The sequence below is a fragment of the Oncorhynchus masou genome, chromosome 20, assembly GCF_036934945.1.
Source record: "Oncorhynchus masou masou isolate Uvic2021 chromosome 20, UVic_Omas_1.1, whole genome shotgun sequence".
NCBI lineage: Eukaryota > Metazoa > Chordata > Actinopteri > Salmoniformes > Salmonidae > Oncorhynchus > Oncorhynchus masou.
The window spans coordinates 10862159-11150516 of NC_088231.1; the positions used below are offsets into that span (position 1 = coordinate 10862159).

General features: G+C 43.8%; 11 protein-coding genes, 2 non-coding genes and 1 pseudogene across 15 annotated transcripts in view; 10 read left to right on the plus strand and 4 right to left on the minus strand.

Annotated features, from left to right (window-relative positions):
* Positions 1 to 9120: 9120 nt before the first annotated feature.
* LOC135506965 (zinc finger protein 329-like) lies at positions 9121 to 15799 on the plus strand. The gene is made up of 3 exons (XM_064926406.1): positions 9121 to 9618; positions 10054 to 10184; positions 10381 to 15799. The coding sequence occupies exons 1-3, from the start codon at positions 9336 to 9338 to the stop codon at positions 11422 to 11424; spliced, it is 1458 nt and encodes a 485-aa protein (XP_064782478.1). The 5' UTR covers positions 9121 to 9335; the 3' UTR covers positions 11425 to 15799.
* A 10161-nt stretch (positions 15800 to 25960) lies between these two features.
* LOC135506964 (zinc finger protein 184-like) lies at positions 25961 to 29911 on the plus strand. The gene is made up of 3 exons (XM_064926404.1): positions 25961 to 26664; positions 27108 to 27223; positions 27420 to 29911. The coding sequence occupies exons 1-3, from the start codon at positions 26397 to 26399 to the stop codon at positions 28668 to 28670; spliced, it is 1635 nt and encodes a 544-aa protein (XP_064782476.1). The 5' UTR covers positions 25961 to 26396; the 3' UTR covers positions 28671 to 29911.
* Positions 29912 to 45022: 15111 nt separating this feature from the next.
* Positions 45023 to 59012, plus strand: LOC135506967 (homeotic protein spalt-major-like). The gene is made up of 6 exons (XM_064926408.1): positions 45023 to 45509; positions 46043 to 46173; positions 46375 to 46545; positions 51780 to 51944; positions 52348 to 52459; positions 57319 to 59012. The coding sequence occupies exons 1-6, from the start codon at positions 45227 to 45229 to the stop codon at positions 58209 to 58211; spliced, it is 1755 nt and encodes a 584-aa protein (XP_064782480.1). The 5' UTR covers positions 45023 to 45226; the 3' UTR covers positions 58212 to 59012.
* LOC135506968 (protein krueppel-like) lies at positions 46982 to 48407 on the plus strand. The gene has a single exon (XM_064926409.1). The coding sequence runs from the start codon at positions 47271 to 47273 to the stop codon at positions 47613 to 47615; it is 345 nt and encodes a 114-aa protein (XP_064782481.1). The 5' UTR covers positions 46982 to 47270; the 3' UTR covers positions 47616 to 48407.
* Positions 59013 to 61782: 2770 nt separating the features above from the next.
* Positions 61783 to 77129, plus strand: LOC135506966 (uncharacterized). The gene is made up of 6 exons (XM_064926407.1): positions 61783 to 62274; positions 62645 to 62787; positions 64413 to 64580; positions 71063 to 71224; positions 72690 to 72801; positions 75716 to 77129. Exons 1-6 carry the CDS (start codon positions 61992 to 61994, stop codon positions 76669 to 76671), a joined length of 1824 nt encoding a protein of 607 aa, XP_064782479.1. The 5' UTR covers positions 61783 to 61991; the 3' UTR covers positions 76672 to 77129.
* A 9367-nt stretch (positions 77130 to 86496) lies between these two features.
* LOC135506969 (zinc finger protein 28-like) lies at positions 86497 to 102752 on the plus strand. 2 transcript variants are annotated; one of them, XM_064926410.1, is made up of 7 exons: positions 86497 to 86972; positions 87363 to 87481; positions 94134 to 94316; positions 96879 to 97031; positions 97316 to 97427; positions 97651 to 97769; positions 99269 to 102752. In XM_064926410.1, exons 1-7 carry the CDS (start codon positions 86690 to 86692, stop codon positions 100193 to 100195), a joined length of 1896 nt encoding a protein of 631 aa, XP_064782482.1. In that variant the 5' UTR covers positions 86497 to 86689; the 3' UTR covers positions 100196 to 102752. The 2 variants fall into 2 exon arrangements, with proteins under 2 accessions (XP_064782482.1, XP_064782483.1); XM_064926411.1 differs by lacking the exon at positions 99269 to 102752 and adding an exon at positions 97883 to 98980.
* On the plus strand, positions 94330 to 96466 carry LOC135506970 (gastrula zinc finger protein XlCGF8.2DB-like). Its single transcript, XM_064926412.1, has one exon. It carries the CDS (start codon positions 94548 to 94550, stop codon positions 95379 to 95381), a length of 834 nt encoding a protein of 277 aa, XP_064782484.1. The 5' UTR covers positions 94330 to 94547; the 3' UTR covers positions 95382 to 96466.
* Positions 102753 to 109814: 7062 nt separating the features above from the next.
* LOC135506971 (Krueppel-like factor luna) lies at positions 109815 to 125308 on the plus strand. Its single transcript, XM_064926413.1, has 8 exons — positions 109815 to 110314; positions 112636 to 112745; positions 112979 to 113090; positions 113257 to 113414; positions 116052 to 116142; positions 116427 to 116545; positions 123042 to 123135; positions 123610 to 125308. Exons 1-8 carry the CDS (start codon positions 110017 to 110019, stop codon positions 124617 to 124619), a joined length of 1992 nt encoding a protein of 663 aa, XP_064782485.1. The 5' UTR covers positions 109815 to 110016; the 3' UTR covers positions 124620 to 125308.
* Positions 125309 to 125366: 58 nt separating this feature from the next.
* trnak-cuu (transfer RNA lysine (anticodon CUU)) lies at positions 125367 to 125439 on the plus strand. Its single transcript has one exon. It is a non-coding gene; the product is annotated as a tRNA-Lys (tRNA).
* A 943-nt stretch (positions 125440 to 126382) lies between these two features.
* Positions 126383 to 126454, minus strand: trnae-cuc (transfer RNA glutamic acid (anticodon CUC)). Its single transcript has one exon. It is a non-coding gene; the product is annotated as a tRNA-Glu (tRNA).
* A 6661-nt stretch (positions 126455 to 133115) lies between these two features.
* Positions 133116 to 139093, minus strand: LOC135506528 (store-operated calcium entry-associated regulatory factor-like; annotated as a pseudogene).
* A 4184-nt stretch (positions 139094 to 143277) lies between these two features.
* On the minus strand, positions 143278 to 197429 carry LOC135506973 (protein WWC2-like). The gene is given in 25 exon segments (XM_064926414.1): positions 143278 to 143566; positions 144013 to 144140; positions 144721 to 144972; positions 145556 to 145648; positions 147815 to 147982; positions 148174 to 148420; positions 148946 to 149061; positions 149710 to 149871; positions 150157 to 150355; positions 160628 to 160714; positions 160818 to 160901; positions 163644 to 163755; positions 164674 to 164880; positions 164883 to 165352; positions 165823 to 165912; positions 167276 to 167518; positions 169267 to 169340; positions 170082 to 170210; positions 170478 to 170607; positions 171630 to 171709; positions 172432 to 172508; positions 172612 to 172699; positions 172889 to 173004; positions 183769 to 183878; positions 197129 to 197429. Coding segments are annotated over 25 exon segments (3663 nt in total). The 5' UTR covers positions 197263 to 197429; the 3' UTR covers positions 143278 to 143499.
* Positions 197430 to 205835: 8406 nt separating this feature from the next.
* LOC135506974 (deoxycytidylate deaminase-like) lies at positions 205836 to 241921 on the plus strand. The gene is made up of 6 exons (XM_064926415.1): positions 205836 to 205982; positions 210158 to 210275; positions 216124 to 216259; positions 223196 to 223312; positions 232314 to 232410; positions 241407 to 241921. The coding sequence occupies exons 1-6, from the start codon at positions 205915 to 205917 to the stop codon at positions 241483 to 241485; spliced, it is 615 nt and encodes a 204-aa protein (XP_064782487.1). The 5' UTR covers positions 205836 to 205914; the 3' UTR covers positions 241486 to 241921.
* A 34458-nt stretch (positions 241922 to 276379) lies between these two features.
* The window catches only part of LOC135506975 (teneurin-3-like), a 425857-nt gene continuing 413878 nt past the window's right edge, over positions 276380 to 288358 (minus strand). For both annotated transcript variants that reach the window (XM_064926416.1, XM_064926417.1), the window contains 7 exons: positions 286124 to 286349; positions 285579 to 285907; positions 284351 to 284859; positions 283812 to 284091; positions 283379 to 283646; positions 281455 to 281585; positions 276380 to 280081 (listed from right to left, as the gene is read on the minus strand). In XM_064926416.1, coding sequence (XP_064782488.1) covers positions 279326 to 280081; positions 281455 to 281585; positions 283379 to 283646; positions 283812 to 284091; positions 284351 to 284859; positions 285579 to 285907; positions 286124 to 286349 — 2499 coding nt within the window. In that variant the 3' untranslated portion in view covers positions 276380 to 279325. The remainder of the gene's footprint in view (positions 280082 to 281454; positions 281586 to 283378; positions 283647 to 283811; positions 284092 to 284350; positions 284860 to 285578; positions 285908 to 286123; positions 286350 to 288358) is intronic.

The following is a 288358-nucleotide window of genomic DNA, read 5'->3' on the forward strand; positions in this document are numbered from 1 at the left end:
GGAAAGCGGCAACACACAGCTTGGGACCATGTTTACAAATCTGATTGATCTTTAGCCGTGTCTTCAAGCATTTTGTGAAAGTGTGATATGTGGTGCAGTTATGTGTGTCTGATGGCAGTGTATTCCAGACAGGGGAAGCTCTCACAGAGAAAACTGATTTACTAAAGGTGCTTTTCCTTAAGGGAACTATACAGTCACCTCTCATGGCAGACCTTGTGGATCTGCTGCCATATGTTTAGGTTTTCTGTTTAACAAAAATACTGAGTGGAGGGGGAGCCAGGCCATTTAGGATCTTGAATACAAGACGTGTCGGTGTATTGCACAAGATTTTCACAACTCAGGAGCTCATGCTTTCTGAGGATGTAACAGTGATGATGGCTATTGTGCTTCCTATCAAGCACTTTGAGAGCCTGTTTGTAGACAGACTGAATAGGTCTTAATGTTGTACACCAAGCTTGGGCCCAACTAGTCAAGCAGTTGCATGTCCACCAGAGCTGTTGCAAGAGAAATTAATGTTTGTTTCTCTACCATGGGCTCCTGAGTGACGCAGCGGTCTAAGACACTGCATCTCAGTGCGTATTTCACTACAGATGCCCTGGTTCGAATCCAGGCTGTATCTCAATTGGCAGTGATTGGGAGTCCCATAGGGCAGCCACAATTATTCCAGGTGGTGGTTTAGGCTGTCATTGTAAATAATAATTTGTTCTTAACTGACTTGCCTAGTTAAATAAAATTAAAATATAAAACCTCGAAACTTGTTTTAAATAATTTGGCAGTACATTCAACTGGCCTCACAAGCGCAGACCACGTGTAACCACGGCAGCCCAGGACCTCCACATCCGGCTTCTTCACCTGCGGGATCGTCTAAGACCAGACAGCTGATGAAACTGGGTTTGCACAAGCAAAGAACTTCTGAACAAACTGACAGAAACCGTCTCAGGGAAACTCATGTGAGTGTTTGTCGTCCTCACCAGGGTCGTAACCGACTTCAGTGGGCAAATGCTCACCTTAGATGGCCACTTGCAGGCATGCTGGAGAAGTGTGCTCTTCACAGATGAATCCCAGTTTCAACTGTACTGGGCAGATGGTAGACGGCGTGTGTGGTGTCGCCTCATGGTGGCGTTGTGGTATGGGCAGGCATAAACTATGAACACAATTGCATTTTATCGATGGCAATTTGAATGCACAGAATAAGAGACTAATGAACAGTGTACACAGTCTAGGCAAGAAACAAAGCCCATGCATTTTTTGCGACTTTCAAATCATCAGACAATAGTCGTATCATGCAGCCAATATGTTTTTATTTGTAAGTCATTCTAAAGTTGATATCACAACTAAAGTAGCCAAATAAATGAATATAGAACAGGTTACAAATTATCACTTTTTACATTCAACACAGAATAGCCGCCCCATGGTGCACTCGCTTGGCAATCATTAGATAAAAATATTCTTTCTATTTTATTCAGCTATGTTCTCTTATTCTTCTTAATATAAAGTTATAATAAAAGAATGGCACAGGAATTATAAGCATATCTTGTCTGCTGTAAATGAACTAGCCTACAGCCTAGGCTGCAGTTGGCATGGCATAGCCAGATCAGTAACATACAGTGGGCCTCAGAATATGTAGTTATGTTCTGAAATACCCATTTAGCCATGGGGCATAGTGACAATGTTGCAGTTTTAAAGGATGTTTGCTGCTTTTCTACACATTTTGCCATGGGATAGAGAGATTTAGAAATGCTATACAATTCCTGCAATTCTACAAATTTTGCCATAGGGTAGAGAGAAATATTTGCAGTTTTGAATATATCTGAGTGAATACTACAAGTTTAGACAGCAAGACTAACTTACCAATCTAAAAAAAATTGCTGACATGGGCTAATTGAGGAAAACAGTTGATCCAACCAAAATGTGAACTTTAACCTTTGTACCAACATTATGTTGAGGGGGGGGGGGTTGTTGTTGTTAACTGCAGGCCCACAAAAGGGGGTCTGCCAATTGCCCATCCCTGGCCTACTAAATATACTTACACATACCCACACAAATGATAAACACTCCATGTTTAAAATGGGTTTGTTATCTGTGTTATGCATGTGTACAGTCGTGGCCAAAAGTTGAGAATGACACAAATATTGATTTCCACAAAGTTTGCTGCTTCAGTGTCTTTAGATATTTTTGTCAGATGTTACTATGGAATACTGAAGTATAATTACAAGCATTTTATAAGTGTCAATGGCTTTTATTGACAATTACATGAAGTTGATGTGTCACGAGTCAGACTGAGGGTGGTTTCCCTTCCCGGTCGGGTGGCGCTCGGCGGTCGTCGTCACCGGCCTATTAGCTGCCACTGATTGTCTTTTCTCCCCCTCCTTGTATGTTTATTGGTAGCACCTGTGTGTATGATTAGTTTGTCTTTATTAGACAGCCGGCCCGCCTGGTTGTTGTGCGGGATTATTCTTTGTTGCCTTCTGCTCTGTATCAGAGGAACGTGTTAGTTCCTAGTCGTGCCTTTTGAATTGTCATTTTGACATTCCCTGTGTTTTGGGGCCGTGATCATTGTTAGCACCCTGAGGTGCCTTTGACTCCACACCCAGCGGAGCGTAACTATGATGTGGGGGGACCGGGAGTTGCTAGCGGTGGTTAGAGCTCTGAAGGTGTGGAGACACTGGCTTGAGGGGGCTAAGCACCCCTTTCTCATCTGGACTGACCACCAGAATCTGGAGTATATTCGGGCAGCTAGGAGACTTAACCCACGTCAGGCAAGGTGGGCCATGTTCTTCACCCGGTTCCGGTTTACTTTGTCTTATAGACTGGGCTCCCAGAACGTGAAGGCTGACTGTTACGAATCCCTTTTGGCCCGACAGTCTAGGGGGGATGGTAATGAGACCCGTAACATAACTCATGCAAATTATTATTGTGACAAAGTAAAAATGTGAACGAAATAACCACGACAACAGAAATCTACCGTCAAACTCTAGGTTTATTTATAAACACACGGTAATGGGGGGAGCAGGAAAAGGGGCTGAGCTGGACCCAAGGAAAGAAACAATAAGTATTCAAAAACACCCCTAAGCTAGACTAGCCTACTTTAACAACAGCTAACTAACTAACCAAAATACAGTGGGTGGTCCGCCCAGTTCTAACTAGTGTATTTAACAAAGTTCACCTACGGGTAGTGTATGCCCATGGGCGACTTGTCTTGGTTTCCCCCTTTTCCCACCAGCAATCAAACACAAACACCATAACCAAAAACAATACTCACAGGTGATGACAAAGTGCTATGAGGTGCTTAAACAAAAGAGAGGTTAAGACACAAAGCGAGAGTGAAACACAGAGACCTACAGACATGACATTTACAGAGAGATTGAGCTGAGCTCTAGAACAAACAAATGATGGGGTTTTTAAACCATGGGGAAGGAACTGTGATAGGTCAGGAAATAGGAGGAGGTGTGTCTTCTGATTGATGATTGATTGTTGACTGATTGGGGAGTGATGATTTTCACCTGTGAGGGGAGAAGGAGAGAAAAGAAACACACACACAGGATACACACACAACACACAGGATAACTGTATCCGTAACACTGACGCACTGTCCCGCCTTTACGACACGGAGGATGGGTCCACCGAACCTACTCCCATCCTTCCTGCCTCAAAGCTGGTAGCACCAGTGGTATGGGAGGTGGACTCGGACATCAAGCGGGTGTTACGGGCGGAACCTGCGCCGCCTCAGTGTCCGGCGGGGCGAAGGTACGTGTTGCTTGGTGTTCGGGACAAGCTGATTCGGTAGGCTCGCGTCCTACCCTCCTCGGGTCACCCTGAGGTGACGAGGACAGTGTGGAGCTTTCAGGGGAGGTATTGGTGGCCTACTTTGGCTAAGGACGTTAAGGATTATGCCTCCTCCTGTTCGGTGTGCGCCCAGAGTAAGGCTCCTAGGCACCTTCCTAGAGGGAAGTTACAACCCCTCCCCATTCCACAGCGGCCATGGTCACATCTATCAGTAGATTTCCTGACCGATCTTCCGCCGTCTCAGGGGAACACCACGGTTCTAGTGATTGTGGATCGGTTCTCTAAGTCCTGCCGTCTCCTCCCGTTGCCCGGTATCCCTACAGCCCTACAGACTGCGGAGGCATTATTCACCCATGTCTTTTGGCACTACGGGGTGCCGGAGGACATCGTTTCTGATTGGGGACCCCAATTCACGTCTCGGGTATGGGGGGCTTTCATGGAGCGATTGGGGGTGTCTGTCAGCCTGACCTCCGGTTATCACCCCGAGAGTAATGGGCAGGTGGAGAGACTGAACCAGGAGGTGGGTAGGTTTCTGCGGTCGTATTGCCAGGACATTCCCTGGGCTGAAATGGCCCAGAACTCACTACGCCACTCCTCTACTAACGTGTCCCCTTTTCAGTGTGTGTTGGGGTACCAGCCGGTCCTGGCACCATGGCATCTGAGCCAGACCGAGGCTCCTGCAGTGGAGGAATGGGTACAGCGCTCCAAGGAGACCTGGAGGGCCGTCCAGGAATCTCTACGACAAGCGAGTGGACAGCAGAAGAGGAGTGCTGACCGCCACCGCAGTGAGGCCCCCGTGTTTGTACCGGGGGACAGGGTCTGGCTCTCGACCCGAAACCTACCTCTCCACTTGCCCTGCCGAAAGCTGGGTCCGCAGTGTGTAGGGCCCTTTAAAGTCCTGAGGAGAATAAACGAGGTGTGTTATCGATTACAACTCCCTTCCTATTATCGCATTAAACCCTCATTTCATGTGTCTCTCCTCAGGCCGGTGGTAGCTGGTCCCCTGCAGGACAGTGAGGTGCCGGAGGTCCCTCCCCCACCTCTGGACATCGAGGGGTCCCCGGCGTATACGATCCGGGCATTCTGGACTCAAGACGCCGGGTGAGGGGCCTGCAGTACCTCGTGGACTGGGAGGGGTACGGTCCGGAGGAGAGGTGCTGGGTACCAGTGGGGGACATCTTGGATCCATCCATGTTGAGGGATTTCCATCGCCTCCATCCGGATCGCCCTGCACCTCGTCCTCCGGGGCGACCTCGAGGCCGGTGTCGGCGCGCTGCGGGAGCCGCGCGTCGGGGAGGGGGTACTGTCACGAGTCAGACTGAGGGTGGTTTCCCTTCCCGGTCGGGTGGCGCTCGGCGGTCGTCGTCACCGGCCTATTAGCTGCCACTGATTGTCTTTTCTCCCCCTCCTTGAATGTTTATTGGTAGCACCTGTGTGTATGATTAGTTTGTCTTTATTAGACAGCCGGCCCGCCTGGTTGTTGTGCGGGATTATTCTTTGTTGCCTTCTGCTCTGTATCAGAGGAACGTGTTAGTTCCTAGTCGTGCCTTTTTTGAATTGTCATTTTGACATTCCCTGTGTTTTGGGGCCGTGATCATTGTTAGCACCCTGAGGTGCCTTTGACTCCACACTACATGATGCAAAGAGTCAATATTTGCAGTGTTGACCCTTCTTTTTCAAGACCTCTGCAATCTGCCCTGGCATGCTCTCAATTAACTTCTGGGCCACGTCTTGACTGATGGCAGCCCATTTTTGCATGATCAATGCTTGGAGTTTGTCAGAATTTGTGTGTTTTTGTTTGTCCACCCACCTCTTGAGGATCGACCATAAGTTCTCAATGGGATTAAGGTCTGGGGAGTTTCCTGGCCATGGGGACCCAAAATATCGACGTTTTGTTCCCCAAGCCACGTAGTTATCACTTTTGCCTTATGGCAAGGTGCTCCATCATGCTGGAAAAGGCATTGTTCGTCACTGTTCCTGGATGGTTGGGAGAAGTTGCTCTAGGAGGATGTGTTGGTACCATTCTATATTCATGGCTGTGTTCTTAGGCCAAATTGTGAGTGAGCCCACTCTCTTGGCTGAGAAGCAACCCCACACATGAATGGTCTCAGGATGCTTTACTGTTGGCAAGACACAGGACTGATGGTAGCGCTCACCTTGTCTTCCCTGGACAAGCTTTTTTCCAGATGCCCCAAACAATCAGAAAGGGGATTCATCAGAGAAAATGACTTTACCCCAGTCCACAGCAGTCCAATCCCTGTACCTTTTGCAGAATATCAGTCTGTCCCAGATGTCTTTCCTGGAGAGAAGTGGCTTCTTTACTGCCCTTTTCGACACCAGGCCATCCTCCAAAAGTCTTCGCCTCACTGTGCGTGCAGATGCACTCACACCTGCCTGCTGCCATTCCTGAGCCAGCTCTGTACTGGTGGTGCACCGATCCTGCAGCTGAATCAACTTTAAGAGAAGGTCCTGGCGCTTGCTGGATTTTCTTGGGCACCCTGAAGCCTTCTTCACAACAATTGAACCGCTCTCCTTGAAATTCTTGATGATCCGATAAATGGTTGATTTAGGTGCAATCTTACTGGCAGCAATATCCTTGCCTGTGAAGCCCTTTTTGTGCAAAGCAATGATGATAGCATGTGTTTCCTTGCAGGTAACCATGGTTGACAGAGGAAGAACAATGATTCCAAGCACCACCCTCCTTTTGAAGCTTCCAGTCTGTTATTCAAACTCAATCAGCATGACAGACTTATCTCCAGCCTTGTCCTCGTCAACACTCACACCTGTGTTAACGAGAGAATCACTGACATAATGTCAGCTGGTCCTTTTGTGGCAGGGCTGAAATGCAGTGGAAATGTTTTTGGGGGAATTCAGTTCATTTGTATGGCAGAGGGACTTTGCAATGAATCTGATCACTCTTCATAACATTCTGGAGTATATGCAAATTGCCATAAAAATACAGTTCAAGGGGGCCGAATACTTTCACAAGGCACTGTATATTTGTGTCATTCTCAAAACTTTTGGCCACGACTGTACATGCCTGGGGAGTGTAAGTCTGCGCAATCTATATCACTCTTCCAGGAGGGAGAGGAGGTGCTGCTGGTGAAGGAGGAGGGGTGAAATGCTTACTTACAGGTCATTGTTCAACAATGTAGAGTTAAAGATTTAATGAAACATTGAAATAGTGGCACGAGGTATATTACACAGTGAATAACAATAACGATTAAAAAAAGCATAAGTATATACAGGGAGTACCTAGTCGATGTGCCTATGTACAAATAGGTAGGGTTAAATTGACTAGGCAACAGCCTAAATAATAAACAGTAGCAGCAGCGGGTAACGTTAGCCATTCGATTCGCTATTTATTCTTGTGGCACGAGGTATGGCACTATTGTGGCACTCTTCCCTGCCTTTCAGTCTTATGGTTTGCGGGTAGAAGCTGTTCAAGATACTATTTAGAGCTGAGCGATATATCGACTTAATTCTACGTTTTTTTTATGTATGCTTGTTCTCATGTTGCATGTTTGGTCTCGTCGCCTTCGCTCCTCTGTGCTGTGTGCACCTTCCCATTTAGCCTACACCAGAGATTTGTATATAATGACGAGATGCACGTCTCCGTCCAAATAATGGGAGTCATTGTCACAAAGGGCGCAAGGCAGTCGACAAACCCCAAAATAAGCCCATAGAAACACATTGGCCGTATTTTGGCCTGTTCCTCGTTGGTTTACACGCACACCAAACCTCTTCCCTGCCTTTCACGTTAACAAAGTTGAAAGATCACATCTTTCTCTCTGACAAGCGAGTTCAACTCTCCAATTGCCTAAATACACTGGAGTTGCTTACCAAGACGACATGAAATGTTCCTGAGTGGCCAAGTTACAGTTTTGACTTAAATCAGCTTGAAAATACTTGAAAATGGCTATATAGCAATGATTAACAACCAACTTGACAGAGCTTGAAGAATTTAGAAAACAATAATGAGCAAATATTGTACAATCCAGGTGTGCAAAGTTCTTAGACTTACACAGAAAGACTCACAGCTGTAAACGCTGCCAAAGGTGATTCTACAATGTATTGACTCAGGGGGTTGAATACTTATCTAATCAAGATATATTATTGTTTATCTTCTATTTATTAAAAAAGTTAGCATTTTTATTCCACTTTGACCGAGTATTTTGTGAGATCGTTGACAAATAATGATAATTATCCATTTGAATCCCACTTTGTAACACATAATGTGTAAAAAGTCAAGGAGTGTGAATACTTTCTGAAGGCTCTGTAGCTCAATATTTGAATGATTAATGAATGATTTTGTTCATCTTCATCAAGGGTGATGATAATTATGGAGGTGACTGTACATATACAGAACATAATATAGGCCCTTCAAACTCAAGTCTGGACCTCGAAGCCAGTTCCAATGTGCTTTGTCATTGTTACCCTCTAAATCAGGGACTAATTTAGACCTGGGACACCAAGTGTGTGCAATTAATTATCTGGTAAACAGAAAACCAGCAGGCTCCGGGTCCTCATAGAGTAAGAGTTCAAGAGCGACAGCCTTTAAAAAGCAATGAATCCCTTTGAAAACGAGTCAGAAACTACAAAGTGTAAATAGGATGATTTTGGTCATAGAGTCAGTCTCTTCTAAAAACGGAGTTTGGAACATCCGTGCATCACAAAGGGTAAATGAAGGTTGGGTTTTGATTTGACAATGTCCATTTGCTCACTAACATGGGGTGAACATCTGCAGTGGCTGCGCTCTATCCAATAGCATAGACAGTGAGACAGACCTGTCCATCAGCTCCTTAGATGTAAAATTGTGCAACTAAAACCACCAACGGCAAAAACATCAAAATGAATTAAAGATTTTAGTTATCTTAGTTAGATTCATTATGGGGATTTTGAGGAAGTGAAATAGGATCCTGCGTCTACAGTGTTTCATGGGGGCTAATCATTAACCAAATGCGGAATCGGTGAGGAAACACACCCCTAAGACTGGAATCTCGTTTTTTTAATGAACAACAGATAAACACACGTGTCAATCAGCTTGTTCAGTGGCTCTATAAATACCGCTGATGTTGGGTGTTAATATTAATATTTACCTTACTGAGGTGATGTAGATGGAATAGAGTAATTATATTATTTTCTACTCTATTCCTGTTAACACACTGTACTTTCTAAACAAGTCTGCTCTCAGCTTGAAAGATACTGACCATGAATATGAGATTTGATGTGTCATGTAATAAGCAGTAACGTAATTCAAAGAACAGCGCGCATACGTTTTTCATTTAAAGACGCCATTTTGAGCCATGACGCCGACCAATTAGATCCGTTCTCTTCCGCGTAAACGGAAATGAACATTGACCAACAACAATTTCGTACCTTAGTGTTTTTATTGTTGTTATTTAGACGTTTATTAACACCCTGGAACTCAGAATATGACTAATTTAACTGCATAAACCTCACATACGTACACCCAGGTAGTATATAATTCGCGTTGGAGACAGAACTTGGTTGGTAGATAGTAATGCTAGGTAACGTAGCTGCTAACAATGGCTAAATGTATGGTTTTTCACACTCAAATAGCCTCCATTATGGAGGTGCTAGCGAATGCAGCCGTGGCAGAGATCTGTAAACTCGTCGACGACGACTATGCAGTGTTTCGTTTGGAAATAACTCAAAGCCAGAAAGAAAACAGGACATTGCAGAGGAAACTACAGCTACTTGAACTGAAGGTGGCACGGGAGCGCGCAGAGAGGACAACTCGAGAGCGCGCCCTAGCTAGTCGTCCCAGTAGTGTCAAAATCCTCGACCGATACAGAGGAATGGCAAGAGGTACATTTTGATTTTGCAGAAGGCCGAGGCTCTGGGGCCTGTCGCCCCGTTCCCCTCTGTTCTTGTGTTCAGATGTGTTACCCAGAATTGGTTCTTGGTCAGTTTTTGGATTGTATGCTATACTTCACCATCTTGCATAATTATTTTATTTTACTGAGCAGGTCAATTAAAAACAAATTCTTCTTGCACAAAGATGCAATACTATATTCTAATCAGATTCTTGATTTACTGAATTTACTATTGTTATAATAAATTAAAATAATGCATGCATGGAACATAATCAATCCATCAATAAATAGTATATCTAGATGTTATGATAAGTGTTACCTTCGATCCTCCTTGCCAATTGTAGATATTGTCAATAGTGTACAATATAGCGTTAAGCTTGGACAGTACCTAATTTAACTACCTCTTTTCCCCCAATCACTGTCTTAGGTGATGGACATCTCACTGGAGGCCACAGGAGCTTTGTGAAGCCAGTAGGACACAACGTGTGGAGAGATGACCAACCAATAGCTATAGATGAGGGCAGTGGAACCTCCACCCAGCATGTTATCGTGAAAGCGGTTAGTGTAATAGTGTAACATAAAAAATTACAATAAATCAAATGTGGCCCGTTTGTTTCAAAGGCTCCCCTCAGCTATTCACTTGCTTACATGTACATCCTGATTTATCTGCCATAAGGGAGCTTGTGGGACTTCCCTATGACATTGTTATCTAATTCTACTCATGTACCGGTAATAATCTCTCTTCTTGTGTCAGTCTGCAGATGCAGAGGCTGCAGGTCCTGGGTTCAAGCTGGAAATGTATGAAGGAAAGGAGGCCCCACCGCACAGCAGAGACATCCAGGCTGGAGTGCTTGCTGTAGCCACAGAGGACCCCACCCTCGCCCCAGCACTGGAGGTCAGTGGAACGCTGAACACCGTCCTCAAGTCAGAGACAGACACCGAGACTTTAACGGTGCTGGAGCGACTGGGCTGTCCTCCTGCTCCCCGCACAGAGTATATAGTTTATGGGAGCCCGAGGACGGCTCTGTTCCATCAGGACTCAGGTGATGCGTTACAGACTGGCAATGATCCATCCTGTTCATACGCTACAGAGATGATACCTGGTGACATGCCTGTGGGCTTAGATACACAGACTAATTCAATGAGAGGGGACTGGAACCGGTACAGTAGTAGTGTCTACTCTGAAATGTGTCTAGATAAGAAAGGGGAGGGTCTGGTCATAGATGAGGTGACTGTGAAAGTGGAGGGTGACACCCCTCTGACATGGAATGCAGATGAGACTCACTTAGGAGAAGGACACTCTCAGGAAAACAAGAGTGACTTCTTAGACTACAGGGAAAGCTTAGAGCCAAATCCAAATATTGCAACCCACTCCCCTTTACACACGCTCAAGGAACGCGACCCAGTGTCCACGTCTATGGCACCTTCCGATTCACACAACCATGCCCTTATCAATCAGGTATTGAACTCGAACGACAGGTCTAGAGCCCAGGGAGGGGGAGCAACATCAGGTGTTAATAAGGAGAAACGGTTCTTCTGCATGTTCTGTAACAAAGGCTTCAACTGCCCTCAGAAGGTGGAGATCCACCAGAGGGTCCACATAGGGGTGAAACCCTTCAGCTGTACCCAGTGTCACATGCGCTTCTCCCTGGCTTGGAACCTGAAGATCCACCAGAGGGTCCACACAGGGGAGAAACCTTACAGCTGTACCCAGTGTCACATGCTCTTCTCCCACTCGTCCAGCCTGAAGAGGCACCAGAGGATCCACACAGGGAAGAAACAATTCAGCTGCCCCTAGTGTGGGAAGACATTCTCCCACCAGAACCAGCTGATGATGGACTTGAAGTTTCACACTGGAGAAAGGTTGTTTGCCTGTATGCACTGCGGGAAGAGGTTCTCAGAGAGGAGCTACCTCAGGATACATAAGCTGAAAAAACATTTGACTGTATAATATAGAAAGTAACCATTCCACTCGATAGCTTCTGACATTTAGATCAAACCCTGCATTAAAGACATACATTTTCATTTGGAATAACAAGAGTAACAGATTTCAGTATATTATATTCCTGTGTAGAATATTGCATTGAGACAGTGGCCATGTCCAAATACCCATACTAGCGTACGACATACTTAAACTGCATACTAATTTTGGCATTGGATCTAGCAGAATTCACTCACCTTTTCCCACTCACGTGTTTGACAACAGCTGATCATCAGATAAATGAATGCTCTGTACCAAAATGAACGAATGGCGTGAGTCTACGTAATCACACAATAGATGATGCATTCAGTGTACTATTTTCAACATTTCATATACTATAGAATTTTATTTTTCAGCATACTATTTAGTAGGCTACTATGGGTATTTGGACACGGGCATTGTGTGATTTAAGGCATATAAGCCTAAATAGTCTGTTACATATTGTGTTTGTACTGTGTAGGATATATGATGTTCACAAATGCCTATTTCATTACTTACATTCAACTACTTGATTTTTTTCCCCCCAAGACACTTTTCAATGAGAAAAATAATGCAGTTTGTCAAGTTCATGCAGATTTTTTGTTGAGACTTTTTGGGGTCATGCGCTTATCCAGAGCGACTTACAATTTTTGCATTCATCTTAAGAAAGCTGGGTGAGACAACCACAACACAGTCGTAGCAAGTACATTTCTCCTCACTAAAGTACTTATCAGCAACGTTCGGGCAGACACTCTTCTGTCTTAGCTTCAGGGGGAAGCTGGTTCCACCATTGGGGTGCCAGGACAGAGAAGAGCTTTGACTGGTCTGAGTGGGGGCTGATCCCTCATAGGGGTGGGAGGACCAAGAGACAAGAGGAGGCAGAACAGAATGCTCGGGTTGGGGTGTTGGGTTTGAGCATAGCCTGAAGGTAGGAAAGGGCAGTTCCCCTTGCTGCTCTGTAGTCAAGCACCATGGTCTTGTAGTGGATGCAAGCTTTGCCTGGAAGCCAGTGGAGTATGCTGAGGAGTGGGGTGACATGGAAGAGTTTAGGAAGGTTGAACACCAGGTGTGCTGCGGCATTTTGTAACAGTATTTTTATTGGAATTTCACAATTCTCACCCATATTAAGAGATACAACAACATAGACAAAGCACACAAAAAACAAAAACGGCACTCACTTACACATACCTACGCATATATATATATATACATATATATACATACACACACATACATATACATACACGTACACACATGCATATACACATACACAAATACATACATACCACACACACCCATACATACGTACACCATTTTCCTCTTCCCGCTCGGTGCTTCTCTCACCCCATCCCCATCATTGCGTCTCTCAATACATACATTTTAAACAAACTTAAAAACAGAAATTAAACAAAAAAGCTCAGTTTAAATCAAGAAGTTAGGTTCCACACATGGAACGTACAGTGTAGTTCTGAAATACATAGATCCCCGCCATTCTGAGAGAATCCTTGCAGCATAATAGCTGATACCTCAGGTTCTAGGTAATTTAGATAAGGTTCCCATAATTTGTAGAACTGGTCTGTTTTAGAATGCAATGTACATGGCAGATATTCCAGAGGCACCCATTCAAATAGTATCTTATGCCAATCTTTAATAGAAGGAACCTTATCACTAATCCACTGTAAAATTATGTTTTTCCTCGCTGCGAAGGTAAGGATGTTGTAAAGCCTTCTTTTACCCACAGAAGTAACATGCCTACTAGGGAGACCTAACGGTAAAGAAACTGGGTCCAATTCTAGATCAACCTGTAGGATCTTTTCAATTTCTTGTAGAACACCAGACCAGTATCTTTGTATTTTGGTACATGACCATAAACAATGTGTTAGGGTTACTGTATCAGTTTTGCATTTAAGACACTGAGGGGAAGAGGAAGTGGGGCTAAAAGCATGTCTGCGATTTGGGGATATGTGCAATCTGTGTATTATTCTTAATTGGATTGCTCTAGTACGATTACATATAGATATTGTTTTTGCATATCTCTAAATGTCCTCCCACATCTCTTCGTCAATAGTAACAGACAATTCTTTCTCCCACACTTGTTTCAATGACTTTAAAGTATGGGTTGTTAAGGATTGGGGTAAGAGCAGAGGTTAGTTTGGACCTTCCCAGGAAACGTTGAACTGACCTCCATACTTTGAGTGTGTTCAGTGTAACGGGATTATTGCAGTGATCTTCTACAGACTTGAAACCTATGATAAATAAAATATCCTGTAAGGGGTATTTTGAAAGAGAAGTCTCAATGTCTAACCAAATAGAGGAGTCATCATTTGTGATCCAGTCAGAAATATAACAAAGGTGGGCACACCATTGATAGAACCTGATATTGGGCAGGTCCAAGCAGCCCATAGAACTTGGCAGCTGCAATATTGCCATCTTAAGTCTTGGCTTGCGTTTACTCCATATAAAGGAACTTAGCCATCCATTTACATCCTTTATTACCTTATTGGAGAGTAATACTGGGATCATTTGGATTGGGTAAAGTAGTCTAGGTAAAATGTTCATTTTCAAGAGGGATATTCTACCCAACCAAGAAATAGGGAGAGAGTTCCAGCACTCCAGATCCTGTCTTATTGTATCAAACAAGGGAACAAAATTGGCTTTGTACATTTGCTGGAATTTAGGAGTTACAAATATACCCAGATACATGAAACCTGAGAGAGACCATTTAAAAGGGAAGGGGGGAGAAGTATTAGGTACAGAGTGTAGCCTACCAAGTGGCATAGCCTCTGACTTAGTTAGGTTAATCTTGTGGCCTGAGAATTCGCAGAATAATTCAATAATATTAATAAGAGATGTAATTGAAGTCTCAACTAGAGGTGAATATCAGGACATCATCAGCATACAAGCTTATTTTATGGTGAACATCACCAATGAGCAGCCCCTGTATAGCAGGCGTTACCCTGATGGCCCCGGCCAGTGATTCCATAACGAGTGCAAAGAGGAGAGGGGATAAAGGACAGCCCTGTCTGGTACCTCTGTGTATAGAGAAGCTATTTGACCTTAGCCCATTAGTAAGGACAGCAGCCCGAGGATCATCATATAAAACTTTCACCCATTTTATAAAGTTGTCCCCGAGACCAAATTTATTTAGAGCAAATAATAGGTAAGACCTCTCCACACGATCAAATGCTTTCTCAGCATCTAGGGAGAGCACAAGACCATCCATAGCACTTCTTTGGTAGGCTTGAATTACATTAAGAAGCCACCTGACATTGTTGCATGACTTACGGCCCTTAATGAAGCCAGTTTGGTCTCCTTTCACAATTAGTGGCAGTGAGTCCTCTAATCTTGTGGCTAGAATTTTAGAAAGCAATTTTCTATCCACATTCAGAAGGGAAATTGGTCTGTACGAGGAACAAGACTCTGGACATTTTCCCTTTTTGAGAATAAGTGAAATGTTTGCTTCTCTCAGCGTTTGAGGGAGCTGATCATTTGAAAATGAGTGGTTAAACATATCACGCAATGGCTCAAGGATCAGGCCATGGAACTCTTTATAGAACTCACTACAAAACCCGTCTGGTCCTGGGGCCTTACCATTTTGCAGATTCTTAATTGCGAACATTATCTCTTCCTTGGTAATAGGGGCATTAAGGAGAGACCTCTGTTCTTCGGAGATAGTAGGGAGATCAATCTTACAAAATAAGTTCTCCATTAATTTGGGTGCATCCTTTGGCAGTTCTGGGGCATAAAGGTTTGTATAAAATTTCTTAAATTAGTCACTTATCAATTTATTTTCATATAAATGATTACCATCAGAATCAGTAATAGTAGCGATTGACTGAGAGTCAGCTCTCTTTTTAGCTAGGTATGCCAAGTACTTTCCTGGCTTATCGCCATGTTCATATAGCTTTTGCCTGACAAATCTCATTTTCTTTTCAGCGTCCTGTGTTAGGAGAGTCGAACGTTGATCTAATGACTGATATTTCCTTTAATAGGACAGGAGTGGGAGTTAATGTAGTCCTTCTCTTTAGTTCCTAATTCACCCTCTAACATGTTTTGCTTTTCATGCTTTTTCCGTCTCTTAGTAGCTGTGTATGACATAATCAGACCCCTGGCATACGCTTTACAGGTCTCCCAAAGGAGCGAGGGGTTATCTGTTAATTGAGAGTTAGAGAAAAATGCTTTAAACTCTGTAATAAAATGTGTTGTGAATGTATGGTCTTTAAGAATGGTTGTATTCAACCTCCAATGTCTTGACTGATTGAATGCCCCGTTGAGTTTTATGTCCAGGATCACCTCAGCATGATCAGATATGACTATGCTTCCTATCCCAGCGGATAAAACAGACTGCAAAGACGTCCTGGGCATAAAAAAGTAATCTATTCTAGTCTGACATCCATAAGGTGCAGAGAAAAAAGTGAACTCTCTGTTGGAGGGATGAAAAGCTCTCCAGACATCCGCATACCCCAGATCATCACAAATAGCTTTAAGTGACTTTGCTAGAGGAGAGAGTGAAGCTATACCGCTGGGAAACTTATCAATAAGGGGGTTCAACAAGCAGTTAAAATCTCCTCCAACCACTGTAGTGTCCGAGTTTAATTCTGAAAGGTCTAGAAATACCTTAGTGAGGAAATCAGGGGGGTGAGCAGGGGGGAAGTAAATATTCATTATGGAAATGTTCTGCCCTTGTAAAGTACCATTTAATTATAACAAAGCGACCAAATGTATCTTTCACACAATTCAAGACCTTAAGTGGTAAGTTCTTTTTCACCAGAATTGCTACACCTCTACTTCTGGATGTAAATAATGAGAAAAACACTTGACCAAACCCCTTGTTGTAATTTCAGGTGCTCCTTATCATCCAAATGAGTTTCTTGCAACAGGGCAATATCAATATTTTCTTTTTTCAAAAAAGACAGTACCTTCTTTTTAATGGGGTTATGGCTCCCTCTAATGTTCCATGTACATACACGCAGTCTGTTACCTGCCATTGTGTCTTGACCATTCAATATCCAGAATGGATCCTACTGTAAAAGTGGGGTGGTACCTTTTTTCATGTGTTGAACTCTCCTCTATCTCACCGAGCATAAAGAAACGATATGAACCCTTAACTCAAACTATACTAAACCCAAAAATTAAACATGTAAAGATCCAAAAGGGGGTTTTCCCACTAGCTAACATGCAGGGGATTTCAACTCTCCAATGTAGACTCTTAAGTCCGCATTGCCGCTCAATAGCCTCATCCTTTATATGTATGGGAAAAAATCAATAGAAGAAGATTGAGGCTCTTCCACCTAAAACCAAGCCTGGGCACCAATATGGATTCACACATATCTCAGCCTGAGCTATAGTGGCTATTACTTCAGCAAGAAAAATAATAAAGATACGAATATTACTGTTTTTTAGGCGATCCGTTGACCATAATCTTCAATGTGGCCGGGTACAACAGTGCGTAGTCCATCTTCATTCTCCTGAGTCGAGCCTTCGCCTCATCAAACGCTTTGCGTCTTTGTACAACCGCAGTGGAATAATCATTGAAGAATGAAACCTTTGGACTTTTACGTTGACTACCATCAGAGCCGATGTTTCTAGCCGCGTCCATGACGCGCTGCTTGTCGGTGAAGTTGTGGAACTTTATAACCACCGGCCTTGGGCGCTCGTTGGGACCGGGTATCGGTGCTTGAGAATGATGGGCTCTGTCCAGCTTCACACGACCAGCCTTAGTGTCCATTTGTAGGTAGCCAGGGATCCATTCCTCAAAGAATTTTACTGAACGTGTCCCTTCAGAATTTTCCGGGAGTCCCACAACACGAATATTGCATCTGCGTCCTCGATTATCCAAGTTGTCAATGTGCTCCGCCATTTCGCGCACCTGTTTCTCAAGTGCTTTTATCTTAGCGTCCATAGATTTAGTTGAAGTTTCCACTGCAGCAATTATTCCTTCCGCCTCAACAACACGTTCCACAACCCTCTGTATTTCAGCTGAATGTCCTGCTATTGCTTCCAAGACCGTTCTTATCTTAGCATCGATCACTTTAGTAATGTTATCAGTCATCTTTTGAATCACCAGGTCCATTGTGCCTGGATCCGCAATGGTGTTAGCTTCGCTAATGTTAGCTAGCTCCTCATGCACATCTACAGGGGTGGTGGTTTTGGTTGAGTTCTTAGTAGTTCTGTTGGGCATGTTGTTGGAGATTTTTGCGAAATAGCCATCAAGACTCATTGTAGGATAACTTATTTAGCCAATTCTACCACTTTTTCAAGCTAGGAGATTAATGTAAAAATATAAATTTACGAATGCCACGGGAGCTCGCTGAAACACAGTGTTCTCTCTACGGCGCCATTTTGTCCCCTCTGCTGCGGCATTTTGAATAAGTTGCAGGGGTTTGACGGCACCAACAGGGAGCCTAGCCAACAGAGAGTTGCCCCCCTCCCGGTGGTCTAGAATGGAGATGACAAGCGCCTGGATTAGGACCTGCGCCGCTCCCTGTCTGAGGAAGGGTCGTACTCTACCGGCTGGAGTGAGTCACTGCTTTGATTTTTGCCGAAAATTACAGGGTGTTTTCCATGGTCTCTCCAAGGTTCTTTGCACTCTGGGAGGGGGACACAGTGGAGATGTCAACCATGATGGAGAGGTCTTGGAGCGGGCAGGCTTTCCACGGCAGGAAGAGCATCAACATCTTGTTGAGCTTGAGGTGGTGGGCCGACATCCAAGTTGAGATTTCTGCCAGACACACAGAGATGCGTGTGTATGTGTGGTTTTCATATATGTTGTATTTAACTCTCATTTATGTTTAATAAACGTAAAATGGGACTTTTCATTCTAAGACTTTCATTGAGACTCTTTAGTATACATCACATCTTATCTCACCCTATTCTGCATACACCCAACAGTGCTTTATACCTATATACTGTACACTTACTGTACACACGAAATACAGTGCATTTGGAATGTATTCAGACCTCTTGACTTTTCCCATATTTTGTTGTTACAGCCTTATTCTAAAATAGATAATTGTTTTCCCCCCCTTCAATCTACACACAAAACTCCATGATGACAAAGCAAAATACATTTTTGCAAAAGTATTAAAAAAATACAATAAAACAGGAAATGACACATTTACGTAAGTATTCAGACACTTTTCTCAGTAGTTTGTTGAAGCACTTTTGGCAGGATGCACCTAAGCTCAATTTCAAGTCTCATTGCAAACGGTCTGAATACTTATGTAACTAAGTATTTTTTATTTTTTTATGTAATACATTAGCAAAAATTTCTAAAACAGTTTTTGCTTGGCCATTATGGTGTATTGTGTGTAGATTGATGAGGGAAAAAAGTATTTAATACATTTCAGAATAAAGCTGTAACATAATATGGAAAAAGTCAAGGGGTCTGAATATTTTCCGAATGCACTGTATACCTACACATACCCACACACTAACAAACAACAACCGTACACGTCAAAATAGTTTGGCCAAGTTTGTGTGATGATGACTTTTGACTTATATCTGTTATTTTTACACACAACATATTTATGTCCACCATGATGGGTTTAACCACCATTATGTAATTTGGTAACTACAGTGGACTCAAATGTAGTGAGGATGGGTTAATAATACTCCATGTTGAATGTGTGTGTATGTACCTGAGGGAGTGTATGTCTGTGTAATCTGTATCACCTGGAGGAGGAGGAGGGTCCCGAGGTGCTGCTGGTGAAGGAGGAGGGCTGTGAGGAGGGTCTGGGGAACCCTGAGGTAGTGATGGAATGATTGATACTAAGCTCTGATACAGTTTTCAAAGCACTACTGATTCGAAACAACGTATCGATGCTTGTATCAAAGTGGCAATACCACGTGATGATGACAATCGAAGCTTCGGACGTCACACTACTATCTGACAGGGGTCGGAACTGGTGCCGCGTTGAGGTGCTAGTCAGAACTAGGAAACTCTGACATTTCTGACATGCCAACTGGCTGTAGTTATATGCGTGCCGTGTCAATTTCTGAGTTTCTAAGTTCCGACAAGCATGTGAACGCAGCATGAGAGCGCAGACCTCTGTTGGCAGCCTTAAAAAAATCTTAGTGTAGATATTTCACATTCTTAGTAGCTGGAAAGATAGCTCAGGGTGTAGAGCTATATGGCAGATGAATGTATCCTGAAACTGTAGCACACCCTTAAGAAACCTAGTCATGAGCCAGTGGCTGCCAAGAGGCCATCCTGCTTTTCATTATGACATATACCTTAAATGTAGATGCAGCCCTGCCAGCATCTAACAAACACCTCAAGAATACAGTTCTTATGCCGCAAGATTCTGGAGCAACCCCCGGCTCCCCACACCACTGGCAGAACACGCGCCACCTTGTGTCATAGGTTGACGTGGTGGAGGGGGCTCTGGCACTCTGTAAGATGTTAACAACAGAGGGCTCAAGATCTAAACCAGACCGTATTCGGTGTTCAGTGGCCAGGCCCACAGCTGCAGGCGGGAAGAATTCGGACACCACAATGTTCAGCTTCACTGAGTGGTGTACTGCTCTGAGTGAGGCCAAATTCTTCTGTGAACACAGCAGAAGAGTATGTACCATCTGGTGGAGGCAGATGGAACCCAGAACCCCTTGGTGGTTTATGTACACTACCGCTGTGGTGCTGTCTGTCTGTACCAGCACGTATGTCCCTCAGTTGTGGGAGTAAGTTGAGCAGAGCTAGTTGGACTGCTCTCAACTCCAGCATGTTGATGTGGAGTTTGGACAAGCTGGGGCTCCAAGTCCCGCTGTCTGTCCTTCCCCTCAGTTCCCTCCAATGGACTCTGCACAAGCATATCCCGCCCGAAAGGAATTTCAGGGATCGGCATCTTGCCAGTGCTCGCGTGCATTCCTGGGACACAGTCAGGTGACAATACCTGTGTTCCTTGGGACGTAAACCTTGAGCATTGCACCACCTCTGCAGGGTTCTCAAGTGTAGAAGGCCCAGTGGGGTAGAAAGAGAGGTTGCGGAAAAGAGATCCATCAGTCTCTGACACTGACGAAGTCACCTTCTGGTCTTGGACAAAAGGATTGAGCTGATCTACTATTTTCTGGACTCACACTTCAGTGAGGTGAGCCCTCATTAGAGACGAGTCGATCCTCATGCCCACGATGGTCACAGTGTGTATGGGGACCAGGTGGTTTTTTTGTGTGTTCAACCTGAGGACTAGCTCTGAGATGTGCTTCAGGAGAGATGTCGTGACTGCTGCTGCCTGTTCTTGTGACTGAGCACAGATTAGCCAATCGTCTAGGTAATTTAGTACAATCATCCCTTGTGATGTTAGCGATGCTAGAGCGGCATCCATGCATTTTGTGAATGTTCTTGGTGACGGGGAGAGGCTGAAAGGTAACACTTGGTACTTGTACACTATGCCGTTGAATGCAAAGTGCAGGAACGTCCTGTGAGCCGGGTGGATCGGTACGTGGAAGGAAACATATTTTAGGTTGACAGTGGTGAACCACTGGCCTGGGCTGATAACATCTTGAAGGGCAGGGTTTTCAAGCACCGGTTGAGAGACATCAAGTCCAGGATGGGGCGAAAGCCGGCATCTCTCTTGGTGACAAGGAAATATACTCCATAGAACCCACTGTGGTGTTCTGATGCTTTGATTTGTCTGATTGCATTCTTTACCAGCAGGGAGGTAATCTACAGTTGGAGAGCTTCTCTTTTCAGTGGGTTGGCTGTTGTAGTTGACCAAACTTCTCTGAAAGGTGGTGGCCAGCAACGGAACTGCAGTTTGTACCCGTTTAGTACTGTATCCAGCACCAAGGAGGACTCCACAAGCTCCCACTTTGCCCGATGGGCATGGGAGAAGCGGCTGATGCCGGGGCCACACCCATCAGGATGACTGAGGGGGCACGTCCTTCTTCGGAGCAGAGGGATGGTGCTTGTTATGCCGCTGCCTGTGCTGCCTGTGCTGGTGGTGGCGCCACTGCTGACCCAGAGCCTGTTGACGTGGCTGATCAGGGTGTGGCTTGGGGGAGGGCCCAAGCGGCCTCACAAGGTAGGGGAGAGCTGAGGTCTAGACTTCAATGGTCTCTGGGTAGGGTAACGCAGGGCAGGGGGGACCCATGAAAGACTGCAGGGTCTCTTTGTCTTTCCGCAGCTTCGCCATTTGGTCCAAAATGGGCTCCACACCAGAACCCCCCCCCCCCCAAAAAAAAAAAACTTGGCCTGGTGAGATGGGGAGCTCCATAAAGGGTTTCTTCATGGAGGCCAACATCTTTGTCTGTAAGAGCCAAAGCTGTCTGCATGACGAGATGACCGTAGACAGGGCGTTGCCATTAGCACGTGACTCACTCATAAAAACAGCAGGTCTTTGCTGTATTCGTTGACAGTCTCTCTCTAGTCACGGTTTTAAACGTTTTGAAATCTCACAGCATCAATTTTGCCGTAGCTTTCTTTTATGCCTCCTAAGTTACTGCAGACTCGGTCATCTGATCAATCTGATTGACAAGCGGAGGCATAGCACTGTCCAATGCCAATTCCTCCTTTGGCCGCCTTTCCTTCCAGTTCTCTGCTGCCAATGACTGGAACGAACTGCAAAAATCACTGAAGCTGGAGACTCATGTCTCCCTCACTAACTTTAAGCACCAGCTGTCAGAGCAGCTCACAGATCACTGCACCTGTACATAGCCCATCTGTAAATAGACCAACTACCTCATCCCCATACTGTTATTAATTTTGCTCCTTTGCACCCCAGTATCTCTACTTGCACACTCATCTTCTGCACATCTATCACTCCAGTGTTTAATTGCTTTATTGTAATTATTTTGCCACTATGGCCTATTTATTGTTTTACTTCCCTTATCCTACCTCATTTGCACACACTGTATGTATATAGACTTTTTCTATTGTATTATTGACTATGTTTGTTTATTCCATGTGTAACTCTGTGTTCTTTGTGTTGCACTGCTTTGCTTTATCTTGGCCAGGTCGCAGTTGTAAACGAGAACTTGTTCTCAACTAGCCTATCTGGTTAAATAAATTAAAAATATATATAAAAAAATAGTGCACTTGAATTCCTCTCCAGGCCCACGGGGAAGGCAGAGTTTGTACCTTCAGACACATGAAATGGCAACAGTTTGTCTACCCAGTGCGCAGGGCAGCTGAATTGTCTGCACCTACCAACAACAGCCCGAGACTAATAAAAAAAAATGTTTTTAAAGGAACTTTATCACCTTTATCGTTGTTGTTTTTTCAGAAATGTTTGGCGATTGACTGGTTGGTGACCACTGAATTAGACGGATATGAATAACTTAGCCTTACTAATGTTACAATACTAATGATTTGAGTCGCACCTGTGTGTATGTGGGCTTTATTAAAGAGGAGGAAGACACTGACTAGCTGCGGTCATTACCTGGAAAGTAACTACTAGTGATGTATTATTGTTGTGTACTATTAGGCATACATACTGTCTATACAATATGTGTGAAAACCATTGTTGGAAACTGTTCTTTTTACTCACCAATAATGTGTTAAGTTATTTCATAGGCCAAATCAGATCTCAAAACCAACTGACCACTTCAACCATATGTCCAGCAAGAAGCATAGCCATCATTTCTACCATTGAACTTGCTTACTCTAGTCACTTTCACAAAATAATGGAAACAGATTTAACAGACGATCTAAACTCAATCATTGTTGTTTTCTAAGAAATGCACTTGTGGAAACAAGAAAAACCAAATGTGGATAAAAGACTGGTCATTAAACATATATTATGTTTCCAATGTTTTAGGCTAAACCTAGCTATTTATTCAATTCATCCAGTGTTGATCATTGATTTGAAATGGGACATTTGCGAAATGTCATGAGAAATATTTACTTTAAATCATCAACACAGAAGATAATCATACAATCAGAGGGAGATATGAGCTTTGTAAATGTAAACAAAAACATGCATGATGTAGATTTCTAAATGAAAACATGTACATTGTCAATGTATAGGCTACAATTTTGGATTGTTATATAACAGAACATTTGACATTTGATTGAATGGCCAGGGAATGCTGAAATACCTCCAGAGATCCTGAACCAAGTTTCTGCAACATGAGGCTCTCTCTTTGGACAACTTCTACAACCAGCTGTGGTATTTGGTATTTTATTAGGATCCCCATTAGCTGTTGCAAAATCAGCAGTTACTCTTCCTGGGGTCCCCACAGAACATTAATAGACAAGTGTTTGGCTGCCACCTGTTCCCGGCCAGTTTCTCACACTTGTTCAACCTAAAGAGGCGCCATAGGATTTCTTACACAGGGGAGAAACCCTACAGCTGCCCCAGTGTGAGAAGAGGTTATCTCACCAGCACCAGCTGAAGAGGCACCTGAAGATCCAAACAGGAGAGAGGCCATTCGGCCCATGTATAGCGTATAGTTCCAATCAGTATTAGAATGCCTGCCTGTAGGGAAAACAACCTGTGGTTACCCAGGTGCAAATGCAAATATTGTCTGCTTGTTTTAGTGAATTGCAAAACTACATTTCAGAAAAGTACATCTAAAAATTACTTTTCAACATTGTCTGCTCCAGAGTGTTCTCACTACTTAGAAAAACATCATATTGTAGGGATTCCCTCATGCCCCTTTTCATGACGGTGATACCAGCCATGTGAGTGGGTGAATCCTACCTACCGACTGGACCATTAAACTAGCAAAGACCAACAACACAAAACTAACAGATACAAGTAGTGAGTGAGTGGAGTAACAAATGGACTATACTAACGTTAAACGTCTTAACACTCGTGCTCTAGGTGGCACTGTAAAATAAACTTGACAGTGGGGACTGAAGTACTATTACTTTTAGCTTTATATCTGTAGAATAGTAACGATTAACGATTGTTGTTCTGTGTGCCACTGCCGTGCCATGTCCTCCCTGAGAAGCATTCTGAGTGGTGCAGTGAGTGTGGCTTCATCTTGGATGTACTGGGTTAGGAAACGTGTCATACCCAGTAAACTCTGTCTTCTGGTGGGGGCATCTGTGCGACTGCTGTCACCTTGGAGTTGTCTGCGCTGATGTGTCCCATGCACTTCACTCACCATGTATTACATCTCGTCAGCATAGAACTTCATATTCAGAGGGATAGCTCTGCCTATCACCTGCTGTAGAATGTGGTCATGCTCTTCTTTGGTGGCTGCTGCAATTACATGGACTGAAGCATGGTAACTATTAACACTATTAATAACACTATTAACACACATATCCCCTTGACCTTAAACCTCAAGAGTGATACTGATTGGTTGTTAAACACAATGGAGTTATGGACTAGCATTAAAGGTGTATAGCTCCATATAATACATTACCTGTGATTAAATGTTTTCCACACACATACTGTAGCTGGCTACGTGTAGCCTGCTTGGCCCCCACATTTCCCACACTCTGTGCTGAATGACTTGGTTATTTTTGTATCATTGCAGGGACTGAGTTTCCCTTCTCACAGTCGAGCAAAACATTATACTTCATTCACTTAAGGACATTTTTTAAATAATTAACTCCAATGGCTCCATATTGTTAGGTACTCGAATCATGGTGTTAGAGGTGGGCTTAACTGTGGTTAACATTTTATAATATCATGTTTCTGTTTGTAGAGCAAAGAATTTCTTATATAGACCTTTATATGCTCTTCTGTACAATTTGTGTTTACACAGTCTGCAGTCCATGAGGATCCAGTGTTGCTGGTAGGAGAGACTGGACCTCTGAAGCGGCTGGTCACAACCAGATCAGGACCTTGGATCAGGAGCAGTCGCTGTTTATTCCAGAGTAGAAACCGGGAACGAACCACGAGGGACAGAGACTCCACCACTACACAGAACACAACCAGTGGACAGGTGGACTGAACAACCTCAGTCCTGGTGGTCATCAGAGAGACAGAGGCTCCAGTCAGGGATCCAGTCTGCAGTCCAGACCCTTCTCTTCACAGTCTCAGTGCAGGGATGGAGCAGGGCCTGGGGCTGATAGATAGACCCTCCTGTTCCTATGATACAAACACCACAGTATCCATGGTGAACAGAGCAGGTCACCCTGGGCTTCAGCCTTCACATAGTGGTGCGAGATCCCCCTGGTGGTAGTCTATCAGCAAGTCTGTCTTCTCCTTCAGTGTCTTGTTTAATGCCTGGGGACTGGGTTGGTAGAAGGCCTGGACCTGGGTCTAGCCTTCCTTAGCTACCTCATGGTTACCCCATGAATGCAGACAGGGTCAGGATGGGCGTTCACCACAAAAGGTACCCATCTAACACTAGGGCTAAGAGGGTAATTAACCACATATCCCTCATTAACTTGTCATTTGAAACAGGCTTGTGTAAATACCTGTTTTTAGAGAGACAGTAAACCTTGGCTAGAACAAGGACAGTTGAATATTTACCTTACTGGGGTGATGTAGATGGAATAAAGTATTTCTAATATGTTCTACTGTATTCTTGCAAACACACTTCTTTCTAAACAAGTCGGCTCTAAGCTTGAAAGATATATACTGATCATGAATAGGAGATTTGATAAGTAAGTACCGTAATTCAAAGAACAGCGAGCATTCTTTTTTTCATTTAACCACACCATTTGAGCTATGACGCCGACCAATTAGATCATTTTTCGTCAGTGTTAACGGAAGTGAACATTAAATCAGAACAATTTTGTACGTTGTGTTTTTGATTGTTGTTATTTAGACGTTTATTAACACCCTGGAACTCAACATATGACTAATTGATCTGCAAAGAATCACATACCCCAGCTAGTATTTAATTCGCGTTGGAGACTGGATTTGGTTGATAGATGTTATTTAAGTAAAGCTAGCTAGTAGCTGCTAACAATGGCTAAACGTATGGTTTTTCACACTCAAATAGCCTCCATTATGGAGGTGCTAGCGAATGCAGCCGTGGCAGAGATCTGTAAACTCGTCGACGACGACTATGCAGTGTTTTGTTTGGAAATAACTAAAAGCCAGAAAGAAAACAGGACATTGCGGACAGAACTGAAAGTGGCACGGGAGCGCGCAGAGAAGACAGCGCGAGAGCGCGCCCTAGCTACTCGTCCCAGTAGTGTCAAGATCCTCGACCAATACAGAGGAATGGCAAGAGGTACATTTTTATTTTGCCGAAGGCCGAGGCTGTGGGGCATTTCGCCCTGACCCCTCTGCACATGTGTTCAGATGTATTACCCATAATTGGGTCTTGGTCACTGTTTGGATAATATGCAATAGTTCACCTGATTACTTAACTATCTTGTACATTTTTATGTATTTTACCAGGCAGGTCAATTAAGAACAAATTCTTCTTGCACAAAGACACAATACCATATTCTAAGCAGATTCTTGATTTGCTGAATTTCCTATTGTCATGCTCAATTAAACTAATGTGATGCAAGGAGCATAATCAATCCACCAATAAATAGTATATCAATAAGAAGTGTTACCTTACATCCTCTTTGCCAAATGTAGACAGTGTCAGTAGTGTACAATATAGAGTTGCACATTGACAGTACCTAATTTCACTATCCCTTTTCCCCCCAATCACTCTTTTAGGTGAAGGCCACAGGAGCTTTATGAAGCCAGTGGGACACAACGCGTGGAGAGATGACCAACCCATAGCTATAGATGAGGGGAGTGGAACCTCACCCCAGCATGTTATCGTGAAAGAGGTTAGTGTCATAGTGTAACAAACTACAGTACATCAAATGTGGACAGTTTATTTCAGAAAGGCTCCCCTCAGCTATTCACTTGCTTACATGTACATCCTTATTTATCTGCCATAGGGAAGCTTGTGAGACTTCCCTATGACATTGTTATCCAATTCAACTTATGTACCGGTAATGACCTCCCCTCTTCTTGTCTCAGTCTGCAGAGGCTGCAGGTCCTGGGGTCAAGCTGGAGAGGTCTGAAGGAGAGGACCCACGGCACAGCAGAGACATCCAGGATGGTGCAGCGTCTGGAGTGGCACCTCCTGTAGCCATGGAGGACCCCACCCCCACACCAGCGCTGCCCAGGACCCGACACAGCATCACGGACCTCAGTGGAACGCTGAATGCTGTCCTAAAGTCAGAGACGGACACTACGACTTTAACAGTGCTGGAGCGACTGGGCAGTCCTCCTGGTCGCCACTCTGAGTATTTACTTTACGGGAGCCCGAGGAAGGTTCTGTCCCATCAGGACTCAAGTGACACGTTACAGAATAGCAATGATCCGTCCTATTCATACACTACAGAGACAGAGAAGATACCTGATGACATGCCTGTGGGCTTAGATACACAGACTAATCCAATGAGAGGGGACTGGAACCAGTACAGCAGTAGTATATACTCTGAAGGGTCCCTAGATAAGAAAGGGGAGGGTCTGGTTGTAGATGAGGTGACTGTGAAGGAGGAGGGCGACCCTCCTCTGACATGGAATGCAGACGATACTCACTTAGGAGAAGGACAGTCACAGGGCAACACTAGTGACTTCTTAGACTACCGGGAAAGCTTAGAGCCAAATCCAAATATCGCAACCCACTCCCCTTTACACGCGTTCAGGGATTCAGACCCAGAGTCCACATCAATGGCACCTTCCAATTCACACGGCTGTGTCCTTTTTGATCAGGTATTGAATTCAAAGGATGTAAGGTCCAAGACTCGAGGAGGGGGAGCAACATCAGGCAACAGTAAAGAGAAACGGTTCCTCTGCATGTTCTGTAAGAAAGGCTTCAGCTGCCCCCAGAAGGTGGAGATCCACCAGAGGGTCCATACAGGGGAGAAATTATTCAGTTGTACCCAGTGTCACATGCGCTTCACCCAGGCTGGCACCTTGAAGAGACACCAGAGGGTCCACACAGGGGAGAAACCCTTTAGCTGTACCCAGTGTCACATGCGCTTCACACAGTCTGGCAACCTGAAGATCCACCAGAGGGTCCACATAGGGGTGAAACCCTTCAGCTGTACCGAGTGTCACATGTGCTTCTCCCAGGCTTGGAACCTGAAGAGCCACCAGAGGGTCCACTCAGGTGAGAAACCCTTCAGCTGTCCCCAGTGTCACATGAGCTTCTCCCACTCGTCCAGCCTGAAGAGGCACCAGAGGGTCCACACGGGGAAGAAAATGTACAGCTGCCACTAGTTTGGAAATACTTTTCCCCCACCAGAACCAGCTGAAGATGCACCTGAAGCTTCACATGGGAGAAAGGCAGTTTGCCTGTGAGCACTGCAGGAAGAGGTTCTCATAGGAGCTACCTCAGGATACACCAGCAGAAAAAACATTTCACTATATAACGTAGAAAGTAACCATTCCACTTGATAGCTTCTGACGTTTAGATCAAACCTTGCATTGAACACAAAGATACATTCCGATTTAGAATTAGAAGAGTAACAGACTTCAGTGTTGAATATTCCTGTGTAGAATATTGCAGCCAGGCAGTGGCCGTGTCCGAATACCCATACTAGCGTACTTCATACTTAAACTGCATATTCATTTTGGCATTTGATCTAGTAGAATTCACTAATGTTTTCCAACTCATGTGTTTGATAACAGTTGATAATCCAAGAAATTGATGCGCTGTATAAAAATGAAAGCATGGTGGGAGTCAAGCTGGTTCCACCATTTGGGTGCCAGGACAGAGAAGCGCTTTGACTGGGCTGAGTGGGGGCTGTACCCTGTAGGGGTGGGACGGCCAAGAGACCTGAGGAGGCAGAACATAGTGCTTGGGTTGGGGTGTTGGGTTTGAGCATAGCCTGAAGGTAGGGAGGGGCAATTCCCCTTGCTGCTCTGTAGGCAAGCACCATGGTCTTGTCGTGGATGTGAGCTTCGACTGGAAGCCAGTAGTGTGCCAAAGAGCAGTTGGACACTTTGGGAAGGTTGAACACCAGGCGGGGTGCGGCATTCTGGATAAGTTGCAGGGGTTTGTTGGCACAAGCAGGGAGCCCAGCCAACAGAGAGTTGCAGTAGTCTAGACTGGAGATGACAACAATAGCCTGGATTAGGACCGGCACCACTTCCTGTGTGAGGAAGGATCGTACTCTACTGTTGTAGAGCATGAACCTGCAGGAAAGTCACTGCTTTGATGTTTGCAGAGAATGACAGGGTGTTGTCCAGGGTCTCGCCAAGGGTCTTTGCACTCTGGTAGGGGGACACAGTGGAGATGTCAACCGTGGAGATGTCAACCATGATGGAGAAGTCTTGGAGTGGGCAGACCTTCCCCGGGAGAAAGAGCAGTTATGTCATGTCGAGGTTGAGCTTGAGGTGGTGGGCTGACATCCAAGCTGAGATGTCTGCTAAGCACACAGAGATGCGTGTATGTGTGGTTTTCATATGGTGTATTTAACACTTGTTTATGTTTAATAAACACAAAATGGGACTTTTCATTCTAAGACTTTCCTTGAGACTCTTTAGTATATATCACTTCAGATCTCACCCTATTCTGCATACACCCAACAGCACTTTATAACCATTAGACTTACTAAATATACCTACACATACCCACACACTAACAAACACCTACTGTACATGTCAAAATAGTTTAGACAGATTTGTCTGATGACTTGATTTATAAGTTATTTTTTACCCACAACATTTTTCCACCATGATGGGTTTAACAACAATGAAGTCATTCTGTGACTAGAGTATAGGACTCAAATGTAGTGAGGATGGGTTAATACTCCATGTTGAAAGTCTGTTTTATCAAATCAAATTTAATTATATAGCCCTTCATATATCAGCTGATATCTCAAAGTGCTGTACAGAAACCCAGCCTAAAACCCCAAACAGCAAGCAATGCAGGTGTAGAAGCACGGTGGCTAGGAAAAACTCCCTAGAAAGGCCAGAACCTAAGAAGAAACCTAGAGAGGAACCAGGCTATGAGGGGTGGCCAGTCCTCTTCTGGCTGTGCCGGGTGGAGATTATAACAGAACATGGCCAAGATGTTCAAATGTTCATAAATAACCAGCATGGTCAAATAATAATAATCACAGGCAGAACAGTTGAAACTGGAGCAGCAGCACAGCCAGGTGGACTGGGGACAGCAAGGAGTCATCATGCCAGGTAGTCCTGAGGCATGGTCCTAGGGCTCAGGTCCTCCGAGAGAAAGAGAGAATTAGAGAGAGCATACTTAAATTCACACAGGACACCGAATAAGACAGGAGAAGTACTCCAGATATAACAAACTGACCCTAGCCCCCCGAGACAAACTACTGCAGCATAAATACTGGAGGCTGAGACAGGAGGGGTCAGGAGACACTGTGGCCCCATCCGATGACACCCCCGGACAGGGCCAAACAGGAAGGATATAACCCCACCCACTTTGCCAAAGCACAGCTCCCACACCACTAGAGGGATATCTTCAACCACCAACTTACCATCCTGAGACAAGGCCGAGTATAGCCCACAAAGATCTCTACCATGGCACAACCCAAGGGGGGGGGGGGGTTCAAACCCACAACCCAGACAGGAAGATCACATCAGTGACTCAACCGACTCAAGTGACGCACCCCTCCTAGGGACGGCATGAAAGAGCACCAGTAAGCCAGTGACTCAGCCCCTGTAATACGGTTAGAGGCAGAGAATCCCAGTGGAAACCGGCCAGGCAGAGACAGCAAGGGCGGTTCGTTGCTCCAGAGCCTTTCCGTTCACCTTCACACCCCTGGGCCAGACTACACTCAATCATATGACCCACTGAAGAGATGAGTCTTCAGTAAAGACTTAAAGGTTGAGACCGAGTTTGTGTCTCACACATGGGTAGGCAGACCATTCCATAAAAATTGAGTTCTATAGGAGAAAGCCCTGCCTCCAGGTGTTTGCTTAGAAATTCTAGGGAAAATTAGGAGGCCTGTGTCTTGTGACTGTAGCGTACGTGTAGTTATGTACGGCAGGACCAAATCAGAGAGATAGGTAGGAGCAAGCCCATGTAAGGCTTTGTAGGTTAGCAGTAAAACCTTGAAATCAGCTCTTGCCTTGACAGGAAGCCAGTGTAGAGAGGCTAGCACTGGAGTAATATGATCAAATTTTTTAGTTCTAGTCAGGATTCTAGCAGCCGTATTTAGCACTAACTGAAGTTTATTTAGTGCTTTATCCAGGTAGCCGGAAAGTAGAGCATTGCAGTAGTCTAACCTAGAAGTAACAAAAGCATGAATTAATTTTTCTGCGTCATTTTTGGACAGAAAGTTTCAAATTTTTGCAATGTCCGTGTATTATCCATGTATGTACCTTAGGGTAGTGTATGTCTGTGTGATTTGTATCACCTGTCTCTTCCAGGAGGGTCTAGAGGTGCTGCTGGTGAAGGAAGAGGGGTGTGAGGAGGGTCTGGAGATCTCAGAAGGTGGTGAGGGGATGATTAATACAGAAGCTCCGATGCAGTTTTCAAAGCACTACTGATTCGACAACGTTTCAATGCTTGCGTCAAAGTAACAATACCACGTGAGGATGACGTTCGAAGCTTCGGACGTCACAGTACCATCTGACAGGTGTCGGAAATCGGAACTGATGGTGCTTTCAAGACCACTGGCAACTCAGAGAAAGAAAGAAAAAAATGCAGTCTAATCAGGACGCCAGTGATCTTCAGGTCGGAACTGTAGAAAGAGGCCCAAGTTCTCGACTTGGATTTCCAGTCGGAGCTCATATTTTCCCCCAGAGTTCCCAGTTATTTTGAACGCATTGAAGTCGGAGATTTTCGAGTTTCCAGTTGCTCTGAAGAAGGCATGAGAGTGCCGATCTCATTCCAGCTCTGCTGGGAGCTTTCACAAGAATCTTTGAATTTTGTCTAGATAATTCAGTTTTAGCAGGTGAAAGATAGTTCAGGGCGTACAGCCAAATGGCGAATTAATCTATCCTAAAACCAAAACACAGTATCGAATCTCGAGACTTTTTCTATTTCAGAACAGTGATTGTAAATTAAACAACTATAGTAGTTTTTATTGATCATTATCAAATGATGTATCCAAATTTTGTTAATATTGTAGCGACCCGCACAGACAGCTGTGTGTTATGTGTTAGGCTAGGAGGTGGTTGTGTTGTACTGACCAGTACCCAGTGTTCGCGGGGTCCGACATGTCAATCAACCTGCTATCTGCCAATCACGGGAATGCCTGGAATGTTCTGATGCCGGGCATTCGGGTGGTTGGCGGAGTGGCGTGGAGGGGGGGTGGAGCATTGGAAGTTAAGACCAGGTTCAGCTTTTTGTTCTTTTTCTCGTACGTCTGGGCTTCCCAAGAGAAGGTCACGATTGGCTTGTGGGTTATCTGTTATCTTTTTGGCGTGTGCTACGGCCCAAACAGTAGCCTGTGTAAAGTTGGTTTAATAAACCGTCAATTCGCAAACTCAAGCCTCTGTCTGGACAATTGCTCATTTATGATCTAGTCAGGTCATTACATTGGTGTCAGAAGTAAAAACGTAATACAAGTTAGCCAGCTAGCTAGCTGACTTATGTGGCTAGCTACCATAGGTGAGAACGGGGATTGAAAATGCGTCGAGGGAATCCGAAAGTGAAGGTGGAGGTAGGGGACGATTATGGCCAAGGAGGTGCGTGTGAATGGACGTCGGGGGTTCTGTCTGAGGAGATCGCCAGGGCGTCGGAGCGCAGAGGCCGCTTGAGGGAGGACGTTAGAGCGATGGCGGCTGAAGCGGGCATGAGTGCTTCGTCGTCGTCTGTATTTCGCGCGGATTCTGGTGGGCGGACCGAAGTGGCGACGTCGACGCGGCGTGACGAGGAATCTGGGGCTCAGGATGTAAACAAACATGGCGGCGCCCAGTTCCCGGCTGCGTCCGTATCTGTTAAGACCCCGAAGTATTCCGGTAAGGCGGATTGGGAAGCTTTTCATGCTCAGTTTGAACTGTTAGCTCATTTTAGGGGTGGTCGGATGAAGAAAGGGCACTGCAGTTGGCTTTATGCCTCACGGATGAAGCTCTGGCCTGTTTGATATTGATTAGCCCCGAGGACAGGCATGATTATGGTGCTTTAGTGGGAGCACTGAGGAGGCGCTATGGACAGTGTGTACAGCCCGGGCTACTGCGCTCCGAACTGAGTAATAGACGCAGACAGCCTGGAGAGCCTCTACGGGTGCTAGCTAATGACATTGAGAGCCTCTCTCGGCGGGCATATGCTCACATGCCCCCTCCGTGCAGAGCGAGCTAGCACGGGACCAGTTCATACAGGCGCTCTCTCCTACGGAGCTGCGCATACAGACCCAGCTGGCTCATCCTGAGTCATTGCAGACAGCCTTGGAGATGGCTTTGGAGAGGGAGCTGGTGTGGGCTGGGGCTTCAGCTGGGGCTTTGGTGGGGGTGCAGGGAGACACACCCTCTGTGCGAGCTGGGGGGCAGAGCAGCCCGGAGCCGGAAAAGCCTGCTTGGGTGGCCGAAATGACAAAACTCATTCGGGCTGTGTCGCTACAGGCGGCACGAAGCACAAGCCCTGGTCCCAGGGTCTGCTGGGGTTGTGGCCAGCCAGGCCATCTGCGCCGAGATTGCCCCATGTCCCCCAGAGCTCAGGGAAACGGCTCGGGGTCCGCATAGACCGGGTAGTGCGGACCCCTGGCTTTCTATCCCAACCACCATCATCTTCAGGAGGAGCCCACCGGCACAGACGGGAAGCAAGGCTCCACTTCCCCCAGAAGCAGACGAGGGCAAGCGGATGGAGCCTGTTGTTGTGGTGGGCCGGACCTGTGTTGGGGACTTTTGTCATGTCCCTGTCACTGTGGAGGGGGTGCCCTGCTCCGCCCTGGTGGACACTGGGTCCACAGTAACCCTGGTGAGGCCAGATATTGTGCCAGGTTGGACTCAGTGTGAGCCTACAACTGTGCAGCTCCGCACAGTCACAGGTGAGCTGACACCCATGAAAGGGAAGGGAATAATGACTCTGACAGTAGGGGGCAGGACTGTGCGTCATCCTGTGTGGGTGGCGGCTGTGCAGGACCCTTGTATCCTGGGGTTGGACTTTCTTAGGAGCACAGGCTGCCAGTTAGACCTAAATAGGGGCACACTGAGCTTCCAGGGAGGGACGGAAGTCACCATGGCTCCCCCTAATGTCACATTCACTCAACCCAACAAACCCTTTACTCCAACAGTTAAAGCAGCAGAGACTCATGGCTGCGCCCCTCCCCCACAGCTGTGTGTGACTTTTCCCCAGTCCCCCTGTCACCTACGGCGGTGTGTTACATTCCCCCAGCTACCTCCATGACACAGCCCTCTGTGAGCCCGGGCCGCAACCCCCAGCCCAGCTACCCCAGATGGGAGAGGAGAGGACACTGTCTGCAGTGAGGGAGATATGGGGGAGGAACTGTGTTGGTCTTGACCCCGAGCAGCAGGAACGGTTGTGGCAGTTGCTGTTTGAATTCAGAGACAGCTTTGCGTTGAGTGAGGAAGAGGTGGGTCAGACTCATCTGGTGCAGCATGAGATCGACACAGGTGATGCTCGACCCATCAAGATGCGTCCCCGCCGTATCCCGCTGGCACGCCAGGAGGCGGCAGACAAGGCTGTGTTGGAGATGCAGCGGGCAGACTTCATTGAGCCCTCAGACAGCCCCTGGGCGGCGCCAGTCGTCATGGTTCCGAAGAAGGGGGCAAGCTGAGGTTCTGTGCGGCGGACTACAGGCGGCTGAATGAGGTAACCAGGAAGGACTCGTACCCCATACCACGTATCGATGAGTCGCTGGACCTGGTTAGGGGTCCTCCTGGTTCTCCTCACTAGACCTCCGCAGTGGCTACTGGCAGGTGCCCCTCTCCCCAGAGGCCAGAGCCAAAACTGCGTTCTCCACTAACAGAGGACACTGGCAGTTCAAGGTCCTGTGCTTTGGCCTGTGCAACGCTCCAGCTACTTTTGAGCGTTTGATGGACAGGGTGCTGGATGGCATCCCCGACAGCAGTGTCTGGTATACCTCGATGACATCCTGGCCCATGGCAGCTCCTTCCAGTCAGCCCTGGGGGCGCTACGGCGTGTGCTGGAGAGGGTGGCTGCCGCAGGTCTGAAGCTCCACCCCGAGAAGTGCCACTTCATGAGGAGAGGTGTCCTTCTTGGGCCACCGAGTGGGGAAGGAGGGGATCAGCACCATGGAGGACAAGGTAGGGGCTGTCAGAGACTGGCCCACCCCCACCGACCAGCGTCAGCTGAAGAGCTTCCTGGGCCTGGCCTCGTACTACAGGAGGTTTGTACGGGGCTTCTCAAGCGTTGCTGCTCCACTGAACCGCCTGCTGCCGAAGGACAAGGCTTTCACTTGGACAGTGGAGTGTGAGGAGGCGTTCAACACCCTCAAACGTGCACTGATCGAGGCCCCCGTGCTCGCCCCCTGACCTCACCTTGCCCTTTATCCTGGACACAGACGCGAGCAATGTGGGCATGGGTGGGGTGCTGGCCCAGGTGGGGCCAGAGGGGGAGAGAGTGGTGGCGTACTTCAGCAAAACATTTGACAAACATGAGCGCCGCTACTGTGTCACCCGGCGGGAGCTCTTGGCTGTTGTGGCTTCCGTCAAACACTTCAAGTACTACCTGGGTGGTCTGCCCTTTACTGTAAGGACTGACCACTCTGCTCTCCAGTGGCTCATGTCTTTCAGAGAGCCAGAGGGGCAGGTGGCACGCTGGTTGGAGGAGCTTCAGCCGTATGACTTCATGGTGGTGCACAGGGCAGGGGCACGCCACTCCAACGCCGACGCCATGTCCCGTCGGCCCTGTACTGCAGACGGCTGCCGCCACTGTGAACGGAGAGAGGGACGGGAGAGAGAGCTGCGGGCAGAGGAGGGTGTCTGTGCCACAGTGTGTCGGGCGAGCGGGCCAGTCTGCTGCGAGCTGCAGACTGTCGACGTGGCTGAATGGCGGCAGCAGCAGGGACGGGACACAGACCTACAGCCAGTGCTACAGTGGGTAGAGGCGCAGGTGAGGCCACCATGGGAAGAGGTGACAGCGCTCTCACTCGCGACCAAAGGGTTGTGGTCGAAGTTTGAGAGACTGCGGCTGGCTGATGGCGTGCTACAGCGGGCATGGAAGGAGTCAGCTACGGGAGAGGAGAGGTGGCAGGTGGTGGTCCCAAAAGCATTGCGGGAGGCTGTGCTCCAGAGTACTCATGGGGGTGGGGACTGGACACTTTGGGGTCACAAAAACACTGCGCCGTCTCCGTCAGGGCTTCTACTGGGGGCAGCACAAGAGGGATGTGGAGGACTTTTGTCGCCGCTGTGACAACTGCACAGCGAGAAAGGGCCCCCAGGCCGCTCTCATGCTCAGCTCCAACAGTTCCCAGTGGGGGCTCCCATGGAGAGGGTGGGAGTGGATGTAGTTGGGCCGTTCCCCACCACAGACAGTGGAAACCGCTGGGTGCTCACGGCCATGGACTATTTCACAAAATGGCCCGAGGCCTATGCTCTGCCTGACCAGGAGGCAGAGACCATCGTCGACGCCCTGACAGCGGGGATGTTCAGCAGGTTTGGAGCTGCAGAGTCCATCCACAGCGACCAAGGCAGAAACTTTGAGTCCCGTGTGTTCGCCACCATGTGTGAGAGGCTGGGTATGCACAAGACCCGCACTACTCCTCTCCATCCTCAAAGTGATGGCCTTGTGGAGCGCTTCAACAAAACGCTTGGACAGCAGCTGGCCATCGTCTCTTCCAAACACCAGCGGGACTGGGACAAGCACCTGCCTATGGTCCTCATGGCATGCCGCTCCGCTGTCCAAGACTCCACCTCCTGCACGCCTGCCCTCCTCATGCTGGGGAGAGATCCGCACCCCTGCGGAGATGGCGTTTGGTCGGCCCCTGGATAGCCCTCATGTTCCTCCGGGGCCGGAGTATGCCCGGAGACTCCAGGACCGCCTGGAGACAGCCCACACCTTCGCCAGAGAGCAGCTGGTGAATGCAGGTGTGAGGCAGAAAAGGAACTATGACGTGCACACCCGGGGAAGGCACTTTGTGGCTGGGGAGCTGGTCTGGGTCTACAGCCCCCTAAGGAAAAAAGGCAGATGCCCCAAGTTGGACAGTCACTGGGTGGGACCCTGCAGTGTCCTGGAGAGGGTAGGGGAGGTTGTGTACCGGGTGCAGCTTCCTCCCAGGGGGAGAAAGGTGGCACTGCACCGGGACAGGTTAGCCCCATACAGAGGGGCCTCTTTTCCCCAAACCCCAGGAACCCCCACAATTCCCCTCTCTGGCAATGACATTCTCCAGGCACCCACCCTCAGGTGCCGCAGACAAGGCTCCAGACAGCCCACTCCCCCTGTCTCCCCCCCTGTGTCACCGCGTGGTTCCCCAGAGCCACGGACTGTATTACCCGTTCCCGCTTCCTTGTCCCCCATGCCTTCATCCCCTGATTCCCAGAGGGGCACTCTGCGACCATCACGGACACGCAGGCAAAGGAGACCTCCGGGTCGCTTCAGAGACTTTGTTTGTTCCCTCGGGGACGAGGGACTTTGTGGTGGGGGGGCTGTGTAGCGACCCGCACAGACAGCTGTGTGTTATGTGTTAGGCTAGGAGGTGGTTGTGTTGTACTGACCAGTACCCGGTGTTCGCGGGGTCCGACATGTCAATCAACCTGCTATCTGCCAATCACGGGAATGCCTGGAATGTTCTGATGCCGGGCATTCGGGTGGTTGGCGGAGTGGCGTGGAGGGGGGGTGGAGCATTGGAAGTTAAGACCAGGTTCAGCTTTTTGTTCTTTTTCTCTTACGTCTGGGCTTCCCAAGAGAAGGTCACGATTGGCTTGTGGGTTATCTGTTATCTTTTTGGCGTGTGCTACGGCCCAAACAGTAGCCTGTGTAAAGTTGGTTTAATAAACCGTCAATTCGCAAACTCAAGCCTCTGTCTGGACAAGTGCTCATTTATGATCTAGTCAGGTCATTACAATATGTAAAAGTGAGTGGAACAAGTTTAATTAAAACCCAAGGCAAAGTTGACAAGCAGTTACCTCGTGATAAATGAGGTAAAAAGCTTCGTTTGATCCAAGTCAGTAGCTTCCAAAACAACGACCTATGCTCGACAGTATTTAGACTTATTCTAGATATTCTTCTGCTTTTCTCGACTGACAGGTGGCTCAGCCTGTAAAGCAGCGCAAGTCAGTCGACTTCTAATAGCACAAGATTAAACTAACTACATTGTATTTCTAACTTTTACATTCTGAGTTTAGATAAGCATAGGCTGCTCAGTTTTTTTTAAATGTAACATCCTAAATCATGCCATGTAACCACCATCTTTTGTAAAGTTGTTCGTTTCAAGCACTTAGCTAGTGTGCTTTTTCGAACCATGATTTGCAAAATTATTGATCCCACGGAATTTCTTCAATGCAACGTTGGACACCTTATTTACCAAATTACTTAGATTTTTAAATCACTAGCATAGGCACAATATATAATCCTGGCTATGGTTGAAAATGTAGTTTCTTCCTATAGTTCAAATAACTTTTTGTGTAACCTATGATAATCTTTTGTCTTCGGGATCCTAAATATAATACTCGTTTTTAATAAACTGGCGGAAAAAAGGATAAATAGGATGTGAACCCCACATTCTAATTGAATGTATTAAATCAACGCTCACATCTACTGCACCACGATGTTTTGATGGATGCATCGGAAAACAAGTATACTGCATATAAACATCAAGCATATGTCACTGATGGGCACTGTGTTAAAAGCTCAGAGTAATTAACCTTTTTCCGGTACAATTTGTTGAAAGCCCCAAGTTTCAGAAAACATCGATTTCCCCTCACCAGAAATTGACCGTGGTGATATAAATCAACTAGTTTTAGGCAATGTTATCATGCAGCTTGGGGTATACACTCAGCTGTTGTTGTCGAAAGAATAAATGCGGTGGTTTTCTAACATGACCGGCAGGTGGCGTCGTACGTCAACTGGCATCCCTTTATACTAGGTGATCAACAATCAAAACATCGAAATGCATTGCTAATCAAATAAATACATGTGCCTCTCATAAACAGTTTAATAAACTGTCTAGTTATTCATACGGCCTAACCTTAGCTTAGGAGACGGAGGAAGGACAATAGTCACACACCAATAACATTATTGTTTTGTCTTCAGTTATGGCCGCGAGCATTTCTTAATGAACATTGATGAAAAACGAACACATATGGAATCTAATTATAATACACCCCAATGGATCCATATTTGTAGGTTCTTGAGTCATTGTGTTAGAGATGGACTTGTCTGTGGTTAATATTTTATAATATCATGTCCCCCAGACACGATCAGGACACGCATGTTGAAATACCAAAACAAACTCTGAACCAACTATATTAATTTGGGGATAGGTCGAAAAACATTACATATTTATGGGCATTTAGCTAGCTAGCTTGCTGTTGCTACCTAATTTGTCCTGGGATATAAACATTGGGTTGTTATGCAACTTTAAGGTGCATTACCACAACCAACTGGACTGGAGTCTGGACCTCAGTTCATCTTTCAATCACCCACGTGGATATCGGCTCCTAAAAACCAATGAGAAGATGGCTTGTGGGTATATGTTCCTGCTCCCAAGCGTTCCCAAAACTAGAAAAAAATAATATTGTAGGACTTCCCTCATGCCCCTTTTCATGACAGCACTAACGTTAGCCATGTGAGTGAGGGCTAGCTAGCTACCTGAGTAGGTATTTCAAAATCGTAATTTAACAATTCCAAATGTTGTGTATATTTTGTGGTAACTTGTAGAGATAGACGCGTCAACTAAACAAACATTTTTACACAATGATATTAGGACGGATCTAGGCGAGAACTCGGACAGTTGAATATCAAATCAAATGTATTTATATAGCCCTTCTTACATCAGCTGATATCTCAAAGTGCTGTACAGAAACCCAGCCTATTTACCCAGAATATTTAACTTACCATGGTGACTCTATTATTTACTACTATATTTTTGTTAACACACTTTCTAAACAATTCTGCTCTCAGCTTGAAAGATACTGATCATATGAGATTTGATATGTAACGTAATAAACAGTACCGTTATTGAAACAGGGCGCTGTGAGCTGTGACGACAACCAATAAGATAATTTCTCTTCAGTTTAAACGAAGATGGCTTGTGGGTATATGCTCCTAAAAACCAATAAGGAGATGGGAGAGGCAGGACTTGCAGCGCATCGATTGTCACAAATAGAACAAAGTTCTATTTTAGCACCTGGCTACGCAGACACAAGCAGTGTGGGTGCAATGATTGAATAACATGTACAGTGGGGAGAACAAGCATTTGATACACTGCCGATTTTGCAGGGTTTCCTACTTACAAAGCATGTAGAGGTCTGTAATTTTTATCATAGGTACACTTCAACTGTGAGAGACGGAATCTAAAACAAAAACTGCACCTGATTGAACTCGTTACCTGTATAAAAGACACCTGTCCACACACTCAATCAAACAGACTCCAACCTCTCCACAATGGCCAAGACCAGAGAGCTGTGTAAGGACATCAGGGGTAAAATTGTAGACCTGCACAAGGCTGGGATGGGCTACAGGACAATAGGCAAGCAGCTTGGTGAGAAGACAACAGCTGTTGGCACAATTATTAGAAAAGGGTAGAAGTTCAAGATGATGGTCAATCACCCTCGGTCTGGGGCTCCATGCAAGATCTCACCTCGTGGGGCATCAATGATCATGAGGAAGGTGAGGGATCAGCCCAGAACTACACGGCAGTACCTGGTCAATGACCTGAAGAGAGCTGGGACCACAGTCTCAAAGGAAACCATGAGTAACACACTACCCTGTCATGGTCCCCCTGCTCAAGCCAGCGCATGTCCAGGCCCATCTGAAGTTTGCCAATGACCATCTGGATGATCCAGAGGAGGAATGGGAAAAGGTCATATGGTCTGATGAGACAAAAATAGAGCTTTTTGGTCTAAACTCCACTCGCCGTGTTTGGAGGAAGAAGAAGGATGACTACAACCCCAAGAACAACCGCGAAGCATGGAGGTGGAAACATCATTCTTTGGGGATGCTTTTCTGCAAAGGGGACAGGATGACTGCACCGTATTGAGGGGAGGATGGATGGGCCATGTATCGCAAGATCTTGGCCAACAACCTCCTTCCCTCAGTAAGAGCATTGAAGATGGGTTGTGGCTGGGTCTTCCAGCATGACAACGACCCGAAACACACAGCTAGGGCAACTAAGGAGTGGCTCCGTAAGAAGCATCTCAAGATCCTGGAGTGGCCTTGCCAGTCTCCAGACCTGAAACCAATAGACAATATTTGGAGGGAGCTGAAAGTCCATATTGCCCAGCGACAGCCCCAAAACCTGAAGGATATGGAGAAGGTCTGTATGGAGGAGGGGGCCAAAATCCCTGCTGCAGTGTGTGCAAACCTGGTCAAGAACTACAGGAAACGTATGATCTCTGTAATTGCAAATAAAGGTTTCTGTACCAAATATTAAGTTCTGCTTTTCTGATGTATCAAATAATTATATCATGCAATAAAATGCAAATTAATTACTGAAATCATACCATGTGATTTTCTGGATTTTTGTTTTAGATTCCGTCTCAGTTGAAGTGTACCTATGATAGAAATTACAGAACTCTACATGCTTTGTAAGTAGGAAAACCTGCAAAATCGGCAGTGTATCAAATACTTATGTGTAAATTTCCTTTGCAGTGCTTGTGCACATGACACGAGCGGTGTGGTCAGCATCTGAGACTGCCATCAATTAATTTGCTTGTGGTGATGAGGGAAGTTTTACAAAACAAAAAAAGTCCTTAGCGAGTGGATATAATCAGAGTATCAATGCCAATGATACATTTTCAAACCATGGCTTTACTCAAGTGTGTTCTGGCTCTGGCCCAACCCATCGGTTTCTGAACAAATCAGATGATCCCAAATCTGTTTGCATTGGTCAAGGGTTGGGGAGGTACTCAGAACCAAACTCATTGCTGAGAGGAAACTAAAGTCCTTGGGCATGGCGTAGTGTTTGGCTGGAGCAAGGAGTCTGGGTAGCCAGACAAAACCTTTATATGCTTCTCTGTACTATGTGTGTTTACAGTCTGCAGTCCATGAGGACCTGCTTGATATCCAAGAGTTGCTGACAGGAGAGACCAGCTTCTTAAGCGGCTGGTCCGTTCCGTATCGGAACCGGGACCGAACCGTGATGGACAGAGACTCCACCACTGCACAGAACACAACCAGTGGACAGTTGGACTGAACAACCTCAGTCAAAGGTTGAGGTGGAGAGTCAAAAGCTTTAAATGTCATAAATGGTCAAAATCATTGTTTTTCATGCAATTGGATGATATTTGGATGAAACCAGATGATGATGATGACCAAAGTGTAAAAAATGACTGTTGGTTCTACATATTCTATTACCTATTTTTCTCCCCAATTGACAGTTAGTCTTGTCTCATCGCTGCAACTTCCATACAGACTCAGGAGAGGCAAAAGGTCGAGAGCTGTGCGTCCTCCGAAACACATCCCAACCAAGCCGCAATGCCTACTTAACCCAGAAGCCAGCTGCACCAATGTGTCAGAGGAAACACCGTACACTAGGCGACCGAGTCAGCGTACACTGCACCCGACCCACCATAGGAGTCACAATGCCCAATGCCCACTTAACCCAGAAGCCAGCTGCACCAATGTGTCAGAGGAAACACCGGGCGACCGAGTCAGCTTACACTGCACCCGACCCACCATAGGAGTCACAATGCCCAATGCCCACTTAACCCAGAAGCCAGCCGCACCAATGTGTCGGAGGAAACACCGGGCGACCGAGTCAGCGTACACTGCGCCCGGCCTGCCACAGGAGTCGCTAGTGCGTGATGGGACAAGGACATCCCTGCTGGCCAAGCCCTCCTCCAAGCCCCATGGGTCTCCCGGTTGCGGCCGGCTGTGATAGACCCAGAATCTCTAGTGGCACAGCTAGCACCGCAATGGTCTAATGCCTTAGACCATTGCACCACTAGGGAAGCCCTGTATTCTATTCTCCTGTATTTTAGTCAATGCCACTCCGATATTGCTCAATCTAATATTTCTTAATTCCATTCTTTTACTTTTAGATTTGTGTATTGTTGTGAATTGTAAGATACTACTGCACGGCTGGGGCTAGGAACACAAGCATTTCACTACACCCGCAATAACATCTGCTAAATATGTGTATGTGACCAATAGCATTTGATATGATTTGTAGAAGGCGTCTTTGCAGAGGGGCAAGGTTTATATACCTAGATAGCACAGGAGGTTGGTGGCACCTTAATTGGGGAGAATGGGCTCGTGGTAATGACTGAGACATGAGAATCACAAGAGACATGCCAAACGGAATATGTGTGAAAAGCATGGACATCATTGATGTAATTTCAATGTTGTTTGAGTTGCTTTGTGTGTCACTAAATCTGCTTGAGGTGATTTTACTGCAACACTGCATCCAAGTTGCATAGGCATTCAAAGAACTGTCAGTCAAGGCGAGCTCATGAATATAAGCTCCCCACTCACTCAGCCTTGTCTTTTCAAACCTTCTGGTAGTTAGCCATGAGAGAGAAATTACTTTTTCTCAAATTTGGAGCAATTCCAACGCCCCAAAATATTATGGTCAATACATACAATTCTGAACACATTGTCAATGATCGGGAGTCCCTTAGGGCGGTGCACAATTGGCCAAGCGTTGCCCGGGTTTGGCCGGTGTAGGCCATCATTGTAAATAAGAATTTGCTCTTAACTGACTTTCCTGGTTAAATATACATTTTTAAATTTAAAATGTTAAAATGTACAATGCTACTGCAGGGGAACCAATAAATTGTCCAGTACACTTATTGTATGATATTTTCATGTACATGCTCTTATGTCTAAGCTTCTAAGGTGACTCAGGCTTTACTAATTCTTGTGAAGTGTATCAGTGATTTGTATTCTGTAATAAGTTACAAAACAATAGATATGCTGCAGTTTGTCTGATATCTGATATCCAATAGTCCATGATCAGCTCTGTTGACCATGAGAGCATTTTGCGGAGAATACATATCTAAAGTTGACTTTTCAACATTGCTTGCTCCCAAGCGTTCTTAAACACTAGAAAAAAGTAATATTGTAGGGCTTCATGTCCCTTTTCATGAAAGAACTAAAGTTAGCCATGTGTGAGTGCTAGCTAGCTACCTGGGTAGGTATTTCAAAACCATAATTTAACAATTCCAAATGTTGTGTATATTTTCTGGTAACTTGTAGAGACAGACGCGGTCAACTAAACAAACATTTTTACACAATGATATTAGGACCGATCTAGGCTAGAACTCGGGACACTTGAATATTAAATCAAATGTATTTATATAGCCCTTCTTACATCAGCTGATATCTCAAAGTGCTTGTACACAAATCCAGCCTATTTACCCAGAATATTTACCTTACTGGGATGATTCTATTATTTTCTAATATATTTTTGCTAACACACTACTTTCTAAACAATTCTGCTCTCAGCTTGAAAGATACTTATCATGAGACTTGATATGTAACGTCAAAACACTTAATGAAACAGGGCGCCAAAATGTTTTATTTAACCACACCCTTTGAGCTATGACGACAACCAATAAGATAATTTCTCTTCAGTTTAAACGGAAGTGAACAGTGACTAAGAGCAATTTCCACGTTAGCGTTTGTTTTAGGACGTTTACTAACACCATGGAACTCAAAATATGACATTTAAATGCATAGCGTCACATAATTATCCCAGGTAGTGTTTAATTTTCGTTGGAGGCAGGACTTGGTTGATAGATGTTATCTTGGTAACGCTAGCTAGCTGCTAACAATGGCTAACTGTATGGTTTTTCACGCTCAAATAGCCTCCATTATGGAGGTGCTAGCGAATGCAGCCGTGGCAGAGATCTGTAAACTCGTAGACGACGACTATGCAGTGTTTCGTTTGGAAATAACTCAAAGCCGGAAAGAAAACGGTTCATTGCGGAGGAAACTACAGCTTCAAGAACTGAAGGTGGCACGGGAGCGCGCAGAAAGGACAATGCGAGAGCGCGTCCTCGCCAGCCGTCCCAATAGTGTCAAGATCCTCGACCGAAACAGAGGAATGGCAAGAGGTACATTTTGCAGAAGACCGAGGCTGCGGGGCCTGTCGCCCCGTTCTCCTATGCGCATGTGTGACATTAGATGTTTTGACTCAGCATTTCCCAAACTCGTTTTGATTTTTTTGACCGAGCACTACACATTTGATTCAAAAAGTCAACTAATCATCAAGCTTTGTAGTGTTAGGGCAACAAAACAAAAAGTGCACACCTTAGGGTCCCGGGGACCGAGTCATGGAAACTGTCTTAACCATAATTGGGTCTTGGTCAGTTTTTGAATTCTATGCAATAATCCCCCTGATTTAAAATAATTATATTTATTTAACCTATATAAGACCCTGTCGTATTCTAACCAGATTCTTCTATTTACTCAATTAAAACAATGTGATGCATTAAACATAATACATCAATCAACAAATAGTACATCAAGAAGTTATGAGATTACCTTACATCCTTGCCAATTCTAGACAGTAACAATAGTGTACAATATACCATTGAGCATTGACAGTAGCTAACCTAATCACCTCTTTCCCCCCAATCACTCTCAGGTGAAGGACATCTCACTGGAGGCCACAGGAGTTTTGTGAAGCCAGCGAGAGACAATACATGGCGAGATGACCAACCAATCACTGTTGATGAGGGGAGTGGAACCTCAACCCAGCACGTTATTGTTATAGAGGTTAGTGTAATAGTATTACATAAAAAATTACAGTACGTCAAATGTGTCAAGTTTACTTCAGAAAGGCTCCCCTCAGCTATTCACTTACTTACATGTACATTATCATTTAGCTGCCATAGGGGAGCTTGTGAGACTTCCCTACAACACTGTTATCCAATTAGACTCATGTGCCGGTAATAACCTCCTCTCTTCTTGTGTCAGTCTGCAGATGCAGAGGTTGCAGGTCCTGGGGTGAAGCTGGAGGGGTCTGAAGGAGAGGAACCACGGCACAGTAGTGACATCCAGACTGGAGTGGCTGGAGTGCCCCATGAAGCCACTGAGGACTCCACCACATCCCCAGTGCCGCCCAGGACCCAACGCAGCATCACGGAGGTCAGTGGAACGCCGAATACCGTCCTCAAGTCAGAGACAGATACAGAGACTTTAACTGTAACACACAGGCTCTTCCATACAGGATCTGACCACAGTTTAGACCCGGAGAGGCTGGGGCTACTGGGCTGTCCTCCTGCTTCTGGCTCAGAGTACTTTCCGGTATGTCACCAAAGCCAAAGAACGGATCATTACCGTGGAGATGGTGACACGTTACACACTGGTGGTGATCCGTCTTGTTCTTACGCAACAGACATGGACCGTGGCAACATGCCCTTGGGTTCAGAGACCCAGACTGATCTGTCTAGAGGGGACTGGAACCGGTACAGTAGAAGTGTATACTCTGAAGGGTGCCTAGATAAGAAAGGGGAGGGTCTGATTCTAGATGAGGTGAAAGTGGAGGCCGACGCTTCTCCCACATGGAATGCAGATAGTCACCTAAGAGATGGACACTTACAAGCCGGAGATTTCTTAGATTACAGGGAAAGCGTAGAGACAAATCCAAATGTCGCGACCAACTCCCCTTTACGCACGCCCAGGGATCGCGACCCAGTGTCCACATTGATGGGGCCTCCCGATTCACACATCCTTTTCAATTTTACATTTACATTTATATTTACATTTTTACATTTACATTCAATCAGGTATTGAACTCAAAGGACCAAAAGGCCAAGGCTCTGGGAGGGGGAGAAACATCAGGCAATAGTAAAGAGAAACAGTTCCTCTGCATGTTCTGTAAGAAAAGCTTCAGCTGCCTCCAGAAGATGGAGATCCACCAGAGGGTCCATACAGGGGAGAAACCCTTCAGTTGTACCCAGTGTCACATGCGCTTTGCCCAGGCTGGCAACCTGAAGATCCACCAGAGGGTCCACACAGGAGTGAAACCCTTCAGCTGTACCCAGTGTCACATGCGTTTCGCCCAAGCTGGCAACCTGAAGATCCACCAGAGGGTCCACACAGGAGTGAAACCCTTCAGCTGTAGCCAGTGTCACATGCGCTTCTCCCACTCATCCAGCCTGAATAGGCACCAGAGGGTCCACACGGGAGAAATCCTACAGTTGCCCCCAGTGTGAGAAGAGATTCTCCCACCAGAACCATCTAAAGATGCACCTGAAGGTCCACACAGGAGAGAGGCCGTTCGCGGGAAGAGGTTCTCCGAGAGGAGCTCCCTCAGGATGCACCAACTGAAAAAACATTCCACTCCATAACATAGATAGTAACCAATCCACTCAGGAATGGTTTAGAGCAAGCCCTGCATTAAAGTCAAAGATTAATTTTCATTATTCTCAGCAAAAATATCCGCAGATTTCAGTGTTGAATGTTCCTGAATAGAATATTGAATCCAGATATTGTGTGAATCAGTATATAAGGCATATACATGTGCGTGTGTGTATATATACAACAATACCAGTCAAAAGTTTGGACACACCTACTCATTCAAGGGTTTTTCTTTCTTTTTACTATTTAAAAAATATATATATATCGACACTACCTTTTCAAAAGTTTGGGGTCACTTAGAAATGTCCTTGTTTTTGAAAGAAGAGCACTGTATTTCTGATCATTTTGATGTTATTTTAATGGACAAAATGGGCTTTTATTTCAAAAAAAGGACATTTCTAAGTGACCCCAAATGTTTGTGTGTGTGTGTGTGTGTGTGTGTGTGTGTGTGTGTGTGATGTTCACAAATGCCTATTTCATTACCTCCATTCAACTACTTAATTGTTTCCCCCAATACAATTTTCATAAGAAAATTAATGCAGTTTATCAAGTTCATGCTGATTTCTGGTTGAGACATGTATGTGTGGTTTTCATATGGTGTATTTAACACTTGTTTCTGTTTAATAAAAACAAAATGTGACTTCTCATTCTAAGACTTTTATTGACTGTATACACTCGAGTGCTTTATAATCAATACACACACTAAATATACCTACACACTAAGTTGGAGGTTTACATACACTTAGGTTGGAATTATTAACTCATTTTTCAACCACTCCACAAATTTCTTGTTAACAAACTATAGCTTTGGCAAGTTGGTTAGGACATCTTTGTGCATGATACAAGTAATTGTTTACAGACATATTATTTCACTTATCATTTACTGTATCACAATTCCGGTGGGTCAGAAGTTTACATACACTAAGTTGACTGTGCCTTTAAACAGCTTGGAAAATTCCAGAAAATGTCATGGCTTTAGGAGCTTCTGATTGACATCATTTGACATAATAATAATTGACATCATTTGAGTCAATTGTTGGTGTACCTGTGGCTGTATTTCAAGGCCTACCTTCAAACTCAGTGCCTCTTTGCTTGACATCATGGGAAAAAATCAAAAGAAATCAGCCAAGACCTCAAAGAAAAAAAATTGTAGATCTCCAAAAGTCTGGTTAATCCTTGGGAGCAATTTCCAAATGCCTAAAAGGTACCACGTTCATCTGTACAAACTAAAGTATGCAAGTAGAAACACCATGGGACCACGCAGCCATCATACTGCTCAGGAAGGAGACGTGTTCTCTCTCCTAGAGATGAATGTACTTTGGTGTGAAAAGTGCAAAATAATCCCAGAACAACAGCAATGGACCTTGTGAAGATGCTGGAGGAAACAGGTACAAAAGTATCTATATCCACAGTAAAAAAAATCTGCTCAGCAAGGAAGAAGCAACTGCTCCAAAACCGCCATAAAAAAAAGCCAGAGTATAGTTTGCAACTGCACATGGGGACAAAGATCTTACTTTTTGGAGAAATGTCCTCTGGTCTGATGAAACAAAAATAGAACTGTTTGGCGATAATGACCATCGTTATGTTTGGAGGAAAATGGGGGATGCTTGCAAGCCGAAGACCACCATTCCAACCGTGAAGCACAGGGGTGGCAGCATCATGTTGTGGGGGTGCTTTGCTGCAGGAGGGCCCTTTTATTCACAAAATAGATGGCATCATGCGGAATGGAAATTATGTTGAGATATTGAAGCAACATCTCAAGACATCAGTCAGGAAGTTAAAGCTTGGTCGCAAATTGGTCTTCCAAATGGACAATGACCCCCCCAAGCATACTTCCAAAGTTGTGGCAAAATGGCTTAAGGACAACGAAGTCAAGGTATTGGAGTGGCCATCACTAAGCCCTGACCTCAATCCTATAGAAAATTTGTGGGCAAAACTGAAAAAGTGTGCGCGAGCAAGGAGGCCTACAAACCTGAGTCAGTTACATCAGCTCTGTCAGGAGGAATGGGACAGAATTCACCCAACTCATTGTGAGAAGCTTGTGGAAGGCTACCTGAATGAAACGTTTGACCCATGTTAAACAATTTAAAGGCAATGCTACCGAATACTAATTGAGTGTATGTAAACTTCTGACTCACTGGGAATGTGTTGAAAGAAATAAAAGCTTGAATTAATAATTCTCTCCACTATAATTCTGACATTTCACATTCTTAAAATAAAGTGGTGATCCTAACTGACCTAAAACAGGCAATTTTTACTAGGATTAAATGTCAGGAGTTGTGAAAAACTGAGTTAAAATATATTTGGTGTATGTATACTTCCAACTTCAACTGTACCTGGGGCGGCAGGGTAGCCTAGTGGTTAGAGCATTGGACTTGTAAGGTTGCAAGTTCAAATCCCAGAGCTGACAAGGTACAAATCTGTCGTTCTGCCCCTGAACAGGCAGTTAACCCACTGTTCCTAGGCCGTCATTGAAAATAAGAATTTGTTCTTAACTGATTTGCCTAGTTAAATGAAGGTAAAATACCTACTGTAAACTTCAAAATAGTTTAAGGTTTGTCTGATGACTTTTCATAGCTGACATATTTTTACTCACATCATATTGATGTCCTCCATAATGAGTTTAACCACAATGAAGTAATTGTGTAACTACAGTATAGCACTCAACTGTATTGGGGATGGGTAAATACTCCATGTTGAAAGTCTATTTATTATCTGTGTGTTATACGTACCTGAGGGAGTATATACAGTGTGGCAAAAAAGTATTTAGTGAGCCACCAATTGTGCAAGTTCTCCCACTTAAAAAGATGAGAGGATTTTTAGGATTTTTAATGAATTTATTTGCAAATTATGGTGGAAATAAGTATTTGGTCACCTACAAACAAGCAAGATTTCTGGCTCTCACAGACCTGTAAATTCTTCTTTAAGAGGCTCCATGGAAGATCTCACCCCGTGGGGTCAAAATTGATCACAAGAACGGTGAGCAAAAATCTCAGAACCACACGGGGTGACCTAGTGAATGACCTGTAGAGAGCTGGGACCAAAGTAACAAAGCCTACCATCAGTAACACACTACGCCGCCAGGGACTCAAATCCTGCAGTGCCAGACGTGTGGCCCTGTTTAAGCCAGTACATGTCCAGGCCCGTCTGAAGTTTGCTAGAGAGCATTTGGATGATCCAGAAGAAGTTTGGGAGAATGTCATATGGTCAGATGAAACCAAAATATAACTTTTTGGTAAAAACTCAACTCGTCGTGTTTGGAGGACAAAGAATGCTGAGTTGCATCCAAAGAACATCATACCTACTGTGAAGCATGGGGGTGGAAACATCATGCTTTGGGGCTGTTTTACTGCAAAGGGACCAGGACGACTGATCCGTGTAAAGGAAAGAATGAATGGTGCCATGTGTCATGAGATTTTGAGTGAAAACCTCCTTCCATCAGCAAGGGCATTGAAGATGAAACGTGGCTGGGTCTTTCAGCATGACAATGATCCCAAACACACCGCCCGGGCAACGAAGGAGTGGCTTCTTAAGAAGCATTTCAAGGTCCTGGAGTGGCCTAGCCAGTCTCCAGATCTCAATCCCATAGAAAATCTTCGGAGGGAGTTGAAAGTCCATGTTGCCCAGCAACAGCCCCAAAACATCACTGCTTTAGAGGAGATCTGCATGGAGGAATGGGCCAAAATACCAGCAACAGTGTGTGAAAACCTTGTGAAGACTTACAGAAAACGTTTGACCTCTGTCATTGCCAACAAAGGGTATATAACAAAGTATTGAGATTGAGACTTTTGTTATTACCAAATACTTATTTTCCACCATAATTTGCAAATAAATTCATAAAAAAATCCTACAATGTGATTTTCTGGATTTTTCTCTCATTTTGTCTGTCATAGTTGAAGTGTACCTATGATGAAAATTACAGGCCTCTCTCATCTTTTTAAGTGGGAGAACTTGCACAATTGGTGGCTGACTAAATACTTTTTCTGCCCCACTATATCTGTATCACCTGTCTCTTCTAGGAGGAGGAGGGTCCAGAGGTGCTGTTTGTGAAGGAGGAGGGCTGTGAGGAGGGTATGGCGAACCCTGAGGGGAACATGGTCATAGAGGACAACCAGACTACACCTCCTTCTGAACCCACAGAGGAACCAGCTGAGCAGCACAGGACCACATACAGTCTCACTGAGGTGAGCCCACTGTGAACTACTGTCTGAATGGTTATGTTAGGTCCCGTATCCACAAAGAGTCTCAGAGTAGGAGTGCTGATCTACGATCAGTTTAGCCTTTTAAATCATAATGAAGAGGACTATGTAGACAGAGGACCCGATCATTGATCAGCACTTCTACTCAGATTCTTTGTGGATACGGGCTCAGGTCTTGATTCATTTTTTCAGAAGGGTGGGACCATGTCTTTGAATTATCAAACCATTTCAAAGAGTGTCAAGTAATCAAATCAACTAACATGTTTGCATAGTATCAAATCACCTAACATGTTTGCATTGTACTCTTCGCAATCCTTCATTGCCCAATCAGAATATGCTCATATGAGATTTCTTGATCCAACATCCTCTCACTCTGTATCTCTTACAGTCAGTAGACATGGAGGATGGGAAGCCTGATCTGCTGCTGGTCAAAGAGGAGACAATAGAAGACGGACCAGAGAACATTGATCTGCTGAGTGGACTAAAGATGGGAGAGCAAGGTGAGGGAGAAATACATATAACCCATAGATCCTCAACAGGGTTCTACAGTGCGCCCATTTTACTCACATATGCATCTAAATATTTTGTTGTGCAATGTGGAATTTTAATTTAGGAGCGTCAGTGTGCCTAGAAAAATGTAAGATTCTAGCTTTAATACCTGAAATATTTTTAATTGTGCTCCTAAATGTATTTGTGTGCCTACATTTTATTTATACTTACTCCTTGTAAAAAAAAAAAGTCAGCATAGAGCCCTCTTCAATGGGAATAGTGATGTGTTTGGATATTATTTTCTTCATTCGTTGGGGCGGCAGGGTAGCCTAGTGGTTAGAGTGTTGGACTAGTAACCGAAACGCAAGTTCAAATCCCCGAGCTGACAAGGCTGTTCCTAGGCCGTCATTGAAAATAAGAATTTGTTCTTAACTGACTTGCCTAGTTAAATAAAGTTTTTAAAAAATCATAAAATTAAATGAATACAACTTATGTTGACATATACAAAAACACAATGTATGAACTTCACCAGGTAATTGACATAAAAATGTATACGAGTTCCCCCTCAGTCACTCAACTTCGGTACAACATACCGAAGTCGCACTCTCGTGACCGGTTGAAGGATCCACAATCACACCTGACAAGGCCAATGAAATCTGCACCTCGCTGGAAGCCCCGCCTTCCACAGGTGATAATCATGAGGCTCAGATTCATTCCTTCAACTATTCCACTCTTCACCTGGATGTGAACAGGAACAATTCACGCTACTGAAACAAGCAATTAGAAAACGTGACTGTCTTACGTTGTGCCAACTAAACTGTCTCATAGTGGTAGAGCGTGCTCACCCCCTGGACATTGTGTGCTGAAGTTTGTATTTGGTATTGTTAATTATTCTTCGGTTTGCTGGATCAATGGTTAAGATGGCTAAGAAAGCGACCGAGATGACGATGGCTAAGCCGGGTTCGAGGTCACGATCATGCCCCCAGTCATGTGGGTTATACTATGTCGAACCGTGTGGGCACTGCCATACACTGTGTGAAAACTTCCTGGAAAGACGTGTAGCATTCTTTGCGACTTTCCTTTCCAAGAATCTGGCAACTTGGCTGGGACCAAGGTAAAGGAAGTGGAGAGGGACTTGAGGCTGTTGTCGGAAAAGGTGGAACTAGCTTCCCAGCAGGGAGATGGTGAGCCGGTGGGTTTGGTGACATACAGGGCCCATGTTCGGATGACGACATGGTGTCCCTGGACAGCTCAGGGGGTTTCCTCGGGTGATGACGAGGACTTTATTTGGGGACAGCCGCCTCCTCACGCAACGAGAGTAGCATCATTTTTTGGTACTCCAAGAGGGGCCAGGGGCTGAGGGTGTTGGCCTATCTGGACGATTGGCTGATAGCATTCAAAGGAACAAGCAGTGTTACCCACATCGAGGCTAGTGCTCCATGTTCCTTCTCTAGGTTTTATTGTAAACCAGAAAAAGGAGCTGTCTAACCCTATTCCAGCACATTCCATTCCTGGGTCTCGAGTTAGACTCATCCTTAAATTGCACTTTTCTATCCCCGCAGAGGTTGTCAGGTTTCCAGCTCTGCTTGACCCAATTTTCGTCTGGGGCACACAGTACGTTTTCACCAGTTCCTGCGCCTACTGGGGATGATGCTTCTATGATGGTGGTCATTACCCTGGGGCTGTTCCATTGCTGGGTGCTAGCAACACGCTTGGATGCATTTCGTTACCTAAACCAGTCAATTCAGGTGTCCCCAACATGCCTTCGGGCACTGTCCCAGTTGAGGGTTCTCATGGGCCAGGGTTACTGAATTTGGGGAGTATGGATGGTGTCACAGAGTGCCCGGCTTATCAATTACCTGGAACTTCTGATGGTGTACTGGCGCTCAGGCCCTCCTGTGTTTGTTGGGCCGGCATGTGCTGTCAGTGGTGTAAAAAGTACTCAATTGTCATACTTGAGTAAAATTAAAGATACAGTGCCTTGCAAAATTATTCTTCCCCATTGGCGTTTTTCCTATTTTGTTGCTTTACAATCTGTAATTTAAATAGATTTTTATTTGGATTTCATGTAATGGACATACACAAAATAGTCCAAATTGGTGAATTGAAACTTGTTTATTTATTTATTTTTTAACGTAAAAGTGGTGCGTGCATATGTATTAACCCCCTTTGCTATGAAGCGCCTAAATAAGATCTGATGCAACCAATTACCTTCAGAAGTCACATAATTAGTTAACTAAAGTCCACCTGTGTGCAATCTAAGTGTCACATGATCTGTCACATGATTTCAGTATATGTACACTTGTTCTGAAAGGCCACTGAGTCTGCAACACAAAGCAAGGGGCACCACCAAGCAAGCGGCACCATGAAGACCAAGGAGCTCCCCAAACAGGTCAGGGACAAAGTTGTGGAGAAGTACAGATCAGGGTTGAGTTATAAAAAAATATCAGAAACTTTGAACATCCCACGGAGCACCATTAAATTCATTATTAAAAATGGAAAGAATATGGCACCACAACAAACCTGACAAGAGAGGGCCGCCCACCAAAACTCACAGACCAGACATGGAGGGCATTAATCAGAGCTAAAAGAGACCAAAGATAACCCTGAAGGAGCTGCAAAGCTCCACAGCGGAGATTGGAGTATCTGTCCATAGGACCACTTTAAGCCGTACACTCCATAGAGCTGGGCTTTATGGAAGAGTGGCCAGAAAAAATGCCATTGCTTAAAGAAACAAATAAGCAAACACGTTTGGTGTTCGCCAAAAGGCATGTGGGAGACTCCCCAAACATATGGAAGAAGGTACTCTGGTCAGATGAGACTAAAATTGAGCTTTTTGGCCATCAAGGAAAACACTGGTGCAAACCCAACACCTCTCATCACCTCGAGAACACCATCCCCGCAGTGAAGCATGGTGGCGGCAGCACCGGCAGGGACTGAGAAACTGGTCAGAATTGAAGGAATGATGGATGGCGCGAAATACAGGGAAATTCTTGAAGGAAACCGGTTTCAGTCTTCGAGAGATTTGAGACTGGGACGGAGGTTCACCTTCCAGCAGGACAATGACCCTAAGCATACTGCTAATGCAACACGCAAGTGGTTTAAGGGGAAACATTTACTTTCTTGGAATGGCCTACTCAAAGCCCAGACCTCAATCCAATTGAGAATCTCTGGTATGACTTAAAGATTGCTGTACACCAGTGGAACCCATTCAAATTGAAGGAGCTGGAACAGTTTTGCCTTGAAGAATGGGGAAAAAATCCCAGTGGCTAGATGTGCCAAGCTTATAGAGACATACTCCAAGAGACTTGCAACTGTAATTGCTGCAAAAGGTGGCTCTACAAAGTATTGACTGAGGGGTGAATAGTTATGCACGCTCAAGTTTTGTTTTTTGTCTTATTTGTTACACAACATGCAAAATATTTTTGATTGTGAAAATCCAATGATACAAATTTAATTCCAGGATGTAAGGCAACAAAATAGGAAACATTTCAAGGGGTGAATACTTTCGCAAGCCACTGTACCTTAATACAAATTATTCAAGTAAAACTCTCCCAGTAAAATACTACTGGAGTAAAAGTCAAAGTATGTACTTTTAAATTTACTTTTGATACTTAAGTATAAGTATAAACATAAACCATTTCAAATGTCTTATATTAGTTAAACGGCACAATTTTATTTTTATTGACGGATAGCCAAGGGCACACTCCTACACTCAGACATAAATTACAAACTAAGTATGTGTTTAGTGACTCAGTAGGGATGACCAGGGATGTTCTCTTGATAAGTGTGTGAATGACAATTGTCCTTTTCTTTTGTGTGTCAAGGAAAATGTATGGAGTAAAAAGAACATTATTCTCTTTAGGAATGTAGTAAAGTAAAAGTAGGCCAAAATATAAATAGTAAAGTACAGATACCCCCAAAAACTACTTAAGCAGTACTTTAAAGTATTTTTACTTAGGTACTTTACACCACTGTGTGCTGGTCATATCTAAGGACGGTGCCTCAGTTGGTAGAGTATGGTACTTGCAATGCCAGGGTTGTTGGTTTGATTCCCACTGGGGACCAATACGAAAACAGTACACAAATGTGTGCTTTCACTCTTGTAAGTCACTCTGGATAAGAGCGTGTTCTAAATGACAAAAATGTAAATATAATACATCAACAGGCATAGGCGGACCCTCCTCACCTCGGCTCACTCCCTGTTGTGGTGGAGCAGTGCACATTTGCTCTCACTTCAGATGTAGCATGTTCCTGGTTACCTCAACTCAGGTGGATCTGCTATACCCCTGGGTGGTTTCCCAGATATGGGAGCGGTTCGGCAATGCCAACATAGATCTTTGCGAATTGTCTTTTTTTCCTGCATGAGGGACCCAAGTGCCCCGTTGGGAACGGACTCTGGCAGACCAGTGGCCTTTGACCTTCCTTTATGCATTTTCACCAGTGGTTCTGATTCAGCCCACGTTGGCGAGGGTGCGCCGGGAGGGTTTAGCATTGATTCTTGGGGCTCTCCGTTGGCCCAAGCTGCCTTGGTTTGGGGAGATCATTTGCCCTTTAGGGCAGGGACCCTGGCAACTCCTGTTACTTGAGCTTTCAGACAAGTAAATAATCTGTCCTACTTGTGGCTAAAAAGAGTTAATGCCCTGAAAGCGGTATTAAATTGAAGGAATTAATCCTGTGGAAGACAGTGTGTCCAGCGAGGCGTGGATTTCATTGACCTTGCCAGGCATGATTGTAGATCAACCGAAGTTGCAAGGGTGCGACTCCCCATAGTATGTTGTACCTTGTTTCCCTCCTTCAGGGAACATTAGTTATAATGTTACGTTTTCTCTGCAATGTTTGGAAAGTATTTTGTAACCACTTCTTGCAGGTTGGCTGGAGGCTAATAGAGGAGACTGGGTGAACATCTTGGATTCCCAGACCCAGACCGGTGCCACCAAGGGCCCAGGGGACAACATCACTGAGCAGGCCAGGACCAGAGGCGACATAGTGGAGGTCTGTGGATGGGACAGTGTCCTCAACTCTGGGCTGGGGAACAACACTGTTAATCACAACCAGAAACAGACAATGGAACACAAAACAACAACTGAACTGAGACCAGGACTAGCTGAGACCAGGGCAAGACGTAGAATTGGTCTGCGGGGACTGGGAGGTGTCCGTATGCGGCTGAAGAGAACAGACACAGACTCGGCTAGTGATGCTCCGTCCTGCTCCTATAGTTGTGATTCAGAGAGACTAATGGCGCCTCAGGTTAACCCTCCAACAGGTGCTTCCTTCAGCCTGCCTTCTATAGGATCTATCAACTGGAATATGGACCCTGCGACAACACAGACACTTCCTGGCCTTCATCCTCCTCACACTCTCCTAATGTTAAACCAGACCTCAGACAATGTCAGTGCCTCAACACTAAATGGCTACACAAGTTCATTGACAAATGAAAATAGTAGAGATGGAATCAGTAAAGGTGGCAGCGCCAAAGAGAAGCGCTTCCCGTGTTCGTTCTGTGGGATATCCTTCAGTTTCCCCAAACAGGTGGAGATCCACCAGAGGATGCACACGGGGGAGAAAGCGTTCAGCTGCCACCTGTGCCCAGCTAGTTTCTCCCGATCGTCCAACCTGAAGAGGCACCAGAGGGTCCACACAGGGGAGAAACCCTACAGCTGCCCCCAGTGTGCAAAGAGGTTCTCCCACCACCACAATATGAAGGTGCACCTGAAGGTCCACACAGGAGAAGCAGTTTCCCTGTATGCACAGCAGGAGTAGCCTTATCTGACAAAGTTGCCAATTGGGAGAAATCATATCACTTGAGATACTTAGGGGATGTCTGGAAACTGTTATTTAGATTAAATATAGTTATCATGTGACGTGTCTTGAGGTAAGAGAGTAATTAACCACATACCCCTCATTAATCCTTTGTTAACTTGTCATTTGAAACAGGCTTGTGTAAATGCCTGTTTTTAGAGAGACAGTAAACCTAGATGGGGGGAATGCATCAATAAGTGTTAGAGCAAATACATGCTAGCTGTTCCCGTAAACTTCCAGTCATTGAGCCAACAACTATCAATTTAAAAGCTTGTCTCTGCAAAAATATAAAAACAAATGTACATATCTTTTGCGGAGATGGCTAAATGAATATAGAGGAAACACTGAATTCCCCTTTTAAAAAACAGCCCCTTCCCACAATGGCACCACGTTCAGGAAGTGTCATCATTTGTTGTTGGGGGAAAAAATGGTGTAACGGTTCCACCCAAAGTTCCATCCTGTTAGGATTATGCACCTAATGGTTGTTAAATGTTGTTAGAAAAGTTGGCAAATAAGACTGTCAATATTTATTTATCTTTGAATATATTTTATGTATATTTAGATACATTTGTTACTAATTACAGTTACATAGCATCATGTAAGTAATTGTCATGAAATGAAATGTGAATAAATAATTGTAATTAGTAATGTAATTGGCTAGCAACGATATATAATCTATTTTCATCTTTTACAAACTCCGGTTGACAATGTTTAAAAAAAAAAAGTTTTTTTATATGATCAAATAAATAGAAAGTAAACTAATGCACAATATTCATTCTTATTATAGGTGTTATGTTTTTCAATATATAATGCAACATTTAGTGTTTGTCCCATGTTTCATCAGCTGAAATAAAAGATCCCAGAAATGTTACATTCACCCAAAAAGCTTATTTTGCACAAATGTTGTGCACAAATGTTTACATCCCAGTTATTGACCATTTCTCCTTTTCCAAGATAATCAGCATGATCATTACACAGTTGCACCTTGTGCTGGGGACAATAAAAGGCCACTCTGAAATGTACAGTTTTGTCACTCAACACAATGTCACAGATGTCACAATTTTTGATGGAATGTCCACCAGAGCTGTTGCCATAGAATTGAATGTTCATTTCTCTACCATAAGCCGCGTCCAACGTTGTTTCCGAGAATTTGGAAGTCCGTCCAACCGGCCTCACAACCGCCGACCACGTTTATGGCATCGTGTGGGTGAGTGGTTTGCTGATGTCAACGTTGTGAACAGAGTACCCCATGGTGGCGGTAGGCATAAGCTACGGACAACGAACACAATTGAATTTTATCTGTGGCAATTTGAATGCACAGAGATACCGTGATGAGATCCTGAGGCCCATTGTGGTGCCATTCATCTGTCGCCTTTACGTCATGTTTCAGCATAATAATGCACGGCCCCATGTCGTAAGGATCTGTACACAATTCTTGGAACCTGGAAATGTCCCAGTTCTTCCATGGCCTGTATACTCACCAGACACATCACCCATTGAGCATGTTTGGGATGCTTAGGATCAACATGTACGACAGCGTGTTCCAGTTTCTACCAATATCTAGCAACTTCGCACAGCCATTAAAGAGGAGCAGGACAACATTCCACAGGCCACAATCAACAGCTTGAACAACTCTATGCAAAGGAGATGTGTTGCGCTGCATGAGGCAAATGGTGGTCACAACAGATACTGACTGGTTTTCTGATCCATGATTTCCTTATATCAACTACAACTCAGTAAAATCTTTGAAACTGTTGCATGTTGCGTTTATTTTTGTTCAGTAAAGATGTAAAAAGTTATTTAATTTCATATCATGTATTCATTATTGGTGTTAGTTCTACCCTGTTATGCTTCCTTCTACCCTGTTGTGTTGGTATTTTAATATCAGAATTATACAATACCATCAAATGTTCTGCATATTTTTGTGGTAACTTGTAGCGATGTAAGGGGTCAACTAAACATTCACCCCCCTTTAGGCTTTTCCTAATTTTGTTTCGAACAAATTTAAATGGATTTAATAATAATTTTTCATCAACAATCTAATCAAAAAATCAATAAATAAATCTAATCCCTCAGTCAAGTATTGCATTTCAAGCACAGATTCAATTATGAAGACCAGGGAGCTTTTCGAAAAGACTCAAAGAAGGGCAGAGATTGGTAGATGGGTAACAATAACACATCCGATATGGAATGTCTCTTTATGCATGGTCAAGTTAATAATTATGGTGTGGTTTATGTATTAAACCACCCAGACACATCAAAGATAGTCATCCTTCTGAACTGAGCTGCAGGACAGGAATGAAACTGCTCAGGGATGTTACCATGAGGCCATCGGTGAGTTTAATGGCTGAGATGGGAGAATTGAGGATGGATCAACACTGTACTGACTCCACCTAAATGACAGAATGAAAAGAATACAAATATTCCAAAACATGAATCTTGTATGCAACAACGCACTAAAAGTAATAATGCAAAAAAACACAGCAAAGGAATACACTTTTTTTGCCTAAATGCAAAGCCTTATGTTTGGGGAAAATACAACAGAACACATGACTGAGGAACTGCCTCCTTATTTTCAAGCATGGTGGTGGCTGCATCATGGTATGGGTATGATTGACATCGGAAAACGCTGGGATTTTTCAGGATGAAAAGAAAAAGGATGGAGCTAGCACAGACAAAATCCTAGAGGAAAACCTGCTTCAGTCTGCTTTACACCAGACACTCAGAGGAATTCATCTTTCAGCAGGATAATGACATACGACACAAAGCCAAATCTAAGTTGCTTACCAAGAAGACGAACGTTCCTGAGTGGCCAAGTTACATTTTTTACCTAAATCAGCTTGAAAATCGAGGGCAAGATCTGTAAATTGCTATCAAGCCACGATCCCCAACACTTTGACAGAGGTTGAAGAATTTAAAAGAATATTGGGCAAATATTGCACAATAGCCTACAGGTGTGCAAAGCTCTCTAGAGACTTACCCAAGAAGACTCAACACGGTAATCACTACCAAAGGTGTTTCTAACAAGTATTTACTCAGGGGGGTGAATACTTATGTAATCAAGGTATATTAGTGTTTTAGTTCATAGTTCTAGTTCATGTTTTAGTTCATTCATTCATCTTCAAACTATTTTAGAATTTTTGTTCCACTTTGACAGAGTATTTTCAATAAACTGTTGACAAATTACAATTAAATCCATTTCAATTCCAGGTTGTAACACAAAATGTAGAAGTTTAAGGGGGGTTGAATGCTTATGCAAGGCACTGCATTGTAATAATTACCATAAGGATCTCGGCAAGAACAAGTATAGTTGAATATTTACCTTACATAGTGTTGTAAATAAATAATGACCTTATTCTTCTACTCTATTATTGCTAACACACTGTTCTTTCTATACAAGTCTGCGCCATCTTGAAAGATATTGATCATAGGAGATTTATGTAATATAAGTTGTACCGTAATTCAAACAGTACACAAATGTTTCATTTAACCACACCCTATGAGCTATGACGACAACAAATAAGATCCTTTCTCTTCAGTTTATACGGAAATGAACATTGACTTATAATAATTTCCACGTTAGCGTTTTATTGTCGTTATTTAGACGTTTATTAACATAATGTAACTCAAAATATGATTAATTTTACTGCACAGCATCACATTATTTCCCCAGGCAGTGTTTAGTTCGCGTTGGAGACGGGACTTGTTTGATATATGTTATCTACTGTTAGCTAGCTAACGATGGCTAACTGTATGGTTTTTCACACGCAAATAGCCTCCATCATGGAGGTGCTAGCGAATGCAGCCGTAGCAGAAATCTGTAAACTCGTAGACGACGACTATGCAGTGTTTCGTTTGGAAATAACTCAAAGCCAGAAAGAAAACAGGGCATTGCGGAGGAAACTACAGCTACAAGAACTGAAGGTGGCAAGGGAGCGCGCAGAGAGGACAACGCAAGAGCGCGTCCTCGCCAGTCGTCCCAGTAGTGTCAAGATCCTCGACCAATACAGAGGAATGGCAAGAGGTACATTTTGCAGAAGACGCAGCCTGTCGCCCCGTTCCCATCTGCCATGTGTGACTTTAGATGTGTTAACCAAAATTGGGTCTTGGTCAGTTTTTGCATAGGATGCAATAATTCCCCTGATTTCTTAACTATCTATCATACAGATAAAATATCATATTCTAACCAGATTCTTAATTTACAGCATTTCCTATGATGTACTAATTGAAAACAATATGATGCATGGAACATAATCAATCGATCTATAAATAGTATATTAAGAAGTTATGTAAAGTGTTACCGTACATCCTTGTCAATTCTAGACAGTGTCAATAGTGTACAATATACCATTGAGCATTGACAGTAGCTAACCTAACCACCTCTTTTCCCCCAGTGACTCTCTCAAGTGAAGGACATCTCACTGAAGGCCACAGGAGCTTTGTGAAGCCAGTGGGACACAATACATGGAGAGATGACCAACCAATCACTGTTGATGAGGGGAGTGTAACCTCAACCAAGAACATTATTGTGATAGAGGTTAGTGTAATAGTGTTACATAAAAATGACAGTCCAACAAATGTAGCCAGTTTATTTCAGAAAGACTACTCACATGTACATCTTAATTTATCTGTCATAGCGGAGGGAGATTGTGACACTTGAAAAAGAAAAGGACTGCCGCACACACTAGGAGCTCAGATGCAATAATTTTGTAACGTTTCAACAGCCAAGCTGTCTTCATAATGACAGTGCAGGTCACTAGTTTAGAGTTTGAAAGGACACACGCAAGTGTCTGTAATCATAGCCAGCTGTGGTTTGATTTCATTGGTTAATTTACAGATATAAATAAAATATGATTTTTATAAAGCATGAATGGATTACATATGATCATAGATATAAACTACAAAAGTGTGTGGACACCTGCTTGTTGAACATTTCATTCCAAAATCATGGGCATTAATATGGAGTTGGTCCCCCCTTTGCTGCTATAACAGCCTCCACTCTTCCGGGAAGACTTTCCACTAGATGTTGGAACATTGCTGCAGGGACTTACTTCTATTCAGCCACGAGCATTAGTGATGTTGGGTGATTAGGCCTGGCTCACAGTCGGCGTTCCAGTTAATTTCAAAGGTGTAAAATGGTATTGAGGTCAGGGCTCTGTGCAGGCCAGTCGAGTTCTTCCACACCAATCTCGACAAACCATTTCCGCATGGACTACGCTTTGTGCACAGGGGCATTGTCATGCTGAATCAGGAAAGGGCCTTCCCCAAACTGTTGCCACAAAAGTTGGAAGCAAAGAATAATGTAGAATGTCATTGTATACTGTAGCGTTAAGATTTCCCTTCACCAGAACTAAGGGGCCCAGCCCAAACCATGAAAAAACAGCCCCAGACCATTATTACTCATCCACCAAACTTTACAGTTGGCACTATGCACTCGGGCAGGTAGCATTCTGCTGGCATCCGCCAAACCCAGATTCTTCCGTTTGACTGCCAGATGGTGGAGCGTGATTCATCACTCCAAAGAACGCTTTTCTACTGCTCCAGAGTCCAATGGTGGTGAGCCTTACACCACTCCAGCTGACGCTTGACATTCAGAATTGTGATCTTAGGCTTGTGTGGAAACCCATTTCATGGAGCTCCCGACAAACAGTTCTTGTGCCGACGTTGCTTCCAGATGCAGTTTGAAACTTGGTATTGAGTGTTACAGCCGAGAACAGACGATTATTACGCGCAACGAGCTTGAGCACTCGGCGGTCCAGTTCTGTGAGCTTGTGTGGCCTGAGCTCAGTACGGGCCATTCTACTGCCAATGTTTGCCTATAGAGATTGTATGGCCTTGTGCTTGATTGTATACACCTATCAGCAACGGGTTTGCCTGAAATAGCCAAATCACAAATTTGAAGGGGGTGTTCACATACTTTTGACCATGTAGTGTAATTTGGCGACATAGGCTTACAAACTTTATTTACAATGGATAGCAAAAACGATCCAGACGGCCTCTCATTTTAATAATAAGTTGTCAGGGTCACCCCCTCTCCTAGGGAGGGTGACATGTTCAATGCCGATATAGGGAAGGGACGAAAGTAGAGCTTGTGAGACTTCCCTATGACATTGTTATCCAATTCAACTCATGCACAGGTAATAACCTCTCTTCTTGTGTCAGTCTGTAGATGCAGAGGCTGCTGGTCCTGGGGTCAAGCAGGAGAGATCTGAAAGAGAGGAGGACCCACGACACAGCAGAGAGATCCAGACTGGAGCGCCCTATGTAGCCACTGAGGTCCCTACCACCAACGCCCCAGCGCCGCCCAATACCCAACGTAGCATCATGGAGGTCAGTGGAACGCCGAACGCATTCCTCAAGTCAGAGACAGACACCAAGACTATAACTGTAACACACAGGCTCTTACACACAGGATCTGACCACAGATCAGACCCAGAGAGACTAGGGCGGGGGAGACTGGGCTGTCCTCCTGCTATTGACTCCGAGTATTTACCGGTATTTCACCAGAGCCAGAGGACGGTTAATTCCCGTGAAGATGGTGATACGTTAGACACTGGTGTTGATGATCTGTCTTGTTTTTACACCCCAGAGATGGAACCTGTCAACATGCCCTTGGGTTTAGAGAGACAGACTGATCTGTCTAAAGGGGACTGGAACCAGTACAGTAGTAGTGTATACTCTGAAGGGTGCCTCGATAAGAAAGGGGTAGTTATGGTCGTAGACGAAGTGACTGTGAAAATGGAGGACGATGTTCCTCTGACACTGAATGCAGACAAGACTCAATTAGGAGAAGGACACTCACAAGGTAGAGATGTCTTAGATTACAGGGAAAGCTTAGAGACTAATCCAAATGTTGCGACCCAGTCCCCTTTACACATTCTCAGGGATCGCGACAGAGTGTCCACGTCGATGGGGCCTTCCGATTCACACAGCCGCTTTGTTTTCGATCAAGTATTGAACTCAAAGGACCAAAGAGCCAAGGCTCAGGGAGGGGGAGCAACATCAGGCAACGGTAAAGAGAAACGGTTCCTCTGCATGTCCTGTAACAAAGGTTTCAGCTGCCTCCAGAATGTAGAGACCCATCAGAGGGTCCATACAGGGGAGAAACCCTTCAGCTGTACCCAGTGTCACATGCGCTTCGCCCAGGCTGGCAACCTTAAGATCCACCAGAGGGTCCACACAGGGGTGAAACCCTTCAGCTGTACCCAGTGTCATATGCGCTTCTCCCACTCGTACAGCCTGAAGAGGCACCAGAGGGTCCACACAGGGGAGAACTCTACAGCTGCCGTAGTGTGAGAAGAGGTTCTCCCACCAGAACCCGCTGAAGATACACCTGAAGGTCCACATGAGAGAAAGGTTGTTCACATGTACGCACGGCAGCAAGAGGTTCTCAGAGAGGAGCTACCTCAGGATACACCAGTTGAAAAACCATTCCACTCTATAACATAGAAAGTAACCATTCCACAAGATAGCTTCTGACCTTTAGATCAAACCCTGCATTAAACACAAAGATTACTTTTCAGTGTTGTCAGCAGAAAAGATCCACAGGTGCATTTGTAATAACAAGGGTAACATATTTCAGTGTTGAATATTCCTGGATAGAATATTGCATCCAAACGTTGTGTGAGATATATATATATATAAAAGCCTAAAGTCTGTTACATAGTGTTTGTACTATGTAGGCTATATGATGGTCACAAATGCCTATTTCATTACTTCCATTCAACTACTTAATTTTTTCCCAAGACACTTTATGAGAAAATGAATGCAGTTTATCAAGTTCATGCAGAGTTTTTGTTGAGACAGGTACAATGCCTTCAGCAAGTATTCTCACCCCTTCACTTTTTCCTAATTTTGTTGTGTTAGACTGAATTTAAAATTGTTTAAATTGAGATTGTGTCACTGGCCTACACACAATACTCCATAATGTCAAAGTGGAATTATGTTGACATTTTTACAAATGAATTAAAAATGAAAAGCTGAAATGTCTTGATTCAATAAGTATTCAAACCCTTTCTTATGGCAAGCCTAAATACATTCAGGAGTAAACCTTAACAAGACATGGAAGTTGCATGCTCACTCTATGCTCAATAATAGATTTTAACATGTTTTTTGAATGACTACCTCTTCTCTGTACCCAGTACAATTATCTGTAAGGTCACTCAGTCGAGCAGTAAACTTCAAACACAGATTCAACCACAAAAACCTGGGAGGTTTTCCATGCCTCGCAAAGAAGAGCACCTATTGGTAGAAGGGTAAAAACATTGAATATCCCTTTGAGCGTGGTGAAGTTTGGATGATGTATCAATACACCCAGTCACTGCAAAGATACATGTGTCCTTCCTAACTCAGTTGCCGGAGAGGAAGGAAACCTCGAGGCCAATGGTGACTTTAATACAGTTACAGTTTAATGGCTGGGATAGGAGAACTGAGGATGGATTAACAACGTAGTTATTCCGCAATACTAACCTAAATGACAGAGTAAAAAAAAAAAAATCCTGGTCAGAATACAAAATATTCCAAAACATGCATCCTGTTTCCAATAAGGGACTAAATTAAAACTGCAAAAAATGTGGCTTAACTTTATGCCCTCAATTATGTTATGTTTGTGGCAAATCCAATACCACATCACCTACCACTCTTCATATTTTCAACGTTATCATCTCTTGCTTGCTAGCTAGCCAACTACGGCTAACTTAGTCACATCAAACAATGCAGCCAGCGTAACAACAAAGTCGCTTCATTTGCATAAGCTGTCTTTTAGTGACATTTATTTGGAATCATCCATAACAATGAGCTCATGATGCGCGATTTCACCTGGCATAGAAAATGTGCTCACTTGTTCAGAGGAGCTAGCCAACAACACAATCACTTCAAACTGAAGCTGGAAAGATTGCAAACTTGCTGCACCTTGTTTAGTTTGACCTGTTTTCTATTGGCATTTCTTTGTACACTATATATATCCATAAGAAATAGTCTGATTCATGATTTCGACTGGCTGAGTAAAGCTCCCTGCCTGTCTCATCTTGACTCCCGAACCCTACTTGTTCATTACTATGGGACGGCTGGAGATCGAATTTCAATACTGAAACAATGTTGCAAATGTCAGAGACAGACAGCAAGGTTTATTAAAATCTCCGCTATTGAAAACCAATTGCTAGTCTAAAAGAAATGGAAGGTAATGTCTAGATGCTTTTTACAGTAGAGATCAAGTTCCTAAATTGTCTGGCTGAGTTGATGAGACAGTGGATTGTGCAGTGAGCTGGAACAGCGTAAATAGGCATTTTAAACGTCATAGTTTTAGCCGGTGGTAATTTGTGAAATAGACACAGCCTGGAATGCGGTTTTAAACAATCAGCCTCCAGGATTAGACCCACCTGTTGATTAATGATCAACAACCAACTTGACAGAGCTTGAAGACATTTTAAAATAAATGTGGAAGTATTGTACAGTCCAGGTGTGAGACTCAGTACATTATTTTAACATGTATTGACTCAGAGATGTGCATACTTATTTAAATTAGATATCTGTATTTTATTTTCAATAAATGTGCCAAAATTTCTAAAAACAAGTGTTCACTTTGTCATTATGGGGTTGAGTGTTGTCACGATACCTGAATTTTGATTTTGATATTGATACCAGGTTTAGTATCACGATACTTGACACCAAAACGATACCACAAAAAAAAGGTGTATTTGCCAAAGACACAGAATGGCACATGATCCAGTCAGATAAATTTAGATACTGCTCTGTTCAATCGTTGGGCATCTTTTGAGTTCAATATCATTACATTATATTCAAATTGTATAATATTCACACAAAAAATACCAATCTAACTAGAAAACAACATAATGGTAATAATTTATTTGAATGGAAAATCTGTGTTGATACACTGGGTTAATCAAGATGTAGCCTAAGTCTATTCACAATGTAGGTGAATGCCTATATTTTCCTTTCCATTTAAGACTTATTTTATTGTACTGATTAACAACATTTGCATAGAAGAAGCACTCTTCTTTTATAAAAGTGTGCACTGTCTAAGGAATTAATGTCATTCGCGAGGCAGAATGTGGCTGAAATCTGAGTTTGTTGCTATGAAATCGAGTGAAAACCAGATGGGAGGCAAAGGATGGAAGACAAGTTAATTTGTTTTTGTTGGCGAGGGAGACAAAGTGAATTTAATAACGTTTTTGGTGACAATCGTCTTTGAAATCAGCATATTTTGCATCATGGTTTGCATATCACAAACTAAGAACTAGGGTAGTGAACTCAGCTGTAAGCTAGCAAGGAAATGTAGCTTAATTAAAGCTGGACTCTACCTTGTCTAAACATCAGGTTGTTGCCATGGTTACTCCATGGCTTATCAGTCTGACTGAAGTCGCCCTACAAAAGATGCAGTAGTCTCTACAAGCCAGAATATTGAATAAAATGAATTGTATTTTCAATCTCTTACCACATTGCACCTGATGAACAATATGTCAACAATAGCTGAATGTAACCGAACATAGTCTCCTCGCAATCAGCTGTGGTTCGGTTATGCTCGGCCATATTGTGCAAGTGTTTGTCATGTGCAAATTTACATCTGTATTGAAATGAAAAACCGGTAATACCAACCATAAACCAGCATACTGAAAGTTGGGCTAATAACTCTTCCCTGTGGATATTTTGTCTCAGATTACCTCCTACATAAGGACAAAATCAGAGGACAACAGGTAAAGTAAGTTAAATATACATTTATTCTGACTTTTGTGATGGTACTGTTCAGGAATGCTGAACTTCCATGTTAGAAACGAGTGTAAGTATCGTCTTGCATTGTAAACGTGTTTAGACATTGTTTTGTGAACTGTAATGAACAGTTTAAACATTTCTACATGCCATGGTGCATTATTCAAGTGTGTTAACTTCTGTGCAGCATAAGTTAATGCACTTTAGCAATGAATACGTGGACGAGGCTCTTTGCGCTATAATGAGGCTGTGCTGACTTGATCCTCTCAATCACGTGAGACACATTTGACAGAAGTACCGGACGTAACAAATTGTAGTGCCGGACTGTTTATTATTTTTTTGTGTGTGTCAGAAAAGTTCTGAGATTTCGGTGTACCGTGCAGTACTAATGGGGTATTGTGTGTAGATGGTTGAGGGAAAAAATATTTAATCCATTTTGAATTCAGGCTGTAACACAACAAAATGTTGTCAAATCAAATCAAAGTTTGTCACGTGTGCCGAATACAACAGGTGTAGACCTAACAGTGAAATGCTTACTTACAGGCTCTAAACAATATTGCAAAAAAGGTATTAGGTGAACAATAGGTAAAGATTTAAAACAACAGTAAAAAGACAGGCTATATACAGTAGCAAGGCTACATACAGACACCGGTTAGTCAGGCTGATGGAGGTAGTATGTACATGTAGATATGGTTAAAGTGACTATGCATATATGATGAACAGAGAGTAGCAGTAGCGTAAAAGAGGGGTTGGCGGGTGGGATACAATGCAGATAGCCCGGGTAGCCATTTGATTACCTGTTCAGGAGTCTTATGACTTGGGGGTAAAAACTGTTGAGAAGCCTTTTTGTCCTAGGCTTGGCACTCCGATACCGCTTGTCATGCGGTACTATAGAGAACAGTCATGACTGGGGTGGCTGGGGTCTTTGACAATTTTTAGGGCCTTCCTCTGACACCGCCTGGTGTAGAGGTCCTGGATAGCAGGCAGCTTAGCCCCAGTGATGTACTGGGCAGTACGCACTACCCTCTGTAAGTGCCTTGCGGTCAGAGGCCGAGCAATTTCCGTACCAGGCAGTGATGCAACCAGTCAGGATGCTCTCGATGTTGCAGCTGTAGAACCTTTTGAGGATCTCAGGACCCATGCCAAATCTTTTTAGTTTCCTGAGGGGGAAAATAGGCTTTGTTGTCGTGCCCTCTTCACAACTGTCTTGGTGTGTTTGGACCATTCTAGTTTGTTGTTGATGTGGAGACCAAGGAACTTGAAGCTCTCAACCTGCTGCACTACAGCCCCGTCGATGAGAATGGGGGCGTGCTCGGTCCTCCTTTTCCTGTAGTCCACAATCATCTCCTTAGTCTTGGTTATGTTGAGTGATAGGTTGTTATTATGGCATCACCTGGCCAGGTCTCTGACCTCCCTCCCTAGGCGGTCTCGTCGTTGTCTTTAATCAGGCCTACCACTGTTGTGTCGTCTGCATACTTAATGATGGACTTCAGTCAGACTGATCAGCGTGGCAGATGTGTTGCTACCTACCGTCACTACCTGGGGGTGGCCCGTCAGTAAGTCCAGGATCCAGTTGCAGAGGGAGGTGTTTAGTCCCAGGTTCCTTAGCTTAGTGATGAGCTTTGAGGGTACTATAGTGTTGAACGCTGAGCTGTAGTCAATGAATAGCATTCTCACATAGGTGTTCCTTTTGTCCAGGTGGGAAAGGACAGTGTGGAGTGCAATAGAGATTGCATCATCTGTGGATCTGTTTGGGCGGTATGCAAATTATTTTGGGTCTAGGGTTTCTGGGATAATGGTGTTGATGTGAGCCATTACCAACCTTTCAATGCACTTCATGGCTACGGACGTGAGTGCTTCGGGTCTGTAGTCATTTAGGCATGTTACCTTTGTGTTCTTGGGCATTCTAGGAGTTTCATTGATTCTTTTAGCATACATCACATCTGATCTCACCCTATTCTGCATACACCGACAGCAATTTATAAGCATAAGGATGGGTAAACACTCTGCTTAAAGTGTTTATTATCTGTGTGCGCACGTACCTGAAGGAGTGTGTTTATGTAATCTGTATCACCTCTCACTTCCAGGAGGAGGAGGGTCCAGATGAGCTGCTGGTGAAGGAGGAGGGGTCTGGGGAGAGTCTGGGGAACCCTGAGGGAAACATGGTCATGGACAACCAGACTACACCTCCTCCTGCACCTAAAGAGGCACCAGCTGAGCAGCACAGGAACACACACAGTCTCACTGAGGTGAGTCCACTGTAAACTACTGTCTGAATGGTATTAGGTCAGGGCCCGTATCCACAAAGCCTCTCAGAGTAGGAGTGCTGATCTAGGATCAGTTTTCGATCATAACGAATAGGACTATGTAGACAGGTGACCTGGGCCCGTATTCACAAAGCGTCTCAGAGGAGAAAATTGGTCGTAAATGCTGAGAATAGAAACATTCTACTCTTATGGGTAAAAAGAAAATCTATGCATGAAGCCTCTTTAGTCACACCTAGTAGACAGATATTTAGAACACCTCATGAGCTGTCCTAGCCCGTTAAGAGTTACCAGCAATTGTCTTGATAATAGAAAAATGCAGCGAGTTGGTGGTTCCTGCGTCACATGCAATTGCTTTGTTCAAATGTTTTGATAATTCTATATATTCGATCCATAAATAATCTAAATCTACATGCAGCAGTATCTCTTGTGCCTTTGACAATGATTTCACATGAGTTCCTATTTCACATGATATGCCTAAATACTTATGACAAATAGGCAAATAAATAAACATGTTTTTCTATCGATTTTTTTTCTTAATGACCTACATTATGCTATTTCAAGTTATCCCTTTGGAGCGCAATATCACGTTGTTCAAAAAGATGCCAAAATTGGCCTGCCTATGAATGTGTTTGATGAAAATGATAGACCTTTCAAACAATTTCAAGTTGTTAAACGGGAGTGAAGAGTGTGTTGATAACGGTAATATTGTCAAAATTCTGCCTTTAACAACCATCAGAATTGGTTTAAAAAAAAGAAAAAAAAGTGTATGCATGCCGATAATTAAGAGAATTGATCGTGTCAGGCGAAATTATACAGTATCAAACGTTTTACCATGGCAACATTAAGATGCACAGTCACATTCAACATGGTTGTCTGAGGCGTGCTATAGAGTTCACAGCTGGCGATGCCTCATTGTGATTGTTGCAAATGATGGGGAATAACCAATGTCAATGGGCCTCATCACCATCTTTCCTTTGCAGTGCCTCGAACTGTCGTGATTACCAGCTGAGAAACGTTTCATAGTTGATTTTACTCCTGGCTCAGTGTTTGTTTGGGCAGTGGCTAAACATCATCCTAAAACCTACTCTGAGCTGGGAGTTATTTTTTGTCTTAAACTGGTTTTAGCAGAATTCCTAGGACCTGTTCTGAGATGCTTTGTGGATACGGGACCTGATCCTAGATCAACACTTCTACTCTTTGTGGATACATGCCCAGGTCTTAGTTAATTTTGTCTGAGGTTTGGGACCATGCCTTTTCAATTATCAAACCATTTTAAAGAGTGTCAAGTAGTCAAATCAATTAACACATTTGCTTAGTATAAAATCAACTAACATGTTTGCATAGTACTCATAGCAATCCCTCATTACCCAATCAGAAGATGCTCCATAGCAGGGTGCTCATATCAGATTTCTTGATCCAACATCCTCTCACTCTGTATCTCTTACAGTCAGTAGACATGGAGGATGGGAAGCCTGATCTGCTGCTAGTCAAAGAGGAGACAATAGAAGACGGACCAGAGAACATTGATCTGCTGAGTGGACTAAAGATGGGGGAGCAAGGTAAGGGAGAAATACATATAGCCTACATACAGTAATAGATCTTCAATGGGAATAGTGATAAGCCTGGTTATTATTCTTTCTTCTAGACGGTGTCTATTCCACAAGTTACTACCGGCTAATTCTATGACGTTAAAATGCCTATTTAGTCTGTTCCATCTGACTGCGCAATCCACTGTCTCATCAGCCCAGGCAGGGAAGTTATAAACTTGATCTCCACTATAAAAAGCATCTAGACATTATCTCACGTTTCTTGTAGACTAACATTTAGTTTTCAACAGCGGAGATTTGAATATTGTTTCAATATTCAAATTCTATCACTAACTGTCCCATAGTAATGAACGAGTCGGGACAAGAGACAGGCAGGCAGCGTTTCTCAGCTAGTCGAAATCATTAATACTTTTTTTAACTAGAGTGAGCACATTTTCTATGCCAGGCGAAATCGTGCCTCATTAGCTCATTGTTATGGATGTATCCAAATAAATGTCACTAAAAGACAGCATAAACAAATGCAAATACAACTACTGTTGTTATCCTGCCTGCACTGTTTGATTTGACTGTAAATTAGCCATAGTTGGCTAGCTAGCAAGCAAGGGATAACAACGTTGCCAGCCAGTATGGCAATGGAACATTTAGAACAAACGACTGGGTCACGTCTCTAGCAACTGAACCAATAGAACAAACGACCAGCCCGCTTGGATAGCAACCCCAGATGTGTCTGGACTATGTCTTGTGGAAGGATGAAATGTTTGAATAAATTGATCCAAATAAAAAAAGTTATGAAAATATGTTAATTGTTATTTGAATATGTTGGTAACCCGTTGTATAAATGTGATAATGTCCTCGACTTATGTTTGCATACAAAAACACAATGTATAACCTTGACCAGGTAATTGACTCAAAACATTTAATGAGTCCCCTTAGTCAGTCAACTTCGGTTCAACACACTATGGTGGAGTCGCTCTCTTGCGAATTCAGTTGAAGGATCTACAATCAGCCCTGACAAGGCATTCCTTCAACTATCCCGCTCTTCATCTTGTGAACAGGAATGATTCAAGCTACTAAAACAAATAATTGGAAAACGAGACTCTTACGTTGCGCCAACTAAACTGTCCCATAGTGGCAGAGCGTGCTCACCCCCTGGACGTTGTGTACGGAAGTTATTTGTTATCATAAGTTTCCTTATCAAACAGTTCCTTATTCTTCAGTTTGCTGGAGTAATGAGTAAGAAATCGATCAAGATGACGATGTCTTAGCCGGGGTCGTGATCATGCGGTTATAGTATAGTTTGTCTCGGGGCGGCCAGTTCCAAGCCGCATTGCCACATACTGCATGCAAACTCCCTGGAAAGACGTGTAGCATTCTTGAGGAAGCTTGGTGTTTCTGATGGCAACTTTCTGTTGGAAACGAGGTGCAGGAAGCGGAGAGGCACTTTAGGCTGTTGTCGGAAACAGGTGAAACTAGCCTCCCAGCAGGGAGATGGTGAGCCAGCTGGTTCAGTTTACTACGGTGACATACAGTGCCCAGGTTCGGATGATGACTTGGTGTCTCTGGACAGCTCCGGGGGTTTCCCGGGTGACGAAAAGGACTTAGTTCTCGGACAGCCACCTCACGCTCACGTAGCGGGGGAAACCCTGGTATCCAACGCATTGTTCATAGAACTGTGCCGCAAGGTGGCTATGCGTTTGGAGGTGAAGTGGCCGTGTTCACCCCGCGTCAGAAGACATCAAGGTTTGGTGGGAAGTACCAGGCACGTTTGGCCGGAGATTTGGGTCCTATGGGCCTGGCCCCTGAGAGGGCCAATCTGATGGCGTTTACAAGGGCGCCTTCCACGAGAGGGCTGTATGCGTATACGTGGCAAGTGTTTGAGCTCTGTTACCAAGATAAAGGACTTGTTCCTTTTCAGTGCTCTGTGAGGGACATCCTTATGTTAATACAGGAGATTTTTGAGAAGGGGCGAGTATTCTCCACGTTAAAAGTGTACATGGCCGTTATCTCAGTGTTGTGGGAATTGACGGAGCGTCAATGGGGGCCCACCTCCTGGTTGTGCATTTCCTGAAAGATGTACATCGTCTCAGACCGGTCTCTAAACCTATTTTCCCACATGGGACTTGAAGCTAGTTTTAGAGGCACTATGTGCGGCCCCCTTTCAGCCTTTGGAGTTGATGGATCAGAAGATCCTCTCCTAAAACACCTCCCTGCTCATGGTTTCGGCTGAATGTGTTGGGGACTTCCACGTGTTATCTGTACACCCTCCCTGTACTCAGTTCGCCTTGGGGAACTCATTTGGGTGTTGTTTAAAGGGTTAACTATAGGAGATATTTGTGCTGTGGCGAGTTGGGCATCACCACACACGTGATATTTTATTGCGTAGATGTCACAGCTCCCAGTGTAGCCCACAGTGTGCTTACTGCTGTGACGGGAAGTAACCAGGCAGGACGCCCTGTGTACATCATCTGGACTGCCCCATCTAGCGTGGTCAGGTCTAGGTGGTCTGTCATGGGCCGTTTTATTTAGTATCCGTTGGGTTCGGCTTGGGCGTGATTATATTTCCCCATAGTATGTTGTACCGAAGTTGACTGACTGAAAAGAAACGTAATGTCAAGACTATAACGGTTGTTCCCTGAAGGAGCGAAATGAGGTAGAACACCTGTTTGGCCCCGTGCCGCCCGTTCCAGAGCTTGGTGAAAAGCGTTAATAAAGTAATGAATCTGAGTCTCACGCTTATCTGTTGAAGGCGGGGCTTCCAGCTAGGCACAGATTTTATTGACCTTCTCAGGCATGATTGTAGATCCTTCAACCGACTCCCCGTAGTATGATGTACCTCATTTCCCTCCTTCAGGGAACCTTAGCTATAGTCATAACGTTACATTTTCTCTGCCATGTTTGAAAAGTCTTTTGTAAACTCTTCCTGCAGGTGGTTGGCAGGAGGCTAACAGAGGAGACTGGGTGGCCATCTTGGATTCCCAGACCGGTGCAGCCAAGGACCTGGGGAATAACATCACTGAGCAGGCCAGGACCAGAGGCGACATAGTGGAGGTCAGTGGATGGGACAGCATCCTCAACTCTGGGCTGGGGATCAACACTGTTAACCAGAAACAAACAGTCGGACACAAAACAGCAACTGAACTTAGTCTCCATGACAACAGACTGGCTGAGATCAGGGCGATGCGTAGAGTTGGTCTGCATGGACGGGGAGGTGTCGGTATGCGGCTAGAGAGAACAGACATTGACTTGGCTAGCAATGATCCGTCCTGCTCCTATAGTTGTGATTCAGAGAGACTGATGGCGCCTCAGGTTACCCCACTAACAGGTGCTGCCTTCAGCCTGTCTTCTATAGGATCTATCAACTGGAATATGGACCCTGTGACAACACAGACACTCCCTGGCCTACATCCTCCTCACACTCTCCTAATGTTAAACCAGACCTCAGACAATGCAAGTTCCTCAACATTAAATGGCTACACAAACTCATTGACAAATGACCGAATCAAAGACAGAATCAGTAAAGGTGGCAGCGCCAAAGAGAAGCGCTTCCGGTGTTCGTTCTGTGGGAAAGCCTTTAGTTTCCCCCAACAGGTGGAGATCCACCAGAGGATGCACACGGGAGAGAAACCGTTCGGCTGCCAACTGTGCCGGGCCTGTTTTTCCCGATCGTCCCACCTGAAGAGGCACCAGAGAGTCCACACAGGGGAGAAACCCTACAGCTGCCCCCAGTGTGAGAAGAGGTTCTCCCACCAGCACCAGCTAAAGATGCACCTGAAGATCCACACGGGAGAGAGGCCATTCGCCTGTATACACTGCGAGAAGAGGTTCTCAGAGAGGAGCTACCTCAGGATACACCAGCAGAAAATGCACAGGGACCATGTATAGTAATATGTAATGTAGAACTATATAGTTTGTTTATAGTTCATTCTGTTAGTTTTGGATATAGAGGGAACTGGGCGAGGTGAACTGAGGATAGAATGAGTGTGATGAGGCAGAGGAGATGATATGGTGATGGTTGATGTGATGGTGTCTGTAAAAATGCTTCACTGATGAAGTGACAACCTTGCCCTGTTTGATGGTGTTTTATAATGAGGAAATGATCATGCCTTAATTCATGTTTACTTGACATAAACGAGTGAAGGTGTGTGTAATGTAATGTTGAACCTTTTACAAAGTATTCTAAACTTAATTTTTATCAAAGTGAGGGTACCAGATTTACAGAAAAGGTCAAGTGTGTGAGAAGTTATTTTACTTATGTATTGTTTTGTGAAATAAAAGTACTGTACTTCACGCTATGTGAGTGTATGACCATTTTGTTGAAATTAAATACAAAATTGACTTCATGCTGACTGACTTGTTTATTCTTCTATCATTGCATGACTGGGTTTTCCTAATGAGTATAACCAAAACTTTATACTTAATTCTTCAATCAACACATGGATTGTTTAAAAAATAAAGAAAGAAACTCAGATGGCTCCATATTGTTAGGTACCTGAATCACAGTGTTAGAGATGGGCTTGACAGTGGTTAACATTTTATAATATCATGTTTGTGTCTACAGTCAAGTTTATTATATAAACCTTTATGTTCTTCTGTACAATTTGTGTTTACAGTCTGCAGTCCATGAGAACCTGCTGATATCCAGTGTTGCTGGTAGGAGAGACTGGACCTCTGAAGCAGCTGGTCACAAAACCTGTCCCCAGATCAGGAGCCGTTCCTTCCCGGGTCGTAACTGGGACTGAACCACGATGGACAGAGACTGTGTAGTGGGCAGTAATATTTGACGTGTATATAGAGTATTTATGATAAATACCTCACATGCGACTCGTAATAAGACTAATAAGTTAGCCTATTAAAATGTTCACCATGTGCAATCAGGTATTATGCCTTTAGCTGACTAAGCTCAAGGAAAGGTCATGAGAATGGAGTTCTAAATTCAAGTATTACTTCACTTGAATGGATTCACCTACAAGGCATAAAGCTTAAGTAACAAAGCATCAACAAACATTACAAGTCATTATTCTAAGCATGGTCAGAGAGAACGCACTAGTATAGGTATCTCACCACAGCAATTCAGGAACATAAGAGAAAGATTCATTGTTCTGAGACCCTTTTATAAGCTTCTGAGTTGTTTGGATTCAAAAATGACGTTGTTGACCAATAGTATTACTGTAAATTGAACCTCCAATCAGATATCAGACCTACAGGATGTAACCTCTGCTTCTCAGAGGTGAGACAATGGGGGTTGGTGAGATCAACACAGGAAATTCTTGCATGCAGTTGATAAGAATTGTCACTTCGTGGCTGAGCTTCCCTACAATTCCACCACCACACGGAACACAACCAGTGGACATAGGCTCCAGTCTCAGTGCAGGGATGGAGCAGGGCTTGGGGCTGATGGAGATAGACCCTTCTGTTCCTATGATGAGCAGAGCAGGTCGCCCTGGGCTTCAAACTTCACAGAGAGTGGTGTGAGACCCCCCCCATGGTGGTAGTCAGCAAATATGTATTTTCCTTCAGAGTATTGTCTAATGCCTGTTGACTGGGTTCATAGAAAGCTTGGACCTGGTTCTAGCCTTCCTCAGTTACCTCACCAATACAGAGGGTCAGTATGGGCATTCCTATCATACAATCCCAACAACACCCAAACAATGGCTAGAGGGAGCTCAAAGACTAACCACCTTAGGGGGGTGGCTCCTGCTTCTACCTCCTCTGGTGTCATTGGGTTACAACGTGGGAGGCCGAGCATTAGGACGGAGGCCGACAAGCTGTACGCCTGCCCCACGTATGGAAAGCTCTTTACTGAAGCAGACTGTGAAGAAGCACCAGACCGTTCACACCAATGAGAGGCCCTTCAAGTGCAAACTATGTTACAAGAGCTTCTCCTTCCTGACTAACCTGATCAGACATAGGAGTGTCCACAAAGGGGAGAAATCGTAGCAGTGTAGCTTGAGATGTGCGCAGTGGAGATCTGGGGACCATTCTTTAGCTGACATAGTATAGTTATCATGTGAAGTGTCTTGTAGTAAGAGTTTAAGAGGGTAATTAACCACGTACCCCTCATTGTCATTTGAAACAGTCGTGTAAATTCCTGTTTTTATAGAGACAGCAAACCTATGCTAGAACAAAGACAATTGAATATTACCTTACCGAATTGATATAAATGGAATAAAGTAATTCATTATTTTATACTTTATTCTTGCCAACAATGTTCTTTCAGGGGAAAAGAAGTCTGTTCTCAGCATGAAATATACTGATACTGAGATGCAGGGCTTCATTTTTTTACAGACCTAATACAATGGTGAATCTTAGCGCTGGCAGTAAGATTGTGTATCAGAAATAGAGCTATTTTTACAACCCGAATTATGGGCGCAGTAGCCGGTGGTGGCGCAAAGGGGATGGGTTTTGATGAATAAAGTTGTAGGTGTGTCGAAGCTATGACCCCGTTTGTCAATAGTTACCACAGCCACAAAGTTAAAATGGCCATGTCGTAAACATTCATTAATTTTTCTTGTTTTGCTTTTTCGTCTTAATTTTAAGGTTAGGTTAGCAGTGGTTAATGTTAGATTTTAATAAGATAAATTGTAGAAGTGTGCAACTGCAGCACGCAATTCAGGTCATTTCTACATGTGCAGTTTTTGATTGGCCAGGACCTGAAAATAATTCTAATCAAATTTTTACAAGACAAAACAGGAACTTGTTTTAAATAGTTACAGGCACCATAATTGCTCCCCTTGGGCATATAATATTATAAAAACGAAGGGGGGTTTTACGCGCATCCAAACTTTTCACAGGAGCTGGGAAAATATCCAGTATAAATGAGAAAGGGGGAATGTCAACTCACCTTTACACTGCTCCCAAATATATACACTACCTTTCAAAAGTTTGGGGTCACTTAGAAATGTCCCTGTATTTGAAAGAAAGGCTCATTTTTTGGTCCATTAAAATAACATCAAATTGATCAGAAATACAGCTGATTTTTTTAAATGGAATGTCTACAAAGGCCCATTATCAGCAACCATCAGTGCTGTGTTCCAATGGCACATTGTGTTAGCTAATCCAAGTTTCTACATTTTAAAAGGCTAATTGATCATTAGAAAACCCTTTTGCAATTACAGTTGAAGTCGGAAGTTTACATACAGTGCCTTGCAAAAGTATTCGGCCCCCTTGAACTTTGCGACCTTTTGCCACATTTCAGGCTTCAAACATAAAGATATAAAACTGTATGTTTTTGTGAAGAATCAACAACAAGTGGGACACAAGCATGAAGTGGAACGACATTTATTGGATATTTCAAACTTTTTTAACAAATCAAAAACTGAAACATTGGGCGTGCAAAATTAGGTCAATTAGGTCATCATGATTGTGTCCCACTTAGGTTGGAGTCATTAAAACTTGTTTTTAAACCACTCCACAAATTTCTTGTTATTTATCAAACTATAGTTTTGGCAAGTAGGCTAGGACATCTATTTTGTGCATGACACAAGTAAGTTTTCCAACAATTGTTTACAGAGAGATTATTTCACTGTATCACAATTCCAGTGGGTCAGAAATGTACATACAGTAAGTTGACTGTGCCTTTAAACCGCTTGGAAAATTACAGAAAATGATTTCATGGCTTTAGAAGCTTCTGATAGGCTAATTGACATTATTTGAGTCAATTGGAGGTGTACCTGTGGATGTATTTCAAGGCCTACCTTCAAACTCAGTGCCTCTTTGCTTGACATCATGGGGAAATCAAACGAAATCAGCCAAGACCTCAGAAAAAATATTGTGGACCTCCACAAGTCTGGTTCATCCTTGGGAGCAATTTCCAAATGCCTGAAGGTACCACGTTCATCTGTACAAACACCATGGGACCACGCAGCCGTCGTACCTCTCAGGAAGGAGACACGCTCTGTCTCCTAGAGATGAACGTACTTTGGTGCAAAAAGTGCAAATCAATCCCAGAACAGCAGCAAAGAACCTTGTGAAGATGCTGGAGGAAACAGGTACAAAAGTATCTATATCCACAGTAAAACGAGTCCTATATCGACAAAACCTGAAAGGCCGCTCAGCAAGGCAGAAGCCACTGCTTCAAAACCACCATAAAAAAGCCAGACTATGGTTTGCAACTGCACATGGGGACAAAGATCATACTTTTTGGAGAAATGTCCTCTGGTCTGATGAAACAAAATAGAACTGTTTGACCATAATGACCATTGCTATGTCTGGAAGAAAAAGGGGGATGCTTGCAAGCCGAAGAACACCATCCCAACCGTGAAACACGGGGTGGCAGCATCATGTTGTGGGGGTGCTTTGCTGCAGGAGGGACTGGTGCACTTCACAAAATAGATGGCATCATGGGGTAGGAAAATTATGTGGATATATTGAAGCAACATCTCAAGACATCAGTCAGGAAGTTAAAGCTTGGTCGCAAATGGGTCTTCCAATTGGACAATGACCCCAAGCATACTTCCAACTTTGTGGCAAAATGGCTTAAGGACAACAAAGTCAAAGTATTGGAGTGGCCATCACAAAGCCCTGACCTCAATCCTATAAAACATTTGTGGGCAGAACTGAAAAAGAGTGTGTGAGCAAAGAGGCCTACAAACCTGACTCAGTTACACCAGCTCTGTCAGGAGGAAGGGCCAAAATTCACCCAACTTATGTGGGAAGCTTGTGGAAGGCTACCTGAAACCTTTGACTCCAAGTTAAACAATTTAAAGGCAATGCTACCAAATACTAATTGAGTGTATGTAAACTTCTGACCCACTGGGAATGTGATGAAAGAAATAAAAGCTTTAATAAATAATTCTCTACTATTATTCTGACATTTCACATTCTTAAAATAAAGTGGTGATCCGAACTGACCTAAGACAGTGTCATGACGTTGCCTCTTTGGGTGTGGCGAGCCCCATCCCCCTCTACCTGCCTCCCCTTCAACTAGGCTGCTGTGGCCAGAGAGACATTGTAAATTCCTGAGGATCTCCTCATGGACACACAGTATAGAGAGTAAATTTTCATAGAGAACAAAGGAATTCCTTCCACCTCACAGAACTTGAGGTACGAACAAATTTCATGTTCCAGAGAAAGTATAAAATATCGGTGAAGATTCCAGCTACGAACTGGTCCGTTTGTTACAACTTGGGGAAGCTCATGGGTGTGGCCACATTACCATAACGCTGTTTATATAATAGCCTCAGATATGAGGTTTACATCTAATTGTTGTATAAGATGAATGAGTGAGTATGATACTGTTTACACAATTTTACATTGTGATTTTGGACTGTTTAATGAAGGAAAACTCAAAAAGGGAATTGGAGTTAACTAAATCAGAGGACCGCCCCTGAGCCTAGTTAGGGTCAGTCGTCCTGGGACAGCCCCTTTTCTGCAATTCCGAATAAAACCCAACAGAGAAATTATTACCAGACCGTGTTCTTCTCCATTAGGAGGGGACAAAGGTTGTAGACCATTGCTGAATCTTTTAACCATACCACGTGGTTAAACTCTTAGACTATCGATACCGACAGAATAAGAACAAGTCTTTGATATTAATAACTTGTCTGAAGCTAGGAATTCGGTATCATTGAACGCGAAGAACGACAATCGCCGAAACATCCATCCTGTAACAACTGAATGAATGTCACTAAACTATCCCCTCTAACCGAGACAGAGAGAGAGAGAGAGAGACGAAACTCTCCAACAGAAAAACTTTTCACCAGCGATCAAGACGACACACTGAGCGTAAATATTTATATATTGATTGCAATTGTTCCTGAATGATTGAGCGTTCATGTGCAAAGGATTAGCATTTCAATTGTTATAATTATCAACTTTGTAGTGTCTTCTAGGTCGACCCCCACTTCCCTTTTGTCTAACAAGCCGCCATGCCGGTCACATTCTCCTATCATTTCTTGTAACCATATTTACTGTTTGTTTATGCATTTCTGTGAATTACATAGTTAGTAATAAATAAATGATTTAAGACAATTGATGGTTGGATGACTCATAGTGAAGACTGGGTTCGTGCAGATAACCAACAATGTACAATGTTTGGAACGAGACTAACGTGAAGTAAATAATTCATTAGTCTTCGAATTAATTGATCAGATAAAATGTCTGAAAAGTTATTTTAGGAAATGATAACTTTGTAATGTGAATATTTTTCCTTGGTGCCCCTACTTCCAAGTTAATTACATTTACATGATTATTCAGTTGATTGCGTAATACTAATTACAGAGAATCTTTGATAAAAACTAAGTCTTCAATTTAATGATAGTAAAGACACGACAACAGGGAATTTTCACTAGGATTAAATGTCAGGAATTGTAAAAAAAAAAAAAAAAAATGAATTTATATGTTTTTGGCTAAGGTGTATGTAAACTTCAGCTGAAAACTGTTGTTCGGTTTAATGAAGCAATGTAACTGGCCTTTAGACTAGTTGAGTATCTGGAGCATCAGCATTTGTGGGTTTGATTACAGGCTCAAAATGGCCAGAAACGAAGTTTCTTCTGAAACTCGTCAGTATATTCTTGTTCTGAGAAATTAAGGCCATTCCATGCCAGAAAATTAAAAGAAACTGAAGATCTCGTACAACGCTGTGTACTACTCCCTTCACAGAACAGCGCAAACAGGCTCTAACCAGAATAGAAAGAGTGGGAGGCCCCAGTGCATAACTGAGCAAGAGGACAAGTACATTAGTGTCTAGTGGCAGCTTTATTAAATAGCACACTCAAAACGCCTGTCTCAACATCAACAGTGAAGAGGCTGACCCCGGGATGCTGGCATTCTAGGCAGGTTTGCAAAGGAAAATTCATATATATATATATATATATATTGCTCAAAAAAATAAAGGGAACACTTAAACAACACAATGTAACTCCAAGTCAATCCCACTTCTGTGAAATCAAACTGTCCACTTAGGAAGCAACACTGATTGACAATAAATTTCACATGCTGTTGTGCAAATGGAATAGACAACAGGTGGAAATTATAGGCAATTAGCAAGACACCCCGAATAAAGGAGTGGTTCTGCAGGTGGGGACCACAGACCACTTCTCAGTTCCTATGCTTCCTGGCTGATGTTTGGTCACTTTTGAATGCTGGCGGTGCTTTCACTCTAGTGGTAGCATGAGACGGAGTCTACAACCCACACAAGTGGCTCAGGTAGGGCAGCTCATCCAGGATGGCACATCAATGCGAGCTGTGGCAAGAAGGTTTGCTGTGTCTGTCAGCGTAGTGTCCAGAGCATGGAGGAGCTACCAGGAGACAGGCCAGTACATCAGGAGACGTGGAGGAGGCCAACAACCCAGCAGCAGGACCGCTACCTCCACCTTTGTGCAAGGAGGAGCAGGAGGAGCACTGCCAGAGCCCTGCAAAATGACCACCATCAGGCCACAAATGTGCATGTGTCTGCGCAAACAGTCAGAAACAGACTCCATGAGGGTGGTATGAGGGCCCGATGTCCACAGGTGGGGGTTGTGCTAACAGCCCACACCGTGCAGGACGTTTGGCATTTGCCAGAGAACACCAAGATTGGGAAATTCGCCACTGGCGCCCTGTGCTCTTCACAGATGAAAGCAGGTTCACACTGAGCATGTGACAGACGTGACAGAGTCTGGAGACGCCGTGGAGAACGTTCTGCTGCCTGCAACATCCTCCAGCATGACCGGTTTGGCGGTGGGTCAGTCATGGTGTGGGGTGGCATTTCTTTGGGGGGGGCGCACAGCCCTCCATGTGCTCGCCAGAGGTAGCCTGACTGCTATTAGGTACCGAGATGAGATCCTCAGACCCCTTGTGAGACCATATGCTGGTGCGGTTGGCCCTGGGTTCCTCCTAATGCAAGACAATGCTAGACCTCATGTGGCTGGAGTGTGTCAGCAGTTCCTGCAAGAGGAAGGCATTGATGCTATGGACTGGCCCACCTGTTCCCCAGACCTGAATCCAATTGAGCACATCTGGGATATCATGTCTCGCTCCATCCACCAACGCCACGTTGCAACCCAGACTGTCCAGGAGTTGGCAGATGTTTTAGTCCAGGTCTGGGAGGAGATCCCTCAGGAGACCATCCGCCACCTCATCAGGAGCATGCCCAGGCGTTGTAGGGAGGTCATACAGGCACGTGGAGGCCACACACACTACTGAACCTCATTTTGACTTTTTTTAAGGACATTACATCAAAGTTGGATCAGCATGTAGTGTGGTTTTCCACTTTAATTTTGAATGTGACTCCAAATCCAGACCTCCGTGGGTTGATAAATTTGATTTCCATTGATAATTTGTGTAATTTTGTTGTCAGCACATTCAACTATGTAAAGAAAAACGTATTTAATAAGAATATTTCATTCATTCAGATCTAGGATGTGTTATTTTAGTGTTCCCTTTATTTTTTTGAGCAGTATATATACATATATATAAATAAGAGAGAGCGATAGAATTACCGGTCAAATGTTTTAGAACACCTACTCATTCAAGAGTTTTATTTTTACTATTTTCTACAATAATAGTTAAGACAAAACTATTAAATAACACATATGGAATCATGTAACCAAAATACATTTTATATTTGAGATGCTTCAAAGTAGCCACCCTTTGCCTTGATGACAGAGTTGCACTCTTCCTAACCTCCTGCCAAATGTATGACCATAGAGACACATATTTCCCTCAGATTACACAGACCCACAAAGAATTTGAAAAAACAACAACAATTTTGATAAACTCCCATATCTACTGGGTGAAATACCACAGTGTGCCATCACATGAGCAAGATTTGTGACCTGTTGGCACAAGAAAAGGGCAACCAGTGAACAACAAACACCATTGTAAATACAACCCATATTTATGTTAAAAAAACATTTTTTACTTGAACTATTTGCACATTGTTACAACACTGTATATAGACAATGACATTTGAATTGTCTTTAATATTTTGGAACTTCTGTGAGTGTAATGTTCACTTTTTTTATTGTTTATTTCACTCTTGTATATGATCCACTTCACTTGCTTTTGCAATGTTAACATATGTTTCCCATACCAATAAAGCCCTTAAATTTAATTGAGAGAGATGCAGTAACAATAGCCAAGACATCCTGGCTGCAGCCAAAACTAGCTAACTTGTTACAGCCACAATGGTATGTATCATCCCACATAACAGTGCCTGTCTTCACTTCAACCCCATTCTGTAAACAATTGCCTACCTGTTGGTTGCTGATTGCAGCCCACTCCAACATAAAGCTACACATGTGAAGGCTACTAGTCTTTGCGTGGCGCAGGTCATAACTACATTAAAAAGTGTGTTTTATTAAATTAATCGTTTCAAATGATTGTCAGATGTTTTAATTAATGTATTTTTTCTTGCCCCAAAAAAATTGTACTCGCACAACTATTCGCATACTATGGATATTCGAATAACCGTGCACATCCAGAATAGTTGTATGTGGCTAAAGCATAAATTGGAGAAACACTTCAAAACCCCACCTTAAACCTTTATCTCAAAGGTTTAAAAAAATGCTTGCTATTTCCTTATAGAGGATGAGCTACTTGTGTACATATGTTTAACGACCGGTATATGCCCACACCATTCCAACACACCAAATATGGTGGTTAAAATACTTAATTACCATTTTAAGCAGTAGCGTATTTCAAATTACAACACGTATATTTTTATTTATTTAACCACACCCTTTGAGCCATGACGCCAACCAATAATATCCTTTCTCTTCAGTGTAAACGGAAGCGACCTGTGACCAAGAACAGTTTCCACGTTAGCGTTTTTATTTAGACGTTTATTAACCCCCCTGGAACTCATCATATGACTAATGTAACTGCACAGCATCACATACTTACCCCAGATAGTGTTTAATTCGCTTTCGAGTTGGTTGATAGATGTTATTTAAGTAAAGCTAGCTAGTAGCTGCTAACAATGGCTAACTGTATGGTTTTTCACACTCAAATTGCCTCCATCATGGAGGTGCTAGCGAATTCAGCCGTTGCAGAGATCTGTAAACTCGTAGACGACGACTATGCAGTGTTTCGTTTGGAAATAACTCAAAGCCAGAAAGAAAACAGGGGATTGAGGAGGAAACTACAGTTACTGGAACTCAAGGTGGCACGGGAGCGCGCAGAGAGGACAATGCGAGAGCGCGTCCTCGCCAGTCGTCCCAGTAGTGTCAAGATCCTCGACCGATACAGAGGAATGGCAAGAGGTACATTTAGATTTTGTAGAGTGCGGGGGCTGTTGCCGTGTTACCCAGAATCGGGTCATGGTCAGTTTTTGGTCACTTCCGCTGATTACGTGTCTATCTTACACGATTTTTTTATTTGACCTTCATTTTACCAGGCAGGTCAATTGAGAACGAATTATTCTTGCACAAAGACACAATGTAATCTAACAAGATTCTTGATTTACTGAATTTCCTATTGTTATACTCAAGATAATGTGATGCATGGAACATAGTAAATCAATCAATGAATAGTGTATCAAAAAGTTATGAGGTGTTTCCTTACATTCTTCCCAATTATAGCTAGTGTGCAATATAACGTTGAGCATTGACAGTACCTAACTTAACCACCCCTTTTTCCTCAATCACTCTCAGGTGAAGGACATCTCACTGGAGGCCACAGGAGCTTTGCGAAGCCAGCGTGGAGAGATAACCAACCCTTAGCTATAGATGAGGGGAGTGGAACCTTAATCCAGCAGGTTATCGTGATAGAGGTTAGTGTCATAGTGTGACAAAAAATTACAGATCATCAAATGTGGCCAGTTTATTTCAGAAAGGCTCCTGTCAGCCATGGGCGCCTGACTTTTTCTGAAAGAGGGGGTGCAAAAGCTTTCGGGTCTGGGGGACCTCTCCCAAAAACAATTTTCCTGCAATTCTACTCTGTTTAACAGGGGGAATCCATATTTATGAACAGAACAAAACGATTTGTCTTAGGTTTTCCCACTATAAATTAAATTGAAAACGTGTTTTAATTACTAGAGTACTAATCTTCTCCCTTCCCTGAAAATCCCACCCCTAATAATTAATTGACAGGTCTGAAACCCTAACAAGCCTGTGACTCTCACATGTTCTGCTCCTCCCCTGACAATCCCAGCCACTGTGATCGATTGACAGGCCAAACTGACAATGAAATCGAAAATGGGAGGAATAATAATGTTTTACTCAAAGATTTACGGGTTAATAAAAAACATTGTTCAAATGCACATTAAGTTGTCATCTTTTTTTGTCACAAATAATGCGATCACAATAATGTAGTACAATTACATATGTTAACTGTGATCTTTTAACAATGTTCTTTCTCAATATGGCAGTGTTATCTGGTAGGGCATTGAACAAGAACTGTCAACTTGAAAATGCAAACTAGAGTTTTGCGTTTACATTTGGTTATGAATTATTTTCACATAAAAAATGATATTCCAAACGTATTATTAATTTGTCATGAAATGTTTTTGTTTTTTTTGGTCAGCTAATATGTCCATAAATTGCAGCCCTGAATCTGCAATAGAAAGAAAAATTTAGCTCCGGTAATATGGGTCATATTTCAACAGTTTGACCCAGAGCAAGGGTCTCCAACCTTTTCTTTCATAAATGCTACTTCATACAAAAAGAAATGTACTCATATACAGCCTGCATATTTTGTCATTATGTAGGCCTAGATAAAGCAAACAGTGCTACACAAACAACACAGAGTTACACATGGAATAAGCAAGTGTACAGTCAATAACACAATAGAAGAAAAAGAAAGTCTATATACAGTGTGTGCAAATGGCGTGAGGTAAGGCAATAAATAGGCCATAGTAGCGAAGTAATTACAGTTTAGCAAATTAACACTGGAGTGATAAATGAGCAGATGATGATGTGCAAGTAGAAATACTGGTGTGCAAAAGAGCAGAAAAGTAAATAAAAACAATATGGGGATGAGGTAGGGAGATTGGGTGGGCTATTTATAGATGGGTTACGTACAGCTGCAGCGATCGGTTAGCTGCTCAGATAGCTGATGTTTAAAGTTAGTGAGGGAAATATAAGTCTCCAGCTTCAGCGATTGTTTTCAATTTGTTCCAGTCATTGGCAACTAAGAACAGGACTGCATACATAATGTTATTGCGTTTTGGTTCTTAATAAAACCACATTTTGAACAAAAATCTTTGTACTCTAACAACACAACAAAATAGATAAAACATTTTATATTGCAGGTACCTTTTCATGTTAAACACCAGTGGTGCAACTAGTTCTTTCTAACTGCACTGAACCAAAACCGTGTCACGCCGGAGAGAAGCAAAACTTTAGTGGTCAAAACAATTCATCTTGAGGCGACGGGAGGAGGGGGTGCAAAATTCAATCTGTTAGCTATTATATCATATTTAACATGGACATTAACTACATGACCAAAGGTATGTGGACACCTGCTTGTCGAACATCTCATTCCGAAATCATGGGCATTAGTATGGAGTTGGTCCCCCCCCTTTGCTTCTATAACAGCCTCCATTCTTCTGGGAAGGCTTTCCACTAGATGTTGGAACATTGCTACGGTGACTTGCTTCCATTCAGCCATGATTATTAGTAAAATCAGACACTGATGTTTGGCGAATAGGCCTGGCTCGCAGTTGGCGTTGTAGTAATTCATCCTAAATGTGTTAGATGGGGTTGAGGTTAGGGCTCTCTGCAGGCCAGTCAAGTTCTTCCACACAGATCTCAACAAACCATTTCTGTATGGACCTCACTTTGTGCACGGGGATATTGTCCTGCTGAAACAGGAAAGGGCATTTCCCAAATTGTTGCCACAAAGCTGGAGGCACAGAATAATCTAGAATGTCATTGTATGCTGTAGGGTTAAGATTCCCTTCACTGGAACTAAGGGGCCTAGCCCGAACCATGAAAAACAGCCCCACCCCTATATTCCTCCTCCACCGTTCTCCTAGCATCTGCCAAACAGATTCATCCACCAGATGGTGAAGCATGATTCATCACTCCAGAGAACGAGTTTCCACTGCTCCAGAGTCCAATGGCCGCGAGCTTTACACCACTCCAGCCGACGCTTGGCATTGTGCTTGGGGATCTTAGGCTTGTGTGCAGCTGCTCGGCCATGGAAACCCATTTCATTAAGCTCCTGACAAACAGTTATTGTGCTCACGTTGCTTCCAGAGGCAGTTTGGAACTCAGTAGTGAGTGTTGGAACTGAATACAGAGGATTTTTATGCGCTACGAGCTTCAGCGGTCCTGTTCTGTGAGCTTGTGTGGCCTACCACTTCGCGGCTGAGCAGTTGTGACATGGAAACGTCTAGGAGCAACAATATCAGGATTTACAGTTGACTGGGGCAGCAGGGCAGAAATTTGACAAACTGACTTGTGGGAAAGGTGGCATCCTATGACGGTGTCACGTTGAAGGTCACTGAGCTCTTCAGTAAGGTCATTCCACTGCCAATGTTTGTCTATTGAGATTGCATGGCTGTGTGCTAAATTTTATACACTTGTCAGCAACGGGTGTGGCTGAACTATCCGAATCTACTAATTTGAAGGGGTGTCCACGTACTTTTGTATATATAGTGTATCTATTTTAATACAGACTAGCTCAAAACATTACTTATCATTGAAAATGACAAATTACCTAATGGGTCATGATCATTTTCTGGTAAAAAAGTGAGTGTGCAAAAACCTCCGTTTAATAGCTGCTCCATGTCGACAGCTATTAATTTTGCTTACAAGTACATCCTTATTTATCTGCATTATTCATCTGCATGCTTGTGAGTAGGGCTGTGGAGAAATTTTGCCAGCGGGTGATTGTCAAGCAAATAACTGTCACCCTCACGGCGATTGACGTTAATGAACACATTTAGCATCTCCTGGCTTCCACACGTACACAGGCCTACAAGCCACTGATGCAGACATTTGGAACATCTACATTTAAAACAAATAATCAAATAAATACATGTAATATAGCCAACACCTTCACAATAAATCCATTATTTATTTTGGACATGTCTAAAGAAACATGATATGAAGGAAATGTAGTCTATTTCAGAAGAACAGAATAGCATACTCTGAGTTGTCCTCATGTTAGGTCCTGATCTGGCATTATTTTATAGTATGAAGAATTGAATACAATTGAACAAAGCTGAATAAAATAGAAAGGATATTTTCTCCAAACGATTTGAGGGAGTGCGCACATGCGGCTATTCTGTGTTGAGCGGTTAAGAAATAAATAGGTACTCCTATATGCTTAATTTAGAGTTATTAATGTAACTTTAGTTGTTCTACAAACATTGGGCTCTATGTTTTGATTTTTAATACATTGTAAGGCTTCATGATGTGACTATTGATTTTTTTTTAAGTCACTTGAAAGGCTTGAGCTCTTCTTAGTTTTTTGTGCATTACACACTTTATCAGTCTCTCATTCACAATTTGACAAGCACTTGATAATGCCTCGAATTTCCCGGCGGCATCCCCTTTGTGTGCCCGTAATGCACCCTAAAAAAATCCATATATTTTGAGGCCAGTGGCCGTTGTCCCCTTGGCCCGAAGTGCTGCGTTGTGCCCTTCGCCTTGAGTGCTCCGCACTCTGCAGCACCTCTCACTCACATGGCTCTCCATCACGTGATCGTATCTTTGTCACAGACTACAAATGAAGACCCACACATCGGGGACGCAACTGTGTGCGTTCTTATCCAATTCCGAGGTGCATATTAAAGATTTTGGAAGAACTTTCCACATTTACTTTTCGTCAGCCAACAAGATAAATAGGCCAAACGAACAGCAAAAGCACTAGCCTATGTCAATCTACTATCACCAATAGTACAAAAGTTGACCTATTCTATTCTGTGCGAGAAATAAATATTCCAAACATAGTCTGGGACAGTTGTGGGATACGATAGATCACAAATTAATACAACCACTAGCATAAAAAAAAACTTTTACATTATGTGGCTGATGCAACAGATCAGAACATTTAGCTTAAAATGTTGAATAACTGTTAGGCTATTTCTTCACATGATATGCGCACATGGCAGTAGGCTATAAGCACGAATGTTCCATTAGCGGAAAACACCCGTGACCCCAAATGCGATAATGCTTGTAATGCTTTTATTGTAAAGGTGTATTTTTATGGTGAAAATTCTCTTCTCCAAACTTGAAACTCACGCACTACTTATGTATGCTAGTTAGGCTCTACACCCCTTGTAAAGCAGATTAATGTGCTTCATTTTAAAACGTTATTTGGCCACTACTTCTGATACAATCCTTATCAAAACACAGGCCTATGGGCTAGGCTACATGAGGTGTGCGACTATGATTAGAAAAAGTAGCGCAAAAAAAAGCATTGTTTCTTGCCTTATGCTGGACATCATTCACAAGTGATAGGCTAATATAGTCACCCATCACACTATTCTTGATTTAATCTTGTCTTTACATATACTAGTTAATATACAGTGCGTTCGGAAAGTATTCAGACCACTTGAATTTTAATTATTCTAACTGGATTAAATAAATACGAAATCCTCAGCAATCTACACACAATACCCCATGGTGACAAAGTAAAAACAGGTTTTTAGCAAAAAAAAATCTAAATCAAATACAGATACCTAATTGACATAACTATTCAGACCCTTTGCTATGAAACTCGAAATTGAGCTCATGTGCATCCTGTATCCACTGATCATCCTTGAGATTTCTACAACTTGATTGGAGTCCACCTGTTGTAAATTCATGATTTGGAGAAGCACACAGCTGTCTATATAAGGTCCTACAGCTGACAGTGCATGTCAGAGCAAAATCCAAGCAATGAGATCGAAGGAATTATCCGTAGAGCTCCGAGACAGGATTGTGTCGAAGCACAGATCTGGGGAAGGGTACCAAAAAGATTCTGCAGCATTGAAAGTCCCCAAGAACACAGTGGCCTCCATCATTCTTAAAAATGGAAGAAGTTTGGAACCACCAAGACTCTTCCTGAACTGGCCAATTGGGGAAGGCACATGACAGCCCGCTTGGAGTTTGCCAAAAGGCATCTAAAGACTCGCAGACCATGAGAAACAAGATTTTCTGATCAGATGAATCCAAGATTGAACTCTTTGGCCTGAATGCCAAGCGTCACATCTGGAAGAAAGCTGGCACCATCCCTATGGTGAAGAATGGGGAGTGTTTCAGCGCCAAGGACTGAGAGACTAGTCAGGATCAAGGCAAAGATGAACGGAGCAAAGTACAGAGAGATCCTTAATGAAAACCTGCTACAGAGCGCTCAGGACCTCAGACTGGGGCGAAGTTTCACCTTCCAACAGGACAACAACCTTAAGCACACAACCAAGACAACACAGGAGTGACTTCGGGACAAGTCTCGGAATATCCTTGAGTGGCCCAGCCAGAGCCCGGACTTGAACCCGATCAAACATCTCTGGAGAGACCTGAAAATAGCTGTCCAGCAACGCTCCCCTTCCAACCTGACAGAGCTTGAGAGGATCTGCAGAGAAGAATGGGAGAGACTTCTCAAATACAGGTGTGCCAAGCTTGTAGCTTCATACCCAAGAAGACTTGAGGCAGTAATCGATGCTAAAGGTGCTTCAACAAAGTACAGAGTAAAGGGTCTGAATGCATATGTAAATGTGATATTTCAACAAAAAAAAAACAAGAAAAATATCAAATTCTAAACCTGTTTTTGATTTGTCATTATGGGTCTGTTGTGTATAGATTGATGAGGGGGGAAACTATTTCATCAATATTAGAATAAGTCTTGTAACCTAACAAAATGTGGAAAATGTCAAGGGGTCTGAATACTTTCTGAAGGCACTGTATGTGTGAAATTTTTTTTTTCATTTAGCATGGACCATTATCATGCACCTGTCTCGAAACAGGGGCAGCTGAAAAAATACATGTCATCTATGCACTTAAATAGTGCTTTTCCCTTGGTTAATTTCCATGCTAGCAAGGTAGGCTGTTGTAAAGATAGGCAATGTGCCTAATATTAGGAAAGTTGAGAAATAAATATTGTAGGCCTAGCCTATAGAAAGCTGATGGGATCCTCCTCTTTTTAATAGAGGCCACCACTCTGTTTTATTTCGCACAATTTCATAGCTTATGGAAATGTTGCACAACATGAGCTCATGGGTTCTCATGAAGTATTTGATTAGATTTTTGATTACATTTGCATTGATGTCAGAGTGATTAGAGGAACAAAAGAGTGCTGAGTACCAGGCAGTTAGCAAGTTTAGTAGGCTACTAATGACTATCAGCAGCATCAGAGCTTGGAGAAGCCTATTTGACTGCCTTTGTGACTTGTGACCGCCGGTGTGGCAGTAATACGGTCACCGCAACAACTCAACTTGTGAGACTTCCCTACGACATTGTTATTGAATTCAGTAACCTCCTCTCTTTTTGTGTCAGTCAGCAGATGCAGAGGCTCCAGGTCCTGGGGTCAAGCATGAGAGGACAGAAGGAGAGGAGGACCCACAGCACAGTAGAGACATCCAAACTGAAGCAACGGCTGGAGTGGCGCCCCCTGTAGCCAAGGAGGACATCGCAACTGCCGCCACGCCCCAGGCCAAGACTCAACCCAGCATCACGGAGGTCAGTGGAACTCCAAACGCCATCAAGTCAGAGACTTTAACTGTAACACAGAGGCTCTTACACACAGGATCTGACCACAGATCAGACCCAGAGAGACTGGTCTGTCCTCCTGCCTCGGAATACTTACCGGTATTTCACCAAAGGCAGAGGGTGGTTCATTCCCATGGAGATGGTGATGGTGACTCGTTAGAAACTGGCGGTGATGATCCGTCTTGTTCTTACGCTACAGAGATGGACCCTGGCAACATGCCCTTTGGTTTAGAGACCCAGACTGATCTGTCTAGAGGGGACTGGAACCGGTACAGTTGTAGTGTATACTCTGAAGGGTGCCTAGATAAGAAAGGGGAGGTTATAGTGGTGGATGAGGTGACTGTGAAAGTGGAGGGTGACACTCCTCCCACATTGAATGCAGATTGTCACCTAGGAGATGGACACTCCCAGGGCAGAGATTTCTTAGATTACAGGGGATGCTTAGAGACAAATACAAATTTTGTGACCCACTCCCCTTTACACAGGTTCTGGGATCGCGACTCCGTGTCAACGTCGATGGCATCTTCTGATGTTCTTTTAGATCAGGTATTGAAGTCAAATGACGAGGCTAGAGCCCAGACTCAGGCAGGGGGAGCAACATCAGGCAATAGTAAAGAGAAACGGTTCCTCTGCATGTTCTGTAACAAAAACTTCAACTGCCCCCAGAATTTGGAGATCCACCAGAGGGTCCACACAGGGAAGAAACCCTTCAGCTGTACCCAGTGTCACATGCACTTTGCCCAGGCTGGCAACCTAAAGATCCACCAGAGGGTTCACACAGGAGAGAAGCCCTTCAGCTGTACCCAGTGTCACATGCACTTCACTGAGGCTGGCAGCCTGAAGAGGCACCAGAGGGTCCACACAGGGGAGAAATTATTCAGCTGTACCCACTGTCATATGCGCTTCGCCCAGGCTGGCAACCTAAAGAGGCACCAGAGGGTCCACACAGGGGAGAAATCATACAGCTGCCCCCAGTGTGAGAAGAGGTTCTCCCGCCAACACCAGCTGAAGATGCACCTAAAGGTCCACACGTGAGAGAGGCTGTTTGCCTGTACTCATTGCGGAAAGAGGTTCTCAGAGAGGAGCTTCCTCAGGATGCACCAGCAGAAAAACCTTTCCACTCATAAAATGGAAAGCAACCATCCCACTCAATAGCTTTTGACATTTAGTTCAAACCCTGCAGTAAAGACAGAGATGAATTGTCATTGTTGTCAGCAGAAAATATCCACAGATGCATTTGGAATAATGAGAGTAACAGATTTCAGTGTTGAATATTCCAGGGTAAAATATTACATCCAGACATTGTGTGATACAAGGCATATATACTGAACAAAAATATAAACGCAACATACAAAGTGTTGTTTTATGTTTTACGAGCTGAAATTTTGTGCACACATTTGTTTACATCCCTGTTAGTGGGCATTTCTTCTTTGCCAAGATAATCCATCCACTTGGCAGGTGTGGCATATCAAGAAGCTGATTAAACAGCACAATCATTACACATGTGCACCTTGTGCTGGGGACAATAAAATGCCACTAATCTGTGCAGTTTTGTCACACAACACAATGCCACAGATGTCCCACGTTGAGGGAGCATGCAATTGGCATGCTGATTGCAAGAATGTCCACCCGAGCTGTTGCCAGAGAATTGAATGTTCATTTCTCTACCATAAACTGTCTCAAACGTCATTTTAGAGAATTTGGCAGTACAACTGGCCTCACAACCTGCAGACCATGTGTAACCATGCCAGCCCTGGACCTCCACATACGTCTAATTCACCTGCGGGATCGTCTGAGACAGGCCATTCATTTGAAATCCATAGATTATGGCCTAATAAATGTATTTCAATTGACTGATTTCCTTAAATGAACTGTAACTCAGTGAAATCGTTGAAATAGTTAGGTGCGTTTTATATTTTTGTCTCTTACATATTGTGTTTGTATTGTACTGCCTATATGATGTTCACAAATGCCTGTTTCATTACTTCCGTTCAGCTACTTTCCTTTTTTTCCCAAGACACTTTTAATGAGAAAATGTATGCAGTTTATCAAGTTCATGCAGATTGTTGTTGAGACATACATGTATGTGGGATTTTCATATGGATGTTTAATAAACACAAAATGGGACTTTTCATTCTAAGACTTTCATTGAGACTCTCTTTAGTATACATCACATCTCATCTCACCCTGTTCTGCATGCACCAAACAGCACTTTATAACCAATATACACTTAGTAAATATACCTACACATACCCACACACTAACAAACACCTACTGTATATGTCAAAATAGTTTAGTCGGGTTTGACTGATGATGACTTTTGACTTTTCTTAACGGACAAATTTGAACTACAACATATTTATTCCCATTATGATGGGTTTAACAACGTTGAAGTCATTCTGTAACTACATTATAGGACTCAAACATAGTGGGGATGGGTAAACACTCCATGTTGAAAGTGTGTTTATTATCTGTGTGTACTTACCTGAGGGAGTGTATGTCTGTGTAATCTGTATCACCTGTCTCTTCCAGGAGGAGGAGGGTCCAGAGGTGCTGATGATGAAGGAGGAGAGTCTGGGGAACACTGTGGAGACCATGGTCATTGAGGACAACCAGACTACACCTCCTCCTGAACCCACAGAGGAACCAGCTGAGCAGCACAGGACCACATACAGTCTCACTGAGGTGAGCCCACTGAACTACGGTCTGAATGGTTTTAGTTCAGGGCCGTATCCACAAAGCTTCTCAGAGTTGGAGTGCTGATCTAGGATCAGGATTGCTTTTTAAATCATAATGAATAAGATTATATGGAAAGGTATTCGATCAGCACGTTTGCATAGTATAAAATCAACTGACATGTTTGCATAGTACTCATAGAAATCCCTCATTGCCCAACCAGAAGATGCTCCATAACAGGGTGCTCATATCAGATTTCTTGATCAAACATCCTCTCACTTTGTATCTCTTAGTCAGTAGACATGGAGGATGGGAAGCCTGATCTGCTGATAGTCAAAGAGGAGACAATTGAGGATGAACCAGAGAGCATTGATCTGCTGAGTGGACTAAAGATGGGGGAGCAAGGTAAAGGAGAAATACATACAGCCTACATACAGTAATAGATCTTTAATGGGAATAGTGATGCACCTGGTTATCATCATTTCTTCATTCACAAAATTAAATCAATACAACTTATATTTACATACAAAAACACATTATAATGTATGAACTTCACCAGGTAATTGACAAAAATTCATAGGTAGTGTTTTGATGTTTGTAAAGTCTATTTTGTAACCTCTTCCTGCAGGTGGTTGGCTGGAGGCTAACAGAGGAGACTGGGTGGCCATTTTGGATTCCCAGACCCAGACCAGTGCAGCCAAGGGCAATATCACTGAGCAGGCCAGGACCAGAGGTGACATAGTGGAGGTCAGTGGATGGGACATCTTCCTCAACTATGGGCTGGGGAACAACATTGTTAACCACAAACAGAAACAAACAGTCGAACACAAAACAACTGAACTTAGTCTCCATGACAACAGGCTGGCTGTGACCAGGGAAAGGTGTAGATTCGGTCCACGGGGAAACGGAGGTGTCCGTATGCGGCTGAAGAGAACAGACAGCGATGCTCCATCCTGCTCCTATAGTTGTGATTCAGAGAGACTAATGGCGCCTCAGGTTGACCCCCTAACAGATGCTGCCTTCAGACTGCCTTCTATAGGATCTAACACCTGGAATATGGACCCTGCAAAAACAGACCCTCCTTGGCCTTCTTCCTCCTCACACCATCCTAATGTTAAACAAGACCTCACACAATGTCAGTGCCTCAACAGTAAATGGCTACACAATCCTATTGACAAATGACAGCAGAAGTGACGCTATCAGTAGATCCGGTGGCAAAGAGAAACACTTCCCGTGTTCATTCTGTGGGAAAGCCTTCATTACCTCAAACAGGTAGAGATCCATCAGTGGATGCACACAGGGGAGAAATCTTTTGTCCGCCACCAGTGTCAGAAGAGGTTCTCCCACCAGCACCACCTGAAGAGGCACCAAAGGGTCCACACAGGGGAGAAATCCTACAGCTGACCCCAGTGTGAGAAGAGGTTCTCATGCCAGGACCAGCTGAAGATGAACATGAAGGTCCACACAGGAGAGAGCCTGTACGCCTGTTTGCACTGCAAGAAGAGATTCTCAGAGAGGAGCTACCTCAGGATACACCAGTAGAAAATGCACAGGCCCCATGTATAGAGTGTAGCGACATGTAATGTAGTATTACTTAGTTTGATGTTAATTCTGTTGGTTTTGAATGTTCTAGGGAACTGGATGAGGTGAACTAAGGAAAGAATGAGTATGATGAGGAAGAGTAGATGATATGGTGATTGTTGGTGTGATGGTGTCTGTAAAAATGCTTCACTGATGATGTCTTGTAGTTTGATACTGGTGTCTTATAATGATGAAATGATTGTGCCTTAATTCATGTTTACTTCACATAAACTAGTGAAGCTGTGTGTAATGTTGAACCTTCTCCAAAGTATTCTAAAATACATTTTATCTAATTGGGGGTACCAGATTTACCTAAAGGGTAAAGTGTTACCATTGTGAGAAAGGGTATTGTACTTGTCACATATCGTTTTGTGCAATAAAAGTACCTTACTTCAGGTATAACCATTTTTTTAAATGAAATACAAAAATGACTGCTGACCCCTTGTTATCATCCTTCTCAGTCGAACCAAAACATATTTAATTCTTGAATCAACACATGGAAAAGTTTTTATAATACACTCCAATGGCTCCATATTGTTAGGTACTTGAATCACAGTGTTAGAGATGTGTTTGACTGTGGTTAACATTTTATGAAGTCATATGTTTCTGAGTGTACAGCAAAGAGTTGCTTATATAAAGCTTTTCTGTTCAACGTGTGTTTACAGTCTGCAGTCCATGAGGACCTGCTGATATCCGGTGTTGCTAGAGGGAGAGACTGGACCTCTGAAGCGGCTGGTCACAAACCCTGGCCCCGGATCAGAACCCTGGATCAGGAGCCATCGCTCTTCCTTCCCGAGTTGGAACCAGGACCCAACCACGAGGGACAGAGACTCCACCACACAGAACACAACCAGTGGACAGGTGGACTGAACAACCTCAGTCCTGGTGGTCATCAGAGAGACAGAGGCTCCAGTCAGGGATCCAGTCTGCAGCCCAGACCCTTCTCTTCACAGTCTCAGTGCAGGGATGAAGCAGGGCCTGGGGCTGATAGAGATAGACCCTCCTGTTCCTATGATACAAACACCACAGTATCCATGATGAACAGAGCAGGTCACCCTAGGCTTCAGCCTTCACAGAGAGTGGTGGGAGACCCATCTGGTGGGAGTCTAACTTCTCCTTCAGGGTCTCGTCTAATGCCTGGTGACTGGGTTCATAGAAAGCCTGGGCCTGGGTCTAGCCTTCCTCATCTACCTCATGGTTTCCCCACCAATACAGATAGGGTTAGGATTGGCCTTCACCACGAGAGTTACCTAGCCTATAACACAGCACACAATCCCAACAACACCCAAACAATGGCTAGAGGTCAAGGAGGGAGCTCAAATTCTAACCACTTGAGGGTGGTTGCTCCTGCTTCTACCTCCTCTGGTGTCATTGAGTCACAACGTGGGAGGCCGAGCATTAGGTCAGACGCCGACAAGCCATACGCCTGCCCCACCTGTGGAAAGCGCTTCGCTGAGGCAAACTATGTGAAGAGGCACCAGACAGTTCACACAAATGAGAGGCCCTTCAAGTGCAAACTATGTTACAAGAGCTTCTCCTTCCTGACTAACCTGATCAGACATAGGAGTGTCCACAAAGGGGAGAAATCGTAGCAGTGTGGCTTGAGATGTAAACAGAGGATATCTGGGAACTATTCTTAAGCTGGCATACTGAATTATAATTATCATGTGAAGTGTCTCAGTTGAGCATCTGAGTATGCTCACCATCTCTGATGATAGACTTGTTGTTTGGTGTGCAGGCATAGCCAAAACAGTCATTTTATTGAAGTGTAACTATATCGCCCCTCTGAATTTGGTTTTGTCTATATTCTATACCCTCTTTTTTTATAATATATTTATAACACCTCCTAATGTTATTGGGTATAATCAGGTGGTACCTGTTCCTTTATGTACTGAAACAATGTGATCAAATCTGTTAATACATTTTTAACCATGTTGTCCTTTTGATATACTACATTACCAAAAGTATGTGGACACCTCCTTGTCAAACATCTCATTCCAAAATCATGGGCATTAATATGGAGTTGATCCCCCCCCTTTGCTGTTATAACAGCCTCCACTCTTCTGGGAAGGCTTTCCACTAGATGTTGGAACATTGCTGCAGGGTCTTCCTTCCATTCAGCCGCAAGACCATTAGTGAGGTTGAGCACTGCTGTTGGGCGATTAGGGCTGACTCGCAGTTGGCATTCCAATTCATCCCAAAGGTGTTCGATATGGTTGAGGCGAGGGCTCTGTGCAGGTCAGTCAAGTTCTTCGACAAACCATTTCTGTGTGGACCTCGCTTGGTCCACGGGGGCATTGTCATGCTGAAACAGGAAAGGGCCTTTCAGAGGCAGTTTGGAACTCGGTAGTGAGTGTTGCAACTCAGGACAGACCTATGACGGTGCCTCGTTGAAAGTCACTGAGTACTTCAGTAAGGCCATTCTACTGCCAATGTTTGTCTATGGAGATCGCATGGCTGTATGCTCGATTTTATACACCTGTCAGCGACGGGTGTGGCTGAAATAGATGATAATTTGAAGGAGTGTCCACACACAGATAGATATGTATATCTATATAGATATATGTTGACTTTTTACTTACTTGGTTGTTATGTAGTATTATAAACTGGGTGGTTTGAGCCCTGAATGCTGATTAGCTGACAGTCGTAGTATCAGACCACATACCACAGTTATGTCAAAACATTTTTTTACTGCTCTAATTACATTGGTAACCAGTTTATAATAGCAATAAGACACCTTGGAAGTTTGTGGTATATGGCCAATATACCACAGCACTCCTCATTGTATCGTGCTTAAGAACAGCCCTTATGTTGCGTTCGTAACCAAGTGGGAATTTACCACATACGACTGGAGAAAATCAATTTGAGCTGGTAACTACTGGTAATTACTTGTCTATCATCATGACTTCCCACTTCGCCCACATGCTGACCTCTGACATCTACTAAGGAAATTACCTCGGTAATAGCATTCTGGGCTGGTAAATGCAACAGGTAAATGGTAAATGCAAAACATTATTTATAAAAAGCAATCTATTAATATGGGTTTTCAGCCATACTTTATGTACTTTATAGTTTACACAGCTTGTTGGCCATTAGCCAATCTGCCTTTCTCAACGAGTTCAAAGCACGTGAATGCATCCAACTGGTATTTACGACTTCACAACTGGTAAATTCCCACCTTCCACTTAGTTATGAACACAGAATTAGTCATGGTATATTGACCATATACCACACCCCTCGGGCACTATTGCTTAATTAAAATTGGCCTTAGTTTCCTTGGCTTCCTTCGACCTAAGCCAACCGTCTCAGCAATTATTTGAGGTAATTTACTGTCATTTTTCCACCACTGGAAATGACCACCAGTACAGAGTAGGGTCTTTAGAATCTACACTGAGTTTACAAAACATTAAGAACACCTTCCTAATGTTGAGTTGCACCCTCCCCCTTTTGCCTTCAGATCAGTTTCAATGGAATCTACAAGGTGTCAAAAGTGTTCCACAGGGATACTGGCCTATGTTGACTCCAATCCTTCTAACAGTTGTGTTAAGTTGGCTGAATGTCCTTTGGGTGGTGCGCTATTCTTGATATACATGGGAAACTGGCACCTACTACCATACCCTGTTCAAAAGTACTTAAATATTTTGTCTTGCCCATTCACCCTCTGAATGGCACACATACACAATCCATGTCTACATTTTCTCAAAGCTTAAAAATATATATTTTTACCCATCTCCTCTCCTTCATTCATCTACACTGATTGAAATGGATTTAAGAAGTGACATCAGCAAGGGATCATAGCTTTCACCTGGTCATTCTATGTCATATACACCCAGTCATGTCATGTACACTGAGTGCATATATGGTGCTATTTAATGGAGGTCTCTGGTCTAAATAGTCAGCAACACATACATATACATACATATATATATATATATATATATATACATACATACATACATACATACATACATACATATATATATATTCTACAGACCCTACTGAGTAATCCCAACCCTCTTTTACATCGGCACCTCGAATAGTTCTCTATAAGCCCATTTGTATTTTACAATATACAATGTATTGTATCGGGGGCATTTATTTGACCGTATTTTGAAACCAACATTTAATGCAAATGTCACTTAAATATGAAAAATATGGATCATTAATGTTTAGACAATCATGTTTAATATATATCATGAATAAATAAAAGGTAATTACACTTATTACGTGGGGGACTTTTATTTGACAATTTTCAGAATTTCCGTGACCCGGAAGTACTTTTTCCCATTTTATTCAAGACTGCTGAACGTCACCAACAGCAGCTTTGCATAGTGAATAAAAATGGTTTACTACATAGGGGATAATCTTAACTAAACATAATTACTACTTTAATTTAAGATTCTAAAAATCCTATAAGGTCGAGCACATTGTAAAATGGTTGGAGCTTAAGTGAATTAATGTAAAGAACAATAGCCTACTGGTAAAAAATGTACAATGACAATATAGAAAAATAAATAATTATTTTGCTGGTATGATTGTTAATTTACTGGTGCTATTGTTTAAGGGTGCAATTTTGAAATGTAGAGTTTAAGAAAAGTATTCATGTATTTCTGTATTATTTCACAAACAAATTGCACTGTACAGGAAAAGCAATGCCCATAAAAGCAGGGTCCAGTCTATTCACTAGATCCTGATAACTGTTAATAGGCTATAGGCATAATTGGGGTTATACTAACCTATAGCAGTATCAGCATACTTGGGTACTGCCTCAAAAAACTAAAAAATAATTGTTGTCTAGCCAAAATGCTTGACCTGATGCATGTTTTGACACATGAGGCTGGCCTTGGGCTGATTTAAATGTAAAGTCTGCAGCCTGCTCATCATCATTAGGGGAATGTAGGTCATTTATAGGTATGCCAGTCAGTTAATTAACACCCCTTCTACTGGTCACATTGTTTCTATTGTTTATTTGAAGGAGTTAGCATCTTACCAAATCACCTGCTTATGCTAGTAGGAATTCTGCGCCTAAATTATAGTGCAAGTCCAAGAGTACAAGTCTGGTATGGAATGGTGTTTTATTTCACACTGGTGTCAAACAAAGACTAAGCTAAATTTGTTCATTCATTGTTCTGTTATTTGGACATGAATTAGTCAGTCAGCAGAGAGTTAAAGTGCCAGTACAAAAGTGCAGATCTGTGATTTATACTGAACCAACATGAGTACACTGATCTCATAGCTTTAGAGTGAAAAAAGGGGGGGAGGCTTGTCTGTTTTGCATGTTATTTTGGAATTAATATCGGTCACATATCAGTTTGCAAACAATGTAAAAAAATATATAGAATTGAGTCAATAAAGCCGCATACAAACATGGACCCTTTTTTGTGTTCTCAAGTAAGGGAGCTCCAAAATGCAAGTGTTTCAGTGTGGTGGTGGGGCAAGCCAGCAGAAAATACGGAGCATTGCGCCGTGATTGGCTCAGTGTTCTGTCACTCATGGGGACACTAAGTCACCGCCAAGTCTAAGGGTAGAGCTCGAAAATTTTAGCCCTATGGGTGCTGCCATAGACTTACATTAGAAGTGCCCATCCAAGAAGGCTCAAGGTCATTGGCCACAGATAAAATGATGTCAAATCACGTTATCAACAGTAGCTTTTGATACTTTATATTGGGCAGACAGACCAGCTCCCTACCTCCTCCCGCTGCCACCTGCCTCCTCCATTTTTGGGGTAATGCTGTAATCAATTGGTTGTACTCTTGGATTGAGCAGACCTTCCCGTACAATTCTGAAAGCTCCATGAAGGACATAACTTTACCATTCCAATTTACAATATAATTTAAGAACAAAATATCATTTTCAAAACATCTTTCCCATAAATACAGGTATTTTATCAACCAGCACATTTGAGTTCAGCCATAGTATTTGTTCTATCTTTTCAGGGGATGAAATCGTAGCCAGCTCTGCAATGCTTGTTTGAAAAAGAGAGATACTTTGAAACAAATATTTTCAATTAATAGAAAATGAGATATGGCAATCTGCACAAAGGTAAAAAAAAAGGCCAATTTAAACAATGGATGAGCTTTTCTTAGTAATCTACTTGAGAACCATTTAGGGTTCAAGTCAAACTTTTGAATAGGTAAAGCTTTTAGAGAGGTTTAATGCTTTTATATTTAATCATCTTAATCCACCCAATTCATATTCATTATATAGATAAGCATGCTTAATTTTGTCTGGTTTTAGCGTCCTCACTAAAGCGAAATATGTTTTGCTCATATGATTTGAAAAACGAATCAGGAGTAGGCAGCGCCATAAGTAAGTGAGTAAACAGATATGACTAAGGAGTTAATCAGGGCAATTTTTCCATAAATAGACAGGTATTTACCTCTCCAGGTTCTTGTCTATTTTTGCACGTTTTCTATTGAAATTCATTGTGGAGAGCTTATTTATATATTTTGTGATATGAATACCAAGTATGTCTACTTCACCATCAGCCCGTTTTATAGGTAAACTGCAGGGTAATGTAAAGGTTGTATTTTTAAAGATCCAATATGTATTATTGTACACTTATCATAATGAACTTTTCTGTACTCTCTGGACTAAAACCTATCTAGATGAGATATTGCAGGGATCTGGCTTGCAGACTTAATATAAAACTTGAGTCATCAGCATACATGGACATCTTTGTTTTTAAGCCTGGGATTTCTAATCCTCTAAAGTTGTTATTGGATCTGATTTGAATTGCTAGCATTTCGATGGCCATAACGAATAGATATTGTGACAGCGGACACCCTTGTTTAACTCCTCTTGACAATTCAAAACTCTGAGAAGTAGCCGTTATTTACTATTTTACACCTGGGGTTGCTATACATTATTTTTACCCATAAGAGAATCACCGAAATTGAAAAAAATCCAGGCATTTATAAATTAAATCCAGTCTTACTTTATCAAATACCTTTTCAAAATCTGCTATAAATACCAGGCCTGGCTTCTTAGATGTTTCATGATGTTCTATTATTTCTAGTAGTTGTCATATATTATCTCCAATGTATCGTCCATGTAAAAAACCTGTCTAATCAGGATTAACAATACCTGGTAAAACCCTTTTAATTCTTAGTGCTATGCATTTCACTAGTATTTTTGCATCACAACTGTAAGGCGTCTGTGTGTAGCTGGTGCAGAAGAGTCAGGCGCAGGACAGCAGAGATGAGTAATAAAAGTATTACTCAAATAATCAAAATACATTAAGTAAATACTAAGCCCACACACAGGACCGAAATACATCAAACAATCACTCACAAACAAACACTTGGGAACAGAGGGTTAAATAATGAACAGGTAATTGGGGAGTTGAAACCAGGTGTGTAAGACAAAGACAAAACAAATGGAAAATGAAAAGTGGATCGGCGATGGCTAGAAGGCCGGTGACGTCGACCGCCTCCCGAACAAGGAGGGACCGACTTCGGCGGAAGTCGTGACAACAACATTGAAGTGTAAGGGGCCTCCATTTTTTTTTTTTTTTTTTTAGATATACTGGGTCTTCATATATTTCATTCTGTCAATGAAGCATGATTTGTGCCGCGCTCAAAACAACTGTTAACTCAGGAACTGAAAAACTCGGACTTTAGTGAGTTCAAGACAACTGAGAACTTGGGAAAAAACGAGCCACGACTGGGAATATACATTTTGAACTTTCATCATACTCGGAATTGTAAATCATGAACTCTGGCCTCTTTCTAGAGCAACGACCTGAAGATCACTGACATCATCATGATTTAACTTTTTTCCCCAGTTGTCTTGAAAGCACCATAAATCCAGAGAATGGCAGACTTTGATGACAAAGTTTGATGACAAAATTTGCCCACGAAGGACCGCCGTGCCACCTTCCTGTTCAAGTGAGCACAGCACAACAATGTGAGTCCAAAAATGTATTGTATGCTGCTGCATAAATTATCTAATATGCCAGGGAGATATGTATACTGTAGCCAAGGAAGTAATACTAAATGTATGTTGTGTAGTAACCCATGTGCCTCACCCTAATAATTTGGTCCATTTTCACCTCTTAATTTCACCTACTGTTCTGACTTGGTGGTGCATATGTAGCCTATAACCTGTTTATGAGAAATGTAATCTTTGAATATTGTAAGAACTTTCATTGTCTGCTTATATGCCTCCTTTATTCATCCTACGGTTCTGACTTGGTGTACAGGGAGAAAACTGTAAGAACAGCCCATGTTCTGAATTCTGTCGCTGTACATTTCAAAGCGCAGAACAAAGTTACATTGACTACGTCCGTACTAGCTCACTCATCAATGTCTTAATCGAAATTACGGATTGCCTCTTATCCGCTTGTCTTCACCTTATGCCATAGTTTGTACATCTCAATTACATCTCAAATTTCAACCATGTTTTTTTAAAAGGCAGTAAATGAGGCTGAATTAACAGTTTTGCTGCCAGACCAGGCTCAGCTGATAGCCAGGTGTAGCAGTGGTAAGGTGTTGTGACAGCTTTACGTAGTCTCTAACAGTTTGTGGGCACCGTTTGTCACCGTTATAGTGCAATTAATGTATTGTTTAGTGTTGTGTTGTGGCTTTGCTGGTATGCATGTGTCATGTCTTTGGCTATGCCGGATTAAGTGATATGACATGCTATTCTATAAAATCATTAATATTAATATCACCTGATTGAGCTAATCATGTAAATGTAATTAACTATAGAGTCGGACACCACAAAATAATATTTATAGAGCAGTTATCTTCCGAATAAACTCTTAAAGCCCTAGTAATATTTTACATCAATATAGCAGTCAATATCAATCGTCACCTTAATTCAGTCTCATCTGAAAGTTGTAAATTCTTTTATCTGCACGAACCCTGGCTAACAAGTTGAATCAGCAATACAAAAATTGGGTTTTATTATTTATTTGCTAAATACCTAACTAATCACACAGAATTACACATACACACAATTAATCATAACTTGATTACAAATTGCTTCATAAAGGAAAACGTCCCTAGCGGGCGGAACAGATATGACAGCTTGTTACACAAAGGAAAAGAGGCTGGGTTTGAGTGAAGGAGCGGGAAGACTGAGGAACAAAGGGAAGAAGCTGTGCTATCGTAAATACAGTATCTTATGCATTCTAAATTACCGCCCATTTGGAAAAGGAAAATGCAATAAATACTTACTCTGAGCTGCGCTTCAGTAGGTTGGTGGTAGATGGAAGGCTGTGTTGCCAAACCGAGTCCTTTGTCCTTTGAAGAATGTCTCTGGTGGTCGATTAGATACCCTGTAGTAACGTCGTTGTGTGGTAGATGGGATACTCTGTCTGTTCCTTCCTAACCTGCGTTTGCAGCTGCGGTCACTAACTCAACGGCTAGGAGGTATCACTTCTATCGTGAATAAGAGTTCATACCATTCGCAACCAAAGCTCACGCTGATGTTGGCTTCGTTCTGTAGTTATTATCTGAACCATTCTGACATCGGACCGTCGTCCTACCTCCCCGGCACAGGAAGTTATGTTGTCGTGAAGGCTTTATATAGGAAGGGAGAAAAGGGGTGTGTTTCATAGTTTACAAGCTATGTCTCTTCACCTGGACGGGCCACTGAGTGAGCAGCCCTATCTTATGAAAACCCACATCTCACATTTTAGAAGCTAAAATCACATTTCATCCCATCACAAATAATTTCATATTCAAACATTTAAATTGAACAACAATTTCATGTGAACCCGATAACTCTGATGTGCACACTTTCCACTGTAGAGTTTATGTCATCTTATCATTGATGAGAATGTCTCAGATGACAACCGAACTGACATCATATTCATTAAGTACCACCGCATATGTTCAATTGTTCGGATTACCAGAATATAGGTCATTTCCCCCCAGCTACTAATGTTCCCAGAATCTGTATGTTAACCAAGGAGTTTGCAAATGTAACCTCAGTAGGGTAGAGAGAGGAAAAAGGGGGGAAGAGGTATTTATAACTGCCTAACCCCCAGGCCAACGTCATGACACGTTCCACATTTTTTTATTGCCCGACCAAGATTTACATGCTAAAATCGACACTGGCTGTTGCTCATCTGGCCTTGGTGAACCTCATCTGTTTACTTGAAGGATGAGGCTTGAAGAGACAATTGGCTGTTTTGTATTCTAGGGACTCTAGTGAATAGACTGGACTCCAGTTTTTTGGACAAGATTGTTCTGCCTGTACAGTGCAATATTTGAATTGATTTTATATTTGTAGCATATAGTGTCCAATGGCTCCATTTAAAGTAATTTGACGTTATTTGTCAGGCAGGCCATATGCATTTGTTTGGCACAGGTCAAGGCTGGCCATGGGCTGATTTGCATGTGTAAAAGATGCAACTGGCTCATCATCATTAGGTTAATCTATATAGGTTGTTTACAGCTGGATTTCCCAAACTTGGCCCTGTGCCCCCCTGGGTGCGTGTTTTGTTTTTTTGCCCTAACACTACACAGCTGATTCAAATAACCAACTCATTATCAATCCTGGATTATTTGAATCAGCTGTGTAGTGCTATGGAAAAAAACAAGAATGTGCACCCAGGGGGAACCCCAGAACTGAGTTTGAGAAACCCTGGTTTACAGGTATGCCAGACCAATTTTACATTGTGTTAAACTAATCTCACCTATAGGCCTACAGTAGAAAGTGTTACTGGGTATTTACACCTCAGTGCCCCATAAAATAACACCATATATAAATTCTACAGACCATGGTGAGTTATCCCAACCCCACTTTTACTTTGGCACATAGAATAGTTTTCTCTCTATAAACCAATATGTAATTTGTATGCCTTTAGTGTATTGCATTGGGACCAATGGATTGAGTGGAATAGAGTGTTTCTGGGCATATAGAAATTACACTCATATATAGATATATATTCTACAGACACTAGTGAGTAATCGCCACCCCACCTTTACGTCGGCATCTAGAATAGTTCTCTCTATAAACCAATATGTATTTCATATACAATGCATTGTATCGGGGGGGTTTATTTGACATTTGAACATCTTTTAAAACCGACATTTAATACAAATATCACTTAAATATAAACAAATTGACTCATTATATTTCATATATCATGAATAAATACAGGTTAATGACACTTTTCTACTATTACGTAGGGAACTTTTATTTAGAACGTTTCGTAAATTTCGTGACCCGGAAATAATTGGTTTTTGTGTTGCTGACGAGAGGCTGGTAGTACAGAAGAAGAAACTGCAGCTACAGAGCTAGTCAACTACTGCTTTTAGGCCACTATTTATGTTGAATCACATAGCGTCAAACTTAGTCGTTGTCGATATTTGAAGTGAACGTGATTCAATATATCCAATATACATCGCATGAGACTGTATTTATCGACTTTTAGTGCTCGCGAGCCAGTCGTTCAAAAATGTCGAGTCGCCTTGCGTTCCAGACACAGCTAGCTTCCATTATGGAGGTATTGGCCAATGCAGCCGTGGCAGAAATCTGTAAACTAGTAGACGACGATTATGCGGTTGTAAGTTTGCAAATGTCACAATGCCAAAGGGAGAATAAAGGTTTGAAGCGAAAGCTGAATCTTCTCGAGTTGAAGATGGCCCGTGGTTACGCCGAACGAAGACTACGGGAAAGCGCAATGAACAGCCGTCCCAACAGCAGAGTTCATATCAACACCAATGAGAAATTCAGAGGGTCGTCTTCATCAACTGGTAAGAAGACTGTAATGCCATATCTGATCTGATACTAGTTTATTTGATTACCCTGCTGATAAAGTAAAAAAAACACCCCTGGAAAATAAGTCTGGGTGACATGGCCAAAATGTCATAATACGTTATTTTATTTGACGGTATGACGATATTTGACGGTTCTGAATAATACAAGTTCTAAATATACTTTCTGGGAGGTACATAAAAAAACATGTTTTTAATGGACTTTGTCCATTCTTATTGTTTTATACTGTTAAATCAAACTTTAGCCAAAAATAATAGAAGGACAACTGATAGTAAAGTAGTCATTTTTGTTGAACATTTACATAGGAATCAAAGTCCTATTTTGTAGCCTCAAACGCTGGTACTCGACCAATTGTTTCCATCTGTATAGTTATTTTTTAATTTCCAGCATTTTAATCAATTCATTTCCTGCACCAACTTATAATTGTGTAACGTTTCTTGTCTTCGTATGCCTCTATTTTGTGAAACAGTAAATTCATGTGCACTCAAATCAAAACGTGTTTGTTTTCCAGACCTCAATGTGTCTTCTGATGGGATTTAAGCATTGACATGGACTCAGAACATCAATTTTCGTTGTAAAAAAATCAAACCAGGGGGGGAAAAATTCTGAATTCGGGAAAATACAAAAGATAGTTTCTTAGGCCTTATTGCTTAAATAAACAACTGAGGGTCTGTGGTATATGGTATATTCGTTCCTGTGGAATACGGTCTGAGATATCACAGCTTTCAGCCAATCAGCATTCAGGGCTAAAAAAAGGTTGGAGACCACCGGGCTTACCCTTTTCCTAACCTTAACCTAATTCTCCTAACCTGCTGGGTAAGTTCTCCTAGAAATGTTGACAAGCTGTATCCCTTCTAGACAAAACTCTTGTCCACCCGTAGTTGTTGACTTGTTGTGCTAGTTAGTTAGCTAGCAGTTTTCAGTTGTTATCCATTTTTTATCGCCAGTTAGAAAATTGCTGATTGCCATAATTTTTTTAGTCATTACTAAATTATTTAATGTAACAAATAAAACATTAAAATAGCATTATAGAAGTTAGTCAACATTTTTTACATTTTACTGCCCAGCCCGACTGGAAAACAATCAACTTGTGATATTGAAACCCCCTCTCATTGGGGCAACATATAGAGTCTTTGGGGCCACCTACACGGAGTGTACAAAACAGGAAGCTGAATTCACTGTCATGTTCGTGGAACCATTACTGGACGATCTTATTCTTGTGGTATGGGGCATTATCCTGCTGGGAAAAAATATTCCCAGATGGATACACTGCTGCAATGAAGGGATGCACCTGATTGGCAACGATGTTCAGATATCCTGTGGCATTCAAACGTTGCTACGATTTTATCAAGGGACCCAATGTGTGCCATGAAAACACACCCCACACTATCACACCACCACCACCAGTCTGCAATGTTGACACACGGGTATGATGGATGCATGAACTCGTGTTTTTTTTTTCATACCCTAGTCCTCTCGTCAATGTAAAGCAGCAGGAACCCGGGATTCATCCGACCAGGCAATGTTCTTCCACTTCTCTAGTGTCCAGTGTTTTCGTTCCTTAGCCCACTGCAACCACAGTTTCTTGTATTTTGCTGAGAGAAGTGGAACTCTATAAGGTCGTCAGCTGCCATACCCTATTCGTGTCACGGACCAACGAGTTGCGCAGTCTTTTATCGGTCTTTGGGCACCGATGTTGTAGTGGACTGTCAGTTGACTAACTGTAGCCCGTCTGTTTCTCTGCACAATTTGTGTCAGCCTCCTTTATCTTTGACCACTGGCCTGCCGTTGGCTGGATGTCCTTTGGGTGGTGGACCATTCTTGACACACACGGGAAACTGTTGAGTGTGGAAAAACCCAGCAATGTTGCAGTTCTTGACACACTCAAGTCGTTGCTCCTGGCACCTGCTACCACACCCCATTAAAGGCACTTCAATATTTTGTCTTGCCCATTCATCCTCTGAGTGGCACATATACACAATCCATGTCTCAATTGTCTGAAGGCTTATAAAAATCATTTTTTAACCGGTCTCCTTACCTTCATCTACACTGATTGAAGTGGATTTAACAAGAGTCATCAATTAGGGATTATAGCTTTCACCTGGATTCACCTGGTCAGTCTGTCATGGAAAGAGCATGTTCCTAATGTTTTGTACACTCACTGTATACAGTCATTGGGACCCACCTTTGTTTTGGTCATTAAAATCTGACTAAGCACATCTAGGCCAATGTGACCTCGAGTCAACCTGCAATGTTTTTACAAGTAAGTTTAAAAAATACAAACTTTTTTTTATCGTAGGTGGTGTCTACGACATACAGCTTGATCCCATGGGGATGTGGTCAGGAGGCCCTGGAGCCAATAATGATCACAACAGTTCCCAGATGCATCCCAACCCCATCCGAGACAAGGTGAGTTCAAGAAACCTATCCTGTAATACTGGTTGTCAATGTCTTACACAGTTCAAGAAAACAAATATGCTTGGTGGCTAACTGTTATATTCCATTATAGCATAGTCCTACAGTACACAATGGCCCATTTGAACCATTTTGAGCACTTGGCAGCATCAGTCACCAGTAGGTCATTATCAACCATGTTGTGGTGTATATTTACGCGGTTAATTCCCGACTTTTCGATCTTCTAGTCGCCAGATCTGCAGCTTGTGGAGCCTGAGTCTCTGCTGGTCAAAGAGGAGAGGATGGAGGATCCCCTTGGAGACACAGAGGCAGACGACATACCACTGATTGGAGAGGATGGTGAGTGTGTTAGTCCGTCTCAACTTTGGTTGCTGTGTTGCAGATACTTACTCACCCCATACATTTGATCAACATCAAGGCTCCATTCTCACACTACTCAACCTGGCCATACCTTTAACTTGATTTAAACATTAACCTGCTTTCATTCCCTTCCTCTCTCTTCCAGGACTGGTGGAGTGTGGACCTCGTGGAGGCGGCGGTAGAACCGGCCCTGGGGACACCACATCCCATCCACCTGCTTCAGCCCACGGCCCAGAGCAGGTCAGCCAACCTCAGCACCCCGAGCAGCAGCAGCAGGGCCCCAGGAACAGGCACCGTGTGGAGGTCAGTGGCTCGGCACCTCTCCTTAAGTCTGACAGTGAACCCCAACACGCAGGACTGCTGCACCAACCCCACCCTGCTGAGCTTGATATGTACAGTGGTGATGACGACAGAGGGGATGGTCTGGGGCCGCTTGTGTCGTTCTTTAATGAGAGCAGCCAGGCAGAGACGCCTGGGGCCGGGCAGCCATCTTGTTCTTACAGCACAGTCGCCGAGGCCGCCGCGTCGTTTCAGTCCGGGCACCGCCGTCCACTTCCTGCTTCGGTCACCATCCACCGCCATCTCCCGGGGAACCGAGAGGAGGTTCTGAACATTGACTCTGAGGAGGAGGAGGAAGGGAAGGCGCCTCTGGAGAAGTGGGGCCACGACAGTGGAATGTCTGCAAGGTTTGGGGGAGGAGGCAGGTTCCAGGGTAACCATGGCAACATGGCCGCCCCGTCACAATCTCGCTCCATCAGTGACATTGCGATGCCGTCGACTTCTGACGCGAACGGGTGGGCACACGGAGGCGGGGGCAGAAACACTGGCAGCGGCAACACTGGCTTCCCCCTGACGAGGGACGGCAAGGTCCCCCACAGGACCAGTGCCCGGGAGAAACTGTTCATCTGCAACTTCTGCGGAAAGGCGTTCAACCGGCCCAAGAAAGTAGAGATCCACCTGAGGACCCACACTGGGGAGAGGCCGTTCAGATGCAACACCTGTGGGAAGATGTTCTCCGAGGCTGGCAACCTGAAGAAGCACCAGAGGGTCCATACAGGGGAGAAACCCTTCCACTGTGAGCTCTGTGGGAAAGGATTCGCCTGGATACGCAACCTCAAGACCCACCACGAGAGGAACCATCCAGACGTATATCCCCCAGACATGAGCCCTAGTTTTATCCAACCTGCACTACTGCCCACTCATATGGTCAAGTGCCACAAAGAAGAACATAGGAAAATTACGGTTGGCCCAGAACAGTGCAGCACGGCTGGCCCTTAAATGTACACTGAGGGCTAATATCAAAAACATGCATGTCAATCTCTACTGGCTCAAAGTAGAGAGATTTACTGCATCACTACTTATCTTTGTGAGCGGTATTGACATGTTGAAAGCACCAAACTATCCATTCAGACAGTTAACACAGCACAGACACGCATACATACACCAAAAGACATGCCACCAGGGGTCTCTTCACAGTCCCCAAGTCCAGAACACACTCTGGGAAATGCTCAGTACTACATAGATGGAACTCTCTTCCACATCAAGTAACTCAAGCGAGCAGTAAAATCTGATTTAAAAAAAACAAACAAAACAAATAAAACGGATGAAACAACACCTTATGGCACAACGCAGACTGTGAAGAGACGAGCGCATATGCTAACACACGCACTCTACTCAGACATGCATTGTAATATTGTAGATGTGTTGTTATATTTTGTGATTTTAATTGTTTTAATCCTGTTTGTCCCCCCCCTGGGCAGCAGCTAGTGGAGATCCTAATAAATACAAATATAAATTATCTTCACCTCGAGTGGGGCAGGGGCCCTAACTTACTCATTTAGTTTTTCTTACTCATTAAGCGAATCAAGTTTCCGCTGTGTTTTAGAAACCAGCCTAATGTTTCTAGCCAGGAGGATTCAACCTTATGAATAATTTGACAAACTAACAAACTTAACACTGCTCTCGGGTCAGTCATCATGAACTCATGATGGGGGCCCCGATAGATGGGTACGCGTGGAAATGTTCCTGGGTATGATGTACATACGACATTTCATATCAGTGGACTAAGGAAGGGTGAGTATCTGACCCAAAATAATCTACCGATTATTTGTGGTAAATGTCAACCTTAAAGAGTAAATCTGGATTGGATGATGCTGGTTAGCTTTGTGTACATATCTAAAATTGTACTGTATATCTAACACTAAAGGGGATTTTTGACATTGGACAAATTCACTTTGTAAATAAGTTATTTAATGCCAGTTTATGAATGAGTGGCAGTTTTACTATAACAATCTTTCCCCTTAAGAGTCAACATGTATTACAATGCCTCTTCTATGTTTTTCTACATATGGAACTATTATGAATAAAATGCATTCCTTACACTGAGGTTTCTGTCATTATTGAAATGAATAGGCAATAGTGGTTTATATGGAGGACAAAGGAAAGCTGAATGGATTCAAACGATTGACCAATAAGAAAAGCTGTACTGGAGCTGCTTGAAAGTGTGACACAGAAACATCTCCCACCACTTGCAAGAACACTCATAAATAGTTAATATTTGTTTAATCCATATTGAGCAAGACACGTTTGTTAATCTTCCAATAAATTCTTAATGTCACTTAATATTTGTTAAATAAATTATATCAAATCACTCAAACCCATAAGGTCACTATAACCACAATAGTTAATTGGAGAGGTCCAATATTAAAAAGGCTCTGAGTAACAGACATCCATTTACTAATCAGATGATGCAACAAGATAAATATCAAACATCTATAGCTACATAAAATACTTGTTGCATACATGTAAGATGTACACAATTTATAATCATTGGTCCATAGATTTAGTCCAGTCATACAGTGTGTGATTTAGAACTGAATACGATTCATTGCATAACAGTAATTGTTATATCTAATTCCTGGTCCGTCCCTGTGTTTCCAGTCTGCAGCGGTGGAGGACAGAGACCCTGACATCCTGCTGATCAAGGTGGAGGATCTGGACCCACGGGGTGGAGGACTCAGCATCCAGGAGGGTGAGTGGAGACTACAGGGGTGGAGGGCTGGGTGCGGTGATGGTGGGTAGTGGTGCTAACAGCAGGACTTGGTAATCAAGGGGTTAGACCAATGACACAAGGCTACTTAGATCCCATGTAAAGACTATGCTGTTGCATCCATCCCTGCCTGTTCCAGAGCATAACGCTTTGAAAACATGTTGTCATGGCATTGACATTCCCCAAGTTTAGGTCCATCGTGAGATCTCCCATTGATTTCAACAACAGCCAGTGGTGTGATTGTGACACTGTGTTCTCTTCTCAAGGGCCGGAGGAGTCCAGCAGAGACTACAGAGGAGGAGCATTACCCCTGGAGGCCACCCACAACTCACCCCCAGACCACACCCACCACCACCCCGGGACGACCAGGCACCACACCACGGAGGTCAGCTATGGCCGTGTGTCGTACGAGAACCATCCCCTTCCGCTGTGGACGAATGGGGGCAGTGGTGGTTGTGGTGACGCTAGTGTCCCAGGACCGTCCTCCCTCAACCTGTCCTACCCAGCAGGCCCAGGCATGCTGATCATGGGAGGGAGGATGGGGCCTGCTGGCTCTGAGATAGGTCAGCACAGGGGTTTCACTGTAGAAAGCTCCGGAAGCTTTTCAGGTTCTATGGGTTCTAGAGAGGGGTCAGACATGGCTGGTTATGATGTCGGAATGGGGGGGTCGGACGGGGCACAGGGAGGTCAGGAGACGTACAAATGCGGTAGGAAGAAAGTGGTAAGAAAGAAGGCATACCTCTGCAAGTTCTGCGGTAAAGGGTTCTCCTCCCCGGCTAATCTAGAACCGCACCTTAGAACCCACACGGGCGAGAGGCCGTTTGGGTGCATGGTGTGCGGGAAGCACTTCTCTCAGTACTGGAACCTTAAGATCCACAAGAACGTTCACACGGGGGAGAGGCCATACGCCTGCCCGCTCTGTGGGGAACGCTTTGCCGACCCTAGCAACCTAAAGAAACACCAGAAACGACATCATCCTCAGCAGTAGTACGACAGGGGAGAGAAAAAAAATAACCTTTACTACAACACCATCTTCATCAATACTAGTACTAGATGTGACCGGGATATTATATCAACCATCTATTTCAATATGAGGATGACCAGGTTTTTTTCCCTGAAAACTCAGATGGTTATAGATTTTAACTAGGGCCAGGAGTTGTCCCTGATCACATGACAACTGATGGTTATAGGATAAAAATAGGACCCAGAGTTTTTCCTCTGGTCAGGTCACATGATCAGGATCAACTCTTGGCCGTTAATATAGACACTTAGTATTAGTAAAGGGGCCTAGGGAAGGGTTGTTAGTGAAATTTCTCGTGGACAGATGCTCGAGCGTCTGAAGCAATTATGTAATATTTTAATTCTGGGTGTCAGAGATTAGTGTAGTTAGGGTAATTTTGTCTTTTCTTTCTTATCTGATCAAGACAGTCCTTTTGGTAATTTGATTATTTTTTCCCGGGAGTCCTATAGCTGGTGATGGTAATAGGCATATTTACAGTTGAAGTCGGAAGTTTACATACGTAGGAGTCATTAAAACTACATTGTTCAACCACTCCACAAATTTCTTGTTAACAAACTATAGTTTTGGCAAGTCGGTTGGGACATCTACTTTGTGCATGACACAAGTCATTTTTCCAACAATTGTTTACAGATTATTTCACTATCACAATTCCAGTGGGTCAGAAGTTTACATAAAGGCACAGTTGACTGTGCCTTTAAACAGCTTGGAAAATTCCAGAAAATGATGTCATGGCTTTAGAAGCTTCTGATAGGCTAATTGACATCATTTTAGTCAATTGGAGGTGTACCTGTGGATGTATTTCAAGACCTACCTTCAAGCTCTTTGCTTGACATCATGGGAAAATCAAAAGAAATAAGCCAAGACCTCAGGAAAAAAAAATTGTAGACCTCCACAAGTCAGGTTCATCCTTGGGAGCAATTTCCAAATGTCTGAAGGTACCACGTTCATCTGTACAAGCAATAGTACGCAAGTATAAACACCATGGGACCAGGCAGCTGTCATACCGCTCAGGAAGGAGACACGTTCTGTCTCCTAGAGATGAACGTACTTTGGTGCGAAAGTGCAAATCAATCCCAGAACAACAGCAAAGGACCTTGTGAAGATGCTGGAGGAAACGGGTACAAAAGTATCTATATCCACAGTAAAACAAGACATATATCGACATAACTTGAAAGGCCTCTCAGCAAAGAAGAAGCCACTACTCCGAAACCGCCATAAAAAAGCCAGACTACGGTTTGCAACTGCACATGGGGACAAAGATTTTACTTTTTGGAGAAATGTCCTCTGGTCTGATGAAACAAAAATAGAACTGTTTGGCCATAATGACCATCGTTATGTTTGGAGGAAAAAGGGGGAGGCTTGCAAGCGGAGATCACCATCCCAACCGTGAAGCACAGGGGTGCCAGCATCCTATTGTGTGGGTGCTTTGCTGCAGGAGGGACTGGTGCACTTCACAAAATAGATGGCATCATGAGGAGGGACAATTATGTTGAGATATTGAAGCAACATCTCAAGACATCAGTCAGGAAGTTTAAGCTTGGTCGCAAATGGGTCTTCCAAATGGACAATGACCCCAAGCATACTCTCAATGTTGTGGCAAAATCGCTTAAGGACAACAAAGTCAAGGTATTGGAGTGGCCATCACAAAGCACTGACCACAATCCTATAGAAAATGTGTGGGCAGAACTGAAAAAGCATGTGCGAGCAAGGAGGCCTACTAACCTGAGTCAGTTACATCAGCTCTGTCAGGAGGAATGGGCCAAAATTCACCCAACTTATTGTGGGAAGCTTGTGGAAGGCTACCCGAAACGTTAGACCCAAGTTAAACAATTTAAAGGCAATGCTACCAAATACTAATTGAGTGTATGTAAACTTCTGACCCACTGGGAATGTGATGAAGAAATAAAAGCTGAAATAAATAATTATCTCTACTATTATTATGACATGTCACATTCTTTATAATAAAGTGGCGATCCTAACTGAACTAAGACAGGAAATTTTTACTAGGATTCAATTCAGGAATTGTGAAAAACTGAGTTTAAATGTATTTGGCTAAGGTGTATGTTAACGTCTGATTCAACTGTATTTGTTTTCTACTCACAAAGCTGTATGAAAATTATATGTGGTGAGAATAGTTCATGTTTGATTCCCCTTGTAACACCAAGGTAGAGGTTCAGCATACACCAAAAACCAGTAAATGGGTTGAAGTAACCATATTTGTTAGCAGTAAACATGTAAATATCTTGTTAGGTGATGGTACACATTTTTGGGTGGAGTCCAAAATGCTCTACGCTTGTAGGGATAAGTCTATTGTGTCACAATTCTGTGAAACTTTGATCGATGTCCTTATCTTGTAATGTTAAAAGAAGATTAAAGTGTTTTTTTGCAAAAACAATGAATGAATTAATGTGGTTATTAACATTACATTACTCCATCACAGGACATTCAATTTCCTCAACTGTGACACAATATCAATATCTTAAAGAGCATTCATCACATCCACAATATTTGCCTAAAATGGAAATCAAATAATTACTACTTAGACTTTCTCCGGTATTTTTGTATACTTTTTAGCCAGTAGTTCTGAAAGTAGCACCCACGAGCTAAAAGTGGTCCCGGGACAATTGAGTTCTACATCACAAATGTGCATGTGTGTACACCCATGTCATTGCTCTCTTAGCTTTACTTTGTGTGCGTCTCGCTAGCTGTCACTCAAATGGCTATGGGCAGAATCTTATTGGTTGAATTTCAAATTGCTTGGGGGCTGGCCCACGTGGGGGTAAATGTAGGGAAAATGGCGCCACCCAGCTTCCAGAAAACGGCCGCTTTCAAACTAGGGATTTTGTGGATAATTGAGGTAAAATAGTAATTCTGCTCATAGATTATGCATGTATGAACTACACATTGACACATCCAGCCCAAAGCGGAAGGTTAAAAAAATACTATGTACCCGCCAGTACCAGATCATGTCTTTAACAAATTTACTCATTATAATGCATTATTATTTATTGCCACTGAAGTCAAAATGGTGAATTTGACTTTCCTAAATATATGTTTGCTTTACAGTACGCTGAGTATACAACACATTAGGAACAGCAGCTCTTTCCATGACAGACTGACCAGGTGAAGGCTATGATCCCTTATTGTTGACACCTGTCAAATCCACTTCCATCAGTGTAGCTGAAGGGGAGGAGACAGGTTAAATAATTATTTTTATGCCTTGAGATAATTGAGACATGGATTGTGTATGTATGTCATTCAGAGGGTGATGTCACAGGAATGGAAATCTGATCATCATTACCAATCAGGCTCATCCATTCATGGCAGCAATGCATCCATCTGCGAATTGCCACAGGGCTAAGATTGTCCAGGAATGGTTCCACGAACATGACAGTGAATTCAGCTTACTGCAGTGGCCTGCCCAGTCACCAGATCTCAATCCAAGTGAGGATCTGTGGGATGAGATGGAACGAGCTATTCAGAGTAGAGATCCACTACCAGCCAACTTGACACAACTGTGGGAAGTATTGAGTCAACATGGGCCAGCATCCTTGTGGAATGCTTTCCACACCTTGTAGAGTCCATGCCTTGATACATTGAGGTTGTTCTGAAGGCAAAAGGTGGTGCAACAGAATATTACAGTAACACCTCTAAATCAAATCCAATTGTATTGCTCTGGTACACATATTTAGCAGAAGTTATCCTGGGTGTAGCGAAATGCTTATGTTTCTAGCTCCAACAGTATAGTAATTTCTAACAATACAAAACAAATCATGTAAAATTCCCCAAAAGAAAGAGATTAAGAAATATAGAAATATTAGAACGAGTAATGTCAGAGTCCGGAATATAAATCTATATGTATATGATGGTGTGTATAGACATTATGGACAGTATATGAATAGAAAAGGTGTGTACAGCAGTTATATAGGATGAGCCTTGACTAGAATATAGTATATACATATGAAAGTGGGTAAACCAGTATGTAAACATGATTAAAGTGACCAGTATTCAATGACTATGTACATAGGGCAGCAGTCTCTAAGGTGCAGGGTAGAGTACTGTGTGGTAGCCGGCTAGTTACAGTGACTAAGGTTCAGGGCAGGGTACTGGGCGAAGGCCGGTTAGTGGTGACTATTTAACAGTCTGATGACCTGGAGAAACAGTGGCTTGCGAAAGTACCCCCCCCGGAATTAAAATACATTTTGGGGGGGTTGTATCATTTGATTTATCCGACATGCCTACCACTTTGAAGATGCAAAATATTTTTTTATTGTGGAACAAACAAGAAATAAGACAAAATAATTGAAAACTTGAGCGTGCATAACTATTCACCCCCCAAAGTCAATACTTTGTAGAGCCACCTTTTGCAGCAATTGCAGCTGCAAGTCTCTTGTGGTATGTCTCTATAAGCTTGGCACATCTAGCCACTGGGATTTTAGCCCATTCTTCAAGGCAAAACTGCTCCAGCTCCTTCAAGTTGGATGGGTTCCGCTGGTGTACAGCAATCTTTAAGTCATTCCACAGATTCTCAATTGGATTGAGTTCTAGGCTTTGCCTAGGCCATTCCAAGACATTTAAATGTTTCCCCTTAAACCACTCGATTGTTGCTTTAGCAGTATGCTTAGGGTCATTGTCCTGCTGGAAGGTGAACCTCCGTCCCAGTCTCAAATCTCTGGAAGACTGAAATAGGTTTCCCTCAAGAATTTCCATGTATTTAATGCCATCCATCAGTCCTTCAAATCTGACCAGTTTTCCAATCCCTGCCGATGAAAAACATCCCCACAGCATGATGCTGCCACCACCATGCTTCACTGTGGGGATGGTGTTTTCGGTGTGATGAGAGGTGTTGGGTTTTGCGCCAGATGTAGTGCTTTCCTTGATGTCCAAAAAACTCAATTTTTGTCTCCACTGACCCAGAGTACCTTCCATATGTTTGAGTCTCCCACATGCCTTTTAGCGAACACCAAACGTGTTTGCTTATTTTTTCTTTAAGCACTGACTTTTTTTCTGGCCACTCTTCCGTAAAGCCCAGCTCTGTGGAGTGTATGGCTTAAAGTGGTCCTATGGACAGATACTCCAATCTCCGCTGTGAAGCTTTGCAGCTCCTTCAGGGTTATCTTTGGTCTCTTTGTTGCCTCTCTGATCAATACCCTCCTTGCCTGGTCTGTGAGTTTTGGTGGGCGGCCCTCTCATGGCAAGTTTGTTGTGGTGCCATATTCTTTCAATTTGAAAAAAATATGGATTTAATGGTGCTCCGTGCGATGTTCAAAGTTTCTGATATTTTTTTTATAACACAACCCTGATCTGTGTACTTCTCCACAACTTTGTCCCTGACCTGTTTGGAGTGCTTATTGGTCTTCATGGCGCCAATTGCTTGGTGGTGCCCCTTGCTTAGTGGTGTTGCAGACTCTGGGGCCTTTCAGAACAGGTGTATATATATTGAGACCATGTGAAAGATCATGTGACACTTAGATTGCACACGGGTAGACTTTATTTAACTAATTATGTGACTGCTGAATGTTACAGGTTGTAATGCAAATTACAGGTTGTAATACAACAGAATAGGAAAAACCCCAAGGGGGAGGAATAATTTTGCAAGGCACTGTAGAAGCTGTTTTTCAGTCTCGGTCCCAACTATGATGCACGTGTACTGTCTCCGCCATCTAGATGGTAGTGGGGTGAACAGGCCGTGGCTTGGGTGGCTGAGGTCCTTGATGATCTTCTTGGCCTTCCTGTGACACCGTGTGCTGTAGATGTCCTGGAGGGCAGGCAGTGTGCCCTCGGTGATGCATTGGACTGATCGCTATCTATCTAGTGTTTAGTTAATCTCATAGGCTCTTTCTCCTCTCTTCTTCCTTAGCCTGCAGCTCCTGAATCAACTCCATCAACACTAAGACTGGGACAGAACCTGGGAAGTATCACAGCAACAGGAGGACCTGACCTGGCAGCAGAATGTAAGTGGAGAATGAAAATAAACCAGGAATGCATGACAACCGTGTCGGCGCCCACCAGACAGTGTCACTGAGCTACTCACTTATATTAGTTTACTAAAAGCTATTTTCTTAATGAGGGAAACGAGGCCAGTTCTGACCCCTGTTAAGTTGAATGCACTAACTGTAAGTCGCCTTGGATAAGAGTGTCTGCTAAATCAGGGTCCTGATCAGGGTCCCTTGGGTGCACTTGGTTTTCTCCTAGCACTACACAGCTGTTTCAAATAGTCAACGCTTGACGATGAGTTGGTTATTTGAATCAAGGGCAAAAACCAGAACGTGCATTCGGGGTTTGGGTGAGTTTGGGAAACCATTCCTCAAATGTACATGTAAAAGGCTTCTCTAGCTTATCATCCTTTACCATGTCTTTAAACTCAGATTGAGCGTCTGAACTAGTATTTAAAATAAACATGCACCTTTTCTATGATCCTTATCCAGGTACTGGGGAGTCCTCAAGACCCACACTTCCCGCCCCTGCCTCACAAAAATGTATTGGAACCACCAGTCCCGCAGCGAGCCTAGGTAATAAAGCCAATATGCCCAAGGGAGCGCCAGACAACACAACTCCAACCCAGACCACACAGCAGCTCAGCAAGCAGAAAGCAGCCAACACGCTAGGCTCTGAGTACTCAATGTTTGAGCTGGAGACCTTCTTCACGCGCTGGGCCCCAGACACATCGGCATCAACATCGCCCTCCGGTGGTCCCTCGTGCTCCTACACCGACAACACTACAGACACAGACCCAGACTGCCTCATAGTCGACCCAGAGCCTCAGCCCCAGCTCCCCTCAGCGACTGTCAGGCCCCCAGGGGAGGGTGTGCCTTTCTCTGGGCATCAGGGAGTACAAACAGCCACTCTGGGTGTGGGTGGGGGCATCCAGGGGCATCCCACATGGAGCAGGGCAGCCATTTTGAGAGCATCTCAACAAGCACATCAGCGGCAGCTTCAACGACGCCTCAGAGCACAGCAGCTACAACAGACTCCCCTAGAAAACCCAACTACCTCCACCACCAACAGTACAAGTACCGGTATGTCTTCCCAATCCCTTCACTCCCTGGTAGGTCTACCGCCAGGGAGAGGGGCCACGGCCAAAGGCTTTGCCCACATCGAGGTGACCCTGGCTGGGCAGCAGGCAGCCCAGCTGGCCCAGCAGCACTGTGATGCGGCCGGAAGGAGAAAGAGCTACGTGTGCCGAGCCTGCGGTAAGGCCTTCACCGGTCAGTCCAACCTGGAGGCTCACCAGAGGGTACACACAGGGGAGAAGCCGTTCAGGTGTGCCACCTGTGGGAAGATGTTCTCCGAGGCTGGCAACCTGAAGAAGCACCAGAGGGTCCATACGGGGGAGAAACCCTTTGCCTGTAGCCACTGTGGGAAGCGCTTCGCCTGGATATGCAACCTCAAGACGCACCAGCAGTCAGTCTGTGGAGATGGAGGAGGAGGGGTGTGAGGCATATGATTAGAATCAGTAGACTGGATGGACATGGTTATAAAATCTACAATAGAATATTGCTGACACAGACATCAATGGGAATTCCTTTTAATTGTAATAATGTGAGACGACAATCCCCCAAACCTCCAAAACAAACACTACAATATAAAGGAAATGTAGAAGGGATTAGCGGAAAGTTGTCTTTACAGGTGACACTTTTTCCCTTTGTTCAGATCGTTGTTACAGTAGTTAAAGTAAGGGGCTTGTAATTGTATGGCCGACACACTATGTTAGGCGATTATTAGATAAAGTATCTTTATTTGAAACTGAAATGTGGAATTAATATCGAATATCATGTGCATATTATATGAACAAATGTGTTCCAAGACATGTATTTTTTATATTATTAGGGTAGACCTTTTTTTTTATTTGCAAGATTTAACATGTACTAAATATGTGTCAATCATGCAATAGCAAGTAATGTGGCCATAGAGAGTGACATCAAAATAAACATATTTTCTTAACACAATAAGGTAGGAATTGGTACCAAATATTCACATCGAAAATGAACTAATCTGTTATTTTGTGAGACCAGCAGGTTGGTTTGAAAACCAGTTTTTGTTAGTGGGTCTACAGTCATTGTGTAATATTAAATGCCACCGGAATGTGGCAACGCGCCACAACGAATTAAATTTGCTTTCAATTTACTACTTTCAATTTACCCACCATCCTTTCAAAATTCGCTGCAAATACGTATGTTGAAAGGCCCGGCTAGCTCAGTCGGTAGAGCATGAGACTCTTAATCTCAGGGTCGTGGGTTCGAGCCCCACGTTGGGCGCTATTTTTTCATTTAACCTTTGGAACATCATTGTAATCTTACCATTTGGCATTAACGGGTGGAAGTGTGTTATGTAACGACTCATTTTGTTTGTAATACATTCATCGTAGAAAATAAACGCCAGTGGGCGTGGCGTTCGGCCGGAGCGATGTGGATACTAGCATGTCAGGTAGCTAGGTTCAATACAGACATTTTTCTATCGATTGCCTTACAAATATCATTAATATAACGTACGATGTATAAATACACCACAATTACATGATGGTGAAAATATTAGCAGAGGATGGTTTCGATCCAGCCACACCTGGGTAACCTTGCTAATGTATCAGGTGTAATATAAAATATTTGGGTTATGTGTACATCTGTAGGTCTATTCACATTGGTCAATTTTTGGTAAATTCTTCGCATTGGTGCTGTCTCTGGTTGGTTGTCGAGGTTCAATTGTTGGTACATGGTGAAAAAAACTAGCAGAGGATGGTTTCGATCCATCGACCTCTGGGTTATGGGCCCAGCACGCTTCCGCTGCGCCACTCTGCTCCGAGATTTTTAATGAAAGAATTCTGTTCATAAACCTGAGGGGGCGCACACATTACTTTTATTTCATTGCCATTTTCTTATTTTTTTGCATATTATTTGTTTTATTTATTTTTGTACCCATAATTTGTCATCAATACATTCATACACTTCCCTTTCACCCATTCAAAAACGATTTAGCTACCTTTTCAGAAGGTAAACATTTAACAATTTCTCTTGTTCCACACGTACAATGTGCATAATATATAATGCATACAATTATAAATCGGCTCTGATTTATCTCTGCATTTACGGGGTCTATTTATGCGTTCGAACATTAGTAACAAAGATTTTTATAACTAACTATTGTTTTAGCTGTGTTTACAATCTGCACGCGGTTAACAAGACTGAGAATGAAGAAAATAAGTAGTTCCCTGACCGGGAATCGAACCCGGGCCGCGGCGGTGAGAGCGCCGAATCCTAACCACTAGACCACCAGGGAAGGTTAAAATATGAAGTCTGTATGACTATTCATGTGTGTTACTTTCTCTGTACGACTAATGGTAGAGGATGTTTTCACAGTGAAGATGATCTTCACGTGAACCGGCATTAAACGTTTTGACCATGTGTTTTAAGACCCAAACGGCGTTCCATAATAATGTATATTACTTCGCTTCAACCCCACGGAGGTGTAGGAACGCCATGAAATTATTCTACTCAGTAGAACCAAGGTTACATCCGTAACCCAAAGTTCTCTTTTATTTTCGTAAAGGTCGCCAAACAACCTATGGGAGAGGCTGTACCAAAGAGGTCGTTCAGACAACAGAGTAGGAGAACTCACATTTTAACTTAGTCCAGATGAGTCCCTAGGATGTCGTTTTAACTATGGTATACAACCATATACACAAGCAAGCTGAAAGCTAGAACTTAGATGAGGCTTCAATAGCACCAAGAGTGGAAGGCCTTTGTATAGAACATCCATCTTACTGATTGTTGATAAGTATTGGTTATATGGGTTGAGAGAGCGTGCCATGTCCAACACCACAGATCCCACTGATGGTGTGGATGTAACAGGGTTATATTGGTGATTCCCCTTGCCACTTTATTGTTAAGCCAATGGGTTTTTGGTTTGAGTTTGTCTTGCCTTCACCTACTCAACATGGCATCTTATTGGCTGGTTTGCGCAACTTGCTTACAAGGGGGGATGTTCCAGTTAGAATCGTCCCAGTGAACAAGCACCAAACCAGCGGTAATTTGTTGGTTGCAAAGCACTGTACATCAAAAGTGATTTTTATACTCTCAAGTGATGATTTAAATGTACAATTTATATCAAATTGTTTGTAAATGTTATTCGAACATCACACATAAGATGCAGGGGGGTCCTATCAGAATAAATCTACATGACTGGTGCTACATGTTGGAGTTCCGTGTCAATGACTGATTGTACACAACGCAAGAAGAGTACTGTTACATGGACATAACATTGAGTCTGTAGTAGGGCTTGTTGTGGTGACCCTATTTATTATCTCAAAATGTAGTCCTCATTTAACAATGCTTACCCAGCTATGAAAGCCACGGAAGCAGACCTAAAGTAATTTATGTAATATATATTTTTTACAAGCAAAATGTTTATGCAAATTGCAATTCTAATATAGCATTGCCAATATGAACCTCTTTGACTTCTCAACCGCCTGGTAGAGCTCTGTAATTTCCTAATTAAACATATAGTTGAAAAAAAAAACTATATTGGAAGTTCTTATTAGAGTTGTTAGTAATAGGAATTGACAGTGAAATAATTTGTTCAACATGTTTTTCTAGTAGTGATAGTTAAAGGTTAAGATATGGTTTTGTTTTTGTGCAAACGCACAGGTGGATTGCCACAAACAGCTGTGCACGACCTAAAACATCTCTGCCCTTCTTACAACCCTGCCAGCTCTCTTTCTGGTAAACATCTTCAATTTATTGCAATTTCCAAGACACTGGAGAATGTAACCTACATCTATCTAGCTCCAGTCCTGCGTTTTGAGATAGATATATTGGAGCCTCCCACGCCGATGAATGATCATGCTGCTTCTCCTCCTTCGGAGTCCAAGCCAAGAACTGCGATCTGTCAAGAACTGCGATCTGTCCCCCGCTATGAGAGCCGAATTCGAACGGAATAGACAGCAGGCTGTGATGCTGAGGCAAGCCCGCCTGGAATAACAAACCATCGGCTGGAGAGGGGGTGAAACTTCGGGTAAAGTGGCCAAGACAGTCGACTCAGGTGGAGGGTTCTTCATTGATGAAGAAGAAGAGGAGGAGCAAAGGACCAAGAAAATGGTGAATCAACCAGGTATGTGGATTAATAATCAATGAAACATTGCTGGGGCTTCAAGGTATTCATATCTGTTGCATAATGTAATCTCTCATATCTGTCAAGATGTGTAACAGAGAAAGATCCATTGGTGGTTCAAGTGCGCTCTCTTGTGGATTCATGTCATACCACATACCAGTTGCTGAGTGGAGTCAGTTTCTTTAAATCATTTATAGCTACCTACTACTGTAAATAATGTCCATAATAAATTATTTACCGAACACGTGACAACCAACCACTATCTGAATGACTAGTAACTCAGTGTTTGACGACTGAAGCACATTGACGGAATTCTCCTAGCACTCTTTCCAAACTGATACAAATATTATATAGACACATACACACACATATATACACTGCTCAAAAAAATAAAGGGAACACTAAAATAACACATCCTAGATCTGAATGAATGAAATATTCTTATGAAATACTTTTTTCTTTACATAGTTGAATGTGCTGACAACAAAATCACACAAAAAATATCAATGGAAATCAAATGTATCAACCCATGGAGGTCTGGATTTTTAGTCACACTCAAAATTAAAGAGGAAAACCACACTACAGGCTGATCCAACTTTGATGTAATGTCCTTAAAACAAGTCAAAATGAGGCTCAGTAGTGTGTGTGGCCTCCACGTGCCTGTATGACCTCCCTACAACGCCTGGGCATGCTCCTGATGAGGTGGTGGATGGTCTCCTGAGGGATCTCCTCCCAGACCTGGACTAAAGCATCCGCCAACTCCTGGACAGTCTGTGGTGCAACGTGGCGTTGGTGGATGGAGCGAGACATGATGTCCCAGATGTGCTCAATTGGATTCAGGTCTTGGGAACGGGCGGGCCAGTCCATAGCATCAATGCCTTCCTCTTGCAGGAACTGCTGACACACTCCAGCCACATGAGGTCTAGCATTATCTGGCATTAGGAGGAACCCAGGGCCAACTGCACCAGCATATGGTCTCCCAAGGGGTCTGAGGATCTCATCTAGGTACCTAATGGCAGTCAGGCTACCTCTGGCGAGCACATGGATGGCTGTGCGCCCCCCCCAAAGAAATGCCACCCCACACCATGACTGACCTACCGCCAAACCGGTCATGCTGGAGGATGTTGCAGGCAGCAGAACGTTCTCCACGGCGTCTCCTTGCCTGGGTTGTGTTTCGGAGGACGCACGGCTCTCGACCGTCGCCTCTCCTGAGTGCGTACGGGAGTTGCAGCGATGGGACAATTGGGTAGAAAAAAAGTGGTAACAAAAAAATAGAAGAGTATACTAAGAAGCCAATAAGTCTGTGGTCCCCACCTGCAGAACCACTCCTTTATTGGGGGTGTCTTGCTAATTGCCTATAATTTCCACCTGTTGTCTATTCCATTTGCACAACAGCATGTGAAATGTATTGTCAATCAGTGTTGCTTCCTAAGTGGACAGTTTGATTTCACAGAAGTGTGATTGACTTGGAGTTACATTGTGTTGTTTAAGTGTTCCCTTTATTTTTTTGAGCAGTGTATTGTACCAGTCAAAATTTTGGACACACCTACTCATTCCAGGGTTGTTCTTTATTTTTACTATTTTCTACATTGTAGAATAATAGTGAAGACATCAAAACTATGAAATAACACATATGTTATGTAGTAACCAAAAAAGTAACCAAAAAAGTGTTAAACAAATCAAAATATATTATATATTTGAGATTCTTTAAAGTAGCTACCCATTGCCTTGATGACAGTTTTGCACACTCTTGGCATTCTCTCAACCAGCTTCAGTCACCTGTAATGCATTTCAATTAACAGGTGTGCCTTGTAAAAAGTTAAGTTGTGGAATTTCTTTCCTTCTTAATGCATTTGAGCCAGTCAGTTGTGTTGTGTGACAAGGTAGGCGTGATATACAGAAGATAGCCCTATTTGGTAAAAGACCAAGTCCATATTATGGCAAGAAGCGCTCAAATAAGCAAAGAGAAACAACAGTCCATCATTACTTTAAGATATGGTCAGTCAGTCTGGAAAATTTCAAGATCTTTGAACGCTTCTTCAAGTGCAGTCGCAAAAACCATCAAGCGCTATGATGAAACTGGCTATCATAAGGACCGCCACAGGAAAGGAAGACCCAGAGTTACCTCTGCTGCAGAGGATAAGTTCATTAGAGTTACCAGCCTCAGATTGCAGCACAAATAAATGTAAAGTAACAGACACATCTCAACATCAACTGTTCAGAGGAGACTGAGTTAATCAGGCCTTCATAGTCAAATTGCTGCAAAGAAACCACTCCTAAAAGGACACCAATAATAAGAAGAGACATGCTTGGGCCAACAAACACAAGCAATGGACTTTAGACCGGTAGAAATCTGTCCTTTGGTGTGTTGAGTCCAAATTTGAGATTTTTGGTTCCAACTGCCTTGTCTTTGTGAGACGCAGAGTAGGTGAATGGATGATCTCCACATGTGTGGGTGCTTTGTTGGTGACACTGTCTGTGATTTATTTAGAATTCAAGGCAAACTTAACCAGCATGGCTACCACAGCATTCTGCAGCGGTATGTGGTTGCAGAACAGTAACCAGCAGTGGTTATGGAGGGAAATCTCTGGAAAAAGTTGTCACGTAGTGCTTTTAAAATCTAGAGGTTTCCCCTCTATAAACACTGATTTTTACAAGAGGGGGAACCTCAGGACTTAACCCCCATTAGTGGTCACGGTCCACCAACCATCAGTCAATGCAACCACACTCACAGTGTCAATGCAACCACACTCACAGTGTCAATGCAACCACACTCACAGGCTCTGCCTGGGATAGAACTTACAACCTGCGCTTGTAATCCAAGAGTACACTAAGAAAGCCTCCCGAGTGGCGCAGTGGTCTAAGGCACTGCATCGCAGTGCTTGCTATGCCACTAGCGACTCCTATGGCGGACCAGGCGCAATACACGTGGACACGGTGGTCAGGTGTATGGTGTTTCCTCTGACACATTGGTGCGACTTGCCTGGGTTGTGTTTCGGGGGACGCACGGCTCTCGACCGTCGCCTCTCCTGAGTGCGTACGGGAGTTGCAGCGATGGGACAATTGGGTAGAAAAAAAGTGGTAACAAAAAAATAGAAGAGCATACTAAGAAGCCAATAAGTGGCAACATGGGAGCTGGAAATAACAGTCTGTTAGTGACCTCTACTGTTCAGGTCCATAGTCCAAGAACACCTGGGGTGTATTAATTACACCGATTCTGTTGAAAAACAGGGGTTTTTTTGCAACAGAAACCATTTACTCAAAAGCGTTTAGCAAATTCAGTTAGTTCCCTTTCTATTTTTGTTACATTTGGTTCTCAAATGGTTTTCGCAAGACTTGAACACAACCCAGGTGCGGGAGCTTGAACAGACAACTGGCCCTAAGACAACCGGCATGGGGTGGAACTAGCTGGAGAAGACTACCCAGAACAGAGGGCTCTGTGGGAAAGTCGTCGTCGCTAGCCTATCCAAGAACTAGATTCTACCAGATGCACTTGCCGACACCCGCATAGTGATTGTTTTTGGAGGTGGCGCTGTGTAAGAAGTCAAATCCACAAGCGGCTCACGGCATTACACATATCACGGACATTGCTATTGGCTGCATGGCAGATTCGTGTGGCTCCTTTCCCCTAATTTTACAGATAATTTCCCACCTTGTGTGTGTGTTTGAGGGGATGTGTGAACACTGGAATGTGTGATGTCATCTACACCTCAATTAAGCTGATAGAAATCGACATTATTTGGTCAATTTAAGTGTCATTTCCATATAGTCTACACTTTATTTCTCGTTCTGAACTTTTAAAGCGAGTGGGACGGGTGTGGCTTCGTGACAATGACTACACGAGCAGCCGCTCACCCATTTGACAGCTCCAACGCAGTTACACCTCCGACATATCGCGTAAAATAAGTAATCCGATCTGCTATGCAGGTGTCGGTTATCCCTGGTTAACGCCGAAATGATTGACTCGAGTCCATAGTTGTCCCCCAGCTTCAGTTCGAGGTTGGATACATGGCCTCTCTAGTCCATTCATATGGGCCAGACTGCTCTCCCTCAGACACTGGGCAGAATCCAATCACAATGCAAACAGTCGAACTAGACAATAAGGCCACACTTCTGAACTTACCTTACCACAACTTTAGCTTTAATCTAAATTGTGCAGTGGGATATTAATGTCCCAAACTTCTAAAATCGTCATGAATAAGAGACAACACGATCAAACACAATCCTCAAAATCCCAATACATTTGATCAAAATCATTTATACAGTCAACGTTTTTGTTTTGTTTGTTTTTATACTAGAAAGAAAAGCCTTATACATACGACCAGCTGAGAAATTCAGCACCACGAGGTTGTCCTACAATTTAAACAGTAACAACATGTGTCTGAACTTGTATTACTCTGCCATTGAAGAACACATTCACAGCAACCTGATAAATAAACCTGAACAAATGTTGTTATATACATAATTCCTTCTGAAGGAATTTTAGAAATTGCCTTATCAAAAAAAGCATCAAGGAAATGTGTTAAATCCAAACGCATACTAAAACAAGTTAACAAGGTTTTAAGGACACGGGCGACCATACAGGTAAGAAGTTTCAACTGTTAGTGTTAATTGCATTTTCTTAAACAATTATACATTCCTATCTCGCAGACATCGAACATTTCAGAGTTCTTGAGTCATTCAAATCTTGTAATACTGACAATTCCACATCAACCCTACCAAATTTAGCACAGACCTCCACCTATACTTGTCTCAGATCCCTGATGACATCACTTGGCATTCTTCTGGCATCATGGAAAGCTACCAATGGCTTCCTGGCCATCTTCAACATCTATCTTCTCTTGGTCCTTCCAAAGCCTGACAAAAAGGTGTCATCATGTTGTCCTCCTTGAGTACATCGAGTACCATCCCCCGCTCTCTTCTTCTACAACCAGACTGCTGTGGGCAGAGTGAGGTCGTAAATTCCTAAGGAAGACCCTGCCTCATGGACACACAGCTTTGAGAGTAGTTGTCATGGAGACAAAGGAATTCCTTCCACCTCACAGAACTTGAGGTACGAACAAATGTCATGTTCCAGAGAAAGTGTAAAAGATCGGTGAAGAATCCAGCTACGAACTGGTGCGTTTGTCACAACTTGGGAAGCTCAAGAGAGACGGTGTGGCCACATTACCATAATGCTGTTTATATGATAGCCTCAGATATGAGGTTTACATCTAATTGTTGTATAAGATGAATGAGTGAGGATGATACTGTTTGAATAATGGTGTAATATGATTGTGGACTGTTTAATGAAGAAATATACAATTCCCTTTTGATTTGAACTAAATCAGAGGACTTCCCCTGAGCCTAGTTAGGGCCAGACATCCTGAGACAGCCCTCTTCTGCCACTCTGAATAAAACCCCACTTTGAGAAATTATCAGGCAGACCATGTTTTTCTCCAGTAGGAGATGGACTGAAGGTTGTAGACTATTGCTGAATCTTTTAACCATACCACGTGGTTAAAACTCTTAGACTATCGATACCGACAGAATATGAACAAGTCTTTGATACTAATTACTTATCTGCAGCTAGGAATTCGGCATCACTGAACGAGAAGAACGACAACCGCCGACAACATTCATTCTATAAGGAATGTGACTCTGAACAATCCCCTCTAACCACAACCGAGAGAGGGAGAGAAACAGACAATTCTGCAAAAGAAATGAACTTTTCACCAGCGATCAAGACGACACACTGAGCGTAAATATGTATATTGATTGCAATTGTTCCCGAATGAGTGAGCGTTCGTGTGTAAGGGATTAGCATTTTAATTGTTATAATTAACTCTGTAGGGACTTCTTAGTCGACCCACCATTGCCCCTCTGTGTCTAACAAGCTGCCATGTCGGTTTAGCCCACTAGGGCACATTCTATCACCACATGTAACCATATTTACTGTTTGTTTATGCATTTCTGTGAATTACTTAGTTAGTAATAAATAAATTATTTAAGACAATTGATGTATGGATTACTCATAGTCAAGACTGGGTTCGTGCAGTTAGCCAACAATTTATGACGTTTGGAATGAGACCAACGTGAGGTAAAATAAATAAATCATTAATCAGAAGACTATTGATCAGATATGAAAATATCTGAAAGGTTATATTGGGAAATTATAACTTTGTAATCTGAATACTTTCCTTGGTGCCCCCTATTTCTTAGTTAATTACAGTTACACAATTAATTACTTTGATCGCGTTATACTAATTACAGGGAATCTTTGGTAAAACTATGTCTTCAATTTAATGATAGTAAAGACACGACAAAGGAATCAAAAAGTCACCCTAAGAAAAACTCACGTAGCGGCAGGATGTGGGACAGAGTAACTCTGTGTGGAACTGAGAATAACTTAATTAATAAGTTATACAAACATATGTTATACTGTATCCACACAAACATTTATATTTTAGATGATAATTTAGCAAGATGACTTGACTGATTTGACTCAATTTGTCAGTTTTTAGAAACACACACCAGTAAGTACCTACATATGCTCTGGCTACATTAGTTATAGTAGTTGGGCAGCAGTACCCGAAGCCGCGCGTGTTCTATTGCTAGGGGCTGGGGTGGGTGGTGTTCTGGGCGCATAGTAGTTTCAGTGGGTGTTTGTGTACGGCGTCTGGCTTCTACAATAAACAGGCACTTGAAAAAATATGACCAACGACTTTAGCTGTAAATCTGAGTAAAAGAAACATGTCTAGTGATCGTCATGTTGGGCTCCCGAGTGGCTCAGCGGTCTAAGGCACAATGCAAGAGGCATCACTGCAGTCCCTGGTTCAAATTCAGGCTGTGTCACATCCAGCTGTGATTGGGAGTCCCATAGAGCGGCGCACAATTGGCCCAGCGTCATCCAGGGTAGGCCTTCAATGTAAATAAGAATTTGTTCTTAACTGACTTGCCTAGTTAAGTAAAGGTTACATAAAAATGTCCTCGCCTTTCTCTAAGCCCACACTACCTGCCCATCCCTGTATGACAGATCCATCCTGACGTTGGGTCAGAAAGACAACATATCATGCCAACTGAAAGGTATGCACACACCAGTGTTTCCCAACTCGTCCTTGAGTGCCCCCAACAGTACACATTTTTGTAGCCCCAGACAAGCACACCTGATTCAACTTGTCAACTAATCATCAAGCCCTCAATGAGTTGCATCTGTCCAGGGCTACAACATAAATGTATGCTGTTGGGAGGACTGGAGTTCAGAAATACTGGATTACACCACTGACCTTTGGCTCCCAAACAGATAACCGAGGACTCCTCCAGTCCAGAATCCATTCCCAGTTCCCCCAGCAGCACGGGCCCCTGCAAAGTGCTGCTGTCAGCTGTAGTCACTGTGGAACCCGTACCCAGGGCTGGCACCGTAGCCAGCAGAACCAACATATCCTCCGGCAGAACCGGGGAATCCGGAAGTGGAACTTGAAGAGGAACCTAGGATAGAGAAAGATACCATTTATGATCGGTGACAGCCTGGTCCCAGATCAGATTTGGCCAACTCCTATGGTCATGCCAATTGGCAATATAGCACAAACTGATCTAGGACCAGGCTACATACCTGAACCATAAATATACACAAGGGTGTGTAAGCAGACGGCGTAGGTGTAGACTTTAGCCCACCTTTGAAGTCTGGCTTGAATCCAGGAGGTGGTGGTCCATGGGGATTGTAGCCGTTATCAGGGAACTGCCAGTCTTGTACTAGATTCGTCGGTCCACTCAGGAAAAGCTTGTACATACCATAGGCCAGAAACAATAGCAGAGCGACTATCACTAACCCACTGGAGTCTTTCCCAGTAGAACTCTTGTTGTCTGTTGTTGCAATGGTAATGCTGGTTGTTGTTGTCAGAGGAACCCTTGAAGCTGGACGCAAAGTCACTGAAGCCACCTGAGAAATCATGGTTTTGTTCAATGGCATCAAACGGAAGAAAACATACTGAACCAGGGAGGGAACTTGTCGAATAAGACAATCGTTATTGTTTTCCGTCATATAACGCTTTGAAACATTTCACAACGGCGTGTACTAATGACCCACCTGTTGAGCCCCCTTGTGCCTCCTCTTGCCTTCCTCAGTCAGCTCCAGTGAGTACTCCAGTCCACACGAGCCCTTCAGTATGTAGGCGTCATCTGGATGGCTGAATCCCTCACAGCTGACCTCTATCCGTCCAAATTTGTAGGCGTTGTCCATGTCAGTTTTGCACTCCCAATGAAAGTGAAACAAGGATCTGTGCCATCTTGCCAATGGTCATTGTGCTAGATCTGGGAGCAGGCTAAAATGTAGCTCTACACCCTTTTTCCTCTATCTGCAAGTGTTTAATCTTACCTGTGTGTTGACTCTGTCCCAGCCTTTGTTTTTGCATTGAACCACTTCAAGAAGGAAGGATCCACAGCTGGCTGAGCCTCCAACACACTGCAGCTGAGGTACAGCACTACTGCGTCTGGCAGTGGTGTACAGTCGTGGCCAAAAGTTTTGAGAAAATCACACAAATATTAATTTCCACAAAGTTTGCCGCTTCAGTGTCTTTAGACATTTTTGCCAGATGTTACTATGGAACACTGAAGTATAATTACAAGCATTTCATAAGTGTCAAAGGCTTTTAATGACAATTACATGAAGTTAATGCAAAGAGTCAATATTTGCAGTGTTGACCCTTCTTTTTCAAGACCTCTGCAATCCGCCCTGGCATGCTGTCAATTAACTTCTGGGCCACATCCTGACTGATGGCAGCCCATTCTTGCATAATCAATGCTTGGAGTTTGTCAGAATCTGTGTGGTTTTGTTTGTCCACCTGCCTCTTGAGGATTGACCACAATTTCTCAAAGGGATTAAGGTCTGGGGAGTTTCCTGGCCATGGACCCAAACTATCGATGTTTGTTCCCCGAGCCACTTAGTTATCACTTTTGCCTTATGGCGCGGTGCTCCATCATGCTGGAAAAGGCATTGTTCATAACCAAACTGTTCCTGGATGGTTGGGAGAAGTTGCTCTAGGAGGATGTGTTGGTAACATTCTTTATTCATGGCTGTGTTCTTAGGCCAAATTGTGAGTGAGCCCACTCCCTTGGCTGAGAAGCAACCCCACACATGAATGGTCTCAGGATGCTTTACTGTTGGCATGACACAGGACTGATGGTAGCGCTCACCTTGTCTTCTCCGGACAAGCTTTTTTCCAGATGCCCCAAACAATCAGAAAGGGGATTCATCAGAGAAAATGACTTTACCCCAGTCCTCAGCAGTCCAATCCCTGTACCTTTTGCAGAATATCAGTCTGTCCCTGATGTCTTTCCTGGAGAGAAGTGGCTTCTTTGCTGCCCTTCTTGACACCAGGCCATCCTCCAAAAGTCTTCGCCTCACTGTGCGTGCAGATGCACTCACACCTGCCTGCTGCCATTCCTGAGCCAGCTCTGTACTAGTGGTGCACCGATCCCGCAGCTGAATCAACTTTAAGAGACAGTCCTGGAGCTTGCTGGACTTTCTTGGGCGCCCTTCTTCACAACAATTGAACCGCTCTCCTTGAAGTTCTTGATGATCCGATAAATGGTTGATTTTGGTGCAATCTTACTGGCAGCAATATCCTTGCCTTTGAAGCCCTTTTTGTGCAAAACAATTCTATTTTACCTTTATTTAACTAGGCAAGTCAGTTAAGAACAAATTCTAATTTTCAATGACAGCCTATGACAGCAGTGGGTTAACTGTCTGTTCGGGGGCAGAACGACAGATGTATACCTTATCAGCTCGGGGATTTGAACTTGCAACTTTCGGTTCCTAGTCCAACGCTCTAACCACTAGGCTACCCTGCCACCCCAATGATTGCACATCGGCATGTGTTTCCTTGCAGGTAACCATTGTTGACAGAGGAAGAACAATGATTCCAAGTACCACCCTCCTTTTGAAGCTTCCAGACTGTTATTCAAACTCAATCAGCATGACAGAGTGATCTCCAGCCTTGTCCTCATCAACACTCACACCTGTGTTAACGAAAGAATCACTGACATGATGTCAGCTGGTCCTTTTGTGGCAGGGCTGAAATGCAGTGGAAATATTTTGGGGGATTCGGGACTTCACCTGATCACTCTTCATAACATTCTGGAGTATATGCAAATTGCCATCATACAAACTGAGGCAGTAGACTTTGTGAAAATTAATATTTGTGTCATTCTCAAAACTTTTGGCCACGACTGTACTTGCCTTTATACAGGGTGAGTACCTGCACGTCTCGGAGCAAAACACTACCTGGAGTGGTATAGAAAAGAAGAATTATTCTCCATTCCAGGCATTATAAGGCGGAGCAAATAGGCTACTGATGAAAAACGTATGGCAAATTGGCAATCCTCAACAATTTAGTTATTATGTGTAGAATATGTTTAGAATATGATGTTGCCTGAGCCTCCCTTGTATGCATTCTGGATCTTTGATCTTTACGGCACAAAAGCAAAAGGTCCGCAGCTATTCTTGATCAGGAACACTAATATCCACCTGCCTAGCTAGCCATTTCTGAAATTGGTACAATAAGCAATAACCAGAGATATTTTAGCTATAATCGTGTAGCCTAAACGTTTTTGGAAGAGAACTAGATTCTAGAAAGTGAATAGCTATTATGCGAAAATAAACACTGGCCTTCATTCCAACTTCTGACGTGAGCTACAGAGAGGAAAAGCAAAATGATTCGAAGCAATCCCTTCATTGTTGGTATTCGTCCACTGAATCCTTCAGACGTTGTGGTGTGTAGTCAGTTATAAATGCTCATTTGAATCATATCCTGGGAAAGAAAAATAGATAAGTTTACTCGACTGATGAAACCACAACTCCCGGGTGTAACGTCATCTGTTTTGAGCTGGAATGAGCCAATCACGAGCAAGCACGACAGTGCTGTTATGTTCATTCCTCCGTGAAGCCCTCTAGCGTACATATCTAGGTGGCTAATGATAGAAGAGAGGATTAGTCATGTGATATACTTTTAGGCCAGGCTAATAGAGATGGTGTTTATCCAGATGACTTTCCTTTTTTGTCCATATTGTCTTGCTCTATGGGCTCTTCAAAGCTGGATGTGATATAAGCCCAATGTTCCTATTATTTGAATTAATACCAATACTGTACTTGATAAATGTGAAATCAAAAATACTCTGACAAGGTAGTTTGTTTCAGTTATCAATATTTTATTTATATATATTATACATTTTGTCACGAATACAAAGTGTTATGTTTGGGGCAAATCCAAATAACACATTACTGAGTATCACTCTCCATATTTTCGAGCCTAGTGGTGGCTGCATCGTGTTATGGGTATGCTTGTAATCGTTAAGGACTGGAGAGTTTTTCAGGATAAAAAAAACATTTACATAATGGAGCTAAGCACAGGCAAAATCGAGGAAAATCTGGTTCAGTCTGCTTTCCACCAGACACTGAGAGATGTGTTTTAGATTATTGTCCTGCTGAAAGGTTAATTCAAGGCTAAATCTACCCTGGAGTTGCTTACCAAGAAGACAATGAATGTTCCTTTGTGGCCGAGTTAGATTTTCAATAAGATTTAAGTCAAATCTAAGACAAGACCTGAAAATGGTTGTCTAGCAATAATCAACAACACATTTGACAGAGCTTGAAGAATTTTTAAAAGAATAATGGGCAAATGATGCACAATCAAAGCTCTTAGAGACTTTTGCCAGAAAGACTCACAGCTGTAATCGCTGATTTTACCATGTATTGAGGGTGGAATACTTACATAAATTTGATATTTCTTTAATTAATTTACTAAATTAGGGAACTTGTCTAAACATGTTTTCACTTTGTCATTATGGGGTATTTTGTGTAGATGGGTGAGAATTTTATTTTATTTTGAATTCAGGCTGTAACACAAAATGTGTAATAAGTCAAAGGGTATGAACACTTTCTGAAGGCATTACATACAGTACATACATACAGGTAAAAGTAAAAGATTTAGCTTGTTGTTGTTGTTGCAGTATTACTTTAGTGCCTTGTTGCAAACAGGCTGCATGTTCTGGAATATATTTATTCTGTACAGCAATGGAGGCTGCTGAGGGGAGGATGGCTTATAATAATGCCTGGAATGGCATCAATGGTATCAAACACATCAGATATTTGGTTTCCATGTGGTTGATACCACTCCATCCCAGCCATTATTATGAGCCGTCCTTTCCTCAGCAGCCTTCACTGCTGTACAGGCTTCCTTCTTTTCACTCTGTCAATTAGGTTAGTATTGTGGGGTAACTATAATATTGTTGATCCATCCTCAGTTTTCTCCTATCACAGCCACTAAACTCTGTAACTGTTTTAAAGTCACCAGTGGCCTCATGGTGAAATCTCTGAGCGGTTTCCTTCCTCTCTGGCAACTGAGTTAGGAAAGACGCCTGTATCTTTGTAGTGACTGGGTGTATGGAAACACCATCCAAAGTGTAATTAATAACTTCACCATGCTCAAAGGGATATTCAATGTCTGCTTTTTTTGGTAACCATCTACCAATAGGTGTCCTTATTTACAAGGCATTGGAAAACCTCCCAGGTCTTTGTGGTTGAATCGGTGTTTGAAAATCACTGCTCGACTGATGGACCTTACAGATAATTGTATGTGTGGGGTACAGAGATTAGGTAGTCATTCAGAAATCATGTTAAACTCTTATTGCACACAGAGTGAGTCCATGCTTATTATGTGACTTGTTAAGCACATACTCCTGAACTTATTTAGGCTTGCCATAACAAAAGGGGTTCAATACTTATTGACATTTCAGCTTTTCATTTTTAATTAATTTGTAAAAAATTAATTGAAAAACATAATTCCACTTTGATATTACGGGGTGTTGTCTGTAGGCCAGTGACACAAAATCTCAAGTGAACCCATTTTAAATTCAGGCTGTTACACAACAAAATGTGGAAAAAGACAAGGGGTGTGAATACTTTCTGAAGGCACTGTAGGTCAGTTGTATAAAACATATTTGATATCGGTGTGCGTCTCTAAACTAGTTGATTATCAGCGGGGAAACAGTGAGTTAACATTTGAACCATCCATAAGTTGCTAATTAAAAAGGTCCGGAGGGGGTATGTCTGTACAGAACCAAAACATAAATAATACAAACACAAAAAATAAATACACAGGAAAAATAAAGTCCAAACTTTTCCGCCTACCCACAATTCAAATCCATGTTTTCATCTTCGTTGTCGATATTGTGAAGCAACATTGTATTGGTAAACTAAATGGATGTGAACAAATTTGATTGGAAGTGCCATATATATCTTGAGTCCAGGGGTAGCTATACAAACTAAGTACGATACCACAGATACTGTTTATGCTCACAGTTCAATCAGATGTTAGCTCCTGTTCAAGCATAAGAGTGCTGATCTAGAATCAGATCCCCCTTCTTATTCATTATGTATTAAAAGTCAAAACTGATTCTACATCACCACTCCTACTCCTAGCGTTTTGAATACAAGCCTTATTGTTCCTTAGCTATTAGCTGTTACAAAGGCAAAAGTAAGGCAAAGTAAAAACAATACTGTTTGTTCTCTGGTTTACAGACACACAAACAAAACATTAGATACAAATTAAAGAGAAGAAACCACAAAGGTCAATCGTTGTCCTATTATTCAGAAAAATAGAACAGGAAATAATAAATATAATGAATTACTGGAGTATAACAACCCATTATTATACAAAGAAACTGATGTATACTGAATATTATAGCTTGCATGTCTATGATAAAACCAAAAAAGTATTGATTTGACTTTTTCTATATAGCCCACTGCTTTTGACCAGGGCCCATAGGGCTCTGTGCTTTTTACCCCTGTGCTTTTGACCAGGGCTCATAGGGCCCATAAGGCTCTGTGCTTTCTACCCCTGTGCTTTTGACCAGGGCTCATAGGGCCCATAAGGCTCTGTGCTTTTGACCAGGGCCCATAAGGCTCTGTGCTTTTGACCAGGGCCCATAGGGCTCTGTGCTTTTGACCAAGGCTCATAGGGCTCTGGTCAAAAGTAGTGGACTACATAGAGAATAGGGTGCTATTTCGGACCCCTTAAAACACTGGAAGGCTGGAAATTACATGATTTGGGTCCAGTATGTTTCCTGCATTATCTTTTCTCTAGTCCAGAGAACCTATCTGTAACAAAAGGCATTAACACAGAGGTTTATGTTCATCCTTTGAATAAATACTTCAACCGTTGGAAAACAGGTGGGAAAGGAAAACCAATCTCACAAATGAAGTTGCAGAGTGAACTACAATATAGCCTGGTCCCAGATCAGTTTGTGCAAAAACATATCCTGGACCAGGCTAGTAACTGACAAAACATTGACCTATAAAATTGAGACTAGAGCCCAGTGAACGCAGTAATAATTAGCGTTGCGGCGGGTCGGTGTAAAAAGCAAGAAGCCACAGAACACTATCAGTGCAGTATCTCAGAGACAGATAGAAGTGGAAAAGCAGTTACATTACATTCACAAGGTTTATGTTTGTTTTGTTCTGGTATGAGAGAGAAAAAAATAGCAGAGCACCAGCTTTGGACAGAAGACATTATATATGATATACTGTAGTAGGTCGCCTTCTCTCTCTCACATATGCACACTTAGCTAACACTGATGCCCAATACCAAATCAACCCCTAGCCCCTACTCACTATACACCTCTGGAGATCAGAAAGGATTGGATACATGGAAGAAATACAGTGAACATTCCATCTAGACTAGCAGAAGGCAAAGTGTCGTTATTACCATATAACTTACACCTATCCAATCCTGTTAGATCTCCAAAAGTGCATAGGGAGGGGGTAGGGGATCGGGGTTGATTTGGGACTGGGAGTGAGACTCACTCAATCTACCCCGCACCCTGCCCCGTGGTGCAGTTCCACCACAGGACACCAGAGGGCGACAAACAAACACACACACACTCTCTCCTCCACCCCACACACACACACCACTCTCCAACACACCTTATAAAACTGTACAGAAAAATCACGAGCAGAATACAAGTACCAAAACACCTCTATTTTGGGTTTTCTCCTGATATAAGAAAGCCATTATTTAGTTTTTTTTGTGTTTTTTTACAAGATAGTATTCAATTACAACTTATTATACAAATGCATAAACTATAGTGTACAAACTATTCGATTGGTTTCATTCAAAGAAACTACACTATTAAAATACTCTGCTATAAAAGGAAAAATACTTCATTGTGTCACTATGTAATCATACATCATCAGCCGGTAGGGATGGTATATTGATCTTAGCTCGTGTGAAGTAGGCCATCTTCTCCCTGCAAAGAGAGAAGAAATGGCTATCAATCATGCAAATGTATTTATAAAACCCTTTTTACACCAGCAGTTGTTCACAAAGTGCTTTTACAGTAACCTGACCATCAAGGCCTATCAGGATGGAGCAAAACAAGTTCAGAGACTATAGCCTGTTTATACCTGGTTCTAACATGATCTTGTTCACATTCTGATTGTGCCCACATTTTTTGACAGGTGTAAACGATTAAAATACGTATTGTGTTCTGATTGTGATCAGATCTTCTAAGTGTAAACAGACAAGATCAGGACAAGATCAGGACGCATGTTAGCGGCAGGTATAAACAGGGCTTACATGACCAGTAGGGTCAGTTATCCAAGATGGCGAGACAAGATACAAACAGTTCAAACCCTATGGTCAAATAGTTGTCCATAAAGGAATAAGAGCTGGACGGAGGAATGTCTGCCTCACCTGAAAGACTGGACCTGCAGGGGGACCTTCTGGCTCTGCTCTCTCAGCCGACACACGTCTTTGGAGGCCCTCCTCATCAGCTTCTCTGCCCGCTGCTCCTGACGCTGTTGCTCCTTAGACTGCTCCGCCTGGGACGGAGGGAGGGAGACAGGGAAAGTGTTCATTGAATGAGAGAGACTGATAGATTGGAGAGAGAATTTCATAAAAGTGAGAGCAAGAAAGCATTTTACTTCAGTTGCTCTGAAATGCAGGATACAGTGTCTTCCGACTGATGTGGATTCTGCAAACTAATGGCTTCATTCTTTATGCCAAATGTTACTATTCAAGTTGCGACCTGGGCAACGTTTTATTTATTTTAAAAGGGTCACTTCAGGTGAAAGCGAACAGCACCAGATTATACAGCCATTAAGTATCTTCAGTGCCTAATCAAGCTTGAGAGAACCTGGGGCCAGAGACCTGGCATTGACCGCCATTAGCTGCTATTAGTGAGAGTGGCTGATGGCATCATGGCATGGTAGAGTGCCTGGAGGGGCATAAGGGGGTAGAGGGTATCCTTACACAAGCCATCAGATCCTGAGTGCCATTCAAACCATTCCAAAACATGGTGATGTCGAATGGCCTTGGCCTAGTCCTTCTATCACAGCTGGACATTAGCAGTGTTTATGCATGTGCACACTGTATCTATCATATGTCTATCCAGCCACGTGCCTGTCTCTCGGCCTGCTCCAGCAGCCTGTGAAACCGGTGGTCATGCAGCACGGACTCGGGCAGCTCCGTCTCTCCCCGGGCCTTCAAGGCCTCCAGGTGGGCCCTCAGGTCCCTCAAGGCCTGGAGCTCGTCGTTCAGACGGCTCTGACGCGTTCGCGAAGCCTGGAGGGCCAGCTCCAAGTCCAGGGAGGTCCGGGTGTTTGTCTCCCCGGCTCCTCCACGCCTCCGCACCACCACCGGCTGGCACAGGGTCTGAGGGAGGGAGAAGGAGGAGAGAGCAATGCCTAAATAGTTAGTTCCTTATACTACACATAGTTTTTTGTTTTTTATAATATGTTTATTATTTTCCAATAAAAAAAAGAAGACAAAGATACATTGACATTCAGTGTACGGTACTGTTGACTGGAATGGCATATTTAGAGGACATAACAAAACTTAACTCATATATCCCAGAAAATGTAAATGCTGTTAAGACAGCATATAGAAATTACAATCAGTCTAGCTGAACCCAAAATAAATATGGAGTGGAGTACAGTGCAGGGTAGCTGCAGATCATCAGCCCAGTTATGAAGCGGGACGAGACCATTTATCCAGTATCGGCTGCCATATTTTGTAAAACATTGGACTTCTATTGGAGGTATTGTATGGAATATACTGCACATTGTCAAACATTCTCAACATTGCTCTTCAGATTATGATGGGTTTCATTACTATTTATTGCAAAGATCTGTGCTCTTTTGCCTGATGAAAATGGCCCCCTTTATTGACCAAATCACTCCCATGAAGTTAACTGAAAGCGAAAGCAAGATAAAGAGAGGACACATGTTAAACTCACCCTCTTAACCCTTAGGCTGCGTCTCTCCGAGGTGTTCCGGACAAACGGGCACTTTTTGGATAATGTGGAGCTGTCGCTATCGCTCCGGTTCAACTGTAAGAAGAAGGAGAGATGGAGAGAGAAGGAAGAGTAGAGAACAGAAACATCCACTGTTGTTAGTCTGGGAAAGCTCTGTGGTAGTTTGGTCTTTGGTCTGGGATTGGGGTGTGTGAGGATGTGTATGTTACTGTATCTAAAAAATGACACCTCTACCCATTGGTTCCAAATTAGGGTTTTAACTCGGTTCCAACTGGGGTTTTAACTCGGTTCCAACTGGGGTTTTAACTCGGTTCCAACTGGGGTTTTAACTCGGTTCCAACTGGGGTTTTAACTCGGTTCCAACTGGGGTTTTAACTCGGTTCCAACTGGGGTTTTAACTCGGTTCCAACTGGGGTTTTAACTCGGTTCCAACTGGGGTTTTAACTAGGTTCCAACTGGGGTTTTAACTAGGTTTTAACTAGGTTCCAACTGGGTTCCAACTGGGGTTTTAACTGGGGTTCTAAGAACTGTTTCCCTCTCTGTGTGCTGTAGATGTAAATCCTGTCAGAGCAAAATTCCTGCAGTACTTACACATTTCAGTGTGTGTGCATGTACAGTGAGCACCATAATTCATTGGGCAGTGACCATTGTTTTGTTATTTTGGTTCTGTACTCCAGCACTTTGAGTGTGAAAGGATACAATGACAATGAGGGTGAAGTGCAGACTGTCAGCTTTAATTTGAGGGTATTTTCATACATATTGAATAAACCGTTTAGAAATTATAGAAACTTTTGTACATAGCCACTCCCCATTTTCGGGCATCAAAAAACATTGGACAGTTTAACATAATCTAGAATAAAGTAATCATTGTTAATATTTGGTTGCATATCCTTTGCATGCTGGGTATCTTCCCTGGTGATGCTCTGCCAGGCCTGTACTGCAGCCATATTCAGTTCCTGCGTGTTTTAGGGACTTATTGCCTTCTGTCTCCTCTTCAGCATGTAAAATGTATGTTCAATTGGATTCAGATCCGGTGATTGACTCGGCCAGTCAAGGATGTTCCACTTTTTGGCCATCAAAAACCCCTTCGTTGCTCTAGCAGTATGTTTAGAGTCATTGTCTTGTTGCATGATGAAGTGCCATCCAATGAGTATATCTGAGCAGATAAAATATTTCTGTAGACTTTTGAATTCATTGTTCTACTTCTGTCTGCAGTCACATCATCGTTGAAGACAAGTGAGCCTGTTCCACTGGCAGCCATACAGGCCCAATCCATAACACCCCCTCCACCATGCTTTACGGATGAGGTGGTATGCTTTGGATCATGGGCATGTTTTTTTTCTCTCCACACTTTCCTCTTTCCATCACTCTGGTACATGTTAATCTTTGCCTCATCTGTCCAAAATACTTTTTTCCCAGAACTCTTGGGGCTCTTTTAGGTGCTTTTTAGCAAACTGTAATCTGGCCTTTCTGTTCTTCAGGCTTATCAGTGGTTTGCATCTTGTAGTGTACCCTCTGTAGTCCTGCTGGTGTAGTCTTCTACGTATGGTAGACTTTGACACATCTAAACCTGCATCCAGGAGACTGTTTTTGATCTTTTGGGCTGTTGTCAGGGGGGGTTTTCTTCACCATAGAGAGTATTCTCCAGTCATCCACTACAGTGGTCTTCCTCAGTCTACCGGGTCTTTTGACATAATTGAGTTCACCTGTTGTTTTTGTCTTGTTAATGATGAACCAAACTGTTGACTTGGGCATGCCCAGGGTTTTTGTCTTGATAATGATGAACCAAACTGTTGACTTGGGCCCAGGGTTTTTGCAATGTTCCTGATTGATTGATTTTAATTTCTGAGCCTTATGACGGCCAGCTTCATTTGCATCGACACTGCTGTCTTCCTCATTTTGTCACACCCCAACAACAACCTCCAAAGGCAATAGCAAAGTCTAGAATCAATACTATTCATCAACAGCTCTCCTGCATTCACTAACGACACAAATGAATACACCTGTACTTGTAGTACCTTAAAATGGGGAGACCATGTACAAAAGGTGCTGTCATTTCTAAACGGTTCATCCGATATATATGAAAATACCCTCAGATTAAAGCTGACAGTCTGCACTTCACCCTCATTGTCATTGTATCCTTTCAAACTCAAAGTGCTAGAGTACAGAACCAAAATAACAAAACAAAGGGTCACTGTCCAATGAATTATGGTGCTCACTGTATGTATACAACCCACTCACCCTGCAGATGTACTGGTTGCGCTCCCCAGGGGAGAAGGTTTGAGACCTCATGATCATACTGTTCCGTACGAAGCCTCTCTGAGAGCTGCGTGGTCCTGGTCCCAGGCTGGGTCTGTCTTTAGGCCTCACCGCCACACCACACATCTCTGTGTTCGTCTCCGCATCCACCTGGAGAAGGTTAGAGTATATTACAGCTACAGAGATGTGGGTTCACCAAATAAAAGTGGACCTTTTGAAGTGTGTGTGTGTGTGTGTCTAGATCTAACGGCTCTGGGTTCCACATTAAACACACCTCTTTGAGGCTGGATTTCTTCATTCACCCGGATGTGTGTGTGTGTGTCAGAGCACCCGTGGCTTACCAGCGTTGGTCCTTTATTTGCCTGAGGGTGTCTCTCTTTACATCTCCTCTCCTCCTCTTTCTTCTCCTCCTCTTCCTCTCTGGCTGGCTCTTCTCGACACTTCTCCTTTTCCACCCCTCCGTACGCCTGCCCAGAGCCAGCAAACCTCTTCTCTGCCTTGACAGGATCCTTCCTCTCCTCCTCCCCCTCTTCTTCCTCCTCCAGTCCAAGGACCAGTTGAGGGCTGTCCTCTCCCAGCATGCTCAGCCTGTCATGAGAGGAGAGGTCAGGGGTCAGCCATATTGTTACATGCAATACTACCTGCCTGGCTGGTATATTTGAGTCAAATGTTGATGTAGCCATGTTGTACGTCTTGAAAGTAAGATGGACATGTGTTTTTATGAGAGGAAAATGTCCCTCTAAGGTGTTAAAAAATATATATATATATTTTAAATGTTTAATTGAATATTAAAACATACAATCTACCTGCAGTGAAGCCACTCAACATTTACATTCCATTCAGTCATCTAACCATCTCCCATCTAGAGTGACCCACAGGAGCAAACAGGACCAAGCGCCCTGCCCAAGGTCACGTCGACAGACCTCCCACCAAGTCAAAAGGTGTTTGTAATGGTTATAAAGTGTCATCTGTGAGGGAGCTGTCAGGACCATTGGTCTCTGTCCATCCTCAGGTGGCCCTGCCTCTCCAACTGTGATATGTGTGTGTACTGAAAGTAATGGTGTTTGTAATGGTAGTAAAAAGAGTAGGCTGTGAGGGACAGTGGGTCAGTACCATTGGTGTCCGTCCAGGTCCAGCTGGCTCGCTCTCTCCTTCTCCTCCAAGGCCAGCTCCTGTTCCACAGCCTCCAACTCGCTGGAGGTCCTCTGCAGCAGGGCCGACACCGCATCCTGACAACATACACACAACACAATATTGGAACGAGGCGCCACTTCAGCCTGGGGTTCGATCCCAGCCTGGGGTTCGGCCGGCTGTCTCACAGGAGCCCCATAGGGCGGCACACAATTTGCCTCAGCGGCCCGGCGGGGTTTGGCCCGGGGGGCTTTCCTTGGCTCATCGCACTCTAGCGACTCCTTGTGGCATGCCAGGCACCTGCAAGCTGACCTCAGTCGTCAGTTGAACGGTGTTTCCTCCAACACACTGGTGCGGCTGGCTTCCGGGTTAAGCGAACAGTGTGTTGAGAAGCAGCGCGGCCTGGAAGGTCCTGTTTCGGAGGACACGTGACTCGACCTTCGCCTCTCCCGAGCCCGTTGGGGAGATGCAGCAATGAGACCAGATCGTAACTACCAATTGGATATCATGAAATTAGGGAGAAAAAGGGGGTCATGCTGCCATCTGAGGCCGATACAGCTTGGCGATTGAGGACTCCACTAGTCATTTCCCCTTCAGTAGAATAGAATGCATATTCTGTATAACATAACGTGCATGCAGCAGTGAATTTGAACTCATCTCCAATCAAAGTGAAGTGGGCATATCCAGAAACATGTAGACTGAGGCAGGCAGTGTCAAGTGGTCTGAAGTGGTGGAGGAGGACTCACCATGTCCACGGGCCCTGCAGGGTGCTGCTCTGGCCCAGGGCCGGGTCTCTCCTGGCTGGCCTCTTCTATCTCTCTGATCCTCTCACTGGTCAACAGGTTGTACCACACACGGGTCATATCCCCACTCACTGGAAGCTCTCCCAGACTCACATGGGCTCCAGCCTAGCGAGAGAGAGAGAGGGAGAGAGAGGGTCAGGAGAAAGATAATGACAAAAAGTGACAGAGTGTGCGCGAGAAAGTGTCTGTCAGTTCGACTGCCCATCTTTGGTCACATTCTTGACCCTGTCCCAGTCGTAATGGGTGACGCTGTTATAGGCAAGCAATATGTTGTTGTGTGGTAATTCTACAGTGGAGGTGTAGTGTCAGCTCTGTATTTAGTTAACTGAGTGTTGGTAGGTGCTCAAAGCCTGTTGGTAAGTGTGTTTGTGCTGTGCATTGTGTACGTACCAGGCAGTCCTCGGTGCGTCCGGGACCCACGGTGCAGGCGTCGACGCGGAGCGTCTTGTGCCGGAGGACGCCGTGCGGCGCGGCCGCCCTGAACACCTCGTTGAACGTCACGCTGTCGGGCAGCGCCACGGGCACCACGCGTGTCCTGAACAGACTGCTGATGTCACTGGAAGATGGGAGGAGCGCCACCCGGATGTATCTTTTGGGGGGGGGGGGGGCAGGAGGGAGAGAGAAGAGAGTTATACAAAAAACTTTCAAAAGAAAACGAGACATTTTCACAAGCAACTTTGAGTTCCAGAAGAAGACATTTCAATGTTGTTGAGGTCATGTCGTCCAGTAACAACATAATATTCCTAAACTCGGAGAGTTAATGTGGAGACAGAGGCAGTAGGTTGGAAAAGTGAACGTGGCCTGGGGACTGTTGGGATAAAGGCTGGTTACCTCTGGTGTGTTGTGTTATTGAGATGTGTGCTCTTCTCTTTCTGCCTGCTGTTCTGTAGCTTCCGGCCAGAGCGCCTCGAGCATCTTTGAGGATTTCTCTCTCTGCTCCAGTTAACATTGACTCAAACACTTCCCGGAAAAAAAACCCTCTCTGCAAGACTCCTTTCCTCTCACCCGCAAACGAACCCCCACACAGCAGACTCATCTGCATATGCATATTTCACAAACTACAAAGGAGCCCAAATTTTCATTCAAATGAGTTGAATGAGAATACGATGAAGGAAGTTTTTTTTGTGTGTGTTTTTTTTTCTTCAACCAGAGTTAAAACGCCTAGATACCACCTGCTAAGTTGTATCATATTTTGGGGGGAGATATTCCAGCTGAATGTTGTGCGAGGGATTCAAAGGCGTTTCCCCGCTGTTCGATTGGACACGAATGCCTTTTCAAGCCTGGGAACATGAGAGGGTGGATTAACTTCATTTTTCATTTTTGTCGGCCATAAAAGAAGCAGGAAAAGGGGCTGCTGGCGGGAGAGAAAGCCGCGAGGGGTCTCGATAAATAATAACATGACAGAGCCCACTCACCCCTGCAGAGAGTAGACAAGACACACCTGTGTGATGTAAGGGCAAGTGTGTGTGCGTGTCTCAAGCTTTATTAGTCGTGTGTACGGGATACACATGGTATACACCAGCGCTATTCAGCTTGTACCCTACGAGGTCCGAAACCTGCTGGTTTTCTGTTCTACCAGATAATTAATTGCATCCACCTGGTGTCCCAGGTCTAAATCAGTCCCTGATTAGAGGGGAACAATGAAAAATGCAGTGGAACTGGCTTCGAGGTCCAATGAAATGCTAACTTGCAGGTTCCTTCTGGACAATGCAACAACAACAAGAAATAATACAAGATACAGTGCCTTGCGAAAGCATTCGGCCCCCTTGAACTTTGCGACCTTTTGCCACATTTCAGGCTTCAAACATAAAGATATAAAACTGTATTTTTTTGTGAAGAATCAACAACAAGTGGGACACAATCATGAAGTGGAACGACATTTATTGGATATTTCAAACTTTTTTAACAAATCAAAAACTGAAAAATTGGGCGTGCAAAATTATTCAGCCCCCTTAAGTTAATACTTTGTAGCGCCACCTTTTGCTGCGATTCCAGCTGTAAGTCGCTTGGGGTATGTCTCTATCAGTTTTGCACATCGAGAGACTGACATTTTTTCCCATTCCTCCTTGCAAAACAGCTCGAGCTCAGTGAGGTTGGATGGAGAGCATTTGTGAACAGCAGTTTTCAGTTCTTTCCACAGATTCTTGATTGGATTCAGGTCTGGACTTTGACTTGGCCATTCTAACACCTGGATATGTTTATTTTTGAACCATTCCATTGTAGATTTTGCTTTATGTTTTGGATTATTGTCTTGTTGGAAGACAAATCTCCGTCCCAGTCTCAGGTCTTTTGCAGACTCCATCAGGTTTTCTTCCAGAATGGTCCTGTATTTGGCTCCATCCATCTTCCCATCAATTTTAACCATCTTCCCGGTCCCTGCTGAAGAAAAGCAGGCCCAAACCATGATGCTGCCACCACCATGTTTGACAGTGGGTATGGTGTGTTCAGGGTGATGAGCTGTGTTGCTTTTACGCCAAACATAACATTTTGCATTGTTGCCAAAAAGTTACATTTTGGTTTCATCTGACTAGAGCACCTTCTTCCACATGCTTGGTGTGTCTCCCAGGTGGCTTGTGGCAAACTTTAAACGACACTTTTTATGGATATCTTTAAGAAATGGCTTTCTTCTTGCCACTCTTCCATAAAGGCCAGATTTGTGCAATATACGACTGATTGTTGTCCTATGGACAGAGTCTCCCACCTCAGCTGTAGATCTCTGCAGTTCATCCAGAGTGATCATGGGCCTCTTGGCTGCATCTCTGATCAGTCTTCTCCTTGTATGAGCTGAAAGTTTAGAGGGACGGCCAGGTCTTGGTAGATTTGCAGTGGTCTGATACTCCTTCCATTTCAATATTATCGCTTGCACAGTGCTCCTTGGGATGTTTAAAGCTTGGGAAATCTTTTTGTATCCAAATCCGGCTTTAAACTTCTTCACAACAGTATCTCGGACCTGCCTGGTGTGTTCCTTGTTCTTCATGATGCTCTCTGCGCTTTTAACGGACCTCTGAGACTATCACAGTGCAGGTGCATTTATACGGAGACTTGATTACACACAGGTGGATTGTATTTATCATCATTAGTCATTTAGGTCAACATTGGATCATTCAGAGATCCTCACTGAACTTCTGGAGAGAATTTGCTGCACTGAAAGTAAAGGGGCTGAATAATTTTGCACGCCCAATTTTTCAGTTTTTGATTTGTTAAAAAAGTCTGAAATATCCAATAAATGTCGTTCCACTTCATGATTGTGTCCCACTTGTTGTTGATTCTTCACAAAAAAATACAGTTTTATATCTTTATGTTTGAAGCCTGAAATGTGGCAAAAGGTCGCAAAGTTCAAGGGGGCCGAATACTTTCGCAAGGCACTGTAAGAATAGGAACATAAGGTCAATGTCGCAGTAGAATAGAATAGACATTTTTGCATCAGTATAATACGGGAAGGCACAATTTACTGTCCGATATTTACACGTGTTTTGGGGAGGGGGGGCAAGTGTTTAAATTGTGCAGTATTTAGCAATCATAATAGGAGTCTGGTAGCAGCAGTTGTGATGTGTGTGTGGATGTGTGTGTGTGTAGATGTGTGTATGGGTGTGAATGTGTGTTAAGGTACAAAGAATCAGAGCAGGTGGTCAGTCCAGTTCAAGTGTTCAGCAGTCTGATGTCTTGTAGATAGAAACTGTCTCTGAGCCTGTTGGTATCAGACCTCATGCTCCGATACCGTCTGCCCGACGGTGAGTGAACAGCTTGTGGCCGGGTTGTGAAGCACGGTCCCAGTGTCCCGGGCCATCTGCACCACCCGCTGGAGGATGGAGCAATTCCCCTACCAGGCCGTGATGCAACCGGGCAGGACGCTCTCGACAGTGGTAGTATTTGGGTGCAGCGTGTGTGTGTAAGAGAGAGAGTTTGTGTTTCACAGAGAGGTGTGTGTGTGTGTGTGTTTGAGAGAGTTTGTGTTTCACAGAGAAGTGTGTGTGTGTGTGAGAGAGAGAGAGAAAAAGTTTGTGTTTCACAGAGAGGTGTGTGTGAGAGAGAGTTTGTGTTTCACAGAAAGGTGTGTGTGTGTGAGAGAGAGTTTGTGTTTCACAGAGAGGTGTGTGTGTGTGTGTGTGTGTGTGTGTGTGTGTGTGTATGAGAAAGTTTGTGTTTCACAGAGGTGTGTGTGAGAAAGAGAGTTTGTGTTTCACAGAGAGGTGTGTGTGAGAAAGAGTGCTCGTGTTTCACAGAGAAGTGTGTGTGTGTGAGAGAGAGCGTTTGTGTTTCTCAGAGGTGTGTGTGTGTGTGAGAGAGAGCGTTTGTGTTTCTCAGAGGTGTGTGTGTGTGTGAGAGAGAGCGTTTGTGTTTCTCAGAGGTGTGTGTGTGTGTGTGTGTGTGTGTGTGTGTGTGTGTGTGTGTGTGTGTGTGTGTGTGTGTGTGTGTGTGTGTGTGTGTGAGAGAGAGCGTTTGTGTTTCTCAGAGGTGTGTGTGTCTGTGAGAGAGAGCGTTTGTGTTTCTCAGAGGTGTGTGTGTGTGAGAGAGAGAGCGTTTGTGTTTCTCAGAGGTGTGTGTGTGTGTGTGTGTGTGTGTGTGTGTGTGTGTGTGTGTGTGTGTGTGTGTGTGAGAGAGAAAAGTTTGTGTTTCACAGAGAGGTGTGTGTGTGTGAGAGAGAGTTGTGTTTCACAGAAAGGTGTGTGTGTGTGTGTGTGTGAGAGAGTTTGTGTTTCACAGAGAGGTGTGTGTGTGTGTGAGAGAGAGTTTGTGTTTCACAGAGGTGTGTGTGAGAAAGAGAGTTTGTGTTTCACAGAGAGGTGTGTGTGAGAAAGAGTGCTTGTGTTTCACAGAGAGGTGTGTGTGTGTGAGAGAGAGGGTTTGTGTTTCACAGAGGTGTGTGTGTGTGTGAGAGAGAGCGTTTGTGTTACTCAGAGGTGTGTGTGTATGTGTGAGAGGGAGCGTTTGTGTTTCTCAGAGGTGTGTGTGTGTGTGAGAGAGAGCGTTTGTGTTTCTCAGAGCTGTGTGTGTGTGTGTGTGTGAGAGAGAGCGTTTGTGTTTCTCAGAGCTGTGTGTGTGTGTGTGAGAGAGAGCGTTTGTGTTTCTCAGAGGTGTGTGTGTGTGTGTGTGTGTGTGTGTGTGTGTGTGTGTGTGTGTGTGTGTGTGTGTGTGTGTGTGTGTGTGTGTGTGTGTGTGAGAGAGCGTTTGTGTTTCTCAGAGGTGTGTGTGTGTGTGTGTGAGAGAGAGCGTTTGTGTTACTCAGAGGTGTGTGTGTATGTGTGAGAGGGAGCGTTTGTGTTTCTCAGAGGTGTGTGTGTTAGAGAGAGCGTTTGTGTTTCTCAGAGGTGTGTGTGTGTGAGAGAGAGCGTTTGTGTTTCTCAGAGCTGTGTGTGTGTGTGTGTGTGTGTGTGTGTGTGTGAGAGAGAGCGTTTGTGTTTCTCAGAGGTGTGTGTGTGTGTGTGTGTGTGTGTGTGTGTGTGTGTGTGTGTGTGTGTGTGTGTGTGTGTGTGTGAGAGCGTTTGTGTTTCTCAGAGGTGTGTGTGTGTGTGAGAGGGAGAAAGTTTGTGTTTCACAGAGAGGTGTGTGAGAGAGAGAGTTTGTGTTTCACAGAAAGGTGTGTGTGTGTGTGAGAGAGAGTTTGTGTTTCACAGAGGTGTGTGTGAGAAAGAGAGTTTGTGTTTCACAGAGGTGTGTGTGAGAAAGAGAGTTTGTGTTTCACAGAGAGGTGTGTGTGAGAAAGAGTGCTCGTGTTTCACAGAGAAGTGTGTGTGTGTGAGAGAGAGCGTTTGTGTTTCTCAGAGGTGTGTGTGTGTGTGTGTGTGAGAGAGAGCGTTTGTGTTTCTCAGAGGTGTGTGTGTGAGAGAGAGAGTGTTTGTGTTTCTCAGAGGTGTGTGTGTGTGTGTGTGTGTGTGTGTGTGTGTGTGTGTGTGTGTGTGTGTGTGTGTGTGTGTGTGTGTGTGTGTGTGTGTGTGTGTGTGTGTGTGAGAGAGAGAGAGAAAGTTTGTGTTTCACAGAGAGGTGTGTGAGAGAGAGAGAGTTTGTGTTTCACAGAGGTGTGTGTGAGAAAGAGAGTTTGTGTTTCACAGAGAGGTGTGTGTGAGAAAGAGTGCTTGTGTTTCACAGAGAGGTGTGTGTGTGAGAGAGAGGGTTTGTGTTTCACAGAGGTGTGTGTGTGTGTGAGAGAGAGCGTTTGTGTTACTCAGAGGTGTGTGTGTATGTGTGAGAGGGAGCGTTTGTGTTTCTCAGAGGTGTGTGTGTGAGAGAGAGCGTTTGTGTTTCTCAGAGGTGTGTGTGTGTGAGAGAGAGCGTTTGTGTTTCTCAGAGCTGTGTGTGTGTGTGTGTGTGTGTGAGAGAGAGCGTTTGTGTTTCTCAGAGGTGTGTGTGCCACTGCCAGCTAGCCTACTCCAGCAGTACTGTATCATTTCAATCATTTTTAGTCAATAAGATTCTTACTACGTAAGCTTAACTTTCTGAACATTCGAGACGTGTAGTCCACTTGTCATTCCAATCTCCTTTGCATTAGCGTAGCCTCTTCTGTAGCCTGTCAACTATGTGTCTATCTATCCCTGTTCTCTCCTCTCTGCACAGACCATACAAACGCTCCACACCGTGTGGCCGCGGCCACCCTAATCTGGTGGTCCCAGCGCGCACGACCCACGTGGAGTTCCAGGTCTCCGATAGCCTCTGGAACTGCCGATCTGCGGCCAACAAGGCAGAGTTCATCTCAGCCTATGCCTCCCTCCAGTCCCTCGACTTCTTGGCACTGACGGAAACATGGATCACCACAGATAACACTGCTACTCCTACTGCTCTCTCTTCGTCCGCCCACGTGTTCTCGCACACCCCGAGAGCTTCTGGTCAGCGGGGTGGTGGCACCGGGATCCTCATCTCTCCCAAGTGGTCATTCTCTCTTTCTCCCCTTACCCATCTGTCTATCGCCTCCTTTGAATTCCATGCTGTCACAGTTACCAGCCCTTTCAAGCTTAACATCCTTATCATTTATCGCGCTCCAGGTTCCCTCGGAGAGTTCATCAATGAGCTTGATGCCTTGATAAGCTCCTTTCCTGAGGACGGCTCACCTCTCACAGTCCTGGGCAACTTTAACCTCCCCACGTCTACCTTTGACTCATTCCTCTCTGCCTCCTTCTTTCCACTCCTCTCCTCTTTTGACCTCACCCTCTCACCGTCCCCCCTGACTCACAAGGCAGGCAATACGCTCGACCTCATCTTTACTAGATGCTGTTCTTCCACTAACCTCATTGCAACTCCCCTCCAAGTCTCCGACCACTACCTTGTATCCTTTTCCCTCTCGCTCTCATCCAACACTTCCAACACTGCCCCTACTCGGATGGTATCGCGCCGTCCCAACCTTCGCTCTCTCTCCCCCGCTACTCTCTCCTCTTCCATCCTATCATCTCTTCCCTCTGCTCATACCGTCTCCAACCTATCTCCCGATTCTGCCTCCTCAACCCTCCTCTCTTCCCTTTCTGCATCCTTTGACTCTCTATGTCCCCTATCCTCCAGGCCGGCTCGGTCCTCCCCTCCCGCTCCGTGGCTCGACGACTCATTGCGAGCTCACAGAACAGAGCTCCGGGCAGCCGAGCGGAAATGGAGGAAAACTCGCCTCCCTGCGGACCTGGCATCCTTTCACTCCCTCCTCTCTACATTTTCCTCCTTTGTCTCTGCTGCTAAAGCCACTTTCTACCACTCTAAATTCCAAGCATCTGCCTCTAACCCTAGGAAGCTCTTTGCCACCTTCTCCTCCCCCTCCCCCTCCTCCCTCTCTGCAGATGACTTCGTCAACCATTTTGAAAAGAAGGTCGACGACATCCGATCCTCGTTTGCTAAGTCAAACGGCACCGCTGGTTCTGCTCACACTGCCCTACCCTGTGCTCTGACCTCTTTTTCCCCTCTCTCTCCAGATGAAATCTCGCTTCTTGTGACGGCCGGCCGCCCAACAACCTGCCCGCTTGACCCTATCCCCTCCTCTCTTCTCCAGACCATTTCCGGAGACCTTCTCCCTTACCTCACCTCGCTCATCAACTCATCCCTGACCGCTGGCTACGTCCTTTCCGTCTTCAAGAGAGCGAGAGTTGCACCCCTTCTGAAAAAACCTACACTCGATCCCTCCGATGTCAACAACTACAGACCAGTATCCCTTCTTTCTTTTCTCTCCAAAACTCTTGAACGTGCCGTCCTTGGCCAGCTCTCCCGCTATCTCTCTCAGAATGACCTTCTTGATCCAAATCAGTCAGGTTTCAAGACTAGTCATTCAACTGAGACTGCTCTTCTCTGTATCACGGAGGCGCTCCGCACTGCTAAAGCTAACTCTCTCTCCTCTGCTCTCATCCTTCTAGACCTATCGGCTGCCTTCGATACTGTGAACCATCAGATCCTCCTCTCCACCCTCTCCGAGTTGGGCATCTCCGGTGCGGCCCACGCTTGGATTGCGTCCTACCTGACAGGTCGCTCCTACCAGGTGGCGTGGCGAGAATCTGTCTCCTCGCCACGCGCTCTCACCACTGGTGTCCCCCAGGGCTCTGTTCTAGGCCCTCTCCTATTCTCGCTATACACCAAGTCACTTGGCTCTGTCATAACCTCACATGGTCTCTCCTATCATTGCTATGCAGACGACACACAATTAATCTTCTCCTTTCCCCCTTCTGATGACCAGGTGGCGAATCGCATCTCTGCATGTCTGGCAGACATATCAGTGTGGATGACGGATCACCACCTCAAGCTGAACCTCGGCAAGACGGAGGTGCTCTTCCTCCCGGGGAAGGACTGCCCGTTCCATGATCTCGCCATCACGGTCGACAACTCCATTGTGTCCTCCTCCCAGAGCGCTAAGAACCTTGGCGTGATCATGGACAACACCCTGTCGTTCTCAACCAACATCATGGCGGTGGCCCGTTCCTGTAGGTTCATGCTCTACAACATCCGCAGAGTACGACCCTGCCTCACACAGGAAGCGGCGCAGGTCCTAATCCAGGCACTTGTCATCTCCCGTCTGGATTACTGCAACTCGCTGTTGGCTGGGCTCCCTGCCTGTGCCATTAAACCCCTACAACTCATCCAGAACGCCGCAGCCCGTCTGGTGTTCAACCTTCCCAAGTTCTCTCACGTCACCCCACTCCTCCGCTCTCTCCACTGGCTTCCAGTTGAAGCTCGCATCCGCTACAAGACCATGGTGCTTGCCTACGGAGCTGTGAGGGGAACGGCACCGTACCTCCAGGCTCTGATCAGGCTCTGATCAGGCCCTACACCCAAACAAGGGCACTGCGTTCATCCACCTCTGGCCTGCTCGCCTCCCTACCACTGAGGAAGTACAGTTCCCGCTCAGCCCAGTCAAAACTGTTCGCTGCTCTGGCCCCCCAATGGTGGAACAAACTCCCTCACGACGCCAGGACAGCGGAGTCAATCACAACCTTCCGGAGACACCTGATCCCCACCTCTTCAAGGAATACCTAGGATAGGATAAGGATAAGTAATCCTTCTCACCCCCCCTTAAATGATTTAGATGCACTATTGTAAAGTGGCTGTTCCACTGGATGTCAGAAGGTGAATTCACCAATTTGTAAGTCGCTCTGGATAAGAGCGTCTGCTAAATGACTTAAATGTAAATGTGTGTGTGTGTGTGTGTGTGTGTGTGTGTGTGTGTGTGTGTGTGTGTGTGAGAGAGCGTTTGTGTTTCACAGAGAGGTGTGTGAGAGAGAGAGTTTGTGTTTCACAGAAAGGTGTGTGTGTGTGTGAGAGAGAGTTTGTGTTTCACAGAAGTGTGTGTGAGAAAGAGAGTTTGTGTTTCACAGAGAGGTGTGTGTGTGTGAGAGAGCGTTTGTGTTTCTCAGAGGTGTGTGTGTGTGTGTGAGAGAGAGCGTTTGTGTTTCTCAGAGGTGTGTGTGTGTGAGAGAGAGCGTTTGTGTTTCTCAGAGGTGTGTGTGTGTGTGTATGTGTGTGTGTGTGTGAGAGAGCGTTTGTGTTTCTCAGAGGTGTGTGTGTGTGTGTGTGTGAGAGAGCGTTTGTGTTTCTCAGAGAGGTGTGTGTGTGTGTGATAGAGAGCGTTTGTGTTTCACACAGAGGTGTGTGTGAGGCTGTCCCTCCTATCCTCGTCTCAGTCAGTCTCATACTTCTCTGAGAGCGAGAGAGACAGAGTGTGTGTGTGTGTGTGTGTTTGTGAGAGGACATCACATCAGTCATGTTGTGTTGTCTTCTCTTGTTTATGTTATTTATTTTTTATCTCAGGCCCCCGTCCCCGCAGGAGGCCTTTTGCCTTTTGGTAGGCCGTCATTGTAAATAAGAATTTGTTCTTAACTGACTTGCCTAGTTAAATAAAGTTGAAATAAAATAAATAAAGCCAGCTCAGTATTGAGCTCTCTAGATTCAACATTGACACACGTACCCAGAGCAGCTCTAACGCCTCCAGGTGCCAAGTCAACTCAACACTGACAGGCTGAGCACAGCGGCACTCTCAAAGTCCGCGTGGTCTGTAACACGCTGCGATGCTGTCTGTGTCAACTCAACACTGACAGGCTGAGCACAGCGGCACTCTCAAAGTCCGCGTGGTCTGTAACACGCTGCGATGCTGTCTGTGTCAACTCAACACTGACAGGCTGAGCACAGCGGCACTCTCAAAGTCCGCGTGGTCTGTAACACGCTGCGATGCTGTCTGTGTCAACTCAACACTGACAGGCTGAGCACAGCGGCACTCTCAAAGTCCGCGTGGTCTGTAACACGCTGCGATGCTGTCTGTGTCAACTCAACACTGACAGGCTGAGCACAGCGGCACTCTCAAAGTCCGCGTGGTCTGTAACACGCTGCGATGCTGTCTGTGTCAACTCAACACTGACAGAGTCTAGTTAGTACACACACATGTACGAATGAATGGGTGAATACTCACACTCTGGTAGTGGAGGGGACTGACAGGGCAGCAGGGTTTTGCAGCTGCATGATCACCATGACAAAACTGGAGTTGGCAGCATCATATCTGTAAACAACAACACTATCTTTCATTTGTCCGACAGCAGGGTAGGATGGAGTTCTAGACATTGCGTAGCTTAATGTATGTGTGTGTGTGTTTGTATTCTTACTTCAGGCCTATCTGGACCTGGGCAGACTCAGGAAGGACAGGCTCATCCTCCAGATACACCACTGGTTCATCAGACTCCATTGACCTACTGACATACACAGCAGTTTTTTCATTATTACCAAAAAAATAACGTCTGGAATATAAAACAGAGAACGGAGGTGGAGCAGAGGAGAGGAGAGAGACAGGAGGGAGCAGAGGAGAGAGACAGGAGGGAGCAGAGGAGAGGAAGTACACAGGAGAGACAGGAGGGAGCAGAGGAGAGAGACAAGAGGGAGCAAAGGAGAGGAAGGACACAGGAGAGACAGGAGGGAGCAGATGAGAGAGACAGGAGGGAGCAGAGGAGAGAGACAGGAGGGAGCAGAGGAGAGAGACAGGAGGGAGCAGAGGAGAGAGACAGGAGGGAGCAGAGGAGAGAGACAAGAGGCAGCAAAGGAGAGGAAGGACACAGGAAGGACACAGGAGAGACAGGAGGGAGCAGAGGAGAGAGACAAGAGGCAGCAAAGGAGAGGAAGGACATAGGAAGGACAGGAGGGAGCAGAGGAGAGAGACAGGAGGGAGCAGAGGAGAGAGACAAGAGGAAGCAAGAGGAAGCAGAGGAGAGGAAGCACACAGGAAGGACACAGGAGAGAGACAGGAAAGAAACAGGAGAGAGCAGAGGAGAGACACAAGAAGGAGCAGAGGAGAGAGACAAGAGGGAGCAAAGGAGAGGAGAGAGACAGGGGGGAGCAGAGGAGAGGAAGGACACAGGAGAGACAGGAGGGAGCAGAGGAGGGAGACAGGAGGGAGCAGAGGAGACAGACAGGAGGGAGCAGAGGAGAGAAACAGGAAGGAGCAGAGGAGAGAGACAAGAGGAAGCAAGAGGAAGCAGAGGAGAGGAAGCACACAGGAAGGACACAGGAGAGAGACAGGAAAGAAACAGGAGAGAGCAGAGGAGAGACACAAGAGGGAGCAGAGGAGAGAGACAAGAGGGAGCAAAGGAGAGGAGAGAGACAGGGGGGAGCAGAGGAGAGGAAGGACACAGGAGAGACAGAAGGGAGCAGAGGAGACCGACAGCAGGGAGCAGAGGAGAGGAGCGGGACAAGAGGGAGCAGAAGAGAGGAAGGACACAGGAAGGACACAGGAGAGAGACAGGAGGGAGCAGAGGAGAGAGACAAGAGGGAGCAAAGGAGAGGAAGAAGACAGGAAGGACACAGGAGAGACAGGAGGGAGCAGAGGAGGGAGACAGGAGGGAGCAGAGGAGAGAGACAGGAAGGAGCAGAGGAGAGAGACAGGAGGGAGCAGAGGAGAGGAAGGACACAGGAAGGACAGGAGGGAGCGGAGGAGAGAGACCAGAGGGAGCAAAGTAGAGGAAGGAGACAGGAAGGACACAGGAGAGACAGGAGGGAGCAGAGGAGAGAGACAGGAGAAACAGGAAGGCGCAGAGGAGAGAAACAGGAAGGAGCAGAGGAGAGAGACAAGAGGAAGCAGAGGAGAGGAAGCACATTGGAGAGACAGGAGGGAGCAGAGAGGAGCAGAGGAGAGAGACAGGAGAGAAACAGGAGAGAGCAGAGGAGAGACACAAGAGGGAGCAGAGGAGGGAGCAGAGGAGAGGAGAGAGACAAGGGGGAGCAGAGGAGAGGAGGGAGCAGAGGAGACAGGGGGGAGCAGAGAAGAGAAGAGGAGACAGGAGAGAGACAGGAGGGAGCAGAGGAGAGGAGAGAGACAGGAGGGAGCAGAGGAGAGAGACAGGAGGGAGCAGAGGAGAGGAGAGAGACAGGAGGGAGCAGAGGAGAGGAGAGAGACAGGAGGGAGCAGAGGAGAGGAGAGAGACAAGAGGGAGCAGAGGAGAGAGCGAGAGAGAGAGTGGAAAAGGTGTCCTTGGCTCATCGTCTAATTAAATCAAATCAAGGGGAGAGCAAGGGAGGACAGGAGGAGAAGAGGGTATGAAAAAAAAGAGCAAGCAGAGACAGAGAGCAAGTGACAGAGAGGAAGAGAGAAAAGGGGAGCGAGGGAAGGAGGGAAAAAGCTAGCTGAGAGAGACAGTCCACACCACACTGGTTGAAGGGATCAGCATCAAAGCACCCCTTTAGGGGGCAAGAGATGAAAGAGTTTGACCATAGGGGCATTTTTAGTGTGGAAAAACAGACATCAATGAGGCCATTCTAATCACGAACAGCCAAACTGGGCAACAGAGCCCATGCACTCTAATTAGGGAGACAACTGGGCAACAGAGCCCATGTACTCTAATTAGGGAGACACAACTGGGCAACAGAACTCTGTGTCTGCATCTCAAACATCTTTCTCGTTTGACAAACAGACAGGGTTCCTTACATTCAGTCATTAAAGATCAGACTTAGCTTTCTCTCCAACTGTGTGATACAAAAGAGACAAAGCGAATTGTGTGTGTGTGTGTGTGTGTGTGTGTGTGTGTGTGTGTGTGTGTGTGTGTGTGTGTGTGTGTGTGTGTGTGTGTGTGTGTGTGTGTGTGTGTGTGTGTGTGTGTGTGTGGTGAGTTGAGGAGCCTTCAGATTGGTGTTTTAATTGAGGTCTTGTGATTTTCTTATCACATCTTGCACCAAACATCGCAGGCATTCAGTTAAATGGAGAAAGAGGAGAGGAATAGGAGGTTAAAAGATCCATCATGACCCTTAGAGTGGACCAACACTATTGGGAACAGCAGTACCTCAAGATAAAGGAGAGAGGGAGGAGAGGTGGGGAAGAGGTTGAGGACGAGGGGGGCAGAGGTTGAAAATGAAAGGCAGGCGAAGGGAGAGATGGAGAGTGCTGAAGAGAGAGCGAGTGCGATCGATGGAAATAATGAAAAGAGCTGGAAGTGAGTGTGACCCACCGTTTGACATTAGAGGCCTCGTACACCCCACTGTCCCCGGCCACGGACTCGTCTGACACGGCTGCTGACACACAGGTGGGCCTGTCCTCCCCCGGCCTCTGGAGGTCCACGTCTGACAACAACACAGACGAAGACATGGAGAAAGACACCAGAGTTGATATGCGCGGGTGGCTGCAGCTCTGCTTGCAAAGTCCTCGAGAAAAGCGTTGACAATGAGCATCGGTTCATTCATTCAATTTTTTTTAAAGGAAAAAAAGGAAGTGTTTTCGTATATCTAAGCCATAGAGGTGATGGGAGCCTATAAACTCAGCATTTCAGCGTTCAGCGTTTCCTAACTCCACTCCTCCAGTCCCTCCACCAGTACACCGTTTAGCTGTAATTCTGGACAAGCCCACCTGATTCAACTTGTCAACTAATCATCAAGCCCCTGAGTTGAATGCAGAGTATTTGTAAGGGGATACAAATCAAATGTGTGGTGTTCGGGGAACCGGAGGACTGGCGATGGGAATGTGTGCTGTTTCAGTGCAGCTCCATTTTGAGCTGCTAGGTGGCAGCGTTGCGCCATGCAGCGCAAGGCATTTCTAATCAGTGGTAAATTCCAATGGAGGGAGGAAGAAAGAAAGGAAGAATTTCCCGTATGAATAAAGCCAGTCTTCGCTCTCTGGAAACACGGAAAGTGGCCACCTCAGAAATCTCTAAACTGTTGGATATGATGTAGGTGTGTGATGTCAAATGTTTACTTGACAGTGTTGTATTAGCAAATGACTCAAGAACATTCTAATGTAGTACAGGTTGTTAATTTTAATAACTTGTTTTTCTATATATATATATAATGGGTTGTCCAAGGTTGTGGATTGGGTGGGTCCACCAGGGGTATGTTTGGAATTGTAAAAAAAGTTAAAAAATAAACAAAAAGGGTGGGGAAAGTTTATTAGTTTATTTGTATGATTGTATTGCCCTTGTGACCCAATAAAAAAACATTGTTCACAAAAAAAAGAAAGGAAGAATTTGAACAGAGCAAACGTCTCACCTGTAATACTCTCTCTGAGGGTAGCCAGTGCCCCTCTCCCTTCCCTCCCCCCCTCCCCTCCTCTGTCCCTCTCCCCCGTCTCCGGCTCAAACATCCCCATCCCCTGGCCGTCGTAGAATCCCAGGCTGAGACCGCCAAAGTCCGACACCACCAGACCGACGTCGCCGTCCCCAAAGTCCTGTGGGCCCGCCGACGGGAACGCACCGACCCCTCCAGCACCAGCGGCGAACCCGGCGGCGAGAGAGAAGACAACGACGACCTCGAGGAAAGCGACGTCACCGACTTGGACGGCTCGGCCGGCTTCGAGGACACCGCAACCAGCGGCGCTAATGGGACCAGGTCGGTGGTACCGGTTCCGACGGCGTGTGTGTGAAGCGACGTGTTGTGTGGGTGTGGGTTCTCCACCTCGTGTTCGTGGATGGTGGTGATAGTTCCTGGGGGGTCTCCCCGCCTGTAGGTTATCCCAGAGGGGGTCAAGGGCTCCTGGAGGAGCAGGTCCAGTTTACACTGGTAGTCCAGGTCCAGGGGAGAGGGGGGTTCTGCGGGGGTGTAGTAGAGGTCTCCGGAGGAGAGGGAGTTGAGGGAGCCGCGGGAGGAGGATGTGTTGAGGGAGCCACGGCTGGAGGCCAGAGAACCCAGGCTGCTGCCTGATGAGACGGACAGGGTACTGGCCGACAAACTGTAAAGGAGAGAGAGAGAACACACATGAAACACACAGCCACACGGACCATGAACAAGCACCTCAAAAAGCAACATTTTATTTACTGTAGCTGTATGTATGTTTATTGGAGGAACACTTCGGCTGAGTTTAGACAGGAAGCCCAATTCTGATATTTTTCCCCACTAAATGGTCTTTGGACCAATCACATCAGATCTTTTGAAATCAGATCTTTTTCAGAACTGATATAATTTGTCAAAACCCAATTAGTGAAAAAAAGATCAGAATATGGCTGCCTTAGTAACTGCAGCCTTAGAGCAAGAGTGTATTTGAGTATGGGGATACAAGTGTGAAACGGCACACACACACACACACACACACACACACACACACACACACACACACACACACACACACACACACACACACACACACACACACACACACACACACACACACACACACACACACACACACACACACACACACACCTCTTGAGCTGAGAGTGGAGCAGTGTGGTCAGTCTGGTTGATTCCTCCAGTCTCTGCACCAGGACTCGTCTCCTCTCCTGCACCTTCAACCTAGAGAGACAAATCATTACTGGGGTGGCAGGGTAGCCTAGTGGTTAGAGCGGTGGACTAGTAACCGGAAGGTTGCAAGTTCAAACCCCCGAGCTGAAAAGGTACAAATCTGTCATTCTGCACCTGAACAGGTAGTTAACCCACTGTTCCTCGGCCGTCATTGAAAATAGGAATTTGTTCTTAATAACTGACTTGCCTAGTTAAATAAAGGTAAAATAATTAAATTACTGGTTTAACGTGTCTGGTACATATCTGTGTCTGGTACATATCTGTGTCTGGTACAGAATCCGTGTCTGGGACAGAACACATATCCGTGTCTGGGACAGAACACATATCCGTGTCTGGGACAGAACACATATCCGTGTCTGGGACAAAACACATATCCGTGTCTGGAACAGAACACATATCCGTGTCTGGGACAAAACACATATCCGTGTCTGGGACAGAACACATATCCGTGTCTGGGACAGAACACATATCCGTGTCTGGGACAAAACACATATCCGTGTCTGGAACAGAACACATATCCGTGTCTGGGACAGAACACATATCCATGTCTGGGACAGAACACATATCTATGTCTGGGACAGACACATATCCCTGTCTGGGACAGAACACATATCTATGTCTGGAACAGAACACATCTCGGTCTCCTTTGGGAAAGTGGTCTTCTGACCTCAATGAGACTTCTTGGTCTAATAAATACTAAATAGACAACATGCCCCCTTCCCTCTGGTAGGAATCTCCTCTATTCTGCTAACTAAGCTTCAAGAACACTAACCTTAATTACTGTCTTCATTTATCGCGCAATTACACAGAGCCTAATTAGCTCAAGACACAATTATAGGCTTCTTCAAATGTAGTCAGTGTGTGTGTGTGTGTGACAATATGTAATTACAATTACAACCCATACACGCGCCATGTTTCCAATTACGGCAGTCGCTCTGCCTTCTAATGTGACGCGATGTTGCAGCGGCACAGTCTGCTTCCAAAACAAGACAATTACCACACAGTGTGTGTGTGTTCAGTGTGTGGGTGAGTAACAATTGGTATGCTAATGAACGGTAATTAAAGGCACCTTACACTGTTTACCCACAATGTTTACGTCGTTCATTAGAAAAACAAAAGGCCGTAACCGCGTGGGCGGGCAAATCAATTAGTTTGTTATCTGATGGATGTCAATGAGGAACACATGGGGCACTCACACATAAACACTACATACACACGGCCTCATGTATCGCCTACGTCCGGGGGACTTTTTAGACTTCCCTCTGTCTAAACTTCTGGAACTGCACGGCTACGACTAGCTGCGAGGCAACCACCAGGTTTTTAAAGGGAAGGTGCCGGGGATTGTGGGTCTCACCTCTGGGCCAGGGCGTGGCTGGGGGTGTTCCTGACGGCCTGTAGGTCCTGCTCCAGCTGCAGCCTCTGGGCCTCCAGACGTTGGAGGTCCTGCGGGGTGCGTCGCCGTGGCGATACGAACTGCAGCTCCTTGAGGAGCTCCTCCTTCTCCGAGACCAGGAGGAGACGTTCCCGCTCCACGTCCACCGCCCCCGGCCACGCCTCGCTCTCCAGCTTGGCCAGCTCCACCTGCACGTTGGCCATACTGTGGGAGGAAGGAGAGAAACAGAGGGTAGGGATGCTATATACACCAAAAGTATGTGGACACGCCTTCAAATTAGTGCATTCGGCTATTTCAGCCACTCCCGGTGCTGACAGGTGTATAAAATCGAGCACACAGCCATGCGATCTCCATAGACAACTTGACTGGCCTGCACAGAGCCCTGACCTCAACCCCATCGAACACCTTTGGGATGAATAGGATCGTCGACTGCGAGCCAGGCCTAATCGCCCAACATCAGTGCCCGACCTCACTAATGCTCTTGTGGCTGAATGGAAGCAAATCCCCACAGCAATGTTCCAACATCTAGTGGAAAGCCTTCCCAGAAGAGTGGAGGCCGTTATAGCAGCAACGGGGGGGGGGGGGGGGGACCAACTCCATATTAATGCCCATGATTTTTTGACGAGCATGTGTCCACATACTTTTGGCCATGTAGTCTATTTTAACCCTTATATAAATACACATGGGCTCATAAGGGAATACAGTGAAAATGCTTGTCTTGAACTCCTTTCTTCTGGCACACACTCTCAGGGGTCTAAAGCCAGCAGCAAGCCCAAATCTACGAAAGGAGGAGGGGTGACAGGGGAGTTGTCACGCTGCCACACTCTACCGCCGGCTCTCTGTAGAAACACCTGTTCTATACCGGCGGATTAGAAAACGTTTCAAAGCCCAAATGTCGGGGATTACCGTCCATAAGGGGAGGGGTTTACCTGCCTTTTATTCACTGAGCCTAAAACTGCCCACGGTGGTCCCAGATCACATCGCTAATGTGTGAAACTGACAGCCGTCCAGGTCACCGCCTGTGACTGATAATGCATAACCATTTAATGGCTGGACATGGACCCTTAATTGCTCTGATCTGAAGTCAGATCGGATGGGACTTAAGGCCCATGATGAAGTGATCTGAGACCCATGTTAAAGTGATCTCAGGCCCATGTTAAAGCGATCTAAGGCCCATATGTTAAAGCGATCTAAGGCCCATGTTAAAGTCATCTAAAGCCCATGTTAAAGTCATCTAAGGCCCATGTTAAAGTGATCTAAGGCCCATGCTAAAGCGATCTAAGGCCCATGCTAAAGTGATCTCAGGCCCATGCTAAAGTAATCTAAGGCCCATGTTAAAGTGATCTAAGGCCCATGCTAAAGTGATCTCAGGCCCATGCTAAAGTAATCTAAGGCCCATGCTAACGTGATCTAAGGCCCATGTTATCGTGATCTACGGCCCATGTTAAAGTGATCTCAGGCCCATGCTAAAGTGATCTCAGGCCCATGCTAAAGTGATCTCAGGCCCATGCTAAAGTAATCTAAGGCCCATGCTAACGTGATCTAAGGCCCATGCTAACGTGATCTAAGGCCCATGTTATCGTGATCTAAGGCCCATGTTAAAAGTGATCTAAGGCCCATGCTAAAGCGATCTAAGGCCCATGCTAAAGTGATCTAAGGCCCACGTTAAAAGTGATCTAAGGCCCACGTTAAAAGTGATCTAAGGCCCATGCTAAAGCGATCTAAGGCCCATGCTAAAGTGATCTAAGGCCCACGTTAAAAGTGATCTAAGGCCCACGTTAAAAGTGATCTAAGGCCCATGTTAAAGTGCTTTCAGGATTTCGGTCAAGTGCGCCCTCTATCCATCTCTATTGAGTTGAGTTTACTGTTGCAGTTCTGTGGTCAGGTGATATGCATATTCACATAAGGAATGTCTGCAGTAAAATAAACAGAGAGATGGAGAGAGAGATTACCTTCTTTTGGCCTCTTCATATTGGAGACTAAGTCTAACCTTCTCAGCCAAGGATGATCTGCTCCTCAAACCAGCCTGAGAAATGGAGGGAGAACGAGCGAGAGAGAGAGACAGAGAGAACAAAAACATCACATGTACCTGCTTGAAGTTCAAGTGACTGGGTTTAATATCATTAGAGAGACCTCCACCTCTCCATCCCTCATTCTGCCCTCCCTCCATTTAGCATTCCATCGGTGAATGTCTCGCTCTGTGTGTGTGTGTGTGTGTAGGGAGGGAGAAAAGACCCAGTGTAGTAAGCAGCTTTGCCTCTCTACCTCTAACCCTGAGCCCAGTCTGCCCGGCCGGGCCCCTAGCAGCTATCATCTGCTCCGAGGAACCAGAGGAATCCAGTGTGTGTGTGTGTGTGTGTGTGTGTGTGTGTGTGTGTGTGTGTGTGTGTGTGTGTGTGTGTGTGTGTGTGTGTACAGAGGAATCCAGTCCCACTAGGGAAGGCCCACAGAAGGGGGGCGGAGACATTCCTCTCAGAAACACACAGGCATTTTATTAAGACAAAGAAGGGACATGGGAGAGAAGGGGGGAGAGAGCGAGGAGAGAGAGAGAGAGAGAGAGAGAGAGAGAGAGGAGAGAAAGCGAGAAAGAGAGAGAGAGGAGAGAAAGCGAGAGAGAGGGAGAGAGGAGAGAAAGCAAGAGAGAGAGAGGGGAGGGAGGGAAGGCACAAATTGTTGAGTGAGAGTGGGAGCAAGATAGAGTGTTGGAGAGAATAAGGGGAGAGAAAGTGAGAGTGAAAGAGAGGAGAGAATGAGAGGTGGTGCTCACCTCTCCAGAGACGTCTGTCTGGGAGCCGGCTTCTAGCGTCTGTCTGGAGCCCACTGGGTTCCGGAGGTCTGGTTCCGAACGGCCCATGTTATGTTCCGTGTGGAACCTCTCCTTTAGCTTAGCCAGAGACTATGGGAGAGAGGAGAACATGGGGTGGGTCTAGACTCTAGGGGTGGGGTGGGTCTAGAGGGAAATTCAGGGTTGAAATGCACACCACACCAAAACGGAAAAACGAAAATTAGCATTTCTAAATCGGATAAGTTCAGCCTGTCCCTTCCTGTTTCAGTCTGTTTCCTTCTGTTGGGTTCCTAATGAACATGACCTTGCCAGGAGCTCTCAAAAAGCAGATATAGGAACCCACACACAGACCAAAATATTTCCCACACACACACGTACCTGCATGAGGTCCTGTTTCTCCTTCTCTCCAGAGCTGATGGCCCTGCGGAGAGACTTGAGCTCCGTCACGATGGCCTTGGCCTCCTTCAGACGGTATCCACTCTGCTCGCCACACAGCTTTTGGTCGATCCTGCAGAAGAAAGCGCACACACACATTTATTTTTTTAAGAGAGAAGAACACACTGAGTCCAAAGAAAGACAAGTTTTGTTCACAAATATCAGAATCTCCAATGATCTGGATTCTGGATAGATCAATTTGAATGTGAACACATCGATGTCTATATGGGTGTTAAAGTTCAGATATATACGTATGTCTACACGCATTTTCACTTACACACGAGCTAGCTCTTTGTTGAGCGATGTGTGTTGAGTGTTTGTCTAATAGCGTAGTATGAGAAAATGACATAACAAGCAGCCTTAGTTAAGCTGCCATGCATGATTTCTGACCTTCCTAACGTGCAGTTTGTGTGTGTGTGTGTGTGTGTGTGTGTTCCTGCCCCCTTTTCACTCTTTTCCTTTATTGTCTGTGCCTCCTGAGCGGATGGAGTGTGTGTGGAGGGTGAACGACAATGCTTCATTGTTTCAGTTATTGTAATAAAAAGTGGCTGCTTTGGACAGGGCTTAATCCAGAGCGTGCCATGTGAGCAACATAACCCCTACTTCTCCCAATCCCTCATTCTCCTTCTTCCTCTTTCATTCTGTCTCTCCTTCTATCAACCCTCCTTCCCCCCTTCATTCTCTCCCTCTCTCTCCCCCCTCTCTCTTTACCTCCTATCTCATGGTCATTATCTCTCTCCCTACAAACATGAATTCCCATTAGTAGACTGTAGAGGTTCCTACAGATGTCGGATCTTAATTTGAGCCAGTTTGCTACAGCAGGAAAATAACCCTATAGCAACAGGAATAGTGAATTATTATGTGGAATATGATTCATGGCAATTTTTGTAGTTTAGTGCTCCTGCACCAGAGTAATGTAATCAACCTGTTCTACGATCACCCCCAGGCACTACCAAGTCCAACAGACACATAACACTAAAGTTGTAAAATCACAACATTCACAGAGCAACAGACAATACACAGCTCTATGTGTGCGTGTGTTTAATAGGCAGTTGTGTGACAGACAGGTGTAATCAATGTGAAAAGGGGACTTACTGCTGCAAGGTTTCAAAGCCTTGTTCTTTGTAGATGAGCTCCTGTTTCATCTGGGAGAGCTCTCTCTTCAGCTTATTCACCTACAGTAGCGGAAAAATACAAATGTTAAAACCAGAGTACAGACACACATTAACAGAGACACAGAGGAATGCACTTTCATTGAGAAGAGAGGTGTGTTTTGTTCTTGTTTATTCTTGTTTATTTCACTTGCTTTGGCAATGTAAACATACGTTTCCCATGCCAATAAAGCCCCTTTGAATTGAGAGAAAGAAAGCGAGAAAGAGAGAGAGAGTACGAGAAAGAGGTAGAAAAAGAACGAAGATTGAGAACGACATAAACGCAGACAGTCAAGAAGACACTCGTTGCCCTCCCGAGTAGCGCAGCGATCTAAGGCACTGCATCACTACAGACCCGGGTTCGATCCCAGGCTGTGTCATATGATTGGGAGTCCAATAGGGCGACGCACAATTGGCCCAGTGTCGTCCGGGTTAGAGAAGGGTTTGGCCGGGGGGGGCTTTACTTGGCTCATCTCGCTCTAGCAACTCCTTGTGGCGGGCCGGGCGCCTGCAGGCTGACTTCAGTTGAACGGTGTTTCCTCCGACACATTGGTGGAGCTAGCTTCCTGGTTAAGAAGCAAGGTTTGGTGGGTAATGTTTTGGGGGACGCATGACTCAACCTTCACCTCCGAAATTGTGGAGAAAAAGGGGGTAAAATACAACAAAACAAAAAATAAATAAGAAGACACTAGTTAGGAAGAGGTGTGAGTGCAAGCAAGAGAGAGAAAGAGAGACATGCATCTTACCCTGACTTTGGTGGTGGAGATCTCAGCCTTGAGGATGTCAGGGTCATACTTAGTGCTGGACGAAGACCCCGAGAACACTGGAGGAGAGAGAGCCGCCTGGACCGTTAGTGTGTGAAGGACAGACGCACTTGTGTGTGACAATGGGTTTAGAACTAGGTTCGGGTCAGGTTCACTACTCACGGCTGGTGCGTGAGCTGGACTTGTCCTTGTATGCGTCGTTGAGGCGTGTGTACTGATCCAGGGCCAAGGCCAGCCGCTGCTCTTTGACCTGGTATCGAAGATCACAACGGAAATAAGTCTTGTTCGTTCATTCATTCATGAGGTCCTTTGTTCATCCATTCACTCATCATAGTTGTTAATTCATTCATCCATCCTTCCACCCACCCATTCAGTCATTATTTTATTTACCCATCAATCCGTCCATATATCCATCCATGCATTCACTCATCCATTTCACCTGGTACAACTCTTTCTGGGTGACCAGGGCATCCTGGGCTACTGTCAGGTACTCCTTCAACATCCTCTCCTGCTCCTTCCTCCACTCCGCCCGGGGGTCCTCTAGCTGTGTACTCTCTAGAGAGAGGAGAATGTCATCAATGAGATCTACTCCCATAAACAAATGATGATGATGATAATACTTTATTTGTAGCCTCTTTTTGTGTCATACAGCTACAGCATGCCAGAACACTGATTCAGATATACAGGTAACTGCCAAAGTAATGAAACACTTGAATAAATGAGGGATACAAAGTATATTGAAAGCATGTAGTTCCACACAGGCGTAGTTCCTGAGTTAATCAAGCAATGAATATCCCATCATGCGTAGGCTCATGTATAAAAATGCTGTGAAGGCTATTATTTTGACCATTATTTTGGCTACCATGGCTATGCCACCACATGATGAAAATGCCCTCATCCACAGGGTGCGAGTGGCATAAAAAAGATATAAACCCTATGCCATGGCCGTCTCAGTCACCAGATCTCAACACAATTGAACACTTAAGTAGATTCTGGAACGGCACCCGAGACTGCGTTTTCCAGCACCATCAACAAAACATCTAATGATAGAATTTCTTGTGTTTCTTGAAGAATGGTGTCACATCCCTCTAATAGAGTTCCAGACACTTGTAGAATCCATGCCACGGTGTATTGAAGCTGTTCTGGTGGTTCGTGGTGGCCCAACATCCTTTTAAGACATGTTGTGTTCCTTTATTTTGGCAGTTACCTTTACATTTTTTCATGGTTGACGTTTTCATCAGGTCAATCCTATCCAAAGAAAATCGACACAAACAACAATGGCATTTCACTGTGTGTTTTACACAATGTTCCTATTCCTTTAAAACCTCTCGTAACTCCCCATCCCGGGTCCGGGAGCATAATCATCGACTGACACTAATTAGCATAACGCAACGGACATAAATATTCCTAGAAAATATTCCTATTCATGAAAATCACAAGTGAAATATATTGAGACACAGCTTAGCCTTTTGTTAATCACCCTTTCATCTCAGATTTTCAAAATATGCTTTACAGCCAAAGCTAGACAAGCATTTGTGTAAGTTTATCGATAGCCTAGCATAGCATTTTGTCCAGCTAGCAGCAGGTAACTTGGTCACGGAAATCAGAAAAGCAAGAAATTAAATCGAAATTACCAAATTAAATAGTTTACCTTTGATGAGCTTCGGATGTTTTCACTCACGAGACTCCCAGTTAGATAGCCAATGTTCTTTTTTCCCCAAAATATTATTTTTGTAGGCGAAATAGCTCCGTTTGTTCATCACGTTTGGCTGAGAAATCGCCCGGAAATTGCAGTCACGAAAATGCCGAAAGACTATTCCAAATTAACTCCATAATATCGACAGAAACATGGCAAACGTTGTTTATAATCAATCCTCAAGGTGTTTTTCAAATATCTATTCGATAATATATCCACCGGGACAATTGGCTTTTCAGTAGGACCGATTGGAATAATGGCTACCTCTGTATTTTACGCGAGAATCACTCTGAGAGCCATCAGGTGACCACTTGCGCAATGTAGCCGCTTACGGGTATTCTTCAACATAAATGCGTAAAACTACGTCACAATGCTGTAGACACCTTGGGGAATACAGAGAAAAAGTAATCTGGTTGATAGCCCATTCACTGCTCAATAGGGACGCATTGGAATGCAGAGCTTTCAAAAGATGAGTCACTTCCGGATTGGATTTGTCTCAGGCTTTCGCCTGCAATATCAGTTCTGTTATACTCACAGACAATATTTTTACAGTTTTGGAAACTTTAGAGTGTTTTCTATCCTAAGCTGTCAAGTATATGCATATTCTAGCATCATGTCCTGACAAAATATCCCGTTTACTACGGGAACGTTATTTTTCCAAAAATGAAAATACTGCCCCCCAGTCACAAAAGGTTAGCACATCAGACACCAGTCAGACTCTCTAAAATACAACACACTCAATTTGTCTCCATTTTGATTAAAAATCCATACAGAAATATCTCATTTACATAAGTATTTACACCACTGAGTCAATACATGTTAGAATCACCTTTGGCAGCGATTCCAGCTGTGAGTCTTACTGAGTAAGTCTCTAAGAGCTTTGCACACCTGGATTGTACAATATTATTATTTGAAAAATTATTCAAGCTCTGTCAAGTTGGTTGTTGATCATTACCAGACAGCCATTTCAAGTCTTGACATAGATTCTCAAGCCGATTTGTCAAAACTGTAACTAGGCCAGTCAGGAACATTCAATGTCATCTTGGTAAACGACCTTGGGTTATTGCTGAAAGGTGAATTTGTGTCCCAGTATCTGTTGAAAAGCAGACTGAATCAGGTTTCCCTCTAGGATTTTGCCTGTGCTTAGCTCTACTCCGTTTCTTTTTATCCTAAAAAAGCTCCTTAATCCTGGCCGATGGCAAGCATACCATAACATGATGCAGCCCGGCCTCCCGAGTGGCGCAGTGGTTAAGGGTGCTGTACTGCAGTGCCAGCTGTGCCACCAGAGACTCTGGGTTCGCGCCCAGGCTCTGTCGTAACCGGCCGCGACCGGGAGGTCCATGGGGCGACGCACAATTGGCCTAGCATCGTCCGGGTTAGGGAGGGGTTGGCCGGTCGGGATAACCTTGTCTCATCGCGCACCAACGACTCCTGTGGCGGGCCGGGCGCAGTGCGCGCTAACCAAGGTTGCCAGGGGCACGGTGTTTCCTCCGACCATTGGTGCGGCTGGCTTCCGGGTTGGATGCGCGCTGTGTTAAGAAGCAGTGCGGCTTGGTTGGGTTGTGTATCGGAGGGCGCATGACTTTCAACCTTCATCTCTCAGGAGCCCGTACGGGAGTTGTAGTGACGAGACATTGATAGTAGCTACTAAAAAACAATTGGATACCACGAAATTGGGGAGAAAAAGGGTGTAAAAATTCACAAAAAAATTAAACGACGCAGCCCCCACCATGCTTGAAATTATGAAGAGTGGTACTCAGTGATGTGTTGGGGTTGTCCGAAAAACAGCGCTTTCTATTCGGGACATAAGGTTAATTTCTCTGGCAAATTATTTGCAGTTTTACTGTGATCAATGTTTTGGAAATTTTTTTATTTTGTACAGGCTTCTTTCTTTTCACTCTGTCATTTAGGTTAGTATTGTGGAGTAACTACAATGTTCTTGATCCATCCTGTTTTCTTCTCCTTCTCTTTGAAATTCACTGCTCGACTGAGGGACCTTACATATAATTGGAGATGGGGTAGTCGTTAAAAAATCATATTAACCTTTTTGGGATAGGGGGCAGCATTTTCACTTTTGGATGAATAAGCATGCCCAGACTGAACTGCCTTCTGCTCTGTCCCAGATGCTAATATATGCATATTATTATTAATATTGGATAGAAAACACTCTGAAGTTTCTAAAACTGTTTGAATGATGTCTGTGAGTATAACATAACTCATATGGCAGGCAAAAACCTGAGAAGAAATCCAAACAGGAAGTGAGAAATCGATTTTCAAAACAGTGCCTACTGAAATCCTAGTGAGATATGAATGAGAATGCACTTCCTAGGGCTTCCACTAGATGTCTCCGTCTTTAGAAACTGGTTTGAGGATTCTACTATAAAGGAGGGGCTCATAATAGCTCTTTGAGTGAGGGGCTGGCAGAGAGACTCGGTCTCATGATGCGCGCTCCCGACAGAGTTTGCACTCGTTCCAATGCTTTTCTTCAGACAATGAAATTCTCTGGTTGGAACCTTATTGATGATTTATGTTAAAAACATCCTAAAGATTGATTGCATACATCATTTGACTTGTTTCTACAGACTGTAACGGAACTTTTCGAGTTTTTGTCTGGAGGAAGTGCTCGCGCCTCTTGAAGATGGATTACTGGGCTGAACATGCTAACAACAAGTCGCTAAATGATGGGCTTTATGGAACTTTATGGAACAAATCAGTCATTTATTGTCGAACTGGGATTGCTGGGAGTGCCTTCTGATGAAGATCATCAAAGGTAAGTGAATATTTATAGTGTTTTTTCTAGCTTCTGTTGACGCCAAAATGGTGGATATTCCTCTGGCTGTTTTGGGTTCTGAGCGCCGTTCTCAGATTATGCTTTTTCCGCAAAGTTTTTTTAAAATCTGACACAGCGGTTGCATAGAGGATAAGTCTATCTTTAATTCTGTGAATAACATTTGCATCTTTTATCAATGTTTATTATGAGTATTTCTGCAAAATCACCGGATGTTTTGAAATCATAACATTACTGCAGGTAACGCGCCAATGTAAACCGTTATGGATATAAGTATGCACATTACAGAACAAAACATACATGTATTGTGTAACATGATGTCTGTCCTATGAGTGTCATCTGATGAAGATCATCAAAGATTAGCGATTAATTTGATCTATATTTCTGCTTTTTGTGACTCCTATCTTTGGCTGGAAAATGGCTGTGTGTGTTTTTGTGACTTGACTCTGACCTAACAATCAGCTTTCGCTGTAAAGCGTTTTTGAAATCGGACACGATGGATAGATTAACAAGATATGTATCTTTCATTTGCTGTATTGGACTTGTTAATGTGTGAAAGTTACATATTTCAAAAAAATATTTTTGAATTTCGCGCGCTGCCTTTTCAGCGGAATATTGTCGAGCCTGCCCTAGAAAGGTTAAACACTATTATTGCACACAGAGTCCGTGTTATTATGTGACATGTTAAGCAAATTTTTACTCCTGAACTTTTTTATTCTTGCCATAACAAAGAGGTTGAACACTTATTGACTCAAGTCATTTCAGTTTTTCATTCTTAATTAATTTGTTTAAAAAATGTATTAAAATAATTCCACTTTGACATTATGGGGTATTGTGGGTCGGCCAGTGACACAACATTGCAATTTAATCCATTTGAAATTCAGGTTGTTAACGCAACAAAAATTGGAAAAAGTCAAGGGATGTGAATACTTTCTGAAGGAACTGTATACTGCAAATGAAGCAGGCCTACACCCACATCTAACAGTGGGTTGTTTTGAGGAAAGAAAAAGGCACAGTGGGAGAGCAGAGGAAGCAATCCATCTGAATCAATCACAACACTACTCACTCGCTCTCTTCCTCTCCCACTCTCTCTCACTCCTTTGCCTCTCTCGTTCTCTGTCTCTGCCCTCTTTTGTTTGTCTCTTACCCTCTCTTCTGGGTTAGCCCACAACTCTGTCCGGTGGCAGGGAAGGAAAGGGTTAATCCTTCATTCCTTACTGTACTTTGACTGTGTCCCAAATGCCACCCAATTCCCTATGTAGAGTAGGGCCCATAGGGCTTTGGTCAAAAGTAGTGCACTATATAGGGAATAGCGTGCCACTTGGGAGACACAGCCTTTGTGTGGAAAACAACAAGTCTCTACACTAAGAGCACGGCCCCCTCCGTGCCACACTAAGTATGTCAGCAATGCAGAGACTGGCTGCTATGAGGAATAACCGGATTTCACTCCAGCAGGATTTGTGTGTGTGTGTGTGTACGTGCTTGTGACTGTGCCTGTGTCTCCACTCTCCCGCTCTCTCTGTCTCCCTCTCTCTATGGAGCTCTCAGCCCTGTGTATTCTTCTGCTGAGGGTGTAGGCTACCCAGCAAACCAAAATTGGTTATGTAAAATTTCCCAGAACATTCGTTAGCTCGCGGCATATGTTCTAATAACGCAAAAACAAAATATTTGATACAAACATTGTATAATTATAAGCATGACTGGGCAGTATCTGTATTATGAGAATGTGACGAAACCTAACGAATGTTCTGGGAACTTCCACAGAACCAATTTTGGTTTGCTGAAAAACTTTACTCGTACATTGGGTTATTACATTGCCTGGAAACCTAATGAAAAAGTTTGGGGAATGTGGTTGTTACAGATGTGCACAACATTTTAGTAAATGTTAGGAGAACATTCCAAATATATTTAATTTAAACCATAAAAAAATATTACAATAATTTGCTATCATCCTAATGTTATATATAAAAAAACTTAACGAGAACTGAGAATCTTAGCTAATGTACTGGGAACGTTCCCAGTTTGCTGGGTAGGATAATCCTCGGTTAGGCCCTAAGTAATGTTTTGTTTCTGATCTGCTATATAACTTGTGGTCAATGTTGAGAGTTGCTCTTGCGCTCTTAGGTTGGTAACGGTTCCCTAAAAAAATGAATGAATCAATGTAAATCAATGTGAATCATGTTGGCTAGACACTGTATCGATGTCCTACAGAAGTGGTTGTATGATACGATAAATGATTTGAGTCTCACACACACACATATATACACACTTGGGAACACAAAGCCACATGCTGATGAGCAACCCTAAAAGGTATGAGGTAGTGGCTAGAGCACAATGGACAGTGTTGACACAGTCAGTCTATTGTTTCGTCATTGGTATCTGACAGCACACTCCTGCCTGCATGGGCAGAACACACCCACCTCAACTCTCAGGATGTGACTGAATATCTGACTGAATGAATGCCTGACTGGCACACACACGCCTGATATACAGAACACACGCGCGTGTGTCCACCTACAGCCTACAATGCCATTTTATGAGAGCTTATAAGAGTGTGAGGGAGAGCATGTGTCTGTCTACCTCTATGCATAATAAACCCAGGATTTCAACAGGACCTCCACTAAGACAGGGGAACCCAAAGCAACTCCCTGAGTGGGTATGTGAAGTCAGGGTAAGTTCCCACTAGGTTAGGCAACCACGCTTCTCTGGGCCCATCTACGCCACATAAAAGAAGGCAAATCACCACACATAACAGACCCTTATCAACCCCCGTCCCGTCCCTCCCTCCACTCCAACAATACAGGGAGGCCACAGGGCAGCAGCAGGGTTTACATAATAAGGAAGTGAGGCCTGCTGGGCGGGGGACAGCCTGGGCAGGGAGGGAGAAGCTAGGACAGGACCGACAGGGAGAAGTAGGTACCCACCCAGACTAACCCCCCAGCCGCCCTGTCTTGCCATAACTAGGGCCAGGAGTTTTTTCCCCCCCAGAACACCAGACCTGCAGAGGAGAGACTCTGGGCCCTTGTCAATCAGTCCACATTCCCCAGTCACCTCACAGGTATCTGGGATACAGCCTAAACTAGGGCCAGGAGTTTTTTTCCCCCCAGACCACCTGACCTGCATAGGATAGACTCTGGGGCCTTATCAATCAGTCCACATTCTCCAGTCACCTCACAGGTATCTGGGATACAGCCTAGACAGGTGAAGGGAGGTTTAGTCTGAAGAGAGTATGATGGCCTTGAGCTAGACATGAAATATACAGTACCGTTCAAAAGTTTGGGGTCACTTAGAAATGTCCTTGTTTTTGAAAGAAAAGCACATTTTTTTGCCCATTAAAAAAACATCAAATTGATCAGAAATACAGTGTAGACATTGTTAATGTTGTAAATGACTTTTGTAGATGGAAACGGCATATTTTTTTTATGGAATATCTACATAGGCGTACAGAGGCCCATTATCAGCAACCATCACTCCTGTGTTCCAATGGCACATTGTGTTAGCTAATCCAAGTTAATCATTTTAAAAGGCTAATTGATCATTAGAAAACCCTTTTGCAATTATGTTAGCACAGCTGAAAACTGTTGTGCTCATTAAAGAAGCAATAAAACTGGCCTTCTTTAGACTAGTTGAGTATCTGGAGCATCAGCATTTGTGGGTTCGATTACGGGCTCAAAATGGCCAGAAACAAAGAACTTTCTTCTGAAACGCGTCAGTCTATTCTTGTTCTGAGAAATTATGGCTATTCCATGCAAGAAATTGCCAAAAAACTGAACATCTCGTACAATGCTTTGTACTACTCCCTTCACAGTACAGCACAAATTGGCTCTAACCAGAATAGAAAGAGGAGTGGGAGGCCCCGGTGCACAACTGCGCAAGAGGACAAAGTACATTAGAGTGTCTTGTTTGAGAAACAGATGTTTGTTGAGAAAGGAGTGTATCACTTCGATAAGGAGGCTTTCACACCAAATTGGTTTGGAGAGGTTTTTCCAGCTCTGGTGCATTTTCCTCCTTAGTTCAGAACTTTTTCTATACTAGAACATGAAAAATGGTTCAGTACCAGATTTTTTCTCTCCTTTCGGCACTTCTGTCAAATTTGCCTCACAGATCAACTCTGTCAGCGCAGCCAACGTCCCCCTTATAGTACGAAAGTACTGTGTGTGGTCCACTGATCTCAGCGTCTGGGCTGCACCATGTTAGCTCCCCACTCATGCTGCACAGAGGTGCCGTGTCGTTACGGTCAATGTCGTTACTGTTCGCAAAACAATGTCCATAAAGGATAGAACACTTTACAATGCATGCCGATACCGGTAGCTTCCAGCTTCGTAGGCTAATTTATCTTGCTAGCTAACAGCTTTGTTTGTTTTAATATGCAAATCATAATGCAAAATATGCAGATTTTTTAACACTGATTGCCACCAAAACTTTATTCATTCACTTAATCAGTCTCTCTCTCGCATCTCTCCCAAAGATGATCTATTTCCTCAGTGAACTGACCCCAGGCCACCCCCTTCTTGCCTCGTGAATGAGGTCATTACTGGTTAAAGAGACAGTGCACACTTTTATCAAACAAGCAACTCCTATGCGAATGTTGTCTGTCAGTACAATAAAATAAAAACGGAAAAGGAAACAGATCGTTCTGTTCATCTGTATCCCCACGAAATCGGCCAAAACAAGCTCAATAACTCAATGCACGCACGCACTCCTATTGATTATATGCATCCGTGTGAATAGGCCAAGGCTACATCTTGATTTACCCAGTTTATCAATAGAGCTGTACCATTCAAATGAAAAATTACCATTAGGTTGTTATGTAGTTAGATTGTAAAAACAAAGTCAAATTGATTGTATGATTGTATAATTGATTCATTAATGGATGCATGGCTGTCTCTGAAAAATGTTGACGCAAAAAATGTCAAATGGAATGATATTGAACTCAAAAGATGCCCAATGATTGAACAGAGCAGTAGCTGTGTTTATCTGTCTGGATCAAGTGCCATTCTGTGACTCAGGTTCAAATGCCTTCTTTTTTTGCAGTGTTATCGTTTTGGTATTGAGTATTGTGACGGTATGGAGAATCGTGATACTTAACCTGGTATCGATGTCCAAATTCTGGTATCGTGACAACACTAATAGGCTACTGAATATAGCCTATTCACCTCGCAGTCAGAGGGGATATTGAGCTGTTTCCTCCTGCATGTTGTTGGAAGACCAAAGCGAAAGTAATATGAAGTTTGGGACACAAGTTACGGCTCTTCCTAATCATAGGTGGATTTAACATAAGCATTTACCTCCAATAAACAAATTATTTATGGTTTTGTTTGGGCATTTTAGTTTGTTTGACATTCGCCAATGTGAAACCAACCAGACCAAATGAAAAAAATACAATGCAACAAGCCAAACTCTGATTCAAACTATAGCTCAGAAGTGCAGAAATACACTGTATCCAACCACCCACAGGAGGGCCAGTCTTAATACACCGAAGCTAAGGAGTCTCCACACAATCATCCAATCCTGACTGACAGCTGACTGGGTTTGTTTACCCACCGGTGTTAGACAAACAAACAAACAAAGCTAAAATCGCAGTAGAAATGTGTGTGAGAGCAACAGATAAATAGAATATTTAGCCCACACAACAACAACAACAGCAGAAGCAGCAGCAGCAGCTAGCTCACATCTCAACCCTGCGGCTACAGCCAGGCAGCACAATGGAAAAACATTTGGGAAATGGATTTAATCTGTATTGGGAGAAAACAAACATCTGATTTAGTTGAATGGAGTTAATAGAAGTATTTTTAATGTGAGTGTTTTCCTAAGGGATCAGCAGGAGACAGACAGTCCGTGTGGAATTTAATCTGCTCTTTTTGAAATGAGCGTGACTAATTGAATCATAAAATTATTTAATTTAGTGGAGATGAGTTTGAAAACTTTTCTCTCTCTCTCTACGTATTCAGTTTTTCTTCTGTTGGCCTATTCTGATTCCTGGAAATGATGTGGCATAATAAATTGCACCGGTGAGGGAATACCATATCAATATGTACAATTCATATGAAAAATTCAATATTAATATCAAGATCAATCTGCTGACAATTTTGATAAATTCAACATAGCTTATTGTCTTGGCCTGACACTTCCAAGAATGACATCTGTGAGTTTGCAACATGTTTAGCTTTAACATGCTTACTTAATGTCACTGATAAGACTGCTGGCAGTCAACCACCACACTCATAATATCTCGGGATATCATCAGATTAGTGTTATTTAGCCCATATCAGTCAGAAAACAGGTTTTCACAACTGAAAACTCTTGACAAATGAAAAGCATAAAACTCAGCTAAAGACGACCGAGCAAAGAAAGGGCCGGGTAAAGATTTTGGCCACAGTAAGGATTTTGACTGGACTTTAACTCGATTATTTCTCAAAGTTCAGTCAATACAAATAATACATTCATCATTCGATGGAGACACTTGGCGAATGATCATACGTCTCATCAATATGTCATCAATATCAAACAACATGGTGATCTGACTATAAATAAAATAAGTTCCAGTGGTTTTCAGTTCCTAAATACCAATAGGTAATTCAGAGAAAGAAAACCAAAATAAATCGACATCCTTACAGTTTCTGCCGTTCTACTCATTTGTCTGTGTTGTGTTTGAGAAAATCAAATCCAGTGTCGGGAAATACCCAAAACATCTGAGATGTAATCTTGGATGAAACAGCCTGGGGTCCTTTGTTTAGGATGGACAGAACAGTGATTTCCCGGGTGGAAGGCCCAGATGGTTTTGGCACAGACATAATGTTACTGGGGTAACACTGAGGTAAACCTGTCAACTTACTGTTGATGTGGTCGATGTAGTAGATGCCAATCTGAGGGTCGTATGAGGCCTCCCATCCCCACGGTAACTCGTCTCCCACACAGTCCGCAAACGACAGGGGCTTCGTCAACCTGAGAGAGAGAGAGAGAGAGAGAGAGAGAGAGAGAGAGAGAGAGAGAGAAAACATACAGTATCTGTACACAGAAGCATACAGTTTCTGTACACAGAAGCATACAGTGTCTGTACACAGAAGCATACAGTATCTGTACACAGAAACATACAGTATCTGTACACAGAAACATACAGTATCTGTACACAGAAACATACAGTATCTGTACACAGAAGCATACAGTATCTGTACACAGAAGCATACAGTATCTGTACACAGAAGCATACAGTATCTGTACACAGAAGCATACAGTATCTGTACACAGAAGCATACAGTATCTGTACACAGAAACATACAGTATCTGTACACAGAAACACATGAAACGTAAAGCTAGTGCATATCGTAACCAATATATAAACTACATAAGGTGGTTCATTCATATAAAAAGACGAGTAAAAAGAAAAGCCATAAAAGAATCATCCATTACTACAACGCTGGTTTATAGTGACCTCCGTCAGAGGCCATTGACTGTCTAGAACGTTCCATGTGAAAGACCTAGTGACCTTAGAAACTAGAGTTCAGAAAGACAAGCCACTAAACAACAACAACACCACTGGAGCATCCAGCAGTAACAGTGACACATTCCTGAGGGACCAAAGTCTAAAACTGGCATCGTGGTACCACTCACTCAGCTCAGTGTGGCTGGCTGTCTGTGGGCTGGGGGAAGTCTAGCTAGACAGGGAGAGAGAAGGGACACTAAACCACTGTTCCATCTATTTGGCATGCGTTGCCCAAGGACTGGCTGGGTGGCTGCCTGAACATTGTTCTCGCTCTCCTTTCTACTGGTATTTTGGATGACTTGGCCCATGTAGACAGTAGACGAGAGACAACCAAGTTCACTGGCGGGGTCATGACAAGATGGAGGTGGAGAACGGGTGTAGGAGTGAGAGGGAGAGAGCGGTTTTTTAAGATTGTGTTGTATCTTTGAAACTCCAAAAAATGTTTGAGAAACTGGGACAGAATCTATATTGAATAAGTCTAAGAATGTGGGCAATGGGTATTAACGTAGCAGTTTAAGCCAAGCCAGCATGCCGCCCGGCGTACTTCACTGTGTTTATTCAGTGCACTCTAAGACACACAAACGCTAATGCTAACAAACAGGTGCACACACACACACACACACACACAGGCCAACTCTCTTGGCCTGGGCGGCTGTCAGTCTGGTATGCACGCTCCCTCGGCTGTAAACGTTAAAAATTAGACAGGCGGTATTCCTGGTATGCCCCCTCGGCTGGGTCGGCCGACTATCGCACTCTGTACACCACCGACGACCTTTGAACTCAGAAGCCAGTCTCTGGACTGGTCTGCTGTCCTCGCACTGTCCTACTATACGTATTGGCCTACCATGACTATTATCTACAGTTATTACTATGCTATCAGTTTAGCATCAGAGTGGATGTTCAACTGAAGAACGAATGCATGAACCAAGCGTTTGAAAAGCTAAAAACCTCTACATTATCAGTAGACCAATCACTAACATCACACTGATCAAACCAACACATTACTGTTTGGACACAGGCCCATCACCGAGAAATGTCCTCATACAACACTCAGTCAGGTCAGCAGCAACACTAAGCAATGTGAAAATAGAGGCCGTACTGAAGTGACAGGACAGGGACCGCCCTTCTCCCACTCCACTATGGCGTGACTATTGAGAAATCTTCTGACTAGTAGTCTGCCCCTCATTGTGTGTGTGTGTGTGTGCGTGTACCACATTCCAGAAATTGATAACTCACTCACACCTTGGCTACCCACCCCGCAATGACATGTCCTCACCTCACCCAACTGCCATGTCACACATTCTGTATCACCTCACACACATCATTGTGCTCTGAACCCTATCTCGCTCTCTCTCTCTCTCTCTCACACACACACACACACACACACACACACACACACACACACACACACACACACACACACACACACACACACACACACACACACACACACACACACACACACACACACACACACACACACACACACACACACAAATGGCCAGCCCAACACCTTCATCAGCCCCATACATCACCTCAGGGCACCTCCTTCCCCTGCACAATAACCAAGACTGCTACAAATGACGTCATGTCCAAAAGAGAGAAAAGTGTTAAATCTGGCCCTTCACACATCTGAGGACAAATCATTAAGGTTCCCAGCCACACAGTCAGCAGTGGGACACAAAGACCTGGACTGGAGCTTGTTGCTGTGGCTGAGATAAGATATCTGACTGACTAGCACCTTTTGATGCATCCCGACCAACAGAAGAGGAGCCAAACGTCACCACTACAGAAAGGAGTGGGTGTGCGTGTGTGTGAAGAGGAGATATGTGAGGGAGAGATAAGAGGAAGACAACAGGGGAGGTGGGATGGGATGATTGGACGGTACACTGTCCACTGTCGTCATGGTAACAATGATCCAATGTCTTTAGGCCTGGGCCTATTTCTCACCAGACTAAACGAGACTCCCATTAGTCACGGTCTCTGGCAGCATCTCCAGAACAGAACAAGCTGATTGTTGAAGGGTTGAATGGATGTGAGAAACAACCTGTAACCATCCTAACAATGTAAACAATGTGAGTTGGGGCTTTGTTTTCTGGCCAAAGCTAATTTTGCACCTAAGCAATTAGCCTATCAGACCACAACAATACAAACTAGCTGCTACGTCTGGGGAGACGGGCCTACTTTGTTGAAATTCACTTTCACACTAGAGCGCTGACCTCTGTGTCAAGAGATGCTCTACAGAAGAGGCGTGACAGGCGAGCAGGCTTTTGTTCCAGCCCAGCACTGACACCTAATTCAACTGAACGCTACAACCTTGGTTAGCTGAATACAAGTGAACACATTGAAAGCATTCAGCATAGCCCCTAGGAATATGTTGGCCGGCCAGTGGAGGAGCAGGAAACCGTGTCCTGTGGACGGCCATGTGTGGCACACATTACAGGACGCGGCCATGTTTTCTGGTCTCCAAGGCTACCACACACTCTTGTTTTTGTCTTCCCTCTATTTCCCCTTTCCTCTCCCTTCTCCCTCTCGTTCAGACTCAAGCACAGACGCCAGCAGCTGTGAAAAGCCACGATTTACATCACTTCTTTTATTATCGGTCTTCTCCTGTCTTTTTCCCCCCTACCGTGCCAACCACGTCATACAAAGCGCCAAAAAAGTAAAGAAGAAAAAAGAGCGAGAGGGAAGACTTTTGTGGCAGAGGCCATGCTTTTACAAATTCGCCCCAATTAAACGGGTCAAGCTCCAAACTGAGAGGGCCAAGAGAATTTGTGCGTGTGTGTCTGCATGTGTACGCGGGACTGTGTGTGTATGGGAGGGGAGAAACCTGGGCTGGAGTCTTATCTCTGCCTCCTCTTCTGGAAATAAACATTTTTGGGGCTGGAGCAGTGAGGAGGGAGGCATTTACATTTCTCTCTTTTCTGGGTGATTTAGACAGGGAGGGAGGGCTCAGGAATGTGGTGCAGCACTCTGACACTGCCTCTTACTCTCAGCCCCTCTCATAAATCCGAGATCTGGATGGCTGGGCCTGTCAGACGTCAGGGGGAGGAGAGCGAAAGAAGGAGGGAAATAGAAAGGGGGAGGCAGAGGGGGAAGAGTGAGAGGGGGAGTGAGAAAGAAGAGAGAAGGATGGAGAGCGAGAGATTGAAATAATTTGTCAACCATATTGTAGAACCTACATTGTTTTCACAACGTTAAATCACTCCTGTCAGTTAGGCCTTGGCCAATCACGCTCATTTAAATGTGAATTTGAGAGGCGAGGGAAAGCAAGGGAGAAAGGTGGGGGAAAAAGAGGGATTCCTTTTTTCTGCCAAAAATGTGTATTCCTCCACTGGACAGCCAGGGTCCCCTCTGCTTGACTGAACAGAACAGGTTTAGTCCCTGGCCTGACTGTAACCATAGGGATGAGAGGGGATGACGTGCAGATGAAGCATGAGACAGTCTTGGCGAAGCTTGGCGGGGTGCTATGCTAAAGGTGGGAGGGTCCACTTGGATTCCAAGTATAACACACCCACGCACACACCAAACTCTTTTCAAAACGCATCCTTTTGGGATGAATTGGGGGATATTGCGTTGACAGGGTTCGTGCTTTCCAACTTTACTTCATAATACCAGAGTACAGGGGTGAATCATTTGTAAATATGAAACACCTGTTGCTATCTGGCAATGGGAGTTTTCCCAATTCCCATACACAAAAAGTTCCATCCTATGTTAATGGAGAATCATTTCTGGACAAATTATACATATGAAGTGAGTTATTCTTTGTGGCACACTATGCATGTCTCTGTTCCATCTGTCCATCACGTCATGGTTATTATGATGCACTGAACCGGTAACTCGCAACTAGGGTTGCACATTTTGGGGAATATTCAGAGGTGGAAACTTTCCGTGGCAATTAACGGGAATATATGGGAATTAATGGCAATATATGGGAATTCATGGAAATATGCAAATTAATATTAATACCATTTAAATGTAGATTTTTTTTGCATTGGATATGTTTACCATATCATATGGAGACAGAAACATTTTACCTTATCATCAGTAGACAAAATTGCAAATTATTAAATCCTTCCGATAGATATTTAGTTACGAATTGTACTTTAATTAAATGAGTTGACTCTTCACATGGGATGATTTCACTGAACAACAAAAGAAAGGGAATATTGAATGATCCCCAATGATCCATTGAATCTCCCAAAAACGTTTTCAACATACATCTGTTAAATGATAGTCTAGAAACTAAAGCTTTGGTTGTCTTCCTCTCAGGCTTCCATGTGTTCTCCCTGGATGTCCACCTCCTCAATGTCCACTTCTTGAACATCGGACTCTGAGGCCTCATCCTCACTGTCACTTTCCAACCTTGTTGAGGATGGCTCGTTGTCAGGCTCAAAAAGCCTCAAATTTGCCTGGATGGCCACCAATATTTCAACCCTTGTATTGGTCAGCCTGTTGCGTGCTTTGGTGTGTATATTCCCAAACAAGGACCAGTTGCGCTCTGAGGCGGCTGATGTTGGTGGGATTTGGAGGATGATGGAGGCAACAGGGGAAAGAGCCTCAGATCCACAAAGTCTCCTCCCTCAGGTGGCTGATGAGATATGTTGGCATGACAGCCATATTGAATTTCCATCCCAAAGCCCTTGCTTGGAAGTGTACTTCACCAGACTGCCAAGAACCTTGCCCTCATCCAGGCCAAGGTGGCGAGACACGGTACTGATAACACCATAGGCCTTGTTGATCTCTGTACCAGACAGGATGCTCTTGCCAGCATACCTTGGGTCCAACATGTACGTGTATGGCCTTCAGGTAGAAGTCTTCACACTTTTTGATATATTTCAGAACTGCAGTTTCCTCTGCTTGGAGCAACAGTACAGATTTCTTATCTTACATCTGCAATCAGACAGGATGGCATTGTCTCCCTCAATCTGTGCAATGGCAAATGCTATAGGTTTTAGGAGTTTCAGGCTGCTTACCACTCTCTCCCAAAATACATCATCCAGGAGGATACCCTTTATGGCGTTGTCCATATCGGCAGACTGTGATATGGCTATTTCTTGGAGAAACTCCTTCCGCTCCAGAAGACTGTCAAAAATGATGACAATACCACTCCAACAGGTGTTGCTGGGCAGCTTCAATGCGGTGCTCTTATTCTTCTCACTTTGCTTGGTGAGGTAGATTGCTGCTATAACTTGATGACCCGTCACATACAGTGGGGCAAAAAGGTATTTAGTCAGCCACCAATTGTGCAAGTTCTTCCACTTAAAAAGATGAGAGAGGCCTGTAATTTTCATCATAGGTACACTTCAACTATGACAGACAAAATGAGACAAAAAATACAGAAAATTACATTGTAGGATTGTTAATGAATTTATTTGCAAATTATGGTGGAAAATAAGTATTTGGTCACCTTCCTTGCCCACGAACATTCGACCACCCATCAGAGATGATTTCAATACAGTCTGCTTTCTCTATGATTTGGTTAACCTTCACTGGAACTCTGTTGAACTCTGCATCCAGCAAATTAGTAGATAAAGAATGTCTGTTTGGAGGGGTGTATGCTGGACGAAAAACATTCAGAAATCTCTTCCAATACACATTGCCTGTGAGTATCAGAGGTGAACCAGCTGCATACACAGCTCGAGCAAGACATTCATCAGCATTTCTCTGACTACGTTCCTCCATTGAGTCAAAAAAACTTCTGATTCCAGGAGGACCATGAGCTGTTGCTACCGATAAGGTGTCTGATTCATCATTTTCACCTCAAATAGAAGTAGAAGGACTTTTGTCAGATGGTCAGATGATTCATCATCTTTGTTGCATTCTTCACATATGATTTGGCACAGTATTTGTAAATGTACACAGCTTTTCCTTCTACATTAGCTGCAGTGAAATGTCTTCACACATCAGATAGTGCCCGTGGCATTTTCCTGTAAAGATTAGAAAACAATTAGTAAAAAAATACAATTCCATGTACAGATGAATAGTTAAGCAGTTAGATTAAACAACTCCTTTGTAAGATAAATGTTTTCAAATGAAACATATGGAAACAGGTGAATTAACACTCCTCAGTTAGCAGGCTCAAGCAAGCTAAAACCCACATGGTAGCAAAAACTAACTAACAGAAATTGTTAACAAGTTAAAAATTATTTAAACACACTTTGCTGTAGGCTACTCTTTACTAGTTAACAAAAAATAACGTATGTCATATAAAATATATTCACCCCACCCAGTATTGTAATCAAAACTTACCAGAACGCATGTAGTCCTTGGCTCAGACAGTGTAGTAGTGTGGGCACAATAGCGTTTAATTAGTGTGCAAGATCTTGAGAATCAGCTGTACATGTGATGGAAGAATGCACTGTGCATGCAGAGGGTTGCAATTCCATTGAATTGGGGATAGTTTAACCAAAATATGCCACAAGACCTAGAATTGCCTTATGTGTTATCCCACAAAAAAAGGTTCACTGTGATAAACTAACTTTATTGATGAACTTAAACAAAATTCCCGGGCTTAAATTCCCATGGAAAAATTCTGGAAATTTTACGGAAGGTTTCTGACCCTTTGCAACCCTACACGCAACCAAACCAAACAATATGATGGCAAAATTCACCAAATCATAGAACATGTCAGCAAAATGCATCAAGTCGCCGTCCTTGCATTGTGCAGTCAAATGGCAAACGCTCTAATGTTTCCAAGCTGTCAACAAGCGGTCGCAATTAACACCATTAAGTACATAGGCCTACAGTGGCATTAGATTCCTACCAGCCAGTAGTGATGGAGGGAGGGGTCGATACAGTTACACATCACAATATTACTTTGGGATGATATTATATTGATATTTGACTCTAAGTCATCTGTACCCGCGCCAGAATTCCAGTATTTTTCATCCTATAGCTTGTTCTCCAACTTCTTTTTAAACAGTGAGCCAACATGTTTTCAGCACTTTTATTTTCCTGACTGATGAAAACTTGTTTTCTCATGGTCTCTCTTGTCTCTCTGCAGCAGACATATAGTGAGCAATATGTTTGGAACATCAAATCAAAATTAAATCACAGAATCAAATCGTAGTACATATAGAATCTCAATACATATGTTATCGACATCTAACTATCCTGATAATATCGTATCTTGAGGTCCCTGGCAATTCCCAGCCCTACAAGCCAGACAGCACAATCTCTCCTGGGCCCATATTCATAGAGTCTCAGAGTATGACTACTGATCTAGGAACATGTCCACTCTGTCCATGTAATCTTATTGATTATGATCTAAAAGGCTAAACGGATCCTGGTTCAGCACTGCTAACATGAGAACATTTTTTAATACAGGCCCTGAACTAACTTTGTACCTATATAACGTAGGTAAATGACTTAATGATGCCACATAAAATGTTGCACTACACCTACAACACAGCATTCCTAACCTAGCCCACAATGTCTGCAGTGTGGATCGAGCAGTCAACACATTGAGCAGTCATTTGAAAGAGTAAGAAAAGTTCAACTCAAAGGCGAAATCCATTAACACCAAGATAACGGAATTTATTGCCCTTGACAATCAACCCTCTGTCGTGGGTGATGTTGGCTTTTACGACTGGTCGAGCACCGGTACACACTAACGTTACCAAGTGCGCTATTGTTCAGATGTTGCCCTTCTGGAGTACCACAGTAAAAGAGTCACTGCTATTAGCTTCACAACATACTGTGGAACGCCGTTTGGGTCTTTGCGTGTCAAAAAAGATACTCGTCAAATAACACTATTTGACACGTTAAATAAGCTTTTAATTTGACACGTTAAATAACACAGTTCTATTATAGAATGTTGTGTGTTCTGAATTTGCATGTGCAAGCCAAGTGCCACCACTACTATCAGTAGCACTGTCAAAGCTGTACAAGCAAACACTGGCGCCAGGAACAATGTGTTTACAATAACACGTTGGTAATAAAGCATTATTTGTTTGACCGCAACTTCTGGGGTAGCTAGATTTAGCTTGGTATCTAGCAGCACCAATACAACCAGCCTGAAAACAATGACCAGTAGAAACTGCAGTCATTTTCACTATTCTTAGCAATGATTTAGGAATCCTTGTGATTAAGTATTAGCTAGATAGCCACTTGTTGTTCGCCTACTGAAATTGAACTTCAGTTCATGAAAATAAATAGCTAGCCAGCTACATAAACCTGTTGCCCAAAGCTAACATCATAAGCATCCAGCTAGCTTCACCTGGCTTGTGAGGCTCGACCTGACCAGGTTATGTGTTGTGAAGCTATCCACAATAAGAAATAGCCACAATAGTGGAATTTGCAGTTTGCCTTCAAAATAATAGTACCACTTTGATGCAGAAGGTTACAATTAGTGGAATCATGTCATATTTAGACTAGATCATGTTAAACAAGGTTGGAATGTGAAGCAATGAAATGGGATATCAGTCAACTCGGTGACACCCACAGAACACAACTGTGAAGAGTTTCCGCAAATATTAGCTCTTATCGCGTGAAATCACCTCCCAATTCATATGGCACTGTACAGCTTTACCTAAGGATTGGGATCAATGAAATGGGGTAACAGTCTACTCAATAACCAATATATTTTTTTTCCAACATCCCCCTCAGAGTTATCAGACTCCAAAACATCCATGCAGTATTGTTTTTCCTCTGGAATAGTGTTGAATACACATTGGTTGACAATAAATGTGGCTCAATTCACAGTTGTTTCAGAGTCCCGCAATAAGAACTACGATGCTAACGTTCTCTGGGTGTCACTGAGTAGACTGATACACCATATTATTGATCCACAAATCCATAGTGAAATAAGTATGCTCCCAATGCAATTCTAAAGTACTTATTTAACCAGGCAAGTCAGTTAAGAATAAATTCTTATTTACAATGACAGCCCAGGAACAGCGGGTTAATTGCCTTGTTCAGTGGCAGAGGAACAGATTTTTTACCTTGTCAGCTCAGGGATTTGATCTAGCAACCTTTTGGTTACTGGACCAACACTCTAACCACTAGGCTACCTGTCTCCCCAAGTATAATACATCCAGTGTGATTTCAATAGATTTTTTGTAAATGTTTTGTTGATTTCATATAACAACATTCCAGCCTAGTTTATGATGATCTATTCAATTATGGCATAATTCTACTATTTGTATGCATTTGCATCACTGTCAATGGTATACTTTTATTTTGAAGGCAAAAATCCACTATTATGGCTAATCCTTATTGTGGCTAGCTTCATATAGATGAAGCTATTTTATGACCAGCACTGTAGGTGAGCGAGACAACTTTACCAGCATCATAGCATACGTATCGATGAATCGTTGTGACATATGAAATACGAGTGACAGTGTAATCAATGTGTAATAACTACATAAAAAATGAACGCGTTAAATTATTATGCAACGTGCAGTCATAATCAGGTCCTGATTGGTCAACAAGCTTATTTGACACATCAAATAGTGTTATTTGACGTGTATCTTTTTTGACATGCATAGACCCAAACTGCATTCCACATAAATCCTGGTTGAAAATGAAACGACTGAACAAATGAACAATGAAACAGCACAGCAAGTAAGTGAAAGAAATATGTTTTGATTATGTTTTACTGGTAGTGGGGACATACGTAGATGCCAACAAAATAACTTTTTGGTCAGTGTGGTGTGTGTGAGTGTGTGTAACCTTTATTAACTAGACAAGTCAGTTAAGAAAAAATTCTTATTTACAACGACGGCCTACCCCGGCCAAACCCAGACGACGCTGGGCCAATTGTGCGCCGCCCTATGGGACTCCCAGTCACGTCCGGATGTGATACAGCTTGGAGTCGAACCAGGGACTATAGTGACGCTTCTTGCACTGAGATGCAGTGCATTAGACCGCTGCGTCCATGTGTGTTAACTATTTGACTGTACTAGAATGCTTAAAAGGACACTTAAATTTTAAATATCGGTTATTGTTATCGTTTTTTGCGGGTAAGGAAAATATTGGATACCGGTATCAGCCAAAAATGTCATATCGGTGCATCACTATCTCAAAATGCATAGTAGGTTGGATGAGTAAGCTGATCCTAGATCTGTGCCTACCTGCAACTTCTCTCCTGAACAGGACTGTGAGGTGTAGCAGAGTTGGAAAGAGCAGGGCATGCTGCCAAAGCTTCGGCCGCCGGTAATTAGTCAAGCGAACCCTCTTATCTCAGAACACACAATCTTTATAACATTTATGTTCTTCACAACAATGTATCGACAGACAATACAGGGCCAGGACCAATAGTAGCCTAATAGTAGACCTACATACCCCCATGGGTCAAATATGTTTTTACAATATATGATTTCTTCCCCTCTGAACATATCACGGTAAGGTCCTTAGGGTCGTAAATACCGTTAGCATTTCTGAGCCTGGGCCAAGATTGAGATTGTGAAAAGGGGCTGAGTATGATTCCCTTCCACCCTGACACGGCATCCTGGCGTTCTTGCCGATTAACACTGTTCTAGAATTAGAGGTATTAGCCTATCATTCTAGGAAGTTCATATCATTCTAGAATGTGTAGAATCTAGACGCAGTTCAGGTGGAGGGAGGGAACCGTGGATAATGATGATTTGGCTTGTTTCTAAGTGGGAGCAACTTGATGAATATCATTCACAATGCCTGGTGGTGGTCTCATAGGAATGGTTGGCATGCCACCTATTATAGGCTAGCAGTTTTCTAACAGTATAAGGCATTAAGATACATTATAGCAGCATTTGGCTTCAATTATACCCTTGCTCGTTCAGCTTAGGGGGGTCTGAGTGAGCACAGACTGGAACATCTGTTTTCAGCACAGTGTCACATGGCCTTCTCTTTTGACTCTTCAGGTTTCAATCAGCAAAACACATCTGACATACATATGAGGCGTTAATATGACAACAACTGACTACTGTTGCGATTGATATGAAGCAAGTTGATGTAAATTATAGAACTTAGGCTAATGACTAGAATTGTTCAGTCATTGAGTGTTTAATCAAGCTACCCATGTTCTATCTATGCATGACTCAACGCTGTAACGTACAACTAAATTAGCATTAACGAATCCCGCAATTCCATAGGGCAGCTAGGCCTTCCATTACGGCCGGACTTTCTGACTAATTATCCTCATAATTAGGGCTTAATGGCTTGTCATAAGTGGCATGTGGTGAACCCTATGTAATAAAACCCTGGTAAGAAAGACTTCAATTGAATTAAGCGTGCGTGTCAATACCGGCTAATGTACAGAATTAGCCTATTATTCAAAGCAATGGGCTGTTAGGTTTCTTCCTCCCCATGAAATTAGCCCTTAATAATATGGCAATCAAATATGCTACAGTTTAAGATGATTGTGTTTTACGTGTTAAATGTTTTTTTATTTATCCAATACCAAGGCACAGCATATCATTGATTAGTGGGCTAGAGCAGACTTGATCATAGGAGTCAACATACATCTGCACCAGAGGCCTTCACTTCTCCAGAGGAAACGTTTCATTTTATTTAACTAGGCTTAAGAACAACTTCTTATATACAATGATGGCCTACCCTGTCCAAACCCCAACCCGGGCAACGCTGGGCCAATCACGGCCGGTTGTGATACAGCCTGGAATCTAACCAGGGTCTGTAGTGATGCCTCTAGCACTGCGATGCAGTGCATTAGACAGCTGCGCCACTTGGGAGCCCCTAAACTTGGTGGATCTCAGATTCCCATATTTTTCATGACAATTTAATGATACATTTACAAAAGCCAAAATGGTAACTTAGGGAAGCTGAAGCTTTAAAAAAAGTGCCATATATTTGACCATTTCAGAGTGAGTGATGAATTATCAGGGTCCTTTCAGGGACTGCAGGAGACTCCACTGTCTTCACTAGCGTTTCTGCTTAGCATTTTAATTGCCTTTTTCATAGACCACTAAATAGTAAGTATAGCCATCTGTAATGAAATAGCTTATTTTACTGTAATAACTTTAGTATTGCTTTTATTTTGTACATATTTGCTTCTCTGGGATAATGGATGTAACGTTATAGCTTATTTTACTGTAATAACTTTAGTATTGCTTTTATTTGGTACTTATTTGCTTCTCTGTTGGAATCATACGCAGAAGTTCTAGAATCTCAGCAACAACAGAGCTCACGAGTTTGCTGTAGTTGCATAAAATGAGCACGTTGGTTTGATAGCTTGCTAGCTAATAAGAATAATGGTGCTAGCTACGTAAGCTAGCTATGACTTGTTGAATCCTCATTGAAATTGTGAAACAGTTAGCTAGCTAAAGTTAGCATCGTAAGGAATTTATTCCAAACCATGGCATGAGAAAGTTAGCTTTCCAGTTAGCAAACTATAGCTAGCTGCTAGCTACATCCGGCATAGCCAGCTGAAATTCTATTTCTATAAACTATGCAACTAGCTATCAGTTACCACAGTTTTTGCAATAGCTAACGTTAGATATGTTCAAATGACACGTTCTGCACGTTCTTGCAATACCAATAGCTATGCTAGCTAACTTAGCAAAGGCGTGTTGATAGTTTCACACTATAATAATACATATAGCTAACGTACTGTAATAGTTAACAGTTAACGTTACTGTTCAAGGCATTCACTTGTTCGAACCCCTTTTGTTTTGATACGTAAACGTTTGTATAAACGGTTTATAAACTGTTTACAAACGCTGCCCCCTGTCAACTTCGCAAAATTTCGCAAACAGCCACTCTTGCTCGTTACCTGTCCCTCGGGTCTATCCAACTTGTTTGTTTAGTGTTGTGGTCGATATAAAACACTTTGCCGTCAAAGTCCCTCGCTTCTTCCCAGCCGTCGGGTAACGGCAGCTGGCCATTCCCCTTTCTAGGCATGTTCATCTTCTATAAGTTCCGCCATAAGTACGGTAAAAAAAAAAAAATCCAGTGGAATACTAAAAAGCGACGAAAAAGTCAGTAAAGATCCATGTTTTGCGTTCCCCTGTCCTCCATCTTGAGTTCCTAGCTGAACACATAGGCCGGGACAGACAGACTTGACTCCGTTCCCAGCAAACGGTACATTAGCATATCATTAGCATAAATCTATTTGCATGCACATTCCTGAGTGTTGCATTCCTGCGGCTTAACCCTTTCCAACACATCACCAGTGGAATATGTGTGTTGTCGACTTGTTACACTGGTTCAATCGAAGTATTTGGTCCCATACCCACGGTCCCATTTCCCATTCCAGACAAGCGGGACACGTTGCACCGCCGCGTTAAATAGTTGTGTTATCGGCCGCTGTCGCTCTATGCAAGAACTGGGATAAATAGTTTTGGAATGGTGAAATATGCACCATTGCAAAATATAGGCAGATAGGATGATGGGACAGTGACAGGGATAAAATATGATATGTCCGCAGATAATTCAATATCTACATAAACTTGGGCGAAATAATTCTTAAACATAATAATCGAGAAAGTTTAACAACACTGCATAACTTTAAAGGGACAATCTGTGATTGCTGTAAAACAAAAAAGTATTTTATTAGTGTCTATACTGAACTGGTAAAAGGTAATTGTTATACGAATAAGGGGGAGAAATTACTCCATTAGGGTGTGGTGCCTGAACGTTTTGTAAAGGGCATCTTATAAACCTATAGACCTGTACACTGGGTGTACAAAACATTATGAACACATGCTCTTTCAATGACATAGACTGACCAGGTAAATATTAGGAAGGTGTTCTTAATGTTTTGTACACTCAGTATATATCAGCGTTAAAGCATATGTTATATAATTATATTTTCTATTTCTGACTGTTATGGGTGAATCAGTGCATATTTCAGCTTTGTATATAGCTCTGACAGATATACACGTGATTATCTAGAGACCTGCTGATTCTCACGCATAGATCAATAATACAAGTAACAGACTAACAGCATTGTTTTTGTGGCTAGTGAAATAATCACATTGCTCTTCAGTCCTGCGGTTAAACATCAGCTGTAATCCTGCAAGGCATTATGGAGTCACACTACAGGGTACGTAGGCTACAAGACATTGCCTTGAGTGAACTCTGGGCCAGGGGGGAAAACACCAGTTTTATTCATACAATTTCAATTGCTCTTCTGTTCTCTTTGGGCTAGGATGCAATTTGACACATTTTCTGGACAAATAATCAGAAAACGTCTCCCCTTCAAAAGGAACTATAGTGAGAGAATCTATTTCTAGGAATACACAGACTGTGGATGTTCTTTTCTTTTGCAAACTTTTCCCAACCATTCTCAACTAATTGTTGCCTTTTTGTTAACTTCTGTCCATGGCAAAATGAATCCTAATTACTTTATGAGAGAACCTTTGATCCCCCTGTAGGTGGGCCTTTTCAGAAACAGATTTGTGATAAAACTTTATTCTCTGAACAAAGCTGGGATATGTCTATCTCAGAGTCTGTGTGATGTAGTTTTCGGATGTGAGGTACACAGCACCTTTCTCTTTCCCCTCCCCATCTCATCAGCCTCGCAGGCTGCTCATTCAGACCAGGGAGGAGATGGAGAGGGCAGTCAGGTCAGAGGGGGAGAGCTGGAAATATTGTTTGAAATTCAAGAGAGCAGTGGAGTAATACAGAGAGGTAGATAGAGAGACAGACAGAGGGGAGGAGAATAGATGGAAGGCGGGTTAGTGTAGGGCAGGGCCAGAGATGTTGTTGATATGACATTCAAGAGAGGACATGAACAAAAGGGAAGTTTAGAGACAGAGAGGGAGGAGAGGAGATGGATGAGAGGTCCCAGTGGGCACGAACTGTTTGAATCAATGTTGTTTCAATGTAATTTGTCAACGTATTGTGACTTGGAATCTATGTGGATAATACAGTGGATTTGCAAAAAGTAATCTGTTGTTTTGAGGGTGAAATTTCTAACACAGAATTACGTCATCATGGTAACCTCAATTCCAAACAACCATTATATAATATGTTGAATTTGTACCTCTGAAATCGTGGATGTAACTTTGAAGATCAAACAGATCAGATCAGAAAAAAGCAATAGGCTAGGCAGCACCTCCTACAGGAGAGTTAATCTAGCTACAGCTATCCATTTGGTCTCCCATCCAGGGTTTTAACCAGTCCTGCTTAGCTTTGATATTTGTCACTGACTACAACCAATGTGCAATCATGAGAATTATTATTGAGAGATCTCTTCATAACTAAATAGATTCACCGTTGCTATCGAAGTCATTCCAAAGGGTAGGCTTAATAGGGAAAATGAAATCTAACCATACTCTATAAGTCATTTAGGCCTTTGTAACATTTGCAAAGTCCTCAACAGCTATTGTTTCAATTCAACCCAGGGTTAAACTAAACATAGACAATACATATACGTAGACAGGCCTGGGGCTTTAAGCTTTGGTTGATGTCAAATGTAATCTTAACTTACCTATTAACTTGTTAACACATGATATGTTGGATTCACATCTCCGACTAAATAAAAAATAAAAAAGTTTAAGAATAGGATTAATCCAGTGGCTCAGATGAAACTATCCAAGCATTAGATACATCTCCTTTACTGTTGATATTTGGTTGTGTTGTCAACCAAACTCAATTCGATATGACTTGTAAAGTTAAGACTATCTTACAAACTAATGTAACAGTTTTTATTAATAAACCTTAAAATGAGTAACTAAACCATGGCCACATTTTGAGGTTACTGTAACTATGAAAGTATGTATGTTCAAGATAGCATGCGTAGGTCGCAGGTCTTTGGAGAGCTTCACAATATACAGTGCCTTGCGAAAGTATTTGGCCCCCTTGAACTTTGCGACCTTTTGCCACATTTCAGGCTTCAAACATAAAGATATAAAACTGTATTTTTTTGTGAAGAATCAACAACAAGTGGGACACAATCATGAAGTGGAACGACATTTATTGGATATTTCAAACTTTTTTTAACAAATCAAAAATTGAAAAATTGGGCGTGCAAAATTATTCACGGCACTGTAAATATCTGTCGCAGAATCTCGAACAGCACTGATGACTTGCAAATGACCTTTCAATGTATTGTCAACTACAATCCAGGTCATTTGGTTGTGCTTTCAGATAGTTGAAAGCACAGGGATAACACATTGGGAATTCAACAAACTTATGGCAGTCTTTTCGAGGTGGTGAATAAAGGCTCATTGATCAACGTCACAACCAAAAATGTCCATCCATGACGTGGTGAGCCCAGTGGTAAATAAGACAGGAAGTTTGATAGATGATGAAAGAAAGAAATAGATCAAGAAGAGTTGGAGAAGAAAGAGGGAGGAAGAGAGAGAGCGAGGGAGGAGGAGAGGAGAGAATAGCTCAGGAAAGACGGCCATTTCTGCAGTGCTGCTGACTACGCAATATGATGAAATAAATCATTCTCACATCGCTGCTGGTAAACATCTTTGTCTTTTTATTTTTTCAGACTATCTCCAAACTCAATTTGGTAGATCAGGGACATTCCCGACCTTTTGATCTGATTTGCTGACCGAGGCAGGAATCAAGCTTCTACTTTCCTTCCATATCTTCTGTCACAGTTGATAAATAGATACCAGTGGATGCTGCTGAGAAGAGGATGGCTCAATCCAGCCATTATTATGAGCTGTCCTCCCCTCGCCAGCCTCCACTGATGGATACTCCAAGGATGGTGACTGACTCGTAGTTTTGGGTGGAATAGCAACGCCCTACAAGTAAATCAAGTAAACGCTTGAGTAAATGAGGGATACAAAGTATATTGAAACAGGTGCTTCCACACAGGTCTGGTTCCTGAGTTAATTAAACAATTAACATTCCATCATGCTTAGGGTCATGTATAAAAATGCCTAGTTGCCCATTATTTTGGCCACCATGGCTGGAAGAAGAGGTATCAGGGACTTTGAAAGATGGGTCTCAAAGGAGCATAGGGGGTGTGTGTGTCTTAGTCACCAGATCTCCCAATTGAACACGACTCTTTGACCTGGTAACGAGGACCACAATGGAAATAAGTCTTGTTCATGTGTTCATTTGTTCATCCATTCACTCATCATATTTGTTAATTCATCCATCCTTTCACCCACCCACCCATTCAGTCATTCTTTCATTCACCTATCAATCCATCCATATATCCTACCATCCATCCATTCATTAATCCATCCATTTTACCTGGTACAGCTCTTTCTGGGTGACCAGGGAATCCTGGGCTACTGTCAGGTACTCCTTCAACATCCTCTCCTGCTCCTTCCTCCACTCCGCCCGGGGGTCCTCTAGCTGGGTACTCTCTAGAGAGGGGAGAATGTCATCAATGAGATCTACTCCCATAAACAAATGATGATGATGATGATACTTTATTTGTAGCCTCTTTTTGTGTCATACAGCTACAGCATGCCAGAACACTGATTCAGATATATAGGTAACTGCCAAAGTAATGAAACACTTGAGTAAATAAGGGATACAAAGTATATTGAAAGCATGTAGTTCCACACAGGCGTGGTTCCTGAGTTAATCAAGCAATGAATATCCCATCATGCTTAGGGTCATGTATACAAATGCTGTGCAGACTATTATTATTATTCACAAGCATTTCGCTACACTCGCATTAACATCTGCTAACCATGTGTATGTGACCAGTAAAATGTCATTTGATTTGGTCCATTATTTGGCTACCATGGCTATGTCCTCATAGGATGAAATATTCCCCCATCCACAGGGCGCGAGTGGTCACTGAATAGTTTGATGAACATAAATAAGATATAAACCCTATGCCATGGCCGTCTCAGTCACCAGATCTCAACACAATTGAACACTTATGGTAGATTCTGGAACGGCACCCGAGACAGCGTTTCCCAGCACCATCAACAAAACACCTAATGATGGAATTTCTCGTGGAAGAATGGTGTCGCATCCCTCTAATAGAGTTCCAGACACTTGTAAAATCTAAGCCAATGCCTGTGGTGGCCCAACACCCTAGTAAGACACTCTATGTTGGTGTTTCCTTTAATTTGGCAATTACCTGTACATTCTAATGAACCAACAGACGCTTCTTTAAGGGTCACACAAAACCGTTTCAAGAATTTCATTTTAAACCACCAAGACAGAGAAATACAGTATCTTCCATTCATTTCAATATTTCCAGGAAAATACAGATAAACACTTGTTCATCAGTTTTCTCTGAGTTCTCCATAGACTTCATTGTGTGGTGGTGGTGAAGCTTTAGCTGCTAAGCACATTTCTGGAAAGTTAGGTCAGTGGGCTCTCCGCTCTACTTGTGGTTTAACACGAGAATTCCGCAGCATTCTTGTCGTTGGTAGTCATGTGCTACATCCCAAATAGAACCCTATTCCCTACATGGTGAGATTATGATTGGGCCCCTGGTCAAAAGTAGTGCACTATATAGGGAATAGGGTGCCATTTGACACTCAGGCATTACTTTCTTCAGATGCTACCTCTGGTTCAGTCCTCTACCGCTATTAGCTAAGCTGCTAAAATTGCTCTAATGGTAAGTAGAGCTTTGATGTTGCTGAGAGCAGTTCCACCCGTCTTTCCCCATTTAAATCATTTGCCCCCCAGCGACCCCTTCAAAGCCAAAGTCATCTGAAAGTTACCTGTTTTGTCCCCTAAACTCACTTTAACTGTAAACATTCTATTGAACAATTCTACTACAGCAGAATTAGCTCGAACGTACTCAAACGTACTAGAATACAACAGTAAGTTGCATAATGATGATGTCTATTTTAGCAGTATTCTGTCACACTATACATTGACATAGGATATCGCTCGAGCACTTTTACAGATACGGACACCTATGGGTACGGCGCTAGGGCATGGCGCCAGGGGTTAAGGTATGATGTAATTGGATTGAAGTTGATACCTTTGTTACCCTTCTAGAAGTCTCGTTCCCATCCGATGCCTGTGTGTAAGTCTGGCCAAGTGAGACTACCTTTTCGGACCAGTCAGTCAAACACCATTTTGAGAAGGGCACCATCGTGAGTTTGACATGGTCAACACGAGGCAGAGGGAAACATCTTTGGTGAAAATAGAGCCTGCATCAAAGAGAGAGAGAGAGAGAGAGAGAGAGAGAGAGAGAGACGAGGAGAGAGAGAAAAAGTTAGTTGTCAATACACTCCCTATTCAACTCAAACAAACTCCTAAACAAACTACTGAAATACATATTTACGTAATCAACAACAGCATAACTGATGCATTCCTTAGGAAAAAGCCATTTTAATCTGAATTGGTTTAGCAACAGTGGAATTCAATGCATCTGGCCAATATCTCTTGGAGATCCATTCCTCCTGAAAGTGGCAGAAGGGGGAGGGAGACAGAGGGGCGGAGAGAGAGAGAGAGAGAGAGAGAGAGAGTGAGAGAGAGTGTGCCTACTACAGCAGGAAGATGTGTGACCTGTTGCCACAAGAAAATGGCAACCAGTGAAGAACAAACATCATTGTAAATACAACCCATATTTATGTTTATTTATTTTCCCTTTTGTACTTTAAGTAAAGGGAAGTAGAGTGTAGTTCAGTGCAGTAGGCCTACAGTACAGTAGAGCACAATAGAGTACAGCATAATGTATTGTACTGTACTCTACTGTACTATACTCTACTTCAGTGGTTCCCAACCAGGGGTACAAGGACCCCTAAGGTGACTTGGCCTATCCACAGAGGGTACTTGAGAAGACTCATGAGACCATATGCCTACTGGTAAAATGCACATGAGGGGGTAAATCAGGGGTACTCCAGGCAGAGCAAAATAGTTGGTGATACAGTAAACGAAAAGGTTGGGAACCACTGCTCTACTCTACTGTCCTGTACTGAATTCTACTATACTGTTTTTAATTTTTAAATGTTTTAATTTCACCTTTATTTAACTAGGCAAGTCAGTTAATTAAGAACAAATGATTTTTTACCATGAAGACACACAGATTTGGTTGTTCCGGACCAGATCAAATCTGAACCAATCATAGATGTCTATGTTTCACAAGTTTGGACATCACAGCACAGCACAGTAGCTTTAAACATCAACTATCTGAGCAGCTAACCGATCGCTACAGCTGTACATAGTCCATCTGTAAATAGCCCACCCAATCTATCTACCTCATCCCCATACTGTTTTTCTTTTGTTTACTTTTCTGCTCTTTTGCACACCAGTATCTCTACTTGCACATCATCATCTGCTCATTTATCACTCCAGTGTTAATCTGCTAAATTGTAACTATTCGCTCCTATGGCCTATTTATTGCCTACCTCCTCATGCCTTTTGCACACACTGTATGTAGACTTTGATTTGTTTATTGTGTTATTGGCTTGTTTATTGTTTACTCCATGTGTAACTCTGTGTTATTGTCTGTGTCACACTGCTTTGCTTTATCTTGGCTATTTCGAAGTTGCAAATTAAGAAATTGTCCTCAACTAGCCTACCTGGTTAAATAAAGGTTCAATAAAATAAAACAAACGTGGTCTTGTTTGGGGGCAGAACTCATTAGAACAATATATATGCAAAGGAAGATATAGCATATTTCTCCCTTTGTGTACCTATTCAGGATACAGCACCACTCCAAATTCCCAATCTGGTCTTCATACTGTACCATCATGGCCACCTAATAATCCCCAGTTTACAATTTGCTGATTCATCCCCCCTCCTCTCTCCTGTAACTATTCCCCAGGTCGTTGCTGTAAATGAGAATGTGTTTTCAGTCAACTTACCTGGTAAAATAAGGGTAAAATAAAATGCAGAGAATTCTATAATTAGGAATTTCTGTGTAGTACAGATCTGGGACCCATGATGTAATTCTGTTACCGTAATTCAGTTACCAAGTGAAATCCACTTCACGTACTTTACCAGGTATTTTACCAGGTAAGATGAATCAGTTCAATAACCAAAACAGATGTTTTCAAACTCAAGGTGTCATGTCATAGCTGACACCCCATTCTTTCTGCAGACATCTTTGAATCTTAATTCAGGGCAGATGTTTAACATAGTTTTTGGAAAATTTAGCCACATAGAACAAGGAGCTAGCTGTGTGACTGTGTGTGTGGTCACAGAGAGTCAGAGGTGTGTGGCTGTGTGTGTCGTCACAGAGAGTCAGAGGTGTGTGGCTGTGTGTGTCGTCACAGAGAGTGAGGTGTTACTGTAACTGTTCTTCCCTGATGCAGATGTAAAATTCGGTAACAGAATTATGGTACAATCTCCTTTATTTTAATCTGTGGTTTTAGTAAAACACATGACTGCCACGTAGTGGCGGGGAGGAGGATATATTCTGTCACTCACTTGACTGTTTTTGGTCCTATGCAGCTTCAGCTTCAGTTTACAGTGGCAGAGAGCACACACATTCTGCAGGTTTTACATATTGTTCACAGAAGTCCACCTTGGAAGGCTGACTGTAGTTTGACGCGCTCTACAAATGTTCGTTCAACAAGACAACTACGTGGATTTACACATTCCCTAATATAGGCTGGTGGTTGGACCACGTGATATTTTCAAGCGCGGGAGATTTTCATGCCTTGTGTCTTGTCCTTCGTCCTATCTGTGACGCGGTATGCCAGTATCAGCTAGGCGACACATCACATGCAGCTTGCCAGCACAGAAGCAAAGATGAGCCATGAAATGAAGAACGAGACATCTCAACTGAATGGGTAACTTTTTTTGTTTTGTTTTTACTTTTCATTTTGAAGTTAGCAGCGAATTGTCAGTTGTTTGGTTGCGTGCGTTTCACGGTAGGACTAGCTAGCTAGGCTAAGTAGTAGTATCTAGCTAGCCAACTCTTTCAGTTCTTTGATAACACACAACGCTACAACGTCAATATATAAACATCGCTTGCGTTTGTTGTTAGCAGCATTTTCAGAAAGTAATTAGACATGTAAGATAGATAGCTAGCTAAGTTACTGTACAGTGTATTGAAATAAGGTCACATTCAAGCTAGCCACTTAATGTATACCTGCCAAAAAACTACTAACTGCATTGGGAACGTGTGTGTGTGTGTGTGTGTGTGTGTGTGTGTGTGTGTGTGTGTGTGTGTGTGTGTGTGTGTGTGTGTGTGTGTGTGTGTGACAGACTGGGGAGGGTTGGCAACTTCAACAGTCATCACATTTCGTGTGTGTCTCGACGCAAAGTCAGAAAAGGGCTTCACACCTTAGAAACCACAATAGCCATTCTCAGGATAAGATATCATCCTATCCTCTTCAGACATGATTATCACTTAGCCCCCCCCCCTCCTGTGTCTGTTTTGTATTTAGCGTCAGGTAATATTCTCCCTACTCTCCTTAGTTCCCTATGCCATCTTGGTGAAAGACATGGGGGCGGGATGTGTAATATGTAGAATATGGATACTGCATAAGCTGTGACACACACACAGTTTCTCCTCAGCTGAAACGAGTGCAATATGAATCTGTGGCCCTCAAAAGGGAGGATGTGTCTCCCCCCACCCTTGAGTGTGTGCCCATGGAATGGCAGCAGTGTTGGCACAGGGAATAAGCTAACGCGCAGGAGGGCAATGAGGACACACAAACACATCCCACACACACTACTCCTAGTCCCAACCACACTGTCACTCTGACTCTGTGTCAAATGTCAAACACGAGGAGCACTCGAGCTCCACCCGTAACATGCCCTCAATCGTCTCGCACACACCTGGAGGGATTCCCGACACCCAGCAGAGTGCCAGGAGCCCAGAAAGGTGAAGAGGACCTGGGCCAACCCCTGTGGCCCCTGGCCCTCTTCACCACCACTTTAAGCTGGCTGAGGGCCCATTTTGGCTGTTTTGATCCCCCAAAATGAGCCGGTGCCTCCCAGGGCCTAGCTCGATAACAGTCTCTTTCCACCGTGATTTCACGCTGTTATGAAGGCTTGAGTTCCGGATGTGGTTGATTGAAATCTGGATGGCATTTTGAGACTGGTTGCATCATGTTTAGCCTTCGTCATAAATATTTTTTAGTGTACGGCACACAGCCACACAGCTGTTCTCTTTTTACTAGTTCAGCCTTCAAATGTATTCGGCTCTCTGCTCTGCTTACACTTGTATCACCTTCATTGATGTGAAGAATGCTTTGGCTGAAGGCCTATACCTTTTCCATGTCAACCCTCAGCCTGAGCTCTTTAGGCTGCCTTCAGAGTAACTGTTGCTTGCCATCAAGTTGACAGTTTGGTCATGTTCTTCTGACCAAGCTCTGAGTTTGCATTCTCATCATTGCTGTGAAGAATGCTGGTGCTGAAGGCTAGGCATATAGGCCTGTCTATTCCATATCAACTCTGAACTGGTTGCAACCATAAATGTCCTATTAAATTCCTAATTCTATGGTAGCAACCATAGGGTGCATGTATTGAGTTAGGTCTCGTACCTCTGACATTTCCATCTCCACGCAACATGCATGTTGGCAAACTTGGCATTCTGAAGGGCCTTCCCTAATACCACTCACTATGTTGAGCGTCCCTTTCTGACCGGCTTTGTGCACTTTCACTAAACTAGGTAGACTAATGCCTTAATTTTCAAAATTCTGTTCCCAGATAGAGCCTACGATATAGGGCCGAGTATAGCCAGGAAAAGTCCTATTTTGACGTGCTGCTTGGAAGCGTGATGATAGCCTAATCCTCCAGCTCATTAAGCCAATAAGGAATAGGCATTTGCGGGAATAATAAACCCCAGAAGGGAGAACGTCCAGGGAGAATTACCCCATATCTCTTCTCCCAGCAGCTGTACGGTTGAAAATCCTGTTTTGGAAGGCCGACCACCGTTCTGCAGAGTGTAGGACCTCTATGACAATCTGGTGCCTGGGAAAGCCTGTAGAGCCCAGGGGAGCGAACACACTCATCTGCGTCTCATTAAAGGACTAATGTCCTGGGTGACACTGAGACCACAGCAGCAGCTGGCATTGGAGCAGTATAGGAGAACCATATAATTACAATGAATTGAACTTGAGCGGCATGCAATTGGGGAATGGAATGTCTGACTGTTCTAGTCATTGTAATTCTATGTCAGCATTTGAACATATGACAGCAGGAAGATTCCAGGCTTCTGAATGACCGTGTGAACACCACCAGGTGTCAGGTCTCCGGTGGGGAGATATTAAGGTTTGCGGCCGGTTCAGTGATGCTTTAATGAATAATGAGAAGGAAGGCCCTTCTGCACAAATTGATAACAGAAGACGTTTAAGCTACCAAAGCTTCCCCGGAGACCGATGCTTAATTAGATGTATCAAGGAAGAGTCAGACACGCCCTAAAAAGCTGGATCAAATTGAAGGTCTGTATTGGAAGGTGCAGGCCTACTCAACCGAATGTGTTTCAATTAATGTTTTATTCCTCTCATCTTGTGTTATTAAACAGTTTGAACAAATCAAATCTCTACATCAACTGTAAATGATTTTACAACAGCCTCTCTTAACTAGATTCTTTAGGCCTAATTAAAATGCAATATGCCACATTTGATCAAGCCACAATGAAAAACAAACAAGCAGTTTCTTTGTCTTTTGCGCAACGACGGCCCCTCTGCCCTATGATGTGCGCCACTTAATGCGTCCGAACGCCTGGAAATGTCACTTCATTTTAAAGTTTCTCCCCGTTTGGCAGTCTTGCTCTGCATGCTGTCAACCATTAGCCAATTTTGAAGCGTAGGGACGAGAGATCTCAGTCCGAGCTGTGGAGGAGTTCAAAGGGTTGAACTCTAAACGCATCCCTCTTTCTCCCTTTCTCTTTGATCCCTTCATTTCTATCTAGTCCAGTCGTGTCTGCGGGGGTGTAGGCGAAAGACGTCACCGATCTTGTCTTTGTAGACAGGCAGACGTCGTGCATTGCCGGACAACAATTGGTCTCGGTTGCCAACCTAGGGCAATAGGGCCACTCTTTAATTTCTTTGTCATGTGACAGCCAGGTGGGTAGGGTTTAATTGCCAGGTCAAAACGCACGGCCGAGAGATCACACTCCAAACTGTGGAGGAGTTCAAAGTATCCCTTCCTCTTCTGTCGTCACTGTGTCTTTGGATCCACTTTAGAGAGTGCTTTGTAGACAGGCAGCATCTAGGCCTAGATCTATGGCACGATCCGCCCTAGGTTGGTGTGACAGCCAGATGGGTAGGATTTAATTGCTGGGTACTGCTGCTTCAGTTTCCAAGGTGCTCCAGCCTGACCCAGTGGGACGTTCTGCGACTGTACCCATAATGGCTCCCGGTTCCTGTGTCTGGATCCGTAATGGTGGGTGAGTGGCCTGGAGCACAGCAGTAAAGAGAGGATATAATGGTTTTCAAAACACAAAGAATGTACGCTGAGATAGTGAGGTCTCTAGACAGGGGTGTTGTAATTATAGGGAGTGGGCGTCTGATCTCCGTGGGGTTAAGACCCAGGTTTGAAGCCCTTTGAATCGTCGCACTGGTGGCCTTGTGAGGATGTGTGTGTGTGAAGTGTCCGACTGAACTTGTGTTTGCGTTCACGCCAGCACGTGTTTTCCTTTGTAAAGCAAGAGGACGGAGACCGAGACTACATCATGCTGACCTCAAGTGAAACACGCAACCAATGCCACTGACTGCTCCTTTTTGACAAACGAGCCTTTTGAAGGTTCTATTTTTGTTTTTACGCCATCCCTCACTACCTTGTCACTTTCCTTCTATTCTGTCTTATCCCTCTGACTCCCATGTTCTCCTTCCCTCCTCAACCTCTAATGCTACCCTCCTTTTCTCTTTCCCCCTTCTCTTTCTAACTATTCTTTTGCCCATTTTTCTGACCTCCATTTTCTTTTGTCTTCATGTTTCTCTCCTATCCTCCCGTTCTTTCTCCATTTTCTTTTCTCTGTCCTTTCTCCCTCTCCTCTTTTCCCCTCCATCAGGACCCCCGCCTCTGATCCTGCTCAGACGAAAAAGCGTGAGGACTACCTGGAGTGGCCTGAATATTTCATGGCTGTAGCTTTCCTTTCAGCTCAGAGAAGCAAGGATCCCAGCTCACAGGTAAACATATATATATATATATATATATATATATATAACACACACACACAACTCAAAGAAGCATTCAAGATCCTAGGCAACATCACCACCCCCTACCCCCCCTCTTCATTGATCCTGGCCCTCCAACCACCTTTCTCTCCATTTCTCCCTCTACCACGGCTGTGTAAGGCGTCTACAGCCCCACCTGTTGTTAAATATTAATCCAGATGCCAGGCCCTTCGCCCTCAATAAGGCCTCCCTGCTTTTCTGATCAGGCCCTGGCACGGATGCCTCTTTGACACCACCGGTCAAGGCGGCGGCGGGTTTTTGATTGAGTTCCCAGAGTTCCCGGCTGTGGGGCGAGCACCTGGTTTGGGGGGGGGGGGTGTGTTTCAAGCAGTTGGAGGCCTTAGCCCTTGTCTGCCTTAGTCAGGGATTGGTTTTCTGGTGTAGGACTGTAAGCGCCAATTTGGATGTCTGTTTTGATTTGTTTCGACACCTATACCCCCTGTCTGCACTGTGCTGTCTAGTTTGATCAACCTAGAGCTTGTTTTGAAATGGATTTCTGACCCACAGAAGTGGATGGATGGAGTGAGGGATATCAGTGAAATGGAGGGGGGGGGAATGGCTACAGGTTTTCAATCCTAAAAATATTTGGTCAAAAAGAGATGTCTTGAGGGAAGTCTGGACTATGCAGGGTTTATTAGGGAATTTAAATCAATAAATTATTTGATCCCAAAACTAGCTAGCTATACAAGCCTGATACCAGTGACAGTTTAGGCCTAAATCAGTATGTATATGCTTCTAAACCAAAGAGTATTAGACAGCATGAGTATGTAAGCTACATGAAGTAGCGAAGAGAACATTTTTAATGTAGCGACTTTGGTTCCTACCCTGTCACAATAACTCCTCCCTAGCATTTTCATTCGTTGTCATGTAAAACACTATGCCCATTATTATATTCTAACTATATTGATTTAAAATAATAATATTTCTATGATTCCAACAGTTCACCCAAGTGTTTTAATCGCTTGTCAAATTGCATTTGGTTAAAAAACGCAATTGCAACATTTGCCAATAGTGTGCAGCGCTATGTGGAGTGTGGATATGATCTCAAATTAGTGCAGGAAAGGCAGACATTTATGAAAAATTCAGAGTTGAAGTTTAATTGAACAGTATAAAACAATCAGAATGGAGAGACCCATTGAACTCACTTGTGTTTCCACCCTAGGGTCATGCACTACTCCTAAATAAATACAAATATTTATATTATTCAAAACCATAAAGTAACGTCAACATATGAACCACAGCTAATGAAATCACTGAAACCCTTAAAGATTTGCAGTTTGTTTTGGAATGGGTCGCCAGTAATAAACTGGCCCTGAACATCTCTAAAACTAAGAGCATTGTATTTGGTACAAATCATTCCCTAAGTTCTAGACCTGAATCTGGTAATGAATGCTGTGGCTGTTGAAGAAGTTGACTAAATTACTTGGTGTTACCTTAGATAGCTTACAATCACTGTTAAAATGTATAGATTCAATGGTTGTAAAGATGGGGAGAGGTTTGTACGTGATAGAGATGTCCTGCAGGCTCTAGTTTTATCTAATCATAATTATTGTCCTGTCGAGTGCTGTGAGGAAAGACTTAGTTAAGATGCTGCTGGCCCAGAACAGAGTGGCACGCCTTGCTCTTCATTGTAATCAGAAGGCTTACATAAATACTATGCATGCCAGTCTCTCTTGGCTACGAATTGAATCACTTCTTTTTATAAAAAAACATTGTCGAAAACCCCAAATTGTTTGCATAGTCAATTTACGCACAGCTCTGACACACATACACACTTACCCCACCAGACATGCCACCAGGGGTCTTTTCACAGTCTCCAAATTCAAGAAGGCGTACAGTATTATATAGAGCCATTATTGAGTGGAGCTCCGGTCCATCTCATATTGCTCAAATTAAGAGTAAACCCTGGTTTCAAAAAACAGAAAGCAACACCTCACGGCACATCTCTCCCCTATTTGACGTAGATAGTTGTATGTATTGACATGTAGGCTACGTGTGCCTATACATTTTTTTACATGTTCTGTCCTTGAGCTGTTCTTGTCGACTAATGTTCTGTATTATGTCATGTTTTGTGTGGACCCCAGGAAGAGTAGCTTTTGCAACAATGGGGATCCTAATAAAATACCAAATACTAAAATATACCGTCAAACATTAGAAAAATACCATGATATGCTGGCCATATCGTCCAGCCCTCGATGAAAGCTGGCTCTGCTCCTCTGTGATAAGCTCAACCCCAAGGGAAGGAAGGGGGACAGGGGGGAGACGCCAGTTGGGCACAGCAGGGGAGTCTACGGATTCAGTAATCCTCCATCCCTCCCTCCTTCTGACTCCACACCTGCTGCTGGGAGTTAGTGCCTTTAGAAACTATTCACACCTGTTGACTTGTTCCACATTTTATTGTGTTACAGCCTGAATTCAAACTGTATTAAATATATTTTTTTCACTCACCCATTCAATTTCTTTTCATCCCAAAAAACTCCATAGTCCTTGCCAATGACAAGCATACCAATAACATGATGCCACCACCACCATGCTTGAAAATTTGAAGTGGTACTCAGAGATGTTGAATTTGCCCTAAACATAACGCTTTGTATTCAGGACCCAAAGTATATCTCTTTGCCACAATGTTGTGAATCCATCTTCAGTTCTATCACAGCCATTCACCCCCTTGGCTTTGTTCTGTGTGTGTGTGTGTGAGTGCACATGAGATGTGTGTCTAGAAAACCCCCCTAGTCTTTGTGGTTGAATCTACAGATAATTGCATGTGTGGGGTACAGAGCTGAGGCAGTCATTCAGAAATCACGAAACACTATTGCACACAGTGAGTCCATGCAACTTACTGTGATTTGTTAAGCAACATTTTACTCCTGAACTTATTTAGCTTTGCCATAACAAAGGGGTTGAATACTTATTGACTCGACATTTCAGCTTTTCATTTTTTAATGATTTGGAATTCTACTTTGACAATATGGATTATTGTGTGTGTGGGCCAGTGACTGAGAATCTAAATATAATCCATTTTAAATTCTGGCTGTAACACAACTAAATTTGGAAGAAGTCTTTCGGCACTAGCCCAGAAAGACCGAGAGGGGGGGTGATGGAGATCAAGAGACAGAGGGAATGAGAGCGAGAAAGAAAGGGAGGAAATTTCAACAAGTCTTCTCTAATGACCTCTCCTTTCTAAACTAGTTCAGGATGTTGTCTTGTCTCCACCTCGGGGGAGAGAGAGAGGTGGAGGCAATGGGGATTAGAAGAATGACAGAAGTTTTTAAACCAGCCAAGCCTTCCCTGATCAAAACAGTGTGAGGATGAAACAGAGGGTTTGGAGCTTTAGTCGTCTATCCTTTATTTTCTCCTCTTTTTTTTCCCCTCTCGGAAGAAAGGGATATCTGGCGCCGTTTCATGTCTCAGCGACGGGTCCTCGCGAGGCCTCTGTTTACAGACCGCCACGGGGGGCCGAAGGACGAAGCTTCCGCCTTCCGCTTTTGCCACAATTCCCCCATTGATATCTGACCACCTTAGTTGACGCAGTCCACCAACAAGAAAGGATGGTAGCTTGTCCCTCAGTGGGCTCTCTCTCCAGAAGCCACTGTTTCTTAGTCCCCCCCCCTTAGTTCCCTCTGTCAATGTGGTCGTGTGTACGCTACAGCCTCTGTTTTAAGGCTCAGCTCAGCTCTCTAGTCTCTACTCTCTTCCCTCGTCAGATGTATCCTTCAAATAAGCCCCCTACATTAATTCAGCAACGCTCTCTAGACAGGCGCATGTGTGCACACAGCACAAATCCAAGGGGACGCGAGTCGAGACTGAACTTAATTTGATCTGTGATCTGAACAGCTACACTACGTATCATCTTCAAGCTTCGTCTGACTTTGTCTTAGTCAGTCCTATGACACCGAGAAGGACCCTCTATCATTTCGCTCTCTCTCGCTCGTCTTTTTGTCTCTCCCTCGGTCTCTCTTGCTGACTTCGTCTTTCACACATTTCTCTGGCACACTTTTATCATTCTAACATATGAGTGATGGAGCTGGGTGGAGGGTGGGGGGAGGTTTATGTATTGATGGATGGGGTGAGGCTAGGGAGGGGGGTGCGGTGCGTGGGTCTTTTTAAAGTGATAAGGGGCCTGGCGGAGCGTTTCTAGCCCTGATCAAAGCACAGCGTCCTGGGGAGAGCCATGGCGGGGGGTGGGCTCTCTAGGTTGTTTGATGTGTTGGAGCTATGCCAGTTCACCTGGAGAAAACTAACAGTACAGTGAAGGGCATAAGGTACGGTTCCACCGCCGCACCCTCATTGGTCAGATGACCAATCATTATTAGCCAAGAAGTGGCTAGAAAACTTCAATGTTTTTGTGAGTTAGATTAGAATCCCTCCTGATTGGTTGTTCTACTGTGTTCGTTATGGTGGAGTAGAGGTTTGTGCTTTCATGGGATTCCTGATAAGTTGATGTCCTCCAAATCAAGGTTTCACAATTAATGGCACCCTTAAAGATGATTGTAAATTGCATCTACCAAAATTAAACCAGAAATTTAATTTAAATCTCAAGGAACTATATTGAACCATTACATCACTTGTTTCACTAGGGTATAATGAGGTAACACGCATGCAATATCCCTTTGTCATCCAACACCATGAAGAAAACAAAAGAACTGGCAGTTCAAGAGAGGCAGATGGTCGTAGACCTTCATAAATCTGATAATGGCTACAAGAAGATCCACAAACGACTGAGCACTGTCAGGGCAGTTATAAAAAAAAATTAAAAATCAGAAGATATGGAACACTTAAACCTTACGGTAGAGGATGCAAATGCATTTTGCCCCCCCCAGGATAGGGAGGAGGATGGCGAGAGAAGTAACAAAAAACCCAGAATCACTGTGAAAGAATTGCAGGCCTTGGTGGCGTCTTGGGGGTCACCCAGGTTTCAAAAAGCACCATCAGACGCCACCTCCACATCCACAGGCTCGTTGGAAGGGTTGCCAGAAGAAAGCCCTTTCTGACCCCAAAACACAGACACAAGCGCTTGGAGTTTGCCAAACATCATTTAAGTTATGACTGGAAGAAGGTGCTCTGGTCAGATGAGACCAAAATAAAATGTTTTGATCAGATACAGCATCGGTATGTTTGGCGTCAACAGAAATGCATACAAGGAGAGGCACCTCATACCCACGGTGAAATATGGTGGTGGGTCAGTGATGTTTTGGGGCTGTTTTAATTCCAGAGGTCCAGGGGCACTGGTTAAGACTGATGGCATAATGAATTCCACCAAGTATCAGGCAATTCTGGCTGACAATCTGGTTGCCTCTGTCAGAAGGCTGGGACTTGGCCCTAGGTGGACTTTCCAACAAGACAATGACCCGAAACGTACCTCAAGATCCACACAGAAATGGTTCTGTGACAACAAAATCAATGTTCCACCATGGCCATTTTGTGTTAAATAATTGTATGATTTTGGTTGGTTCCATTGAAACATGAATAAAGTACAGTATTTGTCACATGTTGGTATTTTGAGTATCTCTAATTATTTATATATATATATAGTATTGTTTGTGCATTGCCAGCCAGGGGTGCCAGTAATTTTGGAGCCCACTGTATACTTGCATAAATGTTAAACTCTTAGGCCTACATGCTAGGCTAGATTGGGTATAAAAATATCTTCTCACCCAAATACATAATGTTTTGCCATTTTTTTTTTTTTAAGGGTGACCAATGATACGCCCAGTCACCTCTTCTAGTCTAGATGCAACACAGTTGAGAAATAATATGTGCACTCTGTCTGAACTTTAAATGATCTCTCTGTCTCTGCTAGGTTGGAGCATGTATTGTTAACCAGGAGAATAAGATAGTGGGCATCGGCTACAACGGCATGCCCAACGGCTGTGATGATGATCTGCTGCCCTGGTCCCGCTCTGCTGACGACAGACTGGATACCAAGTATCCTTATGGTAGGATCTACCTAGGAACATCACTGTAGTACCACAGTCCACTACCAAGTATCCTTATGGTAGGATCTACCTAGGAACATCACTGTAGTACCACAGTCCACTACCAAGTATCCTTATGGTAGGAGCTACCTATAGTACCACTACCTACTATCCCTGCAGTAAGATTTACTTTAATATCACCACAATGAGGAACCCTAGGTTAATGTGAACTACAATATACACAGTGTACAAAATATTAAGAACAACTTCCTAATATTGGGTTGCACCCCCACGCAATTAGTTGAGGCATAGACTCTACAAGGTGTCGAAAGCATTCCACACGGATGTTGGCCCATATTGACACTAATGCTTCCCACAAACAGGTGCGTCTGGCACCTACTACCGTACCCTGTTCAAAGGCACTTCAATCTTTTGTCTTCCCCATTTAACCCTATGAATGGCACACATATACAATCCATGTCTCAAGTCTTAACAATCGTTCTATAATGTGTCCCCCTTCCTTCCTCTACACAGATTTTTGAAGTGGACTTAGCAAGTGACCTCAATAAGGGATCATAGCTTTCACCTGGTCAGTCTGTCATGGAAAGAGCAGGTGTTCTTAATGTTTTGTATACTCAGTGTATGCTGGTTCCATAACTTGGTGTAAGTCGGAACTAGGTTAAAACAGCATGAGCTTTCTTTGAAATACTTGGAGCATTCGATTGAGCCTTTCTGGAGTGCCATATAGGTTCCAATGATCCAAACAAGGTCAATCAATCTTAACTAAAGCATTTGAAGGGTTGAACCCAGGCCTGGGCAACATGCCGGCCATTTCAGCAGCTCGTGAACTGTGAACCCCAACTGACATGCTGCTAGGCCATAATCGCACTAGCCACTTGAACAGTACTAGCCAGTCCAACATGTGAAGTGTGTGTGGTGATTGACTCCTGCTTTCTCTCTCGCACTCACAGACGCTAGGCTCCATCTGTCTGTGCCTGCTTTTTCCTCTCAAGACCACATGGTGCTCTTTTTCACACTCATCCTCATTTCTCTCTCTCTCGCCTCACCTCATAGCTGCCTCTCATTACAGTGCACAACCTCTTTCAAACCAGACAAGCCCTTAACAATAAGCAGTAGTCAATCCCCTGTTGTTGCTAAAGCAGTTGTTGTTTAACGTCGAAACAAGCATCACCCGCGCAGACAACACAGCTGAGGCCAACAAAGAAGAGAGGGACTACTCGGCAGCACAGATGGGGTTTTAATGGAACTCCGAAGATGGAGGCCAGGTGCTCTTAACCCCAACGAGCGGGAAAGGAAAGGAGAGATGTTTTTGTGCAGTTGTCATGGAAACCAGGTAGTTTGAGGGTGAAATGAGAGCAGGTGGCACACTGGAAAATAAATGCATTTCTGGGAAAACGATAGAATAGCTGGATGGAAGGTGGAATGCTCTCCTGTCTCCAACTGCTTGCTTGTACTATCAGTTTCTACTTCTGAGAGAGCGTGTCCTTGTGAGAGTGAAAGAGCTTTTACAGTGAAATGATTCAGTAGATATACCTCTGTTCTTACAAGGACATCTTGATTCTTGTCTCAGTCCTTGGAAGTCTGAATTAGAAGTGACACAGTTTCACCTGAAGAGGGCGCTGGACACCAACTTCCAGTTCGTCTCCTTGTCCTCTCAAAACTCAGAGTGAATGTACACACATCCACAACCTAGAGGGAAATTGCTAGTAGTGTTTTCTCTCCCAACTTCTGATATTGATGATATTAGACCCAACTCTGCCAACCATGACTGGCGTATTTTCAAAGTTTGACTTGTAAGCCTTGATAGGTAATCGGACCAATGGGGGCAGTTAGTTTGAAGTGAAACAAGTACATCCCTAGTACATAAGTACTTACTAATCATATGCAATTATAACCTATTGGAGATACCTAGGGTGACGAGACGTCCCCGTTTTCCACAGCCAGTCCCCGGTTTTGGTGGCCTGTCCACGAAAAATGTCCTTGTTGGGCCTTTTTATAACGTTTTGATTGGTGATGCACTGTAACCATCTCATGAATAACCATGGCTAGAAAGTATCGCCAACAGCATAGGCTACCAGACTTGGGTGGTTTTTGAATTACTAGATGGGCTAAGATAACTGGAGGGATAATCCCGTGTCTTATAATTAATAAAAGTATTGGAAAGAACTACAGCGAAAATTGATAGTTAAATATAGTTCCAGGGCATGCCACTTTTTCAAAATTATTTTTGCGCAGCTATACCCAACACCCTCCCGTAAAAATAAATAATTACATTCCCAGATTTTCATTTCCTAAATCCGGTCTCTTTACCTAGGGCTTTTCAGAGTCCTACTTTTTACTGCAATCACATACAGTAGGACACTGACACATTGTAGGCCACTCTGGGGGGGGGAAAGCTAGACTATTCTGAATGGGTTTAGGTAAGGAGTTTAGAAGAGAGAAGGGGGGTGGGGGAAGAGTGATAGAGGGCTGAGGGCACAGCTGGCAGACTGTGGGCAGCAGATGCCAGCGTGGGAGACTATCAGTGGTTGCCATGGTGAGGGTGTGAAGAGGCAAAGCACTAAGAGCATTTTGTCAATTTTTTGGGTGGCGGGGTTGATCTTTTAAACTCTTTCTGACCCCCTCCCCCTTACAAATAGACTCTCTCAGAAATGACTTTCTACCTTTTATACCACAATATGCTGCATTGTCCCACTTTGTTTAACGAGAGGGAATGTATGATCATACTGTAATGTACAGAGAAGGACAGTATATTTAACAAGATTAATACTGTGTCCACCCTTTCTACCTTTTCTAACAGCTCATTCAGGTAACCCTTTTCTTCCTCAGTAACTATTGTCTTTCTGTTCTGTAGATGAATCGTTCTTTAAGTACTGTTAATAAAGAGACTATGAGAATGAGAGGAGAGGAAGTTAAACCGCTCCCTTGGCAGTGACATACACACTCCCTCCCTCAGCAAAACTATCCAGGAATAATAGAAACTCGGTCCTCAGCCCGTAGCCCTGTCCTGCTCCCGACCCGGTTCATTCCTAATGCCTTATTCAAACCCATTCATTCCCTACGAACACACAGGAATAGCCATGTAATTGCTTGAGCCGATGTAGCAAAGTTAACGGCCCTCTATTTGTCTGCTGTGTCGGTTGGCTCTACAGCCTCTTTCCCACCGGGCACACTCTTCTTTTGCTTTTGATCTCCCTCTTTCTTTCTTTCTCTCTCCATCTCTTTTCTCTGCCTTCCCTCCCTATGCCCTCTCCATCTCCCCCTCCCTATCTCTAGTCTCCTCAGGGTTGTGATATCTCTGGCTAGGGGCCAGGCACTCTCTCTGGTGTTCCCTGGCAGCCGAGACAGAATCTGTTCCAAATGACTCCCTAGTCCCTATTTAGTGCATTACTTTTGACCAGGACGTATAGGGAATAGCGTGCAGTTTGAGACAGACCGAATCTAGAGGAGCTTTAGAAGTCACATGACTCGACAAGCCTGTGGGAATCAGGAAAGACATGCGTCTCAATCAGAGTGACTGGCTGTATAGGCCATAGGCTGTAGTGCCGCAATATTCTATTTGTGTTGCAGTGGTTATATTAGCACATTTGTTTTTTGTGTGAGTGTGTTGACTCTGGGAGAGAGTCTGAATACCCATAGCTGTGTCCTAAATATTTGTCCGTTTTGAGTATGCAGGGGAAAAAATGAAGTTTAATACTATGGGACATTTTGAAAATCGAGTATACTTTAAATGTCCAGAGACTCGTGTTGGCTTTGACAACCGCTGATCAATTAGATAAGGGGATGCGCTACCCGAAACCGAATAGCGTGAAACAGGGCAAAGACACATTCTCAGTAAACGAAAATAGAATGTTTTATAGTATGTGAATTTTGAAAAACATTTTGATGGTTTAAATGCCAGGATGTTATACTCATCTCAGCTCTTTATCTAGTAGAATTAGATGCAGACTTTTCCACAATGCATTGGAAGAGGTGAGATGCGAGTGATGGGCCCCGTTCTCTTTGAGTAGCCAAACGACAAAACTAAGCTACTTAATTGGGAAGATGCCGAACAGTGAAGCTTCTGTGAGGGTTTTCAAATGTAAGCTTTACTAGGCTGTTTGATTTAATTGAATATGTTACAGCACTTTGGTTTCACCAATAAATATGTTTAAAGTGGAAAATATTTACCTACGGTATAGGTTGAATGTGATGGTCTGCTTATAACCAGCCTGAGTAGGCCTATAACTCCACACCTATTCCATTCAGAGTTTAGAGAAATTAATCAAATTGGAAGTAAGCTATTATCAGGCTGGTTAATGTGATGCATGTTTGTTGAATTTTTTTAAAATCCATCGCACTCGGCCCCACCCCACCTACTCAACTAGTCACAGGAGCTGCTAATGCGTTGCGGTCGTGGCATACTGCATACTTTCTACTAAACTGTGTGCGCTAAATAGTATGCGACGATGAGTACATGCATTGTATGCAGTTTAAGTATGTAGTACGCTAGTATAGATATTCGGACATGGTGCGTTTTTTTTTTTTTTTTAAGGTGCATGCAAATACAAGACTCCATGTCAGTTGACAGGTGGCCAATCTTGACCTCTGACCTCTCAATAGCTTCTTTAATTGGCTACAGTGGTCAGAGAGCACCTAACTGACCATCTGCCAGAACACACACACACACACACACTTTGCACGTGTACAGTTTCTTTTACCTAATAGCCCAAGGCCTACTACTACCACTACAGATAATACAATTGTAGCCTAATAGAAACTTCTGCAGGGCTTTATAGGTTGGCAATGTACAGTCCTAACCCTTCAGTGCACTCCAGTCTATCCTTTCAATTCCAGACCCCTCCCTCTGGCTTCCTACAGAAACCCTATACACTATTCTATTGGGTCACAGGCAGCCTAACATCCACATGCAATTGGCTACAGGTGTTCCAGAATATTCCATTCCCAGACAGACTGTACGTAAGACGCGTCACTGTTTCATCACAGCCGTTTCTAATCGCCACGGGAACCAGATAATTAATCTCCTGAGTTCAGGAGAGAGGGTTCCACGAAAAATATGGAAAGTCAAACTAACTGCCCAGTTAATCTTTGAAGGAGTTATTTTCGAATTCTTTGTCTCATCGGTAATTGAAAGCAGTTTGAGTTAAGACCTGAAGCTTTGTGTGTGGAGATACCTGACGCTTTAAGGATGTCTCCAGTTAATATGCAGAGGTAGGGGGGGGTTGCTTAGTTTGGAGGACAGAGAGGGAGAGCGAACCAACGAAAGTAAATGAGTTGGCGACTATCCAGGCAGCCCTTTTTTACATTCAAAGGATGTAGGCCTAATTTCTTCCTCCAGTCCACTTCAGAATAATTTTAGAAGGGTTTAGAGAAACACCCTAGTATTTCCTGTCTAGTTTCTCCCTACCTATATCAAGCTCTTTTATAAAGATATGTTTTTGCAGATGGAATATATTGGGCAACATATTGTGCTTAGTTGTGCCCAAGTCTTCTTGTGCTTTTAGCAAAGCTTGGTGAAGAATCACTTATTTCTCCTAATCTATTTCTCACCCACTCTTTCTGGCCAATGGGTGTCTCTCTCCCCTCTTCCTTGCTCTTTCTCTTTCATGCACTCGCTCTATCCTCTTCTTGTTAGAAGGAAGAATCTCATTATATTTTATCTTCAAACACAGGATATATTCTTCACCCCATCCAGGGGTATCCTAAAAGCCCTCTTAGGGTTGCCACTATCCAGAACCTTGTGGAAATTTGCTGCCCAGGTCATAGCATAGCGTGGCACAATGTAATGTTTTTTATATTTTTGTATATAGCCATTTCTTTGTGAAACTGGGTAAAGGGGGACCTTGTGGAAGATGTCTAATCATCTTCAAAGGGAGATAATTGGCTGTAATAAAGGCTGTAATATGCAATTACAAGGAACAGCAGTCTTGTTAGCCAAGACCACACACACTAACACACTTTCTTAGCATCCCTCTTGTCCAGAAGGTCTCATGGTTACTGGGTATAATTGCCCTCTACCTGGGAAGGCCATTCTGGTAAACCTCAGCTGATTTTATTTTTTTTACAAGCACAAATGGGTCATTTAATTACCTGTTTTCAAGTAACTGACTCTGCAGCTAATTGGGACCAGAGAAGGCTTTTGTGAGGTCCGCATTAATAGTCAGTTTCAGGAGCAGTTTTAAAGGGGGGGTTGGCTGTTGGGTCTCAGTGCGGATCAGTGTTCATTAACGCTATTCACCAGTGGTGGTAATGGTAACTACCACTGCTCAAATAGTAACTGAGACCAGTGACTAACATTAAACAGTGCTCAGGATAATATCTTATGTTCCCCAACAAATACATGTTGCCATGACAACCGATTGCACAAATTCTCCAAGGGAACCATCCCATGGCTCTTTCTCTCAAATGGGCCTGATCATATGAGTTCTGCCTGCTTGCTGTGAGAGCAGTGGACCAACGTGCATGTCGTGCCGTGCTCTGTTGTGCCAAAGCAAATCGGCGAGGTTGGCTGGCTGGCATGGGGCTAGTGAGGGGATATGGTAATCACACTACAGTTTGAGGGGTGGTGGTGGTGCTCTATAATCGGCCGCCGTCGCTGATGGGGCAATTAATTTCCCATAATTAACGTTAGGAATGAGCCATTTTATGTCTGCCATGGTGGAGGAGAGAGAGGAGGCATCTGTTCAACTCAGCACATTACTTTCCAAAGTGGAAAGTGGAATTTCTGAACTAGGATCAGTTTAGTCTTTTTAGATCAATGAATGAATGAGATTATATGGACAAGGGGGGGACTGATCCTAGACCAGTTGATTAGTTGTATGTGGCTGTTGGAACTAGGAAACCTCTATCTGCATATTAATACGTCTCAGTTTTTGATTCACTGCCACCCCTGGTGGGTTTACTCTCCCCCTCTTTTCCTCCCCCTCTCTCCTCCAGTGTGCCATGCGGAGCTGAATGCGATCATGAATAAGAACTCAGCGGACGTGAAGGGCTGTTCCATGTACGTGGCTCTGTTCCCCTGCAATGAGTGTGCCAAGCTCATCATCCAAGCAGGTGAGACCCCACATGCAGATGAACACACACACACGCAGATGAACACACTCCTCCTATCTTTCTATACCTCTTCTCTCGGACACACACACTCCTCCCTCTCTCGTCCTTGACTCAGCTATTCACAGCGAGACACCTCTCCTCCTTCCACCAAACACATCCTTTATCTTTTCTCTCTATACATCCCGGTTGACAACCACAATGCATAGCTGTTTAGCTTCCCTGACATTGTATTTAGCTTCCTCCTGTACCGGTGTTTGTTTACCAAATGGCAGACCTATTTTTTATTTATTTTTTTGAATACTAATTCAACTGTGGTGATTGTCCCGAGAGCAATCTCAACAGATTGTCAGCAGAGTGTGTTGCTTCGATGATCAAACGCACCCCCCTCGTGCATGTGCCGTGGTACAGTCTGTGTGTCAAGGTGATTCCGACAGTATTCTTGGCGAGGGAGCGACGTCACACGGGGGATTGGGGACGACCCCTAATGGAGCACAAGGTTTCAAGGGGGGGGGGGGGGGTACAACCCGTACCCCTACCCCTCGTTTGCTCCCTCCCACCTACGATAGAAAGCGAGATGATTATACTCCACAGCCTCCGCCTTTTTCAAACAACAACACAAACAGCAAGCGGAGCTTCTTTTTCCTCTTTCTCCTTCGCACCCTCTCTACCGCTTTCTGCCCTTGCTCGAAAAACTTTCCCTCCCCCGTTATCTTCCCACAAACCCCTGCTGTTGCTCCTTAGGCGAGAGGCCCTCCTGGAGCTGCATACGGAAGGAAGTGAGACACAGACACACACACTCAACTCCTACACACACACACACACACACACACACACACACACACACACACAGAGCTATATATACTGACATGTATGCAGGCATGCATACACATACTCATAGCTCCGACACTCTCCTACTCACACTATTTCACTCTGATTACCTTGCCAGGCCTTCTCCTCTCCCCGGCACAGTGGGGTGTAAGCTCCTTCTCCAGGCTCCTACTTCATTAAGGAGGGAGTTTATACACCACTTCCCGTTCACCTGCACCTTCAAGAGGAGGAAACTTAACGGCAACAAGTGCCGTGCTTCACAAAGGTGGCGTGTGATGACTGTTCACTCCGCCCCGCCACTAGAAAAAGCTTTTTCCCTCTCTGGATCTCTTACTAATTCTCTTTTTCTCCCCAACTCTCTCTCTCCTATCTATCCGTCTCACTGTTTACAGCATGAGGAGAATCAGAGGATTTAGCAATAGTAGTTTAAATGTGTTTGCTATTTACCGTGAAACGTGTCAGTAAATCCGATAGGCCTACGGAAGGCAGTTGGGCTCAATTCCACAGCGCTCTTTAGTGCTGCACCTGTTCGTCTGGTTTTTGTCTCTCACTCTAGAAATGGGCTTATTTCCATTCAGCCTTGAGTAGAACTTCTCCATGTGTGGTGTCTAAGAGTGCGTTTCAACCTCTGAAACCTAGGGAATATGTTAAACTACAGCGTGGGCTGCTCTCTGTGTGTTTGTGCGCCATTCTGCCTGGTCGTTTGTGTGTTTTAATAAATGCGCCTCGCGTACCGACGAACAGCTCAGCTCTCTAAGAACGGTAAGGGATCCTCCGAGTCCTTTTTTTAAGTAACGTTTGCAAGGCCTTGAACGTTAGCCTCTCGGCCCCTCAACGTGTGTTGGTGCGCGCCTTGAACGAAACCCTCTTGGCCTCTCAATACACAGGCTCTTCAGATGAGAGATGGAGGGAAAAAGAGGTGTACTCTTTTGGCTTTAGGGGGCACTGTGGTCTTATCATTCTCACCGCTCCCCCTCCTTTTCTCTCAGTCTCCAGCAGGACACCCGTTCAATCAACGTTTCAACAAATCTCTCAGTTGGCTTATTTTTGGACTGGAGTTCAAATGGTTACTGAGAAGCAGCACCATTTGTGTGGAGCCACCCAGAACTCTCTCTCTCCAATCTCTTTCTACCTTTTTATCTTTGGCTTTTTTCTCCCATTTTCACTGGCTCTCTTTTATTCACCCAATTATTTACTTTTACTCACCCCCTCTCTCCTCCACCCCTCCGTTACCAGACAGTTAATGGTACGTAACTATTTATTTATGTAGCCTGGCCTGACTCCCGCGCCGGTAGTGCCAAACTATCTGTTCCCAATCCTCAGTTCATTTATGCGTTGGTGCATTTAGCCTTAACGCCTCAGTATGGGACTTTGAATTGAGGAATCATTATCCATCTTAAGGTCATTGTACAGAAAATGAAGAATATTTGTTGACAAGCGGACGGCACTGTCCTAACAATGTAATTACAACCTAGCAGGTTATCCGTCCTCTGAGTCTACGTAGCTAATTCACTGGTTGCCCCTCTTCACCCCTCTCCTCCCAGTGGCCCCGCTCCCATTGTATTCCCATTAGCTAATCTGTAGGATTTTTGTTGCTTTCCTAATCCCATTGGAATGCTCCTCCATAGTGTCTCCTTCTCCTGTTTATCACTGGCCCATTACAAGACCTGCTATTGTAAGTCACTTCAAATAAAAAGTCTAACATTTTATTTGCCAAATACAACTCTTGTAGATTTAACTGTGAAATGCTTGTTTACAACCCCTCACAACAATGCAGATTTGAAACATTAAATGGTAACACACGAGGAATAAAATACAAGAATGGAGCTATATACAGGGAGGCCCAGTACCAGATTAATGTGCAGAGGTAGGAGGTATATAGTGCATCTATCTCAAATATACAGTGCTGTTATTGTGTAGTGGAAACGTCTAGCAGCAACAACAGCTCACGAAGTGGTAGGCCACACAAGCTCACAGAACGGGACCGCTGAAGCTCGTAGTGTGTAAATATCGTCTATCCTTGGTTGCAACACTCTCACTACAGAGTTCCAAACTGCCTCTGGAAGCAACGTCAGCGCACAACTTTTTGAGAGTTTAATGAAATGGGTTTCCATGGCCCAATTGCATCGTGCCAAATGAGGAATAATGGTCTGGGGCAGTTTCATGGTTTGGGCTAGGCCCCTTAGTTCAGGTGTAGGGAAATCTTAACGCTGCAACATACATTCTAGACGATTCTGTGCTTCCAACTTTGTGGCAACAGTTTGAGGAAGGCCCTTTCCTGTTTCAGCATGACAATGTCCCTGCAAGGTCCATACAGAAATGGTTTGTCAAAGATCAGTGTGGAGGAACTTGACTTTCCTGCACAGAGCCCTGACCTTATATGGTCGTTAAGCAAACCCCCTCTGAAGGATGTGTTTTAGACAGACTAGTTTAATTTCATCCCATAAATAACGAGAGTTTGCTTTCTTCCTCACCTCAGATTTCCCTTGCCTTCTCACTCCTCTTTCTCATTCGGTCTCTCGACTGCCATGTATTAGTCGCCCCTCTCCTTTTTTCCTTTTGCTTTCCTCGCCTGATATTGGTCTCTTTCCTCTCCGTCGTAGCTGGTCAAACGGATGCTTAATATATGGATTCATGGGAGCCTCCTCAGTCTACTGGGCTTGGACTGACTCCCCAGCGCCTGCCTGCCATCCATCTCTGCCATCTTGTCACTTTGGGATGCGTCTGTCACAGGCACATGCTCTCACAGGCATGCACACACACACCAACTTCCACTTACCACTCCTGTGAGAGTGGGATGATTTGAAATGTTCTAAAGTTTTAGTCTGGTCCCAAATGGCTAGCTACCCTACCCCCTCCTTCCTCTCTTCTGAATGACTTAACTTATGGCTGCAATCCCAATACTGGGATTGATATGACAACTACCAGTGAAAATAGAGGGCGCCAAATTCAAACCACAAATCTCATAATTACAATTCCTAAAACATACGTGTGTCTTATATCATTTTAAAGGTAATCTTGTTGTTAATCCCAATGTGTCCGATTTCAAATAGGCTTTTCAGCGAAAGCACTACAAACGATTATGTTAGGTTTCCACCAAACCACAATAAGCACAGGCATTTTCCAGCGAAATATTGCATTCACAAAAAGCAGAAATAATTCAAGTTTTAGTGATTCATTTTCTTTATCTTCATCAGATGACACTCATAGGACTTCATGTTACACAATACATGCATGTTTTGTTTGATAAAGTTCATATTTATATAAAATCTGAGTTTACATTGGTTTATTAGATTCACTAGTTCCAAAAACATCAAGTGATTTTGCATAGCCACATCGTTTCAACAGAAATACTCATTATAAATGTAGATGATAATACAAGTTATACACATGGAATTATAGATATACCTCTCCTTAATGCAACGGCTGTGTCAGATTTCAAAAAAACGTTTACGGAAAAAGCAACACATGCAATAATCTGAGACGGCGCTCAGAACAGTAGCCAAATTAGCCGCCATATTTGAGTCAACATAAACCAGAAAATACATGATAAATGTTTCCTTACCTTTGATGAACTTCATCAGAATGCAGTCCTAGGAATCCCAGGTCCACAATAAATGCTTGATTTGTTCGAAAATGCCTGTTATTTATGTCCAGTTAGTTACTTTGGTTAGTGCGTTTGGTAAACAATTCCAAAGTCGAAGCCTGACCACTAACGTGACGAAATATCCAAAAGTTCCGTCAGTAGAAACATGTCAAACTATATACTGAATCAATCTTTAGAATGTGTTTACATATATCTTGAATAACGTTCCAACCGGATAATTAGAATGGCTTCAGATGACCAGTGGAACACAGGTGCTTCCCCTGTGAACGAGCATAGTGAATGCATGGTCAACTCATGGCAGTGGTGACTATTTCCTGTGTCTTTCTACCCCCCCCTTCACATTAGTCATCAGACAAAGTTCTATTGACTGTTGACATCTAGTGGAAGGCGTTGGAAGTGAAAACTCATCCATATCTCGCTGTAATTTCAATTGAGAGCTTGGTTGAAGATCTGCCATCCCCAGAAAAAATCCAAACAGGAAGTGGAATTTCTCAGGTTTTTGCCTGCAGTATGAGTTCTGTTATACTCGAACATAATTCAAACAGTTTTTAGAAACTTCAGAGTATTTTCTATTCAATATTACTAATAATATGCATATATTAGCAACTGGGACTGAGGAGCTGGCCGTTTACAATGGGCACCTTTTCATCCAAGCTACTCAATACTCCCCCTGCAGCCATAAAAAGTTAAGCTGTCCTCAGTGGACAAGTCACTGTTATGGAACGTTCCAGAATGGTGCGTTTTTTAACTACTCAAACGGTCTCTCTGCTTCCAACTAGTTTTCCATCCCAGCATGACTGTTTACTAGTTTTCCAGTGTTTCTGGTTAGTTTGATAACAATATTAAATAATGTTTGATTTGTCACATGCGCCAAATACAACGGGTCTAGACTTTACAATGAAATGCTTGTTTGCGAGCCCTTCCCAACAATGCAGAGTTAAAAATAAGAGTGTGCAAAGCTGTTAAGGCATAGGGTAGCTACTTTGAAGAATCTCTAAAATGAAATATATTTTGATTTAACACTTTTTTTTGGTTACTACATGATTCCATATGTGTTGTCTTCACTATTATTCTACAATGTAGAAAATAATGCAGATAGTCAGGGCAACTATTTAGCGTTCTTAAGGCTTGGGGATTGAAGCTGTCTCGGAGCCTTTTGGTCTGAGATCTGATGATCCGGTGACATTTTCCAGACGTTAGCAGAGTGAACAGTTTATGACTTTAGTCTTCCTTTTACACCACCTGATCTAGAAGTCCTGGATGGCAGGGAGCTTGGCCCCAGTGATGTACTGGGCAGTCCGAAAACCTTCAGTAGCGCTTTGCGGTCGGTTAGCAGTTCAAATGTATTGTTCTCAGTCTTCAATCTACAAATTGTTTTTTTCTTTTTTGCGAGTGTTGTCTTGGCAACGGCTAGAGATGGATAAAAGGCTTTGTTTTTTTTAGACATGATAAATTAGACAGTGTGCCGTGCAGTCCTTTTCTTTTGACAGTATCTACAGAGGCATCGGTTTTCTAAAAGGTTGGGATGTGCATATCACCTTCAGTATACTTCACAATAAATAGATATTTCCCAGATGCAGAGAGAGAGCAAATTTGCTTTATTTAAAGATATTTTCCTTTTTACGTTTTTATATATAAAATATGGATCTGTTTTCCTCTGTTGCTTCACTATAAGATCAGAGAAGTCGTTGTGGGTGATTTTCAATAGTACATTTCTTCAATTCTGCACTTTTTTTTAACATGACTACTACTGGTGTCTCAATCTGTCAGACTCAGAACCCCATCTAGGAACTTCAGATTTTCTTGTCTGTTTTTGGACAGTACCTGGGGAAAGGGAGACCGATAGTTAGTAGAAGCATAGGCAGAAGGTGGCTGAGACTGGGCTGGCTCGCCGGGGGGGGTCGTGGTTTTTGAGTCAAGACCACTACTGCTTGACCAGATTCCGACACTCAGATCCCCATCTCTATGGTCGTTAAGCAACCCCCCCCCCCCCCCCAACTTGGCTCTGAAGGATGAGTTTTAGACAAACTAGTTTAATTTCATCCCATTTGCTTTTAAATGATGTGTGTCGGCTATCGTACACTAGACTAAAGGTCTTGTCCTTGGCGACTTGTAAAGCTCCCCGTTTGGTGCAGAAGGTTATCTGAAACTGTCTCAAGCAGTGTGAATGAGTCTTTTTCTCTCTTGGAAGCAGCGCTTTCAAACGGAAACACACCACTTCTCCGTGCTACAGCCTGTTAACTCAAGGCCGTCGATTGGGCTGATCTTGGATCCTCTACATGCTTTTCCTTCTTATTAGAGCTGTGAGGCTGTGAAGCCCCACTTCATAACCACTGCACCCCCAAACGACACACAATCCCACTCTCACACACAACCCGCGCCTTCCTTACACACATGAAAACGAAATGCCCAGTTGCCCAATTACACAGTAAGGACATTATTCACACACACGATTCTGTGCCAAAATAAACCAGTGTAATTTCAAGCCATCTCCCCGATTTCCCCCTCTGTGCTACTAAGACTCATTTTGGTCTGACAGCATGAGCACCACCTACTGCTGGAGCCCCGCCTTTACCATCTTCACAACCAATCATTATAGCCCTTGGAGTTCAGCCAAGCGCTAATGCCAAATCCTGCAGAGCCCTCACCAGGAAATATTGACAAAGCATTTTTATTCATGGTTTGTTTATTGGCTATACATTTGGAACATTGTCATTATCCCCTTTCAGACTGCTACCATATGTAAACTCACACCCTGACATTACTTCAATAAGTAAGCAAGTTTGATTAAATGTGTTTATTTGCAGTTTATTTTTGTGGGGGAACACTTTTTTTTTTTTAAGTGTACAAGTTCTTCCCCAGAAAGTCATAGGTTGTGTGTGTTAATGTATGTAGATTCACGCTCATCGCATCTGTGCTTTTCAAAACCAATCCACCTAGGAATAAGGATAATACCTTGTATGCAAATCTAAATATCAGAGATATTATTTTCAGCGGGTGATTTATGAATAAAGGAACTCGCCCCACATACTGTCTCTGCACTCTGTGGCCTTCTACGGCTGCAAACAATCCGACCATAAAGGTCTTTGTTACTTCCACTTGGGAGAAGCGACGCTTTGTGCGTTTTATTTATTTATCTGATCCATTGTTATCCCAGGCAGCGTCGCTGCACACATTCAGATATGCTTTGTTGTTTTCGTACATATTTATTCGCTGCTAATGTTTCTTTTGAATAGTCATCTGTATAGTTGTTGTGAAGTAGGCTAAACTCTTGTAATTCAGAGCAGTGTTTTTTTTTTTTTTTTTTTTTTTTTTTTTTTTTTAGATTCTGGGGACTCAAATGGGTGCATATTTCTGCACTACACACCTGATTCCACGAGTAAAAGGTTTGACGATGAGTTGAGTAGAATCGGGTGTGTTGTGTTAGGGCAAAAAAAACACACATGCACCCTGGATTACCAGAATGAAGAACCACTGGATCAGGCCGTAGCTTTACTGTGATTAGTTGGATTTCAGTAGCTCCACATGCTGGCATTTCTCACCCTTTTTATATTAACATCAGCGATCGGAGTAGTAACTGTAAAATTACAGATGTGATACGAAGAGAATATGATGAGCATAACAGTCCAGTCCATACCAGGTGAGTGGATATTATCACCACCGTTTGTCTACTGGAAGGGGTAAACCACTATACTAGAGGCTAGCCTGTCTTTCACTCCCTGTAGAGCTGGTGCTGCTAACAGTAACACCACCAGCCAGCCCTATAGTCAGTCGCTCTTTATCTACTGTGGTGAATAGAATTCACTCTGCGTGGTCTCCCCTCAGCGGATCACAGAATAAATACCAGCTCTTTCACAGTTTCCCGCAGATGAAACTGTCCGATAATACAGGGCAGGTGAGACTGGGAAGCCATGCTGGGTAAAGCTGAGCCGGATTGAGCCAGCGGCTCCTAAAGCTCTGATGATGCGGGGAAGATATCAGGCGGGCTCAGCACAGAGCCATGGGGGACAACCAATCCTATCTCTGCAGTTTAGGGGGGTTTCAGGGGGTGTTGGCAGATAAGGCGGGCACCCGCTGTATGTGACCTTTTGCCAGAGTGAAATTGTGTGTTTGTGTAGGGAGCTGCAGACCTCCCAAGCATGATGGTACGGTAGATATACTAATCGAGCCAGGCCCTGTTATAGTGCTTAGTGTCTCTCTCTCTCACACACACACACACACACACACACACACACACACACACACACACACACACACCTCCATTAAGTTGGAAGGGGGTGCTTTTAAAGATGACAGCTGGGGTTGGTAGATTTCCTGTTTCGTCTTTAGTTCTCGGTATTGGACTCAGCCTGCTGTTGAGGGTTTATCGACCGCCCCCATACAGTACGTGTGTGTGTGTGTGTGTGTGTGTGAACACCCACTCAAAATTGCACCCCTCATCACTCCGCAGGGTTTACTGAGGCCTCCCTTAGTCACCGCTCACCATCATCCCGAGCCTGTCCGATAGATAATTGACTCTCTCTCTCTCTCTCCCTTTATTTTCCCCTCGCTGTCTCTTACCTACAGGTATAAAGGACGTGATTTATTTGTCAGACAAGTACCACGACATCCCTGAAATGACTGCCTCCAGACGGCTGCTTAACTTGGCAGGGATCCAATACAAGTGAGTCTTCTGAGCCGCCGTGTGTGTTGCCTCTGGATGGAGGGACGAGGATGTTATGATGACTTAATTGACATCTGCCAGCCAGAGAGGGCTGACAGTTTTGTGTGAAGAGGTTTCCAAACAAACAGGGTTGGGGTTTAGATGGCACTCCCCTCAGAGTTACATGTGTCTTTGAACCTATATTTCAGAGGGTTTGTGGGGTGGGGTTAGTGCCTGGATATGGTTGTTTCAGGGGTGTAAACCTACCCACTAACTACCTGTCCTGGGACTACTGGGGGGGTCGGCAGTGGAGAGAGAGATTAAGGGGTGGAGAGATGGCTGTTAGGGGAGTGGATGAGAAGGGGCGGAGAGCGAGCGGTGTGATGGAAGGAGCAGGTAGATATTTTGGTAATATCGTCTTGTCTCTGGGTCTACATATTCTATACTGAACAAAAATATAAACATGTAGTATTGGTTTCATGAGCTGAAATAAAATATCCCAGAAATGTTCCATACTAACGAAAGCTTATTTCTCTCATTCTGTGCACAAATTTGTTTACGTCCCTGTTAGTGAGCATTAATCCTTTGCCAAAATAACCCATCCACCTGACGGGTGTTGCATATCAAGAAGCTTATTAACCAGCATGATCATTACACAGGTGCACCTTGTGCTGGGGACAATAAAAGGTCACTCTAAAATGTGCAGTTTTGTCACACAACACAATTCCATAGATGTCTCAAGTTTTGAGGGAGCAGGCAATTGGCATGCTGACTGCAGGAATGTCCTCCAGAGCTGTTGCCAGAATTTCTCTACCATGAACCACCTCTGTTTTAGAGAATTTGTCAGTAAGTCCAACAGGCCTTTTATGGGGAAGTGGTTTGCTGATGACAACGTCGTGAACAGAGTGCCCCGTGGTGGTGGGGTTATGGTGTGGGCAGGCATAAACTAGATACAACTAACACAATTGCATTTTATTGATGGCAATTTGAATGCACAGTGAGATCCTGAGGTTTATTGTCGTGCCATTCACCAACCGCCATCACCTCCATGTATCAGAATGAGAATGCACAGCCCCATATTGCTAAAATCTGTACACAATTCCTGGAAGTGAAAATGTCTTCCAGTTCTTCCATGGTCTGCGTACTCGGACATGTTTGGGATGCTCTGGATTGATGTGAAGCAGTGTGTTCCAGTTCCTCTAATATCCAGCAATGCTCTGGATTGATGTGTACAACAGCGTTTTTCAGTTCCCGCAAATATCCAGCAACTTCGCACAGCCATTGAAGAAGAGTGGGACAACATTCCACAGGCCCCAGTCAACAACCTGATCAAGTCTATGAGAAGGAGATGTGCTGTGCTGCACGAGGCAAATGGTCACACCAGACACCGACTGGTTCTCTGAGCCACGCCCCTACCTTTTATGTAAGGTATCTGTGGCCAACATATACATATCTGTATTCCCAGTCATGTGAAGTCCATAGATGGGGCCTAATAAATGTTTTTCAATTGACTGATTTCCTTATATGAACTGTAACTCAGTCAAATCTTAAATTGTTCCATGTTGCATTTATATTTTTGTTCAGTGTATACATTTTTAGAAATTCATATACAAACATTGGAAGCATTTAATGAGACAAATGTACAACTCTCGTTTGGCATCAGTCATGGCTGCAGCATTTCTTAATGACCAAGCCCAAAAACTAGGCCAAATCATGAAGTTCAGCCCCCCTTTAAGAATTATATCTTCATATTTTTACAATGCGATGCGGCACATTGCCAAAGATCCTTCTACATGCTTTCTTATTACCAAATGAAAGCCTATAGCCGACAAATCAAATCAAAGTTTATCACATGTGCCTAATACAACAGGTGTAGAACTTACAGTGAAATGCTTACTTACGGGCTCTAACCAATAGTGCGGAGAAAACCTTTACATTCAATGTTGTTTAGATAATCAAATAATTGAATTGAAACCTAAATAATTCCCAGAATCAAATAGGCTATTGGCTGCAAAAATAGCTTTCATTTATTGAGTAGGCTATTGGCTACTTTTACCAGATGCACAGGTTTAAACTGGCTGTGAACGGTCGAATTGAACGAAAGTCTGAATTAATGTAGTAATCAACTGAATTATCGGAAACGCATACCTGTTGCACTTTTGCAGGCTGTGCAGCCATCTACTGGGTTGTCCTCCTTGTCCACAATGACTACAAACTGCCGATTTCAGTCGAGCAGCGCCAGGTGTATTTCACCATCGTAACCTTTGTTTTTATTTCTCCTGTTATGTTACCCATTTTCTCGTGAGCCAGGAGTCCGGAAAAATAAACTTTGCAGCGTAATGTCACGTGGCAGAAGGAAACGCAAGCTCTGCACGTCGACAAATTAGGAATGTTTTTTCTGCGGAACTGTAGGTATCCGACCCATTGCAGGACTTCAACACACTGTATAGACCCCGAACAACACATACATACTCTCTAGATACACATATACACACTGGGAAAAATACAAATTCACCCACAAACTCTATATCTGCAGGTACATGAATAAACAGAACTTTATCATTGATTCCCATTGAAATGCCCTTTTGCTACTTAACACACACACACACACACACACACAGTAGGCATGGAAATCTCCCACTGAGCCACATTAAATACACAGGGTTGCAGCTCAGGTATTTAAATACAGTCTTAATACTTCATCCTCGACAGATCAACTAAGACTTTTACTGTTGGAGACAGGAAGCCAGAGGAGACAAGAAATAGGCTGTGTTCCAAATGACACCCTATTCCTTATGTAGTGCACTACTTTATGGCACTACCCATAGGGCACTGGTCAAAAGTAGTGCACTCTACAAAGAATAGGGTGCCATTTGGGATGCACTTACACTGATTGAATTATTTTTTTAAATTAATATAGCCATATTTGAAGATTTGTTCATATGGGCTACCAGTCTATGGAGGTGTAGAGGTTAACTCCACAGGCTGGTTTGAGGATGTCCTCTACATGCGCACACACACGTATTCAGGTTGTCCTCTAGCTCAGGGTTTCCCATACTCAAGCTTTGATTTATTTTAATCAGCTGTATAGTGCTAGGGCAAAAAACCATGTGCACCCAGGGGGTCCCCAGGACCGAGTTTGGGAAACTAGGCCAAATCCCTGAGCTAGCTGATCATGTACTTCCTCCTACACGTTTGCGATGACTATTTTATTCCACTCCTTTCCAACCTCCCTTCTTTCCGTCTCTATCCATCTTCTCTGTCCGTTGGCGTTTGGACCGAAAGCGTGTATTAAATTGGACTGTTAACTGGATCTCATACTCAATAGAAGTTTCAAGGGACATTTTTGACCTTGAGGAAAATCAATGAACGAATGTCTGAATCAGTGTTGACGCAGTATAACCAGTTGAATTGCATTTGCAGATAGGAATTATTGCCTTTGTTGAAGGCTGAAACGTTTCTTTTAACTCCACTTAAATAAAACACATTTTTGTGTTGAGCAAGTGTTACGCCTTATCCTTTTCAATTATGATTACTTTTTTGGTAGAACCGACTCACGTTGGTTGAGCGCCGTCCCATTGCCATAGATAGGAATTAGAGAAATTTACTGTAATTTGTCAAATGTTGTGGACTGAACTGTAGCCTTTGAGAATTCGTCTGCGAATGGATAATCCGCCTTTATCATCTCCTACTGGCTAACGTGCAATCCCTGGAGAATAAAGTGGATGAGCTCTGTTCGAGACTATCCTACCAATGGGACATTAACTGTAATATCTTATGTTTCACCGAGTCATGGCTAAACAAGGATATGGATAATATACAGTTGGCTGGGTTTTCTGTGCATCGGCAAGACAATAGCAACCTCCGGTAAGACGAATGGTGGTTTTTCAAATTTGTTAACAGCTGATGCGTGATCTCTAATATTAGGTTAAGGTTTTGTTCGCCTGAGGTAGAGTACCTCATGATAAGCTGTAGACAACACTATTTACCAAGAGTGTTTATCATAAACCCGACGCAGGGACTAAGACCGCACTCGACGAGCTGTATAAGGCCATAAGCAAACGAGAATTCTCACCCAGAAACGGTGCTCCTAGTGGCCGGGGACTTTAATGCAGGAAATCTTAAATCCTTTTGACCTAATTTCTACCAGCATGTTAAATGTGCAACCAGAGGACAACTCTAGAACACCTTTACTCCACACATAGAGACAAATACAAAGCTCTCCCTCTCCCTGAATTTGGCAAATCTGACCATGATTCTATCCTCCTGATTTTTGCTTACAAGCAAAAACTCAGGCAGAAAGTACCAGTGACTAGCTCATTACGGAAGTGGTCTGATGCAGATCCTAAGCTACAAGACTGTTTTCCCACTATGCCCTCCGACAAACCATCAAACAGGCATAAGCGTCAATATGGGACTAAGATGGAATCCTACGACACCGGCTCTGACGCTCGTCGGATGTGGTGGAGCTGGCAAACTTATTACGGAATACAAAAGAGAATCCCAACCGCAAGCTGTCCAGTGACGCGAGCCTACCAGACGATTTAAATGTATTCTATGCCTGCTTCGAGGCAAGCAACACTGAACCATACATTAGAGCACCAGCTGTTCCGGACAACGGCGTGATCACGTTCTCTGTAGCCGATGTAAGACCTTTTAAACAGGTTAAACATTCACAAGCCCTGCGGCCTACCAGGACTCGTACTCAGAGCATGTGCTGACCAACTGGCAAGTGTCTTCACTGACATTTTCAACTTCTCCCTGACCGAGTTTGTAATACCTACATGTTTCAAGCAGACCACCATCTTCACTGTGCCCAAGAACGCCAAGGTGGCCTGCCTAAATGAATACAGCCCTGTAGCACTCACATCTGTAGCCATGAAGTGCTTTGAAAGGTTGGACATAGCTCACATTAACATCATCCCAGAAACCCTAGACCCACTACAATTTGCATACCACCCCAATAGATCCACAGATGACGCAATCTCCATTGCACTCCAAACTGCCCTTTCCCACCTGGACAAAAGGAACACCTATGTGAGCATGTTGTTCATTGACTACAGCTCAGCATTTAACACCAAAGTGTCCTCAAAGCTCATCACTAAACACCTCCCTCTGCAACTGGATCATGGATTTCCTGACTGGTCGCCCCCAGGTGGTGAGGGTAGGCAACAACACATCTGCCATGCTGATCCTCAACACGGGGGCCCCTCGGGTGCATGCTTAGTGCCCTCTTGTACTCCCTGTTCACCCACGACTGCGTGGCCATGCACGACTCCAACACACATCATTGTTTGTCAACAACAACTGTGGTCGGCCTGATCACCGACAACAATGAGGCAGCCTACAGGAAGGAGGTCAGACTGCCAGGACAACTTCTCCCTCAACGTGAGCAAGACGAGCTGATTGTGAACTACAGGAAAAGTGGGGCCAGGCACACCCCCATTCTCATTGACGAGGCTGTAGTGGAGCAGTTTGAGTGCTTCAAGTTCGTTGGCGTCCATATCACCAACAAATGATCATGGTCCAAACACGTCAGGAAGAGGGGAAGACCATGCCTATTCCCTCTCAGGAGACTGAAAAGATTTGGCATGGGTCCTCAGTTATACAGCTGCACCATCATGCATCACTGCATCCAACTGCAAGGTGCTACAGAAGTTATTGCATACAGCCCAGTACATCACCGGGGCCAAGCTTCCTGTCATCCAGGACCTCTATACCAGGCGGTGTCAGAGGAAGGCCTTAAATTGTCAAATGCTCCTGCCACCCTAGTCAGACTGTCCTCTCTTCTACCACACGGCAAGTGGTACAGCTTCTGCCTCCAAGCAATTAGACTAATAAACAGGTAATTAAATGTCTACCCGGACTATTTGCATTGACCCCCCCCCCCCCCCCATTTTTATGCTGCTGCTACTTCCTGTTTATTATCTATGCATAGTCACTTTACCCCTACCTACAGTGCCTTGCGAAAGTATTCGGCCCCCTTGAACTTTGCGACCTTTTGCCACATTTCAGGCTTCAAACATAAAGATATAAAAGTGTATTTTTTTGAAGAATCAACAACAAGTGGGACACAATCATGAAGTGGAACGACATTTATTGGATATTTCAAACTTTTTTAACAAATCAAAAACTGAAAAATTGGGCGTGCAAAATTATTCAGCCCCTTTACTTTCAGTGCAGCAAACTCTCTCCAGAAGTTCAGTGAGGATCTCTGAATGATCCAATGTTGACCTAAATGACTAATGATGATAAATACAATCCACCTGTGTGTAATCAAGTCTCCGTATAAATGCACCTGCACTGTGATAGTCTCAGAGGTCCGTTAAAAGCGCAGAGAGCATCATGAAGAACAAGGAACACACCAGTCAGGTCCGAGATACTGTTGTGAAGAAGTTTAAAGCCGGTTATGGATATAAAAAGATTTCCCAAGCTTTAAACATCCCAAGGAGCACTGTGCAAGCGATAATATTGAAATGGAAGGAGTATCAGACCACTGCAAATCTACCAAGACCTGGCCGTCCCTCTAAACTTTCAACTCATACAAGGAGAAGACTGATCAGAGATGCAGCCAAGAGGCCCATGATCACTCTGGATGAACTGCAGAGATCTACAGCTGAGGTGGGAGACTCTGTCCATAGGACAACAGTCGTATATTGCACAAATCTGGCCTTTATGGAAGAGTGGCAAGAAGAAAGCCATTTCTTAAAGATATCCATAAAAAGTGTCGTTTAAAGTTTGCCACAAGCCACCTGGGAGACACACCAAACATGTGGAAGAAGGTGCTCTGGTCAGATGAAACCAAAATTTAACTTTTTGGCAACAATGCAAAACATTATGTTTGGCGTAAAAGCAACACAGCTCATCACCCTGAACACACCATACCCACTGTCAAACATGGTGGTGGCAGCATCATGGTTTGGGCCTGCTTTTCTTCAGCAGGGACAGGGAAGATGGTTAAAATTGATGGGAAGATGGATGGAGCCAAATACAGGACCATTCTGGAAGAGAACCTGATGGTGTCTGCAAAAGACCTGAGACTAGGACGGAGATTTGTCTTCCAACAAGACAATGATCCAAAACATAAAGCAAAATCTACAATGGAATGGTTCAAAAATAAACATATCCAGGTGTTAGAATGGCCAAGTCAAAGTCCAGACCTGAATCCAATCGAGAATCTGTGGAAAGAACTGAAAACTGCTGTTCACAAATGCTCTCCATCCAACCTCACTGAGCTCGAGCTGTTTTGCAAGGAGGAATGGGAAAAAATTTCAGTCTCTCGATGTGCAAAACTGATAGAGACATACCCCAAGCGACTTACAGCTGTAATTGCAGCAAAAGGTGGTGCTACAAAGTATTAACTTAAGGGGGCTGAATAATTTTGCACGCCCAATTTTTCAGTTTTTGATTTGTTAAAAAAGTTTGAAATATCCAATAAATGTCGTTCCACTTCATGATTGTGTCCCACTTGTTGTTGTTTCTTCACACAACAATACAGTTTTATGTCTATGTTTGAAGCCTGAAATGTGGCAAAAGGTCACAAAGTTCAAGGGGGCCGAATACTTTCGCAAGGCACTGTACATGTACAGTATCAGTCAGTTTGGATGCACCTACTCATTCAAGGGTTTTTCTTTATTTGTACTATTTTCTATATTGTAGAATAGTGAAGACGAACTATAAAATCATGTAACCAAAACAAATTGTTAAACAAATTAAAATAAATTTTAGATTCTTCAAAGTAGCCACCCTTTGCCTTGATGACAGCTGAGTGTGCAAAGCTGTCGTCAAGCCAAAGGGGGGCTACTTTGAAGAATCTCAAATATATTTTAAGTCGTTAAACAATTTGTTTTGGTTACATGATTTTATAGTTTGTCTTCACTATTCTACAATATAGAAAATAGTACAAATAAAGAAACCCTTGTTTGGTGCGTCCAAACTTTTGACTGGTACTGTACATATTACCTCGACTAACCTGTACCCCTGCACATTGGCACGGTACCCGTACCCCCTGTATATAGCCTCATTTTATTTTTTTTAGGAGGTAATTCTTTCTTTTAAAAAAAAAACTGCGTTGTTGGTTAAGGGCTTGTAAGTAGGCATTTCACGGTAAGGTCTGCACCTGTTGTATTTTGGCGCTGTGACAAATGACATTTGAGTGAGAACATCTTTGGCCTTGGGATTTAAAAGCAGGTTTGCAAGCAGCATTCATTCCGTGTGTGTGCGCGACTGAACAGGCTAAGGGTGTGTCTGTGCAGGACGGTGGGTCTGTCTTCAGAAAGAAAGGTGTCCTGGAATGCTATTATTGATGGCATTTTAAAAGGCAGCAAGGCTTTTAGTGTGTCGTGCAGTGGTGGACTGTGACGCTACAGTGCCTCTTCTCTTCTGCTTGGGCACGTACGCCACGACAAGGTGTTAAGAAACTGCTTTATAGAAAGGTTAGTGGCTTGCCATTTCACTGCAGTAATGGTAGCTGTTATGATACAAAACTTTGTTTATGACCCGAATGGTACCCTAGGCACTGGTCAAAAGTAATGCACCACATAGGGAACAGGGTGCCATTTTGGGATGTAGCCTGTGATACTCTATTGCGCTTGACCCACAGAGGCATAAGAGTGATTAGGACAGGAGGAGTCTGCTCTCTGCTGGTGTTGGGGACCTTGGCAGGGGGTTGAGGCGAGGGGCAATAGGGGGGCAGAATCTGGTCCTGGTCATTACCTCCTAGAGTGGGCGGCCGCTCCACCCTACACCCTCTCCCCAGGGGGCTTGTGGGTAATTGGACCCCCCCAGAGCTCCTTCCTGGGCGCAGGAGGATATTAAGTTGAAGGGTGGGGAGAAATAATCTGAAAGCTATGAGTTTCTTCTTCACTGTCTCCCCTTTCTTTGTCCCTGCTGCCTCTCCCCCTATTGTCTCACTCAAAACCATTCCCTGTGCTGAAAAAGTTCCAGGAAAAGTTCATAGCTTCACAGAGTGACTTGCTTTTTCTCCTTTTCTCATCACGCTGTTTGTCTGTTCCCAGGCAGTTCAAGCCCAAGCGAAGCAAGTTTGTCATCGATTTTAATTCTATTAACTCTGGGATGTTCAACGGAACAGGCTGAATACACTCACCTTGAGAAAGAGGAGAGGGAAAGAGTGGGTGCTTTGATGTCTACTCCTCCCCTCAACCTACCACACCTAGAGGAACTCAAGTATGTCTACTGTAAATGTTGAAAATCATATAGAAACATTAATTGGAAAGGTTTTTCTTTTGTTTTTTACAGTGCAAAAAGTGATTTGAGTTGTGAAATTGAAAATTTACATTGGGTCTCATGGAGTTACTTTTACTGTGGTCTCGTTAAAAACATTTATTTAAAAAATAATCACAATCAGGATACTCTTCCACTGAGTTTTACGGTTTTAGACCAACTACTGATTTTGTAGTTCTAAGTGTTAGACTAAATGTATTAGTACCATATTAGGTCAAATGTTGGGCTACTGAAACACTAAACCATATCATATTTTGTGATGCAATGTCAACCAAATAAAACTGAAGAAATTTTTAAAATCATTCAAGTCTCTGTCAAGTCTGTTTATGCAAAAATCTAGAAACTGCTGTAGCTTTGTCTCATAACTTTGAATAGAAGAGCAATCAGCTGGTAGAAGTACTCTCTACTTCGAGGAATTGGAGATTTTGTCAAAGTACAGACATAATATTTTGGGTGATATCCAAGCATAGATCTGCTGGACATGAAGTGGTGCTTGTGTGTAATACTGTGAATATGCAATATGCAGGTCAATTCAATACCCCACACTAAACTATGCTGTTCAATTTCACTGGACCCCATGTTCTCCCGAGTGGCGCAGCGGTCTAAGGTACTGCATCCCAGTGCAAGAGGCGTCACTGCAGTCCCTGGTTCGAATCCTGGATGCATCACTTCCGGGCGGTGATTGGGAGTCCCATAGGGTGGCGAACAATTGGCCCAGCGTCATCCGGGTTTGGCCATCAACATAAATAAGAATTTGTTCTTAACTGACTTGCCTAGTTAAACAAATCGAGCTGGTGGTTGGACCCAGACAAAGTGGGAGAGAAATGGAATAGAAGGATAACTCTATATTAGATGCCTTTTAGGTGTGCTGCTCAAAACAGCCTCCATGTAGACATGTATACAGAATTTGAAATCGTTCCCACTCACACCTGACAAAAAGGCAGCGAGTGAAGTGGTAATAAAATAACCTGGCATTTCCATCTTTCCCCAGCCTTGAAACAAGTGTGTGATGAAGAGGAAGGTAGAATGAGAAGGTAATTGATTAGCCTGCGTCTGATCTAGAGGGTGTCGATATGGTGAGTCTCAGGAGAGGGTTCAGAGGGGTCTGTGGGACACCACACTCAAACACCCTTTTTTCCCCCCGTTCTCTTCGCCCCCGACCTCTTTTCCTCCCTACCCTTCATGCTCTTTAATAGGTGTCATCCTCTGAGGTGCTCTATCCTCCACAGATTAACACAGGGAAAGACTCCTGACGGAGGTACACTGAGAGAGACTGTGAGTTCAAGAGCTTTGGAAAGGAGCAAGGCAGTGCATGCACATCTTACCCTGGTTCCCTCTCTACCTCCAGCTTGTCAGGGCCTCTGTTGGCCAATAAACCCTGAACCCAGCCACTAAACGTTTTGTTGGATGCCTCCACTTCAATCGCCTGTCTCAAGTCTACATCTCATCTTCCCTGAATCGCCTTACTAGTATTACCTGAACTGCTTTTGTCCTGCATGCTCACATCTGATTTTGACATGAGTGTCTTAGGTTTGTCAACCAGCGTGGACGGCATGAGTGATTGCTGCAGTCATCATATAAAAATGACACACCGGCCAGCCAGGGCTGGGAGAGAGGGGAGGGAGCATGGTGCGTAGTGGACCCACATTTATAGCTAGCTCCATGTGGAGGTACAGGTGGACAAGCCAACAAGGCATCACTCTGGTTTTGTCAATTCCTGTCTCTCACTTTGTCAGATTAAAGAGAAATATACATTTAAAATATATTTAGGGGGATGCATTTTAGGATACAAAAATATACACTAATGTTCAAGTTTGGGATCAATTTTTTAAGAAATGCACATTTTCATTCCATTAAAATAACGTCAAATTCATCAGAAATACAGTGTAGACATTGTTAATGTTGTAAATGACTATTGTAGCCTGAAACGGCCGATAGGCGTTCAGAGGCCCATTATCAAAAACCATCACTCCAATGTTCCAATAACACGTGTTAACTAATCCAAGTTTGAGAAACAGACGCCTCACAAGTCCTCAACTGGCAGCTTCATTAAATAGTACCCGCAAAACACCAGTCTCAACGTCAACATTGAAGAGGCGACTCCGGGATGCTGGCCTTCTTGACAGAGTTCCTCTGTCCAGTGTCTTATTTTGCCCATCTTAATCTGTTATTTTTATTGGTCAGTCTAAGATTTGGCTTTTTCTTTGCAACTCTGCCTAGAAGGCCAGCATCCCGGAGTCACCTCTTCACTGGCATATTAGCATTACAGAGCCATTATTTTCCTATCCGTGTGCATGCCAGTCTGGGACGATGGAATCCGATGTGAAAGGACAGATATGACACCATGCAGGGGCTTGTCAACAACGTGTGAAATTGTCACCTTGGCGATAGGGACAGAAACAGGAAATTCAGTGTAGAATGAGCCTCCTGCTTGACATATATGCTCTGTTATAAATGAGCTATACACACATGCTAAGAGACTGGTAGATGAGTAACAGACGCCGTTGATGGAAAAACATGCACGCAAGCACCCACACACAATCAACAAAAGCTACCTCGACAGGCCTTTGATTGCATTCGCTGACTACAGATCACCACCGAAGCCTCTGATTGGAAAGAACAGATCATCCACAAACGTCTGAAAGACGTGATACTTCACGACAAATCACAGCTGGGCCCATTAAGGGATGTGAAGTGGATTTCTGGGAAATAGCATATTACTGATCCCGATGCCTCACATCCCATCTGCTTTTCCCGAGTGGGAAACAAGCTAAATAGTTCACAGCTGGACATACTATCTTTGATTAAGAACAACGAAAATAAGGGCTAGGGTGGAGAATGACAGAAGACAATACGTTTATTTTTTAACCGGAGGCGTCTTGTTTAATATTCACTCCACTGTATGTCAACACACGAGAGCGCAAACGCTGATAGTTTTGTGAGACGATTTGCGCGCACCTTGAAATTGATTTACAGTGTATATTACAGCAGATGGAGTGTACTGAACATGGCTAGAAACAAAATACATCTTCAGCTGTGTGCTGAATGTGTCAAATATGTTTAAGTAATTTTACGTTTCATTTCAAAGAGGATAGTTTTGACAGCTTAATGAAAACGGACGATATTTAAAGATATCACATTAATTATGTTACCCGATTTGAATATAGAACAAAGAGATGTTTCAATTTATGTTTAGACATTTACTTTTTCCCACGGTCTTCTTATATTTATTCCATTTCAAACAGGTAAAACCACATCTAATCTCAAACTACAATGTAAACCTTTTTCATCCGCCAAACATTCACACTCTCCTTATCTATATATCTATTTATCTATCTATTTATTTAACAATCTATTTATCAATTTACCCATCTATTATCTAGAAATTCAGAAATGGCAAGGCAAAGCACTGTTGGTGTTCAAAAAAATCTACCTTACACTCTTAGAAAAAAGGGTTCCAAAGGGGGTTCTTTGGTTGTCTGTATAGGAGAACCCTTTTTGGTTCCAGGTAGAACTCTTTTGTGTTCCATTTTTAACCCTCTGGGGAAAGGGTTCCTACCTGGAACCAAAGGGGGTTCTTCAAAGGGTTATCATATGGGGACAGCCGAAGAACCCTTTTAGGTTCTAAATAACACCTTTTTTCAAAGAGTGTAGGAAAAGATGATCCAGGCTGTAGCAGACACATACGCACAAACCCATCCATCCGCCGCCCTCCTTACATTCCGACTAGGACGGACGGGCAATTTGTGACACACTCCATAGCTGTCTCCTCTGCTGAAAGACAGGACAGGAGAGTGTGGCCAAATAATAATCATTACACACTTGTCTCTTCCCATTAAGTCAGTGTGTTAGACTAATAACCGCTGCGGAAATAACTACTGCTTCGCAGGTTGACATTTTTTGGGATGAATCATGTTTTGGAGGCAGCTCTGCCCCGAAGGAAAACGCATGTGATTGGTGGAAGTCAACCTGCTACTGCTTCTCTCCGACAAGGAGGGTCACGCCGGTCTCCTAGCTAGCTGACAAATATCCTGGGTGGCTGCGGAAATGGTATGTGATTGCACGCCAATTAGACAGAGAGACAGGAAGTTCCTTCACGGTTCTGTAGATGTCAATCAGGCGTTTTGGGGAGAAACAGAGTGCTGAAGCACGCTGGAAGACATCTTAGTTTGTGTTCATGGTCAGAGAACAGAGGTATGCATGGTTGGTGTCGGTGGGACGTCAACATCGCTGTTGTAGAGAATATCCCCCTTCCTGCATTGCAAACCTATTCCCACCGGTAGTAGACAGCCGACTCCATCTAATACTCAGGAAATGAATAGAGATGAATGAGAGACATGATGAGATCCGTCCTTCTGTGGGGTCCTAATGATATCTCACAGGATAAATCTATCAAAGTAACAATTTGCTCTCTCAACCTGAGCAGATGTAATTGACTATTCACAGAGCCGTCCTGTCACGGTGCCTGTGTAAAAATAGGGTCTCAACACTCCCACCTGGGAATAATATAACATTCCCGTGAAGATTCCCGGGATAACATCTTATCTCAAGAAAACAATGTTGTGGAGAGGTTCAATGAACTCTCATGCACAACACACACACACACAGGAAGAAAGATAGAGTTGCTTTTCTTTAATAGCCAGTGTTCTCCTCGCTGCATCAACATGTAATTCATTATTGGTAATCTAGTCGAGGGGAAGAGTTGTTTCAGCTAAGAATAGGAAAGACAATTAGAGTGACAGAGGGAGAGAGAGAGAAATAAAGTGAGAGGAATGAAATGATGGAAGAGAGAGAAAGAGACGGGCTATCTATGTATCCCTTCTATATTACAGGTTGTAGGAATCAGGATGTGTCACAGTCGGCCAGCAGAGCCCCCGGGTCTGAGATTTTGGATTTCCTGCTCCGCCACACACACACACACACACACACACACACACACACACACACACACACACACACACACACACACACACACACACACACACACACACACACACACACACACACACACACACACACACACACACACACACACACACACACACACACACACACACACACACACACACACACACACACACACACAGGGTTGTCCTGGGAGCTTCTCTAATTGCTGTGGGAGCTGGTCAGAAGCAGTGATGGGTGTGCGTTTTACTAATGAAAGACTGAGCTGGCCATGGGCTAAATAATAAGTAACTCCTAAATACACACACACACACACACACACACACACACACACACACACACACACACACACACACACACACACACACACACACACACACACACACACACACACACACACACACACACACACACACACACGTGTGCAAAGGCCTACACACCCACACACCCTTTCTCTTTCTGACAACTCTCTCTGTGTGCGTGTGTGTGTGTACTGTACACAGATTTATCATGTCCTCCCTTAACCTCCCCTGCACTACAGAAGCTCCAACTCCTTCAAAAGTAGTGCACTATATAGGGAATAGTGTACCATTTGGGACGAATCCAGGGTACAGTTAATAGTTACACCATGCAACAGTAAAAGGAAAAATAAAGCCCAATTCTTCACATTATGTTTGGTCCGTCTCCCAAATGAGTAATGGCCTATGCATACACAGTGGGCTCCAGCACAATGTCAAGCTAAATAGCTTTCCTATTATCCGCGGGAAGGAGCAATGCTGGCTGACTTCTTTTCCAATATAATTCAATGGGAATGGAATCTTGAGTGTTCTAGTGATACACTTTATGCACAACGTAGTTCATGGTGGTGAAATAAGTTTTTCCCGATGCCATTCACACCGAGAATGCACGCACGCACGCACGCACGCACAAACACACGCACGCACACACACGCAGCTAATTTTCAGCGGCAGAGATAGAACAAGCGGCAGAATCTCCCACTTATTGCATCGCGCTAGTCGCCAATTATTGGTACTTCGTTCACTTCCTCCTCGCCCGGCTGTCATCTTGTTGTTAGGCAGGGTGGGCGTTTGTTGCTGTTCGGCAAGGGGAGAGCACTAGCTCTGAAGTGGAATGGCTCGTGTCCAAGTCTTTGTTATTTCACAAATTTCTGTTTTCATTTAGAAGATGAAAAGAGAGTCAACTGCATTTTAATCAGGCTTTTTCTCAACACCCCTCAGGGGGAAACAGCACACACATTCCCACTCTGGCTCCACTGACTGGAGGTGTTGGGTGAAATACATTTTGTTCCCCCACATAGAATCCTGACATGTGCCGGACTAAAGGCCTACCAGTGGAGGCTGTTGAGGGGAGGACGGCTCATAGTAATGCCGTGAATGGAATGTTATTCATCCCCTCAGCAGCCTCCACTGAGGCCTACTGTATAATACTTGTAAAAAGCAGTCATTCTCGCTGACTTCTTTTCCAATGTTATTCAATGGGGATGGAATCTTGAGTGTTCATTCGATACAGTTTATGCACAGCGAAGTTCATTGCGATGAGAGAAGCTTTTCACGATGCCGTTCACAGCGAGAATGAACACACGCGCACCACACACACACACACACACGTGTCACAATCTCCCACTTATTGCATTGTGATAGCCGTCAATTATTGGCCGAGCCGCCCTTCCTTAACTTCCTCCTCGCACGCCTGGCTGTCATCTTGTTGTTAGGCAGGGTGGGCGTTTGTTGTTATATTTTGTTCCTTCCTGGTCAATTCCTACAGACGAGCTGTTAAAAGAGGAGAGCCAGTCTTCGTTTTTGAGCTCTGAAGTGGAATGGCTTGTGTCCAAGCCTTTGTTATTTCACTAATTTCTGCCTTCTCAAAACACGCCTCGGGGGAGGAGGCCTGGGGAGGCCACACACATTCCCACTGTGACTAAACTACAGTACACCACACCGTCAGTTTATCTTGTGGTCAGTCTGGAGATATAACCCCCCCCCATGTAGAATCCTGACATATGCCTGCCTGAAGGCCTACTGTATAATACTTTAAAAACCTGTCAGTCTCACTGCCTTTTCTGTCAGTCAGTCCACAGTGTATAAGACAGATGGGCGATGACACTAGACACCAAGGACTTGGTGTCACCACGTCCTAACCCTGGAGTGACCTTCAGAGGGTTTCAGTTAAGGGTCACCTTGAAATGTCCTTAAAGAGATCGTCCCTCAGGATAGCTTGACAACTGACCAGCCAGAAAACGTCATGCAGATTGAATATTGCCATGGGCTTAAAAGCAAGTACATGAGTTGCTTTATTGCTGCAGGATGGAGACACACGAGAAGGAAGCTGGTAAATTAGATTCTAAGTAAGACGGCACACACACACACACATATGCTCGCTCTAGGCCGACGTCAGGAAATGAGAGGGTTTAAAAGCTTGACCCAAGAGGCCTGCTGGTAATCTTTTGGCAGACTCAGGATGCTATCCTGCTAATGTGCGGTGTGTGTGTCCGTGTGTCCATGTGTTCGTGTGGGTCTCTCGCTTGGAACACTCAGGACGCTCTCCTGCTAATGTGCGTACCATGGCTCATGCTTATCTGCTGTGACATTTGGATTAAAGAATCATTCAGCAAGCAGCGCTTGACCTTCTCAAAGATAAATTGAAGTCAATAGTGCCACACTTAAAAGTTGATCATTTTTTTTATAGACAGCTCCTTGATATCTATTTCATTTTATGTAGTGTCTTTTGAAGATGTCATCAACTTTTGGGAGGGGTTATTTGGAGACTGCCAATTCATGTAAGTTTAGGCTAATAGAAGGAAAAAAGCAAGGGTTTTTCAGCAGCTTCTCTCATTAGTGTGAATTGAGAAACTAAAATGAACTGGGAAATAAAAAAGGTCTTAATCTGTACTGTCAGGACCAGATGGTGAAATTGCTTGAAATAATTAACTTTGAATCGCTTTTGGATAAAAGTGCTTCTTGTAGACCATATCATCATTAGGCTACTACACCACGCCAAACCATTATCATTACTACATTACTACACCTCTTGAAACCATACAGCCTTAACTAGGTCCATCTTCTGAGAAGTAAGAAAAACACAAGGTATATTGGTCTGGTAAACCAAGTAGTTCTGTATGGGCCAGTTTCCCTGACACAAAATAAGCCTAAATGTAGGACTAAATAGCTATTTAAATTAAGATTTCCCATTGAGCATACTTTTTAGTCCAGGACTAGCCAAAATCTGTCTGGAAAACTGGCACTTACCCATTGGTTGAATCAATGTTGTTTTAACATCATTTCTCAACGTATTGTGATGTGGAAAATAATTGGATTTGAAAGAATACATCAACGTGAAATGTTTTTTTGAGGGGGAATTTACAACCACGGGATCATGGTAACCAAATGTCAATAGAGATTAACCTCTAAAACAACGTCAGATTGTCCACGTTATACCCAAGATCAGAAGAAAAAAATCAAAATCAGAAGAAGAAAAAAACGATGCTGGGCAGGGCCTCCTACTGGAGAATGTATCGATGTACAGCTACCCTTTGATCTCCCATCCAGGGTTTTTTAACCAATCTCAGCCCTGCTTAGCTATGATATTTCACTGACTAACCAATGTGCTATCATCAGAATGATTGTTGAGAGATCTCCACTTAAACATGAAATATATTCACTGTTGCTATCGAAGACATTCCTTAGGGAAGGTTAAACAGTGCAAATTAAATGTATCCATACTTTATCACTTATATATAATCAAATATACTATTTAGGCCTATACAGTATAGCATCCACAGCTAATGTTTCAACTCAACAAGGAATTCAACTAAAAATAGACAATAGTCCTCGGGTTTCAAGCTCGGTAGGATTTCAAATGTAATGATATTTAGTGATGTTGAATTGTGTTAAGTTGTCAACACAACCAAATAGCAACATTTAAAAGGAGATGTATCTTCTGCTTGGATAGTTCCATTTGAGCCACTGACTTAGTCTGGCTTTAATTCCAGTTTGTCTACAAATTGATAGGTTGGATTCACGTCTCCATCTTAACCAAAAATCTAAGTTAGTGAATATAATTAAATCAAACTTTATTTAAAGTGCATTTAAAGTTTTATTTCATTTATTCCTATTCTTTAACTTAGATTCTTGGTTGAGATGGAGAGTGAATCCAACATCAATTATCAGCTGTCCGGGTGGCTGGTCCCAGACGATCCCGCAGGTAAAGGAGTCGGATCTGGAGGTCCTGGGCTGGCGTGGTTACACGTGGTCTGTGGTTGTGAGGCCAGTTGGACGTTCTGACAAATTCTCTAAAACAATGTTGGATGCAGTTTATGGTAGAGAAATGAACATTCAATTCCCTGGCAACAGCTCTAGTGGACATTCCTGCAGTCAGCATGCCAGTTGCACGCTTCCTCAAAACATGAAACATCGGTGGTGTTGTGTTGTGTAACAAACCTGCACATTTTAGAGTGGCCTTTTATTGTCCTGCTCAAATGGGTAGCCTAGTGGTTAGAGCGTTGGACTAGTAACCGGAAGGTTGCCTGTTCCTAGGTCGTCATTGAAAATAAGAATTTGTTCTTAACTGACTTGCCTAGTTAAATAAAGGTAAAATAAAATAATAAAAAAACAAGGTGTACCTGTGTAATGATCATGCTGTTTAATCATCTTCTTGACATGCCACATCTGTCAGGTGGATGGATTGTCTTGGCAAAGGAGAAATGCTCACTAACAGGGATGTAAATACATTTGTGCACCACATTTGAGAGAAATACGCTTTTTGTGTGTATGGTACATTTCTAGGATATTTGATTTCAGCTCATGAATCATGGGACCAACATGTTGCGTATATATTTTGTTTAGTAAACATTTGATTGTATATTACCTGGTCGACAAGTTAACAAAATGAGAAGTTGGATTCTCTTCACCAACTCAACTACAAATAAAAGTTAAATGTGATTAAGCCAATGTCTCAGCTCATGGAAATACCCAAGCAGTAGATCTCCTTTAAATGTTGATATTTGGTTACATTATCAACTAAATACAATTTAATATTACTTTTGTAATACAATAAATCAGCTACAGTTAATGCTATGTTACAAACTATTATAACATCCAACCTTAACATTTGGAGGTTCCTATAACTATACATTTCTTCTTGTATGTAATCATATAAAGCCTGCATGTTTAAGATAACATGCGTAGGTCATTGCAGGTCTGTGGAGATCTTCACACTTACTGTAATAATATGCACCATCTATTTTTCAAAATGTTTTAACGTAATCTCAACTACAATCCAGGTCATTTTTTTGCTGCTATCACAGTGATAACATGTTAATCTGTTGTACAAATAAACAAAATATCTGACATTGTATTCCCATTTTAACTTTGCTGTGGTGGATTTAAAATGGTTGAAAGCGCAGTGACTGATATTTGGGCGACAACTAAACCAAAAATCAAGAAGAAAAAAAATAGTCCACTGGAATTCGGTTGTGCTTTTAGCTGGTTGAAAACATGGTGATAACACAATGGTAATTCAACTAACTTTTGGCTGTCTTTTTGAGTGGATGAATATAGGTTGTAATCTCATTGATCAACGTATCTACCAAATATTACCCAATTATCCACATTGAAATGACGTGGTGTTCCCAGTGGGCACTCCTTTATTGGATTGGGATAGTTGGGCTGACATCTGCCGGGTTTGACTGACGTTGGTTTGCACACAATGTAGACGTAAGGCCATGTCCCTCCACGTCACGAGAACTAAACAGGGACGACAAAGCAAAACAATACAATTACATTCTTGACAGTTTCTCTAGCTTTCAGACTGTGTTGCTTGGCATCCGTTTATAGGGGCGGCAGGGTAGCCTAGTGGTTAGAGCATTGGACTAGTAACCGGAAGGTTGCAAGTTCAAATCCCCGAGCTGACAAGGTACAAAATCTGTCGTTCTGCCCAGTTAACCCACTGTTCCTAGTCCGTCATTGAAAATAAGAAATTGTTCTTAACTGACTTGCCTAGTAAAATAAAGGTAAAAAACATAGTGTCTGTGACTGACAGATTAGAAACCAGGGTCTGGATTCATAAAACATCTCAGAAGAGTACTGATCTAGGATCAGGTCCTCTCCTTTCCATATAATCTTATTCATTATGATCTAAAAGGAAAACACTGATCCTAGATCAGCACTCCCACTGAGACGGTTTATGAATACGGGCCCAGATAGACACAGAGGAATGTTAAGAATGTGTATCTTGGCTTCCTCCGAGTTTTGTGACTTTGATTGACAGCTTAAAACCAGATAGTCATTGAGGTGGGGAAAAATGAATAGCTGTTTCCTTCGTAATCTCGGTGTGTAGATTTTAGACTGTATACTGTCAGTTAGGTCACCCAGTGTTTAATTATTATTATTATCGAAACTGCCACCCAAAAACCCAGTGAAATATAAATGAAAACAGGGGTTTAAATGTCCCCATAATGCAGTTGTGTGTCCCTAGGGGAGTTATAATCTGCACTCAATCTCTTTTCTCTGTTTTTTTCCCTCTCTAGCTGTTTTTTCTGGTCCATTCTCTTTCTCTCTTCTCCCCCCCCCCCTTTCTCTTCACTTGAAGCCAAAACTCCTCTGCACCTCATTGAAGGCTGAAAGCCTAAACCCCGTTTGGGAGAAACCAGACATTTTGGCACTGAACCTGCCCTGAGTGGCGGTTCTTTTTCTAATCCGACATTAAAACACAGCTTTGACAAAAAGCTCTGACAAAAACGCTCGGAGAAACAACTTCTTCTTCCAGCACACTGAAAACCCACAGAACACACAGAACACACAGTACACACTGTACCAACACTAAATTTAAACGTTAGTCATTAGCATTAGACCTTGAAAAATGGGCACAATTGTTTTGTGAAGGCTCCATTAAAATGAGCCATTTAGTATTCCTATAATAGAGTAATACTGTAACACAACTGAGCCAAACCAAGCTGAGCTGTGTCGAGCTGTACTGGTGCAGGCCTGTTTACACATCCACCATAGTTACTGGAAAGAACAATGTGAAAAGAAAATATCAGAGCCAGTACAGTTCGGACTTATAACGTGAATCAGGCATAACACACTGGTTGAATCAACATTGTTTCCACGCCATTTCAATTAAATTATTTTGAACCAAAGTGTAATAGAATTGATGTCTGTGGGACATCTGTCTGGGTAAGGCATTCTTCTTGCTGTTTGCTGGGCCAAAGGCATTCGTTTTGTTCCTCCATCATCAGTACAAGCCACTGGGCAAAAAAACTGGCTGAATCAATGTTGTTTCCACGTTATTTCAACCTCAAAAATCTATACGATGACATTGAATCAACGTGGAAAACCGATTGGATTTGCAAAAAGTAACCTGTGTCCAATGACATGTTGACATTTCACGTTAGTTGACCACTCAATCAAATGTAAATCCAAACTAGACATTGAACTGATTTCTGTGCCCAGTGGGAACTGACTGAAAGGACCTGCTTTTGTCTTTCATACCAATCTGCTGTCTCTCTCCTCTCTGGGGGTAATGGGGAGTCTGGGTCTGGACATATGCAGTGTGTGTCGGTGTGTGTGTGTGATTGTGTGTGTGTCCATTCGTCATTACTCCTCTCCAGCCAGTCTCTCTATGGTCCTGTCCATTGTAATGCATCTGGACAGCGGCAGGGGGCTCGGGAGTTTAAATTGCTCCCCTAGCAGCTCTATGACCGAATAGAGCTACCATGATCACTGACAAACTCATACATCTTGCTGTTGCAGCACTCTTCACAAGAATCTTAACTTTTCTCACACAGTCTGAAAAGTTAGGAATTCGTGATAGAGGCTTACTGAGCTAATTTCAAGTGGAGATTCTATTTTGAAGGCAAATATGATGTGCCATCGCCATGCACTATTACGATAGAAGAATAGAGTTGGCCTCAGCACATACGCTATAGTATGGCTTCATTCAAGGCTACAATAAAATCCAACCACTGGGAAAACAAGAATCTTTGCTGCTTTTGTACCTTAGTTGGGTTGTAATATTTGGTGTTTTCTGATTGACTCCACAGTCTTGGAAAGGTTTTGACTAAGGAGCATTGTCACAAACAGAGACATTTCCTTCTGACTTCTAGATTTCTGATTGATCTTTGCGTTCAGAGGAAGTGGCGGTAAACAACGATTAAAGTCTGGCTGATTAATCAAAAACAATCTGTCCCTCTCTCCCGTCTCCCTCGCTCTCTCACTCCCTCCCTCCCTGTCTTAGACGCGTGACAATGCAGAGTGATGGGACGGGGAAAAGCCATCAGAGAAACTTGGATGGATGATCAATGTCAACAGTTTGTTAAAGGGAAGACAGCAGCCATTTTGTATGGAAAGCGATATGATGTACTAGTTTGTTTATCCTGTGCTACATCATAAATGAGTTCAAAGAACGTGCTGCAGTTAGAAGAGGAACCATTTATGTACATTTACTATTTGATTATGCAATTCGGAAATATGGGAGTGATTTAATTGCAACAAACTACACTTTACAGAGGCAGCCATTGATGCAGCACTGACTGAGAGTACATGATATGCTCATTGTTGCCTTACTGTCCATGATGTGGATTCTCTCCCTATGGCTAAATCACAATGTCACCTGCCAGAGGCTAGATGAGTGATGCTGAAAATACCTGGAGATTCAGTGCTGTGATGTTGATATGAAAAGGCATCTCTCTACACGAGGTGCCTGACAGTACCAATCCAGCGTGAACATGCTTCATGGGTGGAATTTCCGACCCGAGTTAAGCTTGAGTGAATGGGACATAATTCTCTCTTTATTCCATTTTCCCCTTTACACGTATTCTGACCTTGAACTTAAGCAGGAGAATAGCATGTTATTCACCCACTATTCATTTGGGATGGAGATCAAAGATACTGTATGAAGGTGTGTCTACAGATTTGCAGTATTCTGACCTCGGCTTAGTTCCATCATACTTCTAACACCTTTAGGCGCGATGACATCATGAACAAGGTCAAGCAGCCTGTCAGTTCCTCGTGAAACAACATTTGCCCCAATAGAAATAGCACCATTCTCCATGCTCTGTAATTTACAAATTGATAAAGAGTTATTGATAAGAGAAAGGTAAATGAGTATGCCGTTTGGATAAGGGGATTGTAAATATAAATGACGATTGTTTAAGATCTATTTTACCTTATGATCACTGGAGAACAAAAATGTAAAACCAGTCACATGGCAGCAAACTGAGGCATATCAACATATCACCTTTCCCACAGTGACGTTACGAAACGCTGGCTTTATAACTTGCAAGGATGATATTTGGAAACCAATCGCTACAGACCCTGGTTCGATTCCAGGCTGTATCACAACCGGCCGGGATTGGGAGTCCCATAGAGTGGCGCCGGGTTTGGCCGGGGTAGGCCGTCATTGTAAATAAGAATTTGTTCTTAACTTTTATTTATTTTTAATTTAATTTCACCTTTATTTAACCAGGTAGGCTAGTTGCGAACAAGTTCTCATTTACAGCTGCGACCTGGCCAAGATAAAGCATAGCAGTGTGAACAGATAACAACACAGTTACACATGGAGTAAACGATAAACAAGTCAATAACAGTAGAAAAAAAAGAAAGTGTCTATATACATTGTGTGCAAAAGGCATGAGGAGGTTGGCGAATAATTGCAATTTAGCAGATTAACACTGGAGTGATAAATGGACAGATGGTCATGTGCAGGTAGAGATACTGGTGTGCAAAAGAGCAGAAGAGTAAATAAATAAATACAGTATGGGGATGAGGTAGGTGAATTGGGTGGACTATTTACCGATGGACTATGTACAGCTGCAGCGATCGGTTAGCTGCTCAGATAGCAGATGTTTAAAGTTGGTGAGGGAGATAAAAGTCACCAACTTCAGAGATTTTTGCAATTCGTTCCAGTCACAGGCAGCAGAGAACTGGAAGGAAAGGTGGCCAAATGAGGTGTTGGCTTTAGGGATGATCAGTGAGATACACTTGCTGGAGCGCGTGCTACAGGTGGGTGTTGCCATCGTGACCAGTGAACTGAGATAAGGTGGAGCTTTACCTAGCATGGACTTGTAGATGACCTGGAGCTAGTGGGTCTGGCGACGAATATGTAGCGAGAGCCAGCCGACTAGAGCATACAGGTCGAGGGGGTGGGTGGTATAAGGTGCTTTAGTAACAAAACGGATGGCACTGTGATAAACTGCATCCAGTTTGCTGAGTAGAGTATTGGAAGCTATTTTGTAGATGACATCGCCAAAGTCGAGGATCGGTAGGATAGTCTACTGACTTGCCTAGTTAAAGAAAAGGTGGAATATTGTTGTTTCTAATGTAGGCCTACATGGTTTCTTTCATTCATTCCCAATGTTCTTAAATTCTCTCCATATATGCTAGTGAGTCTGTCGAGAAAATTTGAACTAAATCATACAACGAATTTAAAAGGGATGGCTTTAGACAAATTAACTGAAAATCCGATTGGAATCGGGCCCCATATGCATACATAGTTATCCACTGTCAACACAGCAAGTCCATAGGTAATGATTGTGAGATTTTGTATTCTTTACAATTGAGAACCACATAGGGAAACTTGTTTTAGTGCTTTGATGTCCCCTGGGCCCTAACATTATGGCATATCTCAAATAAAATCAATCAACCAATCAGTCCATCAATCACAACCACAGACAAAGTTCTATAAAAACAGTGTCTGGAGTTCTATGAAACGTCTGTGTGACTAGAACTCCAGCTCTGGCCTAAGCTCAGTCAGAAGGAAATGACAGATGCAGGATTACAGTAGTGAAACTGGGCAGCTGGACTGTAGGATGAGTTCTTGGCACGTCTGTGGTGGCCATTTTGTCTCTAATGTTTGCCACTGAGATCACTCACTCAGTTGGCTGAACACAGAGCCTCAGAGACTCTCATGTTCAGCCAATGGACATCAGTGACCATTCATCTGCTCTACTATAAGTTAAGTGGACATGGTCTGTCTGTGGAGTGGTGGCCATTTTGGCTCTAATGTCACAGTGGGATGTGAGAGAGGATACAGATGTGGTCCCAAGGTTCTTCTAGCTATTCATTTCTCTCAGTTGATTCTATTGTAATAATATCAACTCCATAGGCAATGCAGTAGACATGGAGTACATCAATTGAATCCATACTCAATGGTAATTTCACTGAACCACTGCCACATACAGTACAATGTAGAAATATGGTCCCCTCCTAGAACTTCCCTCTTCCTAAACCTGATGATAAACTGAAGATAAACCTGTTTGTCCAGACCCATCATCGCCTCGCTACACTTCATGCCTTCACAGGGTTAGTGTGTTGGTCCTCACACACACACACACACAGCTGTATTACATGCCCCTTACAGGGCAAGAACAATGGTCTGTCGTTACATTGAGAGTTACCCATTAGACTGAGGAGGTGCTGTATGTGACATTACACTGTAGTTAAAGACCAGACCAGAGGCCTGTGATAGAGACAATGCCAAATCTGGGGCTCCGTTTCCCCCCAAATAAGCACAAACCAGAAGCAAAGAACCATACAAGATTGATCTTACCTGTTTAGTTCTACTCAGTCAGTAAAGTTATCAAAATAAAAGTAAATTCACGAAAGAGGGATGTTATCTGAAAAAGATACCCTAAGTAATCCAGTCAGCCCGAGTCTAAACATGATGTCCAGATGAATAAACTGAATATAACACCACATGCATTTATGATGCATTTCTCCTAGTTGTCCCTTTCCTTCCTGACACACCCCACTACCTATTTGACGCTGACGAGGTAAACGAGGAAGCCACTATGGGTTTTGGCTGGGGATGGACTGGGGCCCACAGCCTAATTACACACTCTAAGGAACCATGGACATTTGTGGGTTACAGTTAGTCCCAAAAATCAAGACATGCCACTCAAACCCAGAACCCTGTTTGGTCAATGCCAGTAACGGCTCATTATGAGACGGCAATGTTGGAATCAATTCACACATCAGTGGGGCCTGCCAATTGGCCGCAGGAAAAACATCGTCCGGTGTTCCACTGTTGCCTTGGCTTTACTAATCATCACCCTCATTAAAAGATTAAAGAGAACACTTCAGAGGACAAGACCCCATGGATGGTAAACTATCAATGAATGGTAAACAAACAAGGCAAGATGGACGCCAAACCTAAACTCTACCAAACACTGCAAAAAATATCCCCAGATAACTGTAACAGAGTTTCTTCTCATCCTCTGAAATCAATGCTAATGTACCTATACTCCCCCTCCACCCGTCCAGCAAGGCAACCAAACCGCACAGAGGGACACAGGGGTGTTAAAAACGAAACAAGGGACCCAATGTTGTATATCATATTGATTCCCTTAAAATTGCTTCAAACTATTAAAAAAACTTCCAGTCGGGACAACCCACGGGGAAATAAGAGCAAACATCATGCATCAATACAGTCAGATCCCATAGTTCTTTTTGTCATTGTCTACTTCCCCCTACGGACTGGAATCATAGTCTTTAAGATGTTTTTTAGTCTAATGGTTGTGTTATGATTGTTTGGGTTTCCTAATGGAACTTATACAATAACACACACACACACACACACACACACACACAGCTGTATTACATGCCCCTACAGGGCTAGAACAGTGGTCTGTCGTTAAATTGAGAGTTACCCATTAGACTGAGGAGGTGCATCAGTAGGTGACATTAAAGACCAGACCAGAGGCCTCTGATGGAGACAATGTCTGATTTGGGGCTCCGTTTCTCAGCGTTAACCCCCCCCCCCCCAAATAAGCACAAACCAGAAGCAAAGAACAATGATTGATCTTACGTGCTTAGTTCAGCTCAGTCATTAAAGCCACCAAAAGGAAAGTCAATTCACGACAGAGGGATGTTATCTGAAAAATATACCCCAAGTAACCCAGTCAGCCTTAGAAAATGGCCTGAGTCTAAACATGATGTCCAGATGAATAAACTGTGAATATAACACCACATGCATTCATGATGCATTTCTCCTAGTTGTTCTCTTCCTTCCTGACACACCCCACTACCTATTTGACGCTGACGAGGTAAACGAGGAAGCCACTATGGGTTTTGGCTGGGGATGGACTGGGGCCCACAGCCTAATTACACACTACACGGCCAAAATTATGTGGACACCTGCTCAACGAAAATCTCATTCCAAAATCATAGGCATTAATATGGAATTGGTCCCCCCTTTGCTGCTATAACAGCCTCCACTCTTCTGGGAAGGCTTTTCACTAGATGTTGGAACATTGCTGCGGGGACTTGCTTCCATTCAGCTACAAGTGAGGTCGGGTAGTGATGTTGGGCGATTAGGCCTGGCTCGCAGTCGGGGTTCCAATTCATCCCAAAGGTGTTCGATGGGGTTAAGGTCAGGGCTCTGTGCAGGCCAGTCAAGTTTTCCACACCGACCTCGACAAACCATTTCTGTATGGACCTTGCTTTGTCCACGACGGCATTGTCATGCTGAAACAGAACTGTCGCCACAAAGTTGGAAGCACAGAATTGTCTGTAATGTAATTGAATGCTGTAGAGTTAATATTTCCCTTCACTGGAACTAAGAGGCCTAGCACGAATCATGAAAAACAGCCCCAGATGATTATTCCCTCTCCACCAAACTTTACAGTTGGCACTATGTATTGGGGCAGGTAGCGTTCTTCTGGCATCCGCCAAACACAGATTCGTCCGTCGGACTGCCAGATGGTGAAGCTTCAATCATCACTCAGAGAACGCATTTCCACTGCTCCAATGGCGGCAAGCTTTACATCACTCCAGCTGATGCTTGGCATTGCTCATGGTGATCTTAGGCTTGTGTGCAGCCATGGAAACCCATTTCATGAAGGTCCCAACAAATAGGTATTGTGCTGACGCTACTTCCAGAGGCAGTTTGGAACTTGGAAGTGAGTGTTGCAACCGAGGACAGACCCTTTTTACGCACTACGCGCTTCAGCGGCCCCGTTCTGTAAGCTTGTGTGGCCTACCATTAAGCGGCTGAGCTGTTGTTGCTCCTAGATTCCAACAGCACTTACAGTTGACCAGGGCAGCTCTAGCAGGGCAGATATGATGAACTAACTTGTTGGAAAGGTGGCATCCTATGACGTTAAAAATCACTGAGCTCGTGAGTACTGGCCATTCTACTGCCAATTTCAGTCTACGGAGATCGCATGACTGTGTTAACAGCAGCGGGTGTGGCTGAAATAACAGAATCCACTCATTTGAAAGTGTGTCCACATACTTGTGGCCATGTACTGTACATTCTAAGGAACCATGGAACTTTGTGGGTTACAGTTGGGACCCAGTGTTATATACCATATTGATTCCCTTAAAATTGCTTCAAACTACAAAACTTCCAGTCGGGACAACCCACGGGGAAATAAGAGCAAACATCATGCATCAATACAGTCAGATCCCATAGTTCTTTTTGTCATTGTTGTTAGTCTACTTCCCCCTATGGACTGGAATCATAGTCTTTAAGATGTTTTTTAGTCTAACGGTTGTGTTATGATTGTTTTCCCCGTTCTGGGTTTCCTAATGAAAGTGATACAACACACACACACACACACACACACACACACACACACACACACACACACACACACACACACACACACACACACACACACACACACACACACACACACACACACACACACACACACACACACACACACACACACACACACACACACACACACACACACACACACACAAAACGGAGAAAGTTCTACATTTGTACCAGCTAAGATTGACCTGACAAGGGAGAGTGTTGGTGAGAGATCCCAGTTGGCAGGCCCAGACGCATAGTCAATAAAACAGAAATAGAGAGAGAGGGGGAATGAGAAAGAGAGAGAGAGAGAGAGAGAGAGAGAGAAGAGAGAGAGAGGGGGAACGAGAAAGAGAGAGAGAGAGGGGATTTTGTACAGTTGAAGTCATTTACATACACTTAGGTTGGAGTCATTAAAACTCGTTTTTCAACCACTCCACAAATTTCTTGTAATTTTTGTCCATTTATTCCAACAATTGTTTACAGACAGATTATTTCACTTTGCCTTTAAACAGCTTAGAAAATGCCAGAAAATCATGTCATGGCTTTAGAAGCTTCTGATAGGCTAATTGACATCATTTGTGTCAATTGGAGGTGTACCTGTGGATGTATGTCAAGGCCTACCTTCAAACTCAGTGCCTCTTTGCTTGACATCATGGGAAAATCCAAAGAAATCAGCCAAGACCTCAGAAAGATAATTGTAGACCTCCACAAATCTGGTTCATCCTTGGGAGCAATTTCCAAATGCCTGAAGGTACCACGTTCATCTGTACAAACAATAGTACGCAAGTATAAACACTGTGGGACCACGCAGCCGTCATACTGCTCAGGAAGAGATGCGTTCTGTCTCCTAGAGATGAATGTACTTTGGTGTGAAAAGTGCAAATCAATCCCAGAGCAACAGCAAAGGACCTTGTGAAGATGCTGGAGGAAACGGGTACAAAAGTATCTATATCCGCAGTAAAACGAGTCCTACATCGACATAATCTGAAAGGCCGCTCAGCAAGGAAGAAGCCACTGCTCCAAACCGCCATAAAAAGCCAGACTATGGTTTGCAACTGCACATGGGGACAAAGATCGTACTTTTTGGAGAAATGTCCTCTGGTCTGATGAAACAAAAATAGAACTGTTTGGCCATAATGACCATCGTTATGTTTGGAGGAAAAAGGGGGATGCCTGCAACCCGAAGATCACCATCTCATCCGTGAAGCACAGTGGTGGCAACATCATGTTGTGTGGGTGCTTTGCTGCAGGAGGGACTGGTGCACTTCATAAAATAGATGGCAACATGAGGTAGGAAAATTATGTGGATATACTGAAGCAACATCTCAAGACATCAGTCAGGAAGTTGAAGCTTGGTCGCAAATGGCTCTTCCAAATGGACAATGACACCCAGCATACTTCCAAAGTTGTTGCAAAATGGCTTAAGGACAACAAAGTCAAGGTATTGGAGTGGCCATCACAAAGCCCTGACCTCAATCCCATAGAACATTTGTGTGCAGAACTGAAAAGGCGGGTGCTAGCAAGGAGGCCTACAAACCCGGTTAAACAAGCTCTGTCAGGAGGAATGGGCCAAAATTCATCAAACTTATTGTGGGAAGCTTGTGCAAGGCTACCCAAAACGTTTGACCCAAGTTAAACAATTTAATGGCAATGCTACCAAATACTAATTGAGTGTATGTAAATGTCTGGCCCACTGGGAATGTGATGAAAGAAATAAAAGCTGAAATAAATCACTACTATTATTCTGACATTTCATATTCTTAAAATAAAGTGGTGATCCTAACTGACCCAAGACAGGGAATTTTTATAAGGATTACATTCAGGAATTGGGAAAAACTGAGTTTAAATGTATTTGGCTAAGGTGTATGTAAACTTCTGACTTCAACTGTATATAGACATAATGACATTTGAAATGTCTTTATTCTTTTGGAACTTTTTGTGAGTGTAATGTTTACTGTTCATTGTTTATAATCTATTTCACTTGCTTTGCCAATGTAAACCTATATTTCTCATGCCAATAAAGCCCCTTGAATTGAATCGTGAGCGAGAGGGAGACAGAGAGGAAAAAGGCCTATACCTTGTATAGCCATTTAGATTTCTAATTTTAGTAATGCCCCACTTGCTTTAAACTAGTGCTTTAACACTATGACAAATGTGGCCCGTCTCTTTTAACATGATAACCTGATCAAATGGTGTGCATGAACGTGTGTCTCTATTCTCAGCAGCCGTAACAGTAACAGCAGCAGTACAGCCTTACTCAGCAGTCCTCCCCTATATACTGTAGCTCTGGGGATCTAATTTCTCATGGTAACTAATGGTTCTAGAATGAGCCATGTAGAACGTTACCGTGCCCCCCCGCCCCCACAGACAGGCAGTTTACTCAATGTAGTGTGAGGCGCATCGATAAATCACTGCTAAGTATGTGTTTTACGACTCAATTAGTCAATTCAATCAAAGTCATGGCTAGATGCTACTGTGGCCGTGGCCGTTTCCGAGCGAAAGAGATCTATTGGGCCTTGAAGGCCTCAGCCCATTTGCTCCACGTGTAGACTCAAAGGTTGCTGAGGTTGCTGATTGGAAGCAGGTTAGGTGCGGACTGACAATGAACACACATGAACAGACAGAATCACCCCCAAGATGTGGTTATATGTATCTAAACTACAGGCCCAAACAAATGCATCAATATAACGATGACCAGGATTTTGAGAGAGAGGGACAGAGCGAGAGAGAGAGAGAGAGAGAGAGAGAGAGAGAGAGAGAGAGAGAGAGAGAGAGAGAGAGAGAGAGAGGGCCAAAGAAGGGGAGAGTGAGAGACAGACGGAAGAATGGAAGAAGAGAACAGAACATTACGGCCAGCCAAAATAGCCCAAGCTTCACTGCCAGGCCTCTGAAATGGGTTGTCCGTGCCGGCGCAAACATCATCAAGCTTAGCCGGTCTGAGCCTTTCAAGAAAAACACTTTAATCTTCCTGGTGTCACAAACTAAGACTTTCTGGACAAGAGCACCACCCGCCACCCATCGACTCTGGCTTGTTGCCAACTCCAAGGGGAGGAGAATGAAAAGGACTGCCGAGTCATTACCTTTGCCTTTTTTAAATGATCGACTCACCCCAGTCTCCTTCCACAAGCAAGGGTGCATTTATCAGCAACACTTCATAGACAACGAGAGCCGAGTTTCTCGATGGAGATGTAAAAGGCTAGTCAGGTTAAACTATTTTGACTCAAGCCATTGTGCTGCCATTGTGAGCACAGCGTTTAGTCTAGCTTATCCAAGCTAGCAAAACATTCAAATGGTAGACGAAACGTGACAAAGAGGGGGACAAGTATTCTTCTGTGACAAATAGAGTGACTTTGTCTCGGCTAAATGCGAGCAAAGTCCCTCCTTGGCTCGGTTCAAAGCCAGAACAGGGAGCTGATGGATTTGTTGTTGAACAGTAACCAATGCCAGCAGATTGCCTCTCAGAATTCATCTATTTATACCCAATACCAAGGTTTGATGGTTTAACCCCCTAGAGTCGATTGACACACCGCTGCGTCAATCTGAGTTACATAATACAGAAATCCACATCAAAATCTGCCAGTTTAAACTAGAGCTGTTTTTTTTTGCAATGGACACGTCTCAATCCACCACATCCGTCTGTGTCGCACTGCATCTGTCTGTGTCGCACTGCATCCGTCTGTGTCGCACTGCATCCGTCTGTGTCGCACTGCATCCGTCTGTGTCGCACTGCATCTGCAGTGAAAGGTGGCAGAGCTAAAGCTGTGTTCGTCATACTACTATTATGACCACTCTATGGAAAGGGGAGACTCTCACGAACACGGCGGTGTTCTCTGTTTTGCTCCACAGGTGTCAGGAGACACGTGTGAAGTCGGTACCGCTGATGTGCCAACTTCTGTTTGGTACAGTAGCGTCTGAATCATTTTGGCTACACACTAATGGGATCCCAATGTGGAAAGAGGAAATTCCCACAAACAGGTGTTATCTGTTTTGCTCTATGAAGGTACGTTTGTGCTTAAATAAAAAAAAGTGGTTAAATATGTGTAAAAAAAAAAAACAGATATACAATTCCTGAGTTTTTTTTTTACGTGTCCTAGATTTAGGACAGACACATAAAATCCTCGTTGCTCATGATTGATTTTTTGACTGTCCTTGATGAATGTGTTATTCAATATGTTTCTATTGGGTTTAGTAGTAAATGTCAAACTTAATATTTATTTTATACCTATCGGGGTCCTAAAATTCTAAATCAAATAGCTAAATGATCCATAGCACGAGCATCTTAAAACCTTTGCAAATGTCAGCTCTCTCCTCCTCTCTCCTCCAACGTCTTAGACTCGAAATAATTCATTATGTTTAAGTCCTATTCAACACCCGCTCAGAATTTAAGTAACTCATGATTTCATCAAAAAAACCTACCTGGAACCGTATTGAATTTGACAGACCTCTGATGAACTGCTGATGTGAGCACATATCAAAAGATACATATTTCCATCACAGAACCACCCACCTGGAGAGATGAACAGGAGATAGAATATTATTACTGAGGTAGAAGAAGAAGCAGTCGTGCTTTTTGCACATAAATTAAAACAAATATGCATCACATTTAATCAATTACAGCTCAGAGCACAGAGGTGAATCAGACATGCCTGTTTCCTGCTCTTCCTCTCCTCCTCTTCTCCTCTACAGGACGGTTGTGATTTAGAAAATGCCACAGACAGTCCACAACAATGATTAAACCCAACCAGGTCCTGTGTGTGTGTGTGTGTGTGTGTGTGTAGCAGAGCCACATAAAAGTGACACAACGTGACACTTGTGAAATTGAATTATGGAGATCAAGCAAAACGCCTCACTAGCAGTCTGACAGTCTAAATAAAGCTGTGTGTGTTTGTGTGTACGTCTATCTTTGTGAGAGAATGTGTGTGTGTGTATGTGTGTGTGTGTCACAGCAGGCCTATTAACCTGAAGTCCTCGAGAGCTACCATGGGTGTTAATGTGTCTGTACCCGCGTCTCTCTATGCAGTGCAGAGGCAGACCGTGAGTATCCTCAGACATACATATGCTGATTTGTGTTTTACATAATCTCTCTAAGTGTCAATACTAGTGTGTCTGAATACCTCTCAAACTGAATATTCTGATCTAGCGTGTATGTGTGTTTGTGCTCGCTTGTGTCTATCTTTGAGTCACGTCCTAGTGTGTGTGTGTGTGTGTGTGTGTGTGTGTGTGTGTGTGTGTCAGGTCTGTTCCTATTGACTCAGTGTACCTGGCTGGGCTCCAGTCAGTCCCCTTGAGCTGGAATAAACAATTGTGACTGCATTATGCTAATCTATTTTATTTTCTCTCCTCTTTCTCCCTCCCTCCGTCTCTCCTTCCCTTTCTCCCTAATCCTTTTATTTCTGTCTGTGACTCTCTACCTCCCTCCTTCTCTCCTTCATTCTCTCTGTCCATCCCTCCATCTCCCTCCCCAGACCAGACCATGCCAGCCAAGTCCCTTTCTTTCTCTCTTTCTTTCTTTCTTTCTTTCTTTCTTTCTTTCTTTCTTTCTTTCTTTCAGTCACACTCTACTTCCCATGCAGATACAGATTGATCGGCCGTTTCCTCTGGTCTTCACTGTGCTGTGTTGTCTCAAAGAACCAATGGAATAACCCCTAACGTGCAAACCCTGCACATATTGTATACGTGATAAGCTCAATCAAACGGGCGGAAACTATTTGAAAAGAAACAGAGAACAAATGGCATCATTTGAACCTGGCTGATATGAAGCCTTGAGGCCATATGCTCAGCCCCAAGAGAAAGTATGTCGTACATGTCGTCAATACAATATAGCTCTTCTGTCAGACACACACACACACACAAAAACCAGGTGAGAGGGGAACATAACATCTAACCCGTCCAACGTCCCTAAGCGTCTAACACACACAATAACATGTGGGTTTGGTTTATGCTTCACAGCCGGCTAATAAATGACAAGGTAGATGGATGTAGTTTCACATGACTGCTGGGGAATCGCTGCACTATGGCTGTGTCCCAAATGGCACCCTATTCCCTTATAGTACACTACAGAGCTCTGGTCACAATAGGGAATAGGATGCCAATTGGGATGCGCGCTATGAGGTATGACACACACGGCCAGGTCTGGAAAAGCCATTTCACCAGGGTTGGATTGTTTAATGAGGTTCACGTCGGCCTTGGAGTTGGGTCTGTTTCCTCCCAGTAGTACCTATTATATTCTCTACAGCACTGAGAGACTACAACAGAGGGACAGTATGTGTGTGTGTGTGTGTGCACGTGCGCTGTGTTTTGCGAGAGATAATGAGTGGGAGAGAGAGTAAGATAGAGCAAACTTGTACCTCTCTGACTTGCATGTCTGAGAGAGAGTGTCAGTGTGTGTGTGTGCACAGGAAAGCTAGTGTGTGTGACTGCAACACCAGTGGCCTGTACTGCACCACTGTGTCTCTCTAGCACAGTACAACCGGTTGCTTCCCGGTGGTCAGGGGACACCGCTCGGTCGGCGTCTCTGCTTTCGCCTTTTGAAAACAAAGTCAACGGAGCGCATCGCTCCGCTACGCGACGTAAAAACACCAGTGAAACCAGAGACCGTGCTAGTGATGTGGACTGGAGCCTCCTGGGGCTGTGAGCCTGCATCCTAAATGGCATTCTATTTAGTGCATCACTTTAGACCAGGACCTATAGAGATCTGGTCAAAAGTAGTACACCATATAGGCCCTTTATTATAGGGAATAGGGTGCCATTTGGGATTCAAGCCTAGCTCTGTCTCAGACGTGAGCTAAGAGGCTAAGAGGTCGTTGGCCGCGGTTCTCTCACAGACAGGCGTTCACTTTGTCAGAGCTTTTAGCATACGAATAACAGGAAGAGAAACGAAAGAGAAAGCTACACAAAAGTCCTTAGCTGCTGGCTAACTGGAAGGGCAATAGTAAAGGGTTACATGTGTTCCATATGTATACTGTATGTTATTGGTCCATTTGGGAAATGGATACGTTCCCCGTAACACATTTGGTAACAGGAAAGGAGCCAGCACATATTACAAGTTAAATCAGTTGACAGACAGCTTGACAACTTTTATTTTTTTAAACGATTTAAAAAAATCTTATTAACACTTTGTTCCAGCTAGCTATTTGTGTAGGTAGCTATCAAGTAAACACGATTTTGTCAGAGAGGCTAAGTTGCTGGCTTAGTTACTGGCTGAAGTTGCCAGGAGTATGTTGCTATAGAGTTTTTGTCCCTTGGTTGTCAGGTTCCCTCAGTAGCTACAGTGGGAAAATCTATATTCATCATTCATCTAATCAATCTGCAGTCTTCTCTCTTACCTGGCAGTTTTCTAAACTCTTCCCCTTCTTCTTGGGGTCCCAAGGCATATGACTGCTCCAAGTCAAGACAACTTCACCCATGGCAGTGGGTGCAGTCAGTTTTGGTGGTTGTATGGTTGTCAATGGGGAAACTAGTATTTATGTTTCATCTACTAGAATGTTCCCTCTCTTACCTGGAAGGGTTGTCTTCTAGCTCTGTATTATGATTCCTCCAAGACCATTAGGCCTTCGTAGTCCTTCAAAAAAGTCCTTAGTTACTGTTTTATAGGTGTCAAGGGTTTCTATAGTGCGTTTGCTTGCTTGGTCATAAGGTTTCCTACCCCGGTAGGGTTGTCCAGCTTTCTCTTCTTCTTGAGGTCCCAAGGCATACTGTACACTCTTAGGAAAGAAAAGGTGCTATCTAGAACCTAAACACGTTTTTAAAGCTGTCCCCATAGAGAACCCTTTTTGGTTCCAGGTAGAACCCTTTTGGGTGCCATGAAGAACCCTTTCCAAAAGGGTTCTACCTGTAACCAAAATAGTTTTCCTATGGGGACAGCCGAATAACCTTTTTTCTAAAAGTGTATGATTGATCCAAGGCATCTTCACCTATCAGGGCTACACAGCTCAGGATCCTGTTCAGTAGCCAGACGTTGTCGAACGTTGAGCCGACGTGATTCCTTTCATTCTACATGTCAGAGAGGCATATTTGCTCAACATCGCAGCCACTACCAGCTAGCCTACTCCAGCAGTACTGTTTCATTTCAATCATTTTAGTCAATAAGATTCTTGCTACGTAAGCTTAACTTTCTGAACATTCGAGACGTGTAGTCCACTTGTCATTCCAATCTCCTTTGCATTAGCGTAGCCTCTTCTGTACCCTGTTAACTATGTGTCTATCTATCCCTGTTCTCTCCTCTCTGCACAGACCATACAAACGCTCCACACCGCGTGGCCGCGGCCACCCTAATCTGGTGGTCCCAGCGCGCACGACCCACGTGGAGTTCCTGGTCTCCGGTAGCCTCTGGAACTGCCGATCTGCGGCCAACAAGGCAGAGTTCATCTCAGCCTATGCCTCCCTCCAGTCCCTCGACTTCCTGGCACTGACGGAAACATGGATCACCACAGATAACACTGCTACTCCTACTGCTCTCTCTTCGTCCGCCCACGTGTTCTCGCACACCCCGAGAGCTTCTGGTCAGCGGGGTGGTGGCACCGGGATCCTCATCTCTCCCAAGTGGTCATTCTCTCTCTCCCCCTTACCCATCTATCTATCGCCTCCTTTGAATTCCATGCTGTCACAGTTACCAGCCCTTTCAAGCTTAACATTCTTATCATTTATCGCCCTCCAGGTTCCCTCGGAGAGTTCATCAATGAGCTTGATGCCTTGATAAGCTCCTTTCCTGAGGACGGCTCACCTCTCACAGTCCTGGGCGACTTTAACCTCCCCACGTCTACCTTTGACTCATTCCTCTCTGCCTCCTTCTTTCCACTCCTCTCCTCTTTTGACCTCACCCTCTCACCTTCCCCCTACTCACAAGGCAGGCAATACGCTCGACCTCATCTTTACTAGATGCTGTTCTTCCACTAACCTCACTGCAACTCCCCTCCAAGTCTCCGACCACTACCTTGTATCCTTTTCCCTCTCGCTCTCATCCAACACTTCCCACACTGCCCCTACTCGGATGGTATCGCGCCGTCCCAACCTTCGCTCTCTCTCCCCGCTACTCTTTCCTCTTCCATCCTTTCATCTCTTCCCTCTGCTCATACCTTCTCCAACCTTTCTCCTGACTCTGCCTCCTCAACCCTCCTCTCTTCCCTTTCTGCATCCTTTGACTCTCTATGTCCCCTATCCTCCAGGCCGGCTCGGTCCTCCCCTCCCGCTCCGTGGCTCGATGACTCATTGCGAGCTCACAGAACAGAGCTCCTGGCAGCCGAGCGGAAATGGAGGAAAACTCGCCTCCCTGCGGACCTGGCATCCTTTCACTCCCTCCTCTCTACATTTTCCTCCTCTGTCTCTGCTGCTAAAGCCACTTTCTACCACTCTAAATTCCAAGCATCTGCCTCTAACCCTAGGAAGCTCTTTGCCACCTTCTCCTCCCTCCTGAATCCTCCTCCCCCTCCCCCCTCCTCCCTCTCTGCAGATGACTTCGTCAACCATTTTGAAAAGAAGGTCGACGACATCCGATCCTCGTTTGCTAAGTCAAACGACACCGCTGGTTCTGCTCACACTGCCCTACCCCGTGCTCTGACCTCTTTCTCCCCTCTCTCTCCAGATGAAATCTCGCTTCTTGTGACGGCCGGCCGCCCAACAACCTGCCCGCTCGACCCTATCCCCTCCTCTCTCCTCCAGACCATTTCCGGGGACCTTCTCCCTTACCTCACCTCGCTCATCAACTCATCCCTGACCGCTGGCTACGTCCCTTCCGTCTTCAAGAGAGCGAGAGTTGCACCCCTTCTGAAGAAACCTACACTCGATCCCTCCGATGTCAACAACTACAGACCAGTATCCCTTCTTTCTTTTCTCTCCAAAACTCTTGAACGTGCCGTCCTTGGCCAGCTCTCCCGCTATCTCTCTCAGAATGACCTTCTTGATCCAAATCAGTCAGGTTTCAAGACTAGCCATTCAACTGAGACTGCTCTTCTCTGCATCACGGAGGCGCTCCGCACTGCTAAAGCTAACTCTCTCTCCTCTGCTCTCATCCTTCTAGACCTATCGGCTGCCTTCGATACTGTGAACCATCAGATCCTGCTCTCCACCCTCTCCGAGTTGGGCATCTCCGGCGCGGCCCACGCTTGGATTGCGTCCTACCTGACAGGTCGCTCCTACCAGGTGGCGTGGCGAGAATCTGTCTCCTCGCCACGCGCTCTCACCACTGGTGTCCCCCAGGGCTCTGTTCTAGGCCCTCTCCTATTCTCGCTATACACCAAGTCACTTGGCTCTGTCATAACCTCACATGGTCTCTCCTATCATTGCTATGCAGACGACACACAATTAATCTTCTCCTTTCCCCCTTCTGATGACCAGGTGGCGAATCGCATCTCTGCATGTCTGGCAGACATATCAGTGTGGATGACGGATCACCACCTCAAGCTGAACCTCGGCAAGACGGAGCTGCTCTTCCTCCCGGGGAAGGACTGCCCGTTCCATGATCTCGCCATCACGGTTGACAACTCCATTGTGTCCTCCTCCCAGAGCGCTAAGAACCTTGGCGTGATCCTGGACAACACCCTGTCGTTCTCAACCAACATCATGGCGGTGGCCCGTTCCTGTAGGTTCATGCTCTACAACATCCGCAGAGTACGACCCTGCCTCACACAGGAAGCGGCGCAGGTCCTAATCCAGGCACTTGTCATCTCCCGTCTGGATTACTGCAACTCGCTGCTGGCTGGGCTCCCTGCCTGTGCCATTAAACCCCTACAACTCATCCAGAACGCCGCAGCCCGTCTGGTGTTCAACCTTCCCAAGTTCTCTCACGTCACCCCGCTCCTCCGCTCTCTCCACTGGCTTCCAGTTGAAGCTCGCATCCGCTACAAGACCATGGTGCTTGCCTACGGAGCTGTGAGGGGAACGGCACCGCAGTACCTCCAGGCTCTGATCAGGCCCTACACCCAAGCAAGGGCACTGCGTTCATCCACCTCTGGCCTGCTCGCCTCCCTACCATTGAGGAAGTACAGTTCCCGCTCAGCCCAGTCAAAACTGTTCGCTGCTCTGGCCCCCAATGGTGGAACAAACTCCCTCACGACGCCAGGACAGCGGAGTCAATCACCACCTTCCGGAGACACCTGAAACCCCACCTCTTCAAGGAATACCTAGGATAGGATAAGTAATCCTTCTCACCACCCCCCCTTAATGATTTAGATGCACTATTGTAAAGTGGCTGTTCCACTGGATGTCAGAAGGTGAATTCACCAATTTGTAAGTCGCTCTGGATAAGAGCGTCTGCTAAATGACTTAAATGTAATGTAAATGTAAACATAGCATTATCTGAACATTATCTGAATGTTTTGAAACGTTCGGTCCTGCTGAACGCACCCCAGGCTCTCCGCAGGTTGTTGCTTGTCCTGGGAACTTACTTCCTCAGTGAATGTTACTGGTCAGCTGGAGAATGCACACACACCAGGGGCCTCATTTATAAAACCTTTGTATATGCATTTGCTAAGGATTAGGTGGAAATCATGCAAATAAATAGACACTGCTCAATTGCTTAAAAATATGTCCTCTTCGCCCATCTTCAGTTCATCTGCACTGATTGAAAAATACTTGACAGGTGAAAACAATATGGTGGAATCTCATCATTAGGTTGGCTTTCACCTGATCAATTTTTTGTTTTTCAAAATCAGAAGAGGACTTTTTAGGCAATAGCGGAGGTGTCACGTTCTGACCTTAGTTCCTTTGTTATGTCTTTGTTTTAGTATGGTCAGGGCGTGAGTTGGGTGGGTTGTCTATGTTCGTTTTTCTATAATTTGGGATTTCTGTGTTCGGCCAAGTATGGTTCTCAATCAGACGCAGCTGTCAATCGTTGTCCCTGATTGAGAATCATACTTTGGTAGCCTGGTTTCACTTTTGAGTTGTGGGTGTTTGTCTTCCGTGTCAGTGTTTGTTACCACACGGGACTGTTTCGTTTAATCACATTTATTGTTTTGTTCCAGTGTTCTGTTGTGTTTGATTAAACATTATGGACACTTACCACGCTGCGCATTGGTCCTCCGATCCTTCTCGATCCTTCTCCTCAGGAGAGGAGGACGAGATCCATTACAGGAGGTGCATAAAGATGGCGGCCCCCAGTTCCTTGTTCTGCTAAGTTCACCGTACTGTACATTGCTCTCTGTTATAATTTTTTTGTACGGTATTTAACACAGAATACATGACTCAAATTTCAGCTTCAACACCCCAAAATTGATGAAACTCTGTTGATTAATTGGCACATTGAACCATATTACACACTGTAGTTTTAACAACTCAGTGGATAAAGTTGTGACGTCAAATCTGAGTTCTGCCATCTTTATGCACGTTCGCCATTGAGAAAAAGCTTTGTCTCAGTGGTACCACCAACACTAGAAATAAATGATGTGCAACCAACAGTAAATTATATAACAGTGATGTATATATACACTCAGTGGCCAGTTTATTAGGTACACCATCCCGTTCATTAAAATGGTTCGCTCCTACAGACATTGAGTCACGTGACCGTGGCTTGCTATATAAAGCAGGCACGCCGGTTCCAGTACCTCAGAAACGTCCGGCCTCCTGGGCTCTTCACGCACGACAGTGTCTAGGTTTTTTTTTTACAGAGAATGGTGCGGCAAACAAAAAACATCCAGTCAGCGGCAGTCCTGTGGGCCAAAACTGCTTGTTGATGAGAGAGGTGGAAGGGAGAATGGCAAGAATCGTGCAAGCTAACAGGCGGGCCACGAACAGGCAAATACTGTAACCGTGCAGGACAACAGTGGTGGGCAGAACGGCATCTCGGAGCGCACAACTCGCCGGTCCTTGTCTTGGATGGGGTATTGCAGCAGATGACCACACCGGATTCCACTCATATCAGCTAAAAACACAAAGAAGTGGCTCCTGCGGGCACGCAATCACCAACCCTGCACAACTGAGGAGTGGAAAATGGCGTGGGGAAGGTTTTCCCGGCACACGTTAGGTCCCTTGATACCAATTGAGCAACGTTTGAACGCCACACCTTGAAGAATTCAGGCTGTTTTGAAGGCAAAGGGTTACTAGATGTGCCTAATAAACTGGCCACTGTATGTGTATTTCATGATCTGAGTGAGGGTGTTAAAATTGAACACACACCGTGTATCCCAAGCCGTTACAATGTACCCAATGAACAGGTCAGATACACTAAGCTTTTTAATTTCTATGGCCATACCTTTATGTACTACGTTTACACTATCATACACGAATTCTCTTTTTGAAAGCATCCTTCAAAGAGATATACTAATCAAGCAGGTGAGAGGACATGTTTGTCTTCCTACAACAAATACATTAAAACTCAGTTGGGTAGATCGATCCGGTCGGCCCATCACGTTCGGTAATAGGGAAGGCGATTCATGGAGCAAGCATTTGCATCTGTTGAATAGCAGGTGTTAAAAGCACGAGGAACAGAGTGGGATAGGTGCGCGTGTGTGTGTGTGTGTGTCGATCCAGTACGTTGAGAGTAAATAAAGAGCAGTTCAAGCCGAGCTTCAGAAACCTTCACAGTATGACATGTTTATTGTTATCATGATTGATCTCTGTTGGATCTTTAACATCTGGGAGATAAAAGGGATGGCATCCCCGGAAATGACCTTTCGGGAACTTACATTAAAATTGCACTTTAATTGCACTCTAAAACAGCAATGTTTGTTTATATAAAAACAACATCGTTATGATGAAACTTTCGCGGAGGATGTCGATTGAAAGAAAGTGAAAAAATTGAAAAAAAATGAACAAATCTCTGAATAAATTAAAAAGATATGTTGTACCTTCTTTACAAAGAGAGGACTGACTGAACAATTAAAATCCCTTTTCGCCCATCTGTTTCATTTTCAGAGAAAGAAAACAAATGACAAAATACATAGAAAAATCTTTATCAAATTCCCTCAATCTCCAAACCCAAAACATCAGCTAACCTGTGACTCTGGACAACAGGGTCTTCATTAACAAAAATAAAAGTACACATTTTCTTTGCTCAAATTCTCATCACCACACAATACAGAAGACTCCCAGCTAACACACAACCACCACACGACGTTGTCTCAACGTCGCCGTGTTTGCTGTCCCTTCAGGTCTGTAAACTGTGTGACACCGCAGAACAGATGTGTTTTTTGTGATAGGGTGAGAGAGGTGAATGTGGTGGTGCTAGTGATGACATCACTATAGACATCATTCTCCAAAATGGCGGTAATATAATATTTATAGCGACGCTGGTGCATGACTCAGCGTTACGGTCAGCAGTGGTACCGATCCCATGAGCCTCTCCTGCTAAAGTCAGGAAGTTCTTTGAGAAAGGAAATTCCTCTACCTAATCACCATCTTCAGACAAAGCGGAAGGTAGGTATGATGCCTTTAGAGACACTGATCTAAGGCCAGTTATGTATTTTACCCCATAATGGTGAAGTAGGATTGGAGTTGGAGGCTGAGCCTAGATCTGTGCCTAAGGGGAAGCTTCTACCTGGAGCCCAGACATAAAGGTTATGACCTGGCACCAGCACTCTAAGGTTATTATATGGACTAAACATTAAGCAATAACGCTGTTACATTGTAGTGCAATATAATACAGAAGCATTTGACCATGTAGACATGTAAATGTCTGTTCTAACATGGATGGGAAACAATGACTGATGGATGGAAGAGCGTTTTACTTTGTAAGCATGCAAACAATACCCAGAACACACTGCTTCCAGCATGTTTGTGGGATGACCCCTTTTCAGGCCCGAAACACCAAATGCTCCCCTCCTTCTAGCACTCGTGTGTCCGCTCCAATAGGTGACACATTGCTAGACTGGAACATTCTACTTAGTAAAACAGAACAGCACTAAAAGTGTATGTTTGTCTAATTTGGGGGAAGTGTTATTTTGAGAGATCAGCAAAGTCAAAAGGAAAACTCAGTATGTTGAGTTCTGGTCTTCAGCCACTGTATGTGGCTTGGCTACTGCACTTTCGGCTGACGATGGGGGAGAGGGGGGCATCATAGTAGCAATGTGATACAGCAGGGGTAGGATCAACTTTGACTCCCCCTGCAGAATAAATGGCACATGGTACAGACCAAGACCAACCAATAACACCAGAGAAAATCCGACAACAACATAGTCAAATCAACACACAAACAACCTGGGAGTATAAGTCCTTCCACCTTTTGCCCACCTTGTCACACACATGAATAGAAAAATAAGCTCGGCAATACAATTCAATGATTGATATATATATATATATATATATATATATATATATATATATATATATATATATATATATATATATATATATATGTGTGTGTACAAAATCATAAAGCAAAAAAACAATACTTTCTCATTCGCTAAGTCTTTTTTACAAACTGTTTACAAAAGAAACAAGATTTGAACTACTGTATGAGGCGGTCACATTGACTGAAAAAGCAACATGGAAACATGAGAAACATCTGAGGAAGGGTGTTGTAATCTTCTGTTTGGGTAGCAGGTTGACGCTTATTTTCATGAGTCTTATCCTAGAGGCAGAACTGAGCGATTTTCCCTTAGACCAGCTGGAAAGTCAAAGTTGGCTATGTTGGAAAAATCCATGAAAACTAAAATTAGATTTTTGGTCTTACTTCAAGGATAGGATTAGGCATTAGGGTTAGTAGTGTGGTTAAGGTTAGTGTTAATGTTATGACTTTATGGCTGAGCCAGCTAGTGACCACTCTGCAGAGCTGCCTCCAGAACAACATTCATGGTGAAAAATGCGTTTGGGCATGGCTCCTGGGGATGTAGTGTTCGTGTGACTGGAAAAGTTTCCTCAAGTGTGGTTCAGATCATCACAACAACTAAAATCTTTGAAATGGTCATAGTTTGGTGTTAAAAAAGGTTTCTTTCTCTTTCTGTGGGTGAATATGTGTGTTATCCCCCTCAGGCAGAGAGATGAGTAGGGAGAGTTAGTTCATAGTGCTGATGACATGTTCATCACCCTGGCAACTCCTTTACATTACACTCACTAGCCATTTAGGTTATGTCGGAAAGATTACCCAGAGTGCACATAGAGCCGTTTGTAGGCTTTTCCCAGGTTTATTCTCTCGCTCTTTTCCCCTCCGGAACTTGAGCTAAACTCTGCCCTTTGCTCTATCTAATGAACCATTTGATGTGATTGTGTTTGCACTTGATTTTAGCCATGTTTAGGATAAAAGAAGTGAAGTTGGAGGAATACATTTACGAGCATGTTGTTAAATGGTCCCTTGGATTATGGTGGTGTTGTTTCTGTTCAAGTCAAGAGGCTCGTATTTGGTTCTGTTCAGTTCTCACTGCTGCAGTCATATCTGTGCTCTCTGTGCTGGTACAAGGAACATGAGTTTTTCCTAGCCACCTGCACTGCTTGCTGTTTGGGGTTTTAGACTGGGTTTCTGTGCAGCACTTTGTGACATCAGCTGATGTAAGAAGGGCTTTATAAATACATTTTATTGATGAGTTAAGCTCTTCCTAAAGTAGGTAGAGAAAGAGCAAAGAACTATAGTGGTTAGGACTGGAGAATTCTGGAAACGATCCCAAAATGTTCATAAATCCCAATTGGATCTTCCAAGTTTCTGGAATTTTCCATCCTTAATAGTGATTACGAGAAGCCTTCTCGTTTGAGCTGAGATCTAAGAAACAGCATGGTTTTGTGATAGGAAAAGCAGAAATAATATCTAGGTAAGACAACCAAGGGGTTTTGTTTTCAAACCCTCTAGCTGAAGAAGGACAAGTGGCCCTTCCTTGTGTCCTACTCAAAAGGACTTAAGGTTCAAAGGCTATGTCCTCAAGGCAGGATATACTACCGTACCGCATAGCCAAACTATTCTCCTGCTCTTGATAGTAGTAGTCTAGTATTTCCTAAGACATATGGTTGTCTGACTGACATCGACCATTCAACTGACACTTTTCTAATAAAAAATATAAGTGCCAAAACAAAATGTGGTTTAATCTCAAGATATCTGGGAATCTGATCAATGAAGGCAAGAAAATTAAAAACCCTACTTGGAATATTCTCAATGCAGAAATCAATAATACAGTAGGGTGGATTTTTTAAATGTTATTTCAATAAGCATTACCATGAATTATAATAGGATAAAATATTGAAAACTTAATGAAGAGTATAAACAGTAACGTATGACGAAGGGGAAAAAAAACATATTTTTTACGATTTTATTTTTTTAAATGTATAAACACTGTACATAAATTACTTTCTCTAAGAGGCTAATATTGATGTACGGATAAGTTTGGAATTTTTCATCTTAATAAAAAAATCCATAAAGATACTGTCTCACATTGTTTTTCAAAAGATTGGTTGGATATGATTCTTTCATTTCATTTAATTGATTAACTTCCTCCATACATACACACACACACAAATTGTCTCCATTGTACACACACACACACACACACACACACACACACACACACACACACACACACACACACACACACACACACACACACACACACACACACACACACACACACACACACACACACACACACACACACACACACACACACACACACACTCCCGATTCCCAAAACGTCCCACTTTGATCTAGTACTGGTAAAGATGTCACTTGGTGGGAGCTGTTTTGTCCCTTTTAGAAAGAAAAGCAGGAGAACAAGCAAGTGGTTTCAACAAGTGACTGTTTTGACTGTCTTTTGATGCCACCATGGTCCTGCAGCGAACAACAACACTACCTTTTTCAGTACACAAAGGTCAATCAAAGGTCAGTCGTCAGGATGTAGAATCAGATTATAGACGTTGTCCTTTGTAAGAAACCAGAAGGCTTTTTTTCTATTAGTCCAGACGTGTTGTAGTGGTATGCGTATGTAAACACATTTTTTCTTCCTTTTTAAAATATTTTTTTCCGAAAGCAAATAGCAGGAAGTCGATTTAAAAAACAAAAACTTTTTTTCCTTTCACAAAACTGAGAGTTCTGACTTTTTTCCCTCTCTTTTCAAGAGAGTCCACAGTCCATTCAACGCTGTATAGCACGGGACAAACATCTGCGTCAGTTGGAGCCGTCCCACAGTGGTAGTATTAGGTTTAGTTCAGTTTGAGATATTTCTACATTTTACTGTGTTTGTTTCAGCTAGGCGGCGTTAAACACAGCACTAGCCTGGACCCTCCCCCTTTTTAGAGAAAAGGGGGAGGCGAGGGAGGTTGCGGGGCAGGATTTGGAGGGGGTAGTCTCTTTGGCGGCCAGTGCCGAGGATTCTGTCTGTTACCTCTTCCCTATTTCGCTCTGCCTGAGGAACTGGATGTTGTTAGCGGAGTCTGCTAGCTCGGGGTACTGCTCTATGGAGAGGACGTAGTACCCATCGTAGCCCAGCACCTTCCCTCCGCTCAGCAGCTGCCTCTTCTCCCCCTCCGTCCACAGCCTCACTCCCTCCTCCCCCTCCCTCACCCGTTGTTGCTCTCTGGACCAGGCACTCGCCAACGCCTTCTGCCTGGCCTGCTCCAGAACACGCGCCTTCTCCTCGTCCAGAGTCATGCCGTAACGCACGTGGAGCGCCAGTGCGCCATACTGCAGCTCCACATCGGCGAAGCGCCGAGTCCTGCCGTTCACCACGGTGGTGGACTGGGACACAGTCACGTTGACTCCGTTCTCCAGCGACTTCCTCCCGCTTGTCAGCCTCAGCGCTCCCAGGTCGCTCTCCGGGAGGCTGGTCTTGATGAAGTAGTGCGTGTCGCGTCCCTCCACCGTGAAGTGCAGGTCCTCCAGGTAGAACGCATTGTTGAGGACGGCGGCGACCTTAATGCAGTCCTCGTTGGCGATGTTCAGAGTGTTGGTGACCACACGGCCCTGCGTCACCGCCAACATGACACCCTTACCGATCAGCGACTTGGCGGTGGCGAACCACAGCCAGGGTTTCTCCCGGTTGGAGTGTCGGCGGCTCAGTTGGATCTCCGGCATCCTCTCAAAGGACAGGAAAGCCTTGGCTTGCCGGGTCACTTCCTGTTGCACCCCCGAGATGGACTGATGGAAGGAAAGAGGGAGGAGTCAGAGAAGGGGGAGAAGAGAGGGAGGAGAGAGAGAAACGTCTAAGTTACACAGATATCAAATCAGAACTCTCTCTCCTTAACGGACACTTCTATGGGGTTGTTCAGTTTGTAAAGCCTGTTGTGTTTCTTTACCCACTGGGCACACTGTGGTTAAATCCACATGGTTTCCATGTCATTTCAATGAAATTACGTTGAATCAACGTAGAATAGATGTTGAATTGACGTCTGTGCCCAGTGGGTGGCTATTCCCCTAGTACTGTGTTATCTCAATAAAAACAAAATGATTCTCCAAAAAAAAGGAACAATATGAAACCAAATCCTAGACTGACATGGTGAAGAAGTGCTCCAGCTTCAGTCATTCAAAGGTTCCCTTTCTTCTAGAAATGTCCAATTTATATGGAGACAAAACAATGGAATATTGTTTTTGCAAGAAAAGGATCACAGGGAGAACTTTGTTAGTTTGTTATGAGAAAAACCCCAATTGCAACGACAACAAAAAATAGTTTTTTCAGAAATATGGGATTGTTGGGTTTGTGAGGAGAAACAACATAGCTTGTTCATTTCACACAGAGAGAAGAAGAAGAAGCGACAGTCATGGCAACGTAGTTAAACCAATAAGGGACTCATTTGCACTTCAAATACGTATGTATAATGACTTTATTTAAAGACAAACCAGAGGATGATTCAGCTGCGGTATAATTGGTGTGTATGTCTGTGTGTGTGTCTGTGTGTGTGTCTGTGTGTGTGTCTGTGACTTCTCTGTACTTTGTAGTCATAGGTGAACTGTGGACCACCCTGAACGTTGTTTGTCTCTTCTTCACTGGCAGTGCGTCTTAACAAGCTAAATCAACACGGTGGGTTGGTTGGTCTTCCAGCCAGCTGTGCTGTGAGATTGTGGTCGTGGGTTCAGTTTCTCAGTACAACCACAGTACGGAAATGAGAGTGGAGATAACAAGCTAAGGTTAATAAATCCCAGAGAGAGGTGGAGGGATATGACACTAGAGATAGGGTAAATAAACTAGACTAGAGGGAGGAAGGCGGAGGCATACGTCATACCGGGATGTTGTAATAAACCAGAATGAGGCGGAGGGATATGACAGTGGAGATAGGGTAAATAAACTAGACTAGAGGGAGGAAGGCGGAGGCATACGTCATACCGGGATGTTGTAATAAACCAGAATGAGGCGGAGGGATATGACAGTGGATAGAGGGTAAATTAACCCCAGAGGGAGGCAGATAGTACGATACCAGAAATATAGAGTAAGTAAGCGGAAGGGAGGGATAGGGAAGGATGGATGGGTGGAGGGAGGGAGGGAGGTAGGTAGGAAGCGGAGGGATACTACATACCGGCAGGTCGTCCCAGAGCTGGCTCTTCTTCATCTCCAGGGACGGCTGTGTGAGGTCAAACTTGGGGATGGGGAACCCGGGGATGGCATTGTGAAGGTGGAAACCAAACGTCACCAGCCAGATATTGACATCTGTAACCATCGTAAAGTGAATTACATTGTGACCATGAGAGAATAGGCCCCTGAGGGATATTATGTCCCTGATCTCTCTTTAGACGAACATATCAAGACTGTTTCAAGGACAGCTTTTTTCCATCCAAGTTGCAACATTGCAAAAATTATGCAGAAACATTAATCCATGCTTTTGTTACTTCTAGATTAGACTACTGCAATGCTCTACTTTCCGGCTACCTGGATAAAGCACTAAATAAACTTCAGTTAGTGCTAAATACGGCTGCTAGAATCCTGACCAGAACAATTAAAAAAAAAACATATTACTCCAGTGCTAGCCTCCCTACACTGGCTTCCTGTTAATGTAAGGGCTGATTTCAAGGTTTTACTGCTAACCTACAAAGCATTACATGGGCTTGCTCCTACCTATCTCTCTGATTTGGTCCTGCCGTACATACCTACACGTACGCTACGGTCACAAGACGCAGGCCTCCTAATTGTCCCTAGAATTTCTAAGCAAACAGCTGGAGGCAGGGCTTTCTACAATAGAGCTCCATTTTTATGGAATGTTCTGCCTACCCATGTGAGAGACGCAAACTCGGTCTCAACCTTTAAGTCTTTACTGAAGACTCATCTCTTCAGTGGGTCATATGATTGAGTGTAGTCTGGCCCAGGAGTGTGAAGGTGAAAGGAAAGGCTCTGGAGCAACGAAATGCCCTTGCTGTCTCTGCTTGGCCGGACCATGCCTCAGGACTACCTGACATGATGACTCCTTGCTGTCCCCAGTCCACATGGCCGTGCTGCTGCTCCAGTTTCAACTGTTCTGCCTGCGGCTATGGAATCCTGACCTGTTCACCGGACGTGCTACCTGTCCAAGACCTGCTGTTTTCAACTCTCGAGACAGCAGGAGCGGTAGAGATACTTTTAATGTTCGGCTATGAAAAGCTGACATTGCTACACCCTCGACAACCACTGTGATTATTATTATTTGACCATGCTGGTCATTTATGAACATTTGAACATCTTGGCCATGTTCTGTTATAATCTCCACCCGGCACAGCCAGAAGAGGACTGTCCACCCCTCATAGCCTGGTTCCTCGCTAGGTTTCTTCCTAGGTTTTGGTCTTTCTAGGGAGTTTTTCCTAGCCAACGTGCTTCAACACCTGCATTGCTTACTGTTTGGGGTTTTAGGCTGGGTTTCTGTACAGCACTTTGAGATATCAGCTGATTTACAAAGGGCTATATAAATACATTTGATTTGATTTGATGTCCCAATGTTTCAGATTAAGATAGGACAAACTGGAATGTCCCGAGGGGAAAATAGTAATTTCGAGTCATACCTTTCATGTTTAGCCAGAACTATAATCATGTGGAAAGGGTAACTGCTGAAAACAATAGCAATATCATGGTGATGCATAGCAATGAGGTAATATGCCACCGCGAGACAATTATTAAAGTTCACAGCCATAAAATATTCATACTAATAGTCTATTCACAATAGACTGTTTATCTATGGTCATCATGCAATGACAACATGTCCCTACTGTATTGCCATAACAGGCCTTACCGTTCTACATGGCAAGGTGCCAGACAAATATAATGAGACCACGGTTCTGTGCATTGCAGTACATTGGTTTGTATCTGCTTTGCGAAGCTATAGGGAGTAAATCAGAGTGCATTATAGGTCGCATCACAGCCTCTTATCTGTGATGTACTCCATTTGTGACATACTCGTTCTTCTATAAACCATCTAGAAGGTTTATGTCTTACATAAGCTATAAGCAGTCAACTCGAGTGAATTCACTGTCTCCCACCTGTGACGTACTCCTTGACCTCGTGAACTTTGCTGACAGGGTTGTTGTTCCGGAACATGTACAGGTTGAACGGCGCCGGGTCTTTCCCGACTCTCGTCCACGTCCCGATGTCTGGGGTGGTCCAGCGCCCCGCCGGGATGTCATAGTCCCGGTCCCCGAAATGCAGCAGGCGCGTCAAGGGATCGTAGAGACCCCCGTGGAAGCCGATCACCAGGACAAAGTCAGGGTTGGAGTCAAAGTAGACCTCGCCGTAGGCTGTGTACTGCACCTAAAAAAGAATCATGAAACACATTGAATAACGATCACCTCGCTGGATATGTAGATTTAGATACTTTTAGATTTAAACTAGCTTATATTTGATTTAATCCAACTAACAACACATAGAGGATCGGGGACTGTACATGAGGCCTTTCCAACTGGTCTGAAACCTTACCTGCTTCAGAAGAAGCCCATTACTACTGAACACTGCTAGAGGGGTTCCGGTGTTGTCACAGGCGATATAGAACTCCTCTCCGCTACTGATCTCCATGGCGAAGAGGTGTCCCTGCAGGTCGTAGTAGAGAGATGTGATCTCTGAGCTGCTGTGGTTGTAGACGTGAGTGATCCTGGTCGGGTAGTTCAGGTCTGCATAGAAGAACTGCAGGTGCTGGCCTAGACTGGTTCTGGAGGCCACACGGCGGCCCAACCCGTCATAGCGGTACTGGATGGTCCAACTGTTGGGGGAAGGGGGGAGGAGGAGAGAGAGAGAGAGAGAGAGACAGAGAGAGACAGAGAGAGAGAGATTTTATAATTAGGAAACATTACAGAGTATTAATAGCAGTGAAGGATGAATTATTTGAAGCAATTTAGACATTTAAAACATACAAGAATTATCAGCAAACAACACAATACAAATGAAATCCAAGTTGGGTGTATGTTTACAGTGGGGTATGGATGGTACAGTCTGGTAAGGTCACCAATCGTCCAACTAACCTGTTGCCTTTGCTGTAGACGCGTTCCAGAAGGCCCTTGGAGTTGTACTCAAAGATCTCAGCTCCTCTCTGTCTCAGGAACCCGTCATCGTCCAACCGGTACTGGACGTCCCCGAGTCGCGTGATGCGGTCTCGGAGGTCGTAGCGTAGCGGGGTGAGCCGGGCGCTGTTACCCGGGTTGAGCAGGTGGAGGTTGCCGTTCAGGTCGTAGTTGTAGCGCCACATCATCTTCTCGTTGAGGTAGACCGTCTGGAGCTGACCGTCCACGTCGTACTCGTAACCATACTTGGTCGTGTTGGCGAACGGTCCGATCTTGATCTCGCGTTTGGTTACCCGGCCCATGTTGTCATACTGGATGGTGATCCAGTACATGAGGGATCTGAAGATCTCATACTGGATCTCCTTGATCCGTCCGTGGACGTCAAAGTGCTTGGTGTAGGTCATGACGGCCGTGGAGATGATCTGGTTGATGTCGTAGTAGATCACACCGAACTTTCCGAATTGTTCCACCTTCAAATCAAATTTTATTTAATTAAAGAGCATTTAAATCACAAACACACGTTTAGTAAAATAATGAAATGTGTGAGAGAAAAAAAGCAAATAAAGATATAAATAAAATTATGTCTACATACATTTTTGGACTTTTATATGAACTAAATATAGACATTGATTCTTGAGAAATGTAACTTATCAATGTCTTACTCCATCAGAAATGTTTTAAAAGGTTTTAGCTGGGCCTCCTAAGTGGCGCAGTGGCCTAAGACACTGCATCACAGTGCTAGCTGTGTCACTAGAGATTCTGGGTTCGAGTCCAGGCTCTGTCGCAGCCGGCCACGACCGGGAGACCCATGGGGTGGCCCAGTGTCGTTCGGGTTAGGAGAGGGTTTGGCCGGCAGGGATGTCCTTGTCCAATCGCGCACTTGCGACTCCTGTGGCGGCCTGGGTGTAGTGCACGCTGACACAGTTGCCAGGTGCATGGTGTTTCTTCCGACACATTGGTGCGGTTGGCTTCTGGGTTAAGTGGACAGACATTGTATCAAGAAGCAGCACGGTTTGGTTAGGTTGTGTTTCGGAGGATGAACGGGCCTCACCCGAGTCCGTACGGGTGTTGCAGTGATGAGACAAGACTGTAACTACTAATTGAATACCATGAAATTGGGGAGAGAAAGGGTTAATAAAATAAAATTAAAATTAAAAATAAGGTTTTAGACTAAATTGAAGAACCTCACCTTCCCGGAGATGTCGTCAAACTGGTAGAGGTCAATGGGCAGCGGCGTCTCGTTGATGACAGCCTGCATGCTGGTGACCCGGAAGCTGTTGTCGTAGGTATAATCAAACCGTGCGTTCACCATGCCGTCCTCACTGAACCGGAAGATCTGCCGGTCCACCAACGGTCCAATCTGCCGGTACCGGATGGAACAGATGAACCCTTCACTCTGGAGGTTCACCGTCTTCAGCACACCGGCTGTCTCGTCGTAGGTGAAGCTAACCCTCGTAGAATCATACAAGATCTCCGCCATTTTGTTCTGTCGTCGGTATTTGTAGAGAATTCTACGACCTGTTGATGTAGAAGTGGATGGTTATTCTGTGTACAACACCAACATCAATTCCTAGCAATATTTGTTGAATTGGCAATACAGTTTTAGCTGAAGTTTTCCTAAACTTTCTGATAATGTTGTCTTTTTTTGTGATAAAAAAAAATGTACTTGATGACAGACGAGACAAGGACGTTAGACACATAACACAACCGTAGCAGCTCTGACAGGTGTCTGACCTGTCCCTAGGTGGGCCACTCTGAGGAGCTGTCCGTCTTCGCTGTAGTCGACGGTGACCGAGGCGTTGCTCTCCGGGGGGTTGTAAATGTTGCGATAGTAGCCCAGGGAGCGGATGGTCTGCATGGTGTGACGGGCCACCGAAGGCATGGTGACAGCAGACAGGCGGTCCAACAGGTCGTAGTCAAAGATGTACTGACGCTGGCTGTGGAGCAGGAGCACCATGGACTGGAGGGAGGAGGACGGAGGTGGAGGGAGAAGGACGGAGGTGGAGGGAAGAGGGAGAGTGATGGGAGAAAAGGAAGATGGGAGAAAGGAGGGATGGAAGGGAGAGAAGAAGAAAGGAAGAAGAAAGGAGAATGAGGGATGGGAGAGGAATGGGAGAAAAGGAAGAAAGGAGAATGAGGGAAGGGAATGAGAGAAGAAGAGAATGAGGGATGGGAGAGGAATGGGATGGGAGAAATGGAAGAAAGAAGAAGAAAGGAGAATGGGAGGGATGGGAGAGGAAGAGAGAAGAAGAAAGGAGAATGAGGGATGGGAGAGGAATGGGAGAAAAGGAAGAAAGAAGAAGAAAGGAGAATGAGGGATGGGAGAGGAATGGGAGAAAAGGAAGAAAGAAGAAGAAAGGAGAAGGAGGGATGGGAGAGGAATGGGAGAAAAGGAAGAGAGAAGAAGAAAGGAGAATGAGGGATGGGAGAGGAATGGGAGAAAAGGATGAGAGAAATAAGAATTTATTAATTCTAATGTACATTACAAATTCAAATGGAGCACTAAACCAGAAATTAACATTCCATTTCCTGAAAGATTTTCTTTATTTTAATTGAGTTATCCTTGACCTCCCTCACACCCAGTCTCTAAACGCAGAACTCTGTTAAATGCACTTCACTGCATTAATTCTAAAGTGTTCCGTAATTATTGGCATTTGCTAGCACTCCTCTCCTTTCTTCTCCGCCCATGTGTGTGTGTGTGTGTGTGGAGTAGTGTAGGGTCTACCTACTAATCTCATAAAGGTAGGCACCAGTGGAAGTCACAATCACTTAGCCAAACAGCAGGTAATTAGCGACTTTGCATAGCGGCGGGGGGGAGAGTGGAAGTGGATGGTTACGTCTGAAATGGCACCCTGTTCCCTATGTAGTGCAGTACTTTTGACCAGGGCCCATGGGGCTGTGGCAAAAAGTACTGCACTACATAGGGAATCAGCTGCCATTTCGGACGCAGTCGCTATGCTAGTTAGCGAATGGTTGGTTGTAATTTCAACAACAAAAATTTTTACCGAAGAATGAGGCCCATAAGTAGGAAGGTGAGCAGATGAGCATCTTAGTGCGTCAATAACAACAACAACTTCACTCCAGTCCCTCCAGGATTCTGATATGCATCTCTGGCTGTGTTGGTTGGTTGGTTGGTTTCCATCCATCCATCCATCCATCCATCCATCCATCCATCCCCCTCCCCCTCTCCCTCTCCCTCTCTCTCTCCCTCTCTAAAGAGGGAGTCTGCCTGGAGGATCCTTCACCTTGTCTGTCATACATGGACAGACATTAACACAAGCTCCCCAGGCACTGTGTTTGTGTCCCTGTGTATGTTTGTCTGTCTGTTTCTCTGTATGTGTGTGTGTGATTGTGTGTGTGTGTGTGTGTGTGTGGCTACTGTGGCAACATATGTTTGGCCAGGGATATGTCTCTTGCTGGTCACTCTACCAGGCTCTTGGCCGGAAGGCCAAGCGGTGTCCAGCCCTATTTCAAACTTATACTGAACTGAAAGATTTGAATGAGTTACAGTTCATATAAGGAAATCAGTCAATTTAAATACATTTATTAGGCCCTAATTTATGGATTTTACATGACTGGGTATACAGATATGCATCTGTTGGTCACAAAAAAATGATGTTTGGTCGTAGATCAGAAAACCAGTCAGTATCTGATGTGACCACCATTTGCCTCATGCAGCATGACACATCTCCTTCACATAGTGTTGATCAGGCTGTTGACTGTGGCCTGTGGAATGCTGTCCCACATGTCTGGTGAATATGCGGGCCATGGGCGAACTGGGACATTTTCAGCTTCCAGGAATTGTGTACAGATCCTTGTGACATGGGGCCGTGCATTATCATGCTGAAACATGGAGGTGATGGCGGTGGATGAATGGCACCACAATGGGCCTCAGGATCTCGTCACGGTATCTCTGTGCATTCAAATTTGCATCGATAATACGCAATTGTGTTCGTTATATCTAGTTTA

Bases quoted from the DNA above. Each gene is read 5' to 3' on its own strand.
- LOC135506965 (XM_064926406.1), top strand. From the start codon at position 9,336: ATGGCTAAATGTATGGTTTTTCACACTCAAATAGCCTCCATTATGGAG. The intron at 9,619-10,053 runs GTACATTTTGAT...TCACTGTCTTAG, and splicing joins ATACAGAGGAATGGCAAGAG to GTGATGGACATCTCACTGGA. The intron at 10,185-10,380 runs GTTAGTGTAATA...TTCTTGTGTCAG, and splicing joins AGCATGTTATCGTGAAAGCG to TCTGCAGATGCAGAGGCTGC.
- LOC135506964 (XM_064926404.1), top strand. From the start codon at position 26,397: ATGGCTAAACGTATGGTTTTTCACACTCAAATAGCCTCCATTATGGAG. The intron at 26,665-27,107 runs GTACATTTTTAT...TCACTCTTTTAG, and splicing joins ATACAGAGGAATGGCAAGAG to GTGAAGGCCACAGGAGCTTT. The intron at 27,224-27,419 runs GTTAGTGTCATA...TTCTTGTCTCAG, and splicing joins AGCATGTTATCGTGAAAGAG to TCTGCAGAGGCTGCAGGTCC.
- LOC135506967 (XM_064926408.1), top strand. From the start codon at position 45,227: ATGGCTAACTGTATGGTTTTTCACGCTCAAATAGCCTCCATTATGGAG. The intron at 46,174-46,374 runs GTTAGTGTAATA...TTCTTGTGTCAG, and splicing joins AGCACGTTATTGTTATAGAG to TCTGCAGATGCAGAGGTTGC. The intron at 51,945-52,347 runs GTGAGCCCACTG...TATCTCTTACAG, and splicing joins CCACATACAGTCTCACTGAG to TCAGTAGACATGGAGGATGG.
- LOC135506968 (XM_064926409.1), top strand. From the start codon at position 47,271: ATGTTCTGTAAGAAAAGCTTCAGCTGCCTCCAGAAGATGGAGATCCAC.
- LOC135506966 (XM_064926407.1), top strand. From the start codon at position 61,992: ATGGCTAACTGTATGGTTTTTCACACGCAAATAGCCTCCATCATGGAG. The intron at 62,275-62,644 runs GTACATTTTGCA...CTTTTCCCCCAG, and splicing joins ATACAGAGGAATGGCAAGAG to TGACTCTCTCAAGTGAAGGA. The intron at 71,225-72,689 runs GTGAGTCCACTG...TATCTCTTACAG, and splicing joins ACACACACAGTCTCACTGAG to TCAGTAGACATGGAGGATGG.
- LOC135506969 (XM_064926410.1), top strand. From the start codon at position 86,690: ATGGCTAACTGTATGGTTTTTCACACTCAAATTGCCTCCATCATGGAG. The intron at 86,973-87,362 runs GTACATTTAGAT...AATCACTCTCAG, and splicing joins ATACAGAGGAATGGCAAGAG to GTGAAGGACATCTCACTGGA. The intron at 87,482-94,133 runs GTTAGTGTCATA...TTTTTGTGTCAG, and splicing joins AGCAGGTTATCGTGATAGAG to TCAGCAGATGCAGAGGCTCC.
- LOC135506970 (XM_064926412.1), top strand. From the start codon at position 94,548: ATGGACCCTGGCAACATGCCCTTTGGTTTAGAGACCCAGACTGATCTG.
- LOC135506971 (XM_064926413.1), top strand. From the start codon at position 110,017: ATGTCGAGTCGCCTTGCGTTCCAGACACAGCTAGCTTCCATTATGGAG. The intron at 112,746-112,978 runs GTGAGTTCAAGA...TCGATCTTCTAG, and splicing joins CCAACCCCATCCGAGACAAG to TCGCCAGATCTGCAGCTTGT. The intron at 113,415-116,051 runs GTCAGTGGCTCG...CTGTGTTTCCAG, and splicing joins GGAACAGGCACCGTGTGGAG to TCTGCAGCGGTGGAGGACAG.
- LOC135506974 (XM_064926415.1), top strand. From the start codon at position 205,915: ATGCAGCTTGCCAGCACAGAAGCAAAGATGAGCCATGAAATGAAGAAC. The intron at 210,276-216,123 runs GTAAACATATAT...TGTCTCTGCTAG, and splicing joins GCAAGGATCCCAGCTCACAG to GTTGGAGCATGTATTGTTAA. The intron at 216,260-223,195 runs GTAGGATCTACC...TCTCTCCTCCAG, and splicing joins GGATACCAAGTATCCTTATG to TGTGCCATGCGGAGCTGAAT.